This window comes from Oncorhynchus nerka, linkage group LG9a, assembly GCF_034236695.1.
Source record: "Oncorhynchus nerka isolate Pitt River linkage group LG9a, Oner_Uvic_2.0, whole genome shotgun sequence".
NCBI lineage: Eukaryota > Metazoa > Chordata > Actinopteri > Salmoniformes > Salmonidae > Oncorhynchus > Oncorhynchus nerka.
The window spans coordinates 53,626,216-53,907,942 of record NC_088404.1 but is presented as its reverse complement, the minus strand read 5'-3'; the positions used below and the strand labels follow the sequence as shown (position 1 = coordinate 53,907,942).

Genomic DNA, 281,727 nt, shown 5'->3' with positions numbered 1-281,727 from the left:
TCTCTGTCTCACCAGTCTCTTCACCAGGTCTACGTAGCCGGCAATGTTGTTGATGGGCTTCCACTTTCCTTTGAAGCAGGACGCTTAATAAGTGACAACAAACAACAAATATACTGTATATAGATAACTATCCCACCAGTCAACAATATGAAAGCAGATCTAATTAAATGGAACAATCTTCCCATTCTTCAATCCAAGATGGCGTAGCAGTGTGGACGTGTTTGTTGTTGTCCCGTGTAAATGTTATGTTTTTTTCATCATTTTGTATATATTTCAATCTCTTTTTCCATTTTTTAATTAAATATACCTTCCAGCAACCCACCTCACCCAATGTGATACGAATCTGCTATTTTTATACCTTACAGCTAGAATCTCTATCAGGAGCTAGCCATCAGAAGCTAACCAGCTAATTAGCTACTAGCTATTTAGTCATTGTTAGCCACTGCTAGCGGCCTTTACCTTTAGCTCAGACACCAGCCGCTTTTAGCCTGGATAATATCTGCCAGTCTGCACAGCGTGATATCAACCATGAGTATAACGGACTGCTTTTCTCCACTACTTCACTGGATTCTTGCCATAAGCTCTGGACCATTACACCGGATCATCTAGCTAGCTAGCTGCTACCGAGTGGCCCAGCCTGAAGCCAGCCTTGAACCAGGCCCATCTCCCAGCCTGCTCAGTGGACCCTATTATTACTCGGCTACACAGCTGATGCCCCCTGGACTCTACACTAACACGACTAGAAGCCACTACATCACCGGATTGCTACCGTAAGCTCTGGACCTTTGCACCGGATCATTGCAGCTAGCTAGCTGCTACCGAGTGGCTATAGTGGCTAACGCCCTTGTCCCAAAGCTAGCATCAGTTAGCCTCGAGCCAGGTGCATCTCCCGGCTAGCAAATTAAATTACTCCAGCTACAATTATTATTTTGCCAATTGGCCTGGACCAATTGGCAATTGGTGAAGACGCTTCTGCTCCCGCTCGCCTAGCGTAGTAACGACTACCTATCGGCTTCCCTGTGCTATTGCTGTTCACTGGACCCTATGATCACTTGGCTACATAGTTGATGCCTGCTGGACTGTTCATTAATCACGGTACTCCATTTTGTTTATTGTGTTTATCTGTCGGCCCCAGCCTCGGACTCAGGCACTGTGTGTAGTTAACTGACCCTCTCTGCCCATTCATCGCCATTTTACCTGTTGTTGTTGTCTTCGCTGATTAGCTGTTGTTGTCTTACGCGTTGTTGTCTTAGCTAGCTCTCCCAATCAACACCTGTGATTGCTTTATGCCTCTCTCTAATGTCAAAATGCCTTGTATACTGTTGTTTAGGGTAGTTATCATTGATTTATTTTACTGCGGAGCCCTTAGTCCCACTCAACATGTCTCAGATAGCTCTTTTGTCCCACCTCCCACACATGCGGTAACCTCACCTAGCATAACTAGTGCCTCCAGAGATACAACCTCTCTTATCGTCACTCAATGCCTAGGTTTATCTCCACTGTGCCCGCACCCTACCATACCCCTGTCTGTACATTATGCCCTGAATCTATCCTACCACGCCCAGAAATCTGCTCCTTTTATTCTCTGTTCCCAACGCACTAGACGACCAGTTCTGATAGACTTTAGCCGTACCCTCATCCTACTCCTCCTCTGTTCCTCGGGTGATGTAGAGGTTAACCCAGGCCCTGTGTCCCCAGGCTCTCTCATTTGTTGACTTCTGTAATCGTAAAAGCTTTGGTTTCATGCATGTTAACATCAGAAGCCTACTCCCTAAGTTTGTTTTACTCACTGCTTCAGCACACTCCACCAACCCTGATGTCCTTGCCATGTCTGAATCCTGGCTTAGGAAGGCCACCAAAAATTCTGAAATTTCCATCCCCAACTACAACATTTTCCGTCAAGATAGGACTGCCAAAGGGGGAAGAATTGCAATCTACTGCAGAGATAGCCTGCAAAGTTCTGTCATACTTTCCAGGTCTATGCCAAAACAGTTCGAGCTTCTAATTTGAAAAATGAATCTCTCCAGAAATAAGTCTCTCACTGTTGGCGCCTGTTATAGACCCCCCTCAGCTCCCAGCTCTGCTCTGGACACCATATGTGAATTGATTTCCCCCATCTATCTTCAGAGTTTGTTCTGTTAGGTGAACTAAACTGGGATATGCTTAACACCCCGTCCATCCTACAATCTAAGCTAGATGCCCTCAATCTCACCCAAATTATCAAGGAACCCACCAGGTACAACCCTAAACCGCAAACATGGGCACCCTCATAGATATTATCCTGACCAACTTGCCCTCCAAATACACCTCTGCTGATTTCAATTAGGATCTCAGCGATCACTGGCTCATTGCCTGCATACATTATGAGTTTGCTGTCAAACGACCACCCCTCATCACTGTCAAACACTCCCTAAAACACTTCAGCAAGCAGGCCTTTCTAATCGACCTGGCACGGGTATCCTGGAAGGATATTGACCTCATCCGGTCAGTAGAGGATGCCTGGTTGATCTTTAAAAGTAATTTTCTCACCATCTTAAATAAGCATGCCCCTTTCAAAAAAAGTTTAACTAAGAACAGATATAGCCCTTGGTTCACTCCAGACCTGACTACCCTCTACCATCACAAAAACATCCTGTGGCGTACTGCACTAGCATCGAATAGTCTCTGCGATATGCAACTTTTCAGGGAAGTCAGGAACACAGGCAGTTAGGAATGCAAAGGCTAGCTTTTTCAAATAGAAATTTGCATCCTGTAGCTTTAACTCCCAAAAGCTTTGGGACACTGTAAAGTCCATGGAGAACAAGAACACCTCCTCCCAGCTGCCCACTGCACTAGGGAACACTGTCACCACCGATAAATCCACGATAATCGAGAATGTCTATGACACTCATGTACATAAGCTGTCCTATCCATGAGTACAACCGACCCACCCTTATCAGCAGGATGAATAAGGACTGACGTATCAGATTGTAAATCAAGCAAAGCTTGTTTTTCATTCTTGGGTAAATTATGGAAAGATTTGGATCCCTGTTTATTCTTAAGGAGAAGTCCAACATCATTTTCCACATGTCTGCAATATGTCTCGATAGAGTGATTGCGATTGGCTTGAGGTATAAAATAACTCTTGCTTCTAAAAGGAGTCAGAGTATGTGCAGGAGAGCAACCCACTGGTTCAATAGAAGTGTCAGAATTAGGGGACCTAAAGGGTCTTTAATTTATTCCCTTAAACGGATGTTTCTAAAAAAACTCTCACTGGGGGTACCATAGTGTTCAATTCTCGGACTCTTTTCTCTGTTATATATCAACGATGTCGCTCTTGCTGCGTGTCATTCCTTGATCCACCTCTACGCAGACGACACCATTCTGTATACCTCTGGCCCTTCTTTGGACACTGTGTTAACAAACCTCCAATGCCATACAACACTCCGTCTGTGGCCTCCAACTGCTCTTAAATGCTAGTAAAGCACCCACCCACCCGACTAGCATCACTACTCTGGACGGTTCTGACTTAGAATATGTGGATAACTACAAATACCTAGATGTCTGGCTAGACTGTAAACTCTCCTTCCAGACTCCTATTAAGCATCTCCAATCCAAAATTAAATCTAGAATTGGCTTCCTATTTCGCAACAAAGCATCCTTCACTCACGTTGCCAAACATACCCTCGTAAAACTGACTATCCTACCGATCCTTGACTTCGGTGATGTCATTTACAAAATAGCCTCCAACACTCTACTCAGCAAACTGGATGCAGTCTATCACAGTGACATGTGTTTTGCCACCAACGCCCCATATACCAACCACCACTGCGACCTGTATGCTCTCGTCGGCTGGCCCTTGCTACATATTCGTTGCCAAACCCACTGACTCCAGGTCATCTATAAGTCTTTGCTAGGTGTAGCTCCGCCTTATCGCAGCTCACTGGTCACCATAGCAACACCCACCCGTAGCACACGCTCCAGCAGGTATCTCTCACTGGTCATCCCCATAGCCAACACCTCTTTTGACTGCCTTTCCTTCCAGTTCTCTGCTGCCAATGACTGGAACGAATTGCAAAAATCGCTGAAGTTGGAGACTTACATCTCCCTCACTAACTTTAAACATCAGCTATCTGAGCAGCTTACTGATCACTGCAGCTGTACACAGCCCATCTGTAAATAAGCCCTTCCAACTGCCCTCATCCAAGCCCTCATCCCCATATTGTTTTTATTTACTTTTTTTGCTCTTTTGCACACCAGTATTTCTACTTGCACATCATCATCTGCACATCTATCACTCCAGTGTTCATTTGCTAAATTGTAATTACTTCGCTACTATTGCCTATTTATTGCCTTACCTCCTTACTACATTTGCACACACTGTATATAGATTTTTCTATTGTGTTATTGACTGTACTTTTGTTTATCCCATGTGTAACTCTGTGTGGTTGTTTTTTGTCACACTGCTTTGCTTTATCTTGGCCAGGTCGCAGTTGTAAATGAGAACTTGTTCTCAACTGGCCTACCTGGTTAAATAAAGGAGAAATAAAAAAATAAAAAATCTTAGAGGTAAAATAAACCCTTCGGAATGGCATGGCTACTAAAGTTTATATATTTATTCTCAGTAATACTGATTACCCCACCAAAGATATTCCAAAAGAAAGTATACTAGTTCAGAGGAGACTTTATATGGGCAAATAAAAGTCATAGAATAAAAAGGAAAGTTTTACATCTTCCTAAGTCTGAGGGTGGTTTTAACATTCCAGACTTGGAATTGCATCAACTCACCACCCAGGTCTTTTACTTGTGAAATATAGTTAAATGCACTAAAGAGGAACAATGGGTACACATTGTATATGCTTATGCTCATCCCCAGAAGTTTTTTATGTGTTTATTTTCTAAAGAAAAGGTGACTTCGGTCGCCAGCTGGCCAGTGTTTCCTCCGACACATTGGGGCGGCTGGCTTCCAGGTTAAGCGAGCAGTGCGTCAAGAAGCAGGGTCGCGTTTCGGAGGACAGATGGCTCTCGACCGTAGCCTCTCACGAGTCCGTAGGGAAATTGCAGCGATGGGAAAATACTGTTGCTACCAATTGGATATCACGAAATTGGGGAGAAAAAGGGGGTAAAAGATATAAATCTTTTGGACATCAGCGGGAATCCTATTTCAGTCAGAAGAGGATATAGGTATGATAGGTAAGATATACAAAATCTTGCAGAGAGCCTATCCAACAGACAATCTCTTAGAAAAAATATATATAACCTACTGGAACCAAAACTTTAAAAGAACTGATATTGGCACAAGATGGAGGGAATGTTGGAACATAAATAACAAAATTACAGTTAACCAAAATGTACGCCTAATCCAGTATAAACTAATGCATAGAATGTATTATACAAGAGACAAAATTCACAAATTCTACAGCATAATGGCAGACTCATATCTTAAGTGTGAAAATTACTCAATAATCCATGCCTTCTGGGATGCTATAACATCCAAAAGTTATGGGCAGAGTTAGAAAGTTGTCTGTCAGAAGTATTACAATGTAAATGTACTTTTAATCCATCTGTCTGCATATTTCAAGATATGGCATATGAGGGTGCAGTCGAAAGTTTACATGCACTTACGTTGGAGTCATTAAAACTCATTTTTCAACCACTTCACACATTTCTTGTTAACAAGCTATAGTTTTGGCAAGTCGGTTAGGACATTTACTTTGTGCATGACTGTCACGGCTTTCTTCCTGGGAAGGAGAGGCGGACTAAAACACAGCGTGGTTGAAGTTCATTGTTCTTTAATCAGAAACACTTAACATGAACAAACTACAAAACAATAAACGTGAAAACCAAAACAGTCCTAACTGGTGCATAAAAAACAAAGACAGGAAACAATCACCCACAAAATACCCAAAGAATATGGCTGCCTAAATATAGCTCCCAATCAGAGACAACGATAAACACCTGCCTCTGATTGAGAACCAATCCAGGCAACCATAGACTTACTTAGACACCTAAAAGAACAACCCCATAAATCTACAAAAAACCCTAGACAAGACAAAACATAGAAATCACCCATGTCACACCCTGGCCTAACCAAAATAATAAAGAAAACAAAGATAACTAAGGCCAGGGCGTGACAATGACACAAGTAATTTTTCCAACAATTGTTCACAGACAGATTATTTCACATATAATTCATTGTATCACAATTCCAGTGGGTCAGAAGTTTACATACACTAAGTTGACTGTGCCTTTAAACAACTTGGAAAATTCCAGAAAATGATTTTATGGCTTTAGAAGCTTCTGATAGACTAATTGACATCATTTGAGTCAATTGGAGGTGTACCTGTGGATGTATTTCAAGGCCTACCTTCAAACTCAGTGCCTCTTTGCTTGACATCATGGGAAAATCAAAAGAAATCAGCCAATACCTCAGAGAAAATTGGAGACCTCCACAAGTCTGGTTCATCCTTGGGAGCAATTTCCAAATGCCTGAAGGTACCAGATTCATCTGTACAAACAATAGTACGCAAGTATAAACACCATGGAACCACGCAGCCGTCACACCGCTCAGGAAGGAGACGCGTTCTGTCTCCTAGAGATGAATGTACTTTGTTGCGAAAAGTGCAAATCAATCCCAGAACAGCAAATGAACTTGTGAAGATGCTGGAGGAAACAAGTACAAAATGATCTATATCCACAGTAAAACGAGTCCTTATATTAACATAACCTGAAAGGTCACTCAGCAAGGAAGAAGCCACTGCCCCAAAACCACCATAAAAAAGCCAGACTACGGTTTGCAACTGCACATGGGGACAAAGATTGTACTTTTTGGTCTGATGAAACAAAAATAGAACTGAATCAAACCTGAATCAGTTACACCAGCTCTGTCAGGAGGAATGGGCCAAAATTCACCCAACTTATTGTGGGAAGCTTGTGGAAGGCTACCCAAAATGTTTGACCCAAGTTAAACAATTTAAAGGCAATGCTACCGAAAACTAATTGAGTGTATGTAAACTTATGACCCACTGGGAATGTGATGAAAGAAATAAAAGCTGAAAGAAATCATTCTCTCTACTATTATTCTGACACATTCTTAAAATAAAGTGGTGATCCTAACTGACCTAAGACAGGGAATTTGTACTAGGATTAAATGTCAGGAATTGTGAAAAACTAAGTTTAAATGTATTTGGCTAAGGTGTTGTGATAAGGTGCGTCTCGGTGAGAGGTGCAGGAGAGCAGGGATTTCTGAGAAGCGTGTTTAATATAGATATATGTATACATAGTCCACCAATACAAAATTGGCCCAGATGAATATCCAAACTACGCTCTCGAAGGAACGGAAACTCGTGTCAATACACGGAGGCACAACCACGGGTTCCGACACTACATACACGTACGTAAATGCGAAAACAATAACCAGCATAGAATACCGAACGCAAATACCCACAAGCTTAATCCTGCACCAATTAAGGCAGGTACAGGTGCCCTATATACACACAGAAATAAAAGCAATTGAAACCAGGTGTGAAAAGGAACACAGACAAAACAACCAGAAAAGGAAAAAGGGATCGGTAGCGGCTAGTAAACCGGCGACGCCGAGCGCCGAACAGGTAAACTTCCGACTTCAACTGTACCTGATGGGTTGGACAATACTTTTCTTATCAATCATCTTGAAAAAACATATACTTAAAAACGGGAAATAAACCAATCTTCCATCGTTAACACAATAAAAAAGGTATAATGTTTATTATCTAGTTGTTGAAAGTGCATGGGCAATGGAGAGAAACAAAATGGTGCAGTTTGAAGCCATGTGGCGGAGAGTGATACGGGCGCTGGAGATGGGGGTGTGAGCAGGTGAGTCTGGGTATGTTTAATATTTTTTTTAAAGGTAGGATTTGTTCTTTAAAATCAAAGGGGTTTGTCACTGCCATCTACCGTCTGGAGTGTGTGCATGACATTGATTGAAATTCCCTTTGTGTTTCTGAAGTAAACTTTTTTTTTAAATTTTTTAAATTTATTTTTTACAATTGTGCAAATTATAATGTTATTATATTGTTGGTCCTATGAGGTGTGAAGGCTGTTGTTATGTCCCAGCACTAACACACCTGATTACATGAATCAACTAAATCAAACCTTTGACTATTTGAATCCTGTGTGTCAGTGCTAGACTGGAACATAAGCCTGTGGGTTTCCAGGACCAGGATTGGAAAACAAGACTGAACACCTTTTCTGTATACTGTACAATATTTACGTGAAGTGTGTCTTCATTTTACAGAATTCCGTAAATTGGGGCCATTATGTCCTGATTCAGATTATGTTACACCTTAACCAGCCCTATAAATCACATTGATGTGCGTGTGATTTGATTCGCTGAGCAGCATTGCGAAATGTGCAAAGTGCTGTTTGAAAGGTGATAGTGACAGGGGTCCTTTTGGAAGTGACGTGAATAGTGTTACTGTAACTACTCAACATCAAGAGACAGTAGGGCAACGAGGGAAGGTGGGATCAGAGTTTGTCTAGTCACCAATATTGACCTTGAGATCTGTGATGAGTTGGGATGTGTATGCGTCATCTTAATATTGGCCAAAGAAATCTACCAGAAGTAGCCTCATCATCAGACATTTGGCTGGTGAATGACACTACACCTAAGCATTTACCTGAGTGCAGTGGCGGACTTACCATTAGGTAGAAGGGGCAATTACCTCAAGCCTCACATCATCAAGGGGGCCTCGTGAGCTGGGCATAATAAAACATATATATACACTAGTAATCTTTTTTTTTAAGTCATAAATTCACCACTTGAGGCACCCCCATGGCCCGCTAAATTATTTCCATACATATACATACACTGAGTGTACAAAACATTAAGAACACCGTTGTAATATTGAGTTGTACCACGCCCTTTTGCCTTCAAAACAGCCTCAATTCGTCAAGGCATGGACTCTACAAGGTGTCGAAAGCGTTCCACAGGGATGCTGGCACATGCTAAAGCTGGCTGGATGTTGGCTGGATGACCATTCTTGATACACACGGAAAACTGTTGACTGTGAAAAACCCAGCAGCATTGCATTACTTGATACAAACCACCCCATTCAAAGGCACTTAAATCTTTTGTCATGCCCATTCACACAATCCATGTCTCAATTGTCTCAAGGCAAATCCTTTTATAACCTATAACCTCCACTTCATCTTCACTGATTAAAGTGGATTAAACAAGTGACATCAGTAAGGGATCATAGCTTTCACCTGGATTCACCTGATCAGTCCCCCACAGACTGGTTTATGATGGACTATTCCACCCTGACAAAGTTCCTGTGCATTGTTTCAAGTGATATGATTGCAAACGTGACTTTCATTGAAATTAAGCAACAGCAATGAGGCGTTTTCAGAGTGAGGCAAGATCAAATGAAAATAAATAATGAAGATTTAATTTGAACAGAAAAATTACCTCAGTTAAAACATTTCTTTAGTAAAAAAGGCATGTCATACTCTTTTTGGCCAGACAGCATCAGATACATGGGCTACAAAGAGTAAGACAGAGGGGTGCTGTTTTGCTTGCTCTGAGGCTTTTCCCGGTGAGATAGTTTCAGCCACTTGTGAATTTAAGGAAAATTGGCGGGTGCACAGTACTTTGTTCAGATGCTGGAATTATTTTGGATGAATGGGCAAAAGTAACAATTTTTTTAACGATTTGTTTGACAATCAGATAAAAACATGACCAGTTGTGTTCATGGTGCATTAAAAGGTAATACATTTTTACAGCTAAATTACATGTCTTTACTATAAAGCCCATTAAGACTGGCTTCTACCTGGGGCCTCCAAATTACTAAGTCTGTCCTTGACTGAGTGCATACTTGTTTGAACTATATATGTTATGTGGAAAAGATGGTTCCAAAGAACATGGGTGACATTTTACATTCTCCCGACCGATTGTGCTATTTTGTACGTTTTTTGTGTTTTGTGTAACTTATTTTTTTAACATATTGTGTACATAATGTTGCTGCTACCATCTCTTATGACCGAAAATAACTTTGATTACAGGGATTACTCACCGCGGACTGGAAGAAACTTTTCCCTTTAATGAGTCCCACGAGAAGGATATCTTGCTTTCACTGGAACAGGCCCAGATCCACACCTTTTGCGTGAAGAAAAGACGCAGGAAAAGGGGCCGCAGATCGGGCAACCTTCGGAGAATCCGTTTTTCTTGCTAACGTGCAATCATTGGAAAATAAAATTGATGACCTACGATTAAGATTATTCTACCAATGGGACATCAAAAACTGTAACATCTTATGTTTCTCCGAGACTTGGCTGAACGACGATACGGACAATATAGAGCTGGCGGGATTTTCCATGCACCGGCAGAACAGTGACGCTACCTCTGGTAAGACGAGGGGTGGGGGTGTGTGTCTATTTGTCAATGACAGCTGGTGCGCAATGTCTAATATTAAATAAGTCTTGAGGTATTGCTCGCCTGAGGTAGAGTACATTATGATAAGCTGTAGACCACACTATCTACCAAGAGAGTTCTCATCTATATTATTTCTAGCCGTCTATTTACCACCACAGAACGAATCTGGCACTAAGACTGCTCTCAACCAACTCTATAAGGCCATAAGCAAAGAAGAAAATGCTCACCCAGAAGCGGCACTCCTAATGGCCGGGGATTTTAATGCAGGCATACTTAAATCAGTTTTACCAAATTTTTACCAGCATGTTACATGTGCAACCATTGAAAGAAATCCTAGACCACCTTTACTCCACACACAAAGATGCATACAAAGCTCTTCCCCACCCTCCATTTGGCAAATCTGACCAAAATTCTATCCTCCTGATTCCTGCTTACAAGCAAAAACTAAAGCAAGAAGTACCAGTGACTCGCTCAATACAGAAGTGGTCAGATGACACGGATGCTACACTACATGACTGTTTTGCTAGCACAGACTGGACTATGTTCTGGGATTCATCCAATGGCATTGAGGAGTGCACCACCTCAGTCATCGGCTTCGTTAGTAAGAGCATCGATGACGTCGTCCTCACAGTGACTGTACGTAGATATCCCAACCAGAAGCCATGGATTACAGGCAACATCCGCATCGAGCTAAAGGCTAGAGCTGCCGCTTTCAAGGAGCAGGAGACTAATCCGGACACTTATAAGAAATCCTGCTATGCCCTCAGACGAACCATCAAACAAGCAAACTGTCAATAGAGGATTAAGATTGAATCCTACTACACCGGCTCTGATGCTCGTCGGATGTGGCAGGGCCTGAAAACTATTACGGACTACAAAGGGAAGCACAGACGCGAGCTGACCAGTGACACAAGCCTACCAGACAAGTTAAATGCCTTTTATGCTCGCTTCGAGGCAAGTAAAACTGAAGCATGCACAAGATCACCAGCTGTTCTGGATGACTGTGTGATAACGCTCTCGGTAGCTGATGTGAACAAAACCTTTAAACAGGTCAACATTCACAAAGCCGCTGGGCCAGACGGATTACCAGGATGTGTACTTAAAGCATGCGTGGACCAACTGTCAAGTGTCTTCACTGACATTTTCAACCTCTCCCTGACCGAGTCTGTAATACCTACATGTTTCAGTCCCTGTGCCCAAGGAAGCGAAGGTAACCTGCCTAAATGATTACCGCCCCGTGGCACTCACGTCGGTAGCCATGAAGTGCTTTGAAAGGCTGGTCATGGCTCACATTAACAGCATCCTCCCAGACACCCTAGACCCACTCCAATTCGCATACTTCCCCAACAGATCCACAGATGACACAATCTCAATCACACTCCACACTGCCCTTTCTCACCTGGACAAAAGGAACACCTATGTGAGAATGCTGTTCATTGACTACAGCTCAGTGTTCAACACCATAGTGCCCATGAAGCTCATCACTAAACTAAGAACTCTGGGACTAAACACCCTCTGCAATTGGATCCTCAACTTCCTGACGGGCCGCCCCCAGGTGGTAAGAGAAGCCAACAACATGTCTGCCACACTGATCCTTAACACTGGGGCCCCTCAGGGGTGTGTACTTAGTCCCTGTTCACCCACGACAGTGTGGCCAAACACGACTCCAACACCATCATTAAGTTTGCTGACGATCACCAACAACGATGAGACGGCCTATAGGGAGGAGGTCAGAGAACTGGCAGTGTGGTGCCAGGACAACAACCTCTCCCTCAATGTGAGCAAGACAAAGGAGCTGATCGTGGACTACAGGAAAAGGCGAGCTGAACAGGCCCCCATTAACATTGACGGGCTGTAGTGGAGCGGGTCGAGAGTTGTGAGTTGTGTCCACATCACCAAAAAACTATCATGGTCCAAACATATCAAGACAATCGTGAAGAGGGCACGACAAAACCTTTTTCCCCTTAGGAGACTGAAACGATTTGGCATGGGTCCCCAGATCCTCAAAAGGTTTGACAGCTGCACCGTCGAGGGCATTCTGACCGGTTGCATCACCGCCTGGTATTGCAACTGCTCGGCATCTGACCTTAAGGCGCTACAGAGGGTAGTGAGAACAGCCCAGTACATCACTGGGGCCGAGCTTCCTGCCATCCAGGACCTATACAATAGGTGGTGTCAGAGGAAAGCCCATAAAATTGTTAGAGACTCCAGTCACCCAAGTTATAGACTGTTTTCTCTGCTACCTCACGGCAAGCGGTACCGGAGCGTCAAGTCTAGGACCAAAAGGCTCCTCAACAGCTTCTACCCCCAAGCCATAAGACTGCTGAACAATTAATAAAATTGCCACTGGCAATTTACATTGACCCCTTATTGTACACTGCTGCTACTTACTGTTCACTTTCTATGCCTAGTCACTTCACCCCCACCTACATGTACAAATTACTTCAACTAACCTGTACCCTCGCACACTGACTCAGTACCGGTGCCCCCTGTATATAGCCTCGTTAATAGTGTTACTTTTTATTATTACTTTTTAGTCTACTTGGTAAATATTTTCTTAACTCTTCTTGAACTGCACTGTTGGTTAAGGGCTTGTAAAGTAAGCATTTCAGGGTAAAGTCTACACTTGTTGAATTCGGTGCATGTGACAAATAAAGTTTGATTTGATGTGATGTTGAAGAAACTGTGTCTCCAGATAAAGCATGGGAGTGGCGAGTCTGCACATAATTAGTAACATAAGTACATTTGACAAGTTTAGCTAATTGAAGCTAATTCCCCCTGCAAAAACCAAACATGGCCAACTAAGGCGTAAAATTACTAACAGACCCAGATGAATTTCCATGCACAAACAGTAGATATAAATTAGGATGATCCATTTGCACACTGACACTCAGGCATATGTATAGACAGCCCTGGCTTGCCAGACAGGTCGTGTGAGTTGTGTGGGCCTGGTTATTTGTCAAGGTGGGGAGATGGGGAGGCCAGTCTATACTGTGGCATAAGGAAATAGTGTTCCATAAAAAACAGTACTCACTCCTCTCCAATTTTACCCAGCCCCACCGCACCCCACCTCTTACCACCTCTCAGCCACCACTCTGATTCTACAGTGTACAGTTGGATATGATTATGTAATATGCCCAAAAGCGATGGCAGCAAAGGCAGCAAAAAACTCTTAGGCGCCCTTTATTCTCCCCAGAGCCCAATGGGTCGACCGGCCAGGTCTGGTGCCAGTGCTCCTGAGTCAGTGGCGGTCATCTTGGTTTTCCTGGGAAGAAACCAGGGCCTTGTTCACAGTTTATTGCTCTTGGTTTACAAGGAGAGAGAGCTAGGGGAAATATGGGGTGAAGAGGTTTGTGTAAAGAACGCAATGCCATATAATTTAGCCCCGGTGCTGAGTGAGCCGTTTAAAACATTTAGGACCATCAGAGGGGGGGGGGCATAAGCTTCGATACATCTTCTGAAGGAAAAACCTTTGATAAACTCTGTATGTGTCATTGTTTTTCCTGACAAAATTAGCCACATAGCCAATGGTAAAAAAAGAAAAGAAAACCTGTCCAGTTGGAGACTTATTGGGGTGAGTGTATGTACCTAGTGTGTGTGTTTAGTTTTCTTAATGGTCTATGGAAAGGGCAAGGAGTTAACCAAGTCTTTCTCCTACTCATACTTTCCTCAACCTCGTCAAGACGCCCAAAAAGGAGAGGAACGTTTCCAGGCTGTTAGTATGATTCACGAATCTCACTAGTCTAAAATTAGAACTCTAATGAATTACACCGTTGTCGAATTTTGGGCTGAATCTTTAGTATGTTGATTATTCTTAGCAAATTACTACAAGATTAGTCTGTCACAGATGTACAGTAATGTACCATGCTCAACCTGAATTAGTTACTGTAAGGAACAATTTGCCTCTGGGGGTGCTCTTGAGCCAAATGAGGTCCCCTAAATGGACAGAAATATTGTCCAGAAATGATCTAATTGAACAGAAAGGCTCCACATTTCAGCATGGAACTTATGATGAGTAGGTGGTATTCAACTTAAACTCTAATCTGTCATAGCCTTTTGGGAAGAAACGATTGAACGGTATGCTATGGTGCCCTTGCTATGTACTGTACGTTGTACGGTAATGCTTTGCTTTACACGCGAATGGGTTGTCAGGATGAGTGGCACATCATTACAATGTGATACGGTACAAAACGTGCGTTCGTGTACAGTAGCTCAACTAGCTATAACAGTTCCAACTTTGACTCTCGTCTCAGAGTATGAATAAAACATCCCTTTTGATCTCATATTTGTCACCGAACAAATGTTATTTTTGAAACAGTGCCTTTGACTGTCTACCTGTTACTCTACCTATATCATTCACCGGTCTATTCTCAGAATGCAATTTTCAACATATGATTTCCAGTACATCCAGTTGCCACAGACATCCCAATAAGTTGGCATAGCAAATGGGGCCATCAATTGGGTTATACATTGCATATACATGTACAGGCTATATATGTAATGCCTCCCATAATGCAGCCATTCATTTCTATGGAGGGACGTAAAAAAAGCAGACTTCTCCTGACAGACAGTGAGTGGCTGTGTCAGAGCCCTGTGCGGAGGAGAGGAGATGGGAGGCTGAGTGAAAGAAGCTCTTATGGCCGGGCGCTGTGGCATTAACGCCAGGGACTATTACAGGGCAGTATACAGCTAAACCCCATAGAGATGACTGAGTGGCGCAATCCCAAGTGACACCAGCATCTGTTGGTTGTGGAGATGAAGTGCATGAATGAATGCCAGGAATCCATCAATGAGAATGTATTTATACACCTTCTTAAAATGAAGTCTGGAGTTTGTGTGCTTGTATTTGTGTGTTACTGTTAATGTCCCTTGGAATTATTGTAATGTCTTTTTAAGAAGTTTCCCTATCTCTTTATTAATATATTTACCAAAAAACAGAACTACACTGAAAACATATATAAACACAACATGTCGATTGTTGGTCTCATGCTTCATTAGTTGGAATAAAAGATCCCAGAAATGTTCTATGTGCAAAAAAAGCTTATTTTTCTCAAATTTTGTCCACAAATTAGTTTACATCCCTGTTAGTGAACATTTCTCCTTGGCCAAGATAATCCATTCACCTGACAGGTGTGGCCAGGCTAAAATGTGCACTTTTGTCACACAACACAATGCCACAGATGTTTTGAGGGTGAGTGCAATTGGAGCTGTCCTCCAGAGCTGTTGCTAGTTAATTTAATGTTCATTTCTCTACCATAAACCGCCTTCAACATAATTTTAGAGAATTTGTCACTACGTCCAACTGGCCTCACAACCGCCAGCCCAGGACCTCCACATCTGGCTTCTTCACCTACGGGATCATCTGAGACCAGCCACCCAGACAGCTGATGAAACTGTGGGTTTGCACCAGTGGAGGCTGCTGAGGGTAGGATGGCTCATAATAATGTCTGGAATGGAGTAAATGGATTGGCATCAAACACATGGAAACCGTTCCCCTTATTGCGCTCTAGCGATTACCACGAGCCCGTCCTCCGAAATTAAGGAGCCACAACCCATTGTGAGTTGCACAGCCAAAGAAATTCTGCACAAACTGTCAGAAATCGTCTCAGGGAAGCTCATCTGCGCACTCGTCATCCTCACCAGGGTTTTGACCTTACTGCAGTTCGGCGTCATCAACGACTTCAGAGGGCAAATGCTCACCTTCGATGGCTACTGGAACACTGGAAAAGTGTGTTCTTCACGGATGAATCCCGGTTTCAACTGTACCGGTCAGATGGCAGACAGCGTGTATGGTGTTGTGTGGATGAGCGGTTTTCTGATGTCAACGTTGTGAACAGAGTGCCCCATGGTGGCTGTGGGGTTATGGCATGGGCAGACATAAGCTACCGACAACAGACACAATTGCATTTTATCGATGACAATTTGAATGCACAGAGATGCCACGACGAGATCCTGAGGCTCATTGTCATGCCATTCATCCGCCGCCATCACCTCATGTTTCAGCATGATAATGCACGGTCCCATGTCGCAAGGATCTGTACACAATTCCTGGAAGCTGAACATTTCCCTGTTCGTCCATGGCCTGCACACTCACCAGACATGTCACCCATTGAGCAAATTTGGGATGCTCTGGATCTACAGTAGGTGTACAACAACATGTTCCAGTTCCCGCCGATATCCAGCAACTTCGCACAGCCATTGAAGAGCGGTGGGACAAAATTCCACAGGCCACGATCAACAGGATTTTGTAATTGGAGCATTCTGGAGTAGTCAAACAGAGCAACTAACATCGTATGAAAGGACTGTAAATGTATGAACATAGCCCCGTGACACTATATTTGGCTCAGGGCGTCTTATTTGAGAATCCCTATTTCAGGTGTAAATGCAGCCTCAGAGGTTTTAAAATCATGCAGGTATTTGTGTTTGCCATAAATCTTTATGGAACAATGCTTGAAGGTGTGGATTTGTTTGAAATATCTGGATTTGAGGATAGATTCTGAATGATCTTTTGTGAAGCAAATTGATTATATTAGAAAAATAATTAAAATATAAGCTTGGGTTGCTATACAGATATAATAATTGTTTTACTGTATCCATTAGAAATACTGTACTCTAGAAACACAACATCTGCTTCCTCTATCCTAGGCTATGGTGACATCTATCAAAACACAAAACACAGACCTTACTTTACAAATTAGATTTTTTTTTTGCAAATTCACTCTTGGATGCCATTGTAAGACATCAATCAATCAATCAAATGTATTTCTAAAGCCATTTTTCCATCAGCCGATGTCACAAAGTGCTGTACAGAAACCCAGTCTAAAACCCCAAACAGCAAGCAATTCAGATGTAGAAGCACGGTGGCTAGGAAAAGCTCCCTAGAAAGGCAGGAACCTAGGAAGAAACCTAGAGAGGAACCAAGCTCTGAGGGGTGACCAATCCTCTTCTGGCTGTGCCGGGTGGAGATTATAACAGTACATGGCCAAGATGTTCAAATGTTCATAGACGACCAGCAGGGTCAAATAATAATAATCACAGTGGTTGTTGAGGGTGCAACATGTCAGCACCTCAGGAGTAAATGCCAGTTAGCTTTTCATAGCCGATCTTAGAGACAGCAGGTGCGGTAGAGAGAGAGATTTGAAAACAGCAGGTCCGTGACAAGGTAGCACGTCCGGTGAACAGGTCAGGGTTTCAGAGCCGCAGGCAGAACAGTTGAAACTGGAGCAGCAGCACGACCAGGTGGACTGGGGACAGCAAGGAGTCATCAGGTCAGGTAGTCTTGAGGCATGGTCCTAGGGCTCAGGTCCTCCGAGAAAAGAGAGAAAGAGAGAGGAGATAGAGTTAGCGTACTTGAATTCACACAGGACACCGGATAAGACAGGAGAAATACTCCAAATATAACAGACTGACCCTAGCCCCCCGACACAAACTATTGCAGCATAATTACTGGAGGCTGAGACAGGAGGGGTCAGGAGACACTGTGGCCCCGTCCGATGATACCCCCGGACAGGACCAACCAGGCAGGATATAACCCCACCCACTTTACCAAAGCACAGCCCCCACACCACTAGAGGGATATCTTCAAACCACCAACTTACTACCCTGAGACAAGGCCGAGTATAACCTACAAAGATCTCCCCCAAGGCACGAACCCAAGGGGTGCACCAACCCGGACAGGAAGATCACGTCATTGACTCAACCCACTCCTAGGGACAGGATGGAAGAGCACCAGTAAGCCAGTGACTCAACACCAGTAAAAGGGTTAGAGGCAGAGAATCCCAGTGGAGAGAGGGGAACCGTCCAGGCAGAGACATCAAGGGCTGTTCGTTGCTCCAGTGCCTTTCCGTTCACCTTCACACCCCTGGGCCAGACTACACACAATCATTGGACCTACTGAAGAGATGAGTCTTCAATAAAGACTTAAGGTCGAGACTGAGTCTGTGTCTCTCACATGGATAGGCAGACCATTCCAGAAAAATGGAGCTCTATAGGAGAAAGCCCTGCCTCCAGCTGTTTACTTAGAAATTCTTGGGACAATAAAGAGGCCTTGTGTCCTGTGACCGTAGCGTACGTGTAGGTATGTACGGCAGGACCAAATCGCAATGATAGGTAGGAGCAAGCCCATGTAATGCTTTGTAGGTTAGCAGTAAAACCTTGAAATCAGCCCTAGCCTTAACAGGAAGCCAGTGTAGAGAGGCTAGCACTGGAATAATTACGATCACATTTTTTGGTTCTAGTCAAGATTCTGGCAGCTGTGTTTAGCAGTAACTGAAAAGTATTTTGTGCTTATCCGGGTTACATCAATTCACTATGCATGAATCACAAAATTGTCTGTCACTCCCAAACAGAAGACAACTGCATTGATACCACTTTCTTTCTAAATGTACAGTATCAACTTATATTTCCCTATATTCGGTACCAGTCAAAAGTTTGGACACACCTCCTCATTCGAGTGTTTTTCTTAATGTTTACTATATTGTAGAATTATAGTGAAGATATCAAAACTATGAAATAACACATGGAATCATGTAGTAACAAAAAAACTGTTTTAAATTTGAGATTCTTCAAAGTAGCCACCCTTTGCCTTGATGATAGCTTTGCACACTCTTGGCCTTCTCTCAACCAGATTCACGAGGTAGTCACCTGGAATGCATTTCAATTAACAGGTGTGTCTTGTTAAAAGTTCATTTGTGGAATCAGTTGTGAGCCAATTCGTTGTGTTGTGACAAGGCTAGGGTGGCATACAGAAGATAGCACTATTTTGTCAAAGACAAAGTCCATATTATGGCAAGAACAGCTCAAATTAACAAAGGGAAAGCCAGTTCATCATTACTTTACAACATGAATATCAGTCAATATGGAAAACTTCAAGAACTTTGAAAGTTTCTTCAAGTGCAGTCGCAAAAACCATCAAGCGCTATGATGAAACTGGCTTTAATGAGGGCCGCCACAGGAAAGGAAGATCAGAGTTACCTCTGCTGCAGAGGATAAGTTCATTAGAGTTACAAAATTGCAGCCCAGATAAATGCTTCACAGAGTTCAAGTAACAGACACATCTCAACATCAACTGTTCAGAGGAGACTGCATGAATCAGCTATTCATGGTCAAATTGCTGCAAAGAAACCACTACTAAAAGACACCAATAAGAAGACGAGCAATGAACATTAGACCTGTGGAAATCTGTCCTTTGGTCTGATGAATCCAAATTTGAGATTTTTGGTTCCAACCCCATGTCTTTATGCGACGCAGATTAGGTGAATGGATGATCTCTGCATGTGTGGTTCCGACCGTGCAACATGGAGGAGGTGTGATGGTGCTTTGCTGGTGACACTGTCATTGATTTATTTAGAATTCAAGTCACACTTAACCAGCATGGCCACCACAGCATTCTGCAGCGATGCGCCATCCCATCTGGTTTGCATCATTTGTTTTTCAACAGGACAATGACCCAAAACACCAAGGCTGCGTAAGGGCTATTTGACCAAGAAGGAGAGTGATGGAGAGCTGTATCAGATGACCTGGCGTCCACAATCCCCCGACCTCAACCCAATTGAGATGTTTTTGGATGAGTTGGACCGCAGAGTGAAGGAAAAACAGCCAACAAGTGCTCAGCATATGTGAGATCTCCTTCAAGACTGTTGGAAAAGCATTCCTCGTGAAGCTGGTTGAGAGAATGCCAAGAGTGCTGTGGTGGAATATTATATTCAAGGGAGAGAGACTGTGTCATTTTCTTCAAATAATCATCTTTATTCAATATTGTTGAATTATTGCAATAATGAAAACGTCGACCCAACAGTGTTGACTGTTGGGCCGAGAGCCTAACTGATAGTGATAAAACAGAGACCTTATATAGGACAAAAAAATGCTAAGTCAGACTGGTTCCAACTCCCATAAGCCACCTTGGTTATCTACAAAAATATGTTGTTTACTTCCAACCCGGCTTAGTTTCCCAGATGCCAGGATGATGATTCTAAATTCTTCCAAACTATCTCTATCTTGGGTCACACACACACCACATCTTTCCTATAGAATGCCAGATTTAGGTAATTATAACCAAGTCATTGTCAACCTAAGCTATCTACAAAACCCATTTCCTTGACCCTACGCCCAGACTAACCACAGGAAGCTAGAGTGGAAACCATCTCTATACAGTAACAGATGCCAGCCCAAGCTTCAAAAAACTCCTCTCAGTTAACTCAGAAAGGGAGAGAGAGTCCTAAGAACCTTACTCTATTTCATGGAACGGCCATTTCGTGCATAAATATAACAATCTTGTAATCCTGCTACCACAGTGTGCAATGCTGTCATCAATGCAAAGGGTGACTACTTTGAAGATTCTCAAATATAAAATAGATTTTGATTTGTTGAATTTTTTGATTCCATGTGTTATTTCATAGTTTTGATGTCTTCACTACTATTCTACAATGTAGAAAATAGTCCAAATAAAGAAAACCCCTTGAATGAGTAGGTGTGTCCAACGTTTGACTGGCGATGTATTTATTAAGGAACACCAAACTTTACAAGACTCACACTACTTCCTTCGACAACAGCAGCAATTACAAATTCCAAGGATACATCCAATTAGGTTGGAGAAAGATCTTTCAGATACAAAGGCCCAACTGACTGGAATAATTGACCTATCGAAATCAGGGCATTAAAATCTCACGATGTTTAAGAACAAACTGTTTGTGTTACCTACATCACAATGTGAAGATATTCGTAAATACTGCATGTATGTAAACATTACAGGTACTTATTTGTATTAGTTGTACGAGTAGTTGTAGCAGTAGTTTGCATTAGTTGTAGGCCTATTAGTAGTTGTACAATAATTAGACAGTATTTGCCATATTATTCTACTTAATAAGTATTGTGTACTTGTTTTATTTGGACACTTTAAAACAAAATGGTGCATCATCCTGAAAAATGTCTAATAAAAAAATATACTAATGACAGTTGTCTTTCTACCTTGACCGTCGATGCAAGCTGCAATACTGCCATCTGTAGGATGATAACGAGAGTGCAAACTATTTCTACTGTAAACTTTGGATCCTCCTTTAACCTTTATTTAACTAGGCAAGTCAGCTAAGAACAAATTCTTATTTACAGTGACTGCTTACCCCGGCCAAACCCTAACCCGAACGATGCTGGGCCAAAAGTGTGCTGCCCTATGGGACTCCCAATCACTGCCGGTTGTGGTACAGCCTGGAATTGAACCAGAGTCTATAGTGACACCTTTGAACACTGAGATGCAGTGCCTTAGACTGCTGCGCCACTCAGGAGCCCTTAAGTGAAATAATGTGACAATGCAGATGATTATAGAAAAGCATATAAAAAGTCCATCTTAAAGTCCAAATTTAGCTGTACACATATGATTCTTAGGCAATAGCAGTATGTTTGTGTGCAGGGCTGAAATTCATTTTTTCATTTCCAAGCTGTTGGCTACATCCCTTTCCAGCACACTAAGCAAATTCTACATGGGGCTCATGTGAGAGACGAACCCTTGCCACAATCTGCGACAATTACATGGATTAGGCACTTTACACAGAGGGCAATTTGACCAGTCAGTCAAATACAGGCTAGTTGCTTTGATGTTGGACTGCGAAGGACGCTTCCATGAATAAGTGTTGGAACACGTCCAACTAAGTCTACGATTTTAATTGGCTGCATAAGATGTGCCAGGGTGTATTCACTGCCATCTGGTGAGGTTAGCAAAGGGCTAACGTGTGTCATGTTATCAGATGGGACCAGCTACAATTTAGCTTTCTGTCACATGCAAGTAAATCAACCTTTTTAATATGCTGATACGCATTTTGTGTGTGAGAGCCTGTTTAACTTTAAAAGCTTGCTTATGTTTGCAGGTCTGGTCCCAGTATATTTTGACATGGGAAACAGCAGACAGACAACACATTGTTATCAAAAGGCTATTTGAGTCATTTACCATGTCTAATAGTTGTTTTTGTGAGGCATTCCTTCACAGTTTCCTCATATACAATCCATTCATGGTCCCGTCCATAAAAGCAGTTCTAAACACTACTGAGGACTCCTTAGTGGCCCTAAAAATTGGAGTGACCCCTCCAAAGACAATCTGTGCACTCAGCACTTTTAACGACCTAGTACAACTATGCCACTGCACTATATTATTGGCATCAGCCTGTGTCCCAAACAAGAATACTTCATTGTCCAGAGAGTGTGTTTCAGTTCTCTTACTCCACAAAACATAGTCACTTGTAAGTGTATAAGGTCTGACATGAGCATAACATGTCTATGGTTTGAGTGGTATTATGATTATTAATAGAGAACAAAATGGAGGCCCACGATTATGGAGAATGTCCCCTTAATGAGGCATGCACACAGTAATGTTGAATTCTTTGACTGGAAACAGGCATTCAGTATGCCCATTCAGTATGTCCAAACTGAGGTATTTATTGGGTAATTCATTTAGAATAACATTGTGCCACATTCTTTCTGGCCATTTACAGTTACAGTTAACCCATATGACCCAGACAAAAACTACTTCAGTTTCCTGTTCTTGGCAATGAATCACAGCTCAGCAAGTTGTTACTTTGCACATACTCAGCCGTCTGAATGCAGTGTAGGGACTGACAGCCATAACTCGCTCTTTAATACTGGAAAGAATCCAACCTAATTGGTTTGTCAAATGACTGAGGGCAAAAGGTGGGGAATTCCATGCTCCAAGCAGGTTCATTGGGATGAGTCTTATTCCGAGGCAGAACGGAACCATTTCCGCTAGATGGGTCAGCTGCCTAGTTAAAAATGGTCTGTATTGTAAAAATTCATGATTTAAGGTTTCGGCATTAGGGTTAGCAGTAATGATAACGGTTAGGGTAAAAACACGATTGTATGGCTTTGTGGCCGTTCCAGCTAGTGACCATCCCACAGAGAAGGCCTTGCTGGCCCTGACGGCCCACCACTGGCATAATGAGTTTAGCTAAATACAGTAAATCATGTACTCAATTGCACACTACAAAGATAAATATGCATAAAGCTAAACATTATTGTAGTGCCTGAATCGCATCAATGAACATGGATGGCTAAATAGTAAGCAGTTCTGAGTTATGCTTCTCCCCCCCAAAAAATATATTTTAGCAATACTTCTAATCCTCTGAACAGGAGGTAGAAAAATATTATGGATTTAGTTTTATCAGCCTCATGCCAATTTCACCTTTATTGTGAACACAGCCTATCAAATAGCAACCATTCACTAGTACAGTAGAGTAGTGTGGTTCCGTGGTACTGCTTTGGTTTTCAAATCCTCCGACTGTTTGCATGACCTCACACTATTGGCAAGACGATTCAACACTACCTCTCTACTACAGCTCTCTCTCTCTCTCTCTCTCTCTCTCTCTCTCTCTCTCTCTCTCTCTCTCACTGCTAAACTTGGTACTCCGTTTGAATAAAGCTTCCTTCAACTCCCAGCACATCTGGGAGCAGCACACAGTCAGAACACATAAGGATTTGGCTCACAGGTTAGAGTCACGACGCATCAACGGTACGTTTACTACAGGGGTGCGTTATACAGTACCAATCCAGTCAGGGACAAGAATACTGCGCTAAAACATATCCTTTCCAAGAGGCACAATTTGACCTCTTGATTAACTTGACGTTTATCCTTTGCTTGGAGGACAGTGGCAAGGTAAAGTTTTGTTTTCAGTATCATCGGTACTGGGCAGCATCCAGTGCTGCTAGTAAGAGGGGATGAGCGTGCTGGACCGAATAAAATGTACCTTGACCTCAGTAACACCTAGAAAATATAGATAAAGGCATTTTGTTTTCATGTTTTAAAGCTTTTAGAGAGTAAAAAAAAAAACAACAACATGCAAATCGTTTTTTTTTAAGCTGATAAGCTGTGTAATAAAAACGTGTACATGGCTTATCAGAATTCAGAAGTTTTCCTGCAGCTCAATCTATTTCTTAACATGGAACTGCAGTGAAATTCTGTTTACATGCTATGTTGTTTTTTTTCCTTTTGCTTAACGTGCTTTGTTGTGCTGTCTTGATTGTCCCTGCTGTCACTCACATAGTCAGTGTCAGAGCCCATGGTGAAATGTGACTTCTTTGGATTAATTGTGTGCAAACGAAACAATATCTTCTGTATTTTTTCAGTGTATACATGGATAAAACTGAGGGGGCACATGTTGTGGGCATGGCATGACAATTTTTTATTTGATTTATTTGACCTTCGTTTAACTAGGCAAGTCAGTTAAGAACAAATTCTTATTTTCAATGACGGCCTAGGGACAGTGTGTTAACTGCCTTGTTCAGGGGCAGTGAGCATGAGCATGATGCCACTGGCCAGTGTGTTTCCTGGCTACTATACCAGTTGGGGATAGAAGAGGGGTGGGCTATTCCAGTCCTCGGGGGCCTGATTGGTGTCACACTCTTTCTCCATCCCTAGCAAACACAGCTGATTAATCAAATTGCATTCTAAACTGAAGATCATGATTAGGTGATTATTGGAGTCAGGTGTGTTACCTGGGGCTGGGGCAAAACTGTGACACCAATCAGGCCCACGAGGACTGGAATTGCCTACCCCTGGGTTAGAGGGTAACTGTACGGCTGAACTCCCTTTCCTAACCATTTCTGACAGAGGCAGAAGGCAGCCAAATTTGGATTTGTTCGAGTAATACTATACATTCAACGAAGTATTTGGATCTTTCTTTGAGAGGATGTGTCCCAAAGATGTCTGTCTGATTAGAATATTTTTGCTTTTATTGAAAATGTATAGGTTGAACTGAATTGCTAGTTGCAGTTTTCAGCATGTATTGCATGTATCAGCTAAGGCTGTTGGAAGTCTTAGAATGCACTGTGGCGTAGTTTGAGAATATTTAGAATGCACTGTGCCGTAGTTTGAACAGTTTTAGAATGCACAGTGCCGTAGTTTGAACAGATTTAGAATGCACTGTGCCATAGTAGCACTCACGTCTGTAGCCATGAAGTGCTTTGAAAGGCTGGTCATGGCTCACCTCAACACCATCATACCAGAAACCCTAGACCCACTCCAATTTGCATACCACCCCAACAGATCCACAGATGATGCAATCTCTATTGCACTCCACACTGCCCTTTCCCACCTGGACAAAAGGAACACCTATGTGAGAATGCTATTCATTGACTACAGCTTGAGCTTGACTACAGTTAAACACCATAGTGCCCTCAAAGCTCATCACTAAGCTAAGGACCCTGGGACTAAACACCTCCCTCTGCAATTGGATCTTGGACTTCCTGATGGGGAAACTCCCCCAGGTGGTAAGGGTAGGTAACAACATCCGCCACACTGATGCTCAACACGGGGGACCCTCAGGGGTGCGTGCTCAGCCCTTCCTGTACTCCCTGTTCACTCATGACTGCATGTCCAGGCACGACTCCAACACCATCATCAATTTGCCGATGACACAACAGTGGTAGGCCTGATCATCGACGAGACAGCCTATAGGGAGGAGGTCAGAGACCAGGCCGTGTGGTGCTAGGATAACAATCTCTCCCTCAACGTGATCAAGACAAAGGAGATGATTGTGGACTACAGGAAAAGTAGGACCGAGCACGCCACCATTCTCATCGACGGGTCTGTAGTGGAGTAGGTTAAGAACTTCAAGTTCCTTGGTGTCTACATCACCAACAAACTATCATGGTCCAAACATACCAAGACAGTCATAAAGAAGGCACAACAAAGCATTTACCCCCTCAGGAGACTGAAAAGATTTGGCACGGGTCCTCAGATCCTCAGAAAGTTCTACAGCTGCACCATCGAGAGCATGGTTGCATCACTGGTTGCATCACTGCCTGGTATGGCAACTGCCCGGCCTCCGACCGCAAGGCACTACAGAGGGTAGTGCGTACGGGCCAAACTTCCTGTCATCCAGGACCTCTATACCAGGCGGTGTCAGAGGAAGGCCATTTAAAAAAAGACTCCCGCCACCCTACTCATAAACTGTTCTCTCTGCTACTGCACGGCAAGCGGTACCGGCGCACCAAGTCTAGGTCCAAAAGGCTTCTTAACAGCTTCTACCCGCAAGCCATAAGACTCCTGAACAGCTAATCAAATGGCTATCTAGACTATTTGCATTGCCCCCCCCTCTTTTACGCTGCTGCTACTCTCTGTTTATTATCTATGCATAGTCACTTTAACTCTACCTACATGATCATATTACCTCAATTACCTCGACTAACCGGTGCTCCCACACATTGACTGTATTGCTGGTTAATGGCTTGTAAGTAAGCGTTTCACTGGAAGGTATTCGGCTCTGGTGACATATAACATTTGATGGATTTGATAACAGTTTAGGAATGCACTGTGCCGTAGTTTGAACAGTTTTAATCAATAAATACAGTAGTTTGGTTATGAGAATTTCTACAGAAAGGGAAAAGATCAGGACAACTATGGACAGTCTCTTTATCCCCGCCATAAATACACATTCGTAAAAGTAATGCTTTTTTAAAGACACGGCATGAATGATCAATTGTTCCTAACCATGAAGTCAGAAAATATATGCTACTATATAATGTTTAGTGTGGGCGTGTGTATGACACGCATGTGTGTGTTTGCTCATGCACGAGTGCATGTGTGTATTTGCAAATGCATGTATGTGCCCATCTGTGTGTATACGGTACATGCACACCTATGTACTGTACACATCCACTTACATACAGTATCTGCATTGGGTGTGTGTGTCCAACTCATGAGTTGAAATTCCAATTGAATTTGAGTTTGAGCGGGAGGAAGTAGAATTTAATTGAGTGCAATTTAAAGAAAATTCCACTCAGTCATAGAACATGAGGTTTCATTGATTCTGATAGGTCACACTTCCAGATACCAAAGAATATATCACTTTCTCTGGAAACAATGTTCATATACTCTTTTAACCTTAGTGCTTAGAATAGCCAAATATATTCATAGATCTATATATTCATTTGTTTGGCTTCTTTTTGAAGGCCTCAGGGTAAACTTCAGGGTTAAACTAAGGCATTCTGGGAAATGTTGTATTTTCCCCATTTTGAATTTGGAAAAAGTGATGAAATATAATAACTTAGAATATTCACATACATGTTTTGTTTTCCTTGATCATTCATTTTAAGAGTTTGTCCTGAAAATCAATTGTTTCAACAATGTTTTATATATAGGTCTATGATGGGCAAAGGGCATGTTCCCCAGCCCCCTGCTCCCTTACCCCTCTGAGGGCCTCTGTTGTCAATGTCCACTCTGTTATGGTGCCTGTGGTCTCCAGAGACCCAGGCGGGTTTAAGGGCCTCCTCAGGAATACAGCCCCCACAGACCTGTGTTTATCTTGGCTTCCAACACCCTCCCAGGGCCCTGCATTCATCCAAACTCACAGGGCTCCACCACGGCAGGAACAGACCAGGGCCTTATTGGTCTCCACCTCAATGGGGAACGGAACATACCACACTGGCTGAATGGACATACTGTAGAAGGGGTAGAAGACCTATACGGCTGCGGCTCCAGACTTGGCTGGCTTACAATGGGAGTGTAGATCGTGAAGGTTGGAGGATGGCAAGGTTTTAATTCATGCCTTGAAAGAGCATGTGGATTTATTGGCTACCTGTAGAGATATATAGTAGTATGCTACAGTAAACCCAGGGATACGGTTTTGGTTGGCCATGCTGTGTGTTTATATATGGCAACTGTGTTAGGGAGCAGCTAGTTCTTCAGGGAGGGATTGTCATCAAATCCATTCTTGAAAGACCTCCCTTTTGTGAACTTAGCGTTATGGTCAACGTTGCCTTAGCTACTAGTTGTGTGGTACTTGCATTCAAATCAACGTTTAGAACTACATCTAGGTCAGTTGGAATGCTGGGATCAAATCATTGGATTATTCGAACACTTCATAAAGTCCGTCTTTATCAGGCAGACAAAGCCCTTCTCCTTCTAGATTTTCAAAGAAGGTTCTAAATAGATTGAAGATTTTGAGAGTTCCAGAAAGAGTCACTGTACTAACTAAGAGCTGGATTCAAAGTAATATCACGGAAGATCCACGTTAGATCCACGTGTAACGGTGATTTCCGATTGAGCCGACGAATGCAGTCTCCGTAAACGTGGGAACATTGCCTTTAACTGTCCATCGAGCTATAACGCGTGTCTTCCACAAGGGTAAATTCATTTGAATTCCATTATTTTTTTTCACGGCACCCCTTTTGACTTGAATGAAACGTTTCATGCATATTTTTCCATTGTAGAAGTGCTCAGAGAGTGACTTTTTAGACCTGAATGCCAAAACATTCAAGAGATGAAGGTGCTCAAATTTGAACTGTTTTGCATACCGCACCATACGATGAAACATCGATGTCATCATCACTGGAAAAGACAAATGGATGAGATTGATCTAATTTATAAACTTACCAACAGGGTTGCCAAACTGTTTTACAATTTCCTGATTTTTTTTGTTGCTGTTTGAAAAGTCCTTTTTTTCTTCTTTAATGTCAATGATCTAAAACACGTGTCTTCACATATTTTGTAGCTTAGACCCTATTTTACATCATCTAAGGTTTTTGTGTTTTTCCCACCATCTGTTGAGACACAATATGCTCTTGAATACAGAGTGGGGTGTCATGTTTTGGCTGATAAATGGGAATAGAATTAAAACGTCAACTTTCGAATGGTACCACAAAGATGGTTGGGGATCCACACATCAGAGAATGTTAACATGAATGGTAATATCAGTTGTTTTAAATTATACTGTCAATCTTCCACCGGAAAGCTTTTGAAATCATAGAAACATAGATCATAGAATACACGCGGCAATTTGAGTTGACATTCGACGGTGGGTGGACCGGCCGCCATCTTTGTGGTAGTAATTAGAAGTTCAAATGTAAGTTCAATTTGAATTTTAATGGAGTACCAGCTAAATTGCAGTGGTCTGAAGGGATAGGTCCATTCTATTAGTTATATTTATATCATTGAAAGGACACCAACCCTGCATTCAAGAGAATGTTGCATCTCAACCGATGGCGGAAACAACACAACCTCAGCTGATGTAAAGTAGGGTCTAAGCTACAACATACAGTATGCAAATATGACAAACAAATTAGAGTTTACAGGTTTTTAGATCATTTACATTAAAGTTGTTTTTTTAAAGAAATTCTGAAATAGTTTGACAGCTCTGTATGCTTTTTAATGATATCAAACTCAACCGTTTATCTTTTCCAGTAATGAAGGCACGGATGTCTCATGGTATGGTGGGGTGTGCAAAATTTGGTCAACTTTGAGCACCTCTGTCTCCTAAATGTTTTGGCATTCAGTTCCAAGTCCCTTTCTGAATACTTCTTCAATGGGAAAACATGTACTGTATGGAATGTTTTGTTTAAATGAAAAGTGATGCTATCAAAAAGTGATTGAATTCAAATGGATTTACCTGCCATACTTATGCAATACAGATTGAATCCAGCCCTAAGAGGAGTTATGAAGAATATAGCTAATTTTATGATTTAGCTGGAGGTTCTACAGTTGTGAGGTGATCTGCAATTTCATGTGCATGTGCCATTTAGTGTTTCCTCCCAAATATAACTGAGCTGATCCACCCAGTTAGATCTCTGACAGCAAATTTTGGAGCTGTATTTCCTGAGTGTGTGGAACTTAGAGAATGTTGGAGCTGTATTTCCTGAGTGTGTGGAACTTAGAGAATGTTGGAGCTGTATTTCCTGAGTGTGTGGAACTTAGAGAATGTTGGAGCTGTATTTCCTGAGTGTGTGGAACTTACAGAATGTTGGAGCTCTATTTCCTGAGTGTGTGGAACTTACAGAATGTTGGAGCTGTATTTCCTGAGATTGTGAAACTTAGAGAATGCAGGCCTGCGTGAACTTTTCTAGGATGTGACCCCAGTGTGGATTTATGTTTGTGTGTACATGACTGTGTGTGAGGAGAGTCAATCCTACTTGTGATACACTTGGGTGGAATGACTTTTGAACTTTGAAACTGACTTCACTAGCCTCTGAATTCCTCTGGCCTCCCTCTGTAGTCTTCCATTTACCTCAGGGTAGTGTTCATTAGGGCAGGTAATATATTTTTTAAACATGGCAAAGAAATATTAAAATGATTGATGATTGGACAAGTCCTGGTAGTCCCTCCATATTTCAGTCCGTGTTCTTTCGTTTGGTGCCTAATGAACTCAACCCAGGACGGAGATGAAGAAGGACAGATATGATGTAATCTCCTTGTAGGGTAGAGTCCATCTGTGTCTGGATGTTGGAATGAGTCTAGTTTGTAATCTATCAAAGGGTTCCTGGGCTGCATGGGCCCCCTCAAAATGTAACCCGATGAAGGTACTGTAAGGCTGTGGTGGAAAGCAGAGAAGAAATAAACCTGGGTCACAGTGGCTCACTCTCTCCAAGAGCTATTCAAGACTAGGAAACCATTGGTAACACTTGGCAACTATTAGTAACACTTCGCAACCATTGGTAACACTTTAGGTTTATACCGTTCTCGAATGCAGGTATGGATCTGGGCCTTGAGAGTTCTGGTCTTGACGCCATCTCTGCCTACTGTGAGCTACAGCACACAGTTGTTCCATAACCTCTAAATGCCTATCTGATATCTACAGCCTTTGACTTGCCCTTTCTGTCACCCAAACTGATCAAGATGATTGTTTTGTGTCGTGTGCTGAAGGAGATGAGAAAGTATAGGTACAATCCTAAGCTAAATGGCATAACAGACTCAGGAGCTCAGGAGTTAATATGTTTATAGTTTCCACTCTCATCCCTCACATTTTGGGGAAGGTTGTCCTTGACCACACACACACACACACACACACACACACACACACACACACACACACACACACACTAGCCAGAGAGGAAGTGACTGGAGGCAGATAGACTACTATACACTGAAAGGGCCAGTATCTGAGAGCTGCTGGAAAACTGCCCTGACTGAGTATTTCATTTCTTCCTGTAAAAAAACACATATTGAATCATGTTTTTCCCTTTTCCTATAAGCTACTGTATAAAGACTTCCCATGCTGTATAAATTAGAAAATTCTACTTTTTGCGCTGAGAACATATCCTGTGCCAGGGACAGAGGGGTTTTATTCATTGATGAACATGTGAGTGGTATTTGAGAATGGGGGAAGTGATTTTTGACATGATGTTTCCACTGGTAATGCACAGTACAACCAGCCCGTGCTGATATATAATAGCAGTTAACCTGTGTGAATACGGTGCCACTAAGGAGAAAAGTAGCTGTGTTGTACTGAAGAATACATCTAATAAACTATCTGGTAAAACCTTTCACACCAGACAAGTTGCAATCATTTAAACAGATGTTGCCTGGCGAAAGTCAAACCAGCACAGGACACAAAATACATGTGGGAATGTATAATCTGTTGAAGTTTAAATGTAAAATAGAATCAGGTAAGAGGGAAATCACTGCAAGGTCACCGTAAAGTAAAGTTCGGTCCCAATCACAATCATCTAGTGGATATAAACGAGTTCAGCCATGTGCTTCTCCCAACTGGCTAAACAGAGAACAGCAACCGTTTGTGGTCTAATGAGGCTTTTTACACACCATTGGAACCCATAAAAAAAATGTGAGGCCTTTGTGTCGTTTACAGTCAGCCTGGTCAACCAAAACGAGAGCTCAGTCTGGTTGACCAGGCTAAATGACAGTACCTCACCAAATCTGACAAGACAGCCATTTTTTTCACTGACAGTTTTTTTCTTCCATTACAGGTAAACCATGATCTCCTTGCTCCTACTGTGTGTGTCTCTGCCCTTCGTCACCTCAACAATATCATTTGAAGACCCTAGCGGTATGTGTTATATTGCATCACTATTGTTCACCGGCCCTATTCAAATACTATGGAAAAAGCATTGTTCCTTCCTAATTTCCTTGAAGTAATCACTGATCCAACATGAATAGGTGTATGCAAGCTTTCCACTCCTCTGCTTTCATGCAATCAAATCCAATCAACATTAAGGAAGGACATAGGGAAGGATGCATTGCGTTCAAATAGGGAAGAACGCAGTTCTAGCTATTCAAACAGGGCCTCTGTTATGTACTGTATGTGTATCCCCCTGCTGAAACCAAATACAAAAGCAAAAGTGTTTTATAGTCTCTTAGGATAGGGTTTGGAATAATGCAGGCAGGTGACATGAATTTAATGCACTTTACTGTAGGGCAACATCTTCCCTACATGATCTACTAATATAACGTAAAAATAAATCTTATACTATCCTCCCAAGATCTCAACAGTACCTTGAGTGTCAGCATCCCCATGGACGTGCCACTGCGCCCTCTGATGGGCACCAAGGTGGTGGTGCCCTGCTACTTCCACGACAACCCAATCAACCACCCGGGCACACCCACTGTCGACCCCCTGTCCCACCGCATCAAGTGGACATACATCACCAAGGGCAAGGCCACCCTCATCCTGGTGGCATCGGAGGGCAAAGTTCACGTGGAGACGGAGTACCTAGACCGGGTCACCATGGCCAACTACCCGCTGGTGCCCACCGACATCACCATGGAGATTACGGAGCTGCGCTCCAAGGACTCAGGCACCTATCGCTGTGAGGTCATGCACGGCATCGAGGAAAACCATGACTCGGTGGACATCCAGGTTCAAGGTATGACTTGGAGTGTAACTACAGGCTCTCAATGCATTTTGTTGGTATGATCTCAAGCTATTAGGGGCAGGCGTCCCGCTAGCGGGACACCAGCCGACAACATCCGGTGAAATTTTAGGGCACGCAATTCAAATAAATAATCGTAATATTAAACATTCATGAACAAAGAAGTATCTTATATAAGCTTAAATTCTTGTTAATCTAACTGCGTTGTCTGATTTACAATAGCCTTTACGGCGAAAGCATACCATGCGATTGTCTGAGGATGGCGCCCCACATCAACATATTCTTCAACCAGCACAGGCTTCATAAAATCACAAATAGCAATTAAATAAGTCACTTACTTTTGAAGATCTTCCTCTGTTTGCAATCCCAAGGGTCCCAGCTACAACATGAATGGTCATTTTCTTAGATAAAATCCTTCTTTATATCCCAAAAAGTCTGTTAAGTTGGCTTCATTGATTTCAGTAATCCACTCGTTCAACATGCAGACAAAGGAGTCCAAAAAGCTACCACTAAACTTCTTCAAAACAAGTCAAACAATGTTTCTAATCAATCCTCAGGTACTCTACAATGTAAATAAACTATAATATTTCATACGGAAAGTAGTATGTTCAATAGGAAAGCAAAATTAGTAAGCGCACGCCCTCTCCCTCGCACGCCGAAAGAGTGATATTGTTCCGCTGCTCACCTCACCAAAACTCAAAATTCTTGCTTGTTTTTCAAACAACAAGCCTGAAACCTTGAGTAAAGACTGTTGACATCTAGTGGAAGCTATAGGATTTGCAATCTGGGAGACGGAATTACATAGGAACAATAGCTTTCCATTATAAGAGCCTGGGACCTAAAAGATTTCTGGTTGGTTTTTCTTCGGATTGTCGCCTGCCATATCAATTCTGTTATAGTCTCAGACATCATTTTAACAGTTTTAGAAACTCCAAAGTGTTTTCTATCTAATGCTACCAATTATATGCATATCCTGGCTTCTGGGCCTGAGTAACAGGCAGTTTACTTTGGGCACGTCAGTCAGGCAGAAATTCAGGAAACCAGACCCTATCCAGAACAAAATTTATTTGACATAAAATATCGTTAGATTGTCTTTTATTCTAGTTCAGATGTACTCTACATTGTGTTGGGGGTTCTCACACACATTAAGATTAACATGGACATCTCACTCCAAAATCAAAGTTTGACAAAGGAAAGTGCCAAATAAAATCAGTCAATTATTTGGTTATTATTCGAGATTGAGGAATATAGCTGAATCCAGTGGCATGGGACATGGTTTCATCTGATATGAACCTTTCTAGCGCAGCTGAACCCCTCGACAACATTCAGCTGAAAAGGCAGCGCGCGAAATTAAAAAATATATTTTAGAAATATGTAACTTTCACACATTAACAAGTCCAATACTGCAAATGAAAGATAAACATCTTGTTAATCTACCCATCGTGTCCGATTTAAAAAATGCTTTACAGCTAAAGCACAACATATGATTATGTTAGGTCACAGCCAAGTCGAAAAAACATAGACATTTTTCCAGACAAAGACAGGAGTCACAAAAAGCAGAAATATAGATACAATTAATCACTAACCTTTGATGATCTTCATCAGATGACACTCATAGGACATCATGTTACACAATACATGTATGTTTTGTTTGATATTGTGCATATTTATATCCAAAAATCTCAGTTTACATTGGCGCCTAACGTGCAGTAATGTTTTGATTCCAAAACATCCGATGATTTTGCAGAAATACTCATAATAAACATTGCTAAAAGATACAAGTGTTATTCACAGAATTAAAGATGGACTTCTCCTTAATGCAACCGCTGTGTCAGATTTTTAAAAACTTAACGGAAAAAGCAGAATCTGAGAACGGAGCTCAGAACCCATAACAGCCAGAGGAATATCCGCCATTTTGGAATCAACAAAGTTAGAAACAACACCATAAATATTCACTTACCTTTGATGATCTTCTTCAGAAGGCACTCCCAGGAATCCCAGTTCGACAATAAATGACTGATTTGTTCCATAAAGTTCCATAATTTATGTCCAAATAGCCACTTGTTGTTAGCGTGTTCAGCCCAGTAATCCATCTTCATGAGGCGCAGGCACTTCATCCAGACAAAAACTCAAAAAGTTCCATTACAGTCCTTTAGAAACATATCAAACGATGCATGGAATCAATCATTAGGATGTTTTTAACATAAAACATCACTAATGTTCCAACCGGAGTATTCCTTTGTCTTCAGAAAAGCACTGGAATGAGAGGTAACTGTCGGGAGTGTGCGTCATGAGACCAAGGCTCCCTGCCAGACCACTGACTCAAAGAGGTCTCATGAGTCCCTCCTTTATAGTAGAATCCTCAAACCAGTTTCTAAAGACGGTTAACATCTAGTGGAAGCCCTAGGAAGTGCAGCTTTATCCATATCTCACTGTGTATTCGGTAGGCCAAGCTTTGAAAAACTACAAACCTTAGATGTCCCAATTCCTGGTTGGATTTTTCTCAGGTTTTCGCCTGCCATATGAGTTCTGTTATACTCACAGACATTATTCAAACAGTTTTAGAAACTTCAGAGTGCATATATTAGCATCTGGGACAGAGTAGGAGGCAGTTCACTCTGGGCACGCTATTCATCCAAAAGTGAAAATGCTGCCCCCTATCCCAAAAAGGTTAAGAACTTTTGAGTTTTGAACATTATATTATATTTTTGGAGTGAAATTTCCCTTCAATAGCACCTCTTCCTCATATATACACTAGCCTACCCTCTGAAATTGTATAGTAATCAATAATAATACAGTGGGGGTCATTTGTTCTCTCCTCTCCAGGTGTTGTGTTCCACTACCGAGCCATCTCTACACGCTACACTCTGAACTTTGAGAGAGCCAAGGCTGCCTGTATCCAGAACAGTGCCACCATCGCCACCCCGGCCCAACTACAGGCTGCCTTTGACGATGGCTTCCACCAATGTGACGCCGGTTGGCTATCTGACCAAACAGTCAGGTAATTCTGACATACTAAACTGTGAACCGTTATCTGTCATGACTGTTTTAGGTAAGCCAGTGTGCACTATTGTCAGTCATACTTCTTTTAGGTTAGCCATCTTTGATGTTTTCATGTGGATATACTGTAGAAATGAACTAACCTGAAGGGTTTTGTGGGGATGTGAAATGTTGTTCTAGACGAGGGATACTCAAGTACTATTTGAGAAGGTCCGGTCACACAAATTTCCTAGGTGGCAAAAGTCCGGATGGATATTGTCATTTTTTGGCGTAGTAACAAACTCCCACCTCGCAACCCATGCGACCCCAAACTGTTCACACCCTTTTTGTTGGCGGAGACAACATTTGGCAGTTTTAAAGCTAATTTCCTGCAATTCTACACATTTTGCATGGAGCATTTTCTTCTGTTTTGAAGCTCATTTACTGCAATTGTACTATCCCCGTGTTGATCCGGTTGCGGTTAGTCCGGTTCCGGACCGCAGTCTGCCAGTTGAGTATGGGGGTTCTAAACCATGGTTTGAAATGAAGCAACATTATAACCGTTTGGGATTTTTAAAATATATATAATTTCAAACTAATTGATGTGTCATGTGTATACACATTTTTTTTCTTTGCCATGTCACGTGATCTACTCAAGGTACCCCATCCATGAGCCTCGTGAGGGTTGCTTTGGAGACAAGGATGAGTTCCCGGGCGTGCGAACCTACGGCGTGAGAGAGGTCAACGAGACCTATGACGTGTACTGCTTCGCACAGAAGATGTCAGGTACTCAACAACAAATGTTATAGTTTGTCATAGTTATCATGGTCATTATGCAAGCTGTTTTGTGTTGCACGTAGATAGGCATCTAAGTTAAATGATTTATAGCATATAAATAAATATTTTTGGGGTGTCTAGAACGTGTCTAGAACATTAATATCGTATATTCTGAGACCTGGCAACCATGTTCTGTGCACGTTTGGAGGGGCGTTAATGTAATATTCCATTAACCCTCGGAAAACTGGAAACTGAATGTTCTCGCAACGTCCCATAAAACTTGTCTAGAAGATGAATATTGTATGTTCTGAGAACATGGTAACCACACTCTGGGTATATTCTGTTTGACATTATATACCCAGACACCAAAACACGCTAAAAAGGTTCTCAGAAGGTTTTTGCTAGAATAGATATAATGTTTCCATGACTAACGGAAAACTGGACACACAAACATTAGGGGAACATTACAGGTAACATTGCAAAAATGTTCTCTCTCCCTGGAATCGTTAGCTGGGCATCAACTTGATGTTGATTGCTGATATACTTGCCATACAAAGCTACCCAACTAGCTAGCTAGCCTAATATATTATATTAGCTTGAGAAGTAAGAAGCTGAAATCATGACAGATAACTTCCTGTTTGTCAGTTTGCCTGCCTGCCTCTGTTTCTCACTCTTTACTTTCCCCTCTACATCATCCCCAGGCAGAGTGTTCTACTCCATGTCCGTGGAGAAGTTCACCTTTTATCAGGCAATGGACCAGTGTGCCAAACTAGGGGCCAAGCTGGCCACCACAGGGCAGCTGCACCTGGCCTGGAAGGCTGGCATGGACGTGTGCAACGCGGGCTGGCTGGCAGATAGAAGCGTCCGCTACCCTATCAACATTGCCAGGCCGCAGTGCGGTGGAGGACTACTTGGAGTGAGGACCGTGTACCTGTTCCCTAACCAGACAGGCTACCCCTACCCAGACTCCCGCTACGACGCTATCTGCTACCAAGGTAAGTGTAAAAAAAAGTGTAATTGTGAATTTCATTTGGGTGTCTTATAGCCAGAGTGATTTCCAGTCACACAGAGTGTGACTTTAACTTTTTGTGCTGCCAATGGTCTATTTCACAGAAGAAGACGGCGAAGTCAAGACGACCCTGTTCCCAGAGGTGGCCACCATCACAGCTGGCCCCATGGTTTACCTGGGGCGTACCACCGCTCTTGAGGCTGAGGCACAAGGGGAGGTTCTGACCCAAGCCCCCCTGGACACCACCAGCATGGAACTGCCCTTACCCATCCTCCCCAGTGTGAATGACACGTATGCCAAGGTCACCCCGGTCGTGGGAGAAGAGATCATCAGCAGGGTGACAGCTAAACCTAATGTGGCCTCCGAGTTCCCTCGTGACAATGACACTGCCATGTCTCCTACAGGTTAGCAGATTGTGCTTGTCAACGTCAGGGTGGAAATTGTTTAGATTTTGCCATTTACATTTTCAAGCGTAATAACACAAATTCTGTGTTTGGTTCTGTTTGTCTCTTCCCTCCCCTATCTCACTTCTTTCTCTCTACCTCCCTCTCTTCCTACTCCTCCCTCCCTCCTTCCATCCCTCAATATAGGTGTAGTGTTCCACTACCGTGCTGGCTCCAGTCGCTATGCCCTGTCCTTCGTGGAGGCCCAGTTGGCCTGTCAGAGTGTGGGTGCGGTCATCGCCAGCTCTCAGCAGCTCCAGGCAGCCTATGAGGCAGGGCTCCACCACTGTGATGCAGGCTGGCTCAGGGACCAGAGCGTCAGGTGAGATAGATAGGTTACATTTCAGTAGTCCAGTAGCCTTCTCAGTAGGTTTGCACAATTCTGGTTTTACAGAAATCCCTTCCCTGCATATTTCCTCATGATTGCAGAAATTCTCTGATTGAAATAACGGAAAAACTAAAATGTGACTTTCTAGTCTCTTTTCCTAAAGAGGACCCTAGTAGAACTGCTTCGTTAACCGTCAACCGTGACCTTAACCCTTACCTGCATAGTGACCGTTTGCTCTCTCCTGTGGTCAGGTACCCCATCCTGTCTCCCAGAGATAAGTGCTCAGGGAATCTGGAGCATCTCCCAGGGGTGAGGTCCTACGGCCTGAGACCCGCTACCGAGCGATACGATGTCTACTGCTATGTGGACCGCCTCAAGGGTCAGTGACATGGTGCATGGACCCTATTCTTCTTCTTCTCCTTCGTCTTCTTCTTCAGAGCTTAGCTTCAGATGTTGAGAGATTTCTTCTTCTTCTTCTACATTTAAAATACCCAAATGCGGTGACCCAAACTTGATGATTTTGCATGACATTCACAGGACAGCATAGGCTGCATTGATATTTTGGGGACAGCATGCGGCACAAAATGCGGGACTGTCCCACACGGGACTGTCCCGACATGTGGTCACCCTAGTAAAACCACCTGCTCTCTCTTCTCCCTCATCTCTCAGGGGAGCTGTTCTACACCAGCGACTATGACAGCTTCTCCTACGAGGAGGCCGTGGCCCACTGTCAGAAGCTCAACACCACGCTAGCCACCACAGGGCAGCTCTATGCCGCCTGGAGACAGGGCTTTGACAAGTGCCGTCCAGGCTGGCTGCAGGACCGGAGCATCCGCTACCCCATCCACAACCCCAGGCCCCACTGTGGAGGAGGCAAGGCTGGGGTACACACCATCTACGCCTTCCCCAACCAGACGGGACACCCTGACCAGCACTCCAGATACGACGCATACTGCTTCAGAGGTATGTATGAGTTTGGATATGTTCAGAGTCATCAATAGGGTGGCTGTTAAATCTCAAACTGTTTAAGCCCAAATACAGCCACTGTTAAAAGCATGAAAATGATATTGTGTTGGTTTTCTTTATTTTGTAGCTGAACCTACGATTATTCACACTGAAACCAGACTCAACGTTACTGTAGTTGTCGAGGAGGAAATGATCAACATGACAACCAGAACGGACCAATTTACTCCGGGTACATATCTCTATATTAAGTGGTCAACAAGTATTTCTGTATCACTGCTAGTATTTCCTGTACATTTATCCTGCCGACCATGCCAAACGTAACAGTAGAGTGAAAGAGAATTACATACTAGCATGTTTACCTCTGTTAAAATCTAAATGCACAAGCTGTTTTCTAGTCAAAGTGAATTAATACTACATGTTCTTTTACCTTTGTTCTCGCTCTGTGGTTTTTCAGTGAGCCCCATCGTACCACCTGTATCTGTGGATGTGTCCGGTTCAGGCTTAGCTGAGCATTCTACCAGTGGTAGTGGCAGTGGAACCCCTGGTAGCGGAGATACATCTGGTGGGGCCAGTGGCGAGGGCTCCGGGTCTGGCTTCCAAGTCACATTCGAGGGCAGTGGGCACATCTTGTCAGGACAGGGCTCTAGCTCTGGAGGTCTACAGGAGGCAGTAGAGGGGAGCACCACTGTCACTTACACCGGGTCTGGGAATAGTGGCTCCGGGGTGGGGGTGGGAGAGTTCAGCGGTGGGCTACCGTCTGGTGTCCTTCCCCACTCCGGTAGTGGCAGTGGGGTATCTGGGGACCTGAGCGGTAGCGGGGACTCTGTCATAATCATGTTGGATGGAGAGATGGTGGACATCTCCAAGCAGCAGCCCACCGGACAGGAGTTTGGACAAGGAGGTTTGGATGTCAGTGGCTCCAGTGGAGTGTCCGGATCGGGTGGCTTCTTCAGCGGGGATGTGACCAGCACTTCTGGCTCCGGACTTCCCGACATATCTTTCGAACATTCAGGTCTCATTGACCTGACCGAGAATCCCTCGGGAGAGCAGGAGGTCTCTGGCTACCAGCCTTTCGCCTCCAGTTTTCCAAGCGGTTTCCCCTCCGGTTATCCTTTGGATGTCAGTGGCTCCAGTGGAGTGTCCGGATCGGGTGGCTTCTTCAGCGGGGATGTGACCAGCACTTCTGGCTCCGGACTTCCCGACATATCTTTCGAGCATTCAGGTCTCATTGACCTGACCGAGAATCCCTCGGGAGAGCAGGAGGTCTCTGGCTACCAGCCTTTCGCCACCGGTTTTCCAAGCGGTTTCCCCTCCGGTTATCCTTCCGGTTTTCACAGCGGCTCTGGATTCCCATCCAGTGGTGACGGATCCCACTCAGGCCATGAGGTCATCTTTCTGACAGAAGACGGGATGATGGAGGTGACAACACGGCGGCGTCCGGAGCAGGGTCGGGGATACGTAGAGGTCAGTGGAGATGGCAGTAGCCAGCATGAGGGGAGCACCTCAGCCAGTGGGCTCTCCCTGGGGGAGTCAACGGTCGCAGAAGGCGTGGTGCTGCCCCCTGGGTCTACCATGACTTACCCAGAGCATATCACCTATCTGGGAAACACGGGAAGAGGGGATGACCTGGACCTGGTGGAGGAAGACCAGGAGCTGGAGGGCCATGAGCAGAAAGGGCAGGAGCAAGAAGGACTGGAAGGGCCCATGGAGACAATCAATGTCACGGCACCAGCTGCATTCTTCTCTAGCCCAACAACAGCAACCGCCGTCTCAATGGTGACCCCTGTTGTGGTGGAGGAGCCTGCTGTAGTTGACGGTAAAAAGCTTATTTGATCATTTGGTCGTAGAAGTGTTCAACAGGCCATTGGTTATAGTATCTACGATCAGCCATTGTTTTCTTTGGTTCATCCACCACATGCAGCAACAGCTAATGAACAATGCCCCCTAGTAAGCATATTGCCTAATCAAACCATTATATTCTGACCCTGCCTCTTTCTAGCTACTCGTGACCTTTGTGAGCCTAATCAGTGTGGCACAGGCACCTGTTCTGTGCAGGATGGCATTGCTTTGTGCCAATGCCCACATGGATTCACTGGAGAGGACTGCAACACATATGAGTGTTGACAAGATACAAGATGTATTCACGTGATTACAACATTCCCGGTGTCTCTGTTATCAATCTGTTGTTATTTTTGTGTTTACATGCAAATGAAAGTTTCCCTGTCCTGCAATGTATACCGTTACAGGCATAGGCGGTGCGTGAGTCTCAAACTATAACCTGATTATATTTTGAAAAATTGTGATATGGCTGTCTGGACCTTTCACTGACATTCGCAACTCAACGATCATCTACACTTTTAAAAACAAAGGCAATGTTATTTTATTTAACTAGGCAAGTCAGTTAAGAACAAATGCTTATATTCAATGACGGCCTAGGAACACTGGGTTACCTGTCTGTTCAGGGGCAGAACGACAGATTTGTACCTTGTCAGCTCGGGGGTTTGAACTTGCAACCTTCCGGTTACTAGACCAACGCTCTAACCACTAGGCTACCCTGTTATTGAGAGTGATGCCATAGGGGAACCATTTTAGGGTCTCTGAAGAACCATACATGGTGTGGTTCTTTGAAAAACCATACAAAAATACAAAACCAGAAATGTTTTGGTCCCTCCAGGAATGGAATTGAATAGCCCTGCTGTAGGGTTTTAAGCCTTATTTGCACATTTCCCAGGGTACCTTTCATTTAAGTTACCAGTACCACCCGTGACTGTGTTTGCTAGTGACGAGAGATATGATTGTTGCATTCATTTTGTTACAGTCTTCCCCAACTGAGAAACTAAGTGAATTTGTTGCCATTCAAATGTTATTATTCAAGACAATACATATTTCATAAGACCTTATTTTGAGGGCCAAGTTTTAACTAAATACAGTGGCCTGAAACTCATAGTTTACAGTCCACATGAGTCCTGCAAAAAATCATGTTATGCTGGCTTGCAAAGTGATGCATAATTCGTATTGGCATCCAGCCAGAGTGACGAAATCTGACATTTAGACTAAAAAAAAAATCACCTGCAACCTGCATTCAGAATGACTGCTAGGGTTTGGAAAACTAAGATTACCCTAAACATCTAAACTGGAACAACCATTTCAGTAACAACCAAGTGCAAGTAACAGATTGGAATAGTTTAGAAAAATGTATGTTATTTCTGTATATTTGAGTAGCATAACATTAACGAATCAGTCAAAGCAACATGCAAACATTTCAACGATTTTACTGAGTTACAGTTCATATAAGGCAATCGGTCAATTGCAATAAATTAATTAGGCCCTAATCTATGGATTTCAAATGACTTGGCAGGGGCACAGCCATGGGTAGTCCAACGGGTATAGGCCCACCCACTTGGGAGCCAGGCCCAGCCAATCAGACGTAGTTTTTCCACACAAAGGGACTTTATTACAAACAGAAATACTCCTCAGTTGCATCAGCTGTCCAGGTGACTGGTCTCAGGTGATCCCGCAGGTGAAGAAGCCGGATGTGGAGGTCCTGAGCCTGCGTGGTTACACGTGGTCTGCGGTTGTGAGGCAGGTTGGATATACTGACAAATTCTCTAAAACGAGAGAGAAATTAACATTCAACTATTTGGTAACAGCTCTGGTGGACATTCGTGCAGTCAGCATGCAAATTGCACACTCCCTCAAAACTTCAGACATCTGTGGCATTGTGTTGTGTGACAAAACACAATGGTAGCGCCACCTATGGTTACAGCTAGCCTTATGGTAGAGCCGCCTATAGTTACAGCTAGCCTTATGGTAGCGCCGCCTATGGTTACAGGGGAGGGGAGGGTTGCATAAATGAAATAAATAGCCAACATTCTACAGTAATGTGTTAATGTGTCTATCTATCGGTTTGTGTGCAGCACTGCAGGGCTGTGCCGAAGGCTGGGTGGAGTTCATGGGGAGCTGCTACATGCACTTTCTAGAGAGAGACACCTGGCCCGACGCCGAGCAGCGCTGCCAAGAGCTCAACTCCCACCTGGTCAGCATCACCTCCCAACAGGAGCAGGAGTTTGTCAACTGTGAGTATAGATATAGGATGTGTGCAAATGTGTGTGTGTGTGTGTGTTTGCAAGCTTGTGTTTGTAAGTACTCTTTATTGTCTTAGTTGTGAAGTGTGTGTGTGTATGTGTGTGCATGCACACGTGTGTGTAATACATTTTTTGCACAAACATAGATCATATCTGATACACACTGTACATGACAGCTCAATGTTCTATTTTCCATATAGCTAACGCTCAGGACTATCAGTGGATTGGACTTAATGACAAGGACGTGCAGAATAAGTTCCGCTGGACAGATGGGAGTCCATTGGTGAGTTTTTTCCCCTCTCGGCCAGTTCAGATATCCCCTACTCTGGTCCCCTACTTTATTTTACTGTACTTTGCTTTTTTAAAAATTAGATCCGACTTTACTTTTAGTTGCGTACCCAATATGAATAACACTATTATTATTGATATTAATATTAAATTACCATTTGACTTCTTCACTCCATTTTATCCTCCTTTCTAATCAAATGGTCCTGTGTTGACGTCTTCGCATGCAGGGATTTGAGAACTGGAGGCCCAACCAGCCGGATAACTACTTTAACTCTGGAGAGGACTGTGTAGTGATGATCTGGCATGAGAACGGCCAGTGGAACGATGTTCCCTGCAACTACCACCTGCCCTTCACCTGCAAGAGTGAACCTGGTAGGCAGCAGGGGTTAAGTGGTTGAGGGTCAGGGGGGACAGAACATTAATTGGGTCAGCTGTCAGTGACTGAGCCAACAAGACAGAAAAATAAACCCTGGCTTTTTTTTAAATAGGGATGTCCGGGGGTGACTATGCACAAATAAGGGTTAATCAGGTGTTAATTGTAGTGAAACTGTGAGTCTTAAAACAAATTGGTACCCCCAAAAAACATTATTGTTGTTGGTCCAGCTCGCTATTTGTAGGGCACAACGAAGAGTCAATGTGTCATTCAAACTCTGACTTTATCGACATCGCTGGAAACAAACAGACAGATCTCATGAGATCATTTCCTTCGCCAATTCCTCTGGTTTCCCCTTCCTTCCCAGTCGTGTGCCACTCCCCTCCTGAGGTGGACAACGCCAGGCCGATGGGCAGCAGAAGAGACCGCTACCCCGTCAACTCTATCATCCTCTACCAGTGTGATGCAGGCTTCACACGGCGCCACCCGCCTGTTGCACGCTGCCTTCCCGACGGGCGGTGGGAGGAGCCACAAGTGGAGTGTATAGGACGTGAGTCTAACCTTCCTTGTTTAATCCATCGTGTCTCGTCCACTCCCATCAACTCAGATTCAAAAGCTCATTAAAGTAAGTTAGGCGAGATATGAGTGTCTCGCAGCAAGTTCCACTGCTGATTTTCATTCTTTCCCTTCTAATCAAGGGCTGATTTAGAGGTGGGTGCAATTAATTATCAGGTAGAAGAGAAACCCAGCAGTTCTCCGGACCGCCAGGCTCAATTTTGAATACCCCTGCATCTTTGATGGTTATTCAGACATGTTTTAAGGATGTCATCAACATGCGCCTCTCTCTCCCTCAGCTGATGCCACCCCCAGCAACCGACTACATAAGAGGTCCATCAGGAGACGGTCTAAAGCAACCAACAGTCGGTCATGGCGGGAGCTTCTCTAAGCAGGACTGAAGGGACACACTAAAAGAGAACCAAATGGACCGCTCTTGTAAAGAAACATTGATATTCAATGCCATTTTGCCTGACCTAAAGAGATAAAGTTCCCACCAAGGGTGGAAATGGGGAAAAGTTACTTTGGGAACCCACCAATGAAATAATCATTGAATTCACCTGTAGCTAATTTTTACATGTCAAAATGATTGAATTCCCTCATTTCCACCCCTGATTCCCATCATGTGTATATATATACACACATATAAACACCAAAGCACATTAGACATGATTTTGATAGTCCGACTGACAATGCTGATCTCTGAGTGTCACTCTGTGCCTTTGTGGGGGATATTTGGGCAGTGGTTCTCAACCTGGGGTACCAGCAACCCTGGGGGTACCTGGCCTATCCACAGGGGGTACTTGGGAAGACTCGAATATGTATAATTGAGAGGATACTTTGTGCAGAGCATTATGGACCTGATTTCGCCGTAATAAACGATGCCTTTCTTGTGCACGTCTTTCCTATGCACTTCTCAGTAGTTGGTACTCAGACTTACCTTATGAAGGTGCGTAATGGGATTTGCAGACGTGGTTTCCTTACGCGCAAAGAAATATATTGGTTTGTTTCATCCGGAAAGTTGTCATATTCAAGTTCAATCCATGATAAATTGGAAGGTGGGAAAAAAAGTGTAAAATAGGGGTTGAACAATACTACTATAAATCTACCATAAGCCGTACTAATCATCGAACTGTATGACAACGGTCCAGTCGTTATGAACCGTTCGCGGAGCTCCAGGTTTAACCTGCTAAGTGTTGTCTGAGTTCCATAATGATTCAAATAGGCTACATGTCCGAAATGATTGCACAATGTTAGACTAATGCTAGCGACGCTCAGGCAGTGAAAGGTTCTAGCTTGTATGGCTCCCTGGGCGAACCCACCGTGACATGATATCAATGACGTGACGTGCAAATAAGCGATAGAAAACCGATCGCGCAAATGTCACCATTCTGAATTTTTTATGCAGGCGCCCCGGGCTACCCATGTCGCCTATACCTAAATCCGCCACTACCCTCGGGAACAGTTTACACGGACGTGAAAGAGAACTAACACTAAGGTGACAGTTGTAAACGTGGGTGTTGTATGTGGGTATTACTGACCGTGGCCCCCGAGAGCGGCTAATATTTAATTAACATGATACATATTTTTGTATGAAACAGAAAAGCCTGGGCATATAATTAAACAATTCTAAAGTGCATACATCAACATCTGCAGGTTCAGCCATACAGAAGCCTATAACTTGGGTGTCCAAGGGTTCTACCTGGAACCAAAAATGTTCTCGTATGGGGACAGCCGAAGAACCCTTTTAGGTTCTAGATAGCACCTTTTTGGGGGTGATTTTCAGAGATCATAAGGAAAAACCATCTAAAACAATTGCAGTGTATTTACAATTCCCTTCTCCAAATGGATTGCTCATTTACCTAGCTCTTACCAATAGCTCTTATCCATTTATAAATGACCATGCATGGAGAACGCTGTTATTTCTATCGAGAAAAAAATGAAGTACATGCTTGGAACCAGCACTCTACCTTATTCATGCTTTCCTCGCGCTTAAAGCTGAGGGAATTAAGTCAACATCAGAATAGGGCTTTTCTGTATCTCTACCCAGAAGGGGTCTCATGCTTAAATTCAAGGTCAGAATACGCATAGAGAGAAAAGTGCATCAAAAAAGGGAATCGGAGTCTAATGGGTACAGTTGACAACAACAAAAAGGTTGAGAACCACTGATACAGGGGAATATGGGGGAGGTTCATCTTGTGTCAGAATCGTTTGAAAGGTTCATTAGTTTATGGTGTTCAGCCATTGGAGTCTTTTGATTGGGTGGTAGAGAGAATATTTGGTCCCTCATGTATTATACTCTGACTAGGGTGTGACTCAAAGAGATGTTGGACGGGTCAATAAAAATGGATAGTATTATTTATTTGGGGTCCCATCTGAATGGAGTGGGAACGAAACATCCCTCCCCAAGGCACTAGAGTGACACTGAAAGTCAAGAACAAAGTTTTAAAAAGTGTTTAGGATTGCAGCTGGATACTCTGAAGTCAAGCACATTTTTTCCCCCTTTTAGTTTATGTTTGATAATTCGCTTTTTTTTCTAGTGTTGGACCTTAGGACCAAATAGGGAACAACTCCTATATGTGAAGAAAAGAGACAGAGCAATGTTTGTCTGTTTCGGAATGTCGAACAGAGTACCTCCAACTCTGGCATAGTATTGTGCTCTCATCCTGGACCTTTGGGCTATTTTCGGGCACCAAATAATTCAGAACACAGAGACGAGTAGAGGGCGCACTTGCCACAAAGCCTGTTTTAGCATGAAGAAGAGAAAATGGACAACTTCAGAAATGGGGATAGTCCTCAATGGCGATGCCCACGCTGTCACAGAAGTGATCAATGGCAAAGATAGGACGTGTGCTCTCTTTTTTTATCTCTACGCTTCAGAACCATCTGGTGAAAATGCCATCGATGCAACTGTAGCACTATGGGAGCAGGCTAGCGTCCAACAATCCATGTGACCCTACAATCCATACGCTCATACACATGTTTGTCTGTTTATTTCTCACTGTGAATTCTCTCAAACAACGCTTTTGATATCAGATATCAAGCATTCTGATTAATGAATAAACAGGGCCTTTGTTTTCCATTCATCTTATTCACGACCCCAAGTCTCCCTGTGTGCAGGAAGGGAATTATGAGGGGTTGAATTGGTACTGAAGCACTTAAAAATGAATTGACACCAGTAGCATAACAAGCTGTGATGGCACAATGATAGAGGAGGAGGAGTTAGAGGACATGTTAAGTTGACGAGGATCCTTTTGGGTCGAATCATGTTTAACGTTTGGGAAGCAGGGGTTCATACTCAAGCTTCCCTCCCACCCGACTCACGCACGTTCAACAAACTCACTCAACACAACACAATACTCTCACACGTCGGAAGTGATGTCAACATTTGATGAATGGTTGAATGGTTTATGGGTGTCTCAGTGCAGAGGGAGGTCACACACACAGACACAGACCCCCCCCCCCCACACACACACACACACAGACACAAACAAACACACAAGAGAGAACGTATGGGTGTGTGCCCATGCACGTGAGTATAAAGTGTGTGTGTGTGTTGAATGAGTGTTTCAGCACAAAGAACATAGATACATGTGATAATGTTTATTCAGTGTGTGACATTCTAATAAGGGATTTGGATGTGACTATCAAATAAAATCTGAAATCGTCTGTTTCTGTTCAGTAATGTGTCCAAGTTATCTTTGATTTAGGTATTGTGTATATATATATGTATCATATTATACATTGTATACTATGAATATCATATGGCAATATTGTAAAAACCTTAATCCAACACCTAGCAACCTGGTCAAGAGATTTTGCCATAACAGGTAAGGTATTGAATTGGTGGACCCAGTCGATGGACCCAGCTTCCAGTCCAGATCAGGGCTATCCTCCCAAATTCGTTGCAATATGTAGCTACTGTATTAAGAAATTATAAAAAGTGAAGTACTGTGAGGGTCTGTGCATGCAGTATACTAGAGCAGGTGTTCTCAATCTGGGGGCCAGTACCCCTTTTGTGACAGCAAATTCATCATTCATAGTCAGAAGACAACTCCAGTGAAATAAGAAATAGCATACAAGGAGTTTAACTATGACTTCGGCAGTGCATGGCCGGACGAACCAAGTCTCAGAACCTGGGAAGGAACATTTCAAAGGCCTGAGTCTTTTGCATCGGAGAGAAACCCGTATCTACAGATATTGTCAACGGGCAGAGAAAAACATTTGCAGCTTTAAAACTAAAACAGTGCATTTATGTAAAAACTAATTGGGGTAATGCAAGACATTTGAGTTGAAAAATGTATAATTGGTGGAGTACTGTGGATGCCAATATTCCTGTGATATCCATGTTGCCCAGAGTTAAGAACATAAGGTGTATATTAACAATATTACATGTTATTGTATAACACACTCTAAACTTTTTACACAGATCCCTAAGCCAAAATTAGTTTAACCTGTTGTTGTTAGTAAGATTCATGAAAAAATGAAAAAAACATTTTATTTAATATATATATATATATATATATATTTAAAAAATAAACTCAGCAAAAAAATTAACGGTCCTTTTTCGGGACCCTGTCTTTCAAAGATAATTTGTAAAAATCCAAATAACTTCACAGATCTTCATTGTTTAAACACTGTTTCCCATGCTTGTTCAATGAACCTTAAACAATTAATGAACATGCACCTGTGGAACGATCGTTAAGACACTAACAGCTTACAGATGGTAGGCAATTATGGTCACAGTTATGAAAACTCAGGACACTAAAGAGGCCTTTCTACTGACTGAAAAACACCAAAAGATAGATGCCCAGGGTCCCTGCTCATCTGCGTGAACGTGCCTTAGGCATACTGCAAGGATGTATGAGGACTGCAGATGTGGCCAGGGCAATAAATTACAATGTCCGTACTGTGAGACGCCTAAGAGGGCGCTACAGGGAGACAGGACAGACAGCGGTTTGTCCTTGCAGTGGCAGACCACGTGTAAAAACAACTGCACAGGATCGATACATCCGAACATCACGCCTGCGGGACAGGTACAGGATGGCAACAACAACTGCCCAAGTTACACCAGGAACGCACTATACCTCCATCAGTGCTCAGACTGTCTGCAATAGGCTGAGAGAGGCTGGACTGAGGGCTTTTAGGCCTGTTGTAAGGCAGGTCCTCACCAGACATCACAGGTAACAACTTCACCTATGGGCACAAACCCACCATCAATGGACCAGACAGGACTGGAAAAAGTGCTCTTCACTGACGAGTCGCAGTTTTGTCTCACCAGAGGTGATGGTCAGATTCGCGTTTATTGGTCTAAGGAATGAGCGTTACACTCCTCTTTAAACCTGCGTATTCCTCCAAACCTCAGTTGTCCTGAGTCTGCACAACTCTGCCAGGACCTAGGATCAAGAGAGACGCTCAAGTCTTTTAGTACTATATCTCTTGACACAATGATGAAAATAATCATGGCCTCTAAACCTTCAAGCTGCATACTGGACCCTATTCCAACTAAACTACTGAAAGAGCTGCTTCCTGTGCTTGGCCCTCCTATGTTGAACATAATAAACGGCTCTCTATCCACTGGATGTGTACCAAACTCACTAAAAGTGGCAGTAATAAAGCCTCTCTTGAAAAAGCCAAACCTTGACCCAGAAAATATAAAAAACTATCGGCCTATATCGAATCTTCCATTCCTCTCAAAAATTTTAGAGAAGGCTGTTGCGCAGCAACTCACTGCCTTCCTGAAGACAAACAATGTATACGAAATGCTTCAGTCTGGTTTTAGACCCCATCATAGCACTGAGACGGCACTTGTGAAGGTGGTAAATGACATTTTAATGGCATCGGACCGAGGCTCTGCATCTGTCCTCGTGCCCCTAGACCTTAGTGCTGCTTTTGATACCATCGATCACCACATTCTTTTGGAGAGATTGGAAACCCAAATTGGTCTACACGGACATGTTCTGGCCTGGTTTAGATCTTATCTGTCGGAAAGATATCAGTTTGTCTCTGTGAATGGTTTGTCCTCTGACAAATCAACTGTAAATTTCGGTGTTCCTCAAGGTTCTGTTTTAGGACCACTATTGTTTTCACTATATATTTTACCTCTTGGGGATGTTATTCGAAAACATAATGTAAATTTTCACTGCTATGCGGATGACACACAGCTGTACATTTCAATGAAACATGGTGAAGCCCCAAAATTGCCCTCGCTAGAAGCATGTGTTTCAGACATAAGGAAGTGGATGGCTGCAAACTTTCTACTATTAAACTCGGACAAAACAGAGATGCTTGTTCTAGGTCCCAAGAAACAAAGAGATCTTCTGTTGAATCTGACAATTAATCTTAATGGTTGTACAGTCGTCTCAAATAAAACTGTGAAGGACCTCGGCGTTACTCTGGACCCTGATCTCTCTTTTGAAGAACATATCAAGACCATTTCGAGGACAGCTTTTTTCCATCTACGTAACATTGCAAAAATCAGAAACTTTCTGTCCAAAAATGATGCAGAAAAATTAATCCATGCTTTTGTCACTTCTAGGTTAGACTACTGCAATGCTCTATTTTCCGGCTACCCGGATAAAGCACTAAATAAACTTCAGTTAGTGCTAAATACGGCTGCTAGAATCCTGACTAGAACCAAAAAATGTGTTCATATTACTCCAGTGCTAGCCTCTCTACACTGGCTTCCTTTCAAAGCAAGGGCTGATTTCAAGGTTTTACTGCTAACCTACAAAACATTACATGGGCTTGCTCCTACCTATCTCTCTGATTTGGTCCTGCCGTACATACCTACACGTACGCTACGGTCACAAGACGCAGGCCTCCTAATTGTCCCTAGAATTTCTAAGCAAACAGCTGGAGGCAGGGCTTTCTCCTATGGAGCTCCATGCCTACCCATGTCAGAGACGCAAACTCGGTCTCAACCTTTAAGTCTTTACTGAAGACTCATCTCTTCAGTGGGTCATATGATTGAGTGTAGTCTGGCCCAGGAGTGGGAAGGTGAACGGAAAGGCTCTGGAGCAACGAACCGCCCTTGCTGTCTCTGCCTGGCCGGTTCCCCTCTTTCCACTGGGATTCTCTGCCTCTACCCTGTTACGGGGGCTGAGTCACTGGCTTACTGGGGCTCTCTCATGCCGTCCCTGGGGGGGGGTGCGTCACCTGGGTGGGTTGATTCACTGTTGTGGTCAGCCTGTCTGGGTTGGCGCCCCCCCTGGGTTGTGCCGTGGCGGAGATCTTTGTGGGCTATACTCGGCCTTGTCTCAGGATGGTAAGTTGGTGGTTGAAGATATCCCTCTAGTGGTGTGGGGGCTGTGGTTTGGCAAAGTGGGTGGGGTTATATCCTTCCTGTTTGGCCCTGTCCGGGGTGTCCTCGGATGGGGCCACAGTGTCTCCTGACCCCTCCTGTCTCAGCCTCCAGTATTTATGCTGCAGTAGTTTATGTGTCGGGGGGCTAGGGTCAGTTTGTTATATCTGGAGTACTTCTCCTGTCCTATTCGGTGTCCTGTGTGAATCTAAGTGTGCGTTCTCTAATTCTCTCCTTCTCTCTTTCTTTCTCTCTCTCGGAGGACCTGAGCCCTAGGACCATGCCCCAGGACTACCTGACATGATGACTCCTTGCTGTCCCCAGTCCACCTGGCCATGCTGCTGCTCCAGTTTCAACTGGCCTGGGCCCTAGGACCATGTCCCAGGACTACCTGACATGATGACTCCTTGCTGTCCCCAGTCCACCTGGCCATGCTGCTGCTCCAGTTTCAACTGTTCTGCCTTACTATTATTCAACCATGCTGGTCATTTATGAACATTTGAACATCTTGGCCACGTTCTGTTATAATCTCCACCCGGCACAGCCAGAAGAGGACTGGCCACCCCACATATGCTCTCTCTAATTCTCTCTTTCTTTCTCTCTCTCGGAGGACCTGAGCCCTAGGACCGTGCCCCAGGACTACCTGACATGATGACTCCTTGCTGTCCCCAGTCCACCTGACTGTGCTGCTGCTCCAGTTTCAACTGTTCTGCCTTATTATTATTCGACCATGCTGGTCATTTATGAACATTTGAACATCTAGGTCATGTTCTGTTATAATCTCTACCCGGCACAGCCAGAAGAGGACTGGCCACCCCACATAGCCTGGTTCCTCTCTAGGTTTCTTCCTAGGTTTTGGCCTTTCTAGGGAGTTTTTCCTAGCCACCGTGCTTTTACACCTGCATTGTTTGCCGTTTGGGGTTTTAGGCTGGGTTTCTGTACAGCACTTTGAGATATCAGCTGATGTACGAAGGGCTATATGAATAAATTTGATTTGATTTGATTTTGATTTGATTTACACCAAGGCCTGTACTCTGGAGTGGGATCGATTTGAAGGTGGAGGATCCGTCATGGTCTGGGGCGGGGTGTCACAGCATCATCGGACTGAACTTGTTGTTATTGAAGGCAATCTCAACGTTGTGCGTTACAGGGAAGACATCCTCTTCCCTCATGTGGTACCCTTCCTGCAGGCTCATCCTGACATGACCCTCCAGCATGACAATGCCACCAGCCATACTGTTCGTTCTGTGTGTGATTTCCTGCAAGACAGAAATGTATATATATATATATATATAAATACAGTGGGGAGAACAAGTATTTGATTCACTGCCGATTTTGCAGGTTTTCCTACTTACAAAGCATGTAGAGGCCTGTAATGTTTTATCATAGGTACACTTCAACTGTGAATGTCAGTTGGCTTTTTATAGCCGATCATTAAGAGTATCTCTACCGCTCCTGCTGTCTCTAGAGAGTTGAAAACAGCAGGTCTGGGACAGGTAGCACGTCCGGTGAACAGGTCAGGGTTCCAAGGCCGCAGGCAGAACAGTTGAAACTGGAGCAGCAGCACGGCCCCGTGGACTGGGGACAGCAAGGAGTCATCATGCCAGGTAGTACTGAGGCATGGTCTTAGAGCTCAGGTCCTCCGAGAGAGAAAGAAAGAAAGAGAAAGAGAGAATTAGAGAGAGCATACTTAAATTCACAGATGTTGCTTCAATATATCCTCATAATTTGCCCCCCTCATGATGCCATCTATTTTGTGAAGTGCACCAGACCCTCCTGCAGCAAAGCACCCGCACAACATGATGCTGCTACCCCCGAGCTTCAAGGTTGGGATGGTGTTCATCGGCTTGCAAGCCTCCCCCTTTTTCCTCCAAACATAACAATGGTCATTATGGCCAAACAGTTATATTTTTGTTTCATCAGACCAAAGGACATTTCTCCAAAAAGTACGATCTTTGTCCCCATGTAAAGTTGCAAACTGTAGTCTGGATTTTTATGGAGGTTTTGAAGCAGTGGCTTCTTCCTTGCTGAGCGGCCTTTCAGGTTATGTCGATATAGGACTCGTTTGTACTGTGGATATAGATACTTTTGTACCTGTTACCTCCAGCATCTTCACAAGGTCTTTTGCTGTTGTTCTGGGATTGATTTGCACTTTTCGCACCAAAGTACGTTAATGTCTAGCAGACAGAACGCGTCTCCTTCCTGAGCGGTATGATGGCTGCGTGGTCCCATGGTGTTTATACTTGCGTACTATTGTTTGTACAGGTGAACGTGGTACCTTCAGGCATTTGGAAGTTGCTCCCAAGGATGAACCAGACTTGTGCAGGGCAAAAAAAATAAATCTGAGATCTTGGCTGATTTCTTTTGATTTTCCCATGATGTCAAGCAAAGAGGCACTGAGTTTGAAGGTAGGCCTTGAAATACATCCACAGGTACACTTCCAATTGACTCAAATTATGTCAATTAGCCTATCAGAAGCTTCTAAAACCATTACATAATTTTCTGGAATTTTCCAAGCTGTTTAAAGGCACTGTCAATTAGTGTATGTAAACTTCTGACCCACTGGAATTGTGATACAGTGAATTATAAGTGAAATAATCTGTCTGTAAACAATTGTTGGAAAAATAACTTGTGTCATGCACAAAGTCATGCACAAGTCCTAACCGACATGCCAAAACTATAGTTTGTTAACAAGAAATTTGTGGAGTGGTTGAAAAACGAGTTTTAATGACTCCAACCTAAGTGTATGTAAACTTACGACTTCAACTGTATATATCTGGTCACGGACCCCCTGCAGTCCCTCGGACCCCACTTTGAGAACCCCCGTACTAGAGCATTCAGCAAGTAAACCTGTCTATCAAAGAGATCAAAAAGCCTATCAAGCTTGTCTTGCCAAGTACTGTATCCATCAAGATATTCTCTGATTCCGAATAAGGGTGCCATTCATATAAATCCACACCTTTATATAAACCAGTGGCACATCCCTTACCGTCGCTGTGAGCACAGACTCCCTTTTTTACTATATTTTGACCCCCTCCTGGAATCGCAAAAGTGAAAAAAAGAAGCAAATAATTATCTCTCTTAGGTCTCTAAAGTGAATACCTTAATTGCCGGCAGGCTGACCCAAACAAGCCTGCCCTGTGTGTGTACATGAGGGCAAGCATGCGTATGTGTTTGCATTCACGTGTGTGTGGGGAGGGGGAGGTCTGGGTGTGTGTTTGCCCTCCGCCCGTGTTAAGGCAGCAGGACGTGCTTTTTTGGAGGCCCCGGGAATCATAAAATTACAGGGACCTCTGTTTGCTCCTCAAGAGAGGGAGGGAGTGTGCTGGTGTAGTACTACCTACTGCCTTTGACTCCCTCTCCAACTCGGGCCCCCTCCATCTAAAGTGCTATTCCCAGACTGAGTGGCGCGTGCTGAGGAGGTTCTGTAGAGTGTGGAGTGCAAGTACACACACACATACAAGCACACGCATGCAAACACACACATACCCACACACAGTGCCCCGTTTGTATGGGTGCTCCCTGGTGGTAATGTAATGAATTACACTGCAGGAGGATTTCTTTCGCAATCAGCAGGGTCATGTTCATTAGGCACAAAACGAAAGAACACCAACTGAAACAGGGAAAGACCACCTTTTCCATTTCCATTGAACAAGACCCAGGCACCATTGGCAGGCACACATGATATAAATGCTATTATATTTTAATTCCTGTAGTCAAATGACCAAATCACCCTCCAGTGGCCTCATGGGTGAAATGTTATTCATAATTTCATAATTAATAAACTGTCACACACTGATCGGTTTCACCTCTCTTTGTGATTGTCTCCACCCCCTTCCAGGTGTCGCCCATCGTCCCCATTATCCCCAGGGTACTTATACCTGTGTTCTCTGTTTGCCTGTTGCCAGTTCGTCTTGCTTGCCAAGTCAACCAGCGTTTTTTCTCAGCCCCTGCTTTTCCCAGTCGCTCTTTTTCTTGCCCTCCTGGTTTTGACCGTTGCATGTCCTGACTCTGAGGCCGCCTGCCTGACCAGTCTGCCTGCCCCTGACCCTGACCCTGCCGACCTGTATCTTTGCCCCACCTCTGGATTATTGACCTCTGCCTACCCTGACCCTGAGCCTGCCTGCACCGTTGCCCCACCTCTGGTTTACTGACCCCTGCCTGCCTTGACCTGTCTATTGCCTGCCCTTGTTGGATTATTAAACCATTGTTAATTCAACGTTGTCTGCATCTAGGTCTTACCTTCATACCCGATATAAGCATTTTTTTTTTGGAAACCTTGCAGAAAATCTGGTGTTTGTTATATTTCAGTCTTCTGTTATGTATATAAAGTGCAATATTGGGGTGTAAACTCAAACATGATTTTATTCCATTTAATATATATGCCATTTAGTCGACGCTTTTATCTCAAGAGCCTTACAGTCATGCGTGAATACATTTTGCGTATGGGTGGCCCCAGGTACTGAACCCACAATCCTGCCGACGCAAGTGATAACGTCAAAGGAGGGAGGACATCATTCATTCGTTAGAAAAGTTATTCATGTCACATAACTTGATTAAAGTCGCATAATATGGATGGAACAGGGGGTGGTCATAAGATACTGTCAAAACACCTTCTATCATGACATAGTCTATATACCATCCCCCATCGTCATCAAATGCATCATTCCATTTCAATCCTTATACAAAACAAGACATGGTAAAACATTTTAACATATAAGGATAATCCAGAAATGTGGCTAAAACTATGAATTACATACATTGAACTGAAAGTGCTGCAGGAACAATGAGATAGCTACATACAGTTCAACAAAACACCAAGGGAAAGAGCTTGGTTGGACAACAAAATCACTGGCAAAGCATTATGAGGGCGGCGGGCCTTGCAGTGGTTGAACACCTTCCCTGAGTCTGAAATGTAACGACCCTTTACTGTGACACAAACCTGGCAATACAACACTAAATAGTCAGTTTGTGTATCCGTTCTGGTTGGCGTCTCAGTGGGGAGTGGCGGTATGACTGATATTATGTACAGTATGAGGAGATGTCGACAGTTCACTAGAACTGTAAAGTGGACACTGTGAGGGCAGAACTGGCTAATGCTAACTAGCATCCAGGCAAGGGTTGTGTAACAGTGCACCGTTTGTGATGAATGGGGAAGTTCTATGTGCTTTCTGTTGTACTGTAGTTGTGCTCTTTACTATTATTGTCCTCTGGTTTTTGTTGAGTGGAAGTTGAGGGGAGGTTTACCGATTGCAGTAGACACTGTATTTCTGATGCAGAGGGGGGAATCCCAAATTCCGCACCCCCGGTTCTGAAGGGCCGCAGTTAGGGCGGGCCTTTGCAATGGGGTAACGGATGCTCCCATCAGCCAACCAGCCTGCGTCGCAGCGGTCCAATCCCATGAACCGCCAGGCGGCATAGAGCTGGCCCACCTTTGCGATGAGACCGCCGTCTGTGGTGCACGCCCCAACCGCTTCGGTGAAGTTGAGCTTACGGGGACCATTCAGAAAGTAAACTGTCCCTATGACGGAAAAGAGAGACAGGAGATTCTAGTAAGTTCTGAGCACGTCGAAGGAGAAGACAGATTAAAAGCAAGTTTGACAATTCCAATCATTCACATTTCTCCTGTTACACTTATTGTTTGCGGAAGTGTTTTGCATGCGTTTTGTTTCCCGAGGCGAGATGTTTTATGGAGAGCGACACGCACACTGACCCTTGGGGGCGGCTGAGAAACAGAAGGCGTCAAAGCGGTGGAGGTGTCGGTGGCGTTGTCCATAACTACGGAGACCGGAGGCTAAGTCCACGCCCCCACAGGCCTCCCGCGGCATGGTGATTGGGTACTGAGCCGTCCCGTCAGCTAACCAGCCGGCGTTGCACCAGTCCAGCCCCTCATCCCAGGCGGCGAAGAGCTGCTCAAAGGTGGCCAGGGTTGAGTCCTGCTCCTCACACGCACGCTGGGCCCCCAGGAAGTTGAAATGGTAGCGTCCCATCTTGGATTGGTAGGGAAATACCACTCCTATAACAGGGATAAAGTGAGACATTTGCTGGAGGGGTTAAAGTGCTATAGGATCCAGCAACTGTCCTTTTCAGTTAAAAATGCCATTCATGACACTCGTAAGGATAATAGGTTGAAGGTCATTTAATAAATAGACCATAGCTGGAACTAGGGATGTGAACGTTTAAACGTTTCAACAAAATTGGGATCGTTACAGTTTAGAGAAACTAACTAACCTTTTATTAAAAATTTTTAAACACAGTGCAGTTATCACAAAACTACCACTAAAAAGGTTCCGATCATCATCTTAAAGGGAAACATTTCAATTCAACGAATACCTAATGCAGCAATGCCGTAAGGTTAGTAAGAGATATGCATATTTCAAATGATTTCGCCACGGATATAAAGCGCTCCACACTCCCATCAATGTTAACAGTTGGGAAAATGGCAGAGAGTGAGACAGGGACGCGACAGCAGCGAAGTCCTGCGTGGCAATACTTTGATAAGTCCAATGAGAAGCTGGCGAAACGCAAACGTTGTGAGGTGGATTTGAGCTACAGTGGAAGTTCAGGTGCAATGCTGAACCATCTGAAAAGGGAGGCACCGTGAGACCCAAGTCATTGCTGCCCCCAACAACAGACCTTAGAAATGCTCTTCACACGAAAGAAGTGCAATGAAGGATGGAGTGAAAAAGTCACAGCGCTGATTACAGAAATGATTGCAGTTGATATGCAGCCATTGTCAATGGTAGAGGATGTCCACTTCAATGCCCCGATGGCATATAGATGCCATGTTGAAAAACATTGACGGTCCGGATGGAGAAATTGTACCATGATTGCTCTGCAAGTACACAGCTCAAGCTCTCAATGTCATACACCCTATACATGGCGTTAACAACAAATTGTTGGACGCCTATGAACACGCTGTCATACATCACTGCAATGAGCCATCACGTTGACGAGAAGTGGGATATGAAGTCCCATGTACTGACTACTGATACACAGCAGAGAGCCTAAAAACGTAATTAACTACCATCATTGCTGAGTGGGTGAGGGACAGCAGTAAGTGCCGTCTGGTAGCCATGACTGAGGTAGATTGAACTGCATTGCCCCCTAGTGGTCATATGCAGGACCATTATTGTGAATTCACATGTTTTAAAAGATATATACAGTACCAGTCAAAACCTACTCATTCAAGGGTTTTTCTTTATTTTACAATTTTCTACATTGTAGAATAATAGTGAAATAAAACTATGAAATAACACATGGAATCATGTAGTAACCAAAAAAGTGTTAAAAAAATAAAATTACATTTTATATTTCAGATTCTCGTACTGTATATAATAATTTAAATGTTTAAACTATTTAAAAAATGGCTGTTTAAATGTTAAGAACATTTTTACATTCGTCACATCCCTCGATTGAACGGAGTGAACCCTGTGTTCTGTTGTTTAGAGCTGAGGGAGCTGACAGACAGACAGAAACACACACCTCGCAGCTCCAGCTCCACCGTCACGCTCTCGTCTTCTAGCCCGTCGATGATCTCACAGCGGTAGCGGCCCGTGTCGTTCTGGTGCAGCTCGTTGATCACCAAAGACATGTCCCCTGGTGCCGCCCGATGCAGGCGCACTCGCCCCTGGAAGCTGCCGTAGCTACGGTGACGGTTGCCCATGGCGACTATCACGTCTGTTTCGTGGGCGGTCTTACCCGCGCCGTTGGAGGGTAGCCAAGACCATTTGACCCGGGTCCGGCGGGGGCCGTTGATCTCGGGCTCGTAGCGGTAGTGACAGGGCAGGGTGATGTTACTGCCCCTGGCTGCTGACACCGAGGGCTGGGGGGACTCCACGTGGAGACGCACCCTCTTAATGTAGACTGGAGAAGAAACAGACAAGGACAGGACACAGGATAGATAAGAGTTATGCAGTAGAGTAGATACTGGATAGGAGCCAGGAACTTTTCCTGACCATGTGATCAAACCAGAGCCTGTAGTAAGTAAGAACCTGGGTCTGCCGCCTTCAGTGTACAGTGCCTTGCAAAAGTATTCACCTCCCCTTGGCATTCACCTCCTGTAATTTAAATGGATTTTTATTTGGATTTCATGTAATGGACATACTCAAAATAGTTCAAAAAAAGTTCAAATTGGTGAAGTGAAGAAAAAAGTTTGAAAAATAAAAATAATAAAAATTAATAAAAGTGGTGTGTGCATATGTATCCACCCCCTTTGCTATGAAGCCCCTAAATAAGATCTGGTGCAACCAATTACCTTCAGAAGTCACATAATTAGTTAAATAAAGTCCACCTGTGTGCAATCTAAGTGTCACATGATCTGTCACATGATCTCAGTATATATATACACACACCTGTTCTGAAAAGCCCCAGAGTCTGCAACACCACCAAGCAAGCGGCACCACCAAGCAAGCGGCACCATGAAGACCAAGGAGCTCTCCAAACAGGTCAGGGACAAAGTTGTGGAGAAGTACAGATCAGGGTTGGGTTATAAAAACATATCCCAAACTTTGAACATCCCACTGAGCACCATTAAATCCATTCTTTTAAAAATTGAAAGAATATGGCACCACAACAAACCTGCCAAGAGAGGGCCGCCCACCAAGACTCACGGACCAGGCAAGGAGGGCCTTAATCAGTGAGGCAACAAAGAGACCAAAGATAACCTTGAAGGAGCTGCAAAGCTCCACAGCGGAGATTGGTGAATCTGTCCATAGGACCACTTTATGCTGTACACTCCACAGAGCTGGGCTTTACTGAAGAGTGGCAAGAAAAAAGGCATTGCTTAAGAAAAAAATATGCAAACACGTTTGGTGTTCGACAAAAGGCATGTGGGGGACTCCCCAAACATATGGAAGAAGGTACTCTGGATAGATGAGACTAAAATGTAGCTTTTTGGCCATCAAGGAAAACGCTATGTCTGGCGCAAACCCAACACCTCTCATCACCCCGAGAACATAATGCATTATGCTGTGGGGATGTTTTTCATCGGCAGGGACTGGGAAACTGGTCAGAATTGAATGAATGATGGATGGCTCTAAATACAGGGAAATTCTTGAGGGAAACCTGTTTCAGTCTTCCAGAGATTTGAGACTGGGATGGAGGTTCACCTTCCAGCAGGACAATGACCCTAAGCATACTGCTAAAGCAGCACTCGAGTGGTTTAAGGGGGAACATTTAAATGTCTTGAAATGGCCTAGTCAAAGCCCAGACCTCAATCCCAACTGAGAATATGTGGTATGACTTAAAATTTGCTGTACACCAGCAGAACCCATCCAACTTGAAGGAGCTGGAGCAGTTTTGCCTTGAAGAATGGGCAAAAATCACAGTGTCTCGATGTGCCAAGCTTATAAAGACATACCCCAAGAGACTTACTGCTGTAATTGCTGCAAAAGGTGGCTCTACAAAGTATTGACATTGGGGGGGTGAATAGTTATGCACGCTCAAGTTTTCCGTTTTTTTGTTGTCTTATTTCTTGTTTGTTTCACCCCACAAAATGTTTTTGCATCTTCAAAGTGGTAGACATGTTGTGTAAATCAAATCATACAAACCCCCCCAAAAAATCTATTTTAATTCCAGGTTGTAAGGCAATAAAATAGGAAAAATGCAAAGGGGTGGTGAATACTTTCGCAAGCTACTGTATTTGGGTCTTCCCAGGTGATCAGACCCTTTTGGGGACTCTTGGGAATGGTGCGTCTATAAAATCTAACCTGCACTCAGTTTTGCATGTGTACTGACAAAACATACTGTGTAGCACATATCGTATAAATGAATACCACTCTAGATGGTGTGTTGTCTGCTACAACTTAGGCATGGTCAGGCTTGTCACACGCAATGGAATGGTCTTTGATCCTATATATGAAGAGGCTCCACTTACGATCATTATACCCTTTTAACATTATCGTGCCAATCCAAACCAAACTGTGCTAAAACTGGTATTTTCTTTTCCAGCAGTTTCAGAAAACGTTGGTGGATATATCGTCAGGTCAGCCCAGTACAGCTTGGCTCAGATTAGTGTGAACAGGTTATTTGTGTATTTATGAAAATACTGTATTACATACTCTCTCCGTTGCCATCGCCGTCCATAACGTCATGGTAGAAGAAGCCGTTGTTGAATATGGGGAAGGCGTGGTTGGAGACCAGGACGTACATCCAGACGACCAATAGGGGGTGTAGGGGGCTCAACATCCTTACAGCGGAACACTGGGATCTGACTTGCTCTGCAAAGGATTCATGTCAGTACATGTTTTAATGGTGAAATGACTCAACCTGGACTAGATGGTCCAACATGGTACATTCCACTCAATTGTCCCCTATCTTATCAAATCCATAGCCGTGGGAAGTAGTTTGGGGGGGCTGCGGCATCAGTTCAGCTAAACATAGGGTGTGGCAAAGTGGGGTGTGTGGAGATACACCCACCAGATGAAGCTCATTTTACTGTACGTCTACACTATTTCAAAACGTTCAAATGCTATTTGGAGAACAGCAAAAACATACATGTCCCCCGGACTTTATCATCTCAATATTAGGTTTAAAGGTTTGTGGAATGGTGTGTGTATGATGTACTACTCAACCTCATCAGACATAGGTTACATTGACTAATTTAGCCTATTTGTGGGAACAGTGCAACATGAAATAGATGCATTAAACAAACTATCAAGGCCGACTCCAAATACCGACATCAATGTGAAATAGCGACATCAATGTGAAATAGCGACATCAATGTGAAATAGCGACATCAATGTGAAAGTAAGCGGATCATAAAACAGCTGACTGTGAATGCAAACGATGCCAGATAAATCCGACACATGCATTGAAATAAAAGCCATACACCAAAGGAATTATTTAAGCCTACAATCGACAAAATCAATTAGCCCGCTAGAATTAGGCTATTCTACAGAACACGTGTTCGGTTCAATCTTCCTTTCTTTCCTATCCACCCCCAATGACAATCCTATTTTCTCCATCAATATGAAAATAGCCTTTGCACATGTCTGTCTCACTCTGCACACCAGTGCTAGTCAGTGCTTATTATTGACCTCCAGGGGACCCACAACCAATGTTCCCTCCCCAAAAAATTGGGCACTGAGCAAATTTCAGGTCTGCTGAGCGTAAACTTGAACGTTGTGAAAATTCTGTGCAACTTCCAGCACGTGTTTACTGTGAACACTGAGGCTGTATCCGCTTTAAGTTACAGTTTTACTGTGAACACTGAGGCTGTATCCGCTTTAAGTTACAGTTTTACTGTGAACACTGAGGCTGTATCCGCTTTAAGTTACAGTTTTACTGTGAACACTGAGGCTGTATCCGCTTTAAGTTACAGTTTTACTGTGAACACTGAGGCTGTATCCGCTTTAAGTTACAGTTTTACTGTGAACACTGAGGCTGTATCCGCTTTAAGTTACAGCTTTAACAGTGGCCATGTAGGCTACTGTGGCTATTTGATCATAATGTAGGCCTACCGGAGTGGCCTACCGTAAAAAACAATGGAGAAAATGCATCCCATAACATTATAACATGGAAATAGCTGTTCTATCATCCAGCAAACAGTAGCAGCCAATGTGTGGTGTTAAATGTAGGCCTACATTCCATGAGACTTTTGGAGAAAAAAACATGCAGGGCTTGACATTATCTCAAAATACAACACTGCCCCTTTAAGACAAAAAAAAGCTCTTTATCTGACTCACTTTTCAAAGATGTCTACAAACGTATATGTTATGTCCTCTTGAAGCAATCACTTCTATTGCTGACTACAAATTATCTATAACTGGGCTACTAACTCACCAACTAGCAAAGGATATGAACAAAATGTGCACATGTGGCTACATGCAGCTCTCGCTTTGTTCTTAAAACAAGCGCATCTACTCACGACCGCTCATGCTGTAAACATGATCAACCGGTTGGTGACCACTGCGCTAGAAAGTTGAATGAAGTTCAATCTTGTGTTTCTCTCTGGGGGATGATATTTCTGCGCGGCAGTCTCGGGCTACTGTGGCGCAGCTTATTTTTTTATTTTTTTATTTATTTTTATTTCACCTTTATTTAACCAGGTAGGCTAGTTGAGAACAAGTTCTCATTTGCAACTGCGACCTGGCCAAGATAAAGCATAGCAGTGTGAACAGACAACACAGAGTTACACATGGAATAAACAATTAACAAGTCAATAACACAGTAGAAAAAAAATGGGCAGTCTATATACAATGTGTGCAAAAGGCATGAGGAGGTAGGCAAATAATACAATTTTGCAGATTAACACTGGGGTGATAAATGATCAGATGGTCATGTACAGGTAGAGATATTGGTGTGCAAAAGAGCAGAAAAGTAAATAAATAAATTAAAAAAACAGTATAAAAACAGTATGGGAATGAGGTAGGTGAAAATGGGTGGGCTATTTACCAATAGACTATGTACAGCTGCAGCGATCGGTTAGCTTAAAGGGAACATTGCCCACAACCCTATTATTATTATTATTATTATTTCTGGCGGCAAGTGGGGAGGCCCCCAACCAAAACCCAAAGGCATAAACCATGGCCAAATGTGGGGAGGCCCCCAACCAAAATCAAAGGCATAAACCATGGCCAAATGTGGGGAGGCCCCCCAACCAAAACCCAAAGGCATAAACCATGGCCAAATGTGGGGAGGCCCCCAACCAAAGGCATAAACCATGGCAAAGGCATAAACCATGGCCAAATGTGGGGAGGCCCCAACCAAAACCCAAAGGCATAAACCATGGCCAAATGTGGGAGGCCCCCAACCAAAACCCAAAGGCATAAACCATGGCCAAATGTGGGAGGCCCCCAACTAAAACCCAAAGGCAAAACCATGGCCAAATAAACCCCAAAGGCATAAACCATGGCCAAATGTGGGGAGGCCCCCAACCAAAACCCAAAGGCATAAACCATGGCCAAATGTGGGGAGGCCCCCAAAAACCAAAACCCAAAGGCATAAACCATGGCCAAATGTGGGAGGCCCCAACCAAAACCAAAAACCCAAAGGCATAAACCATGGCCAAATGTGGGGAGGCCCCCAAAGGCATAAACCAAAACCCAAAGGCATAAACCATGGCCAAATGTGGGGAGGCCCCCAACCAAAACCCAAAGGCATAAACCATGGCCAAATGTGGGGAGGCCCCCAACCAAAACCCAAAGGCATAAACCATGGCCAAATGTGGGGAGGCCCCCAACCAAAACCCAAAGGCATAAACCATGGCCAAATGTGGGGAGGCCCCCAACCAAAACCCAAAGGCCCATGGCCAAATGTGGGGAGGCCCCAACCAAAACCCAAAGGCATAAACCATGGCCAAATGTGGGAGGCCCCCAACCAAAACCCAAAGGCATAAACCATGGCCAAATGTGGGGAGGCCCCCAACCAAAACCCAAAGGCATAAACCACATGGCCAAATGTGGGAGGCCCCCAACCAAAACCCAAAGGCATAAACCATGGCCAAATGGCCAAAAACCCAAAGGCATAAACCATGGCCAAATGTGGGAGGCCCCCAACCAAAACCCAAAGGCATAAACCACATGGCCAAATGTGGGGAGGCCCCCAACCAAAACCCAAAGGCATAAACCATGGCCAAATGTGGGGAGGCCCCCAACCAAAACCCAAAGGCATAAACCACATGGCCAAATGTGGGGAGGCCCCCAACCAAAACCCAAAGGCATAAACCAAATGGCCAAATGCATAAACCATGGCCAAATGGGGGAGGCCCCCAACCAAAACCCAAAGGCATAAACCATGGCCAAATGTGGGGAGGCCCAAAACCAAAGGCATAAACCATGGCAAAACCCAAAGGCATAAACCACATGGCCAAATGTGGGAAACCAAAACCCAAAGGCATAAAACCATGGCCAAATGTGGGAGGCCCCAACCAAAACCCAAAGGCATAAACCATGGCCAAATGTGGGGGCCCCCAGGCCCCCAACCCCCAAAAAACCCAAAGGCATAAACCATGGCCAAATGTGGGAGGCCCCAACCAAAACCCAAAGGCATAAACCATGGCCAAATGTGGGGAGGCCCCCAACCAAAACCCAAAGGCATAAACCATGGCCAAATGTGGGGAGGCCCCAACCAAAACCCAAAGGCATAAACCATGGCCAAATGTGGGGAGGCCCCAACCAAAACCCAAAGGCATAAACCATGGCCAAATGTGGGAGGCCCCCAACCAAAACCCAAAGGCATAAACCATGGCCAAATGGCCAAATGGGGAGGCCCCCAACCAAAACCCAAAGGCATAAACCATGGCCAAATGTGGGAGGCCCCCAACCAAAACCCAAAGGCATAAAAACCACATGGCCAAATGGGGAGGCCCCAACCAAAACCCAAAGGCATAAACCATGGCCAAATGTGGGGAGGCCCCCAACCAAAACCCAAAGGCATAAACCATGGCCAAATGTGGGAGGCCCCCAACCAAAACCCAAAGGCATAAACCATGGCCAAATGGCCCCCAACCAAAACCCAAAGGCATAAACCATGGCCAAATGTGGGAGGCCCCCAACCAAAACCCAAAGGCATAAACCCATGGCCAAATGTGGGGAGGCCCCAACCAAAACCCAAAGGCAAAACCCAAAGGGGAGGCATAAAAAACCCAAAGGCATAAACCATGGCCAAATGTGGGGAGGCCCCAACCAAAACCCAAAGGCATAAAACCATGGCCAGGGGAGGCCCCCAACCAAAACCCAAAGGCATAAACCACATGGCCAAATGTGGGGAGGCCCCCAACCAAAACCCAAAGGCATAAACCACATGGCCAAATGTGGGGAGGCCCCCAACCAAAACCCAAAGGCATAAACCACATGGCCAAATGTGGGGAGGCCCCCAACCAAAACCCAAAGGCATAAACCATGGCCAAATGTGGGGAGGCCCCCAACCAAAACCCAAAGGCATAAACCATGGCCAAATGTGGGGAGGCCCCCAACCAAAACCCAAAGGCATAAACCACATGGCCAAATGTGGGGAGGCCCCCAACCAAAACCCAAAGGCATAAACCAAATGGCCAAATGTGGGGAGGCCCCCAACCAAAACCCAAAGGCATAAACCAAATGGCCAAATGTGGGGAGGCCCCAACCAAAACCCAAAGGCATAAACCATGGCCAAATGTGGGGAGGCCCCCAACATAAACCATGGCCAAATGTGGCCAAAAACCCAAAGGCATAAACCAAATGGCCAAATGTGGGGAAAACCCAAAGGCATAAACCATGGCCAAATGTGGGGAGGCCCCAACCAAAACCCAAAGGCATAAACCATGGCCAAATGTGGGGAGGCCCCCAACCAAAACCCAAAGGCATAAACCACATGGCCAAATGTGGGAGGCCCCAACCAAAACCCAAAGGCATAAACCATGGCAAAAACCAAAACCCAAAGGCCCAAATGGCATAAAAAACCCAAAGGCATAAACCACATGGCCAAATGTGGGAGGCCCCAACCAAAACCCAAAGGCATAAACCAAATGGCCAAATGTGGGAGGCCCCAACCAAAACCCAAAGGCATAAACCAAATGGCCAAATGTGGGAGGCCCCCAACCAAAACCCAAAGGCATAAACCAAATGGCCAAATGGGGAGGCCCCCAACCAAAACCCAAAGGCATAAACCAAATGGCCAAATGTGGGGAGGCCCCCAACCAAAACCCAAAGGCATAAACCAAATAGCCAAATGTGGGGAGGCCCCCAACCAAAACCCAAAGGCATAAACCATGGCCAAATGTGGGGAGGCCCCCAACCAAAACCCAAAGGCATAAACCACATGGCCAAATGTGGGAGGCCCCAAAACCCAAAGGCATAAACCAACCAAAACCCAAAGGCATAAACCAAATGGCCAAATGTGGGGAGGCCCCCAACCAAAACCCAAAGGCATAAACCATGGCCAAATGTGGGGAGGCCCCCAACCAAAACCCAAAGGCATAAACCATGGCCAAATGTGGGGAGGCCCCCAACCAAAACCCAAAGGCATAAACCATGGCCAAATGTGGGGAGGCCCCCAACCAAAACCCAAAGGCATAAACCACATGGCCAAATGTGGGGAGGCCCCCAACCAAAACCCAAAGGCATAAACCACATGGCCAAATGTGGGGAGGCCCCCAACCAAAACCCAAAGGCATAAACCACATGGCCAAATGTGGGGAGGCCCCCAACCAAAACCCAAAGGCATAAACCACATGGCCAAATGTGGGGAGGCCCCCAACCAAAACCCAAAGGCATAAACCAAATGGCCAAATGTGGGGAGGCCCCCAACCAAAACCCAAAGGCATAAACCAAATGGCCAAATGTGGGGAGGCCCCCAACCAAAACCCAAAGGCATAAACCAAATAGCCAAATGTGGGGAGGCCCCCAACCAAAACCCAAAGGCATAAACCACATGGCCAAATGTGGGGAGGCCCCCAACCAAAACCCAAAGGCATAAACCACATGGCCAAATGTGGGGAGGCCCCCAACCAAAACCCAAAGGCATAAACCAAATGGCCAAATGTGGGGAGGCCCCCAATCAAAACCCAAAGGCATAAACCATGGCCAAATGTGGGGAGGCCCCCAACCAAAACCCAAAGGCATAAACCATGGCCAAATGTGTAGAATAGCAGAACATTTGCTTAAAAAATTACTTTATTACATTTCAGTTTTTTTTTCACAGTTGTACTAAGGACAAATAACGTGCAATGAATACAAATAAACCGAAATACAGGCTATAATTGTTCAGTCAGTGTTTCGTCCAGCAGCTAATGCTGTGTTCACGTGCTATCAGAGTTATCGGTAATTTCCTATGTCGGACCGGGAAGTTTCACTTGAATGACTCTCCAAATCGCAATTACAAAGGGTCACTGAGAAAATGTTGTTGTCCGAGTTGCCGAGTTTCACCACTGACCTTAAACCCTTTCAACCAACAGATGACAACAAGTCGGTTTTTGACAAATACAATATGGGTAATGTAGCTAGTTTTACCATATTGTCAATGTTAAGCAAGCTAGCTAACTTTACTATAAGCAACGTTAGTTAGCTTATCAAACTAGTTCAAATCTTATTGGTTGAATATTGTTCCGAACAAAAAGCACATGAATGAAACAAAGTTGTATTTCCAACATCCAAAATAAGAAGTAGGAAGCTCCGAGAAGCACGTGAACGCAGCATGTCAAATTTGAGGGGAATTGTGGACTTTGAGGTACCAAATTTTACACACAGCTAGAACAAGTCCTTAGAAGTGTTTTTAGCAACAGTGCCATTGCAGAGTTTTAAAACCCATGCAGTCTTTTTATTTGTAATATATCCTTGAACGTCTAATCAATCATTGTGTGTGTTTATTTATTGAATATAACCCCAAAATATATTTTTAATAATTGATATCCCTGGGCCTCCTTGCTCAGTCCGACAGTGTGGGCGTGGGGATACAAATTAGATTTTATATTTACATATACAGCACTGATTGGCTGATTGAAGTCTAAAACCCACCACTTTACTCCTTAGGAAAAAAACAAAGTCACATGGTTTTCAACCTGTCAGTTGGAGCTGGAGTTGAACCCTGAAAGCAGCGAACTTCCACAGGTGTGTAGACTACTCTGTTTTGTCATCAAAATACATCATGCATCCTAATTTGTTATATTATTGTTTTACTGTTTTCAATAGGTCAACAGAAGATGCAGACAGGTCCCAGAACAGCCTGTTTGCAGGGTGGATCATTCTGGCCTATACCCTGTCTACTGTCTATTCATTGCAGTAAACCATGATTATCTACAGGGCATACTATAGGCCTCTGCAATTTTAGCTAGTTAACATTAGCATTGCTAGCTATTTGGACGAACTTGGCTAGCTAATAGCAACATAGTCATCTTTCTAAAATAAATTTGACATAATGATGGCATAGTTGTTTTCTTAAATGATAATGCCCTCGAAGCCAATATATCCCCAAAACACTGGTTTCGAGGGCATTATCTATTTTATACAACGGGTTACCAACAGATTCAAATAATGATTGAACATTTCAGTAAAAACTTTATTTTGATGAATTTACTCATACTATTTCATCCTTCCACGAGATATAGTCCAAACACAAATCTAGGGTTGCTACCCAAGGTGGCTGGTCGTTCATTCTGTAGATTAGGTTGCCAGAGACGCGACCCAGTTGTGAAGTCTTTTTCTCCGAAATATATGGACACAGCCCAGTCGTTTGTTCTAAATATTCCGTTGCCATGATGGCTGGCAAAGTTCTCATCTCGAGCTTGCTAGCTAGTCAACTTTGGATAACACAGTCACATCAAACACTGCAGCCAGAATAACAGCAAAGTAGCCGCATTTGCGTTTGTTTAAGCTGTTTTCCATTGACATTTTATTTTTGGTATACATACATAAGAATCAGCTAATGATGTGACATTTCACCTAGCTTGTTTCCAAGCCACAGTTTGCATTGAGTAGAGTAGAACTTTTAGTCGGGCATCAGTCTTCAAAATAACATTCAAAATGAAACATGTGACCCATGAATTGCATGTTATTTACTTTTAATAATATATAGACGAATAACTGTCTCTAGACCAGGGTTTCCCTAACTCGGTCCTCGGAACCAACAGGGGGCCCGTTTTGGTCTTTGCCCTAGCACTGGACAGCTGATTCAAGTAATCAACTAATCATCAAGCTTTGATCATTTGAATCAGCTGTGTAGTGTTAGGGAAAAAACCAAAACGTGCAACACTTGGGGCCCCTAGGGCCGAGTTTGGGAAAACACTGCTCAAGACACTTACTTCTTGAATGGTTCCTGCCACTGCCGGGTGAAAGATGGGTGGATGGAGGATCAAGCTGCTGGTAAATCCACATGTGTATCTATACATAGCCTGATTTGCAATGCAGTCCAATGCGAAGTGTGCTCATATGCCCATGGATTGAATTTCTCTGACCAAATCAGACAACGTTATTGTTGGTTGGAAAACAGTGCAAAGAAACATTTGCTGCCTTGCAGCCAGCTACTGCACAATTGATCTTGCTTTTTCTCATTGCTTTAAAGTGAGAAATGTTTGGTCTTTGGTATCTTAACTCTGCATGCTGTAAACAATGAGGGGGCAGCAGCAATGTAGGAGGATATTTAAGCAATAAGGCCCGAGGAGGTATGGTACATGGCCAATATACCATGGCTAAGGGCTGTTCTTATGCACTACGCAACGCAAAGTGCCTGGACACAGCTCTTAGCCGTGGTATATTGGCCATATACCACAAACCTCTGAGTTTCCGTATTGCTATTATCAACTGATCACTAACAGAAATAGACATAAATAAATACAAACCGTCATACCCATTATATACGGTCTCTTCCAGCCAATCAGCATTCAGGGCTTGAACAACCCGGTTTATAAATGCAAATAACAGATCTATTGTCATTTAAGGCATTTCTTTCAAACAGCTCTTATATAAAAAGGGTATTATCATCATTTTCACAATTTCAGTGTTATTTCAACTTTATCGTGTGGAAATCTCATCAAAATGTAAATCACATTTTAACTGCACTGCCCTTCTGCATTGTCGGTTAAGGACTTGTAAGTAAGTATTTCACGTTGTATCCAGCGCATGTGACAAATTAAATTTGATTTGATTTGAATATTACCCCAAACTGGTTGCACACCATCTCCATGGGGCCATATTGGACAGGATTCACATGGCCATATCTCCATAAATAATTGGTACATAAGGCCCAATAATGACTTAAAGGGTTTAGAGAACACAAGAAAATGGCATTCTAGGTGACTACCTCATGAAACTGGTTGAGAGAATGCCAAGAGTGTGAAAAGATGTCATCATGGCAAAGGGTGGCTACTTTGAAGAATCTAAAATATATTTTGATTTGTTTAACACTTTTTTTGTTACTACAAGATTCCATATGTGTTATTTCATAGTTCTGATGTCTTCACTATTATTCTACAATATATAAAATAGTAAAAATAAAGAAAAACCCTTGAATGAGTAGGTGTGTCCAAACTTTTGACGGGTACTGTATATTTCCCACAATTATTTTTGCCTGTTTTGCATGTTATTTTGGCATTAAGTCCTTTTCTTCTATCTCTTGTGTTATTGACTGTATGTTTGTTTAGTCCATGTGTAACTCTGTGTTGTTTGTGTCGCACTGCTTTGCTTTATCTTGGCCAGGTCGCAGTTGTAAATGAGAACTTGTTCTCAACTAGCCTACCTGGTTAAATAAATTTTAAAATTCTGTTTAAAAACAATGTAAAACATTTAATTCATTGAGTTAATAAATCCGCATACAAACATGGAGGGTCTCATGGTCTTGCTTTGCGCCGTGAGTGGCTCAGTGTTCTGTCACTCATGGGGACACTACGTCACTGCAAAATCGACATGTAGAGGTTGAAAAAATCAAGCCCCTAGGGTGCTGCCATAGAGTTACATTAGAAGTGCCCATCCAAGAAGGCTCAAGGTCATTGGCAACAGATAAAGTTATGTCAAATCACGTTATATCTACCGTAGCTTTGATTGGACTGATCATGTCAACATCATACTTTCAAAATCTTAGCTAGCAGTCATCATCATGAATCAAGTCGACAACCTACTGGCAAATCCTTTTCAATCCTTTTATCCTTATAGATAAAACGTATCAGTGCTCATCGGCCTTTGGGCATAAACATTACACAACAAGTTGGAAACCGCAAATTCAAGAATGAGTGGTTTGAAATGAATCGGTGGCTAACTGCAAGCATTGCACAGCAATCACTAGCCTGCTATTCAGTGGAGTGGGTGTGTGGTCCAAATCTGGTTTAAGGGTCTCTTTTCCAAGCTTAAAAGGATAAACATTCAACACCATAAAATGTTGAATACATTGGCCATGCTGTGAATTCAGCATGACTTCTGCCACATTCAAAACAACTGGAAACTCGGAACTAGGAAATCTCAGACTTCAGTGAGTTCAAGACAACTGGGAACTCGGAATAAACCGAGCTCTGACTGGGAAAATATGTTTTGAACGGTCATCAAACTCGGAATAACAAGTCGGGGAACTTAGGCCTCTTTCTAGCTCTGATCTGAAGATCACTGATCATGATTCAACCTTGTTTTTTTTCAAAGTCCCAGTTGTCATGAAAGCACCATAAATCCGGAGACTGCCAGACTTTGATGACAAAGTTTGATGACAAAATTTGCCCATGAAGGACCGCCGCCCCACCTTCCTGTCCAAGTGAGCATAGCACAACAAGGTGAGTCCAAAAATGTATTGTATGCTGCTACATAGATGATGTAAGGGAGATATGTATATTGTAGCTAAGAAAGTAATACTAAGTGTATGTTGTGTAGTAAGCTGATAGTAGCCCATGTGCTTCACCCTAATAATTTGGTCCCTTTCCCCCTCATAATTTAGCCTACTGTTCTGACTTGGTGGTGCACATGTAACCTATAGCCTGTTTTAGATAAATGTAATCATCAAATATTGGAAGACCTTTCATTGTCTGCATATATGCCCCCTTTATTTATCCCACAGTTCTGACTTGGTGTACAGGGAGAATGCTGTAAGAATGGCCCATGTTCTTAATTCTGCTCTGTACATTTCAAAAGTGCTGAACAAATAGTTATATTGACTACGTCCGTCCTAGCTCGCTCATTAATGTCTCATTCGAAATTACAGATGACCTCTTATCCGCTCGTTGTCCCCTTATGCCATAGTTTGTACATCTCAATTGTCAGTAGAAACCACATTTGTTTAAGCAAGTCAGCCATATCAGCTCAGATTTTTTAAATGTAGTAAATGCAGCTGAATGAACTGTTTCGCTGCCAGACAAGGCTCTGCTAATAGCCAGGTGTAGGTAGCAGTGGTAAAGATTCACTCCGTGGTTCTGAAAAGAAAGCATGTTTGTCACCATTATAGTGCAATCTGTGTATTGTTTAGTGTTGTGTAGTGGCTTTGCTGGCATGCATCTTATTTTATTTTTTAAAGTTTGGCCCACCAAGATTTACATGCTAAAATCGCCACTGGCTATGTGAGAGGTTATAGACTTACAGTAAGTGTTCAGATTTCAGGCTACTATTCAACTTAACCCATCTGAATAGTAGGCTTGCCATTTTTAAGTCAGTATTGTGACTGTAGAATCTGTATAACATCTCACAATCATCACACATAACATAGCCAGCACGGCTATTATCCTATTTTACCTCCCAAGCATTAGGCTACTGTCCTGGCCCTCCTTCTATTTATTTTCAACTCTCCATTTCACATCTTTTCCCTTATTGAATTAAACTCTGACAATGCCGTTTTTGCCTCAGTGGATTGGTGTTAACTTTTTCTGCCCAAGTTCCAGGGCCTACCGTGACATTCCGGGGTTTCTATTTTTGTAAAGACATGTAAAGACATAATGTTGCATGAACATAACCAATCATGATGTTTTCATCTTATTCTTGTCAAACAAATCACTTCCTGTGCATGTTCATCCACCCCCAAATAATTCAAGCATCCAAAAGTGCTCTGTGCACTCACGCCATTTGATGAATGGAAAGAGACACCAAAAAAGTGTAATGAAATTTGGCTTATTGCCTGAATTAATTGATTTTGTCTTGCTGACAAAAGGACCTTTTTTGTAGAAATATCACACCTTGACCTTAGCGATATTTGTTTTCTTTATTATTTTGGTTAAGTCAGGGTGTGACTAGGGTGGGTATGTTAGTTTTTGTATTGTCTGGGGGTTTTTGTATGTCTAGGGTTTTTTGTATATGTAGGGTTTTTTGTAAGTCTAGGTATATGTCGGTCTACGGTGGCCTGATATGGTTCCCAATCAGAGGCAGCTGTTTATCGTTGTCTCTAATTGGGGACCATATTTAGGTAGCCATTTTCCTGAGGTATTTGTGGGTTCTTGTCTATGTGTAGTTACCTGTCAGCACTTGTTTATATAGCGTCACGGTTCATTTTTGTTAGTTTGTTTAGTGTTCATTTGTCTAATAAAAGAGAATATACGCATACCATGCTGTGCCTTGGTCTCCTCCATACAATGAACGTGACAAGAAAGAAAAGTTGGGACACCTGAAAGGGGGCTGAGATACATGCAGGACTGTCCAGGGCTGACAGTCCTGGGATATACATGGGATATATATATGTTTAACCATGACACAGAGGTGTGGGTGTTCATTTAATATGGAATAAGCTTCTTTTTTTTCATTTCTGCATTGACTCCCCTGGGTCCCCATAATTCGCACTCTGATCCAAACAATTTTTCATGTGGATTCATTTTGGCACACAAATGTGAATATATTTTCATACTTATTTTCAGTATTTTACATTTATACACAAAGTTTTCTGATTGCAACCCAGCCAGCACATAACGTTCTGAGAACCATATGTTTTTTAGAGCTTGGTGAGAGCATGGTTTTCCTATGGTTATTTTGCATACAACCTTCCCACAACTTTCTGGGAATGGTGCAGGATAGTTGCTTGGCTTTGGAACGTTCTCAGAACCTTTTAAGGAACTTGACAAAAAAAGTTTTATTTCCTTGGTATCTCAAACTTTTGCTAAAAGTGTTGGTAATGGTCTAGGAACGTTCTCCAACTGGTTTGATATTGGGAATGTTCTGAAATAGTTAAGTTGAGAACATTAAGAAACAACATTCCTCTATGGGAATTTCAGTACTTCAGCATAACATTTTCTGCAGGTTTCCTCATGGTTCTATTTAAAGTCATCTTCTCAGAACATTAAGAAAACTTTCCATAAAACCACAAGAAAAGAGTAATGTTTAAAGAACATTCTGTGAATGTCTGCAATCCAGTCTCGGTGTCAACCAAGCTCTCTCGAGCCTCTATCTTGGTAAAAGTGTGTTCAAGTGTGTTGGCCGTGCCCAATTATTGGCCACACCTAATCTTAATGAGTGCTTGTTTCCTTTGAAATGGGGTCTGTTTGAATAGACTAAAATTAGCCGCTTTGTATGAGTAAAAAAACACATGGCATGCTAGCTCCACCATGGTGGCGCAGTGGAATAATTCAATGAATAGACAACAGAAGATCATGGGTTTGAATCTCATTGACACCTTGCCACAATCAAAAATAAACAAGTGTTTGCATTATTAAACCCGAAGAAAATGTATTTCCATGTGTCCTGTGTTTGGAGTTCAAAATATGTAATAAGCTAGTAGTGTTATTAAAAGTTAAGGAAGTTGTAAAAAATAATCTCTCAATAAAATCCCCCCAGGAAAACTTTCAAGGAACCTTTCTCAGAACCTCTCTGCAACCCCCCAAAAATGTATGTTCACAGAACAGACGATATTTTTCCTTGTGTTACTTTTTTTTAAAATCAGTTTTACCAGTATGGTTTCTTTGCCAGAACCAATGGGAAATCAAAAACGTACTTTCCCGTAGCTTAGTTGTCTTATTCTCTCTAACAAGTATTTCTTATCTAATTGTCCATCTAATTTGATTGGTTATCACTTTCAAGTTGTGGTGGCAAAGTAGGCTAATTTAAAGCTATACATTATTCAAGTATCTATTTGGCATCACTCAAAAGATGTAACTCGAATTAAGGTCGTAAAAATAAAACTTACTTACAGATTGTAAAGATGTACGTTGTTCTCCGGACAGAAAATGGACAACGTCGTGTCAATTAATGTTCCCCTGATGTTACTTTGTGAGACAGTTACGCTGTCTGTCGGGGCAATTCATCCCATTGCGATTTTCAGGGAGAACACGAGTTGCGACGCATTGAGAGGAAAGTGACCTCATCGATCGCAACAACAACAACAAAAACGGGCATTAAAAGCTGCATTACGTTTACTATTGCATTACATAGGGATATATCACAACAATGTACTTATTGATATTTTCAATATTCCCTTTACTAGCCCACCATTTACAGGTGCATTTTATGCCATTTTTAATCCAATAATTAATAAATCAATCAAATGTATTTTACGTGGCCTTTTTACATCAGTAGTTGTCAAAGTGTTTTACAGATATCCAGCCTAAAACCCCAAAGAGCAGACACGCATCCAATAGTTTATGGTTTTCCCGTATTCTTTTTAAACACCCGGGCAACCTCAATGAGGATATGTTTCTCATGACTGAGCCACATACTTTAATGTTCATATTGATATGAAATATGTAAATCCCTTGAAATTAACCAAGTTTGTTTTATCAGTTTGAAACAATATGCCTATGCCACAAATAATTTCCTAAATGAATTAACTCAACTTCCAGAGTAGAATTAATAGATTTTAGGCCTATGCAAATCCTGACGAATATGAATGAGCGATCTGTATTCACATGTTCAAGATTCTCAATGAGGCTTTGGTTTATGGGTATTCTCTCTGAAAATGAAGTAGTTAGCTAAATCCTGTATGTGAAGCATATTCTTTGACTCGACCTTGAATGGCACTGTCAATATTGTCACGTGGGCTCATATTTCTGTGGAAGGCTGAAATAATACCAGCAGTGGTGGAAAACAGAGACAATTCCAGTTCTCCTCAGAAACCTCTGAAATGTGTTTTCCACTGTAAATAGCTGAGCGAAGTTTAGAAGTTATCATAGCGCAGATGTGAGATGTTTTCCTACTTTCCTACACATGCTAAGCCCATAGGGAGCTAGAGGGTGTATACTACCTCTACACATGCACATACACACATAAAACCTATGCACAAGCACCCACACACCCCTCTGTCACCCCACCTCAAGTTCAAGAGCGAGACCCCTACACACGCTATGGTCCCCCCCCCCTCATGCTTCCTATGGGAGGAGCCCTGTTTTTTAGTGTCACTGGTGCCTGTTCTTCAACTGCCTCAGTAGTGATGTCACATAATGTATTTAGTCACACGTTATAGTCACATGCACACACATAATAGAAACACTAAACACAGCTACCGGGGGAAGGAGGGAAAAGCCAGACTACAATCAACTCCCCCTCTCTCCCCATGGACAGAGCCCCCAACCCATTCTCATCCTAGACTCCACCACAAACATGCAATCACACGCGCGCACACACACAGAGAGGCATGTAGCCACGTACAACCCATCCTACACCCTCACCACAACCACCCATCTTCCTCGCTCTGCTTAATACCCACAGCCCTCCGGCTCTGTGCTGCCCTGGGGGACACCCATTTAACTTTGCCAATCTCACTGACACAGCAATTACACTGGTGTATTTGAAGAGCCCCAGTCGCTGGTCTTCCCAAAGCCCAGATGAAAGCCTCTGCCTGGGGCTCCGAATACCAGGGTACTATGAACTGCAGGGCTGACTGGATCCAGGGGTATAATTTCTACTGTCAACAGGGAAGCCAGTTTGTGTTGGATGAGACACTTCCCTCCACACAAACACACAGAGTCAGACACGGACACAAACACATGAAAGGAGACCAAATGTGTGGTTTGTTTGACTAAATAACACATAAGTAGCTCTGCGGCCACGTTTGTTGACACTCAGAGGAGACACTCGCAGACCGCAGGGTTCGTCACAAAGGATGTGTGTGGGAGTGTTGAGTTGGGATGTATTTACAAAGTTAGATGATTATAGGACAGAGACGGGACATAACGGCGAGAAAGCCTATGCTCAAGCATAAAGACATGAAGATAAAATAATTAGCTGGATTTCTTACAGCTTGCCTAAGTATAGAGAATAGAATGAGTCATTTCTTAGCCTGTTGCTCCTACCCTCTACTTTTTTGAACATTTTGTTAAAAATCGCGCAACATTTCAGCGCCCTGCTACTCATGCCAGGAATATAGTACGTTCATATGGTTAGAATGTGTGGATAGGAAACACTCGGACATTTTTAAAACTGGTTAAATCACGACTGTGGCTATAACATAACGTGCGTTACATCGGAAAGCGCAGGAAAACCTGATCACAGAAAATGGAAATAAATATCCTTGCGCCACTTCCAGCAATTGTTCACAGTGAGCCGAATTAGATAAGACCGAGGATTCAACTCCCACAGCATCCCCATGTTGTCTAGAGTCTTGTGATTTGAATCATCTTTGATTCTTGGTTGAACCGAATCAGGGGAACCACTTACCTCCAGTCTCCGCCCAGATCATTTGGAAGAGCTCTCTCGTGAAATTTTTTCCAAGACGACAGCTAATGATTTTTACATCGCCTCCTGATGATTTTTATCGCTTATTAACGTTTACTAATACCTAAAGTAGCATTACAAACGTATTTCGAAGTGTTTTGTAAAAGTTTATCGTCTACTTTTTGAATTTTAAAAATGACGTTACGTTGTGAAATCGCTGTTTTTTTCGTTTATCACACAGTCTACATATAACGATATCTTGGCTTTATATGGCCCGATTTAATCGAAATAAAGACCCAGTAGTGTTTATGGGACATCTAGGAGTGCCAACAAAGAAGATGGTGAAAGGTAATGACTGTTTTCTATTTTATTGTGCGGTTTGTGTAACGCCGAAATGCTAATTATTTTGTTTACGTCCCCTGCTGTGCTTTTGTGTTGTAGTGTATTGGTGCATGCTATCAGATAATAGCTTCTCATGCTGTCGCCGAAAAGCATTTTAAAAATCTGACTTGTTGCCTGGATTCACAACGAGTGTAGCTTTAATTCGATACCCTGCATGTGTATTTTAATGAACGTTTGAGTTTTAACTAATACTATTAGCATTTAGCGTAGCGCATTTGCATTTCCAGAGCTCTAGTTGGGACGCAAGCGTCCCAAGTAGAAGCAAGAGGTTAGAGGATCGTCTTCAGCAATCACATGTTTCAGAGGCACCATTTTGATTCCTCAGAAATTCAGAGTCCTTTACACCCTTACTTCCTCAAAAAACGTATCGTGATATGACGGAAAAAGGAATCTTAAGCTGAGACCTACTTTCCTTGCATTTCTCAAATTTCCTAGGATGACTTGCATGCATGCACATGGTTATGGATGATTATTAAATGAAAGTACACGTATTGCAACTCTCTACATGAACTCAGCAAAAAAAAGAAATGGCCCTTTTTCGGGACCCTGTCCTTCAAAGATAACTCGTAAAAATCCAAATAACTTCACAGATCTTCATTGTAAAGGGCTTAAACACTGTTTCCCATGCCTGTTCAATGAACCATAAACAATTAATGAACATGCACCTGTGGAACGGTCGTTAAGACACTAACAGCTTACAGACGATAGGCAATTAAGGTCACAGTTATGAAAATGTAGGACACTAAAGGGGCCTTTCTACTGACTCTGAAAAACACCCAAAGAAAGATGCCCAGGGTCAATGCTCATCTGCGTGAATGTGCATTAGGCATGGTGCAAGGAGGCATGAGGACTGCAGATTTGGTCAGGGCAATACATTGCAATGTGTAAGACACCTAAGACAGTGCTACAGGGAGACAGGATGGACAGCTGATTGTCCTCGCAGTGGCAGACCACTTGTAACAACACCTGCACAGGATCGATACATCCGAACATCACACCTGCGGGACAGGTACAGGATGGCAACAACAACTGCCCGAGTTACACCAGGAACACACAATGCCTCCATCAGTGCTCAGACTGTCCACAATAGGCTGAGAGAGGCTGGACTGAGGGCTTGTAGGCCTGTTGTAAGGCAGGCCCTCACCAGACATCATCGGCAACAACATCACCTATGGGCACAAACTCACCGTCTCTGGACCAAACAGGACTGGCAAAAAGTGCTCTTCACTGACAAGTTGCGGTCTTGTCTCACAAGGGGTGATTGTCAGATTCGTGTTTATTGTCGAAGTAATGGGGCGTTACACCGAGGCCTGTACTCTGGAGCGGGATCGATTTGGAGGTGGAGGGTCCGTCATGGTCTGGGGCGGTGTGTCACAGCATCATCGGATTGAGCTTGTTGTCATTGCAGGCAATCTCAACGCTGTGCGTTAAAGGGAAGACATCCTACTCCCTCATGTGGTACCCTTCCTGCAGCCTCATCCTGACATGACCCTCCAGCATGACAGGAATGTCATTGTTCTGCCATGGCCAGCAAGGATCCCGGATCTCAATACCATTGAGCACGTCTGGGACCTGTTGGATCAGAGGGTTGGGGCTAGGGTCATCCCCCCAAGAAATGTCTGCAAATCTGGTGCAGTCCATGAGGGGGAGATGCACTGCAGTACTTAATGCAGCTGGTGGCCACACCAGATACTGACTGTTACATTTGATTTTGACCCCCTTTGTTCAGGGACACATTATTCCATTTCTGTTAGTCACACGTCTGTGAAACTTGTTCAGTTTATGTCTCAGTTGTTCAATGGTCATTCAAATATTTACACTTGTTAAATTTGCTGAAAATAAACGCAGTTGACAGTGATAGGACATTTTTTTTCCTGAGTTTATATCCTTGAGTGGATATAATCAGTTTAATTTCACATACAGTGGGGAGAACAAGTATTTGATACACTGCCGATTTTGCAGGTTTTCCTACTTACAAAGCATGTAGAGGTCTGTCATTTTTATCATAGGTACACTTCAACTGTGAGACAGAATCTAAAACAAAAATCCAGAAAATCACATTGTATGATTTTTAAGTAATTCATTTGCATTTTATTGCATGACATAAGTATTTGATCGAACCAAACCAGTAAGAATTCCAGCTCTCACAGACCTGTTAGTTTTTCTTCAAGGATCCCTCCTGTTCCCCACTCATTACCTGTATTAACTGCACCTGTTTGAACTCGTTTGAACCTGTAAAAAAGACACCTGTCCATACACTCAACAAACAGACTCCAACCTCTCCACAATGGCCAAGACCAGAGAGCTGTGTAAGGACATCAGGGTTAAATTTTAGACCTGCACAAGGCTGGGATGGGCTACAGGACAATAGGCGAGCAGCTTGGTGAGAAGGCAACAACTGTTGGCGCAATTATTAGAAAATGGAAGAAGTTCAAGATGACGGTCAATCACCCTCGGTCTGGGGCTCCATGCAAGATCTCACCTCGTGGGGCATCAATGATCATGAGGAAGGTGAGGGATCAGCCCAGAACTACACGGCAGGACCTGGTCAATGACCTGAAGAGAGCTGGGATCACAGTCTCAAAGAAAACCATTAGTAACACACTACGCCGTCATGGATTAAAATCCTGCAGCGCATGCAAGGTCCCCCTGCTCAAGCCAGCGCATGTCCAGGCCCGTCTGAAGTTTGCCAATGACCATCTGGATGATCCAGAGGAGGGATGGGAGAAGGTCATGTGGTCTGATGAGACAAAAATAGAGCTTTTTGGTCTAAACTCCACTCGCCGAGGAAGAAGAAGGATGAGTACAACCCCAAGAACACCATCCGAACCGTGAAGCATGGAGGTGGAAACATCATTCTTTGGGGATGCTTTTCTGCAAAGGGGACAGGACGACTGCACCGTATTGTGGGGAGGATGGATGGGGCCATGTATCGCGAGATCTTGGCCAACAACCTCCTTCCCTCAGTAATAGCATTGAAGATGGGTCTTGGCTGGGTCTTCCAGCATGACAACGACCAGAAACACACAGCCAGGGCAACTAAGGAGTGGCTCTGTAAGAAGCATCTCAAGGTCCTGGAGTGGCCTAGCCAGTCTCCAGACCTGAACCCAATAGAAAATCTTTGGAGGGGGCTGAAAGTCCGTATTGCCCAGCGACAGCCCCGAAACCTGACGGATCTGGAGAAGGTCTGTATGGAGTAGTGGGCCAAAATCCCTGCTGCAGTGTGTGCAAACCTGGTCAAGAACTACAGGAAACGTATGATCTCTGTAATTGCAAACAAAGGTTTCTGTACCAAATATTAAGTTCTGCTTTTCTGATGTATCAAATACTTAATGTCATGCAAATTAATTACTTAAAAATCATACGTGATTTTCTGGATTTTTGTTTTAGATTCCGTCTCTCACAGTTGAAGTGTACCTATGATAAAAATGACAGACCTCTACATGCTTTGTAAGTAGGAAAACCTGCAAAATCTACAGTGTATCAAATACTTGTTCTCCCCACTGTATATGATAATCACATGTGGTACATAAAGATCTACTCACAGCAATGTTTTTTTAAACCTCTACCTGATAAAAATGGAAATAAAAGAAAATAGGCAACGTTTTTGAGACAAAAATATTTCCTCAAGACGTGACACTTGGCATTCAGACCAAAGAGTTCAATCTTGGTTTCATCAGAAGAGAGAATCTTGTTTCTCATGGTCTGAGTCCTTTAGGGGGCTTTTGGCAAACTCCAAGCAGGCTATCATGTGCCTTTTACTGAGGAGTGGCTTCTGTCTGCCCACTCTACCATAAAGGCATGATTTGTATTTCTATTTATTATGGATCCCCATTAGCTGCTGCCAAAGCAGCCGCTACTCTTCCTGGGGTCCAGCAAAATTAAGGCAGTTTATACAATTTTAAAAACAGTACAATACATTCACAGATTTCACAACACACCGTGTGCCCTCAGGCTTCTACTCCACCACTACCACATATCTACAGTACTAAATCCTTGTGTATGTATAGTGTGTGTGTGTGTGTGTGTGTGTGTCTGTGCCAATGTTTGTGTTGCTTCACAGTCCCCACTGTTCCATAAGGTGTTTTTTAATCTGTTTTTTAAATCTGATTTTACAGCTTGCGTCAGTTACTTGATGTGGAATAGAGTTCCATGTAGTCAAGGGTCTATGTAGTACTGTGTGCCTCCCATAGTCTGTTCTGGACTTGGGGCCTGTGAAGAAACCTCTTGTGGCATGTCTTGTGGTGTATGCATGGGTGTCTGAGCTGTATGCTAGTAGTTTAGACAGACAGTTCGGTGCATTCAATATGTCAATACCGCTCATAAATAAAAGTAGTGACGAAGTCAATCTCTCCTCCACTCTCAGCCAGGAGAGATTGACGTGCATATTATTAATATTAGTTCTCTGTGTACATCCAATGGCCAGCCGTGCTGTCCTGTTCTGAGCCAATTGCAATTTTCCTAAGTCCTTTTTTGTGGCACCTGATCACAAGACTGAACAGTAGTCAAGGTGCGACAAAACTAGGGCCTGTAGGACCTGCCTTGTTGATAGTGTTGTTAAGAAGGCAGAGCATCGCTTTATTATAGACCAACTTTTCCCCATCCTAGCTACTAATGCATCCATATGTTTTGACCATGACAGTTTACAATCCAGGGTTACTCCAAGCAGTTTAGTCACCTCAACTTTCTCAATTTCCACATTATTTATTACAAGATTTATTTGAGGTTTAGGGTTTAGTGAGCGTTTTGTTCCAAATACAATGTTTTTCATTTTATAAATATTTAGGGCTAACTTATTCCTTGCCACCTACACTGAAACTAACTGCAGCTCTTTGTTGATTGTTGCAGTCATTTCAGTCGCTGTAGTAGCTAACGTGTATAGCGTTGAGTCATCCGCATACATAGACATTTTGGCTTTACTCAAAGTCAGTGGCATGTCGGGGCCTAAACAGCTACCCTGGAGAATTCCTGATTCTAACGGAATTATATTTGAGAGGCTTCCATTAAAGAACACCCTCTGTGTTCTTTTAGACAAGTAACTCTTTATCCACATTATAGCAGGGTGTGTAAAGCCATAACATATAAGTTGTTCCAGCAGCAGACTATGATCAATAATGTCAAAAGTTGCAACAAGACAGCCCCAACAATCATTATATCATCAATTTCTCTCAGCCAATCGTGTAAGTGCTGTGCTTGTTGAGTGTCCTTCCCTATAAGCATGCTGGAATTCTGTTGTCAATTTGTTTACTGTAAAATAGCATTGTATCTGGTCTAACACAATTTTTTTCCAGAAATTTACTAAGGGTTGGTAACAGGCTGATTGGTTGGCTATTTGAGCCAGTAAAGGGGGCTTTACTGTTCTTGGGTAGAGGAATGACTTTAGCTTCCCTCCAGGCCTGAGGACACACACTCTCTAGTAGGTTTACATTGAAGATGTGGCAAATAGGAGTGGCAATATTGTCTGCTATAATCCTCAGTAATTTTACATCCAGATTGTCAGACCCCGGTGGCTTGTCATTGTCGATAGACAACAATCATTTTTTAACCTCTTCCACACTGACTTTACGGAATTCAAAAGTACAATTTTTGTCTTTCATAATTTGGTCAGATATACTTGGATGTGTAGTGTCAGCGTTTGTTGCTGGCATGTCATCCCTAAGTTTGCTTATCTTGCCAATGAAAAAGTCATTAAAGTAGTTTGCAATATCAGTGGGCTTTGATGAATGAGCCATCTGATTCAATGAATGAAGGAGCTTTTTTTCCAAACATTTAATTTAAGGTGCCCCAAAGCTTTTTACTGTCATTCTTTATGTAATTTATCTTTGTTTCATAGTGTAGTTTATTTTTAGTTTAGTCACATGATTTCTTCTTTTGCAGTACATTTACCAATCAGTTGGGCTGCCAGACTTAATTGCCACACATTTTGCCTCAACCCTCTCAACCATACAATTTTACAATTCCTCATCAATCCAAGGGGATTTAACAGTTTTTACAGTCATTTTCTTAATGGCTTATTAGTAACTGGAATAAGTAGTGTCTCAAGTGCAGCGTCTGGTTGCTCCTCATTATACACCACAGCACAGCAAATATGATTTACATCATCAACATATGAATCACTACAAAACTTATTGTATGACTATTATACACTATTATACACTTTTTATGTGGCTTCTGAAGATAATTGATTGCACCAGATCTTATTTAGGGGCTTCATATGCACACACCACTTCCGTTTTTGTATATTTATATATTATAGTTAGTTATTTTCTTCATTTCACTTCACCAATTTAGACTATTTTGTGGGTCCATTACATGAAATCCAAATATAAATACATTTAAAGAAACAAAATAGGAAAAATTCCAGGGGGGTGAATACTTTTGCAAGGCACTGTATGAATATCCTCTGTTACAAGCAAGTTATTGACTTCATGGACCTTGTTTCTTAGGCTACATATGTTAATATGGGCTATTTTTAGCACTTTTCTGGGTTGTTTGTTTTTAATTCTTTACTTATCAGAGGTAGACCTACTTATGTTATTTACATTGGAGCTGATAGTGCAGGGTGAGCTGCATAAAGTGGTCTTCCTACTATTGCACACCGCCTCAGTGCTAACAATGTAACTGGTGAAGAGAAATTATAGATAAAATGTATTGGTGCTCATCAGCTATTGGACATAAACATTACACAACAAGCTTGAAATCGTAAATTCAACAATGAGTGGTTTGGAAGGAATCAGTGCCTAATTGCAATCATTGCAAAGCAATCACTAGCTTGCTATTCAGTGGAGTGGGTGTGTGGTCCAGGTCTGGGTTTAAGGGTCTCTTTTTCAAGCTTAAAAGGATAAACATTCAACATTGGCCGTGCTGTCAATCCAGCATGACTTCTGCCGCGCTCAAAACAACTGGAACTGGGAAATCTCAGACTTCAGTAAGTTCAAGACACCTGGGAACTCTGAAAACAACGAGCTCTGACTAGGAAAATACGTTTTGAATGGTCATACAAATCGGAATTGCAAGTTGGGAGCTCTGGCCTCTTTCCAGAGCTCCAACTTGAAGATCACTGCTGTCATCATGATTCGACCTTGTTCCCCCCCAGTTGTCTTGAAAGCACCATAATCCTAATCTAAATGACCTATTGCCTCTTATCCGCTTGTCGTCCCCTTATGCCATAGTTTGTAAATCTTAATTGTCAGTAGAAACTACATTTGTTTAAGCAATTGGCTCATTCATCCCCCTTCTCTCCCCTGTAACTATTCCCCTGGTCGTTGCTGTAAATTAGAAATTGTTCTCAGTCAACTTACCTGGTAAAATAACGGATAAATAAATAAAAAGTCATCCATATTTATTTTAAAGGCCGTAAATGAGGCTGAATGAACTGTTTCGCTGCCAGACAACGCTCCGCTGATTGTCAGGTATAGCAGTGGTAAGGTGTTGGGACTGCTGTTTGGACTCTGCTGTTGGGACAGCTTTATGTAGGCCCTAACAGTTTGTGGGCACTGTTTGTCACTGTTACAGTGCAATTAATGCATTGTTCAGTGCCGTGGCTTTGCTGGCATGCATCTAAAAAAAAAAAGTTTTGTTTGCCTCACCAATATTTACATGCTAAAATCGCCACTGATCACATTACACATTTAGTAATGACAGAATGCATTTTCAACTTCACGCAATGTAACCAAAGTGTGCATTGAAAAGCACACCAAAGACGGCATTAATAGTAAGTAATACTATAAAGACGGCACTTCTAAAGCACAAGCATTTCACTACACCCACAATAACATCTGCTAAATCTGCTCTGTGACTAGTCAAGGATCATATCACCTCCACCTTACCGGTCACCCTAGACCCACTTCAATATACTTACTGCCCCAATAGGTCCACAGATTGTGCAATCGGCATTACACAGCGCACTGCCCTATCCCATCTGGACAAGAAGAATACCTAGAGTTGAAGTCGTAAGTTTACATACACATAGGTTGGAGTCATTAACTCATTTTTCAACCACTCCACAAATTTCTTGTTAACAAACTATAGTTTTTGCAAGTCGGTTAGGAAATCTACGTTGAAATCTGAAGCTGTTTAGCTTTAGAAAACCCTGTGTAGATCTAGCTTGCTTCTGGGGTGCTCTGTAGGGCTGTCTCAATTTGTTTTTTAAAATCTGTCCTCTCCTCCCCTTCATCTGCAATGATTAGAGACTTGACAGGGGGAAAACCATACAACGGAAGCTTATAATTAGGCTGGCTTTAGGTCCCAAGAAACAAAGAGATCTTCTGTTGAATCTGACAATTAATCTTAATGGTTGTACAGTCGTCTCAAATAAAACTGTGAAGGACCTCGGCGTTACTCTGGACCCTGATCTCTCTTTTGAAGAACATATCAAGACCATTTCGAGGACAGCTTTTTTCCATCTACGTAACATTGCAAAAATCAGAAACTTTCTGTCCAAAAATGATGCAGAAAAATTTAATCCATGCTTTTGTCACTTCTAGGTTAGACTACTGCAATGCTCTATTTTCCGGCTACCCGGATAAAGCACCAACTAAACTTCAGTTAGTGCTAAATACGGCTGCTAGAATCCTGGCTAGAACCAAAAAATTTGATCATATTACTCCAGTGCTAGCCTCTCTACACTGGCTTCCTGTCAAAGCAAGGGCTGATTTCAAGGTTTTACTGCTAACCTACAAAGCATTACATGGGCTTGCTCCTACCTATCTCTCTGATTTGGTCCTGCCGTACATACCTACACGTACGCTACGGTCACAAGACGCAGGCCTCCTAATTGTCCCTAGAATTTCTAAGCAAACAGCTGGAGGCAGGGCTTTCTCCTAGGGAGCTCCATGCCTACCCATGTCAGAGACGCAAACTCGGTCTCAACCTTTAAGTCTTTACTGAAGACTCATCTCTTCAGTGGGTCATATGATTGAGTGTAGTCTGGCCCAGGAGTGGGAAGGTGAACGGAAAGGCTCTGGAGCAACGAACCGCCCTTGCTGTCTCTGCCTGGCCGGTTCCCCTCTTTCCACTGGGATTCTCTGCCTCTAACCCTATTACAGGGGCTGAGTCACTGGCTTACTGGGGCTCTCTCATGCCGTCCCTGGAGGGGGTGCGTCACCTGAGTGGGTTGATTCACTGTTGTGGTCATCCTGTCACCCCCCCCCCCCTCCCCCCCTTGGGTTGTGCCGTGGCGGAGATCTTTGTGGGCTATACTCTGCCTTGTCTCAGGATGGTAAGTTGGTGGTTGAAGATATCCCTCTAGTGGTGTGGGGGCTGTGCTTTGGCAAAGTGGGTGGGGTTATATCCTTCCTGTTTGGCCCTGTTCGGGGGTGTCCTCGGATGGGGCCACAGTGTCTCCTGACCCCTCCTGTCTCAGCCTCCAGTATTTATGCTGCAGTAGTTTATGTGTCGGGGGCTGGTGTCAGTTTGTTATATCTGGAGTACTTCTCCTGTCCTATTCGGTGTCCTGTGTGAATCTAAGTGTGCGTTCTCTAATTCTCTCCTTCTCTCTTTCTTTCTCTCTCCTGGAGGACCTGAGCCCTAGGACCATGCCCCAGGACTACCTGACATGATGACTCCTTGCTGTCCCCAGTCCACCTGGCCATGCTGCTGCTCCAGTTTCAACTTCCACCTGACTGTTCTGCCTTATTATTATTCGACCATGCTGGTCATTTATGAACATTTGAACATCTTGGCCATGTTCTGTTATAATCTCCACCCGGCACAGCCAGAAGAGGACTGGCCACCCCACATAGCCTGGTTCCTCTCTAGGTTTCTTCCTAGGTTTTGGCCTTTCTAGGGAGTTTTTCCTAGCCACCGTGCTTCTACACCTGCATTGCTTGCTGTTTGGGTTTTTAGGCTGGGTTTCTGTACAGCACTTTGAGATATCAGCTGATGTACGAAGGGCAATATAAATAAATTTGATTTGAAGTTTAGAAAGTATGGAGGCTCTCTTCTGTGTGGATTCACTCTGTAATTAGACTCACAGCTGTACCCGAAGAGAAAAGTGTAAGGGTGATTACGCATATGTATATTTTTTTCTTTAAGTGTTTTATTATCCTGGTATTTAGTCACATTAAATCGGGTACATGTTAATGAACAAATATTTACTCATTTCTATGGGGTTCATTAAAATAAGTACTATTATACAATACTGAAAAGGGGGAAACCTAGTCAGTTGTCCAACTGAATGTATTCAACTGAAATGTGTCTTCCGCATTTAACCCAACACCTCTGAATCAGAGCGGTGTGTGTGGGGGGGGGGGGGGGTTGCCTTAATCGACATACACGTCTTCGGCGCCCAGGGAACAGTGGGTTAACTGCCTTGCTCAGGGGCAGAATGACAGATTTTTACCTTATAAGCTCTGGGATTTGATCCAGCAACCTTCTGATTACTGGCCCAATGCTCTAACCACTGACATGTAGTCAGTCACCAAGCACAAGAAAGCATGTAGTTACCAAGCACAAGAAAGCACAAGAAAGTATCCATTGTAATCACATAATGTCCTCGTAAATACCAGGTAAATACAAACTTGAAACAGGACAGTCAAATAAAATTCTATAATTTGAGCACAGTGGAATAAGAGGTGGCTATGGAACTATTCCTGCTGCCATGAGACCAGCCTCATAGGGATAGCAGTAGAAATCTGTATCCATAAGAGTTAGTGTCCATCCATACAAGAGGATGGTACAGAGGAGGAAAGTGCAAAGGGATGGAGGTAGTGATTTAGATAATACCGTGGTATAGGAGGGATAGATTAGCCTTCAGGGTGTTAAAAATGCTAAACAGGCAAATGGACCCAAAGATTCCTGCCCTTTACATCCTTTCCCTTTGAAGTGAAACTGTCTGAAATTAATTCAAGCCAAATGGATACATGTTACTGTCGAGTAAAAGATACAATCTGGGATTTGTTCAGGCCATATGAATGACCAAAAATGCCTGCAGATATCACAGATTGCACCTTTAACCCAAATGCAGGTGAAATGGAAATGGTGAAATTGAAACCAGGTTCGCTACTGCACAATACAAGCTGTCTGATGTTAAATCCTTTATTGTTTATGTCTTGAGAGTTAAGGGAATTCTTTTAAGAAACACAGAAAACAAGAACTGATCAATATTAATAATATCGCATAAAAACACATCAATTGTATATTTTTTTTTTATGAATCATATAAAACCAGGACATTGTGGAAAATGAAAGAACAGGAATAACTAGAGTCTGATGAACGAATCAGAAAAATGTACAGCGAAAACAATATAATCAAAACATCTATGTTGGATCAAAAAAAAAAAAAGTATAGTCAATACAATGCATGCAGACATCAGATAATAACTATTTTGGAACAGTCTACAAAGATCATAAATATTATTACAGTCTTTGACACCACAATCCTTTCCATAGCCTTGCAAATGCATCGTTATTCACATGCATTTAAAAGAGGATATCTATCGCCGATGTTTTCCAGCTGTTCATATTAATATTCATTCAAATCAAAAACTATCTTCTTATTGCACACGCCCGTAATTCATAATTCATGGGGGGAGCTTGACAATGCTAGCTATGACCTAGGAGCAATATGCAGATTGCCATGTCACGTCTTACGTTCAGTGCAACCATAGAAATCGTTTTTAAATTAGATTTTTCTTTTCCATCTTATCAGTGTGGCCACAGGCTTCGAATTCTACGCATCAATTTGGTCCTCTTGTGATAAATGGATGGCATTTGATTGGTCTGCTGCAAAACATTTACATATTACAACTTCAAGGAACACATTTTTACAAAAAGTATTTACATTAGGTAGGATAACCAGCTCAGAAAAAAAAACTGGCAGAAATGTGTTTTTTTGGTTGCTATCATGTCAAAAATCTAAAACTGCCCCTTGATAACTTCTGGAAGCCATATAACTGCTCTCCTATGCAGTGACATGACAGATTCATAGTATTAAAACGCTTTGTTCTCAAACACTCAATCTTCAGGTAAGTGTCAAAATAAAGGAAACACCAACAAAGTGTCTTAATATGGCGTTGGGCCTCTACGAGCCACCAGAACAGCTTCAATGTGCCTTGGCATAGATTCTTCAAGTGTCTGGAACTCAAATAAAATGAATAATGGAGCGAATTAAAGGGATGTGATACCATTCCTCCACGAGAAATTCCGTCATTTGGTGTTTGGTTGATGGTGGAAAACGCTGTCTCAGGCGCCACTCCAGAATCTCCCATAAGTGTTAAATTGGGTTGAGATCTGGTGACTGAGACAGACACCCTTTAAATACCCTACGCTCCTTTGAGACCACTCTTTCAAAGTCCCTGAGATCTCTTCTTCTAGCCATGGTAGGCAACATAATTGGCATTATTAAGCAATGGGGCAGTTTTATATATGATCCTAAGCATGCTGGGATGTTCATTGCTTAATTAACTCAGGAACCACACCTGTGTGCAAGCACCTGCTTTCAATATCATTTGTATCCCTCATTTACTCAAGTGTTTCCTTTATTTCGGCAGTTACTTGTTTAAGTCTGTCAACATCAGTACTTTATTTCTTTTATGGAGAAAACTTTGAGTTTCCACATATTTACCTCAGCAAACAATTATACAGATTTGACCCTGAAAGTACCTTTTAAAAGGGAGGAAAACGAAATCATATTAAGTTGAGCTGTGTATCATAAGGGTTATAACAACATTAGTAGCACATATAATATGAAAATATGCCTGGTTCCAGATCTGCTGTGCCATCTAGCCAACGCCTATGATCGTGTTTGTCAAGACAGCACAAACATCTCTGGGATCAGGCTAGAATTGATCTGCCTTAATCTCAAAAAGACATCTGGCAGCATCATCAACTTGCTAACCCCCTATTTTCTATGTCACTTCATAATATTAGTCAATTAGTAATAAATGCATTACATTGACGTCACAACTCACAGTGCATTAATGAAAGGACAGACATCACAATCAGAACAGATTGAGTTATAGAACAACACCACATACTGTAGGAGTATTACTGCACTTTTACATACCCTTTAGCAAAGAATTATAAACTAAAATTGCATTGAACTATTTTGGGATTTGAATATCACTCAATGTCACAAGATTACAGAATAAGAGTCTCTCTCCAGCTTTTTATACATGCTTTCTATTTTTTTGTTAGGTCTGCTACTTGAAAAACTGCATTTAGTAAAAACATGGCTAATAAATCATAATGCATTCACAACTAGTCAACCAACACCATCAATTTGTCAACAAAGTGAAATTCATTTGGTATACCTTTTCTTTTTCCAAAAATACAAATCAATCTTATAAATCCTATAGTCACACGACGGGTCTTTCCCTGGTTAAGAAGCCCAACGAAATAAAACACAAACAAGAACTCCCGCAAAAACATCTCTTCCAGAGCACTACAGAATCAAGGAAATGGCTAGGCGATGAGACAACACGAGGGTGTTTGATAATACTACTACGCACTTCAGTGTCTCTGGATGGTCAGGTGAAAATTCCCAGTTGGAAAAACATCTCAGCCAAGTTAGCTACTACTGTATTGTACATCACTAGCGATGGGTCTCGGGTTCAGTCTTCTGTGCCCAGATTCATAAAGCGTCTCACAGTAGCAGTGCTGATCTAGGATCAGTTTTGCCTCTAAATAATAATTATTAATAAGAGGGGGAACCGGATCCTAGATCAGCACTCCTACTATAAAACTCTGAATAAGGCCCTGATCTAGGAAGGACAGGTTCAGAATCCATGTAGTTCCGGCTGACACAGCAGTAGTCTGTGCGCTCGACGTACAAGTTGACCTTCAGCACCTGACCTAGGATCAGATTACCCCTACCTAATCCTACCCGTAACCATTAGGTGGGCTAGATCAGTGGTAACCATTATCTGACCCTAGATCAGTGGTTAGGGTCAATTTTGTACCTTCTCCAGTCGGGTTGTGGTGGTGGCGTGGTGTTTTGCTGCCCTCTACGGGTGTGAGCAAGGCAGTGCAGGCGTGGCTCAGGAGGTTTTGGAAAGGAGGAGAAAGAGGAGGAAGGGCAGGGAAAGTGGAGGGGATTTGGCCGGGGACGGGGCTACTCATCGCAGCCCAACAACTCCATTCGCAAGGTGATGCGCTCGTGCCACGCCCACGGCAGGATGCGGACCAATCGGGCATAGAAGGGAGGCTCGAACACATTCTTTTTGTGGACGTTGTTGTCGCTGTTACCCGGGAAGATCTGGAAGTTGGGGAGCCAAATCACAAGCACAGAACTGATGGGTGCTAGTTAGGGCAAGAGACACTGAACATCTATCATACAATATAAAGGTCATCATTAAATCTATGACATCTTGACTTTGCGTTTCAACCGCTGACTCAATAACACCTATATTTAATATCAACAAAGTAATTCCATTCGGTCTATTATTCGTAGGCAGGCACACATTCATGCTTGGCTCCCTTTAAATGGATGTTCCACTCAAAATACATACGGCAGGGGAATCAACTCCACTTAAGGTTAGTGTAAAAACCATGTTAGGTTGTATTTTGGGTGGAACACCCCTTTAAGAACACCCTAAGAGAACACACTACTTTGGAGAGACAGATTTTTGCCACCTACCTTGTCTGTGCTGGTGACGTCGTCCTTGACTATGCTCCAGGACTGGCCGTCGTCGCTGTAGGCCACCTTGAAGGCAGAAACAAACTGGACTGCCCCAAAGTCCTTGGCCCCCTGGGTAATGATGCCTGTGATCCTCTTGGGGGACTCCAGGTCCACCTGTTACAGAAGAAGGAATTGTCAGAACAAGCATGGTTCAGTGCCGGACTCTGGTCTAGTGGCAACGCTGCCGACTCCAGACTACAAATCCTCCTGGCAACGGGGGTTTGAGCCCACTGTGTGTCTACCACTTTCTCATCTGTGCCCTTATTTGTCTGCATCCCCCACTACATCTCCCACCACACTGTTCTGCCATGAAAAATAAGAATAGTGTCATTGGAACATCTTAGGCTTACCCAGATAAATTTAGTTCAAAACAAAATAGTCAGTAATTTGTCGGTAAAGTAAACTTTCAGAGAGAATCTTCCAGAACTTTCACCAGCACCAACTCTAACCTAGAGTTGAAGTCGGAAGTTTACATACACCTTAGCCAAACGGTATCATTGCTTTTAAGCTGTTGAACTTGGTCAAACGTTTTGGGTAGCCTTCCACAATAAGTTGGGTGAATTTTGGCCCATTCCTCCTGACAGAGCTGGTGTAACTGAGTCAGGTTTGTAGGCCTCCTTGCTCGCACACACTTTTTCAGTTCTGCCCACAAATGTTCTATAGGATTGAGGTCAGGGCTTCATGATGGCCACTCCAATACCTTGACTTTGTTGTCCTTAAGCCATTTTGCCACAACTTTGGAAGTATGCTTGGGGTCATTGTCCATTTGGAAGACCCATTTGCGACCAAGCTTTAACTTCCTGACTGATGTCTTGAGATGTTGCTTCAATATATCCACATAATGTTCCACCCTCATGATGCCATCTATTTTGTGAAGTGCACCAGTCCCTCCTGCAGCAAAGCACCCCCACAACATGATGCTGCCATGGTTGGTATGGTGTTCTTCGGCTTGCAAGCCTCCCCCTTTTTCCTCCAAACATAACGATGGTCATTATAGCCAAAAAGTTATATTTTTGTTTCATCAGACCAGAGGACATTTCTCCAAAAAAGTACAAACTTTGTCCCCATGTCCCCAAACTGTAGTCTGGCTTTTTTTTAATGGTGGTTTTGGAGCAGTGGCTTCTTCCTTGCTGAGTGGTCTTCCAGGTTATGTCGATATAGGACTCGTTTTACTGTGTATATATACACTGCTCAAAAAAATAAAGGGAACAATTAAACAACATAATGCAACTCCAAGTCAATCACACTTAGGAACATCAAACTGTCCACTTAGGAAGCAACACTGATTTACAATAAATTTCACATGCTGTTGTGCAAATGGAATAGGTGGAAATTATAGGCAATTAGCAAGACACCCCCAATAAAGGAGTGGTTCTGCAGGTGGGGACCACAGACCACTTCTCAGTTCCTATGCTTCCTGGCTGATGTTTTGGTCACTTTTGAATGCTGGCGGTGCTTTCACTCTAGTGGTAGCATGAGACGGAGTCTACAACCCACACAAGTGGCTCAGGTAGTGCAGCTCATCCAGGATGACACGTCAATGCGAGCTGTGACAAGAAGGTTTGCTGTGTCTGTCAGCGTAGTGTCCAGAGTATGGAGGCGCTACCAAGAGACAGGCCAGTACATCAGGAGACGTGGAGGAGGCCGTAGGAGGGCTACAACCCAGCAGCAGGACCGCTACCTCCGCCTTTGTGCAAGGAGGAGCACTGCCAGAGCCCTGCAAAATGACCTCCAGCAGGCCACAAATATGCATGTGTCTGCTCAAAAAGTCAGAAACAGACTCCATGAGGGTGGTATGAGGGCCCGACGTCCACAGGTGGGGGTTGTACTTACAGCCCAACACCGTGCAGGACGTTTTTCATTTGCCAGAGAACACAAAGATTGGCAAATTCGCCACTGGCGACCTGTGCTCTTCACAGATGAAAGCAGGTTCACATTGAGCACATGTGACAGACGTGACAGTCTGGAGACGCCGTGGAGAACGTTCTGCTGCCTGCAACATCCTCCAGCATGACCGGTTTGGCGGTGGGTCAGTCATGGTGTGGGGTGGCATTTCTTTGGGGGGCCGCACAGCCCTCCATGTGCTCGCCAGAGGTAGCCTGACTGCCATTAGGTACCGAGATGAGATTCTCAGACCCCTTGTGAGACCATATGCTGGTGCAGTTGGCCCTGGGTTCCTCCTAATGCAAGACAATGCTAGACCTCATGTGGCTGGAGTGTGTCAGCAGTTCCTGCAAGAGGAAGGCATGGATGCTATGGACTGGCCCGCCCGTTCCCCAGACCTGAATCCAATTGAGCACATCTGGGACATCATGCCTCGCTCCATCCACCAACGCCACGTTGCACCACAGACTGTCCAGGAGTTGGCGGATGCTTTAGTCCAGGTCTGGGAGGAGATCCCTCAGGAGACCATCCGCCACCTCATCGGGAGCATGCCCAGGCGTTGTAGGGAGGTCATACAGGCACGTGGAGGCCACACACATCACTGAGCCTCATTTGGACATGTTTTAAGGACATTACATCGAAGTTGGATCAGCCTGTAGTGTGGTTTTCCACTTTAATTTTGAGTGTGAATCCAGACCTCCATGAGTTGATAAATTTGATTTCCATTGATAATTTGTGTGATTTTGTTGTCAGCACATTCAACTATGTAAAGAAAAAAGTATTTAATAAGAATATTTCATTCATTCAGATCTAGGATGTGTTATTTTAGTGTTCCCTTTATTTTTTTGAGCAGTGTATATATATACACTTTTGTACCGGTTACCTCCAGCATCTTCACAAGGTCCTTTGCTGTCTGGGATTGACTTACACTTTTCGCACCAAAGCACATGCATCTCTAGGAGACAGACCACGTCTCCTTCCTGAGCGGTATGACGGCTGTGTGGTCCCATGGTGTTTACACTTGCATACTATTGTTTGTACAGATGAACGTGGTACCTTCAGGCGTTTGGAAATTGCTCCCAAGGATGAACCACACTTGTGGAGGTCTCCAATTTTTGGGGGCTGATTTCCTTTGATTTTCCCATGATGTCAAGCAAAGAGGCACTGAGTTGGGAGGTAGGCCTTGAAATACATCCACAGGTGCACCTCCAATTGACTCAAATGTTGTCAATTAGCCTATCAGAAGCTTCTAAAACCATGACATAATTTTCTGGAATTTTCCAAGCTGTCTAAAGGCATAGTCAACTTTGTGTATGTAAACTTCTGACCCACTGGAATTGTGATACAGGGAATTATAAGTGAAATAATCTATCTGTAAACAATTGTTGGAAAAATGACTTGTGTCATGCACAAAGTAGATGTCCTAACAGACTTGCCAGAACTATCGTTCTTTAAAACAAGACATTTGTGGAGTGTTTGACGAGTTTTCATGACTCCAACCTAAGTGTATGTTAACTTCCGACATCAACTGTATCTCCCTCAGCTACAGACCACCAAGTGTCCAACACCCACACCACATCACTTCCTACAGTTCCCTCTGAAACTCCTGCAGTTACCTGCAACCACTCGGAGCGGTTGGTGGTGGCCGCTGTCCAGGCGTTGGTCTTGCCCTGCTTGTCCAGCCGGGCGTAGTGGGACTGCCAGGTGAACGCCTCGATTCCCCAGGTGCGGTGGACACTTGAGGCCGAGATCTGGCGGTCGGAGAGCAGGCGCGACTTCATGCCCATGGGCTCAGAGCAACCTGCCGTGTTTGAATACACTGAAGTGAGACGACGAGCACCGGGAGGGAAAGAGAGAGAGAAGTATGATAGACAAGGGACAGACAGAGAAGCAAGGCCCAAGCCAGCCAGTCAGTGAGCAGCACAGGGAAAGCACATGCATGATGACCAGAGTTGTGGGGAGGTGGAGTGAGTAGTGACAGCCTGTAGTCATGCGGTACAGATTAGGGTTTCTGTTAGGGTTTTGGACGTTAAAAAAATGTGAAAAGCCAATAACAGTTGATGGCCACAGTTAAAAAGAGCTACTATTTTTATTTCCCAACTGGTAATTGATGCACGCTACCCATTTGCCATTCAAATGCATAGGCAACAGAAGACAGGTTTATTAGCGCGTCACACACCACTTTGCTATGAGCTGGAGGCAGTATGCATTTTGAAAACATATTTAAATTGTTCAAAGCCTGAACGTTTTACTAATTATTATGAAGCATGTCTTACCTTGCTTCAAAGTAGCAAGCCAAAAAAACGACCATATCCATGGAGGGTATTACTTTATAGACTTCCTTCCATATGCCATTGAAACCAGTAGCCTCTTTATCTTATGTTCTATTGGTTTTAAATAAACGTTTTCATTGTCCAGTAGCCAAAGGCACAATCCTAATCATATTTGCATCTTTAGATCTCTCCGCTTTCAACATTTCTAATAGATATTTTCATGTCACATGAAACTGCTCATGTGTGATGCACTTTTGACAAATGGTGTTTTCCTGCTAATTGTATTATGGAACGAACATTCACGAGTAGCCTACTTTTTGACACATTTTTAATTTAACCTTTATTTAACTAGGCAAGTCAGTTAAGAACAAATTCTTATCTACAATGACGGCCTACGCGCATTGCTTATAAATGTGAATAAATAATATAGTTTATCAACATTTTAAGCTAAAAGTTCTGATCTGTTGCATCAGACTCATTCTTTAAAAATAAAATGTATGTAGCCAGTCCCACAACTGTCTGAACGTCTGTTTTGAATAGGATATTTCTTTCTTGACAAGCTGACCAATAAAATAGGTAACATTTTCTACAATGCGGGATAGATAGTAAATTGACATAGGCTTGTGATTTTGCTGTTCGTTACTCGTCTTTTTGACTGAGGAAAAGTAAAACGTGGACAGTTATTCTAACACGTCTTCATAGTGTGCATCGGAATTCGGCAATGGAGCACTTTGTTGCAGCCTCGAATTAGCATGTTCCGTTAAGATGAATTACCATAATCGAAATGGGATTTCTGTCATTCTGAACACTGTGGGTAGACGCTCTAATCAGGTTATACACCCAATACATATGGATCCGGTAAATTTCTCAAATGTCCGGTCAATGAAAACCCTGGTTCAGCTATACAGCCATAGGGAATAGAGATCAGACAACTTATCTTCCATGATGGCACAAAACACTCTGTGGAGATAACATTAAAATGTGTGTTCCAAGTATGTAAACAGAGTGCAATTGCATGCAGAATGAGAACGCAATTGCCTTGGGGTTTTTGGTGGCAAAATGTCAGCCGTTCAAATGATACATCTCAACTCAAACGGAGTTGGCCGAAGTACGTTCATCTACGGCTCTAACGATAACGGTGGAGAAAGAGCGAGAGCGATGGACGCCGCAGCATGCTTGTAGTTGGGCTGAGCATCGTTGAGTAGTACTGTGAACATGCGAGCCTACAGTAGCACTAGCATGCGTGTCAGGTGCCCAAGCGTGTCACTTGTGTGCCATGCAGTTTGTATTGCAGGATGCTTTGTGTAACATGCATGTATGTGCGGTGCAAAGACCATAACCAAGCATACACTGGCATAGCATGCTCTGACAGACAGTCACAGATGGACATTGCAGATCACTTTTAAAAACACACACACACACACACTTTGTACAGAAAGTTGTTACACCAGAGAAAACATAAAAGGCACTCCAAAATATCCATCTAGTCATACTGGCATGGGAACAAGGCTGTGATGATGAATGTGACTTGCATATTATTCTTTTGTTACAATCCCAACACATTTGAGTCATTTACATGATAGGTCTCATTGCCAATATTTACACTGCAAAAAATGTCCATATGGTTTTGAAAAGTAATTTTTCTAAACGTTAGCCCCACCCACCCCCCTTCAGTAACACTACTGAAACACTTTCAGTCAGACCTAAACCAAAAACCTTCTGATAAAACCAAAAACATTCTGTATGATGTAACCATCTGACACACACTGAAAAGCAAACCCCATGCAGTTTGTTGACGTTGTTATCAGTGTGTGTGTGTGTGTGTGTGTGTGTGCGTGCGTGCGTGCAAGTAGACATGTGTTTGTGTGTGTGTGTGTGTGTGTGTGTGTTTACCATTGAGCTCACAGCCCACCAGTTCCATGCGCAGGGTGCAGGCCTTGCGACAGACAACGGGGATGATGCGGAAGTACTGGCCAATGATGGGAGGGTCAAACAGGTTGGTCTTGGTGCTGTCGTTGTCCACGTTCCCCACAAACACCTGGAGAAATAGAAGAAATGAAGAAAAGAATGAAAAATGTTACGAAATAATGACTTGAGGGAGTGATGTCAAAATGCATTACTTGAATTTCACCTGAGCTTTACAAAACAGGCCCCATGTGAATCAAACAGTAAACAGTATACTTCACCACCACCACCAACCAATCAATGCCTTTCATTCATTTCCATGGAAATGGCACACTATTCCCAAAATAGAACAAAGAAAAGCACACTACACAGTGAAGTGATAATATGTCTGTGTGTACATCTGAGAGGGTGTATGTGGTTGTGTGTGCGCGCCTGTGCGTGTTCACTCACATTGTCCTTCTTCTGCCCATCCAGGCGGTACACGGTGTAGGTCCTCCCGTCCAGACTCGACGCCACTTTGAAGGCCTTGATGAACTCTGCTGACCCCATGCGGCTGGCGCCCTGCGTCACGATGCCCGTGAAACGCATCTTCCTCTGCATGTTAATCTGCACAAACGACAACGAATTGTTTCAAATTTATTGCCATATAATAGTGGACATTTGGTCCCGTAGTCATGGACCGTTCGCTGCACATGGAGGGGAATGACAAAAGAAATGTGGTTACAAGGTCCATAGCAACAACATCAATGAATCAAATGTATTTATAAAGCCCCTCTTACATCAGCTGAAACCCAGCCTAAAACCCCAAACAGCAAGCAATGCAGGTGTAGAAGCACGGCATTGCATCCATGCAATGAGCAGAGCCTCCGAGAATCAAACACATTTTAAATTGTGTCAGAATTAAAGCATCTCCTTGTTGCCCGTCTTTCATCTGCACTGATATGAAATAACCAGACAGGGGAATGTTATTGCCTTGTAGGTAGCCACAATATATTGCTTTCACCCATCCCCATGATGATGTTTTTAGATCAGTGCAGACGAGGGAGTGGAAGCCACTTTACTATGGAGATATCCTTTCTAGAGTAGATTAGGGTCGTGGTCATTAGGAACACCAGAATTGTTTTGCTATACTAAAAAAGAGCCTTTCTCATTAGACAAGTCCATGTAGCCTCTCCTGGTTTCAGTCAGTTTTCTTCCATTTGATGCCTAGAGAACACGAGCCAGACAGTGGTGTTGGAGCCAGCCTGTCGTACTGTACTGACCTCTATCCAGGGGTTCCTATCATGGGAGGCAGAGGTCCAGGCATTTACCAGGCCTTTATTGTGGAGACGGGCCAGCTCGGGCCCCCAGCGCTGCAGGCCCAGGATGCCGTAGTGCACCGACGAGGCCGAGATCTGAGACTCTGCAATGCCTCCGCCCTCCATGCCCAACAGAGAGATACAGCCTGAGGGACAGACAGACATATGTCACAAAAACACAAACAGGGCAGACAGAGACAGACAGACACAGAACCTAGCGGTTGAGGGAGTGAACCAATGAAGAAGAATCTAGCAGGTCAAATCTGTGGTGAAGTTAGTATGGTTTATTATTTCACATTAGTACACATACATGCCCCACAAATCTATTGACTTTTTTGACAACTGCCAAAAGTTTGACATGAAAACATTAAGATATAAGGAAAAGGAATATTCATGCTGAAAACCTCATAATAAACACCAATGTTATTCACTAAATGTATGGTTTATATTTAGGATAATATTTTACAGCTTTGTCATTGTAGTTTTTATTTTAAAATCATCTTAATTCATTATTTCATATATTTGAAAGGCCACACACTTAGGGCCAGAGATTATTACAGACACCTGTGATAACCTGACATACCCAAAAGGGTCACTAGATGTCTTATGATAGATTACATAAAATCCTTCAAAGTTACCAAATGATGTTAGTTTATTGGTAAACTTAGAAGTTTCCAGTAACATACCGTCCTATTGCATCCCTAGCTAGGACTGTCTGTGAGTGGTCTGAGGGGGAGGGGAAAACTGAAGACTAGCTGTTATTGGCAGAGGTTTGGATCTTTCGTATTGGTTTATTAACTAATTTACTGCCTGGTGATATCACCAGGAAGGTGAAAACTCCCTCCCATCAAAACAGGCTGAAATTTCAAACAGCTCTTACACTAAAAAAGGACATCATCACCATTTTCACAATTTCACAGTATTAGTTTAACCTCAATATAAATATACACACACAACATCACATTTTTGACTGCACTGGGCCTTTAATTTGGTTACATTATGATTTTATGTATCACATTCAGCCTAATGTCTTTTATTGCACTTAACAATATCATGGGGGACTAAGGCTAATAGAGAGCCAGTGTGTGTGTGTGTGCGCGTCTATGTGTGTGTGTGTGACTGGTGCTCACGCAGTTGGCAGTGCTTGCCCACGTAGGGGGACGGACAGCGGCAGTTGAAGTCTCCATTTAGGTCCCTGCAGGAGCCACCGTTCTTGCACGGCTGGCCGACACAGTCATTCACATCTGTTGAGAGAAATGATGGCCATTATCAGTCACTGGCCTACAATCAACAGAACAGAACAATGATTGATAAGATGATATGGACAGGGGTGATCGGATCCTAAAAATCAGCCCTCCTACTCTTGAGATGCTTTTTTTTGAGCACAGGCCCCAAACTGAATCGGGAAATATGTACATTCTTAAACTGGATGATTAACTGACGTTTCATACGGTTTTCAGATTAAGTCATTTTTTGACTTACCTCCTAAAGTCCCCCCCCCCCCTGCCTTCATCTACGTTTGGCTTTTGACTATGTGCAAATGAGCTCTGATAAAGCTATTAGTAAAACAGCAGCAACGCAATGGCTCAGATGAGCTGTTGTGTGGCCCAATTATCTGAAACTTTGAACTACCCCTAGATGGCGCACTTTTCAATGGTATACGCTGCACGTGCAGTGTGTTTTTTTAGAGAGAGGGTGCTTGGCAACTGGCAGCGCTTTCAGAGGACATCATGCATCAGAACAAACTTTTTAATCTTTCGCCCACAAGATTTGAAGGCATGACTAAACTTCCTTTGAACACTGCCCTAGATTGACTGTGTTTACTGTTTACCATATTTTTTGTAGAATATGACCCAAATCTCACTTGTTGTCAGTGAAAAGTGTGATTAGTGTGATTCTGTGCTCAGGGCCAGGCAGGCAGTCAGTCGCCCACTAGGGAGGCACCAATGATGTATATAAACCCGGCACCCTCTTCCTAAAGCCCACAGGGCATCCTGCTCTGAGATTATGTTACTTCTCAAGAGACACACTCACAAAGTCACAAACACACACACAATTACTCATAATACAGAATACTAGTACACACACACAGTCTCATAACTAGGGCCTAGGGTTTTTCCAAGCCAGGACGCATCAGGACACACTCAAAGCCCTGGTCGTAACACACACACACACACACACACACACACACACACACACACACACACTAAATCAGCAGGAATGAGTCAAAAGCCAAAGCACCTTGGACTTAAAGCTCAATCCGAGATTTGCACAACTACAGCTGCTGTTTCTAAAAAGCCGAAAGCTCCTTCAAGCCCTCTTACAGTCTCAAGGTATTTTCGTGTGGTGTAGGCCTATTCCTATACTGTTACGGAAGAGCATATGGCTTCGCAGTATTTAAGGGCAACACCATATTCTCTCTTGACAGACTTCACACCTTAGCAAGAGGACATGGGGACACACACAGAGAGACTCATGGGCTCCCGAGTGGCGCAGCGGTCTAAGGCACTGCTTGAGACGTCACTACAGACACCCTGGTTTGATTCCAGGCTGCATCACAACCGGCTGTGATTGGGAGTCCCGTAGGCCGCGCACAATTGGCTCAGCGTCATCCGGGTTTGGCCGGTGTAGGCAGTCATTGTAAATAAGAATTTAGTCTTAACTGACTTGCCTCAATAAATGTTTAAAAAAAATATATATATAAAAAAATAACACACATGCATACATAAAACCTACAGAAATTGACAGACACCCTATTTTCCTTTCTACGTGACACCCTAGGTGACAGACGCTCTCTATTTGCATCAGTGATGGCCCCTCTGCATCAAGAGGATTTGGCACATCGTAGACCAGTGGTATTCAAAGTCGGGGTTGCGACGAGGAACTGCAGTGGGGTTCAAATAAAAAAAGTATAGATTAATGTATTGGACAACATACAAAACATTAGGAATACCTGCTCTTTCCATTACAGACTGACCAGGCGAACGCTATGATCCCTTATTGATGTCACTTGTTAAAGCCACTTCAATCAGTTTCGATAAAGGGGAAGAGACAGGTTAAAGAAGGATTTTTAAGCCTGGAGACAATTGAGACATGAATTGTGTATGTGTGTCATTCAGAGGGTGAATGTGCAAGACAAAAGATTTAATGGGGTATGGTAGTAGGTGCCAGGCGCAACGGTTTGAGTGTGTCAAGAACTGCAATGCTGCTGGGTTTTTCACGCTCAACAGTTTTCCGTGTGTATCAAGAATGGCCCACCACCCAAAGGAGATCCAGCCAACTTGACATCTGTGGGAAGCATTGAAGTCAACATGGGTCAGTATCCCTGTGGAATGCTTTCAACACCTTGTAGAGTCCAATACCCGATGAATTGAGGCTGTTGTGGGTCAACTCAACATTACGAAAGATCATTTGAAAAATACAATTTTATGAAGTAAATGTATTCATTGGAATTGAAAGTTATTTGTTGATGTAAAAATCTAAACGTAACGATTTGAAGCTTGTGTCATTAGATTTGGGGTGAGGCCGTGAGAAATTCTTGGGAAAGAAATGGGGTGCCCAGAAAAAATATATATATATAATAATAATGGGTTCCCCAATGAAACAGTTTGAATACCACTACCGTAGACCATGCTGCAGCCTGGCTGGTTACCTCAAGAGCCATACAGACGCTGTAATCTGCCATACTTAGAGAGAGGGGGAGTGAGGTAGAAAAGGTGGCCTGAGGAGGAGGAAGGAGGGAGGGAGGACAATAGCCCTGGGACACTACCCACCCTGGGACATCTAGTGCTCCAGAGTGACGTGGTGTGTGAAGGAGGTTGGAGGCCAAGGGCCACCTGGAGCAACGGGTCACAGCAGGACACAGGGACCGAGTTGTTTTTGTCTCAGTCATAAATTGTTTTTGTTTTTTTACCTCTAGTTCAAAATGATACACAGCAAAAATCTATGGTAAGAACTTATTTTATCAATAAAACACCATACTGTAACTCTCTCATGTCCTGGTATGGATTTCAGCTAGCAGTGTGCCAATTGTATAGATAGATGTATGGTCCCAGTATAGACATATGAAAAGATTGAGGCTATTGAGTGGATGAGCTCACACAGGATCATCAATACTTCGTGTTTGTGCACGAAGCAAAAACCAATACAGATCTAATTGTCATTGTTTGTAACGTGACCCAGATAGATCAATGCAGAGCAAGGTCATCTGGCAGCGTTGCATGTGACAGAGTACACGACACAGCCTGAGCATCTGAGCTAGTAGGCAGCGCTAGCGGCATGAGGTGTACACAGAGGCGTCATGCCCATAAGGGGCACGTGACCCCTCAGATTTGTCCTGTTAAAAATAATAGTAATCATATTTTTTGGTTTCATTTTTTGCTGTTGTTTCTCTGTAATACTACCAGCCAACAAGCAATTTTATGAAGTTGGCTTTAACTAAACCAAACACACTAGGTTCCCAATCTCATAAATAGCCTATCAAGCTAGCAGTCAAGTTAGAGTAGCTAGCTTGTCTAACTATCTTAGCTGGCATGCCTGCTGGCAAGGTTGGTAGACTAAGAAAAGCAAGCAATTAATAAGACTCACATTCCTTTCAATCTTTTACCCAGGAGAGAAGATTTGGTTTCTTTAACAAAATAACCACCAGTCAGGAGGATAAAGACAGCTCAAGAGATATGCAGAAAAATAGACATTTCTATATAATTAAATATAATAATTGTGGCTATAGATTGCAGGAAAAAGCTGTTTCAGGTGTTTGAAAAATGACAATTCGCCAACTTTCCAACAGGGGCCTAGCCCCACTCCGGACCACTCCCCAGCCATCCTCACGTACTTTATGCCCCCTCAGGTGTTGGGGATGCATGACACCCCTGAGTGTACCGTACAGTTTTGTGCACTCCTGCAGGCACGTGAGTAACGGCTTCCTTATACAGTATGTTTGCATTGTGATCCATTGACGTGGATGTGTTCTATTGCCTCATGCCCACTGATGGTTAAACTGGCAGTGACTCCATCCCTCTTTAAAAGGGACAATCTTTTAATTTTTTTAAACTTTTAAATTCATGATATAGCCATTGATTTTTGAAGAAAGTACCTTATAAAATGCCTCATGAGCGGAGTTCAAATGTGAGAGTGGTCACATTTCTCCAGCCCCACCCCTTAGCTGTTTACCGAAACAAATGACAGGGTGGTAGTTTTGTTATAATTTCCAAACCCAGATTTCCACTTTAAGGAATCCAGGTCAGAAAAGTCCCTGGCATGGGACACTGCCACAAACACCGGAATGATTATAACTGTGAATCTTTGTAATGTTGTATCATGTAATATTTGTTCATGTGTAAATCAATCCCATAAGGGATGGGCTGCCAATTAGCGATTTGACACCCCCAAAATGTACGAAATAATTTCATTTATTCGGAAGGGTACAACTGGGGGTGCCCCCAACGGCAATATAGTGCCAGGTTTAGCCACAGAGCTGCTAAATTAAGTGTATGATAAAATTGATATTTGCTCAGTGAAAACCTTTTGGGGGCTAGCAGAAGTCCATAGAGATCCTCATAGGATATCCCTGGTTCCAGACTTTGCCAGACCTTGGTGTGGGACCATGCGTTATGTGTTGGTTCTTAATGAATATGCAGAGATTTGACAGTAGAGTTTTGTAGTCACAGATATCCTATAATTGAGGGTTATATGCTTCTTTTTACATGTCATTCTATGATTGTAGTATTGTAGGTAGTCTGGCTATATACTGTGCGACAGAACGCTACAAGATTATAGCAACAGAAACATAAATTAGGTTGATTAGTGCAACAGACCTGAGCCCATTACGGTCTGGTGTTCTATCACCAATTTAGTAAAAATGACCTCCCCTCCTCAAACGCTACCAGAAACTACTGTAAACAGAGCAGTGCGTGACCAGTTGAGTCACAAAAACAGTCACACAAAAGTGCACACACCCACAAAAGTGCACACACCCACATAAACAGAAATGGATACACACACACACACACACACACAAACTCCCCAGGGGGTGCAGAGCTCAATCTGGCCAATTTGGACTAGCCACATCCTGGGTGTGGTTGAAGCACCTCTTAAAACCAGAAATCTGCCTGCCACACACACGCTTACAAACACAGACACACACGTGCACTTACACACAACCCTAATTACAGACACACACACTAATCTGTTGACAAACACCTCAAAATAACCAACACAGAATAAAACAGAGGTCATCCCCAGTTTAACATTTAAGCTCTCAGAGGCCATTTCAGCAGTGCCATTTCAGTCTCACAGTTGCAGTCGTCGGAGCCTATTTAGGAGCTGACACTAAAGTGAGTAAACAGCATTGGACATGGCTTTCAGCATTAGACACTGCCTTCCCATTGAGGCTTTCAGGCCAATTTCACACAGCTGGTAGAAGTGCTGGTGTCAGACGTGAGTGGAGGCTGTGACATTGTCGGGGCAGACTTAACTCACTTTTTCTTCCCATTTTACCCCGGCAACAGGGAGTGGGAGTGCTGCGCTCGGGACCACTTTCTGTTGGCTGGATGAGCATGAGAGCCCGATTTGTGTGTGTGTTTGCCAAGTATGCATGTGTGTTCTCTAAGTGTGTGTGAGTTCGCCAATTGTATCTGTGTGTGTGTGTATGGTAGCTCGCCAAGTGTGTATGTGTGCCAGTGTGTTTTAGCGTGCAGGTGAGGACGCCAACCTAGCTTCAGCTACTAGGGTACGCCTCCGCGTTGGCTGCTTTCTAAGAGTCACCTTGACTGAGCCTACTGTACCCTGCTCCCACCACACACTTTGACCACAGTTTGCAGGAGCTGCCGAGGATGCGCTTCGCTCACACACACACACACACACACACACACACACACACACACACAAAGGACAGAGCAATTAAAATGTTCAAACAGGCATCAGGAATTCTAAACGAATATGTAAGTTGGGAGACAGAGAAAGAATAGGCCAAGTACATGAACAGCACTTAGGGACCTCATATACTTCTGCTGTCAAATGAATAATCTTTACAGTCCTCCCCACGACATTATTTAATTAGCGTAAAAGCTAGCTAGTGCTTAAGCTTTGATTTTCTGGGAAGTGGGTGATGTACTATGGAGTCAGGGCTTGGCCAAGCACTGTTTTGTCGTGCACAAAGATAAGCATGGCCGTGAACTTTTAAAGTAAAGTTAAATGATTTATATTATATATCCAAGGATATCCCTATATATATATATATATATATATATATATACAGTGGGGCAAAAAAGTATTTAGTCAGTCATCAATCGTGCAAGTTCTCCCACTTAAAAAGATGAGAGAGGCCTGTAATTTTCATCATAGGTACACTTCAACTATGACAGACAAAATGAGAAAAAAAATCCAGAAAATCACATTGTAAGATTTTTTATTAATTTATTTGCAAATTATGGTGGAAAATAAGTATTTGGTCAATGACAGAGGTCAAACGTTTTCTGTAAGTCTTCACAAGGTTTTCACACACCGTTGCTGGTATTTTGGCCCATTCCTCCATACAGATCTCCTCTAGAGCAGTGATGTTTTGGGGCTGTTGCTGGACAACACAGACTTTCAACTCCCTCCAAAGATTTTCTATGGGGTTGAGATCTGGAGACTGGCTAGGCCACTCCAGGACCTTGAAATGCTTCTTACGAAGCCACTCCTTCGTTGCCCGGGCAGTGTGTTTGGGATCATTGTCATGCTGAAAGACCTAGCCACGTTTCATCTTCAATGCCCTTGCTGATGGAAGGAGGTTTTCACTCAAAATCTCACGATACATGGCCCCATTCATTCTTTCCTTTACACGGATCAGTTGTCCTGTTCCCTTTTCAGAAAAACAGCCCCAAAGCATGATGTTTCCACCCCCATGCTTCACAGTAGGTATGGTGTTCTTTGGATGCAATTCAGCATTCTTTGTCCTCCAAACACAACGAGTTGAGTTTTTACCAAAAACTTATATTTTGGTTTCATTTGACCATATGACATCTTCTTCTGGATCATCCAAATGCTCTCTACCAAACTTCAAACGCGCATGGACATGTACTGGCTTAAGCAGAGGGACACGTCTGGCACTGCAGGATTTGAGTCCCTGGTGGCATTTACATTTACATTTAAGTAATTTAGCAGACGCTCTTATCCAGAGCGACTTACAAATTGGTGCATTCACCTTATGACATCCAGTGGAACAGTAGTGCATCTAAATCTTTTAAGGGGGTGAGAGGGATTACTTTATCCTATCCTAGGTATTCCTTAAAGAGGTGGGGTTTCAGGTGTCTCCGGAAGGTGGTGATTGACTCCGCTGTCCTGGCGTCGTGAGGGAGTTTGTTCCACCATTGGGGGGCCAGAGCAGCGAACAGTTTTGACTGGGCTGAGCGGGAACTGTACTTCCTCAGTGGTAGGGAGGCGAGCAGGCCAGAGGTGGATGAACGCAGTGCCCTTGTTTGGGTGTAGGGCCTGATCAGAGCCTGGAGGTACTGAGGTGCCGTTCCCCTCACAGCTCCGTAGGCAAGCACCATGGTCTTGTAGCGGATGCGAGCTTCAACTGGAAGCCAGTGGAGAGAGCGGAGGAGCGGGGTGACGTGAGAGAACTTGGGAAGGTTGAACACCAGACGGGCTGCGGCGTTCTGGATGAGTTGTAAGGGTTTAATGGCACAGGCAGGGAGCCCAGCCAACAGCGAGTTGCAGTAATCCAGACGGGAGATGACAAGTGCCTGGATTAGGACCTGCGCCGCTTCCTGTGTGAGGCAGGGTCGTACTCTGCGGATGTTGTAGAGCATGAACCTACAGGAACGGGCCACCGCCTTGATGTTAGTTGAGAACGACAGGGTGTTGTCCAGGATCACGCCAAGGTTCTTAGCGCTCAGGGAGGAGGACACAATGGAGTTGTCAACCGTGATGGCGAGATCATGGAACGGGCAGTCCTTCCCCGGGAGGAAGAGCAGCTCCGTCTTGCCGAGGTTCAGCTTGAGGTGGTGATCCGTCATCCACACTGATATGTCTGCCAGACATGCAGAGATGCGATTCGCCACCTGGTCATCAGTGTAGTGTTACTGATGGTAGGCTTTGTTACTTTGGTCCCAGCTCTCTGCAGGTCATTCACTAGGTACCCCCGTGTGGTTCTGGGATTTTTGCTCACCGTCCTTGTGATCATTTTGACCCCATGGGGGGAGATCTTGCGTGGAGCCCCGGATCGAGGGAGATTATCAGTGGTCTTGTATGTCTTCCTAATAATTGCTCCCACAGTTGATTTCTTCAAACCAAGCTGCTTCCCTATTATAGATTCAGTCTTCACAGCCTGGTGCAGGTCTACAATTTTGTTTCTGGTGTCCTTTGACAGCTCTTTGGTCTTGGCCATAGCAGAGTTTGGAGTGTGACTGTTTGAGGTTGTGGACAGGTGTCTTTTATACTGATAACAAGTTCAAACAGGTGCCATTAATACAGGTAACGAGTGGAGGACAGAGGAGCCTCTTAAAGAAGAAGTTACAGGTCTGTGAGAGCCAGAAATCTTGCATGTTTGTAGGTGACCAAATACCTATTTTCCACCATAATTTGCAAATAAATTCATAAAAAATCCTACAATGTGATTTTCTGGATTTTTCCCCCTCATTTTGTCTGTCATAGTTGAAGTGTACCTATGATGAAAATTACAGGCCTATCTCATCTTTTTAAGTGGGAGAACTTGCACAATTGGTGGCTGACTAAATACTTTTTTGCCCCACTGTATATATATATGGGCATGAACATTTAGAGTCGAAATAGCATGCTAAGAGGCTGAAATCATTCACCTCCCAATTGAACCACGTATTGCCCAATAAGTAGTACCACCACAGTTCATTCACTTTGATGTGGGAGGGGAAAATTGAGTCAGAGTTGTTGACCTGATCGGACTCTTTCTGGTTTCTGTGTGCACGCTGCTGCGGATAAAAGGGAGGAAAAAAGTGCTGACCATTCTCTCTCTGTTTGGTATGATTGTGTCTGTGTGTGTGTGTGTGTGTGTGTGTGTGTGTCCCAGCCCCCACAGGCAGCGTCAGCCAGCAGAAGGGTTGAACACATAGAGCAAAGCACCTGGGCCCAAACAAAAGGACACAGCACATTTCACTCATTTAAAAAGCCCTTATATGAAATGTTTAAAAAAAATGTTGCTCTACATTTGGGAAAGTACATGTACAGTATATATGGCTACTTCCTTTCAAACTAAAATGAGATTTTTTGCATCTTTTCGGTTGCTCCATTTGTCTTATTCTGTGAGATCGCAGCACACGGTCACCATCTGTCTCTTATGTGCAGCGCTTGAGGCGGCTCGGGGGCCAAGCACATTCTGCCAGTTGGGAGTTGAACCTTGCCATATCCGGAGAGACGCTCCTGTAAGGACAACAGCTGTGTGGGTTGAGAAACTCACTCACTGCCTCCTGGGCCTCTGTACCCATGTCAGAGTAACTGGTTTTATTGTATCACATGCTGCATTTACACAGGCAGCCCAATTCGGATATTTTGTCAAATTAGTGGCAAAAGAGCTGATCTGATCGGTCAAAGACCAATTGGTGGAAAAAGATCAGAATTAAAAACACAGCCTTGTTTCTCTATGTCTAGTCTATTACAACAACACCTCCGACCTCTGGACATCATTGTTTCCATCCCAGGGGCTCAGTTCTTGTGATTGCGCCACAATGAGGTGGTGAAAGTGGTGGTCAGTCGGAGTGTGTTGAGATATCCGTTTGAATCCACTTTTTTTTTTTTTAAATCAACTTTGATATGATTCAAATTGGATATCAATCCACTGTTCTGCCTAGATAACATTACAACATTTGCATCTTCATGCAAAGTAAATGGCGCCAAGCGTTTCACATTAGCATTTTCAAATTAATATTGGCAGCCATGTGCTTCCATACTAAAACAGCTTGTCTAATAGATTCTATGTGAATTTAAACTGGGCAGCTTGTAGTTGTGGAGTGGCTCTCATATATGAACATTTGGCAGCCATGTGCTTCCATACTAAAACAGCTTGTCTAATAGATTCTATGTGAATGTAAACTGGGCAACTTATGGAGTGGCTCTTACTGTTCTGGCAGTGGACTCCGTCAAAGCCATCTTGGCACGTGCAGATGTACTCGCTGAAGACGTCCCCTCGACGTGACTGGCCAGTCACCTCACAGATGGCATCGTTCTTGCAGGGGTTGGGGTTGCAGGGCCCTGGGTAGTAAATATAACTTATTATTAACCCTTATTGTACCAGGTAGGCTGACCGTGATCAAATTCTCTTTTTACAACAATGACCTAAGGCAGAGTAGCAAGGGAGGGGGAGAGGGAACGATCGGATTAGGATTGGAAATACAATGTAGTAGAGGCAGCCTCTCAGAATCTTCCTCTAACACTGTCTATGTAACATCTGTCGGTGTATCACACCTTTATGAAGCCACTGAAAACACCCAATGAAGACTTCCTATAAGCATTCATAACAGCTTGGGATTTTATTAGGATTCCCATTAACTGACGTCATAACGACAACAAGTCTTCCTGGGATCCGACACATAACGAAAAAAATGACATTAGAGACAGTTGAAATACCTGAAAGGTAGCATTTAATCATTATATTCAGGGATCAGTATTTGTCCAGTCATGTTTGATCTCATTAGATGTATTTAAAAAAAAAAAGTTTTCTTGATGGTGAATTGACTTTTTGCTTGGGAAATATGAGTTGGTATAACTGGCTTACATATAACTTTACAATTTAATACCTATCCTTGATACTCAAGTCAAAGACCTATAAATCGCTATATAATACAGATATGAATACTGTTCTTTTCTCCGTACCAGCCTCTGTGTCGTTGCAGGTGTCCCCGGTGTATCCGTCGGGGCAGATACAGATGAAGGGGGCTCCGGCCCCGGTCACACAGATCCCTCCGTTACCGCAGACGTTTACCTCACAGTAGTCACCTGGGGGGAGAGAGGAACCGTGAGCATTATTGAAGTCAAGAGACCTCTTTCTCAAGGGAGAAAAGGCAATTGTTTATTTAACAATGTATACAGATACAGTTCCCATAGGGAACAATGTTTCTAGCCTTGTAATTCATACAAAGTTAATAAATTAACCTTTATTAGGTCAAAAGAGCCTAACGTATTGGGAAAACAAATATAATATACACATATGCCTGTTACACTGTGTGACGATTTCACATTCATAAATGTTTTAGCATAGCAATATGGCCAGTTGGCTTTCCCGGAGGGGGGGGGGGAGCGAGAGAGCGAGAGAGAGAGAGAGAGAGGGGGGGGGGGGGGTCTAGTTTGGCATTTCCTGTCTGTGGTGACACAGAGTGATTGAGATAACACACTGACATCACACTATATACTCCCACACCATATACTCACACTTATCCAGAACGACTCACAGGAGCAACAAGGGTTAAGTGCCTTACTCAAGGGCACATCAGAATTTTCATCTAAAATCGGCTTGGGGATTTGAACCAGCAACCTTTCGGTTAGTGGTCCAACGCTCTTAATGGATAACCTACCTGCCACCCGTATTCGGCCAAGGGATGATACAGCACTGACTGTCATGAGTGGCTTGGCTGCACTGGCCTAGCCTGCTGACACGGCAATACTAGACACATAGACACTGGATGTTTCCAGTCACTAGTGTCTGGTTCCACTGTTGTCAGTTAGCCCACAGCATGTCAAGCTTTAGGGTAGGGAATCAGACCCTGCGTCCCAATAATCTTTACTTTCTCCTGAAAGTGTGTACTTGTACACTGCTCTCCCACAAGTGTAAAACCATTGGATTGGAGTAGAAATGGGCGACAGGGAGTTTCCACCATATTTCTCATTGAGGAAATACAGTGTCGCTAGGGTAAAAAGAAAGCAATGAGGGGAAATGTGTGTTTAAAAAAAATGCTAATTGTAGATTAGGCAACTGTGGAAAAAAATTGCAGTCTCCAATATAGACAGTGATAAATCAGAAGGAACTTTGACAGTAAGTGGGGAACACTAGATTGCTATGAAGTGTTGCTTAAGACACTGTAGACTTGGGACTTTCCCAAATGGACACTGACCATTTGGATAATGTTCAAGGAAGTTGAGGTAAAACATATAGACAGACCGTATATAGGCCATCCAATTAGCTAATTATGGGTTCAACAAAATGAAAATAAGCTCATGTTCACAATAATACAGTGAGTGCCCTAAACAGACTCATATTTAGTTCCCAGCCGCCCACCTCAAACATAGGTTGGAAAGTCGTAGGAGTAGTAGAGTGTTTGGAAAGCTACTGTAAACTCCTGGAGGCTGTCATTTTGCTGAGGTTATAGTTCTTCTCAGCGGTCCTAGAGAGCCTGGCCTCCCACAAGGCCATGGTGAAAATGGCACGTTCATGAGAGACTCCAAACTTCCTGTGTCTCAGTCTTCCCCTTCTATATTTCTCTGGCATCAAGAACACACCAGAACCTCTGTGCAAAGTTTATCCAGGGCGAACACGGCTCAAAGACGTGCCCGTGGAGCTCACGTCTTCATATCCTGTTTTGGGAACAGACTAAATGTGGTTTCAGTACAGTAGCTCCCCTTTAAGTGAAGAGGCATTGGCCCTGTTCAAATACTTTAAAGTCCACACATCCTTCCTAATTCTCTAGAGGTAATCACAGATCATAAGTGTTTGATTTCGATAAGATAAAAGAAAATCTGCCACCTAATTGCTTTTCCACAATCTAACAAATTCAGATGTGAGGAAAGGATGCATTTCAAAGTATTCAAAGAGGGCCATCGTCCAAGACCTTTTAAGTCTTCCTCAGTCGGATCTTCATTTTTAGGAGGGGAATTACAAATGCCATCCATCTTCTTCTTCACAATGTACTGTCTCTCTATTTGGCAAGAACCTGCTAGTAGAAATAGATACTGGACAGATGTGAATGCGTGATACATTTGCACCAACATCCTTTTTCGATATGTAGCCTAAAGCCAAGTCATCAACATGCATTTCCCAGGGATATCCGTGTTACAGTGGTGTCATGGCCTTGATGGTGTTTTGAGTCTCAGTCTCTGGAGAGTTGCAACATGGCAAAGCCTTGGCTGGCAGCACCCACACAACCTTATCTAAATGTTTCTGTCTGTTTATCTTCAGGAAGGAATAAAAACCTCCCTTTTCCTACCAAAGCTCCTTCAGAAAAACCTTGATAGCTAAGCAAAATGTAGGCCTAGAATGACTTTCTGAACAACGACCTAACTGGGTCGTGTTGGTACACGATAGCGAAACTATTTTGCGACGGAAAATGAAAAGATGTGCTGATAGTACCTTGCCGTTTCACAGAGTTTTCTTTTATTTGGTGCCTACTGAGAACGGTCCTGGTCTTACAAGCTGATCTGTGGATCATGTGCTACTTTTAGGTATTGTGAGGAAATTAAATTAGGGACACAATTATTGTCAAATGGTTAAGGCTTAGAAATGGTGGTCTAACCACAATGACTCCCTAGAAATTCCCTTTACCTCATGTAGTAACCAAAAAAGTAACCACATTATTCAAAGTAGCCATCCTTTGCCTTGATGACAGCTTTGCAAACTATTGGCATTCTCTCAACCAGCTTCATGAGGTAGTTACCTGGAATGCATTTCAGTTAACAGGTGTACCTTGTTAAAAGTTAATTTGTGGAATTTCTTTCCTTCTTAATGCGTTTGAGCCAATCGGTTGTGCTGTGACAAGGTGGTGGTGGTATAGCCCTAATTGGTAAAAGCCCAAGTCCATTTTATGGCTAGAACAGCTCAAATAAGCAAAAGAGTAAACAGTCTTTAAGGATCGGCCCCTTTTTTAAAATTTTCGCCTAAAATGACATACCCAAATCTAACTGCCTGTAGCTCAGGCTCTGAAGCAAGGATATGCATTTTCTTGGTACCACTAGAAAGGAAACACTTTGAAGTTTGTGGAAATGTTAAAGGAATGTAGAATAATAAAATAAATTAGATCTGGTAGAAGATACCAACAAACAAAAAAATAAACAAAAAAAGGATATTTTTTTTTGCACCATTATCTTTGAAATGCAAGAGAAAGGCCATAATGTATTATTCCAGCCAATGTGCAATTTAGATTTTGGCCACTAGATGGCAGCAGTGTATGTGCAACGTTTTAGTCTGATCCAATGAACCTTTGCATTTCTGTTCAAAATGTTGTATCAAGACTGCCCAATATGCCCAATTTGTTAATTAATAAATGTTCATGTTCAAAACTGTGCACTCTCAAACAATAGCATGGTATTCTTTCACTGTAATAGCTACTGTAAATTGGACAGTGCAGTTAGATTAACAAGAATTTAATCTCTCCTGGGAAATGTTCTAGTTACATACAACCTCATTCTAACAGCATTAGCCTGTTAGCTTAACCGTCCCGCAGGGGACCCACCAATTCTGAAGAAGGTCAGTCAATACGGAAAATTTCAAGAACTTTTAAAGTTTCTTCAAGGGCCGTTGCAAAAACCATCCAGCTCTATGATGAAACTGGCTCTCATGAGGACCACCAGAGGAAAGGAAGACCCTGACTTACCACTACTGCAGAGGATAAGTTCAATAGACTTACCAGCCTCAGAAATTGCAGCCCAAATAAATGCTTCAAAGAGTTCAAGTAACAGACACATCTCAACATCAACTGTTCAGAGGAGACTACGTGAAATCAGGCCTTCATGGTCGACATTGGCGGATGTGGTGGATTGAGATACAGTCCATGCAAAAAAACATCTCTGTAACTTAAACTGACGGGTTGTGATGGGGATTTTTTAAATTATATTTCTTAGATTGATGCACGGATGCGACAATAGACTTAATTATAAGCATGGGAACTTTTCAAGAAAAAAAATACATTTCGGCTGGCTAATTCCCATCAACATTATATTTTCTCCTCTAAGTAAACATCTCTTCACAAACACAACTGATTCTGTATTGTGAAACAGCCTAAGACCAATTTCAAATGCATTGCATTGTTCAGCTAAAGTCACCTGACCAACATAAAATGATAATAGGGAAGTGGTTTATTAGTTTCTATAAAACTTGGGGTCAACAAATTTCCGTGATAACCTGTGGCTTTTCATTATAGCTAAAGTATGACACTTTCATTTTCACGGTCACGGAATTGGAATTTCAGTATACTTCCTGAATTGACTTTAATTAAAATGGCATTGACCCCAACCCTTATCGTCAGTATTGAATGAAGATGGAGACAGAGCACAGGGTGGAGTTTAGAAGGGCATTGCTGAATCCTTGGCAGCAGTGGGATTATTAACATGTTTGATCAGCTGAACTGCTTGATCAGCTTCTCTCAACAGCTGAAGTGTTGAGTTCGGGAAGTAAGGAAGTCTCTGAGGAGACTAAAGCTAAAGGCCCTTTTATCATACTCATTGATTATATTTCATCTCTGTGAGCGTAAAAAATATATATATATTTAGTACATGTATTGGCCAATGAGGAAAAGTTAATAGCAGTTGAATAAACATGCCCTGATAAAAGTGTCTGCAGTGGGGGGGGTTTAAAGGGATACGGTGACATTTAAGTTGTTTTTCTACTTACCCAGAGTCAAACATACTCATGGATACCATAGTTATGTCATCTGAGTGAAGAAAAACACAGTATGCCTTTAAGATATTTTGTTCACATTTTTATAACAGTTTTGAAATTGTTGACCTCTCTCTGTTCACATAACACCAACGGCTGCCACCAAATGTGACACTATTATGAACCAACCAGAGAGTCATTCAGCTCAGTGTGGCTGCCAGGGTTGGAGCACAGGACATTGTGTTATAATGAACTTTGGTGAGTAATAGCCCAGACCTTTCCCATGTACCAAGTCCCCGCTGGTCCAAATACCAGACAAAGGCTGCGGCGTCCCAAATGGCACCCTATTCCCAACATAGCGCACTTATTTCAACTAGAGCACTATGGACCCTGGTCAAAAGTAGTGCACTATATAGAGAATAGGGTGCCACTTGGTACGAAGCCAAATAAAAATACCCTGAGCCACAGCCACATGACTCTAATCAGGAAGTACACAGGTTGAGACAAAGAGAGTGGATTTGAGTTCACTGAGGGATCAGCAGCTCGGGATATAAGGCAGGCATAAACACTCCCGACTCACGTTAACTCTATAATGAGGAGTGTGAGTTAGCAAGGCTAGGTATTTGGTATTTTATTAGGATCCAATTAGCTGTTGCAAAAGCAGCTGCTACTCCTTCCTAGGGTCCACACAAAATGACATAATACAGAACATTAATAGACAAGAACAGCTCAAGGACAGAACAACAAATTTAAAAATGCCACCCATAGCCTACATATCAATACTGTACATACAAAATATTGAGGTCAAATAGGGGAGAGGCGCTGTACCGGCGCTGTACCGGCTGTACCGGCGCTGTACCGGCGCTGTACCGTGAGGTGTTGCTTTATATGCTATTTTTAAACCAGGTTTGATGTTCATTTGAGCAATATGAGATGGAAGGGAGTTCCGTGCAATAATGGCTCTGAATAATACTATACGCTTTCTTGAATTTGGGGACTGTGAAAAGATCCATGGTGGCAAATCTGTGGCATTAAGTAACTATGCAAACAATTTGGGATTTTCAACACAAATGTTTTTTTATGAAAATAAGAAGTGATGCAGTCAGTCTCCAACTTTTTGCCAAGAAAGACTGGTATTGCATAGTATTTATATTATCCCTCTGATTACAATGAAGAGCAAGACATTCTGTTCTGGGCCAGCTGCAGCTTAACAAGGTCTTTTACTTTGCAGCACCGATCTTGATTATTATCCAGTCATGTGGTTAAGACAAAACTAGAGCCTGCAGGACTTCGGAGTGTGGTGTCAAAAAAGCAAGGCATCTCTTTATTATGGACAGACCTCTCTCCATGTTTTAACCATGACAGTTTACGATCTCAGATAACACCAAGTAATTTAGTCTCCTCAACTTGTTCAACAGCCACACCATTCATTACCAGATTCAGCTGAAATCTAGAATTTAGGGAATGATTTGTACCATATACAATGCTCTTAGATTTTGAGATGTTCCGAATGGACTGCAACTCCTTGTTAAAGGTTTCAGCATACAGTGCATTGAAAAAGTATTCAGACCCCTTGACTTTTTCCACATTTTGTTACTTTACAGCCTTATTCTAAAATGGATTACATGTTTTTTTCTTCATCAATCTACGCACAATACCTCATTATGACAAACCAAAAACAGGTTTTTAGAAATGTTTGCAAATGTATAAAAAAATTTAAAAAATCATATTTACATAAGTATTCAGACCCTTTACTCAGTACTCCCACTCTTCCGGCATTCGACATCACCGGTTTACTAACCACCGGTCCTGGCAACGATCATTACGGGCACCTGGCATCAATCATTACGCGCACCTACGCTCCATCATGAGGCACACCTGGACTCCATTACCTCACTCATTACCTCCCCTTTATTTGGCACTCCCTTGGGCTCATTCCCCAGGCAGTATTGACAATGTGTTTCCTGTCCGTATGCTTCTCTTGTATTGGTCATGTTCCATTTATTATTAAAAACTCACCACCTGCACTTGCTTCCCGACTCCCAGCGTCTCCGTTACAGAATGCTGCCTCAACAAATGGAAGCAGTAGGAAATCAGGAATTCTCCCAGACGGTCGATGAACAGGGATACCTACTTCGTCAACACCATGACCAGCTGGTGCAACTGGGGACGGCTATGGAAGATGTTCTTCGCAGTCTTCAATGTTTAAAACATACCCGAGAGGCATTGCCTTCAACTAGCGGAGAATACTCTGCCATCAGTCGACCCAGAACACCAGTCCATTCAGCAGTCCACTCAGGTCAGCGATGCCCGTCTGTCCCTCCCGGATAAATATGATGGAACCCCATCTAAATGCTGTGGCTTCCTACTCCAGTGCTCCCTCTCTTTTGCGCACCAGATGGGAGCCCCACCACTGAAAGGTCCAAGGTTGCCACGGTTATTTCTCTGCTGACAGGGCGGGCATTGGAGTGGGCTACGGCCGTCTGGGAGAGAGTAGAAGATGAGCTGGTTTAGTAAGAGGGGTTCATGGACTGTAGCAGCATCCAGTGGACTGAAGCAGGTTCTAACGGATGGAATGAGCCGGTGCTCCATACGCTATTCAGAAGAGGACTGCAAGAGGAAGTCCAGACGGAACTGGCATGTCGAAATGACAACCTCTCCTTGGATGCACTTATCGCGATGGCCATCTGGATAACCTACATTGGGAGTGTCGGTAGCCTCATTGCTTCTCTTCCTCCCTCAGTGACCACTCTGTATCAGAGCCTGAACCCATGTAGGTAGGGGTCACAAGACTCCCCGCGGCTGAACGACATAGACGGAAAAAGCTGGGGCTCCTTTCCTAAGGAGTGGTCCAGCAGTGTCCGGTATGTCCTACCTTGGGGCCACGAGAGCAGAGGAACGGTCACGTGATCTTCCACCTCCTCGGGCAGGTGTATCTCATCTGCATAATTTTCTGCCAGACCCTTTAGTGTCGCTAACACCAGCTGGCTGTCCCTCGTACTGTTTTTATAGCGCTAGTGGATTTCGGTGCTGCAGGGAACTTTATTGAGCAGACCCTTGAATCCTCCCTCAACATCACCTCATACCCGCTCTCCTCTCAGCCCTGGATAAATCGACCACTAGGATCCGGAACCATTACACACATCACACATCAGGTAAACATTCCTTTCTTCTTAATTCATGCTCCAGTTCGCAAGATCATCTTCTGCCTCCAATGCCATTACCCCACCATCTCATGGTCGAGGATGAAAATCATGGACTGGGCACCCGAATGCCAGATGACCTGCCTTCAATCTCAAGTCATATCCCCTGTGGTCTGGGGCGTACTGTGTCTTGCAAAAGTATTCACCCCCATTGGTGTTTTTCCTATTTTGTTGCATTACAACCTGTAATTTAAATGGATTTTTATTTGGATTTCATGTAATGAACATACACAAAATTGTCCAAATTGGTGAAGTGAAATTTTTAAAATAAAAGTGGTGTGTGCATATGTATTCACCCTTTGCTATGAAGCCCCTAAATAAGATCTGGTGCAACCAATTACCTTCAGAAGTCACACAATTAGTTAAATAAAGTCCACCTGTGTGCAATCTAAATGTCACATGATGTCAGTAATATATATATATACTGCTCAAAAAAATAAAGGGAACACTTAAACAACACAATGTAACTCCAAGTCAATCACACTTCTGTGAAATCAAACTGTCCACTTAGGAAGCAACACTGATTGCCATTAAATGTCACATGCTGTTGTGCAAATGGAATAGACAACAGGTGGAAATTATAGGCATTTAGCAAGACACCCCCAATAAAGTAGTGGTTCTGCAAGTGGTGACCAGACCACTTCTCAGTTCCTATGCTTCCTGGCTGATGTTTTGCTCACTTTTGAATGCTGGCGGTGCTTTCACTCTAGTTGTAGCATGAGACGGAGTCTACAACCCACACAAGTGGCTCAGGTGGTGCAGCTCATCCAGGATGGCACATCAATGCGAGCTGTGGCAAGAAGGTTTGCTGTGTCTGTCAGCGTAGTGTCCAGAGCATGGAGGCGCTACCAGGAGACAGGCCAGTACATCAGGAGACGTGGAGGAGGCCGTAGGAGGACAACAACCCAGCAGCAGGACCGCTACCTCCGCCTTTGTGCAAGGAGGAGCAGGAGGAGCACTGCCAGAGCCCTGCAAAATGACCTCCAGCAGGCCACAAATGTGCATGTGTCTGCTCAAACGGTCAGAAACAGACTCCATGAGGGTGGTATGAGGGCCCGACGTCCACAGGTGGGGGTTGTGCTAACAGCCCAACACCGTGCAGGACGTTTGGCATTTGCCAGAGAGCACCAAGATTGGCAAATTCACCACTGGCGCCCTGTGCTCTTCACAGATGAAAGCAGGTTCACACTGAGCACATGTGACAGACGTGACAGAGTCTGGAGACGCCGTGAGGAACGTTCTGCTGCCTGCAACATCCTCCAGCATGACCGGTTTGGTGGTGGGTCAGTCATGGTGTGGGGTGGCATTTATTTGGGCGGCCGCACAGCCCTCCATGTGCTCGCCAGAGGTAGCATGACTGCCATTAGGTACCGAGATGAGATCCTCAGACCCCTTGTGAGACCATATGCTGGTGCGGTTGGCCCTGGGTTCCTCCTAATGCAAGACAATGCTAGACCTCATGTGGCTGGAGTGTGTCAGCAGTTCCTGCAAGCGGAAGGCATTGATGCTATGGACTGGCCCACATGGGACATCATGTTTCGCTCCATCCACCAACGTCACGTTGCACCACAGACTGTCCAGGAGTTGGCGGATGCTTTAGTCCAGGTCAGGTAGGAGATCCCTCAGGAGACCATCCGCCACCTCCTGCCCAGGCGTTGTAGGGAGATCATACAGACACGTGGAGGCCACACACACTACTGAGCCTCATTTTGACTTGTTTTAAGGACATTACATCAAAGTTGGATCAGCCTGTAGTGTGGTTTTCCACTTTAATTTTGAGTGTCACTCCAAATCCAGACCTCCATGGGATGATACATTTGATTTCCATTGATACATTTTGTGTGATTTTGTTGTCAGCACATTCAACTATGTAAAGAAAAAAGTATTTTAATAAGAATATTTCATTCATTCAGATCTAGGATGTGTTATTTTAGTGTTCCCTTTATCTTTTTGAGCAGTGTATATATACACACACACACACACACACCTGTTCACAAAGGCCCCAGAGTCTACAACACCACTAAGCAAAGGGCACCACCAAGCAAGTGGCACCATGAAGACCAAGGAGCTCTCCAAACAAGTCAGGGACAAAGTTGTGGAGAAGTACAGATCAGGGTTGGGTTACAAAAAATATCAGAAACTTTGAACAGCCCACGGAGCACCATTAAATCCATTATTAAAAAATGTAAAGAATATGGCACCACAACAAACCTGCCAAGAAAGGGCCACCCACCAAAACTCACAGACCAGGCAAGGAGGGCATTAATCAGAGGCAACAAAGAGACCAAAGATAACCCTGAAGGAGCTAAAGCTCCACAGCGGAGATTGGAGTATCTGTCCATAGGACCACGTTAAGCCGTGCACTCCACAGAGCTGGGCTTTATTGAAATGTGGCCAGAAAAAAAGCCATCTGTGGTATGACTTAAATATTGCTGTACACCAGCAGAACACATCAAACGTGAAGGAGCTGGAGCAGTTTTCCCTTAAAGAATGGGCAAAAATCCCAGTGGCTATATGTGCCAAGCTTATAGAGACATACCCCAAGAGACTTGCAGCTGTAATTTCTGCTAAGGGTGGCTCTACAAAGCATTGACTTTAGGGGGATGAATAGCTATGCACGCTCAAGTTTTCAGTTTTGTCATATTTCTTGTTTGTTTCACAAGGCTTTTGACCTGGGCATACATGGCTGTCGTCGCTGAACATCCTGGGATCACCCGTACTATTCAATCTCTCCGAGAAGCTTTGGTGGCCCACCTAAGCACAGGACGTTATTTGTTACGTCAACTTCTGTTCTGTGTGTGCCCAAACTAACTCCCACCGGCACGGTCCAGCAGGGAAGATCCTTCCCGTGCATCAGCATCCCTGGTCTTGTCTGCCCATAGACTTTGTTACCGATCTCCCCTTCTCTGACGGTTTCACCATAATTCTGGTGGTTGTGGACAGATTTTCAAAATCATGCCGGTTTATTCCGCTCTCTGGTCTCCCTACAGCTCTCCAGGTCGCTGAGGCACTGTTCCAGCAGGTCGTCTGGCACTATGGCCTTCCGGAGGACATTGTCTCCGTCCGTGGGCCTCAATTCACGTCACAGGTATGGAGGGCTTGCATGGAGAAACTGGGGGTCACGGTCAGTCTCACTTCCGGGATACCGGTCTCAGTCCAATCGGCAGGTGGAGAGGATGAACCAGGTGCTAGGGTGGGTTCCTGAGGAGTCACTGCCAGAACCGGCATGGGGAGAGGACCCGATTCCTTCCCTGGGCGGAATATGCCCAGAATTCATTATGTCACTCCTCCACCGGGCTAACTCCCTTCCAGCGTGCCCTGGGTTATCAGCCGGCCCTGGCTCAGTGGATTCCGAGCCAGACCGAAGCCCCTGCGGTGGACGAATGGTTCCGGTGCACCGTCCGTCAGAAGGAGCAGGCAGACCGCCACCACAGTGAGACTCCCGTATTCCATCCTGGGAATCGTGTCTGGCTCTCTGCCAGGAATCTCCCACTTGGCCTGCCCTGCAAGAAGCTGAGCCCCTTGTTTGTGTGGCCATTCAAGGTTCTCCGGAGGGTCAACAAGGTGACGTATAGGTTACGGGTTCCTAGTGACTACCTTTTCGCACCTTTTCATGTCTCCCTTCTCAGGCCGGTGGTTTCTGGTCCCCTGGCTGATGCTGTCCCCCACAACACCCCTCCACCCCCCCTTGGACGTCGAGGGAGGTTCCGCCTATGCCGTGATAGCCCTACTGGACTCCCGGACATCGTGGGGGTTGGCTCCAGTACCTGGTGGACTGGGAGGGAAACGGTCCAGAGGAGCCATGTTGGGTTCCGGTGGAGGACATTCTGGATTCCAACATTATCCGTGATTTCCATCTTCAATGCCTGGACCGGCCCGCTCCTCGTCCTTGGGGCTGTCCCTATGGCCTGCGGCGTCCTGTGGCGTCGGGGGTACTCTCACATCTACTCCCACTCCTCCGGCGTTCGGAGTCGCCGGTTTACTAACCACCGGTCCTGGCAACCATCATCACACACACTTGCGCTTCATCATGAAGCACACCTGGACTTCATTACCTCACTCATTACCTCTTTTATCTGGCACTCCCTTAGTCAATACTGTCCGTACACTACTTGTATTGTTCCCTTTATTATTAAACTCACCATTTGCACTTGCTCCCGACTCCCAGCTTCTCCGCTACAAGCTTGTCCACCTCTACTTGGGGAGTTTATCCCATTCTTCTCCGCAGATCCTCTCAAGCTCTGTCAGGTTGGATGGGAAACGTCGCTGCACAGCTATTTTCAGATCTCTCCAGAGAAGTTTGATCGGGTTCAAGTCAGGGGTCTAGCTGGGCCACTCAAAGACATTCAGACTTGTCCTGAAGCCACTCCTGCTTTGTCTTGGCTGTGTGCTTAGGGTAATTGTCCTGTTGGAAGGTAAACTTTTGTACTATTCTGAGGTCCTGAGTGCTCTGAAGCAAGTTTTCATCAAGAATCGCTCTGTACTTAGCGCCGTTCATCTTTCCCTCGATTCTGACTAGTCTCCCAGTCCCTGCCGCTGAAAAGTGTCCCCACAGCATGATGCTGCCCCCTTCCATACTTCACCATAGGGGTGGTGCCAGTTTTCCTCCAGATGTGACACTTGGCATTCAGGCAAGTTTCATCAGACCAGAGAATCTTGTTTCTCATGGTCAGTGTCAGTGTCCTTTAGGTGACTTTTGGCTAACTCCAAGCTGGCTGTCATGTGGCTTTTACTGAGGAGTGGCTTCCGTCTGGCCACTCTACCATAAAGGCCTGATTGATGGAGTGCTACAGAGATGGTTGTCCTTCTGGAAGGTTCTCCTATCTTTACAGAGGAACTCTGGAGCTCTGTCAGAATGACCATCAGGTTCTTGATCACCTCCCTGATCAAGGTCCTTCTCCCCCGATTGCTCAGTTTGGCTGGGCGGCCAGCTCTAGAAAAGAGTCGGTGGTACCAAACTTCTTCCATTTAAAAATGATGGATGCCACTGTGTTCTTGGGGACCTTCAATGCTGCATACATTTTTTGGTACCATTCCCCAGAGCTGTGCCTTGACACAATCCTGGCTCGGAGCTCAATGGACAATTACTTCAACCTCATGGCTTGGTTTGTGCTCTGATATGCACTGTCAACTGTGGGACCTTATATAGACAGGTGTCTTTCCAAATCATGTCCAATCAATTGAATTTACCACAGGTGGACTCCAATCAAGTTGTAGAACCATCTTAAGGATGATTAATGGAAACAGGATGCACCTGAGCTAAATTTCAAGTCTCATAGCAAAGTGTCTGAATACTTTGTGTAATTAAGGTGTTTTTTTTATTTTGAATACATTTGCAAATTATTATTTTTTAACTGTTTTTGCTTTGTCATTATGGGGTATTGTGTGTAGATTGATGAGAAACATTTTAAACGTAATCTATTTTAGAATACGGCTTTAACATTACAATGTGGAGAATTTCAACAGGTCTAGATACTTTCCAAATGCCCTGTATATAATGCTGTATAGACCGTCTGTGGTCTGTGTTCAAGAGTCACTCCAGATTAATCTGCTACTGAGAGGATCAAGCTCACATGCTAACTACACCAGTCACGCGTGTGCATCTGCCATCGCAAGCATTTTGAGTTTCACCATCCACGCAAGACGAAATCATGACATGCAGGTTAAAATATCATATTTCACCGGTCATGCATAAAACCCTCTTTTTAGCTGGTTCTTTGAAGAATTTTGACCTGCATGAAATTGTGTGTGTATATACTCTGACGCTTAATCCACAGATAACTAACTAGGTTTACCTTTTAATCTTTAAATGAATCTCTTCTTGTTTTGTCTTTAAAACATCCACGTGGGTTTGTAGTTTCCTGGCATCCAATAAGGAGGGGACTTGCGCGTGGCACATTTCAAATAGAACTAAGTTATATTTTAGCACTTGGCTACTCAGACTCTCATTCACCTGCGCAAGCGGTGTAGGTGAAATGATTGAATATCATGTATATGTACATTTACTTTTCAATGCTCGTGCACACAACGTGGCCCGTGAGGTTTGCATGTCAGGCTGCTTGGGCCAACAGACACCAACAGGGGTGATCGCATTAGAAAGGCAGGTGGAAAACAAAAACAACAGACTGACTGGAGACATTTGGCGTCATTTCAAAAAGACCTGGGACTGTTTACTCGAGCCAGGTTCCCTACAAACTCCCAGGAGTGGTCCATTTGAGGACAATTAGAAGGCCAGGAGGGGAGGGCAGGAGAAGGTTGTTGTCATGCTGTTGCAATAGAATTACCAGGCTTAATTCGCTACAAAAAGAATGCGCCTAGACGTAAGTGGGCAGTCTTCTAATCGAATTGATGCGCAAGAACATCCACTGCAGACAAAGTTTATTCTTGCTGCGCGTGTACGTTCAATGACAAAATGTGCAGTTAGTAGATTAGTAAGCACATCATGCTATGCAACCAAGGGCAAAATCATGTCTCCTATAAAAAGGTAGTCGAGAACACTCAAGTTATCATCAAGCATGACATGAAGCTAAATCAGGGGTAGAAACAAAATGATAAACTGGCTGGTTCGAGCCCTGAATGCTGTTTGGCTGACAGCCGTGGTATATCAGACCGTATACCACAGGTATGACAAAATATTTATTTTTAATTATCTAATTATATTGGTAACCAGTTTATAATAGCAATAAGGCACCTCAGGGGTTTGTGGTATATGGCCAATATACCACGGCTAAGGGCTGTGTCCAGGCACTCCGTCGCGAATAAGAACAGTCTTTAGCCGTGGTATATTGACCATATGGAAAAAGGCTGTTTTGTTTGAAAATGAGATTACAAAACCAAAAGTGCACTGATTTAAGAGCACACTAGTCGTGTTGTATATCTTGTGTACACACACTACCGTTCAAAAGTTTTGGGTCACTTAGAAAAGCAAAAAAAAAAAATGGCCATTAAAAGACATTGTTAGTGTTGTAAATGACTATTGTAGCTGAAAACAGATGATTTTGTATGAAATATCTACATAGGCCCATTATCAGCAACCCATTATCAACCCATTGTTAGCTAATCCAAGTTTATCATTTTAAAAGGCTAATTGATCATTAGAAAACACTTTTACAATTATGTTAGCACAGCTCAAAACTGTTGTGCTGATTTAAAGAAGCAATCAAACTGGCTTTCTTTAGACTTGTTGAGTATCTGGAGCATCAGCATTTGTGGGTTCGATTTACAGACTCAAAATGGCCAGAAACAAAGACCTTTCTTCTGAAACTCGTCAGTTTATTCTTGCTCTGAGAAATGTAGGCTATTCCATGCGAGAAAATGCCAAGAAACTGAAGATCTATCCGCAATCACAAAAATAAACAACTTATATAAATACACATAAAAAGCCATTCTCAGACATAGGCTAACTCTCATAGCCTAGAGTACTGTAGCTTCTATGAACTTCATGTTATTGGCATAGCCTTGTCGACAAGTCTGAATGCCTACCATTTCTACTTGTTACACTTCAGATTGTGTATAAATCACTGTTCCGAAACTGTTCTAATCAAGTGAGTCGCTTTGCTGGCCACAAAAGGATGCTGCGAAGTTTGAATTGAGTTTGGCTGCATGTATCAGATCATAGGATGGCATTTAAAATATTTAACACAACAGATTGGAAAGTGGGACGAACGACACCGAGGCCCAAATTGGAATGTTCCATTTTTGCAAAGAAAGATTGATTAGCCGGTCGCTATTAAAAATGAATACGAGGCCCTCGGAAAGAGTTGACATTAAACAAATTCATCAGAACAAAAATGAGACGGGTCCCCAAAGGCAGGACCCTACTGGCACTGCAGATGGCGAAGGCTATGGCAGGCTGCAGCTTTTTGAATGGTTCATAGGACACACACGTGCACACACACGTCAAGCATTTGGCCCTGAATCCAACTATATTTAGCCCTGGTTCTCTCAGCTGCCCCATGTGGTCTTGTTGTGAGAAAAAGTAAGCCTCAGCATGACACAAATCATGGCTTTGCACTTCCCTTACCACAACACTGACCAGTGACTTGACCCAGCACAAAGCTTGACCCAGCTAACAATTCTAGGGAGAGAGAATGTTTTTGTAATGATACCCTCATGTTTGAGTGTCCAGTTTTCCGTTAGTTAGGGGGAAATTCTATGCATGTTAGCAAAAACCTCCTGAGAACCTATTTAGCATGTTGAAGCGTTAGTGTTAGGAGAACATTCCCTTAATGTCAAACAGAACTTGAAAAATGTATTTAGGGACATCACCAGAACAAGCTGGGAACTAGACAAAGACCTCCACAAGACTATGCCAGAACGTCCTGCTTTAAACAGTTCCCATGAAACGTGTCTAGAATATCTTATATTCTGAGAACATGGCAGTTTCTGTATATGTTTGGCATGATGTTGATGCAATATTCTTCTAACCCCCAGAAACTGGACTATTCTTGCAACGTTCCAATGAAACCATACAACCGACCAAAACCATACTGTGCTGGCTCTGGTATTTTATTTTCACATTATCCTTTCTAGCAACTATTGTGGATGTACAGTATAACCAGGCCAGCCATGTACAGTTCCTAACCCTAACCCTAACCCTAACCCTACAGCATTGAATCTTACTCTGAGCCTTCCCAATCAAACCTACCCCTAACAAAACCCCAGAAAACCTGCCTTAGTTCCCAGAACCTTCAGCTCTTCCCTAGCTTTGTAAACATTTTGTATGACACTGCTAGGGCTGCATGCAGACCAAAACAGTAGCTCATCCTTGCCTCCTTGTCTCTCTCACTGGTGCAGCAGTGATCTTAAGTCCAACTTTAATGTGTCCAGGCGACAATACACTCGTGTCTCCCGTGGACCAGTTCATATATTTATTTTAAATGTATTTATTTAACCTTTATTTAACATAAAACATCCTCCATTCAGGCTGCAGATTTGGCGGTTTCCTCCTTAACTGGATTGAATGGTTCGTTGGTGAAAAAAAAGGGGGAAAATAAGCATACTGTCTTAATAATAAATAAAAAAAGATCCACCACTATGCTAATGAGGGTTGTGCACCGCATTCAACCAATCAGGTAGCAGCAGTCTGTTTTTTCAGCCCTGATCTGTTAAAAATACAGAACAAGTATTTTTTTTATTTTTTTTTTACATTTATTTTGAAAAAATCCCTATTTACAGTGACGGCCTACAGGGGAAGTGGGTTAACTGCCTTGTTCAGGGGCACAACGACAGATTTTTACCTTGTCAGATCAGGGATTCGACCCAGCAACCTTTTGGTTACTGGCCCAACGCGCTAACCACTAGGCTACCTGCCGCCCCCTAATGGTAGCCATGTTAATGACATGTATTGGAACTCATTTTAGAGTAAAACGAGATTTAGAATATAATACATGTATTTTTCACCCAGATGCACTTAATGTAATGAATGTATTGTTTACAGGTTTACTAAATGACATGTTCATAAACTTGTGCAATGTGAAAAGTCTAATTAACAGTCAATATATAATATCAATTTTAAAAAACTCATTAACACCATAGTCTTGAAATGGGCCCAATATCAGTGCTTTGGCTTTGAGATATGTGTATTTACCGCTGCTAGCCTTATGCCCCTAGGAAGAAAATAAATGAGTTTAGACTACATTTTAGGGCAAGGACTTTCTCTTTTAAAATGCACTCACTGGGATTCTGGGCTGCATCATGTTAGCTCCCCACTCATGTTGCACTGAGCACACTTGAATAATACAACACGGCATGTAGAAATGTTGCAACTATTAAATACTGGTTTGCAAAACAACTTGTATTACGGGCTAGAACACTCTACAGTGCAAGACTGAAGATACCGATAGCTTCCAGCCTTGTAGGCTACCTTTCCTCGCTAGCTTACAGCTGAAGCTAACATCAATTCATCATCGATAAATTCATGCATACACCGACACACCCTGACCTGTTTCACCTGTCTTTGTGCTCGTCTCCACCCACCTCCAGGTCTCACCCATCTCCCCATTATCCACTGTGTATTTATACCGGTGTTCTCGGTTTGTCTGTTGCCAGTTCGTCTTGTCAGGTCTTACCAGCGTTCTTTCCCGCCTTCCTGTTTCTCTAGTTCTGTTTCCTAATTATTCCCGGTTCTGACCATTCTGCCTGCCCTGACCCTGAGCCTGCCTGCTGTCCTGTACCTGCCTGCCTCTGACCTGATCACAAACCTATGCCTGCCCTTGACCTGCCCGTTGCTTGCCCCGTGTTTCTAATAAATAATCGGAGAACTGTACTATCCGACTCCCATGTCTGCATCTGGGTCATATCCTGAGTTGTGATATACATGGCTTTCTCTGAAAGAATGTACAAAAGTTCCATTTTGTGACTTGGCTTTAATTTTGCTATGGTATCGTTTTGGTATTGTGATGGTATCGAGTATCATGACAATAAACCTGGAATCGAAGTCCAAATTCTGGTATCGGAGTCTCAGAATCATTCTGTTACCATGGAATTGCCCATATCCAATATGCTTTTTGTTGTTGTCGTTGACATTTTGTCAAAAGGAATGGAGCTAAGTTTTGTCCATCCCTAATGATATTGACACTTCTATCACCGCTGCAATTTGCTTGCCTTGATTGGTGGTTATTAGCTGGCCAAAATAACAGTATTCCATTCATTTACGCAGTTCAGATTTATTTCGATTTTAGGTAGTAATCAATCGATATCCTATCGTAAACTTGTTGGAAGTGAGAGGCAGCTTTAGTCATCTTCCATCCTTTGAGCCGCATTCTATTTCTTGCTATGCCCTGCCACTTGTCTTCACTCCCCTCAAAGATGTAAAATCATCAGATAGGTGTCGATGAAATGTCTACCAATACACCAATCCATTGCTTTTAAATCTTTGAGGGGGTGTGAACGAGTGCACAGGCGAGAAGGGGTGAGAATTGAGCTCCTGTCATCCTATAGTAGCCTAGCGCACGCAGTCTTCCTGCTGTCTCAGTCAACAATAATCATTAACAGCCGACTCAGATAAATGGCGATGTGGCTATTAGTTGTCATTACTAAGTAGTTGTCATTATTATGAGTAATGGTGCCAGTACGCTCTGAATTACCAGCAAATCAATTATTATTTTACAAGTGGTGCCAACGATTGTCAACAAAATGAGGAATCCAATCCAGTCACCTCATCATGAAGAGATCGTCTTCTACTAGGAGCAAGCAAGGTAAGCAAGCTAGTTAAGTACACAACATCATTAGCTTAACCGCTAGGCTACCTGCCTGCCCTTCGAGCAGAGCAGGAAGGCCCATTGCCCTAACACAGACACAGCGTGTACACATGTTGCTCCAGAGCCAGTGCTGTTCTTCCTTCAGACAAACATTCATAAACAATGTGCTCATTTGCACAGTATCTTCAGTTCACATTCACTTGTTAATTTCCAAACTCACCAAGTAGCTACTACCTACACTCATATAACTTTATAAGCTGGATTGCCTATCTCTGCAATTAGTTTGTTGTTTGCGGTCATTGGCCTATTTAGGTCGCAGCCTCTATGGAAATTTGCTAGTACTTGTGCTAATTTTGTTAGCATTCTGGTGATAGACACCAATGTTTTTTTTTAGCAGCCCCTTGTGTACTATAACGGTAATAGGGAGAGGTTGAAAATGTCAGACACTTGCCAGCTGTTCAGCGCATGCTCTGCTTACGTGTCCTGGTAATCCGTCTGTCCCTACGGCCTTGTGACTGTTAACCTGTTTAAAAAGGTTGGCTAAGGCGAGTGTGGTCACACAGTCATCCGGAACAGCTGGTGCCCTCATGCATGGTTCAGTGTTGCTTGTGTCGAAGCAAGCACAGAAGGCATTTAGCTAGTCTGGTAGGATCGCATCACTGGGCAGCTCGTGGCTGGCTTTCCCTTTGTAATCTGTGCCGGTTTGCAAGCCCTGCCACATCTGATGAGCGTCAGCGCTGGCATATTAGGATTTGATCTTAGTTCTGTATTGATGCTTTGCCTGTTTAATGGCTCGTCGGAGGTCGTAGTGGGATTTCTTGTAAACGGACGGATTAGTATCCCACTCCTTGAAAGCAGCAGCTCTAGATTTTAGCTCAGTACGGATGTTGCCTGTAATTCACGGCTTCTGGTTGGGATATGTACGTATGGTCACTGATGTGGTAAACTTCTTAATGCCATCGGATGAATCCCGGAACATATTCCAGTCTGTGCTAGCGAAAATAGTCTTGTAGCTTAACATCTGCTTCATCAGACCACTTCTGTATTGAGCGCGTGCGTCACTGGTACTTCCTGTTTTGAGTTTTTGCTTGTAGGCAGGAATCAGGATAGAGTTATGGTCAGATTTAGATTTCCCAAATGGAGGGCAAGGGAGAGCTTTGTATGCAATTCTGTGTGTGGAGTAAAGGTGATCTAGTGTGTGTGTGTGTGTGTGTGTGTGTGAAACATTTGGGTCTTCATGACAATTTACTTTCTTGTGTACCAAAATAAATAAGACTGATAAAGCACGTGAAACATGTTGTTTTCTTCCCTTCGGGGTAAGTTGGTGAAGAGTGGGTAGGCTCATGGATCTGGTGGCCAGTTTTGGAACCAAGGTGGTTTTCACCATGGAGCACTCAGCCAAAGTGTGTGTGTCATTGACAGTCTCTCCCTCAGACACACAAACACAGAGAGAAAGACAGGACATCTAATGATCACAATCAATTAGCTAAAATGATGGAGTTGTCAGTAAACTTTTATGAATGATGATCTAAGGTGTTTGCGTTAGAGATCACTTTGTGTTTGTCAGAGAGATAAACACGGTCAAATTCATTCATATCAACATGAATTAAATCCTTTCTGCCCACTGCCATTGGGGTCTTTTGCACACTAGAACTCTACTATTTTACTTGCCTCACTACATATTTATATTTATGTTTTGTATGATTGTCTTGTATTGCTGTGAGTATTTGTATTGTTTTTACTATTCCTGTATGACAAATTTCATCTTATCTCTCAGCAGATGAGATTGTTCCACCTGGCCATGGAGATGTCGGCAACGCGTTCCAGTACCTTTTCCTGCAAGCTGAAGTTCAATTATTGTCATTATTTTGGTCCTTATTTCTGCGATCTTTCCTGCCATCCAGGGTTGTCTATTAGTGTTTATTTTTAAGGATTTGTTGTTTACTGTTCATAATCACACTGAAATGTAAAATTATTCAATTTAAATATATTTGTATATTATTGTTCAGTGTAATAATTAGTTCTAGTAATGTTTATTTAATACAAACAACACCAGCAATTGCAGTGAGTGTTGGTGTTTCTCTCATGCCTCTCAATGCAGTTAGAATGAAACGGAATAGAATCTTTGAATGTGGTTCTCACTTCTTACTTTTTGACTGAAGCACACTTTAAAAGCTCATAACTTGGGTTCTGGTAAAGATAGCTCAGTGATTTATACATATCTGGATTGGGGACAGTGTGTAGTTTGAGGAAGAAACAAATGCCACCATGTAAATGGTTTCCCCCATACGTCCTTTCTATTCATCCACGCATGTCCTGGATGCAAAGTCCTTTCTATTCATCCACGCATGTCCTGGATGCAAAGTCCTTTCTATTCATCCACACATGTCCTGGATGCAAAATCCTTTCTATTCATCCACACATGTCCTGGATGCAAAGAAAGCAGAGTGCCAACGGCATAAAGATGGGACATGGGCAAACATAATGGGCACTACTGTGAGGAGCACTTTGAACACAATGCCCTTAGGTAGGTGTTCGTTATTTCATGCAGAGGTTTTTATACCTATTTATGCCTAATCCGAAGAAATGCTTATGTTATCTTTATACCTATAGAATGACAATTAGCCTAGTTGGTTGATATGGAAATGCTTTTTTAAGCACTGTTGCTACAGGGGGAGTGAATAAAAGTAGATTAGCCACGTCAATCACACTTAACCAAGCACTAGATAACAACAACTGTGTTCAAAACTGCCCATTGTATATTGTTAAGTTAAATACTAAACAACAAAAATGTAAATACACACAAACAAACACACACACATACATACATACATACATATATATATATATACATATACATATACATATATACACATATATATATATATATATATATATACACATATACATATACATATACATATACATATACATATATACACATATACATATATATACATATATACACATATACATATACATATATACACATATACATATACATATACATATATACATATATATACATATACACATATACATATAAATTCCATGCAGCAATGTATTCCCATGCCTCACTCAAGGACCTCTCCAAATGCCCAAAACAGGAATGGGGTGTTACTTTGGGAAACTGAATTGGTAGTGCCATTTATGCCAGCCTTGGAATGTCCAGTTTATACCCAAACACTGTAAAAAAAAATATATATATAAATTGCGTAGAGAAAAGGACACCGCTTTCCAATGTGTGTATATATATATATATATATATACTCGCATGACACCACTGCTCAATATCCACCTCGGACCGACACACGGTGTGCTCAGCGCATTATAAACTAGGTTAACTGTAAACAAAACAAAAACAACTTACCATTCACTGTGGAAATGGCACCAACCAGAAAACAAACTACAAAGAGTGGTATGGAGAACGCGAAACGAATTTGGGTCTTCATTGTGGCTTCTCTCACTCTCTCTTTGAACTCTTGGGACAAAAACACAGCTGCTCCGTGTGGTGTTGCTGCGTTGGTTGGTGAGATTGAAAGATAGGCGGTGTCAGAGTGAGAGCGCGAGTATCTCTGCTTCCATCCAATGAGGTTCTGTTTTATAATTGTAAGCCCTCCCTGTGGGTGTGATTTGAAAAACGGTTTAAAGTAAATATAGCACGGTGAAAAGGCGTAACTGTCAGAGTAGTGATGCGTTATTGACACATTATTATGTATCCTAATAAAAACTATTCAGTTAGGAAGTAAGGTATGACAATAAAAAAAACTGTTCAGTTAGGAAGTAAGGTATGACAATAAAAAAAACTGTTCAGTTAGGAAGTAAGGTATGATTTTTTTTAAACTGTTCAGTTAGGAAGTAAGGTATGATTTTAAAAAACTGTTCAGTTAGGAAGTAAGGTATGATAATAAAAAAAACTGTTCACTTAGGAAGTATGGTATGATATTAAAAAACTGTTTAGTTAGGAAGTATGGTATGATCAACTGCCATTTTTTTTTACCAGCCAGGGATTTGGTGGAATGATATTTCCCTTCACACATTATAATGGCATGGAATAGTATGGAATGGGAATAGCATGGAACGGAACAGACAGTGGTGGAAAAAGTACCCAAATGTCATACTTGAGTAAAAGTAGGCTCCTTAATAGAAATGACTCACGTAAAAGTGAAAGTCACCCAGTAAAATACTACTTGAGTAAAAGTTTAAAAACAAGTATTAAGTTTTAAATACACTCAAGTATCAAAAGTAAATGTAATTGGTAAAATATACTTAAGCATCAAAAGTAAAAGTATAAAAAATTCTAATTCATTATATTAAGCAAACCTGAGGGCACCATTGTCTTGCTTATTTCATTTGTGGCTAGCTAGGGGCACACTCCAAAAATCAGACATCATTTATAATGAAGCATTTGTGTTCATTTAGCCCACCAGATCAGAGGCAGCAGGGATAACCAGGGATGTTCTCTTGATAAGTGTGTGAATTGGACCCCTTTGCTGTCCTGCTAAGCATTTGAAACGTACTTTTGGGTGTCTCGGGAAAAGGTATGGAGTTAAAAGTACATTATTCTTTCGGAATGGAGTGAAGTAAAAGTAAAAGTTGTCAACAAAATCAATAGTAAAGTACAGATACCCCCAAAAAATACAAAGTAGTACTTCAAAATAGTTTACTTAGTTACTTTACACCACTGGGAACAGAACAGAAGAGATCAGATCAAATCATAACAGAAAATAAATAATATAGAAAGAAATATAATAGAATATAAATAGATACCTGATTGTCCATTTGGTTAGAACTGAATAAATCTTGAGTGCCAATCAATTAAGTATGGAAAGGTGAAAACATAGTCATTATAAAAAATAAACAATGTTTTTGTAATGCTCTTCGAATGTGTTTTGTATCTGATAAGCCAACTGTGGTTGCAAACCAACTTTTGATTAAAATGTGGCTTATAGGCCTCCCGAGTGGCGCAGTGGTCTAAGGCACTGCATCGCAGTGCTAGCTGTGCCACTAGAGATTCTAGGTTTGAGTCCAGGCTCTGTCGCAGCCGGCCCCGACCGGGAGGCCCATGGGGCGGCGCACAATTGGCTCAGCGTCGTCGGGGTTAGGGGAGGGTTTGGCCGGCACTAGCGACTCCTCTGGCGGGATGGGCACAGTGCACGCTGACACGGTAGCCAGGTGTACAGTGTTTCCTCTGACACATTGGTGTGGCTGGCTTCCGGGTTGGATGGGCATTGTGTAAAGAAGCAGTGCAGCTTGGTTGGGTTGTGTTTTGGAGGATGCATGGCTTTAAACCTTTGTCTGTACGGGAGTTGCAGCGACGAGACAAGACTGTAACTACTACCAATTGGATACCATGAAATTTGGGAGAAAAAAGGGGTGAAACAACAAAAGAAGTGGCTTATAACATTGCCTCTATATAGACACAGACCATGGCATCATTCCTACACCACTATATTGTTGAAAGACCATGTTGTTTTCCAAGATTTAGTCTGACAGCTGCAACGGATGTTTACTTTTGCAGAATCTGTGGATCATTTTTAAAATCTCTTGTGAGGGAGTGCTAGAGAAGTCAACTGCTGAGTATGCAGAAATGGTCATTTGGTGGTGGTGGGTCTAACTAACTACTCTACACACACACATATACACACACACACACTATAAGACTGAATGTGGGTGTTATTCGGGCTGAGATCCATCCGTGGTGTCAGAGGTGATTTGTGTGTTGATAGAGTAAGTGGGTGTAAGTAAACTGAACTCAATATGTTCTCTCTCTGTTCTTATTATTCTTTTGTGTGTGCACATTATTAACAGTAAATGTAACATTTTGAGATCCAATCTTTACTAGAAAACATGTTTGAGATACGTGACCCAGCCAGCACATAACGTTCTGAGACTTATATATTTCTTAAAGCTTGGGATAGTGTGATTGTCCTATGGTTATTTTGCATTCAACCTTCCCACAACATTCTGGGAATTGTGCTAGAACCATATTTTTCTCAGGTTGGAATTTTAGTACTTCAGTATAACGTTTCCTTCAGGTTTCCTCATGGTTTTATTTAAAGCAATGTTCTCAAATTGTTCCCAGAATGTTAAGAAACAACGTTCTTCTGTGGGAATTTCAGTACTTCCGCATACCATTTTCTGCAGGTTTCCTCATGGTTCTATTTCATATAATTTTCTCAGAACACAATTATTTTTTTAACCTTTATTTAACTAGGCAAGTCAGTTAAGAACAATTCTTAGTTTCATTGACGGCCTAGGAACAGTGGGTTAACTGCCTTGTTCAGGGGCAGAAAACCGATTTTTACTTTGTCAGCTCGGGGATTCAATCTTGCAACCTTTCGGTTGCCAGTCCAACGCTCTAACCACTAGGCTAGTAAATGGGTAATGATTAATGGGTAAGCAAATTAATTTCCTATCTGTGCTTGGAGTTCAAAACAGTTAACCCAAACTAAGACAGCAGTGTTATTACATTTTTTATTAAAAATCTTATTCTCAGAACGTTATTTAATTACCTTCAATTACCACTTATCATTTCCATTCTCAGAACATTAATAAAACCTCCAATTAAACTGTCAGGGAACCATAGTAAAAATGTTCTCAGAACCTCCATGCAACCTAAAAATGAACTTTCCAAGAACAGGCAAAACGTTCCCTTCTCAGAACGTTTAAAAAACATTCTGTTTTACTGGTCAGGAAACTTATGGCTTTATTCCCAGAACCAATGGGAAACCAAAAATGTACTTTCTCACAACTTCCAAGGAACTAAATGTGCTAGCTGGGAAGAGTCCATATCAGCTGTAGGACTCTCTGATATACTCATTCTAAAAAATAACCAATGGTAATAACCAATAATTCTATTAATAGAATTGCTAAGTACATTTTGATTGACTGACACATACATTACATTCCCTGACACCACATTGACTGACATCACCATTTACTGTAACCTAGTAACTGGTAGAGTTCTGATCTAAAAATAGATTTCTCAAAACATTACCATTGTGGAAGGGATTTGGTGCATTTTCCAGTACAGTGCTCTCCAGTAAAGCTCTTTGAAGACCCCTTATAATAACTTCAAACATGTATTCCTGATCTCTCCTATGATATGAACGCCCCATAGGCTCCCAAATAGCATAAGATTAGCATCAGTTCATGGAGAGGGTCAGCATGTTTACTGCATGGAGAATCTGTAATGACTCCTGTTTCTAACTGATACTGAGATACAACAGAGGTTTTCAGATGTAATTTTCAGATGAGAAACGCATTCATTTTTACATTTACGTTTGACATTTTACAGATGTAGGATCTTAATTTGATCCCTCTTTTGTTGCTAAGAATTTTCCTGTAAAGCAAAAAATATCCATGAATTATAATTCACATAATAATTCACATTTCCTATTGCTGCAGGATTATGTTCCTTCTCTAGGAACCCTGGGAGGGCCAAGAGAACAGAGGTGTCTGGTTATATATCTGTCATAGCTTTCTGGATATAGTGTTATAATGAAGTTCACTACTGACACAATCTATTCTACTCTATTCCATTCTGATCTGTTCTATTATATTATATCTAAGCTGTAAAAGATAGGCTATCCGTTGTGTATCAGTAACAATTAAACAGCCTATTATTCAGTGAGAGGAGTCCACAGTTTGAATGCATGAGAACCACACCAAGGTATTTCCTACCCTGTGACTAAGCCATGTGGCTTTGAAACCTTGTCAAAAGTCATTATTGTACGGACAGAACCATACAACCGTTGTATAGTCGGCTTGGATAAGTCAATCAGTCAACTTCAAACAAATAGTCAGGTATGGTGTGAGTCATCACATATGTTTCCTATGATGTTCACCTCTTGTCTAAAGGGGATTTTCCTCATGACTTACCTGTCCAATATCAGGCCTCTCTCCAAGGGGCTTAATCAGAAACGGACTGGCCATAGAGCGGTTCTGGCAAATGCCAGATTGACTGGTTCATCTTTAGCCCAGAGGGCTGGTCTAAAGATGGTGGTAGTTTTAGTGCAGAATTGCCATTATTTAGCTAATAATGGTGGCCTCAAGGGAAGAGAATTGTGGGAGCCTTGAGGCAAAATTAGGGCGGTGTGCTAGAAATTCCCAGGAGGATTTCTGTCTCCAGTCTGTCCCTGGGTTCAATTGGTTCATTTAAAAAAAATCTATGATAATCACTGATTCCTTGGTCCAGATTATTATTGGTGGGTTAAATTAATGATAACTGAATCTTTATTGTAATGTTTGAGTTAATAATCCTGAGTCAATATTGGAAATTTCGATTTTGGACACATTTTTCATTTGATTTCAATGTACTCAAAAACAGTATAGTTATTTCTCATATCAATAGGCTTTGTATTGTATTTCCTGTATTTCCTATCTGAGTGAAACCTTTAGTTTTTTCAGACCCCTGATGTGTGCAGATAATAAACAATCATTTGTTTTGCAATATTTCACACATTTTGTATTAATTCTACAAATATTTTTAAATTAAGATACAGCTTTTCTCAATATGAAGGCAATTTGTAACTTTATGTACTTTTATTTGGTGCAGCAAATTGCCCTCATTCTCATAAGCAATGGTTGATTTGTCACATTGAGTGAATAGTCTACTTTAGTAAATGCCAATGTCGCCTCCCAGTGGCCAAATTGTATTGATTAGAAACGATCGACTTCACTGATGACAACCTGATACTGAAATGAAAAGAATCCATGTATCAAACCCTGAGATTCAAATAACTGAGAAACAAACAGCCTAGTGATTCACTGTATTATTTGGCCTACTTATACAACGGGTGGGTCTAACCCTGGATGCTGATTGGTTAAAATCGCATTCCAGCCGGTGTTTATTCCACAAGTTACCACTGGCTAAATCTATGACGTTAAAATACATATTTACTCTGTCGCGTCTCAATGCGCAATCAACTGTCTCATCAGCCCAGCAGACAATTTATAAACTTGATCTACACTATATAAAGCATGTAGACATTATCGCCCATTTATTTTTGACTAACATTTGGTTTTCAACAGCGTTGATTTGTATAAACCTAGCTGCAGACAGCTTTTCTCAGCCAGTCGAAATCATGAATCAACTGGCATGATTTTTATGCAAATATACAAAAAGAAATGTCTATAGAAAACAGGTCAAACGAAACGAGATGCAGATAGTTTGCAGTCCTTCCAGCTTCCGTTTGAAGTGATTGTGTTAGCTGTGTTGTTGACTAGATGACGAGAGAGCACATTTTCAATGCCATGCGAAATCACGCCTCATTAGCGTTATGGATGAGTGCAAATAAATGTCACTAGAACCCAGTTTAAACAAATGCAAATGCAGCTACTTTGCTGTTATTCTGGCTGCACTGTTTGACGTGACTGTAAATTAGCCGTAATTGGCTAGCAACAGTAGCAAGCAAGGGATAAGAACGTTGCCAGCCAGTATGGAAATGGAACATTTAGAACGAACGACTGGGAACAGAACAAAAAGACTAAGGGGCTGGGTCACGTCTCTGGCAACCGAACCGAAAGAACGAACGACCAGCCGGCTTGGGTAACAACCTTAGATTTGTGTCGGGGCTATACAGTGCATTCAGAAAGTATCCCAACCCCTTGACTTTTTCCACATTGTGTTACATTACAGCATTACTCTAAAATTGATTACCTTACTTTTCCTCCGCATCAATCTACACACAGTACCCAATAATGACAAAGTTACAACAGGTTTTTAATTGTTTTTGCAAATGTATAAAAAAAAGAACTGAAATACCTTATTTACATACAGTACCAGTCAAAGGTTTGGACACATCTACTCATTCAAGTGTTTTTCTTTATTTTGACTATTTTCTACATTGTAGAATAATAGTGAAGACATCAAAACTATGAAATAACACATATGGAAACATGCAGTAACCAAAAAAGTGTTAAACATATATTAGATTCTTTAAAGTAGCCACCCTTTGCCTTGATGTTCTTGATGTGCCTTGATGTTCTTGATGTGCTTGATATTCTCTCAACCGGCTTCACCTGGAATACTTTTCCAACAGTCTTGAAGGAGTTCCCACATATGCTTAGCACTTGATGGCTGCTTTTCCTTCACTCTGTAGTCCAACTCATCCCAAACCCTCTCAATTGGGTTGAGGTGGGGTGATTGTGGAGGCCAGGTCATCGGATGCAACACTCCATCACTCTCCTTTTTGGTCAAATAGCCCTTACACAGCCTGGTTTTGGGTTGGGTCATTGTCCTGTTGAAAAACAAATGATAGTCCCACTAAGCGCAAACCAGATGGGATGGCGCATCGCTGCAGAGTGCAGTGGTACCCATGCTGGTTAAGTGTGTCTTGAATTCTAAATAAATCACAGACAGAGTCAGCAGCAAAGCACCATCACACTTCCTCCTCCATGCTTCACGTGGGAACCACACATGTGGAGATCATCCATTAACCTACTCTGCATCTCACAAAGACATGATGGTCAGAACCAAAAAACTCCAATTTGGACTCATCAGACCAAAGGACAGATTTCCACTGGTCTAATATCCATTGTTCGTGTTTCTGGCCAAAGCAAGTCCCTTCTTATTATTGGGGTTCTTTAGTAGTGGTTTCTTTGCAACAATTCAACCATGGTGGCATGATTTATGCCGTCTCCTCTGAACAGTCAATGTTGAGATGTGTCTGTTACTTGAATTCGGGGAAGCATTTATTTGGGCTGAAATTTCTGAGGCTGGTAAATCTAATGAACTTATCCTCTGCAGCAAAGGTAACTCAGGTTCTTCCTTTCCCGTGGCAGTCCTCGTGAGAGCCAGTTTCATCATAGCGCTTGATGGTTTTTGCAACTGCACTTTAAGAAACTTTCAAAGTTCTTGAAATGTTCCATAATGAATGACCTTCATGTCTTAAAGTAATGGTGTACGTTTATCTTTGCTTATTTGACATGTTCTTGCCATAATATGGACTTGATCTTTTACCAAATAGGGTTATCTTCTGTATACCACCCCTACCTTGTTGTGTTGTAAAAAATGCCACAAATGAACTTTAACAAGACACAAGTAAAAATAAAGAAAAACCCTTGAATGAGTAGGTGTGTCCAAATGTTTGACTGGTACAGTATTTATTTAGACCCTTTGCTATGAGACTCAAAATTTAGCTCATGTGCATCCTGTTTCCATTGATCATCCTTAAGATGTTTCTACAACTTGATTGGAGTCCACCTGTGGTAAATTCAATTGATTGGACATGATTTGGAAAGGCACACACCTGTCTGTATAAGGTCCCACAGTTGACAGTGCATGTCGGAGCAAAAACCAAGCCATGAGGTTGAAGGAATTGTCTGTAGAGCCTTGAGACAGGATTTTGTTAAGGTACAGATCTGGAGAACGGCACCAAAACATTTCTGCAGCATTGAAGGTTCCCAAGAACACAGTGGCCTCCATTATTATTAAATGGAAGAAGTTTGGAACCACCAACACTCTTCCTAGAGCTGGCTGCCCGGCCAAACTGAGCAATCGAGGGAGAAGGGCCTTGGTCAGGGAGGTGACCAAGAACCCGATGGTCACTCTGACAGAGCTCCAGAGTTCCTCTGCTGCGATGGGAGAACCGTCTAGGACAAACATCTCTGCAGCACTCCACCAATCAGGCCTTTATGGTCGAGTGATCAGACGGAAGCCACTCCTCAGGAAAAGGCACATGACAGCCAGCTTGGAGTTTGCCAAAAGGCACATAAAGGATTCTGACCCTGAGAAACAAGGTTCTCTGGTCTGACGAAACCAAGATTGAACTCTTTAGCCTGAATGCCAAGAGTCACGTCTGGAGGAAACATGGCACCATCCCTACGGTGAAGCATGGTGGTGGCAGCATCATGCAGTGGGGATGTTTTTCAGTGGCAGGGACTGCGAAACTAGTCAGGATTGAGGGAATGGTGAACAGCGCAAAGTAGAGAGAGATCATTGATGAAAACCTGCTTCATAGCTGCGGTGAAGGCTCACCTTCCAATAGGATAACGACTCTAAGCACACAGCAAAGACAATGCAGGAGTGGCTTTGGGACATTTCTCTGTATGTCCTTGAGTGGCCCAACTAGAGCCCGGACTTGAACCCGATCTAACATCTCTGGAGAGACCCGAACATAGCTGTACAGCGATGCTCCCCATCCAACCTGACAGAGCTTGGGAGGATCTGCAGAGAAGAATGGGAGGAACTCTCCAAATACAGGTGTGCCAAGCGTGTAGTGTCATACCCAAGAAGACTGTAATAGCTGCCAAAGGTGCTTCAAGAAAGTACTTAGTAAAGGGTCTGAATACTTATGTAAATATCTGTTTTTTTATATACATTTGCAAAAATGTTTTGCTTTGTCATTATGGGTTATTGTATGTAGATTGACGAGGAAAAATGTTTTTATCCATTTTAGAATAATGTAACAAAATGTGGAAAAAGTCAAGGGGTCTGAATACTTTCCGAATGCACTGTATCTCATGGAAGAATGAAATAGTATGAATACATTCATCAAAATAACCTTGTTTATGAAAATATGTCCGTCATTATTGGAATATGTTGGTAACCCCTTGTATAAAAGTGATAATGCCCTCGAAGCCGGTATTTGGAGGACATATTGACACAGTTCTACAAAATAACACCCATGCCAATATATCCTCCAAACACCCGCTTCTCTGGTGTTATCGCTTAAATAGTATTTTTATTTCACCTATATTTAAGTCCGTTTAGAACATTCTTACAATGACGGCCTACCCCGACCAAACCCTAATGACGCTAGGTCAATTGTGCACCGCCCTATTGGACTCCGAATAACGGCCAGCTGTGATACAGCCTGGAATTGAACCAGGGTCTGTAGTGACACCTCTAGCACTGTGATGCGGTGCCTTAGACTGCTGCGGCACTAAGGAGCTTGTGACAGTTATTGCGAAATTGTAAGTGCTGTACACAAGTAGCGCAAAATGAAAGATTAAAATGGTTATTAATATATACATTGTAAAATCATGATTTACAACACTACAAATATTTCTCAGGAAGTATTGACAACATGGAAAACATTGAAGGGGGCTACAGTAAAACATAATATGCATCTCAAATAATAATCCAACTGGGCGTAACAAAATACTTTTTATGTATCCTTATCAATTACTACCTTTTTATACGTAGATGGTGAATACCATAGGTATCATGCTATGCGCGAAACATTTTGTTCTATAAGTGCACAGCGCATTAGCCCGTGACGTGAAAACGGTGAGTGCCCTTCTCAAAACGAACAGGAATCTGCGCAGCTCGGTCATATTGTTAACAAGGCAGCATTGCGTATCGTTCAGAAGCATACAGCTCTTTCCCATAAAATATATGTTCAAACAAGTTTCATTGGTACGGCAGAAAACGCGCTGAGCTAGTAAAAAGCGGAATATTACTCCACGTTCTCACACCCCTTTGTTTTTGTTTTGAGCCGACTTCGCCGTGGCCCAAAACTGGGCACCGAAAATTACCCAACATGTGACGTAGCGGTAACTGAGCTCCAATGAAAAATAGGTATATGTAAATCACCTCTTCTGCAGTAGGAAGTCGGGCTGCAGTTGCTAGGTGCTCGCGTGTTTCAACTCTGTTTCGCTGTAGTAAACAGTCCGTGACTACACGGAGCAGCTGTGCACAGAGAGCAACACAGCTTGTAAACATACATGCATGTAAGGACACTGATTCGGACGAAAGCTTGAGTAGACCGCGAAAATATATTTGAGGTAAAAAATGGTACGTTGTGCATGGTTGCCAACCAACTGACTTGCTGGCTTTTTTTTACAGAAACAATTGCTACTGCGTGTGTGCTGAAATGGGGGTTGTCGGCTGACAGAGGGCAGTCTACTTTTTCTGCGTGTTTCACTGTATCAAAAGTGGGTAACATTTATGTATTATATTCTAGACCAGATTGTAAGCGTAGAATGAGTTGTCTCGCTCAAATTAAACTCTAACACAAACATTAACTGGCAGACTTCACTGCTAAATAATAACGTAATTTGTACAATGATGTATATAATGTAATTTGTATCTACATAAAGTCAAACAGATTAGACTTTTTCATTCAACAATATGCTGACAGTTAGCTATTTGGGTGACTTTTTGTTCCTCTTTTCCAGCAATGCCAGATTCTGAAATGCATGTCCAGGGGGTGACTGAGTATCATTAGTTATTGAACAAGGTGGGCAAAAATGTTTGACACTGTCTAACCGACTTCGTTTCTTTAGTGCACTCGTGGAGCCAGTCTTATTGTGGTCATATTTGATCTCATTATTCTTATCATGCTCTAATTTACATGATGTATCAATGCTATGACTGCATGTGACTCTTTATATACCCTCTGCACCTGTGTGCCATGTGTTGCTGTTGTGATCATATGTTAATTGTGCCTAGACATAGGTCCTCTCTGTCAACCATGAGTGCACTCGTGGAGCCAGGCGATGTCCACACCATTGCCCCCGAGATGCCAGCCATATTTGATGGCATGAAGCTGGCTGCCATAGCAACAGTGCTCTATTTCCTGGTGCGCTGTCTGAATCTGAAGAGTCCCACGGCTCCGCCTGACATCACCTATCGGGACACGCCCCTCAACCGCTATCTGCTCAAGTCCTGCACCATCCTGACCAAAGAGTGAGTACTGATACCTACCCAGCAGATAGGATGTCATTTGGGACACAGCCACGATCACCTATAGAGCCCTGGTCAAAAGTAATGAACTATATAGGAAATGGGGTGCCATTTGGGACACAGTCACTATCACCTATAGAGCCCTGGTCAAAAGTAATGAACTATATAGGAAATGGGATGCCATTTGGGCTGCAAACCGTGTCCACTGTTCCCATGCACCGGAGCACACATAGGCCTACTTGAGAGCAAGCACACACACTTGTGAGCGAAATAGCAGTCATGCCATGCAGTGCTTCCTGGAACATGTTATGTTGTTGTGACTATGGTATCAATATCAAATTCCAGAGCAGACTGGTACATGCCACACATACACAGACAGTCACAAGCTCATACTCATAAACCCACATGTACTGTAGCTACAGGACATACTATCCCACTTTCATAAACATCCTTAATCTTTCCTTTATCTTTCCTTTCCCCCTGAGTCGTGATCACTTTCAACCCAGTCGCGATCGTGCCCTTCTCACCGTACCTCCCTGTTAGACCAGTCCTCAACACTCCTTGCATCAGTCAACGGCTGCCCAGCCAATCGAGATGCCCTGTGTGTGGGTATAGGAGGTGTCCTATTAACACTGTATTATTTTACAGCCACATCGCAATTACATAACATCTACACTATGGACCACACTGCAGACTTAGCATGGCTAAATTATACACTGTCTTTACATGGATGAAGTTAACATTTTTTAAGATAAACTCTCTAACTCAAGGAGCTGTTTTTCATTGAGGCATATTTGCTGTAAAATTGTAAATGGCTTCCATGAGACATGAAGATGTTAATGTCTTGCTACCAGTGATATATAATTTATCCTACAGGCCAAAGCCTGGTCACAGAGTGGGGAAAGGAGGTTACTTAAAACGGTTGTGTTTCTTTGCATGAGAAGGAAAGACCATGCTAGAGGTACAGCTAGGATCCAGAGTTACTTGCAAATTAGATTATTTGTTGTTGTTGTTATACCTCTTTTTCTTCCTAATTTCGTGGTATCCAATTGTTTCATCGCTGCAACTTCCGTACAGACTCGGGAGAGGCGAAGGTCGAGAGCCGTGCTTCCCCCGAAACACAACCCAACCAAGCCGCACTGCTTCTTGACACAATGTCCACTTAACCCAGAAGCCAGCCACACCAATGTGTCGGAGGAAACGTCATACACCTGGTGACCGTGTCAGCGTGCACTGCGCCTGGCCCGCCACAGGAGTTGCTAGTGCGCGATGGGACAAGGACATCCCTGCCGGCCTAACCCGGACGACACTGGGACAATTGTGCGCCGCCCCAGCTGCGACAGAGCCTTGACTCGACCCCAGAATCTCTAGTGGCACAGCTAGCACTGTGATGCAGTGCCTTAGACCACTGCACTACTCGGGAGGCCCACAAATGAGATGTTTATACATGTTAACGTCATGCTAGATTTTGTGTGTGATTCCATGCACGTGTGTGTGTGTGTGGAATGTACCAGTTCACACTGGGATTTCATACCATGCTCACAACACAAAATGTTCCACAAGGCACTGACATTACTGCTCTTACATCACTTTGGCTCTCACACATCCACTCTTGCCCGTTTGTGTATTCACACAGGTACGAACCACCGCTGCTGTGGGGGAAGAGTGGACACCTCCAGACTGCCCTGTATGGGAAGATGGGGCGTGTCAGCTCCCCAAACCCCTGTGGGGTGCGCAAGTACCTCCTCATGCAGGATGGGGCCACTGCCACCTTTGACCTCTTCGAGTCGCTGGGGGACCACCGCACTGGAGGTGAGATATTCGCTCCAGAGTGAATATTCCCCTAGGTGCAGAACTAGGCTCAGCTTCCCCTTCACCAATCCTAACCTTAACCTTTAGTGAGGAAATGCAAAAATGACCCAAGATCAGTGTCTCGGCTGGGGCAGCTTCACCCTACTCCGAGATATTCAGTGTCATGTACTGTACCACGTCATGTACAGACCTGGGTTCAAGTACAAAAAATTTTCAGGACTCTTGTCTTTCAAAGATAATTCGTAAAAATCCAAATAACTTCACAGATCTTCATTGTAATGGGTTTAGACACGGTATCCCATGCTTGTTCAATGAACCATAAACAATTAATGAACATGCACCTGTGGAACGGTCTTTAAGACACTAACAGTTTACAGACGGTAGGCAATTAAGGTCACAGTTAGGACAACCTAGGACACTAAAGAGGCATTTCTACTGGCTCTGGAAAAACATCCAAAGAAAGATGCCCAGGGTCCCTGCTCATCTGGGGTGGCAGGGTAGCCTAGTGGTTAGAGCGTTGGACTAGTAACCGAAAGGTTTCATGTTCAAATCCCCGAGCTGACAAGGTACAAATCTGTCGTTCTGCCCCTGAACAGGCAGTTAACCCACCCACAGGCCGTCATTGAAAATAAGAATTTGTTCTTAACTGACTTGCCTAGTAAAATTTAAAAATCTGCATGAATGTGCCTTAGGCATGCTGCAAGGAGGCATGAGGACTGCAGATTTGTCCGTACTGTGAGACACCTAAGACAGCTACAGGGAGACATGACGGCAGACCACGTATAACAACCCTGCACAGGATCCGTACATCTGAACATCACACCTGTGGGACAGGTACAAGATGGCAACAACAACTGCCCGAGTTACACCAGGAACGCACAATCCCTCCATCAGTGCTCAGACTGTCCGCAATAGGCTGAGAGAGGCTGGACTGATGGCTTGTAGGCCTGTTGTAAGGCAGGTCCTCACCAGACATCACCAGCAACAACGTCGCCTATGGGCACAAACCCACCGTCGCTGGGCCAGGCAGGACTGGCAAAAAGTGCTCTTCACTGACGAGTCGCGGTTTTGTCTCACCAGGGGTGATGGTCGGATTCGCATTTATAGTCGAATGAGCGTTACACTGAGGCCTGTACTCTGGAGCGGGATCGATTTGGAGGTGGAGGGTCCGTCATGGTCTGGGGCGGTGTGTCACAGCATCATCGGACTGAGCTTGTTGTCATTGCAGGCAATCTGCGTTACAGGAAAGACATCCTCCTCCCTCATGTGATACCCTTCCTGCAGGCTCATCCTGACATGACCCTCCAGCATGACAATGCCACCAGCCATACTGCTCGTTCTGTGTATGATTTCCTGCAAGACAGGAATGTCAGTGTTCTGCCATGGCCAGCAACGAGCCTGGGGGTAACATCTCACAGCAAGAACTGGTGCAGTCAATGAAGAGGAGATGCACTGCGGTACTCTATGCAGCTGGTGGCCACACCGGATACTGTTACACCCTCCCTTTTTCAGGGACACATTATTCCATTTCTGTTAGTCACATGTCTGTGGAACTTGTTCAGTTTATGTCTCAGTTGTTGAAATTTGTTATGTTCATACAAATATTTACACATGTTAAGTTTGCTGAAAATAAATGCAGTTGACAGTGAGAGGACGTTTCTTTTTTTCTGAGTTTATTTGAAATCTTTCAAATACTTCTAGTGTTTGCTTGAATATTAATAACTTTATTTATAGAGCTCTTTTCAATAACAGGTTAACAAAGTGCTTCGCATCAAGTGCATAAGTGGGTTTTCAGGGGGGATTTAAAGAGGCACTGAATCTGCAAGCCTGATCTCCTCTGGCAATGTAAGTTGGGGCTAAACCAATCCTAGCCTTAAACGTGATCCTATCTAGACTTGTAGATGGGTGGGTTTTGCACTTTTGCAATTATTGTGTTGGTTCAATTATGCCAGATGAGCTCAATCAAGCCCAGCTGAAGTATTTTAAATGATTTCAAATAGTATTTGAACCCAGGTCTGGTCATGTACCACATGCCTTGTACTGTATCTGTGATATGGGCATGACTCGGCCTATTGGTTAGGCTTACAAAAACAGCTGTGCTCAATACTGTCCACATCCCTTTAAGTCCTCAGTGTAGTGGCACTTCAAAATGAGGTTTAATGCAACAGGTCTGCGACTAGTGTGCATTATTTAGACATTTTGAGGTAATTCATCGAATGGAATTGGCTTTGGTTGGCGTCTACTGTTTCCTTATCTTGAGTAATGTATGTCAAGGGAACACTTTTATTTTATTTATTAAAAATCCTCTCGTACTGTTTTGACCTTTTGGGCACATGCCCTAGGGTATCTAATTGGGTTTGAGACCATTAGCATGATGGTGCCCCTGAGGAAAGAGTAGCACACACCCTTTATCTGTGTCGTGACTCCCTGGTAGGCTTGGATGGTATACTGGGATATTTTGAAATCTAGACTATGACTTTTCAAATAGTATTAATCGCTTCAGCCATGCATTTGGTTTGTCAACTAAGTGGCTAGCCTGCAAGATCAAGCTTCTTGGTTACTGCAGAGGCCATCAATCCCCTCCCGGATCAAGATTCTTGGGGCCTCATTTATAAATTGTGTAAGTACACGATATACCCACCCAAATGTGTGTGCTCCAATTTTCACGCAAAAGTTGGCATTTCCAAAAATCTAACTTGATGAGAGAATGTGCTCACCTCCTCGCAAACTTAAAGCCATGTGTACACACATCTCTGCTAGTGGTTGAAATATTGTATTGTAAGCTGGCAAGTATTTTGTGCAAATGGAGATATGATGAAAAGCTTATTCATAAAAAAACAGGAAAACATATGAACTAGAATGCAGCCATTTGCATTACTTAAGAGCGAAAATCATTTTATAAAAAATATTTAAAAAATCTAAAATGTAGACATTTCCTATTTTGTTTTCATAAGTTGCATAATAAATTCCTGGCCGTGATGAATTCATATATTTCCGAAGTTGCCATACAAAAAATTACCATGCGCAGCTCTCATTTAATTGGATCTAGAAGTCTAGTGAATATGTATTTCAAGTTTTGCAATCCCATAGGCAGCACTATTTATAATATTCAGTCGAATTTAACAGGTGAAAAGTCTATTTTACATTGAAGTAGACTGTAGCATACATAAGCCTACCTTTATGTAAAATATAAACTGGTCACCTGTTAAATTCGACTGTATATTATAAATCCGGCCTAACCCGGACGACACTGGGCCAATTGTGCACCGCCCCATGGGTTGTAGGAAAAGTCAATGTAAAACATTGTTGTGCTGCCAGGTCCACAATAATTTGCCATTGTTTTCTCTTTCAGAACTGACAGTCCTTTGCCAGATGCAGCATAAATTAATGCCAAAGATTTAAAGCATTCTGCCAGCTCAGTAGATAGACTGGCAGCTTGTGTAAAATATTTGACAGTATGGGTAGGCTTCAGTATTGGTGTGCAATAGGAGTGCAACATCATTGCCTATTTAATCTCAGAGTCTATACCAAGGCAGGACATAGAAACCCAATCTATTGATAAACTAAATTTTGAATGCCAATAGTTCCAAATTCTACAGCAAGTAAAAGGGTGTCATTGTCACCATAAGTTTAATGAAGGGCGTTTGTCCAGGCAGAGTTTTAATGCTCGTTCACGCTTGCACAGTTTTACTACGGGTCTGATTTATAACTGGGGAAACATGCGTGCGCCAAGTTTATAAATCTTAATGTTTTACCTGCGCCGACTTTTCAGAAATTGCGCATGTGGGAATGTTGTGAAATTCTAAGCGGCGGTTAGAAGAGGCCCCTGCTGCCTAAACGTGTTGTGCGTTGAAAAATATATAATTTGGAAAGAAATTGTGCCCCTTTTGTGCACTGCGAGTAATACCCTATATGGTACAGAGCAGTTTGAAAGTCTGGATACCGCCTAACCCTACTCCTTGGTCTTGTTCATTAGGTACCACACAGAAGAAAATGACTGAAACAGGGAAGGACTACCGGAACTGGTCCAATGCAAATTTTAATTTCCTCTTGCAAAATGTTTTAAAGCGTGTTTCACTGTGTGCACTAATGACCCCTGTTGCACATAGAATAGCGTGCTTTTCGGCCTTCAATATGCCCTAACACCACCTACCCACGGACTCCTCTTTATCACCTGTGTGTTTACTGTGTTTTTACTCCACAGATGACATCACCATGGTGATCTGCCCAGGGATTGGTAACCACAGTGAGAAGCACTACATCCGTACCTTTGTGAATCACTCCCAGAGGCAGGGGTACAGGTGTGCTGTTCTCAACCATCTGGGGTCCCTGCCCAACATCGAGCTCACGTCTCCGCGCATGTTCACCTACGGTAAGACCGACAGGGCCAGGGCTCTGTTAAGTACGCATATTGTTGTCCTTTTTAATAATAAAACTGTCCATATGTAGCTTGTTTAGGGTCACAGGTCCAGAAATGGCTGAAGAATTGCAACAATTACCTGGAGCCAACTCTGCAGATAGTACTACTGGGTGATTTTGAAAAGTCAATAGTCAATCGATCAAAAATCTAATAATGATTTATCTTTCATTTACAATCTGTAGAAACAATGAAAATAGAAAGGTTCAGAACAGCACAGTTGAAAAAATATGTCAAATAGAAATCTGATAACGAATGTAAAATATGCTGTGTCCGTAAAATAAATACATATATATGTATGTGTATGTTCAGAACTTTTGTGAAACAGCACAGTTCCGAATATAATGCAAATAGAAATCAAACTGGATGGACATCAGAAATAGATGGGAGGGGTAGAGGAAGAACCAAGACTAAAAATAAACAAAATATAACTATTGTAAAATAGAATGTGTCCATAACCTTTCTAGTGCAGGCGTTCCGCTAGCGGAACCCCTCAACAACATTCCTCTGAAAAGGCAGTGCGCAAAATTCAGAAATATTTTTTTAGAAATGTGTAACTTTCACACATGAACAAGTCCAATACAGCAAATGAAAGATAAACATCTAGTTAATTATGCATTAGGGGGGCGCTATTAAAATTTTGGGATGAAAAACGTTCTCGTTTTAAACAAGATATTTTGTCACGAAAAGATGCTCGACTATGCATGTAATTGACAGCTTTGGAAAGAAAACACTCTGACGTTTCCAAAACTGCAAAGATATTGTCTGTGAGTGCCACAGAACTGATGTTACAGGCACAACCCAGATAAAAATCCAACCAGGAAGTGCTGCATTTTTTGAAACCGCCTCATGCCAATGACTCCTTATATGGCTGTGAATGAGCTACGAATGAGCTTACGGTTTCCACGTATTCCCCAAGGTGTCTACAGCATTGTGACGTCTTTGTAGGCATTTCCATTGAAGAATGGCTGTAAGGGACCATATATAGCATGGTGTCTCCCGCAGAAAATCTTGCGTAAAATACTGAGGTAGCCATTTTTCCAATCGCTTCTTATGAGAAACCAATTGCCTCAACGGATATATTATCGAATATATATGTTAAAAACACCTTGAGGATGGATCCTAAACAACGTTTGCCGTGTTTCTGTCGATATTATGGAGCAAATTTTGAAAAATGTTTGGCGTTATAGTTGCAGTATTTTCCGGTCGATTTCTCAGCCAAGCATGATGAAGAAACGGGAGCTTTTTCGCCTACAAAAATAATCTTTTTGGAAAAAAGGAACATTTGCTATCTAACTGGGAGTCTCCTGAGTGAAAGCATCTGAAGTTCTTCAAAGGTAAATTATTTAATTTGGTTGCTTTTCTTATTTTCGTGCAAATGTTGCCTGCTGCCAGCAGAGCCTAGCATAGCATTATGCCATGATAAACTTCCACAAATGCTTGTCTAGCGTTGGCTGTAACTCCTATTTTGAAAATCAGAGATGACAGTGTTGTTAACAAAAGGCTAAGCTTTTGTTTGAATATATTTATTTCATTTGCGATTTTTTTTTTTTTTTTGCGTATTTATGTCCGCTGCGTTATGCTAATGTGTTTGAGGCTATGATTACGCTTCCGGATACGGGTTTGCTCATTGCAAGAGGTTAATCTACCCATCGTGTCCGATTTCAAAAATGCTTTACAGCGAAAGCACAACATATGATTATGTTAGGTCATAGCCAAGTCAAAAAAACTGACATTTTCCCAGCCAAAGATAGGAGTCACAAAAAGCTGAAATATAGATAAAATTAATCACTAAACTTTGATGATCTTCATCAGATGACACTCATAGGACATCATGTTACACAATACATGTATGTTTTGTTCGATAATGTGCATATTTATATTCAAAAATCTGTTTACATATCCACGTTATGTGCAGTAATGTTTTGATTCCAAAACAACTGGTGATTTTGCAGAAATACTCATAATAAACATTGATAAAATATAAGTGTTATTCACAGAATTAAAGAGACTTCTCCTTAATGCAACCGCTGTGTCAGATTTTTTTAAAGAATTGCGGAAAAAGCATCATCTGAGAACGGCACTCAGAGCCCAAAACAGCCAGAGAAATATCTGCCATTTTGGAGTCAACAGAAGTTAGAAATAACACCATAAATATTCACTTAGCTTTGATGATCTTCATCAGAAGGCACTCCCAGGAATCCCAGTTCGACAATAAATGACTGATTTGTTCCATAAAGTCCATCATTTATGTCCAAATAGCCACTTGTTGTTAGTGTGTTCAGCCCACTAATTCATCTTCATGAGGCCTAAGCACTTCGTCCAGACAAAAACTCAAAGTTCCGTTACAGTCCTTTAGAAACATGTCAAACGATGTATGGAATCAATCGTTAGGATGTTTTTAACATAAAACATCAATAATGTTCCAACCGGAAAATTCCTATGTCTGAAGAAAAGCTCTGGAATGCCCTGAGACCAAGGCACTATGCCAGACCACTGACTCGGAGGTCTCATGGGTCCCTCCTTTATAGTAGAATCCTCATTCAAGTTTCTAAAGAGGGTTGACATCTAGTGGAAGCCGTAGGAAGTGCAACTTGACTCAATAGACACTGTGTATTCGGTAGGCCAAGCTTTTAAAAAACTACAAACCTCAGATGTCCCACTTTCTGGTTGGATTTTTCTCAGGTTTTCACCTGCCATATGAGTTCTGTTATACTCACAGACATCATTCAAACAGTTTTAGAAACTTCAGTGTGTTCTATCCAATACTAATAATAATATGCAAATATTAGCATCTGGGACACGATATTCATAAAAATACATTCATAAAAAATCCTACAATGTGATTTTCTGGATTTTTTTTCTCATTTCCTCTGTCATAGTTGAAGTGTACCTATGATGAAAATTACAGGCCTCATCTTTTTAAGTGGGAGAACTGACTAAATACGTTTTTGCCCCACTGTATGGAGTATTCCAAGTAAAAGCTTGATGTGGAAAAGTTGGTTAATTAATAAATGTATTGCATTTACCTGTAACTTGCACTGTCTTTCTAACTGCTACTAGGTGTGGCAGGTAGCCTGGAGGTTTGAGAGGCAGGTCAGCAATTGGAGGGTTGCCGGTTTGAATCCCTAGTACATCTGGAAAATCTGGTGGGGAGTGCGCCAGTAACCGGAGGGTTGCTGGCATCTGTATCCTAGATGCCATCTTCTGCCGTTGTGCCCTTGCGCAGGGCCCCTAACCCCTAAATCTATCCAGGGGCACTACACCGTGGCCAACCCTGGGTTTCAATCCCTTGGGATTTGTTTGTGCATCTCAGTGCATTTGGTTGAAAAGCAAAATACACATTTCTGTGATTCCTTTTCCAGGTTGCACATGGGAGTTTGCAGCCATGGTGGGTTCCATCAAGCGGGCCTTCCCCCAAACACTGCTCATCGTGGTGGGCTTCAGCCTAGGGGGGAACATTGTGTGTAAGTTCCTGGGGGAGAACAGGATCAACCAGGAGAGAGTGCTGTGCTGCGTCAGTGTCTGCCAGGGATACAGCGCACTCCGGTACGTGGAATCAAAATAAAGCGTCGTACAAACGGCACCCACTACACTGTCAAGTAGAACGTCGTTGATACTGTGATTCGGCTACATGCGGACATGTGTGTGTCTAGATCCACGCCCGTGAGGATTTGTGGAAGGGGCAGGCAGCCAGTCTGGCCTCTCTTTGTTCATACCCATAGGTAGGCCATGGCCACCACTTTACCCCGTGTAGCTTTTGTGTTTGTCCTCATCTCTTTTTAATCTCACGCAGAGCACCACACACACACACACAAATGCGTGTGTGACTCCACCTCAGTGCCTGCTATTGTCTCTCATAGACCTCAATTCGCCTTGTTCCCCGTTCACTTTTAGACACCGACACTGTTCACGTGCACTCTGCAAATAGTCTAAAGTAAGTACACTCGGGCTATTAAAAACCTGCCATCACATATGCCCGTTACCCGTTTATACAAACCACACCCACGCATTAAGTGCTACCAAAGTGCTTACACCGCTAATACATGTTTCACATAGGATTTACTGTATGTTGCCTGTTAACAACATTTAAAAAATAGGCCAATGTTTATATGACCTCTTTCAAACAGGCCCGGCATAAGCCTTTTATACCTCCCGTGCACATGCCAGCACCGAGTACATGGTAGTAGGGCTGTGTAGATGTGGTTGGGGCATCTATTTTAATGAATCCATTGAATATACGCAATCACAAATATGTCTATTATTAGTTAATTGACTAATAAAGTGTATTTTCAAAAGAATGGAATAGCAAGTATTTTGTAAATTATGCTACTGATCTATGAAGCCTAATTGGTTGTGCCATGCAAATCTAATCAATAGTTTATTTTGTTCATTAAACAGACAGGATGCACTTTGCTCTGCCCTGATCAGTCAACCAACATATACCCTACATGACCAAAAGTATGTGGACACATACACATCAAATAACAGCCTCAACTCTTCTGGGAAATCTTTCCACTAGATGTTGGAACATTGCTGCGGGGACTTGCTTCCATTCAGCCACAAAAATTAGTGAGGTCGGCCACTGATGTTGGGCGATTAGGCCTGGCTCGCAGTTGGCGTTCCAATTCATCCCACAGGTGTTCGATGGGGTTGAGGGCAGGGCTCTGTGCAGGCCAGTCAAGTTATTCCACACTGATCTCGACAACATTTCTATACGGACCTCGTTTTTTTGCACAGTATTGTCATGCTGAAACAGGAAAGGGCCTTCCCCAAACTGATGCTACAAAGTTGGAAGCACTGAATCGTCTAGAATGTCATTGTATGCTGTAGCGTTAAGATTTCACTGGAACTACGGGGCCAAGTCCGAACCATGAAAGACAGCCCCAGACCATTATTCCTCCTCCACCAAACTTTACAGTTTTATACTTTATACACCTGTCAGCAACGGGTGTGTCTGAAGTAGCCAAATCCACTATTTTGAAAGGGTGTCCACATGCTTTTGTGTGTGTATGTATAGGGGTAAGGTGACTAGGCATCAGGATATAAGATAAACAGAGTAGCAGCAGCTTGTGTGTGTAGTCAGTATAAATGTGTGTGTGTGTAGGGCCCTGTGAGTGTGCATAGAGGCAGTGCAAAAATAAAAAGTTCAACGAGGAAACTCGGGTTAACTCAGTCCATGTAGTTATTTATCAGTATTATTGCTTGGGGATAGAAGCTGTTCAAGAGCCTGTTAGTGCCAGACTTGATGCAGGCTGTAATACAACAAATGTGGAATAAGTCGAGGGGTATGAATAGTTTTTGAAGGCACTGTAGAAATACATGCACAATAAAAGAACCACTCATTGTGTGGTATTGACTTGGTGCCGTTATTGACTGTCTCTCTCTCGTGTGTGTGTGTGTGTGCGTGTTAATCTAGGGCCCAGAAGACGTTCCTACAGTGGGACCAGTGTCGGAGGCTCTATAACTTTCTCATGGCAGACAACATGAAGAAGATAATCCTCTCCCACCGGTACATACAACTGCTAAAACACACGTCTCAGTAGTTAGTACACATATCACTACTGTCACAGTCCCTATGCAATGTTCAGTCTTTGAAATAAGACCTAGACAGAAATCCTAAATAAATTGCCCTAATGGTTCATTTACGAGCTACATGCTTCAAGCCAGACTAATTTACATCATTTGTGATTACAAAATATCAAACTGTCTGGACGACAAAACAAACCCAGATAAGACGTCCATCATCATCATAATAATAATAGTTCTCAAGTGGCCGCTGGGCCAGCCACCCTTCCATCAGTATCAGACAGCTGGTGTTCTTGTTTGCTTGTAGCCTATAACAAGCATGCAGGCTTCCCTACTGTATAAAAATGACAATTTACAAGTGGAGTCTGCAATGAATTCACACTACCGGTCAAAGGATTTAGAACACCAACTCATTCAAGGGCTTTTCTTTATTATTTTTACTATTTTCTACATTGTAGAATAATAGTGAAGACAATAAAACTATGAAGTAATACATATGGAATCATGCAGTAACCAAAAAAGTGTTCAACAAATCAAAATATATGTTATATTTGAGATTCTTCAAATAGCCACTCTTTGCCTTGATGACAGCTTTGCACACTCTTGGCATTCTGTCAACCAGCTTCATGAAGTAGTCACCTGGAATGCATTTCAATTAACAGGTGTACCTTGTTAAAAGTTAATTGGTGGAATTTCTTTCCTCAATTACTTTGAGCCAATCAGTTGTGTTGTGAAAAGGTAGGGGTGGTAATAGACCAAGTCCATATTATGGCAAGAACGGCTCAAATAAACAAAGAGAAACAACAGTCCATCATTACTTTTAATGACATGAAGGTCATTCAATATGGAAAATTTTCAAGAACTTTGGAAGTGCAGTCACAAAAACCATCAAGCGATATGATGAAATTGGCTCTCATGAGGACCGCCACAGGAAAGGAAGACCTGAGTTACCTCTGCTGCAGTTCATTAGTTACCAGCCTCAGAAATTGCAGCCCCAAAACATGCGTCACAGAGTTCAAGTAACAGACACATCTCAACATCAACTGTTCAGAGGAGACTATGAATCAGGCCTTCATGGTCGAATTCCTGCAAAGGAACCACTAAAGGGACACCAATAAAATAAAAAAAGAGACGAGCAATTGACATTTAGAATGGTGGAAATTTGTCCTTTGGTCTGGAGTCCAAATTGGAGATGTTTGGTTTCAACCGCCGTGTCTTTGTGAGACGCGGTGTGGGTGAGCAGATGATCTCCACATAAGTATTTCCCACCGTAAAGCATGGAGGAAGTGGTGTGGCGGTGCTTTGCTGGTGACTTGCTCGTTTTATTTAGAATTCAAGGCACACTTAACCAGCATGGCTACCACAGCATTCTGCAGCCATCCCATCTGGTTTGCGCTTAGTGGGACTATCATTGGTTTTTCAACAGGACAATGACCCAACACACCTCCAGGCTGTGTTCAACAACTGAGATGGTTTGGGATGAGTCAGACAGCAGAGTGAAGGATAAGCGGCCAACAAGTGCTCAGCATATGTGGGAACTCCTTCAAGACTGGAAAAGCATTCAAAGTGAAGCTGGTTGAGAGAATGCCAAGAGTGTGCAAAGCTTTCATCAGGGCAAAGGGTGGCTACTCTTGAAGAATCTCAAATATAAAATATATTTAGATTTGTTTAACACTTTTTTGGGGGGGGTGGGGGGGGCTTACTACATGATTCCATATGTTATTTCAGAGTTTTGATATCTTCACTATCTTTCTACAATGTAAATAATTTACATTTACATTTACATTTAAGTCATTTAGCAGACGCTCTTATCCAGAGCGACTTACAATTTAGACTGTACAATTGCACATTTAGACTGTATAAAATGACATTTAAAATAATGATGAAACGAAAGATGCCTTATTAGGCTATACAGTCATTCAACAGTGCCTTTTGAATTGATTTGATCTGTTTCGTGTAGTGAATCTGTTATTCAATGTGTTTGTTTCGGCTAATAACAATATGGCCCCAGCATTTTTTTCCCCAACAAATAATGTTTTTATATATATTTTTTTAAATATATACAGTGCCTTGAAAGTATTCGGCCCCCTTGAACTTTGCGACCTTTTGCCACATTTCAGGCTTCAAACATAAAGATATAAAACTGTATTTTTTTGTGAAGAATCAACAACAAGTGGGACACAATCATGAAGTGGAACGACATTTATTGGATATTTCAAACTTTTTTAACAAATCAAAAACTGAAAAATTGGGCGTGCAAAATTATTCAGCCCCTTTACTTTCAGTGCAGCAAACTCTCTCCAGAAGTTCAGTGAGGATCTCTGAATGATCCAATGTTGACCTAAATGACTAATGATGATAAATACAATCCACCTGTGTGTAATCAAGTCTCCGTATAAATGCACCTGCACTGTGATCGTCTCAGAGGTCCGTTAAAAGCGCAGAGAGCATCATGAAGAACAAGGAACACACCAGGCAGGTCCGAGATACTGTTGTGAAGAAGTTTAAATCCGATTTGGATACAAAAAGATTTCCCAAGCTTTAAACATCCCAAGGAGCACTGTGCAAGCGATAATATTGAAATGGAAGGAGTATCAGACCACTGCAAATCTACCAAGACCTGGCCGTCCCTCTAAACTTTCAGCTCATACAAGGAGAAGACTGATCAGAGATGCAGCTAAGAGGCCCATGATCACTCTGGATGAACTGCAGAGATCTACAGCTGAGGTGGGAGACTCTGTCCATAGGACAACAATCAGTCGTATATTGCACAAATCTGGCCTTTATGGAAGAGTGGCAAGAAGAAAGCCATTTCTTAAAGATATCCATAAAAAGTGTTGTTTAAAGTTTGCCACAAGCCACCTGGGAGACACATCAAACATGTGGAAGAAGGTGCTCTGGTCAGATGAAACCAAAATTGAACTTTTTGGCAACAATGCAAAACGTTATGTTTGGCGTAAAAGCAACACAGCTCATCACCCTGAACACACCATCCCCACTGTCAAACATGGTGGTGGCAGCATCATGGTTTGGGCCTGCTTTTCTTCAGCAGGGACAGGGAAGATGGTTAAAATTGATGGGAAGATGGATGGAGCCAAATACAGGACCATTCTGGAAGAACCTGATGGGAGTCTGCGAAAGACCTGAGACTGGGACGGAGATTTGTCTTCCAACAAGACAATGATCCAAAACATAAAGCAAAATCTACAATGGAATGGTTCAAAAATAAACATATCCAGGTGTTAGAATGGCCAAGTCAAAGTCCAGACCTGAATCCAATCGAGAATCTGTGGAAAGAACTGAAAACTGCTGTTCACAAATGCTCTCCATCCAACCTCACTGAGCTCGAGCTGTTTTGCAAGGAGGAATGGGAAAAAAATTCAGTCTCTCGATGTGCAAAACTGATAGAGACATACCCCAAGCGACTTACAGCTGTAATCGCAGCAAAAGGTGGCGCTACAAAGTATTAACTTAAGGGGGCTGAATAATTTTGCACGCCCAATCTTTCAGTTTTTGATTTGTTAAAAAAGTTTGAAAAATCCAATAAATGTCGTTCCACTTCATGACTGTGTCCCACTTGTTGTTGATTCTTCACAAAAAAATACAGTTTTATATCTTTGTTTGAAGCCTGAAATGTGGCAAAAGGTCGCAAAGTTCAAGGGGGCCGAATACTTTCGCAAGGCACTGTACCTCAAGGGGTCTTTTTTAAATGTTATTAATTCATTAATTAAATAGCTAAATGATCCTTGGTATGACTTTTTATTTATTTATTTTTAACAATTCCATATAGCTTAGTAGAACCCTCCTTCCCCGTGCTTAGACTGTTTCTTTCGCGGACCGCAAATAAGAGATTCATACAGTGCTCATATTATAATGGCTGTCTTTTCACCTTTGCCCACTTCAGAAGTTAGATTTTCTCCAGGTGTCCCTCATTAGAAATAATGTACTGTCCCTAAATGACACGTTTATTCTGTCCCTCAACTCTTCATTTATAATGAGTGTCATTTTGTATTGAGCGGGATATAGCTAGATGCTGTATGTGTTGATTTGCTGCTGTTGTGGATGGATCAGAGGAACCGTTAGACTGTGCACAAGGTAAATTATCAATAGACCTATGTGCCAAAATTACCTGGAGAAATCTGACCTGCAATTTGTAAATAAAGCTGCTGTACTTATAATTCGTAAAAACTTCATTTGTATCACTTTGATGTGACCCAAATGGCAAATTTAATCTTTCATCTATACATTTCGAGATATATTAAACCACAAAAAAAAATGTTTATTTGGCACTTAGTCTGGCTTTATTGGCATTGTCTGTTAACACCCGTTACAAAAGAATCTGGCAGTTTTGAAGCTGCAGTAGAAGTGCAGTAACTGCAGTCGACTGGTATTTTGGACACCTTAATTGCAGAATAACTAAAGTTGAACTGCAGTATATACTGCACTGTAACTGCAGTCGCACTGCAAAATTACTGCAGTAAAAAAAACATTTGGACGCAGTATTTTCAGCATACTGCAATATTTTTTGATATTTCTGATACTGAATTGTTTTTTGCAGGAATTTATTTTACGTCATACATTGTGTACCACCTGTACGCTGTTTCTGATTGACAGGGGGAGTTTGTTTGGAATGAACTCGAGCAAGATGGAGGACGCAGACCTGAGCCGACTGTACACAGCTACCTCCCTCATGCAGATCGATGACAATATCATGAGGTGACGGCCGGCTTTCTGACTCTGGTGGCCATCTTGAAATAATCTTGTCTTTAGTAATTGTGGCCTTGTTGCTATAACCTGAAGCCTGTTTTTTTTGTTCATATGTTTCACAGAAAGTTCCATGGTCACGACACGCTGAAAGAGTACTACGAGAAGGAAAGCTGCGTACACTACATTCACAATGTGAGTGAACACGGACCAGACCGGAGTCTCCCAGAGCCTTCGTAGCTGAAGTAGTACATTATTGCTCTTGACGACCCAGACTCAAGTCTCCTATAGACACACAAAGTGCTTCATTGAACAAATTTTGCTCAAAGATTGAAGTCAGATATTGATGTTATAATTGTTCCACTAATGTGGTTGTCGGTCTGGGTTGTGGAGATTTTGTCTTTTGACTATTTTAGCTACTAAGGATTTGAGAAACCTAGCCCAGAGTGATTACAAAGTGGTTTTCAAACTTAATGATGATGATGAATGAGGATGATGATGACAATCGTATTTCAGATTAATGTGCCTCTACTGCTGGTCAACTCCTCAGATGACCCTCTGGTCCATCGGTCACTTCTGACCATCCCACGCACACTCGCAGGTATTCGCTCTATTCAGTAAGAGTTGTAACTAATTGAGTGCTCATCACATTTTGTTGATTCATTAATACCAATTATTTATTCATAGTGAGTGACAGCAGTTTTAGTAGCCAGGACAGGATATCTTCCAAAACAAATCGATGGGAGTAAATGGGCCACGCTCACCAAGTTCACAATTTATGGCCAAATCACCTCAAAGAAATGTGTACTGAGCATTCTTATTTGATTACATTTAGCTTCATGCAAAATCCTTTTAAACTGGTCATTGTGACGATGTGCAATGTCATTAGTAGTAGCGCAATTAATTATTCAATCAACACCAGGGTCACATCAACTTGGCCGCTTCTTCCTTTCTCTGCTGGACACACTCTTTAAGTTTTGACCGCTAAGTGTTGATAAATCCTTCTCGCTATCTTTCTGCAGCGTCTCCCTGCCCAGACAGTCTTTTTGAATTTTTCATGGCCATGCGATCCCCTGTGCTGTGGTATTATTTACAGCGTGTGTTTGTTTTCCACACGTGCGCCATGTGTCGCCCGCGTTTAAGCATTTCTCTGCCTCAGTGGCCGGGAGTCACTGGCCCGACCCCCATTTAGTGTGTAAATCAACAGCCACAAGGCTTGTAGGAGAAAGGTGCTGGCATCTACTTCCCCCTGAGACCAGAGCGTTCCAACCATGTGGCTGAAGGGCTACGGTCCTGTAGGTTTTCACTCTAACCCTAATCTAGCACACCTTATTCTAATAATTAAATAACCTGAATCAGGCTGTTTACAACTGGGGTTGAATTGAAAACCTACAGGAGGGCAGCACCTCAGGAACGGGGTTGGCGAGCCCTGTAACTCTACGCCTGGCCTGCATGTTCCATAGGGGACTGTGTTGTGGCGGTGTCCCATAAAGGGTATACAGGCTATCCTCACCACCAAAGGCTACTAGAGTGCAAACAAACCTATTGTATTGGACAACTGCATACACGCGGATATGGAAGTAGCCTCATGTACCATATGTAGTCGCACACAACCTGATTTCTTTAAGGGTGAGTCATGCTCTCTAATAAAGGTAGATGGGTTCAGTCAGTGTTACTCCAGTTTGTCGTCTCTCTGGCCTCAATGGCCAGCACTTAATCCCATTAGCGCTGTCTATCTGTATCTGGAGGTCAGTCAGGAAGCCAGCCAGCCACCCTCAGTCTGCCTGGGCCCTTTCAGCAGCCAGCGCTGGGCTGCACGGCCGGGACCAGCTGTCTCTGCTGTGTGCCTCTCTGCTCCCTCTCAGGCGCTGATGAGCTGCCTTTTTTAAAAACTGGCCCGTGTGTTTTCGGTGCGTGTGTGCTTCCTCCATATGGAGAGCTAATCGCAGGTCAGCTGCTACCACCTCACCACTAACCTTATGTACTTTACATGGAGACAGACGCTGACCTTGGATCATTTCATAATGAAGTCATAATGAATAAGATGATATGGACGGGCCATAGATCAGCACTCCTACTCTGAGATGCTTTGTGAATACAGGCCCATGCCTGGTCAGGGCAGGCCTGTGGCCGTGTTATTTACTGACGGTTGTTGTATTATTTACTCTGGTCACTAGTGTTTCTGTAACGGTGTCACCTGGGTCAGAGTGAAAGACGGGGTTGCGGCTCGACTAGAAAAGCAGTGTGCTGCCCGTTTTTATAATATTCTGTCCCGTACACGTTTTTTGATTTGTATCTGAGCGCCTCTCGCGTTCAGTTTGCAGTGACTAAAAGTTACGAGAGGGAAATAAAGACCGAGCGAGTCAGGGCTGAGAGTGTTGGGTGGCAGAAATGGAAAGGAAATTAGGCCTAGGAGTCACATATCTGTGAGGAAACTCGAGGCTCTGCCAGAAAGGGCTACCTGCGAGCTTACACAAAACTAAACCAATGAATCGTCAGTACATTGGCAATATCTAATTCATTACCTCATCGAGTTGCACTGTTACATCTACCATTCGAGATGTTTTGCATCGTGTTTACTGTGTTTCGAGTAAGAGTGCAATGACCTAATCTATACTGAACACAACATGCAACAATTTCATTTGTCTTTTTACTGAGTTAGTTCATTTAAGGAAATCAGTCAATTGAAATTCATTAGGCCCTAATCTATGGATTTGACATGACATGACAAGGCAGGGACGCAGCCACGGGTGGGCCTAGGTTCACCCACTGGGGAGCCAGGCCCAGCCAATCAGAATGAGTTTTTCCCCACAAAGGGGCTTTATTACAGACAGAAATACTTCTCTGCACCCCAATACCACTTCGGTGGCATCTTACCTAGTAATAGGCCAGTAGTATCAGCATCCACCATTGTTTACGCAACGACACCACCACATGCTAACTGTTAGCATCACCGTATCTTTCTCCACACCCGTCAGAAAAGAAGCCGAATGTGATCTTCGCCCTGACGCTCCACGGGGGTCACCTGGGCTTCTTCGAGGGGGCTGTGCTGTTTCCCCAGCCCCTCACCTGGATGGACAAGGTTATCGTGGGCTATGCCAACGCAATATGCCGGTGGGAAAGACACAGACCGCCCTGCCTGAGGACACGTCGTGGACTCTGTCCACAGGCCGACGGTAAAGCTTACCGCACACATGCTCATGTATTTTGTATGGACACACACTGCCAGGGATAAAACGGGGATGCCATGAGACGAAAGGAAAGGTTTCACACTCTACCTACATTTACAGGCGTACACACACACGTTACTGTTATTATTAATATACGCACATCCAGTATTCCTCTGTCCTAGTCCCCTAACATCCTGTCAATCAAGAGTCACTTATCTGTCACTCATACTTTTTTAAATATTTTTTTTAAAGGGACTCCTAGTTTATAAGGACACATACGCCCACCGGAGAAGGCCGAAACCTGTATTCTTCTCTTCAAAAGGGGGACGGGGATGATCTATGGGCACAGTAGCTCGCCTGACTTTGTTCTGACTATAGCTTTGCTTAGAGAAACACAGCATTCAGCTGCGAATGACATTCATTGAAAGCCTTTACCCATGGAATCCAGTCAGTCGAATGGATGGCACTTGCTCCTCTAAACGTGGATACACAGTGTATCCTGCACCTGCTGGTGAACAGCTACAAGACTCCACACTGGCTTATTTATTGCTCCGTTCTGTCCATGGAAAAGACTGGAGAGGAGATTTAGCTTCTGTGTGCAAAGTCCCAGCCAGCACTCCTTCTCACTTGGGTTGCTACTTGGTCCCGACTCTCCTAGCTGTTTGTTCCGAGTGTGTGTACTGTTGTCGTGATGTTGTCAAATGGGAGCTCTGGGAGGTTGAAACTCTGAAGGCTTTTGTTAAGCAGAGAAATAGAATTCCTAGAACAGACATTTTATTTCTATGTTAAGCTTCTTTAGCTCTTTTTAATAATTGAGGCCAGAGTCAAAATCTGGTCTGGCCTCTAGTTCTAGGCTAATAGGCAATACTTTCCTGGTCAGGTCATCGTCTGAGGAAAAACTCCAATCTGGCCCTAGTGATAATATATTTTGTCTTCACATTGTGCCTCAAACATAAAAAATAAAAATATTTCAAACCAAGAAAGGATGGCAATGGTTTAAAGTACTTCATTACTATTTTCAATACGCAGACATAGTGTTCAAGGACCAGACTCTGTAAATATCTGACACTCTGAGGAAGCACCCAATCCTACCCAGAACACATTAATGACAAGTTCCCTTGTCCTGTACTGTATTCTTGGTGGAACAGCCTCTGATATTCTCACTGGTTGGCTTGCACTACACAGCACTCCACTTCTGAGACTCAAATACATAGATTTTTATATATTGTAACTTGAGTTGTGAGTATAGGAATATTGATAGTAGTTGATTCTTACAAGCCGAGTGCACTGACTATAAAGTCCTTAATCACAGCCACTGTGAGGCAAGGGTCCACTGTGCTATTTCAGTCATTCAGTTGGTTTGCCTTAGTAGCCAATGTTCAATGGTACAATGTCAATGACACTTTATTCTGGCATGCACGTTTTGGAGATTTCACTGTAGGACCAATGGAATGGTCTAAAATGAGCAAACTCCACCCACCTGGGGCAACGGGCGACACAAAACAAGCGCACCCACCATTGAGCATTGGTTATTTGAGTAGATTGATTGAACCAAATAGGGAACTGATTGTCAAGGTTTGCCATGAACATTGTGTGTCTACCTGAATCATTGAACTCACCCAACGGCGAAGATGAGAATTGAAGCCACGTTTAGGTTTGTTGCTGTTGTGAAATAATATATAGGTATGCGCTACAGATGTAGACCCCAGTTGTCCTCAATTGAAATACCAAAACACCATGTGACTTGGTCTTCTTCCTTATCTGGGCAAAGCCCCATGCTTTAATTTTTTTTAATTTTTTATAAAGACAGAAGGTTTAGGTTACCTTGTGTAAGTTTAGTCTGACAGCGTCTTTGTTCTCATTTTCCCTTTTTCCATTTAATATTTTCGCTGTTCTTTTTAAGAGATATTTGTTGGAAACTGTTTAAAAAATAATAAAAAATGGTGTGGTTCCTGAGATGTAGAGCACAGACTAAGTTGGCTTAAATACTCTGGTCGAGATTCAGTCCAAGGCGCATTGTAGACAAACGTACTTCCCTTTTTGAAGGTAATTTGCACTTGACCTGACTTCTGAATGTGATCTCTACACGTGTCAGGGAATTTTGGGGTTATGTTGATCAGTGCAGTGCGTTTGTCGACAATGCGCCTTTGATTGAATCCCGGGCTCTGTCTTTTTATTTGCGCTTGTCTGTATTCTATTCCATGTGTAAAAATGGACCAAGTTACTGTGATATCATTGGGTAGATGAGAGAAGAGCTGCTGGACTAGGAGCCTTGCAGAGAGAACTAAGGTCATGTCATAACTTCCACTATGGAATTCATCCTTTGTTTGCCTTTTATTTTGTTTACAACCTCTATAGATGTACAATGCTGTTCAGTCATTATAATGTAGAATCACAACTTGGCGTGATGTATAAAGTAATCGTGTGTGTTTTGGTTCCGATAGATAAAGGTGTACAAAACGCAATATATTTATGGGGGGGGGGGGGGGCTTTGAACTTGTATCCTTGAAATACACTATTTTGTTGTGGATTTCTCTGCATTTGTGTATTCCTTTCTGTCCTATGTTTTGTGTTTTCCAAAGATTCTACAAGCCAAGGTGAACAGATTGTCATCTTTCTTTATATACAGTTTATTGTACACACAGTGGTGACGTGCTCATGCCTCTGCAGCAATTCAGAGGATTAAACCGCTCGTTCTTCTCCAAGCACAAACAAATGGAGACGGGGACTTGTTGGATTCCTGGCCTTCTATCACCGTGAGGTGGATAGAGCAAACTGGATCCTGCCAGGTTTAACTAGTACTAACTGTCTGGGTCAGAGATGGGGTTAACACAAAGCCCGTCCCCACAGCACAGCGAAAAGCTCGATGGCTAGGGCTGTTAAGTAACCCAACATAAGGCCTGAGCCAAGGATGTATAGTCTCTGTGCTGTTGGGAGTGCTTTTGTAAGGTGTATTACTACTTAATAACCGCTGGAAAACAAAATCAGTGCAATACCACACCCCTTTTTTCACACAGTTTTCTGAAGCCACACTTGTGTTTTTATTTCAATTTTTTCTACAAAGGTCTTTTTGGCGGTGTGTGTGTGTGTCTAGATGGAGATGTTGCGGATGGGGAAGGGGGGTGGGGGGGGTGTTCAGTCGAACAGCTTGGCTGCTATGGCTTTGCCATCATACTTGGAGTTCTTGCCGTCAAACTCGGAGGGCAGGATGTCCGCGTCAAACTCCTTGTAGTAGTTGTCCAGCTCGTCTCCGTGGACAAACACCTGATTTGGTAGACAGACAAACCTATTAACTAAAATATTCTCACCATATACACTCAGTGGCTAGCTTATTAGGTACTCCCATCTAGTACCGGGTCAGACCCCCCCCCCCTTGCCTCCAGAACAACTTGAATTCTTAGTGGCACGGAAACGTTGGTCAACACACACAATTGGTATCAAGGGACCGAACTTGTGCCAGGAAAACATTCCCCACACCATTACACCACCGCCACCAACCTGTACCATTTGACACCAGGCAGGATGGGTCCATGGACTCATGCTGCCTACGCCAAATCCGGACTCTGCCATCAGCATGACTCAACAGGAAGCAGGATTAGTCTGACCATGTTTTTCCCACTCTTTCATTGTCCAGTGTTTGATTGCATGCCCACTGGAGCTACTACTACTTGTTTTTAGCTGATAGGAGTGGAGCCCGGTGTGGTCTTCTGCTGCAATAGCCCATCTGTGACGAGGACCAACGAGTTGTGCGTTCCGTGACGCCGTTCTGCACCACTGTTGTACTGCGCTGTTATTTTACCTGTTTGTGGTCCACCTGTTAGCTTGCACAATTCTTGCCATTCTCCTTCGACCTTTCATCAACGATCTGTTTTCGCCCACGGGGCTGCCGCTGACTGGATGTGTTCTGTTTGTCGCACCATTCTCAGTCAACCCTAGACACTGTCTTGCGTTAAACGCCCACGAGGCCGCCCGTTTCTGAGATACTGGAACCGGCGCACCTGCCACTGATTATCGTATGCGCAAAGTCGCGTAGGTCACTCGTTTTGCCCAACATTCAATCGAACGGTAACTGAATGACTGCTTTATATAGCAAACCATGTCCACGTGACTCAGTCTGGAGGAGCTAACAATTTTTGTGAACTGGGTGGTGTACCTAATAAACTGGCCACTGAGTTTTTCATTATTGTATTTACTGTTACCAGTATATTACATGTTGATTTAAGAACCCATTCACCTTCCTTACTTGTTGATTTTTATCATGTTACTTCAGATATTTTCCCCATTTTTAAAATCCCAAGTTTTCCCCCACTTACTTTCCCACCAACCTCTCACTATAAAAAGGCTCAATCTTTTTAAAATTCATTCTTTCATGTTCTTTCACAGGGCCTGTTTCACTCACTCTCTCCAGTAGCTTGCCCTTCATGAGGGGCTTGACAACGTTGTAGGTGGTGGTGAAGTACCAGGGTTGGTGGATGAAGTGGACAGCCTTGAAACGGGCAGGAAAGGAGTCCTGATACACACACACACACACAAGAGGTTCAATTCGTTACAGATCTCACCACCATTATGACCATAAATAATCATCCTCGTTGTACGAGTAACGGAAAGGGAAACTATCATTGTTGCGCAACAACAAAGTTCAGCGCATTAGATTAGAGCCGACACGATAACCCGAAAATACATTTTTTTTTTAAATACATTATTTTGTATCATAAGGTAATGTGCTGTTTACTATTCCTTTGGAATGTGTGTGAAAGTGACCTGCAACATGTCCACCATCTTCTTGAGCTCCGTGGGTTTGATGCCAGAGGCCTGCTGCATGGTGAAGCCCTTGAAGTTCTCAATGATGCAGAAACCGTTGATCTGAGTCTCCTCGTTCTCAAGCAGGCTCTCCAGGATTACACAGTAGGCACGCAGGATCTGATGAGTGCACATATACACGCATAGTCACATGTGCGCAGACACACACACACACACGTTTGAAGCACACACCGTTGACACGTCTGTTAACATGACAAGAGGAATGGGAAAAAAGGGCCAGCACTCCCTTGATTATGATTTGCAATAGTAGGAGCTTTGTTTTTAATTCTCTTTCATAGCAACATGACTCAATAGACCATACGTTTACGGCCAGTGTGTGGACTATTAGGTAATATTGCTATGAAAGAGAATTAAAACTAAGCCTCTATTATTGCAAATCGTAATCAAGTGAGTGTTGGCTCTTTTGTTGTATTTTTACGTGATTTATTTTTGGTTCCAAGCAACCTTTTTACCTGTCTACACAGATTTGTAGTGTATTTATTTTTTCATATTTTGAGCACGTTCTCTTCCAATATTGAGTGTGACAGAAGCCCTTGATGACCACAGATCTCATGAGCCAATTCAAATGATTATCATTGGATGATTTCAATGATCGATAACTCTCATTTGACAACCATTACTGTATATCTATGAAAATGTTGGTCCTGTTTTTAGTGCCGTGCGGGGACCACCAATGTTTATATATTTTTTATTTAACTAAGCAAGTCAGTTAAGAACAAATTCTTATTTACAATGACGGCCTACCGGCGAACAGTGGGCTGAACGACATATTTTTACCTTGTCAGCTCGGGGATTCGATCTAGCAACCTTTCGGATACTGGCCCAACGCTCTAACCACTAGGCTCCCTGCCACCCCCAATGTATCTCAAATGTGTGCATTGTGAGGACCCAGGTTCCCGGTAGTCACCTCATCGAAGGTGATCTCTTCGTAATCCCAGTTCTCGATGTTGAAGAGCAGAACGATGCGGCCGTACTTGTCTCTGCTGGACAGGATGCCTGGGTAGCCGGCCTCGATGGTGCTGCGGACAGCCTCCGGGGTCAGGTTCTCGAACAACTCCGGGTAATCCCTCCTGAAGCGCACGTAACCTGAACGCAGACACAGGATCATCAAGATCAGATATAGTCTGGCCAAGTTAGGAGTTAAGCATAAAGGAACTTCGTTGTTTGGTTAGGTTCTGCCCACTGTTCGCCGGTTAGGTTTAACATTAACCAAACTACATTTCGTTCTAATGCCACTGTTCAGAATGATCATGTGCACAATAGCATGGCTTCCTTAGCCTGGTCCCAAATGTATTTGTGCTCTCTTGCCAACTCCAACAGTACTTGGCTATACAGCAACAGATTTGGGACCAGGCTATAGCTGCTTGTCATTTTAAGATATAGCATTTATAACCCATGACATCAGCTTCAAAGAAATAGACAGAAAATGTGCTCACTAAGCTTCACTGACATACAGTATGGTAGTTTGTGGGGACCCACCCTTCATTAGGTCGAAGGCTCTTGGCACGTCGTATTTCCTGGCGCGGATGAAGCGGACCAGCATGCCGTCGGGCTTCTCGCCAAAGGTTTCCAGCACCCCTTTGGCGAGGTCGTCCTCAGCCTCTGCCTTCTCCTTGATGATTCCCCTCAGCTCCTTGACTGCCAACGCCCGCTTTTCGTCGGTCTCGTTCAGCTCGTCCTTGGCCTGTAGGGATCCATCAAAGCATCAGTCAGTCAACCTCAGATGAGTTCTACAACCTCAGAACTGAAGAGCAGGTATATATATATTTTTTTTCAGATTGTGCTATATGTGGCATCGACACAGTATGACGTCATGCTTGTTCTTGAAATTAGCCTTTGCAAAGAAATAGCTCTTTTGGGGGAAATTTAAGATACAATTAAGTGTTCTTGTTTTTGAGACCAGAGGGAGTTTGTACAGGTAGTCTGGACTCCAGTTGAACTCGACACATGATTTGTGGTTGCACTTGAGTTTGTGGCAGGGCTTATGATGGGAAATGACTTGACAGTGTAAGGTTTGTGAGCGAGTGACCGCAGACCTTCTGCACGGTGTGGTCGGGCAGCTGGGCGCAGGGACCGAACACGGGACCGTGGTCCTTGACCGTGAGGCGCTCCAGCTTGGCCCTGAGAGCCTGCTCTTCTTCCGACACCATACGGAACGTTCCACTCTGGGGGGGGGAGAGGGGTGGATGATCTCACAAGCATGACTTGCCAACAAGCACCATTCGCTCGCAAGACTACCAAATAGCTACCTTACGAATGAGGTTTAAAACCAGGGCGTATGCCAATATACAATCCAAAAGGAGGCCTCTATCAATGGGCTTAAGTATTAGCATTGGTTAATCACCCTCGCATGAGCACAGTAACGCCTGGTTAACCTGGGCTGAGATCTGCTTAGGGGTTAATGCTAGCAATTGACAGCATCCAGCGCTAATGTGCCTGAGAAATGTGGAGCTGCCATTGTCCATGGCACAGGACGTTATATGACGTTTGAGTCAACGTTCCCTGATGGGTGGACTGTCTGGCGGCCAAATTGAGTGCCATTCTATTTCTGCTGTTTGAGTAACCCTACTGTGGGAAGTGACGGAAGAACACCGTGACACAATAAGCGGATCTATTGTGGATTACATCCTCCGAAGGAACATGATGATGCACTCTTGTTTTCTGCTCGTCACTGTATGAAAAACAACATTTCTCAGAACGTGACTCTCAGGATCAATGTCTCTACATTCGTCTTTCCACAGACTTGTTAAGTTTGACCATTGATCTGCGATACAAACACCACTGAATAATTACAGTGCGGCATCTAAGCCTGTTGCATACAAAGAGAGGAGCTTAGAGGTACTTACGACGACAGCCATTTCTTTAGTTGTTTAGAGCAGCTTTGTACCTACTGGAAAATAAGAGGGATTTAATTATTCACAATTGGAGAATAGATTGGATTCCAGGAAAACATCAAAATAAACAATTCACGTATTGTGCTCCAGGTTTAAACTCCCTCCATCTTAACCCCGCCAGCATTTGTAACACTTCAGATTTGTGAGCCTTATTTGTCCGTTATCTGAATTACACAGAATCAGACATGTTGTTATTTTATATAGCAGGACGATTCAAGTAAAAACACCAGACTCAATCACGATATCAGACACAATAGCACAGTTGTATGGACAGGGTCAGGCGTGGGTCAGCCACTCAATTCCGGAGAAACTGTGCAACTGATCCCATAGTGCATTCAGATCATCGGCGCGACCATCAAAGCTTTCCCTCAAATTTCTGTCGGTCAGCTAGAGAGCGGAAGCACTGGACTCCATTGATAGCTACAGGCAGTGGGTTCCCAAGTCCTCTGCTAGGCGCAAGAAGGAAGCTGAAACATTCCGCGCCTGTCCACATCTGAGATATGGTCTATAAACCACAAAGTATTCAAATCTCTCGTGTTTAGCAAATGTAACACCCCAGCGTTCAACAACCAAACCAGCATACAAGGCAATGCTCTGCCTTGTAAAACATGGGGAGTAAATATGTCATGAAATACCAATCATTTTTCACTCCTTCCTCCTGAGCAAAGAAACTTCCTAATTTGGGCTCCAATCCAGCAACACTCCACTGGGTCCATCAGAACTGCCAAACCCCCAGCAGGATTTGGAATGCACAACCCCCTGGGTGTGAGGGAGATGGGTCACAGTGGGTTCCCCATATTGGAGGCTTCCGGATCGAGGAGATTGAGCCTTACCTGGGGAGGGAGGAAGCTGGGCGCTGTCGAGAGTCTGTGTGGAGCAGGACGGCCAGGCCCTACCATTTGTAGCATCAGGATTGGTGTCGTCACACTGGATTACGCCCATCAGATTTCTCTGATAATCAGTGTAAAGTGGAAGGGGGAGAGAAGAAAGGAGGGAAGGACAGAAGAGGGCAATGATGCTGAGCCAATAGAAGAGAAGGTGGGGTTAGGGTGGGCTAGAGTCACGTGGGTGACGGTAGGGGTTGCTGTGAGGTGAGATGTAATGGAAGGGATACACTAATAGGTTAGAGTTGGTTTAAGGGGGTGGGGGGTGAAAAGGGGGGGGCATTTAGTAGGGAAGAGTTGATTGCATTCCAACGTTTCTTGGAGCAAGTGAAAAGTAGTGGTTCGTGCTCTCTCTGTGGCCTGGAACATGAACAGAGCTCTGGAGAGGGGGAGGTTCAGACCCGGTTTTGAAGGCACTCTAACCCTTCACGTGTATGACCATGCATATGAGTGGGAGCTCTGTCTTTGCTGTATAGGACCAGGTCGTCGTCCCCCCCCCCCCCCCCTGGCAATGAAGTGCAATGAGAGGACATGTCAATGGGGCTAGCCCAGATTGTCAAAACTTTTTTATATTTTTTATATATATATCATGACACCTTCTTCTCCACCACCCAATGACTACTGGACCCCACCCCCATGCATTAGAATGTGCAGTAAGGTCTATTCTTATCCGTAAACGCAGAGTCCAAATGAGCCACGAGTTCTATTATCCAGGGGTTCTCTCGGGCTCGCTTTCGAAATACATATGTTCTTGTGCACTATAGAGGATTGAAAGGCTGTGCCCGTGCTATATGACATAGTACAGTAGCGCTGTGGTGCGTGTGGCTACAAACTATGTTAACCCTATAGAATGGGGACAAGTTTAATGCAGCCTATATGGTCCCACTAGTTTAATGTAAGGTTCATACAGGTACATAGGTACATACAGGTACAAAAGTCTCCCATTTAATCAGAATAGAATGAGGGTTGGAAAAAGTGAAAGAGTGATTTGAACTAAGGAGTAAGGTGAATTGAGTGCATTCAGCTATGCAGGGAGAGAAATATGCAAGTACTAGGTGTTAGGTGTGGTCTTTAGTTCGTGGCACGGGGAAAACATTTGAGGAACAATGAAATGAGTAAGTGTGGGAAGTAGGTGAGGAATATAACCAGCGATGGTTAAATAATGAGTGACGTAGGAAGTAACCAAGAGTTACATGTTGAGGCCATAGGTGTTACAGTATAAAGCAGATGAAGGATATTTTGCAGTGAGCCCCTTTTCCCCCCAAAAAATGTCACTGATGCACGTTTTGCACTGATGCAATGGTGGAGCAGGAGTAATCTCTTAAACCAGGTCTGATCCGCTCAATGGGGGGGGTCCGTGTGACTAAAGCGTCCCGAATGGCAGCACAATGCCAGGCTCTGTGTTCCCATAGTCAGCCCTGAGCCCAAGGGCTAAGTTAAAGCTTGAGAGAGAGAGAGAGAGAGAGAGAGTGTGTGTGTGTGTTAGAGAGAGAGTGTGTGAGAGTGAGTGAACCAGCAGCAGCACAGATAGTGGGACCATATAGGCTGCGTTTTAAACAGGCAGCCCAATTCTGATATGAATATATATTTTTTACCAATCACAGATCTTTTCACAGCAGCTCTTTTTCAGAGCTGATCTGCCTTTCCGAACAAGACTCGTTTTTGTTTCTGCTAATGCAAGTGTTGATCTAAGTGGCTAAAGCTGCAGGATTTCTCTTTGACGTGTTCTGTGACGCCATAGGTGCAGTTCTCTCTCAATCATCAGCATGACCAAACAAAAAAAGGTGGAAGGAAGGAACTTGGATGAACTGTTAAGCTTTGCAAAAGGAAGCTCTGATGTAATGGCAACCATTTGAAAGGTACATTCCCTAAGGCCAGGATTCATTCAACGACTTGTTTCAGCACCGCACTACTGCCAATGTGCCTTTAAAAAAAAATAGCAATCTGAAATTGCCGAGTTCCCCAACGTAGGCGGGGATCGCATTTGTGGTAAACACTGTGGACGTCGGCTGAAGCGTAAATGTACTTTTCAAAGTTAAGTGCAATGCGCTTGTCAACAATGCACCTTTCATTGAATCCCGGCCTTGGTTTGCCAGGGAACCGTGTCACCCCAAGGCTTTTTTGAGGACGTAGCCAGAGGGTCTTCGCAAGTCTATCTTTTTTGCTTGTAAGTTTTCAACGTTACACAATTATGTTTGTTCTTCCAACCCTAATCGTTAAAGTGGCAATATGTAACGTCTTGGGTGACCTGACCACATAGAAATGTGAGTTACAGATCTGCAAGTCTAAGAAGCGGTAGACCTGGTCTGTGTGCCATATTTCTATGCTTTCTGTTAAGTTTCATTTGAGCATTTTTTTACTTTCGATTTTGTACACCAGCTTCTAACAGCTGAATATGTTTGGTTATGTTTGGTTAACCAATATGTTTGGTTATGGAAAGTATATTTCACAGTGGTTTAGATGGTACAATGATTCTCTACACTATACTAGCTTAGTTTGTCACTTAGTTTGCCTAATTTCAGTTTATTAGAATTTTAGAAACCAGTAAATGGCAGAGAAATTTCTGCATAGTGCAACCACAGATCGAACAATGAGACAGATATTTCACCGGATGTATAAATGTGAAGCCTCCGTTTGGCGTTTCCACTCACTACCGCATATGGTGGTGAGAGGAATCCCAGTTGCTGGCAGTGAGAGGAGATTGAGTTTGGCTGACATTCTGCAAATGTTCTCATCAATGTGAACCATTTGATCTCCAAAACTAGAATCTGTTATGGACAGAGTGGACTAAGTTTAATAGACTTACCATTGCCAAAGTTTTAAAAATATCTTTTTTTATTAGGAGTGCAAAGGCGAATTGAGTTATTGCACACGTCACAGGGTAGGCGTTCCCTAACGGAAATATGCAGAAGAAGGCTAGAATTGACCAACAGGATCTCGCTAGCTCGTGCTTGGCTCTTCCCACCTGTTCTGCCCACTATGACTAATTTGTTCACATTGGAAATGACAGGCTGTGGTCTCTTGGTTTAGTTATAAAATTATCTTTGCAACTTTTTTTTAAATCTGTAAAATATGGAAGTAGATCACTGTTTAGTTTTAACAGGCTCTTCCTAAATGCACAGACAAGCTGCTCTTTAGAATAGGCAGTTCATTTCCTTAAGTGTGTGTGTGTGTGTTACCACGTTTTTCTCCCCAATTTCGATCGTGTCTCATCGCTGCAACTCTCAACGGTCTCTGGAGAGGCAAAGGTCGAGTCATGCGTCCTCCAAAACATGACCAGCCAAACTGCACTTCTTAACACCAGCCCGCTTAACCCGAAAGTCAGCCGCACCAATGTGTCGGAGGAAACACTGTCTCAAGGAGTCGCTAGAGCGCAATGAGCCAAGTAAAACCCTGCCGGACAAACCCTAACCTGGATGATGTTGGGCCAATTGCATGCCACCCTATGGGACTCTCGGTCACAGCCGGTTGTGACACAGATTGGGATTGAACCCGGGTCTGTAGTGACGCAGTGCCTTAGACCGCTGCGCATCTTGGGAAACCCTATTTGTATGTTTTTACCACATTTAAGAACCACAGTAGACTGAAGTGGACTTGCATAGAACCTCTGTATAGCTTCGAAAGACTCAGTATTGACCATCCACTTCAAGTTAAGTAGTGGCATTGCATAACATGCATGGATATCTGTAGGCTACTTCAGAAATGTATGAGGGCATGTGTGGGGGCAAACTAAAGGAGGAAAATAAACACAATTCCTTTTTTTTTTTTTAAGACGATATTTGTGTGCAACATCATGAGCATAAAAAAGCTATATACATGCTCACACCTGTAACTGCCAGAGCAGGCTTCTCTGAGCCTCCTTTGATATAGTATACAGTCATGACCAAAACGTATTGGCACCGTTGATAAAGGTTAGCAACAAAAATAGTGTAAAATAAATACTCTGCTATATTGTATGCTCCAAAAATGGGAAAACTATATTGTTATACTAATGCAATTGCTCAGAAAAATATATTTTGTTTAAACAAGTAACAGGTTTTCAGTGGTATTTACTATTTAAAAAGTGTGGTTTGCGCTACTGTGGCCCCCATTTTAGATATGCCATCTTGTCAGCAGATTATTCACTGGTGTTATGTCACTTGTGTTACTGTTCCTGCTGGTAACACCCGTGACATTCCAGTAACACCAGTGACAATAACACTGCTAACGTTTTATATCAACGTAAGGTTTCACAATGTTTCAATAGTGTAATTTGTAACATAATATGGCTTTCCTTTTGATAGATCTGGCAAACAAAAAAAGTAAGTACTGGTGAAAAGATAAGACTCTACAGACAGTGCAGGGATGCTGACCCGGACCGCAGAGAAGCCGATCTTGAAAAAAATGACTTACTTATTTAAAGGATTTAGAGAGTGAATGATCTCACATAAAGAAGAAAAAGACAGTAGCGAAAGCAATGTCGGTTCAGACAGGAAAAAAACTGAGAAATGTTGAGAGCAGGAGAGACTGTATTGACCCCTTCTTCTGCAGAGCGAGACCCTTTGGGGCGGTGACACCGCAGGAGAGAGACTGAGAAACGTGCCAGTGTAAGACTCATGAGAACGTGCAGTTTATGGCGGATGAAATGCACATACTTGGTCTTTCACAGTCCAACAAACCTTGAGGAGATTGCAGATGGCACCGTTTTCTTTAGAACAATTCAAAGGCATGCACCTATGGCGAATGCCAAGAAGGTGAAGATGCCACTGCGCCACCGGCTAGGCAGCAATCCAACGAAGAGGTGTTGCTCCCCCAGTGGTGTCTGGAGAAGATGGAGCAACTGAAGAACGAGAGAAAAGTAGCTTAATCACCGTGAAAAAGAATACAGCCATAACCGAAGAAGAGCTGGTGATTCAGTTCCAGGATAGGTTCTTTAAATTTAGGAGACGTCTGTTCAACATCAGATGGCAGGTACCACAGCTACCGGACCTTGAGAGAGAACCTGACCAATGACTGCTTGATCCATATAGATTTTTTTGTGTGAAAACTTCACATGCAGGTATGCTTCAGAGGTCCAGTCAGTTCACTTCGAAGGTTCACACAAGAAGGTGACGGTCCACACTGGTGTCTTCTTTGTGGCAGAGGAGCACCCCCATCTCTTCCTGCACCATCTCACCCAGGAGAAGGCATGACCAAGCAGCCAAATGGGCTCACCTGGACCCGATCCTGGACATGATAAACACTTTCACTTCCTCTGTGATGGCCCTGTTTTCAGTGAGGGCAACTTCTATATGGTTGGCACTGAACCTTTCAAGAAGGGTTTCCAGGGGAGTACGTGGAACTTTTTTGAGGCCAGTCATGGAAAGGGTGCTCCGGATGGAGTGGGGGGTTCACTAAAGAGGTAAGCTGACCTCTTGATCCACCACGGGAAAGACATAATGGATACGATGTCTTTCTATGAGGAGGTAACAGACTCTGACACTCAAATACAGTTATATTATGTCAGTGATGAAGCAATGGAAAGTAAGGCACAGAAGACTTATGGGGTACCTCTAGCAACCATAAAAGGAACCCAATGCGAATGCGCCAGGTTCAGAGTATCACGCCTGGCATCGTAAAGCACAGAGCGTGTGGGATTTCAAATGTTATGGACTCCAAGAAATGCCTCTCCCACCAGTGCCGGCTAATGGCCATGGTCTCTCACCTCCATATCAAACAGATGTCATCGGCCCGGATAACTCAGCTCCACTTCGTCCAGATGTCATTGTCCAGTGTGGTCAGCCTCTGCTCACCACACTGGACAGTGGTGGTGTATTCCAACAGGTCCACAGATGACACCATCACACTGCACATTACCCTATCCCATCTGGACAAAAGGAATACCTATGTAAGAATGCTGTTCATTGACTACAGCATAGTATTGAACCCCATAGTACCCTCCAAGCTCATCATCAAGCTGGAGGCCGTGGGTCCCAACCCCGCCCTGTGCAATTGTGTCCTGGACTTTCTGACGGGCCGCCCCCAGGTGGTGAAGGTAGGAAACAACTTCGCTGACCTACAACACTGGGGCCCCACAAGGGTGCGTGCTCAGCCCCCTCCTGTACTCCCTCTTTACCCACGACTGCATGGCCATGTAAGCCTCCAACTCAATCATCAAGTTTGCAGACGACACAACAGCAGTGGGAATGATGACCAACAATGATGAGACAGCCTACAGGGAGGAGGGGAGGGCACTCGGAGTGTGGTGTCAGGAAAAAAACCTCTTACCCAACGTCAATAAAACAAAGGAGATGATTGTGGACTTCAGGAAACAGCAGAGGGAGCACCCCCCCTTCCCACATCGACGGGACAGTAGTGGAGAGGGTAGTAAGTTTTAAGTTCATCGGCGTACACATCACAGACAAACTGAAATGGTCCACCCACACAGACAGTGTGGTGAAGAAGGCGCCACAGCGCCTCTTCAACCTCAGGAGGCTGAAGAAATTTGTCTTGTCACCCAAAACCCTGACAAACTTTTACAGATGCACAATCAAGAGCATCCTGTCGGGCTGTATCACAGCCTGTAACGGCAACTGCACCGCACTCAACCACAAGGCTCTCCAGAGGGTGGTGCGGTTTGCACAACGCATTACCGGGGGCAAACTACCTGCCCTCCATGACACCTACAACACCAGGTGTCACAGGAAGGTAAAAAAGATCATCAAGGACAACAACCACTCGAGCCACTGCCTGTTCACACCGCTACCATCCAGAAGGCGAGGTTAGTACAGATGCATCAAAGCTGGGACCGAGAGACTGAAAAACAGCAATCACAAACTCTGGGTCTCAATGTAGACTGCTGCCTACATTGAGACCCAATCACTGGCCACTTTAATAAATGGATCACTAGTCACTTTAAACAATGCCACTTTAATAATGTTTACATATCTTACATTACTCATATCACATGTATATACTGTATTTTATGTCATCTATTGCACCTTGCCTATGCCGCTCGGCCATCCCTCATCCATATACTTATATATACATATTCTCATTCACCCCTTTAGATTTATGTATTAGGTAGTTGTTGGGGAATTGTTGGATTGCTTGTTAGATATTACTGCACTGTCGGAACTAGAAGCACAAGCATTTCGCTACCCTCGCATTAACATCTGATAACCACGTGTATGTGACCAATAAGATTTGATTTGATTTAGTGCATTGTGAACTATGATGAACAACCATACTGGAGGTCGAAGAACAAAACGTCATAAGTTAAGTGCATCCACAGGAACGGAGTCAACAAGTTCTTCTGGCCAAGCCCAAGAGATGATATCAACTGGTATGGGGATGACCAGGGTGTGTGTCTGTCTGATGCCAAAGTCGCTGCCAAAAGATCAGCTCAGATTGACCACGGTATCTGGAAGTACTTGGAGGAATGTGTGAAAGTGGCAGATGTGAACTGATTGCCAGAGAAGAAGCCATCAGTGGCTAGAAAGAAATGGAGAATGGCTCGGCGATGATAGCAGATGGATGTGACACAATAACATGTCAAAGACAAACAATTCTCAAGTAAAAGTTAGAATGGGAAATAATTAGTACAGGAAAATAGAGAGGAAATAGGCCTATTCCATGAACATGTTTTACTGCATACAAAATGTTTCTCAGTGCGCTTGGGAAAACGTAGTCTTCGTTTACATTCATTGTTGTGTTTTCAATTGTTCTATAGCTCTAATAGACATGTTATATGTTTGTATGACAATGTTGTGTTAGGAAAGACATTTTAGTCAATAGGCTTCATCTTTTGGTCTTAATCTTTGACTAATAACCTTCCTTTTAATGTTCATATGAAATCAACACATGGTATAAAATGATTTTTAATAAAAACTATGACTAAATTGATCAAAATTGGATGAAATAATCGTAAGTTATGTCATTGGTTTCACATTCCGTCACACATTGAAGAGCAGACCACATCAGTCATTGGCTTCATCAATAAGTGCATCGATGATGTCGTCGCCACAGTGACCGTACGTACATACCCCAACCAGAAGCCATGGATTACAGGCAATATCCGCACTGAGCTAAAGGCTAGAGTTGCCACTTTCAAGGAGCGGGACTCTAATCCGGAAGCTTCTAAGAAATCCCGCTATGCCCTCCGACGAACCACCAAACAGGCAAAGCGTCAATAAGATCGAATCGTACTACACCGGCTCTGATGCTCGTCGGATGTGGCAGGGCTTGCAAACCATTACAGACTACAAAGGGAAGAACAGCCGAGAGCTGTCCAGTGACAAGAGCCTACCAGACGAGCTAAACTACATCTATGCTCATTTCGAGGCAAATAACACTGAAACATGCTTGAGAGCACCAGCTGTTCCGGAAGACTGTGATCACGCTCTCTGCAGCCGATGTGAGTAAGACCTTTGAACAGGTCAACATTCACAAGGCCGCAGGGCAAGACGGATTACCAGGATGTGTACTGCGAGCATGCGCTGACCAACTGGCAAGTGTCTTCACTGACATTTTCAACCTCTCCCTGTCCGAGTCTGTAATACCAACATGTTTCAAGCAGACCACCATAGTGCCTGTGCCCAAGAACACTAAAATAACCTGTCTAAATGACTGCCAACCCGTAGTACTCACGTCTGTATCCATGAAGTGCTTTGAAAGGCTGGTCATAGCTCACATCAACACCAATTTGCGTACCGCCCCAACAGATCCACAGATGATGCAATCTCTATTGCACTCCACACTGCCCTTTCTCACCTGGACAAAAGGAACACCTATGTGAGAATGCTAATCATTGACTACAGCTCAGCGTTTAACACCATAGTGCCCTAAAGCTCATCTCTAAGGTAAGGACCCTAGGACTAAACACCTCCCTCTGCAACTGGATCCTGGACTTCCTGACGGGCTGCCCCCAGGGTAGGTAAAACACATCCGCCATCCTGATCCTCAACACAGGGGCCCCCCGTCGATGCGTGCTCAGTCCCCTCTTGTACTCCCTGTTCACTCATGACTGCACGGCCAGGCACAACACCAACGCCATCATTAAGTTTGCAGATGACACAACAGTGGTAGGCCTCTCCCTCAACATGATCAAGACAAAGGAGATGATTGTGGACTTCAGGAAAAAGAGGACTGAGCATGCCCCCATTCTCATCGACGGGGCTGCAGTGGTGCAGGTTGAGAGCTTCAAGTTCCTTGGTGTCCACATCACCAACAGACTAACATGGTCCAAGCACACCAAGACAGTCGTGAAGAGGGCATGCCAAAACCTATTCCCCCTCAGGAGACTGAAAAGATTTGGCATGGGTCCTCAGATCCTAAAAAGGTTCTAAAGCTGCACCATTGAGAGCATCCTGACTGGTTGCATCACTGCCTTGTATGGCAACTGCTCGGCCTCCGACCGCAAGGCACAACAGAGGGTAGTGCAAACGGGCCAGTACATTACTGGGGCCAAGCTTCCTGCCATCCAGGACCTCAATACCAAGTGGTGTCAGAGGAAGGCTCTAAAAATTGTCAAAGACTCCAGCCACCCTAGTGATAGACTGTTCTCTCTGCTACCGCACGACAAGCGGTACCGGAGCGCCAAGTCTAGGTCCATGAGGCTTCTAAACAGCTTCTACCCCCAAGCCATGAGACTCCTGAACACCTAATCAAATGGCTACCCAGACTATTTGCATTGCCCCCCCCCCCCCCCCCACAACGCTGCTACTCTCTGTTGTTATCATCTATACATAGTCACTTTAATAACTCTACCTACATGTACATAAACTCAGCAAAAAAACGTCCCTTTTTCATACTGACTGTTACTTTTGATTTTGACCCCCTTTTGTTCAGGGACACATTATTCCATTTCTGTTAGTCACATGTCTGTGGAACTTGTTCAGTTTATGTCTCAGTTGTTGAATCTTATGTTCATACAAATATTTACACGTTAAGTTTGCTGAAAATAAACGCAGTTGACAGTGAGAGGACGTTTCTTTTTTTGATTTGTTTATTACCTCAACTAACAGGTGCCCCTGCACATTGACTGTGTACCGTTAACCCCCTGTATATAGTCTCGCTGTTGTTATTTTACTGCTGCTCTTTAATTACTTGTTACTTTAATTTCTTATCCATATTTTTTTAACTGCATTGTTGGTTAGGGGCTCATGTGTAAGCATTTAACCGTAAGGCGAACACCTGTTGTATTCGGCGCATGTGACTAATACAATTAAATTTGTCACCCAAAATATAGTTAACACCAGTGACAAAAAGGTAGCACTTGCACTTTATGTAATTTATTCATCTTAAAATTAAGGTGGCACGTTGATTTATAATGGTTAAGGGTTAACTATTATCTGACTAAGTTTTGGGTTAAAAACAAATATTTGAATTGTTGGCTCTTCAGAATCCACCACTTCCGTAGAATCACTCATTTAACACATTTGGGATTAATTGGAACGCCGACTTGCGAGCCAGGCCTAATCGGCCAACATCAGTGCCCGGCCTCACTAATGCTCTGGCGGCTGAATGGAAGCAAGTCTCCGCAGCCATGTTCCGACATCTACTGGAATGCTTTCCCAGAAGAGTTGAGGCTGTTATAGCAGCAAATTAATGCCCATGATTTTGAAATGAGATGTTTGACGAGCCGATACACTACATGACCCAAAGTATCTTGCAGTATAAATTATGTATACAGTGGGGCAAAAAAGTATTTAGTCAGCCACCAATTGTGCAAGTTCTCCCACTTAAAAAGTTGAGAGAGGCCCGTAATTTTCATCATAGGTACACTTCAACTATGACAGACAAAATGAGAAGACAAAATCCAGAAAATCACATTGTAGGATTTTTATTGAATTTATTAGCAAATTATGGTGGAAAATAAGTATTTGGTCAATAACAAAAGTTTATCTCAATACTTTGTTATATACCCTTTATTGGCAATGACAGAGATCAAACGTTTTCTGTAAGTCTTCACAAGGTTTTCACACACTGTTGCTGGTATTTTGGCCCATTCCTCCATGCAGATCTCCTCTAGAGCAGTGATGTTTTGGGGCTGTTGCTGGGCAACACAGACTTTCAACTCCCTCCAAAGATTTTCTATGGGGTTGAGATCTGGACACTGGCTAGGCCACTCCAAGACCTTGAAATGCTTCTTACGAAGCCACTCCTTCGTTGCCCGGGCGGTGTGTTTGGGATCATTGTCATGCTGAAAGACCCAGCCACGTTTCATCTTCAATGCCCTTGCTGATGGAAGGAGGTTTTCACTCAAAATCTCACGATACATGGCCACATTCATTCATTCCTGGTCCCTTTGCAGGAAAAACAGCCCCAAAGCATGATGTTTCCACCCCCATGCTTCACAGTAGGTATGGTGTTCTTTGGATGCAACTCAGCATTCTTTGTCCTCCAAACACGACGAGTTGAGTTTTTACCAAAAAGTTATATTTTGGTTTCATTTGACCATATGACATTCTCCCAATCTTCTTCTGGATCATCCAAATGCTCTCTAGCAAACTTCAGACGGGCCTGGACATGTACTGGCTTAAGCAGGGGGACACGTCTTGCACTGCAGGATTTGAGTCCCTGGCGGCATAGTGTGTTACTGATGGTAGGCTTTGTTACTTTGGTCCCAGCTCTCTGCAGGTCATTCACTTGGTCCCCCCGTGTGGTTCTGGGATTTTTGCTCACCGTTCTTGTGATCATTTTGACCCCACGGGGTGAGATCTTGCGTGGAGCCCCAGATTGAGGGTGATTATCAGTCGTCTTGTATGTCTTGTATTTCCTAATAATTGCTCCCACAGTTGATTTCTTCAAACCAAGCTGCTTACCTATTGCAGATTCAGTCTTCCCATTCTGGTGCAGGTCTACAATTTTGTTTCTGGTGTCCTTTGACAGCTCTTTGGTCTTGGCCATAGTGGAGTTTGGAGTGTGACTGTTTGATGTTGTGGACAGGTGTCTTTTATACTGATAACAAGTTCAAACAGGTGCCATTAATACAGGTAACAAGTGGAGGACAGAGGAGACTCTTAAAGAAGACGTTACAGGTCTGTGAGAGCCAGAAATCTTGCTTGTTTGTAGGTGACCAAATACTTATTTTCCACCATAATTTGCAAATAAATTCATAAAAAATCGTACAATGTGATATTCTGGATTTTTTTTCTCTCCATTTTGTCTGTCATAGTTGAAGTGTACCTATGATGAAAATTACAGGCCTCTCATCGTTTTAAGTGGGAGAACTTGCACAATTGGTGGCTGACTAAATACTTTTTTGCCCCACTGTAGAGGTACCAGAGAAAAGCTGATTATATGGAAGACTAGAGGACTTGCTGTACATTTGACATCAAAGACGACTCTGAAACGAGATCGAAAGCTAAACTGAGTTTGTTCCAAGATTGCACTCCCACCTAGTGGAGAAAACGAACAAGTTGCTCATATTCAAGGCAACAAAAAAAAGATGGATTCAGATCATATTAACACAGCGTTTGATCTGAAACATTTAGAGAGAAAAAAGTGAAATTCCATGTTCGTGCAATGCTTTGGCACATCTATTTTGAAGTCCAGTTAAGACTGGAGGTCGACCGATTAATTAGGGCCAATTTCAAGTTTTCATAACAATCGGCATTTTTGGACACTGATTGTGGACCATTTTTTTTTTTTTTTTACACCTAGGCAAGTCAGCTAAGAACACATTCTTATTTTCAGTGATGGACTAGGAACAGTGGCCTTGTTCAGGGGCAGAACGACAGATTTTTACCTTATCAGGTCGGGGATTCGATCTCGCAACCTTCCGGTTATTAGTCCAACGCTCTAACCCCGTTTTACATTGCACTCCACAAGGAGACTGTGTGGCAGGCTGACTACCTGTTAAGCGAGTGCAGCAAGAAGCCAAGGTTAATTGATAGCTAGCATTAAACTTATCTTTAAAAAAAACAATCAATCTTAACGTAAGCACTAGTTAACAACACATGGTTTATGATATTACTAGTTTATCTAGCGTGTCCTGCGTTGCATATAATCGATGCGGTGCCTGTTAATTTCTCATCGAATCACAGCCTACTTCGCCAAACGGGTGATGATTTAACAAGCGCATTTGCGAAAAAAAGCACTGTCGTTGCACGAATGTACATAACCATCAATGCCTTTCTTTAAAATCAATACACAAGTATATATTTTTCAACCTGCATATTTAGTTAATATTGCCTGCTAACATTAATTTATTTTAACTAGGGAAATTGTGTCACTTCTCTTGCAAGCAGTTTGGGCCGCCTGGCTCGTTGCAAACTGTGTGAAGACCATTTATTCCTAACAAAGATCTAAATTAATTTGCCAGAATTATGACATAACATTGAAGGTTGTACAATGTAACAGCAAATGTAGACTTAGGGATGCCACCCGTTAGATAAAATACGGAACGGTTACGTATTTCACTGAAAGAATAAATGTTTTCGAAATGATAGTTTCCGAATTTGACCATATTAATGACCTAAGGCTCGTTTTTCTGTGTCATGTTATAATGAAGTCTATGATTTGATATTTGATAGAGCAGTCTGACTGAGCGGTGGTAGGCCGCAGCAGGCTCGTACACATTCATTCAAACAGCATTTTCGTGCGTTTGCCATCAGCTCTTCAAGCCTATCAACTCCCGAGATTAGGCTGGTGTAACCGATGTGAAATGGCTAGCTAATCGCGTTTCAATCGGTGACGTCACTCGCTCTGAGACCTTGAAGTAGTTGTTCCCCTAGCTCTGCGGTTTTTGTGGAGCGATGGGTAACGATGCTTCGAGGTTGGCTGTCGTCGATGTGTTCCTTGGGCGAGGAGAGGGACGGGAGCTATACTGTCACACTGGCAATACTAAAGTGCCTATAAGAACATTCAATAGTCAAAGGTATATTAAATACAAATGGTATAGAGAAATAGTCCTAATAACTACAACCTAAAACTTACCTGGGAATATTGAAGACTCGTTAAAAGGAACCACCAGCTTTCATATGTTCTCATGTTCTGAGCAAGGAACTTAAACGTTAGCTTTCTTACATGGCACATATTGCACTTTTACTTTCTTCTCCAACACTTTGTTTTTGCATTATTTAAACCAAATTGAGCATATTTCATTATTTGATGTATTAAAATAAGTGTTCATTGTTCATTCAGTATTGTTGTAATTGTCATTGCAAATAAATAAAATCGGCTGATTAATCGGTATCTGCTTTTTTTGGTCCTCCAATAATCAGTATTAAAAATGTAAAATAATCGGCCGACCTCTAGTTAAGACAGTAAACATTTTCGTAAATTATTTTTATTCCAATATATTGATATCCAATTAGGGCACAGGCACAGCAGGGTCTTCATAGAACAGCAGCATAAAACATCAAGTTGGCAGTACTTCCAGAGTTCGATGAACCCATGGATAATAAAATTGTGTGTGTCCAGTATGAAGGAAGTGAACATTGGTTTGCAAAACTACCTTTTAACTGGTGTTATAACAAGGGCTGCTAGCAGATACCCATAGACTTCCAGGCATTGTTGTAATTATCCAAGTAGTAAGTTAAGCATGTGTTTCGTATCCGATTACCACTTTATCTACATGTTAAGTCAAACATGCTCAACATACACAAAAGACATATGGATGCAATGCATTCAAATAAATCCCGTGTCATTGCATTTGTTCCAAGATTGCCATTCTTGACATTGAGCGACTGGATGTGTTGCCATGACCTTATCCCCTGTGGAAACTGTGGCTCCCACCATGAATGTGTGCAACATCAGCTAATCAGATTCATTTAATATCACCTCTTTTTCCACAAACTTCAGTTAATAGCCAGTCAGAAGAGCAGCTTGATATTGACTAAACCATACTGCCATGCTTGCCAAACTTGGATCATTTGACTTAAAACCCCTTGGCCTACATCTACCCCATCAACCCTACTATACAGGCTTCTCTCAATGGCCATCATCAGTCAAGTCCTCTGGCCAGTACTGGTCCTGCATGTAGTGGTTTAAGGTAGCGGGGTCTGGGAGAATGCCTGTGCCTCGGTCCGTCATTCTCTCTCGCATGTCCTGTTCCCACTCCCCCTCCACTAGTTTATACAGGTCCAAGGAAGCCAGAGCATCCTCCACTGAACTGTGGCCCCTCCTTCCAACCTGTCAGGGACAAGACAAAGACCACGTGACATCAGACTCAAAATGACAAACGTTAAACGCCAATGACCAACCCAACACAGTCAAGACTATTAAACTTCTCTAGGGTAGAGGGCAGCTTTTGGAATTTTGGATGAAAATCATGCCCAAATTAAACTGCCTTCTACTCGGGCCCAGAAGATAGGATATTCATATAATTAGTCGGTTTGGATAGAAAACACTAAAGTTTCCAAAACTGTTAAAATAATGTCAGAGTATAACAGAACTGATTTGGCAGGCGAAAACCTGAGAAAAATCCATTCCGGAAGTAGGAATTTTTGTGTGTGTAGTTTTCTATTCAATGCCATTACAATATCCATTGACTTAGGACTCAAATTGCAGTTCCTATGCCTTCCACTAGAAGTCAAGTCTTTAGAAATTGTTTCGGGCTTGTATTCTGAACAATGAGGGAGTAAGAGCAGTCTGAATGTGTGGACCCTGCCGTGTCACAGAGAGAGTGCCTTTCTTGTATACCTTTTAATATTGACGACGTTATTGTCCGGTTGAAATATTATAGATCATTTAGCATTTAGGCTAAAAACAACCTGAGGATGGAATATAAACATCGTTTGACATGTTTCTATGAACTTTACGGATACAATTTGGATTTGTCGTCTGCCTGTTGTGACTGCGTTTGAGCCTGTGGATTACTGAATAAAACACGAACAAAACTGAGGTTTTCAGATACAAAGAGACTTTATCGAACAAAGGGAACATTTATTGAATAAATTAATGTCTTCTGAGTGCAAACATGAAGATCAAAAGGTAAGAGATCAATTTGATCTCTATTTCTGACTTGTTTAACTCTTCTACTTGGCTAGTTACTGTTTGTAATGATTTGTCTGCTGGGCTATGTTCTCAAATAATTGTAAGGTATGCTTTTGCCATAAAGCATTTTTTAAATTTGACACCGTGGTTGGATTCACGAGAAGTTCATCTTTAAACCTATGTTTAATAGTTGTATCTTTTCTGAATTTGTATAATGAGTATTTCTGTATTTGAATTTGGCGCTCTGCAATCTCACTGGATGTTGGCCAGGTGGGACCCACATACCCTAGAGAGGTTAAGATATCCATCAATCTTTTCAGATCCCTAACCTCAGACGCTTGGTCACCAAACACACCGAGAGGAACGCTCACCTGTATTTTCCTGTTTAGGAGGCTGTTGGCCAGGATCTTGAGTGAGACGCAGCGCTTTGTGGGGAAGCCAGCCAGTCGCCTGAGCAGACGCATACCACTTGTGTCCCTGATCATGTGACCCGGGTGGTTAAAATCCAAGGCCCGGAAGTCGTTGTACAGAGCATGGCCGATCACCACTTTCCCATCCAGTATTCCAAGTATCTGGACCAGAAAAGCAGACATAGTATTGGTGGCCATTATCAACAGGAACACACATAGAACACAAATAGGAATAATCAAAGTATTAAACTAATGATAAACGGCTTCAAATTGCACATCTACTTTCCTTTGAGACCCTGGCTAGGTCCAGTTGGGATTTTTAGCATATAGACTACTGTAATCTTTGGTCCAGAAGTCACAAAGGAAATAATACTATTAAAAAGGTCAAATAGAACCAGACAATCTTGTGATGATTAGGGGTTAGTTCTCTTCTTACCTCTGTCCTAGCCTTGGGGAAGGGCAGAGCGTTCTGTAAATGGTGCCTCTGGATGCCACTCCAACGGGTCCTGTAGTCGGTCACAGCCTGGCACGGACGGATGTACTTATCGTAGAGGACATTGCCATGGTAATCTACCAAGCTGCAGCGTGCCAATTCACTAGTGCGCCCAGCCAGCCCTGTACCAACCATCTCGCAGTCCATTGCCACCACCGTGGTCGGGCACATGGTGAGGCAGGGAGAAGTGCGTCCACTAGCAGGAGGGCTGGCCTCAGACGAGAATCCACTGTCCACCTCCCATAGTTCACTCAGAGCGGCCCCAACCAGATTTTTGCCTTCTGAAGTCTGCTGGTTGGCTACACGGTTGTCCCCAGAAGCAGCTATCGGTAAACCCTCTACTGTGGGGGGCAATGGCAGTTCAAATTTAGCAACACGAGTCCATGAGTCTGTGGTTTTTAGAGTGCTATCAACTTCTAGACACGTGTGTCTCGCAGGTAATTTTATATTTTTTACTCTTTGGATAGTGTCCGGCGTTTTATTGTTTTCCTCTATCCTTTTTCTCTTATTGGAGATGTTATTCTTCTTTTGATGCTTCTTCCGTGCTCTGGCGTTCTCCACTGCACTGAGGAACATGGCTTTCCGGGACAAATATCTGTAGTTGTTGATAAGTCCCCAAGATTTGCGATTGGTTTTACTTCCAGTTGAAGTGCATGCTTCAGACATCGCTCTTTCCATGTAGTATCACATCTGCAACACACCTTTTTATTTATTTCATTGGCAAAAAACGAACGAAAAGACAAAATTAGACTACAAGTTTAAGTTATGGCACAATAGCTAGAACTAGCTACCTCAATTGAGAAAACTAACAAATTCATGACTAAAAAAAAGAGTGGAAATGATGCCAAAGATAGTGTCTAAATGTCACATCTGTCCGTGCTCCGGACCGCGTGTTACCAACGTGGCAAAATCAAATGAACAAATCAAAATGTCGAAAAAATAACATAATAAGGTAATTGCTTAGCTGTATGACATTGACTAACCAAAACATTATGCTAACGACTTAATACATAAATTACCCAAAGCATGGATAGCATACAGTACCTCTGCTGACACGTCCACCCGTCCCGAACACTCGACTGAACAAGCCCAGGCAAGGTTTACTGACTTGGCACTGATTGGCTCGTACGCAAGTAAGCCCCGCCTTTGACCTTCGTTTTCAACTTTGATTGGACCATATAGTTAAACCAATCCTACCAATCAGAGAAAAATACCAACTCGTGGCCTGATGCGAGTCATTTCACAGAATAACTTCCAGGTTAACAAAATGTGCTGAAAAAGCCCAAAAGATGCTGCCCTCTACTGGAGAGGAAAATCAGTTAATTCCAGCGTTCAAGTCTGATTCACACAGATTGGAACTCAGAGACATAGCAGCAGGAAGTAGGGGTACTGCAGCACCCCCCCAAAATAAAATAAATTAATAAAACATATTTTTAGGGCAAAAATATTGTTTCACAATAGTAGTGCACTGGGCCTTTACAAGTCCTGTATTTTTATTTTCCAGGCAAGTAATTTAAGAACAAATTCTTATTTACAATGACAGGCTAGTTTGCGCAAGTGGGTTAACTGCCTTGTTCAGGTACAGAACGACAGATTTTTACCTTGTCAGCTCGGGGAATAAATTTAGCAACCATTTGGTTACTGGCCCAACGCTCTAACCTCTAGGCTACCTGCCACCCCAAACTGTATTAGCAGTTCGATATAGCGGTCTGTAGGCAGACCTTTGCCACCTAGGAAATGTGACAATACCTTCTCATATAGTACTCAATTACCCCTGCTCCTAACCATTCAGGTGCTTAATCTATGAATCAGTGGTCACAGAAAAATTTCACACCTCTGCTCAAAGATCAATGACATTACACAGCAACATCTGCAAAGCAAACTGTTTTCACAAGAGGAAAATAAACCATTACACTCTACTTTGTTACAAAAGATAGGCCAGTTCCAAAGACACCAGTGTGCACTCTCATAATCAAGGCCGGTTTCCTGGAAACAGAATAAGCCTATTCCTGGACTAAAACACCCTTTCAATAGAGTATCTCCATGGAGCATGCTTTTAGGTCAAGGAGTAAGCTATAAAAACACTCCCATTAAAAGTGCAACATTCTATAGAATGGTCCTCTGTGGTTTTGAAGAATATGTTTTAGATCCTAATTACCATAGAATTCCTCAGGGAATTATATATTCTTTCTATTCTACTACTAGGGTCATACACAGCTTAATAATGTTCTATACACCCGACTGAAAACAGATACATTTCTCCATAAATTCAAATAAAAACATGCATTTTGTTTTGTGGGCCTTTTATTCCCAATCCTTCCAAAATGTACAAAAACGTGGTTAAAAATAAAATTACCATAACCACCCCGCTTTCAGAAAAAACTAAACAATAGATGACTGGAAATTGGTCTCAAACCAAAGTGCAGAGGGACAGACCAGGGGAAATAAATCTCAATTTCAAAACTGTCCCTCTTTCCATACATTTTAAAATCAGGCAGGCCCGGGCCACCACCACCATCACCTTCCAGTGTTCCCAGAGCAGCAGGACCCAAGGGAGGGTTCAGAGCATTCTGTAGTTCACTAAAAATTGGAATATAATTTAGTTCCATCAGTGTTTCCCGCCTCGGAATGTTGGCTCCAGTTGAGCTTCTATAGCTCGGTCTGCTTCTTCTTGGACTTCTCTTCTTGAGCCACCAGAGGGTTGGTGGCCTCCCTCTTCAGGTAGGAGATAAAATCACTGACCTCGCGAGCACCCTGAAAAAAAAAAAACCCCATCAAATCCAGGTAAGCTGCTGCATCAACGTGAGACAATGAGGTCTAAGTGAGAGTACCCTTTCAGTCTTACATGAGCCAGATACTTTAACCCAAGGCGTATATGTTATGTATACTCGGGACAAACCTCATATTTCTTTGGGCTCATTTTCTGTCCAGCTGGAGCAAAGAAGATGGTGGGGAATCTGAAACAGTGGTATGGGGTGGGGAAACATGAAGATCAAGGTGTAACACAGACGAGACTTGTTTGACATGTAGGTCCTGTGTGTGTCAAGCACTTTCCAAATAGTTCTGACTTGGAAGACTTGGCACTCACCCCCTGACTTCGTATTGAGATGGGACGTCATTGGCTGTGGCGTCCATCTTTGCGATGACAATGTTGGGATCACTGGACAGCTGTGAGGTAGGGGAGGGAAAGGGTTAGTCTCACGTGCCAATGTAGAATGGCCATGACATAGTCAAGATTTAAAAATCAGTAGCCCTTACCTTCTCTCCCAGCTCTTTCCACTTGGGCTCCAGGCTCTTGCAGTGGCCGCACCACGGGGCGTAGAACTCAATCAGCACGTCCTTTTCCTCGTTGTTCACAATGGCGTCAAAGTTCTCAGCCACCACAGTCTGGAGAACAGAGGGGGAAAAAAAAGTTAGCCTTGGTGAGAATGGTTTACACAGACAAACCTTGAGAAAACCTGTGCTTTAAAAAAAAAAATGGCATAAACTAGGGGAATCTCTCAAACAGCACAACATAAACCTAGGCCCCCCCCCAACACACTGCTCTCATTGGAAATCATTGAGTTGCTGTGTTTCTCCCCCAGGTTTGGGAGCACCCACCCTTAACCACTTGCAATTTCAGTCTCAAGTGCTGACTCACCTTGACGGGGCCGTCATTGTTCTCAGGGCTGGGCTCAGACTTGAGGTAACGCTTCAGCTTGCCGTCAAAGTAGTCCTGCAGGAAACGCTCCAGGGCCTTGCCGTCACGTCTGTGGAAGACCAAGACATTGGACTGAATCAGTAGGGAATAGCACGTGGGGAAATAAAACCCAGACAGAACTTTTCTACCGAGGTCATCAAGACCCATTAGTGCTTCTATATTGGGTGGAAAGTGTACATGATATCCTTTGCCACAGAGTTTAAATGTCACAAATTTGGCTCCAAAAGCCCCAAGTGCTTTTTAGCATTCTTCAAGGGACGCTTGAAATGTTAATGGAATTCAATGGCAGGTTGTACTCACTGTTACGTGAAGGTGATGAGTACGTGTGAATTCCCTAGGTAAATTACAGGTCGCACTTGTATGATCAATAAACTCATAACCACTAAATCATTAACCAGTCTGTCACCCTAGAGCTAGAACAATACAACGAAAAAAATACAGACACCCACATTGTCTTCCTCTTACCAAAGCATTTTGGCTTACATTGGTCATTTTGATCCACAACGTTCCTGTAGATTGTTCTAAAAACCATTATTTGGTCAACAGTAATAGCCTATGCATTATGTTGATTCCTGCTATGAAAGTATCTGTTAAGTTCATGTTTTAAGTATCCCTATATTTCTGTTATTACGGGGCTATCACTCTGTCAAGAGTGCGCCTGCACGGGAAGTTTGGTTGTTGAAGGACCTAGCCTTGAGTGTAATGGCTACCTTGTAGTGTGTTCATACGGTATAGTAAACTTTGTTAAACTGAAACCTTGTTGTGTCATTTCGAGTTAACAGTATCTACCGGTCCCTGTCGGCTGCTGACGCTCACTCCCTCGCCCCACTGTGCACAAAGACGAGGGAGCGATGCATTTTGAGAACCCCAAGCATACAGTGCCTTCAGAAGATATTCACAACCCTTGACTTTTTCCACGTTGGTGTGTTACAAAGTGAGATTAAAAATGGATTTAGTCGTTTGTCAACGATCAACACAAAATACTCATGGGGGGGAAAAAAATCAAATTGATGTTAAAAAAAAATATATATATGCAATCGATTACATAAATATTCAACCCCCTGAATCAATCATGTTAGAATCACCTTTGGCAGCGATTACAGCATTAAGTCTTTCTGGGTAAGTCTAAGAGCTTTCCACACCTGGATTGTGCAACATTTGCCCATTATTCTTTTCAGAAATCTTCAAGCCCTGTCAAATTGGTTGTTGATCATTACTAGACAACCATTTTTCAGGTTTTGCTATAGTTTTGACTTAAATCTGCTTGAAAATCTGACTCAGCCACTCAGGAACATTCATGGTCCTCTTGGTAAGCAACTCCAGTGTAGATTTGGCCATGTGTTTTATGTTATTATCCTACTGAAAGGTGAATTCATCTCCCAGTGTCTGGTGGAAAGCAGATCGAACCAGGTTTTCCTCTAGGATTTTGCCTGTGCTTAGCTCCATTTCGTTTATTTTTTTTATCCTGAAAAACTCCCCCTTAACGATTACAGGCACACAAACATGATGCAGCCACCACTATGCTGGGAAATATGGAGAGGTACTCAGTAATGTGCTGTAGCAGATGTTCCCCAAACATAACACTCTGCATTCAGGACAAAATTCAGGCTGCAACAAAACGTGGAAAAAGTCAAGGGGGTGCCACTTTACAGCCGGAGTAGGCTGTAGTGTGGTATGGTTTTGATGTGCCGCGGAGCACACCGCTCGCAGTGAATAGCCATGCATCAAGTAGCCTAGCCCTAGCGCTGGACAATGTTTTTGTAGGACATTAGCCTACATTTACTGATAGTCAGAAATTAAGCAGTAATACCATATTTTAGATTTAGCAATCTAGCTAAGTGTTTTGAGTTCCCACTTCCTCGGGTGGTCAATAATACGTCCCTTAGGCCAATGTGCAAAGACGTCAGCAAATTCTCTGAGGAGCCGAAAAATACATTGATTATTCTGGATCCTATTTTGACAGGTTGCACATAAAAATATCAATGATGCATTTCCTAGATCAAATAGTTAACTTTTTTGAATCATTAGGCCACCATCTCAGTTGTCTTGGCACTGGGAAGAAAATGTTTGTTTGTTCTTTATTTTTAAAAACTCTAGAGCCCTGCCGCTTGTAATGCAAAGCAACTGTCAGTTAAATGTTACGGTATTTGTTGTTATCGAGCAAAAGTTATATTTATCGTGATATAACTTGGTCCATATCTCCCAGCTCTAGCACTCCCCCCCCCAAAAAAATAAACGTTATTTATCGCATTTGTGTCTATATCGCCCAGTTCTACGTCACCCTAACCTAAGAGATACCATGTCCGAAGTGCCATTTTGAGTTGCATGGTGAGTGACACTTACGAGAACTCCTCAGCCATGACGTATTTGTCTCCCTTGGAAGTGCGGATGCCGACCACGGGTAGCTCTCCGGAGCTGGCGTCCAGGCCCATCTCAGAGATGTCGTGGCTGAAACTGTTCTTGCTGGCCACGGCAAAGTTCAGCGTTTTCCCCTGGTCCAGGAAGCTCTTTGCCACCTTCATTACCCTATAGACAGCAAGAGAGAGGGAGCTGGGTTCATACAACAATGCTTTGGAACATTTTGTCATGGATCCCAAAGAGTCCACTTGTATGCAAATCTGTTGCAAATCTCCATTGAACATGCTTTTCCCCAGTGTCCAGGAAACCAGAATTCAGAGTACACAAAATGAGGTACAAGTTTAGTCTTGGGAACTGACAGCTAGAGAAAATACACTAAGGCACACAAAGGAGGTTCCCTCCTGGGAGTAAGTGTTATTTATTAGGGACCCTACCGGTTCCTCCAGTAGTTGGAGCCTTTGGGGTTCTTCTCATAGTCCACATCATAGTAGGCCACCAGCAGGTCCTTGTCCTTCATTTGGTCCTTATTGTCATCAGTCATGTGGGGGCACATTCCAAAGCTGATGGAGAAGGTTTTTTTTTTATATCAGTGTAAGAGGTACAACTCGTTTCATTAATGTCAGCATCCAAAATGCAGTGTAAAAGATGTACAACTTGTTAAAAATATGTCACCATCTCATCCATCTCGACTGTAAAAAGAAGAAGGGCTGCTCTTCACAGAGAAATTGGACTTAACTGGCCCATACATCTCCCAAGAATTCATTAAATACGCCAACAACAAAAATCCATTCAAACTGCCTATGCTTTTTTACTGCTGGCAACACGAGGGAGAACATTTTGTGGTAAAACTCACATGTTGTCCTGGACAAACTTCTTGATCATGGCGTTGGTGAACTTGTCCTCACTGAACTTGATACTGCTCTCTTCAAATTTGTTGGTGAGGCGTGCTGGACGGAACAGAATGATTCCCCTGCAATAAAACAGACCACAAGCAGTCAGATCGAGAGACACAAGGACACTCAAACATAATCTATGAACTGATACACAAAACACCAGATTCAAAATGGTTGAGTTTTTCAATATAAAGTATACAAAATTCTTGCAACCAATGGAATTATATATATATATATATATATGATACAAGCATCCCAGCTCTGCATATTCTGCTGTGAAGAGACAATCATTAGATCATTTGTTTTGTCCATATGTAGCTTGTTTTTGGTCACAGGTTCAGGAATGGCTGAAGAATTGCAACAATTACCTGGAGCCAACTCTGCAAATAGCACCGCTGGGTGATTTGAAAAGTCATAGTCACACATGCTCCGAGCAAAAATTGTTCCATTTAATTTACAATCTGTAGAAACTATGCGCCTAGAAAGGTTCAGAACTTTAGTGAATCACAGCTGATTAATATATAGCAAATCATCTGGATGGTATTCAGAGATAGGAGGGGTTGAGGGTAACTGAAGGATGAGACTAAAAGCAAATAAAATAACTAATGTTGTCAGGGTCTGAGAATATGAAATATACTTATTCATTTCACTGAGGGAGAGAGGGTAATGTATAACGTTTACATGATATCAGCAATCCAATTGAAATATTGAGTGCAGGGAAGCGATCACGTGGCAGGAATTGATAAGGGGCGAGAGCCATGGATTAGTGATGGGGGGGGGAAATCAGGTCAGGTCACGTTAAGGGAGAAATAAAAAGTGAATGGCCCGTACCACTTAGTGTCCTGCCTAGCAGTAAAGACAATGTTTTTACAGATGTTTAAGTGGACACTCAGCTTAGGAGGAAGGGTTAAATATCAGTGCTTGTGTGAAAAGGTTTGTGTCTAATGCAGCTGTATCGATCCTCTGGGAAGAATAAACTTGAGCTTTCATAGCGTCCATTGAGTTTTTTACTCTGAGAATTAGAACCTAACAATGTAAAATATGGTGTTTGTAAAATGTATATAGTATACATGAGCTGGAAGTAGAAGCCTAAGTGTTGTTGTGCATTAGTTTACTCCAACTAGGGGAGGAGTTAGGGAAATATAATAATAACACACAAATATATGGGGAATTGGAAATGATACAGACAATTATATTGGTAGAAGCCACAATCTGCAATATTAAAGCTGGTCTACCCTCGGGGTAAGTGGCGAAAACACAATGTTAAGAGGAGCACTCACTCTCCCTCCACGCCATGCTTCTGGAGAAGCTCCCCAGAGTTGGTGTGTGCAAAGCGGAAGGACTCTCGGAGGGCACTGGCCGACTTAAGGAACTCTGCTTGGGCTGGGCTTCCACCGTCAGCAAAGAAACCTGGACAGGACAGACACAGGAAATATGCCATACAGTCAAATATGATTGACAACAAAGGAAAAAGTTGAAAAACTTTACTCTGTCATTTAGTTTTGTTTATTTATGAAGAGGTCAACTTCCAAAGGCTAAACCTACCCACAACACTTGCGTCACGGTCTCCGACATACTTCGTCAAATCTGCCTCGGTCTTGAGCTCTACGGAAGATGGGCCAGCCTGCTTCTTTAGATGGCTCACAATCCCATCTGACAGAGAGAGAGACCATTGAAATACCTGGTCAAAACATGCAATAGGTGAAGGGCATTTATTATGCTTTTGTATCTAAGCGTATCAGACTTAAGTCCAAATACCTGCAGTTCTGGGCCCATCGTAGGCACCGGCATCCTCTCCGTCTTTGAAGATCTTCAGTGTTGGGTAACCGCTAACTCCGTACTTCTGGCACACGTTGTTTTGGACCGTGCAGTCGACCTAAAGCACAATGACAGGTGGCCATTACTTAATGAATGTGACAAAGAGCACAAACTAGGTGACTAACTCAGTTTATAAACCTTGTAGACATGGCTGTCTTTACAGGAGTATGGAGATTTCACACAACCGGTTGTAATCCAAAGGTAACATTTTAATGTACAAACGGTGGGTGCATTAAGTGACTAAAGTACCTTGGCCAATGCGACAATGCCTTTCAGACGTGTTGCTGCCACCTCAAACTCCGGAGCTAGCCGTTTACAATGGCCACACCTAAGGGACACACATGTGAGGTAAACGGAGATCAGTAAAACAAAAGCTTGACCCTTATATTGCCATTAATAATCCATTCAGACCTTAGTTTGAAATCTAGAGGATGGATGGGCTTTAAAAGCAGGTGGAATTTGATACCACCGTGATGGATTAAATGGATGGGTGTAAATTAACCTTTTAATAAACGCAGCCGCAATGTTGAGGAAAAAGGAAATCCACATTATTGCTGGAAAATACAAATTTGTGAATGAAGTTATCAAATATTAACTGTCTTGAAAAGGATAGAGGGTTCTGATCACCCGATGAAGTCTTGTTCAAGTTTGACAGCATTGAACTACCTGCTAACTGTTCTGGGGACCAATCAGGAGTAGCCACCCAAACTTCACTGGCCAATCATAAGGTTACAAAAGTGGTATGCCAAGCCCCCACGTTAGGTGATTTTAAACCCATTTTAGCTCGCTTATAGCCTCCAAGTTAAGCTTGAGAGGTAAACAAGTTACATTTGAGGTAACTCATGCTCAACCTGAAACTCTACGAAATAAAATTCCATTTTCTATTATATGAAACATTGTGGCTTGCCAGGCCACATCCAAAGTAGCCAACTTAGTTACATACGAACTGTGTCCATTCTGAGACACCCAGCTAGCTAGTATAACATATGATATTTGATAACGAGCAACGCTATGTAGCCAGCAAAGTGCATGTAAGAAATAAGAAGCAGAATGGGTCACTATGGCCAATTTGACATTCACTTCCTAGCAAATGTTATGAGTAGGTAACGTTAACGTTAGAAAAGTGTTTGTTTCCTCAACCAGCTAACGTTAATACATATAGTTAGCTAGCAGCTAGCTAACAGTTAGTTGACAGCCAGAGTCAACTATTCAATTCTATAGAGCGTTAACTGTTCTTTTTGTGTGTGTATGTGTTCCTCTTGCGCGAGTTAGTGGACAGTAGAGCTAGCTAACAGTGTATATTCACTGGAGACAAAATTGTAACAATTTAGCCTCAACATGTAGTTAACTATGCGTTTCTGTAGACCTTACCATGGCGCAAAGAATTCCACTAGAATCATCCCGTGATCTCCAATTTTACTGTCGAAATCATCATCAGAGAATTCTATCACATCACTCGCCCGGGCAGCCCCGGCGAGAACAATGAAAAAAAACAATTTCAACATTGCAAAACGTGCCAAAAGAGGAGCACAATTCAAATGTAAACGCCGTTTTTTTTTGGAAACCCTCCTAATGTGATAATGTGCTAGGCCCAATGTTGGAGGCACTTGTGGAAAGAGAAAGAGAAAAGGCTATTAGTGGAGATGGTAAGGATGTGAATGACTGCGCTGCTAAACAAAGTGTGGCATCTCACCATTGGATTTTGAACAGCGTCATACTGTCTGAATCAGCCAATAAGAGCCAGGCACATATGATTTCCTTGTTCACTACCAATCCCCATTCATCCCCTTTATTTAATTTAAATCGCAAAAATGATACTGATAATATTGATCACAGAGTTCAATTAATCTAAATACAGTACAACGAACGTTATTTGTTGTGGGAAAAATATAAAATCACAGATATTAAAATAGTATGCATTATAATGTTCATTGCTTATTCATTACTATTGATACATTGTGTTTTTCTTTCCAAACAAAAATGTTCTGTGTCAGATGATACAATACTTTTTACATGTATTAATTACTACAGTATTTTGAACTAAGAGCCTGACAGAGTTGATTGATTTATGGAGTACAGACAACGTAATAACAGGTGAGAGATTACGTTGCAGAACGATTATACTGTTGTGACGTCACACATAGTAAAATACCATTTCGATTTATGACACATTTGTGTTCTGTTGAAGAGAACATTTCAGTCATGTCAAACTGCTTTGGTGAAATCATGTCAAACTTCTTTTGTTTTGCTTAGCTGAACGATATTCATATAGACAAATGGGGACACAGGTAAGTAATAATTTAACAATACTGTTTCATGTTGTGAATTTATGGCTATCCAAATTGTCATATGAATGGCATTCTTTAAAAACTTTCCTGTACATTCAGGGTCTAATCACTGACAACAATTGCCGTAATTTGCATGGTCATTTTCCAGGAGCCCCCCTCCATGGATCTTCCCTCCTATAACAGCCATGATGAGAGGGGCAAGTCAACCAATGAGAAGTTCCTTCCCAGAGCAGAGGTGGTCAGGTCCAAACTCATCCAGAGCTTCTACCTGCTGGACCAGTTACAGGAGGAGCAGAGAGGAAGCCCCAAATACTGCACCAATGATGTTTTAGGTAGCCCACAGTAATGACATAGCTTCCTATTTGGTCTGAATGAAACCGGCCTGAGTTGTTTTGAGAATAGAGGTGTTTGTCTGTGAAGAGATTTGTAGAAGTATGTTTACTTCAGATGATTACACACTTTGGTCCTGCTTGGCCTACACTTTACAATACAGGAATACTGTGATTCTATCGTGTGTATTTGTTTTTAAGAAGGCATTGCTAAATAACAAGGATGCTTATCTCGTGTCTGTCTGTCTGTCTGCCTGTCTGTCTGCCTGTCTGTGTGTGTGTGTTTGACAGACGAGGAGAACTACACCAGCCTGATGGGGAAGGACACACACCAGCTAGTGCGTTTCGAGATCTCCCCCCAGAGGGGCAGCACCATCACCATGGACCTCCGTCGCCAGGGACGACTGGAGAACCTCCATGCCAACTATCCGCCCTTGAACATGTTTGCCCACTGGATTCTAGAGAGTATCCTTACACCCAGTCCTGAATGGAAAACCAAAGCCTTGGGTTTTAGTTGTACCTGTAACTGCAATGACGTAAAGTAATTAACCATATAGATGCAAGCCATTTCAAAACAAACCCTAAACAAACTACCTATATATATTTTTTTTTTTGGGGGCTCAAGAGTTTTTCAATGTTTTTCATGATTATTCATAGGAACATTACAAGTGAACAAGTGTTGTCTCAGGAAATAGCTTTGTACATATTCCTTTCAAGTGTACTGTTTACTTGACAGAATTCTCCAGGTAAAATATTTATGAATATCATTGTCATCCTCATCATTCTGAACACCATTGTCTTGGAGATACAAGCAGGTAAAAAATATCAAAGTCTCTCATCCTATCAAGTCAATGTCAAATAAATCATTAACACTTGTAATGCATTTCATCCCCATATTTCCACAGCCGGGGTCTATGAGCATTGACTGGAATTTTCAATATGACATAAGATGTTTCACTACATAGATTGAATTCCTACTATATTTAGAAGTGCACGGTCCGATTCTGTTAGTGCTCCAGTCCCCCCTGTCATAGTTAGCAACAGAGGACATGGAAAGCATGTTATTTCCCGTATAAATGGTTATGTGTTCAATGTCAGTAACCTAATTTATGTTCCTCTAACTCCCCTGAATACCACTGTCATTCCAGTGATAACTCTGTCAGCAGATAGCCGTTAGCTCGACCAGTACTATTAGTTCCTATGTGAATTCCACAAATGGATACCCCCCTCGGTTTTCAAATCAATTAGAGGGCTTGGGCTGTTGCACATTAACGTCACGTCAAAGATGAACCTTCTTGATTTCTGGGTGCATGACACACACCCTGATATTCTGTTTCTCACAAAGACCTGGCTCAGTGGTTCGATTATGAATAAGGACATTGGAATTGGGGATTACAACATCTTCAGGTGTGATATCCTGAAAAAAAGAGTGAGGGGTGGCTATACATGTGAAATCAATGCATGTTCTCTAAGTGTCACTATCCACAAAAAGTGTGAGTGTTTGCTTATAGATGTGGCTTTATGCCAAAATACTAACTTGTTTGTAGCAGGGATTTAATGCCCTCCTGCTGCATTGGCGGATGCTGTTGGTACTATTTCCCAGTATTTATAACATTTTATGTCATCTGAATTAGTTATGTTAGAAGATTTGAACCTGGATTGGCTTAACATGGCCTCTGATCATTTGAAGAATATTTGTCTGGGCTATAACCTGACTCAACTAATCTCCCCAAACCTACAGTGATTCATGTAAGAAACCCAGCAAAGTCCTCGCTGATTAATCTAATTTTGACAAATAGCTCCCACAAGTACTCATCAAGTAAGGTTTTGCTAATGACATCAGTGATCATTGCACGTATTAGAGATACGAAACAAAACACTGTGATCTTCATATAATTATGAAGATGAATTTAAAAAAGATAACTCCCCGAGTATCTCTTCAAGATACTACTGTATGTTTTGCTCCGAGCTTTCCTCTGTCGGCCGCATGCCTGACCCTAAACTGGCTCTATAACTTTTTTCATCCATTTTTATACTGTGTCTCTGGCAGACAAAATGACTCGGTAGCTGATTGGCAGTGTTTCAGGCAATTGAGAAATAGATACACTTCCTTAATTGAGAAAGCTAAATCAAGCTACTTTCTAAGTTCTATCTCAGACTCTGCTGGTGAGCCGTAGAATTTTGGGAAAACATTTAATGCACTGAAACGTGGAAATTCCTCTCCTTCCCCAAATCGTGTCAGACTGGCATTACTGAGAAAAATGAGTAAAGCGATGCTTTTATCTCGGCAGGCTTTTTATTTGGAAGAAATGGTGGTTTAACTGACCCTGGTCAGTTAGTCGACCGCTCTTCCCTCTCCCAATCTCCAGTTGGCTCAATGAAAGATCAGTCAACTTCTACTGAATCTTTGTTTTAATTTCAAGAACTTTCTACTGAGATGTGCTTGACACCTTGCTTAAGATTAATGTTTTTTTTTATCCACTGGGGCTGATTTGCTCAATCTTTTCTTACTGCATCTTTCTGCTACTCTGATTGCGGAATCATTGAAATATTTCGTTGTCTTGGGTGCTATTCCTAGGGTTTGGAAGGCTGCCCATGCGCACCATCACAAAGGTGGTAACCCCTCCGACATTAATAACTATCACCCAATCTCTAAACTATTTTGCCTGGCAATAAAAAATTTACAAATGTAATCAACACTGAGCTTAGATCTTTCTTAGCTTCAAAATGTATTCTAAGGTTTGCAAATTATTCATCTTTGCTTTAGCCAACTCATTGACTGTTGTTGGCTGGACAACAAGCAGACCTGGCAACCTGACTATTCTTTCTGCCCAAGAGGTGTTTGACAACATGGACCCCAAGCTGGAGATTGTGAAACTGGTTCTGGAAATGTTGGACTGGAGCATCCTGGCCATCTTCTTCCTGGAGATCGTATTGAAGTGGTTGGACAACTTCTGGAACTTCTGGAAAAGCACCTGGAACATCTTTGATTTTGCTGTCACCATGCTGGTAAGAGTCAAACCAGCAAAGAATTGAATAATGTCTTGTCTCCATGTGAATGTACTGTAGATGTGATGTAGATAGATGCACATAAATAAATGCATACCTATACATAGAGGCCTATGCATTATGTAGATATACACATACAGTGCCTTCAGAAGGAATTCAAACCCCTTGACATTTTCCACATTTTGTTGTGTTACAGTCTGAATTAAAAATAGATTCAATTGAGATTTTGTGCCTACGCACAATACCCCATCATGTCAAAGTGGAATTATGTTTGTAGACATTTTTACAAATGCATAAAAAATGAAAAGTTGAAATGTCTTGGGTCAATAAGTATTAAAATCCCTTTGCCTTGCAAACTCCCTAGAAAGGCAGGAACCTAGGAAGGAACCTAGAGAGGAACCATGCTCTGAGGGGTGGCCAGTCCTCTTATGGCTGTGCCGGGTGGAGATAACAGTACATGACCAAGATGTTCAAACATTCATAGATGACCAGCGGGGTCACAGTGGTTGTAGAGGGTGCAACAGGTCAGCATCTCAGGAGTAAATGCCATTTGGCTTTTCATAGCTGATCATTCAGAGTTAGAGAGAGCAGGTGCACTAGAGAGAAAGTCGAAAACAGCAGGTCCGGAACAAGGTAGCAACCCAGACAGGAAGATCACGTCAGAGACTCAACCTACTCAAGTGACGCACTCCTCATAGGGATGTAATTGCACCAGTAAGCCAGTGACAGCAAGGGTGGTTCTTCTCTCCAGTGCCTTTCTGTTCACCTTCACACCCCTGGGCCAGCCTACACTCAATCATAGGACCTACTGAAGAGATTAGTTTTCAATAAAGACTTAAAGGTCGAGACAGAGTCTGCCTGGCCTGCACCCTATCCTGCCGCCTGGCCTGCACCCTATCCTGCCGCCTGGCCTGCACCCTATCCTGCCGCCTGGCCTGCACCCTATCCTGCCGCCTGGCCTGCACCCTATCTCATTGTGGAGCTAGAGGAGTTAGAAACCATACTAAGTTGCATGGACTCACTGTGTGTAATAGTGTTTAACATGATGTTGGAATGAACCCCTCATCCCCATACCCCACACATATAACGATCTGTAAGGTCCCTCAGTCGAGATGTGAATTCTAAACACAGATTCAACCACAAACCTCAGGAAGGTTTTCCAATGGGGCGGCAGCATAGCCTAGTGGTTAGAGCGTTGGACTAGTAACCGGAAGGATGCGAGTTCAAACCCCCGAGCTGACAAGGTACAAATCTGTCGTTCTGCCCCTGAACAGGCAGTTAACCCACTGTTCCCAGGCCGTCATTGAAAATAAGGATGTGTTCTTAACTGACTTGCCTGGTTAAATAAAGGTAAAATTAAAATTAAAATGATGAATCAAAGATCAGGGAGGTTTTCCATTGACGAATCAAAGATCAGGAAGGTTTTAAATGCTTCGCAAAGAAGGGGACCTATTGGTTAAAATAAAGAAAGCAGACGTTGCATATCGTTTTGAGCATGTTGAAGTTATGGTTTATCAATATACCCAGTAAGTACAAAGATACAGGCGTCCTTCCTAACTCAGTTGCCAGAGATGAAGGAAACCGCTCTGGGATTTTACAATGAGACCAATGGTGACTTTAAAACAGTAAAAGAGTTTAATGACTGTGATAGTAGAAAACTGAGGATGGATCAACAACATTGTAGTTAATCCACAATACTAACCTATTTGACAGAGTGAAAAGAAGGAAGCCTGTACAGAATACAAATATTCAGAAACATCCTGTTTGCAACAAGGCACTAAAGTAATACTGCAAAAATTGTGGCAAAGAAATTAACTTTTTGTCCTGAATACAAAGCATTATGTTTGGGGCAAATCCAATATAACACATTACTGTGGACCACTCTCCATATTTTCAAGCATAGTGGTGGCTGAATCATGTTATGGGTATGCTTGTAATCGTTAAGGACTGGGGAGTTTTTCAGAATAAAAAATAAAGCCGAATGGAGCTAAGCACAGGCAAAATCCTAGAGGAACACCTGGTTCAGTCTGCTTTCCACCAGACACGGGGAGATTAATTAATCTTTCAACAAGACAATAACCTAAAACACAAGGCCAAATCTACACTGGAGTTGCAGTGAAAGTTCCTGCGTGGCCAAGTTACAGTTTTGACTTAAAATTGTCTTGAAAATCTATGGCAAGACTTGAAAATGGCTGTCTAGCAATGATCAACAACCAACTTGACCTAGTTTATATAATTTTATATTGTACAATCCAGGCATGCAAAGCTCTTAGAGACTTACCCAGAAAGACTAATTGCTGCTAAAGGCGATTCTATGTATTGACTCAGGTGTGGATACTTACGTAAATTATATATTTCTGTATTTCATTCTAGATAAATGTGCAACAATTTCTAAAAACGTGTTTTCACTTTGTCATGATGGGGTATTTTGTGTAGATAGGTGAGAGAAAAAATTAGATATTTAATCAATTTTGAATTCAGGCATTCAGGAATTCAACAAATGGAATCCGTGAATGGATGTGAATTCTTTCTGAAGGCACTGTACATACAAGTCCAAATCTCAGTTACAGTACTCAGGTTACCTCTCTCCTCCCCCAGTCTGTTATACCAGAGATCGTGAAGGTCTTCAAAGGGGTGGACACTGACGACCTGGAGATTGTGGCACTCCTAAAGAAGTTCCGTATCCTCCGCTCCCTGAAAATTATCTCCAAATTCAGGCAGATCCGCCTTATCGTGTTGGCCATCTCCAAAGCTTTCAAGGTAGGGAACCAACCATAGAAATACAGTATAATTGTTTATTCTATGTCTATGGATCCAACAGTTTTACACTCCCACTGCATTGGTGTCAGCATTTATTGTCCAGTTAGAGACTGAGTGATACAGACTTTGGGAGTAGGACAAACATGAATGACACATTTTGCAAAGGTGCGTGTGCACGAAAAGGACTCAACCTTGCGCGCCAGTTTTCTCGCAAAGGTTGGCATTGATCAATTGGAACGTGACAGGAAAGTGTGAGTATCTCCACGTACAGCTCAGCTCATGCATACTCTCAACTTCTAGTGGTTGATCAATTGTATTGCAAGCAAAAATTGTTATTTTGTGGGAAATGTGAGGCACAGGAAATATAAAAAATAGTAGACTAATAAAAACATTAAAAGGTAGGCCTAATGATAAAACATGCATTTGCTGTAAGTACATCGCATAGCAGCAATTAGCCTAATATGTTTCTTTTACTTGTATTATATAGGCCCTAAATCATAATCGTATTGCAGGACATCTCTCCTTTCTGACATGACTGGTTTATTTCCTCTACACAACAAATGACGCTAACATTTATCCATCTCTCAATCAATAGCCTGAGTATGCTCGAAAGTAATTAGTAGCCTACTTAAAATAGTTGTGTGATAAGAGAGCGACATCATGGCCTGTAATCTCAGAGTTTATCCCAAGGCTGGATATTATACCAAGGCTGGATATTATACCAAGGCTGTATAATTTATTTTGAAATGGTTCAAAATGGCAATCAATCCTCCAGAATGCGCGGCCAGTATTTGGCACTCGCTATAGATGGCATGCATTTTTGGTTTGAAAAAGTCACTGCAAAGGATTTAAACACTCTGCTCATGGCCCAGTTCCAGCATGTCCAAATTGTACAGCAAATGAGAGTGTTTTTGTCAACACAAAAGGTGAATGGATGACGTTTTTCAGGCGGGTATGTGTCTGATTTATCAATGAAAACATGCGTATATGTTGTGTGTGACAGTTTGATGAATCCCAATAATTTGTTGTGCACTTAAATCATAGAATCTCCACGTACGCCAGATTTTAGTGAGACATTTACACTGGTTTGTAAATGAGGCCCCAGGCAGGTAACATGGTCAACTTCTAGACATACTATTATCACATATGACTGCCAAGCACTTCTGGATATCAGATTGACATTTACTAACCTCGATTTCAACTTCAAATACGACTTCAACTCAGACTCAGCTGTTCCACTGCTCATACTGGACCATATTTCTTTGTTCCATGGGCTACCAAAACGCTGCGGGTGTAAACGCAGGAGACGAGGTGGAGTCCTGGGGAAATTGAGGCAAAGAGAGAACTGAAAGGCGTTCCGGTCTGTTCTATTGGCAAATTTCTAGGCACTCGAGAATAAAATGGATGAGCTTCGTTCCAGAGTCTCCTATTATAGAGACTTGAAGAAGCTGCAATATTATATGTCTTACTGAAATATCACATTTACATAAGTATTCAGACCCTTTATTCAGTACTTTGTTGAAGCACCTTTTGGCAGTGATTACAATCTTCTTGGGTATGACGCTACAAGTGTGGCACTGTATTTGGGGAGTTTCTCCCATTCTTCTCTGCAGATCCTCTCAAGCTCTGTCAGATTGGATGGGGAGCGTCACTGCTCAGCTATTTTCAGGGATGTTCAATCTGGTTCAAGTCCGGGCTCTGGCTGGGACACTCAATGACTTTCAGAGAATTGTCCCTAAAGCCACTCCTGCATTGTCTTGGCTGTGTCCTTAGGGTCGTTGTCCTGTTGGAAGGTGAACCTTCGCCGAGGTCCTGAGTGCTCTGGAGCAGGTTTTCATCAAGGATATCTCTGTACTTTGCTCCATTCAACTTTCCCTCGATCCTGACTAGTCTCCCAGTCCCTGCCACTAAAAAACATCCCCCACCGTAGGGATGGTACCAGGTTTCCTCCAGACGTGACGCTAGGCATTCAGGCCAAAGAGTTCAATCTTGTTTCTCATGGTCTGAGAGTTCTTCAAGTACCTTTTGGAAAACTCCAAGCGGGATATCATGTCCCTTTTACTGAGGAGTGGTTTCTGTCTGGCCACTCTACCATAAATGCCTCATTGGTGGAATGCTGCAGAGATGGTTGTCCCTCTGAAAGTTTCTCCCATCTCCACAGAGGAACTCTAGAGCTCTGTTAGAGTGACCATCGGGTTCTTGGTCACCTCCCTGACCAAGGCCCTTCTCCCCCGATTGCTCAGTTTGACCAGCCGGCCAACTCTAAGAAGAGTCTTGGAGGTTCCAAACTTCTTTCATTGAAGAATGATGGAGGCCACTGTGCCCTTGGGGATCTTCAATGCTACAGAAATGTTTTGGTACCCTTCCGCAGAGATGTGTCTCGACACAATCCCATGTCATGGAGCTCTACGTACAATTCCTTCGACCTCATGGCTTGGTTTTTGCTCTGACATGCACTGTCAACTGTGGGACCTTGTATAGACAGGTGTGTGCCTTTCCAAATTAATTGATGACAGGTGGACTCCAATCAAGTTGTAGTAACATCTCAAGGATGATCAATGGAAACAGGATGCACCTGAGCTCAATTGAGTCTCGTAGCAAAGGATCTGAATACTTATTTAAATAAGGTATCTGTTTTTTATTTGTAATACATTTGCAAAAAAAATCTAAAAACCCATTTTTGCTTTGTCATTATGAGGTATTGTGTGTAGATTGATGAGCAATAAAATTAATTTAATCAATTTTAGAATAAGAATGTAACATAACAAAATGTGGAAAAAGTCAAGGGGTTTGAATACTTTCCGAATGCACTGCACATACCATATACACACTCTATAACTAGTGCACTGAGAGTCGGGAAGCAAGTTCATGGAGTGAGTGTTTCAATAAATAAACGCAACTAAATACAAAACAAGAAACACAAACAAGGCACCGACATGACACTGGAACAGAAACAATAATGCCCGGGGAAGGAAGCAAACGGAGTGACATATGTAGGGAAGGTAATCAGGGAAGTGATGTGGAGTCCAGGTGCACGTAATGATGGTGACAGGTGTGAGCCATAACGAGCAGCCTGGTGACCTAAAGGCTGGAGAGGGAGCACACACTACACTGTCTCTCCCACACATTCACATACACACGGATACCGACACAACACAAACATACACGCATACTCACACACTCTTTATTTTACTCATATTATTATCTATCCGGATGCCTAGTCGCTTTACCCTGCCTTTATGTACATACACTATATATACAAAATGTGGACACCCCTTGAAATGAGTGAATTTGGCTATTTCATTCACACTCGTTGCTAACAAGAGTATAAAATCGAGCACACAACCATGCAATTTCCATAGACAATCATTGGCAGTAGAATGGCCTCACTGAAAAGCTCAGTGACTTTAAACGTGGCACCATCATAGGATGCCACCTTTCCAACAAGTCAGTTCGTCAAATTTCTTCCCTGCCAGAGATGTCCCGGTCAACTGTAAGTGCTGTTATTGTGAAGTGGAAACGTCTAGGAGCAACAACGGCTCAGCAGCAAAGTGGTAGGCCACACAAGCTCACAGAACAGAACCCCCGAGTGCTGAAGCACGTAACGCGTAAAACTTGTCTGTCCTCGGTTGCAACACTCACTACCAAGATCCAAACTGCCTCTGGAAGCAATGTCAGCACAAGAACTGTTTGTCGGGAGCTTCATGAAATGGGTTTCCATGGCCGAGTAGCTCAATGCCAAGTGTCGGCTGGAGTGGCATAAAGCTTGCCGCCATTGGACTCTGGAGCAGTGGAAATGCGTTCTGTGGAGTGATTAATCACGCTTCACCATCTGGCAGTTAGACAGACGAATCTGTGTTTGGCAGATGCCAGGAGATCGCTACCTGCCCTAATGCAATAGTGCCAACTATACAGTTTGGTGGTGGTGGAGTAATAGTCTGGGGCTGTTTTTCATGGTTCGGGCCATGCCCCTTAGTTCCACTGAAGGGAATCTTAACACTACAGTATACAATGACGTTATAGACAATTCTGTACTCCTAACTTTGTGTCAACAGTTTGGGGAAAGCCCTTTCCTGTTTCAGCGTGGCAATGCCCTGTATACGAAGCAAGGTCCATACAGAAATGGTTTGTCGAGATCGGTGGGGAAGAACTTGACTGGCCTGCACAGAGCCCTGACCTCAACCCCATCGAACACCTTTGGGATGAATTAGAACACCGACTGTGAGCCAGGCCTAATCGCCCAACATCAGTGCCCGACCTCACTAATGCTCTTGTGGCTGAATGGAAGCAAGTCCCTGTAGCAATGTTCCAACATCTAGTGGAAAGCCTTCCCAGAATAGTGGAGGCTGTTATAGCAGCAAAGGGGGGACCAACTACATATTAATGCCCATGATTTTGGAGTGAGATGTTTGACGAGCAGGTGTCCACATACTTTTGGTCATGCAGTGTATTTACCTCAAATACACATTAATCTGGTACTGGTACTCCCTGTATATAGCGCCATTCTTGTGTATTTTATTCCTCGTGTTAGTTACTATTTTATTTTGTATTATTATTTTTAAAGGTTTGTAAGCAAGCATTTCACTGTAAAGTCTATACCAGTTGTATTCGGCGAATGTAATACATATGATTTGATTAGTAATACCTGTATACATGTGTGGTCCTTTTGTGACCTCATGGAACATAGAAATGGTCCCACTGCTATGAAGAGCCTCTATTCTATTCTATTCTATTCTATTCTACTGAAGGATGACAAAATATCTCTGTGTGTTTACAGGCTATGACCTTCATATTCTTACTGCTGCTGGTGTTTGCTTATATCTTCGCTGTGGTTGGAGTCATCCTGTTCGAGAGTTACACTCGCTCCAACATCGAGGGCCTGGTCTACAATATGAACTTTAAGTGTGTGACATTTGCTCTTACTATGAAAGCTAGGTTTCTTTGGAAGTATTTAACAGTAGTATTTCTCTCATTCTCAGTTATGATAAGATAATATTAATGTGAACAGTGGTCATTGAGAAACATCACATTTTCCTAAATCTCACACATTTTAAGAGGGCTTCAAGAGTAGAATGCAAACACTTGATATTACACTACAGATAAGGTTAGAGTCCAACCAGTCAGAATCCATTTCCGTTCAGGAACTAAACCTACAGCCATGTTACATCTTTGAAGATTTTTGACACGTTTTCATGAATCTTCATCACCCCCCAGAGATATCTACAACTCCTTCATCACCCTCTTCATCCTCTTCACCATGGATCACTGGTATGCTCTGCTCGCCGACACCCGCAAAGTTCCAGAACTGGACAAAGCCATATGTGGCCTATACATCATCCTCTGGCTCCTCATAGGCTCCTTCGTATTCCGCAATATCTTTGTGGGTATTATGGGTAGGTACTTCCCCGTAATTCTTTGATAAAACGCATCCATTTAGCTATTTCATTTTCTTTTTTCATATTCTCAGACTTGACTGTTTGTGGGTCTTTTATCTTTTATCTAGATATTTCACATTAAAATGGAAATTAAAAAAGTTCTCTAACTTTGAAGGCCAGCTGGATATAAAATGGTTTTATATCATACTGTTCCAATGTCCATACTACTTGCATAAATACTACTGGGCATGCAGTCTAAGTGGTATGCTAATGTGATAATGCTCAGATTTTTTACCTAATTGTCTGTTTCCTTTTTGTCCGTCCAGTGAATAACTTCCAGGCCATTCGGAGTGACCTCTCTAAAGAGGTACAGCAGATTGAGATCCAGGCCAAAGCTGATCTCTTTAAAGCTGAGATCATAAACAGGTGAGTGTGGAGATGTTCTATTGGATTCTTCAGACCGGTGTGATTGGCTAATAAGATGTAGTGTTACAGTAAAGAAATGAAACAGTATTATCTTTTTCAAGATAGAATGTCTTTGATGTTCACCATTACTTTCTGGGCTAATATGTGAGAAACTAACCAATATATTACCTTTGTTTAGATCAAATATGTTGTCATTGAAATGTCTTTTGACAAATACCGTGAAAAATGTGTTTTTCTTTTCTTTTTGTAGGAGGATAAGTCATTCGAAATTTGCCGGGTAAGGCAGTTTCTTATAACCGTTAATGTACGTTCTCGTCCCTGTCATATCGTAAAATGTATAAAACAATTTGATGTCAACACAATTTAATTAGTTTCATTTAAATTCACAATTGAAAAAAGTTCAGGTTAGGTCTAATATATTCAAATATACATTTAGGCTGAGCAAAGTGGCAGAGGATGGTGAAGAGTCATTTTCCACTGAGGATCTACTACAGTTTACAAGATCTAATATTCCAGAAAAAGGTGGGTGGCTGTTGAAAGATGCGGACCAAGGTGCAGCGTACATATTACTTTATTAAAGAATGACGCCAACAAAAACAAAAAAATAAACCATACAAAACAAACTGTGCTGCTAAAGGCACTAGTGCCCGCAAACAAAGACAACTTGCCACAAACACAGGTGGGAAAAGGGGTACCTAAGTATTGTTCCCAATCAGAGACAACGATAGACAGCTGTCCCTGATTGAGAACCATACCTGGCCAAAACATAGAAATAGAAAACACAAAACAGAGTGCCCACCCCAACTCACGCCCTGACCAAACCAAAATAGAGACATAAAAAGGATCTCTAAGGTCAGGGCGTGACAGTGGGTTATTTTCAAACCTAACCACCATTGGGACACCGTAATAAACTCATCATACTTTGAATAGGGACCATTTCTTTGCGATCCTGCAATGAGACAAAAGAGCAATTTATTTTGTCACAGAACAAAGAACATTCTAAGAACCCTACGTTTCTTAGAGCTGAGAGGTTAGAGGTTGTCCTATGGTTATTTTGCATACAACCTCCCCACAGCGTTTTGTGAATGGTGCAGGATAGTTGCTTGGCTTTGGAACATCCTCAGCACATTTAAGGAACTTGACAAAAAAACTTTATTTCATTACTTTAACAGAACGATTCCTAAAAGTTAACACATGGTTACATTTAATTACATTTTGATAATATTTGAAGAACGTTCTCTAAATGGTTTGACATTGGGAATGTTCTCAAATTGTTCAGACAATGTTAAGAAACAACGGTCTTCTGTGGGAATTTCAGTACAGAACATTCTGCACAAGTTCCCATGTGGTTCTATTTAATGCAATATTTTGACTAGATTCTGGGAACATTCTCAAAAACGGTGTAACTTAAGCAATTTTCTCAGAACCTTCCGAGAATGTATGGTTCTCTTTTATGTCCGTTCTTGGTAATATTCTGGGAATGTTGTAAACAAAAATGGAATTCTAAATGTTACGAAAAACATTACCATCAATAAGCTCTAAATTCTGTTCTCAGAACATGAAGAAAACTTTCCAGACAAAATACAGAAACTTAAGTAACTTTCAGAGAACACTCTAAGAATGTTATTTACATATACATTACATTCTCAGCATCAACAAAACTCTCTAATCCTCCAGCTTGTTAAGTGTGTGCAAGATCACACCTACTGTGATTGTTGGCAAACTTTCAATAATAACTTAACAAAACTTTCATAACATTTAGAGAATGTTCTCAGAATGTTATTTAATTACCTTCAAATAAACTATAATTTCCATTCTCAGAGAGTTAATAAAACCTCCCAGAAACTCGAGTGAAATGTTCTCAGAATCTCCCTGCAACCAAAAAAATAAATGTTCCCATAACAGTTTGGAATATTTGGTTTTGTTCTAAGAATATATATTTTTTAACTTTCAGTTTTACCCGTCAGAAAACTTAGGGCTCTGTTCCTGGAAACCAATCTGAAACCAAAAACACACATTCCCACAACTTCCAAGGAACCAAATTTGTGTCAAAATGTTGGTGATACCCAATAAATCATAGGGAGTACATTTGGAGTGTTTGATGATATTTGGTACAGTACATCAATTCTGTTAAGAATTACAGTGAACATACCAACATGCCCTGGACACTGAGATCTCATTACTATGATGCACTCTAAAAGAGTAGTCTGGGCCATCATAAAGGCACCAAACTTAAAACAAACTGAAACAGAGAGGGTATCCCTGGACTCGTTTTCTGCTGCAAACTGTTTCATGCCCTAATGAACTCGTATTACCCCTCTCTGTTAGACTGGGAGTCTTACGTGGAGGAGAATATGAAGGTGATGCAGGAGCAGGAGGAGGACGAGAAAGTCACCTGGCCCCGGGATTCCCTTTTCAGGTACTTTGAGCTGCTGGAGGTTCTCCAGCACAACCTGGACGAGAGGAAGAGGCTGCAGAACTTAGCAGGTAAGGAATCACACGGAGGAGGAGCAGGAGGAGGAGTAGTAGTAGTAGTAGTAGTAGTAGTAGTCGTCGTCGTCCCCTCCAGGACTGTATTTAGATGGCGAAGAGACTAAAAGGTTTTGCAAGGGGGTGGGGCCCCCCCAACCAAATCTCTCATAGGGCCCCCAAAAGGATAGAGGTGGCACTGAGTGCTGATGAAGGAGATTGTGGTGGATTAATTTCTGATTTACCAAATGAGGAGAGAGAGACAAACTTCACACACCAGTCAGAGTTATACTTAAACTACATCTTTAATAATAATTAAGCTTTGCAATAGCATTTGACTTTCAACAATTCACTATTTCTAATGAACCATTGAGAGTGGCTACAGAAAATTACAAATATCTTTTATAGCCCAGATACACCCCTCTCAACCTTCATGACGAACCACAGATCTTAGGAACTCTTCACAAAGTGACTTTATAATTGACAAAGGAGTATCCCTTAGCCAGATAACATTCACTATAAGTTATCGCTCAGTTTGGTCCATACGACAAGGTTCTAATCTCATTCCTGGTACTTCATAGTACAAAAACACCAACTCATCCAATGGCATATATCAATTGTCAACTCTAGATACTCCCATCTCTAGTAAACCCCCTCTTGACCCCACTCCTGGACAAGCTCACTGAGGGGAGTGAGCCTCTAGGTCATACACTATCCCAGGATAGATCAGAGAGGACATACAATGTTTCCAGACGCTGCCATACATCTCCCCCCAATGGGAAAAGGAGGGAGTGACTGGTGCACAGACATTGTGGAGACAAGTAATTGGTTCCCCATTAATCACGCCATCCCTTCACATGGTTTAAGAATAGGTAAAGACACATTCACATATGAAGACAATGTTCCATTCTGTCCTCTTCCCTTTCTGATATTCTGCATAGCACCAGGGACATGCCTGACCTCTCCCCTCTCTGGGCCCCAAGTGACTGAGACCCAGCTGAGGGAAAAGTGCAACTGCCAACACTATTGTCCAAAGGGATACATTCTAATGACAAGTATCTCACATGAGCATATTATGCAAATAAAACATCTTAATTATCTATGTTACCCAACTAATTCTGATTCATCCGCCACAAGATGAGAAAGGGATAGGAAACCACTTGAGACTATGCACTTGGCAATAGTCTTGGTAGCCGAGACTAGTAGAAATGAGTCTGAACTATTGGAACAACAACAACACTTCTGAATAGGTTTCATGTGTTTTTGCCAGATGCCTTAATCATGTAATAAGTATGCCTCATTTTAGAACCTCATTGTAAAGTACATAATAGACACAGTAGACCTACAGGATGTTTGAGTCAAAAATGTTTTCTCTCTCTCTGTCTCTCTCGCTCTGTCCCTCTCCCTACTCTCTCTGTCTTCTCTGACACAGTTCAGGCGTTGCTAAACCTGCACGACTCATAGGACCCCACATCGACATCTATTCAGAAGAGCCACCATATTTTGAAGAAAATAAAACATGTTTTTTTTTTCTTCCCAGTATTGTCAGTGTCCATATTCAATTAGTCATCTAGTTCACCCTTGAGAACTAAAGCTGATGTGGAGGGCAGAGAGAGCCAACGATAGCCTGGTTAAACCATACTGAATGCTGCGCACACTGTTGTTTTACTTCACCTCAGTTTGGATGCCAGGCTAAGGCAATGAGGTCAAATATATTTATTCCTAGTAGTAGTCAACTTGAATGGTCTCACAGTTCCACCCAATATGTAATAGGGGGCACTCTTACACAGTGTCACTGTGCCCCCTGGGAGGTCATGGACCGTGTCCACCACAGTTCTCCTTAAGATTATTCCCTGCCATCTTAGATTGATATGTGACATCCTAGACAGATCAAGGTTGCATTGGTACTGTCCTATGCAATAGCTGGTGAACAATAACATTGGGGTTTTATTTAAATAAAAGAAGGCTACATGAAGTTCTCAGCGCAGAGGCTATTCTCAAAGTAGTCAAGAAATGGCTGCCAGACCTTAGAAAACTTTTGAGAGGAGCCACGGGTGGAATATTTTACCTTCTCAAGTTTGAGATGGGCCATAACATCACTAACCCAGTTTAAGATGGGCCATAACGTCCCGTTTCCACTTAAAAAAGGAATAAGTGGGCGGGCCAGACGGGACAATAAGGCTATGGCCTCTGCTTGGGTAATGCAGAAACTAATTCCTTCGGGAGCGCCTCAATAATAGGGACAAAAGGGAGTTGGGGCAATTTTCTTATTGCATATATATGAGAAAGTCTCAAAGATAGAGGACCAGAATGGACCTGGTGTCGGGCATGACCAGTACATGTGATACAGAGTGGCGGTTGGCTGATGGCATCTAGAGTAGGTTGAGTCTATTTCTGTTTACAATCTGGCAGGTCTACTCCTGCAAAAGTGTAGGCAATGAAATACTTGAAAACTTTAGTAAATCATGTCTAATGCAGATAGAGGATGAGTGTATCCTGTCAATTGCAGAATGCCAGGTGATATCGGAGATCTCGATTCCAAACTCTTCCTCCCATGAACGATTTACGTTCCCTACATAGGTGAAAGTATTGGGGGCTACCGTGAAAGGAAATTAATCAAAAGATACACAGATTATACGAAACAAGAACACCTGACTTCAGCCTTATTCAGATGGGATTTTTTTTTTACTGGGGGAGCTCGGTTAATGTAAATGTGTAAGAGCACAAATCACCACATCCGTCATTTTAGTCCTGTCCGATTCAGTAGGTTAAATGATTTACTTGTCAGGAAGGTCATTATATCATCCCTAAAAGCCTACTGTTTTTCGGCAAACGCTTTCGACAAGTTGTAGTAGTGTCAATGCCCCGACAAATTGTGGCTGATCATTCGGTAACCTACGGCGCTTATTCAATATTCTTTACTCACCAAATTATTCCCCCATTCTAGAAGCCCTAAAGCCCGTCTGAAAGGCGGGGTATTTCTTGTCGGATAGCCAGAGCCTTGGTAAGTATATCTTACCGAGGTAAAGGCAGTTTCAGGTTGGATATTCGACGGATATTCGCCTGTAGTTTTCCTCACGTCCACCAACAACAGTTAGGGACCGTCAACATAGTGACAAATAAAAAATTAAAAAATAATATTTCAATAGCTCTTTAACCATTACTCCTAACACTTTCAAAACTGGTTGTGGCTAACCCGATAGCATAGACACATTGCACACCATTTAGCTTGTCCATATACATCTATACAATCTATACCATTTTTAAAAATGTAGAATTTCAATAGCTCCTTGGTCATGTGATCTAGTGACTTCAAACAGGGTTCAGAATGTCCACTCAGTGGCCCTACATATTGCACACAGACATGGACAACAGTTTGTCCATTTTTATCTCACATGGTTTTACATGAATTTTTGAAATTTGCAATAGGTCCTTGGTCATGTCAATTACACACCTAAGAATCATGCAGTGGATATACACCTATATTGCATAACCTCTAGTCATGCATCTTCTATATTGTTGAATATTAATATTAGTTTGACAATTAGGGGGTTCAGTCCAGTGTTTACCCGTTTTAAAAATATTTATCTACAATAATTGGTAGTTCTTAGTACTTATTTTCCCTGTTATTTATTTTTCCACAGTATTTAACAGTGGTACACAATAGGAGAGAGACAGATAATATCTCAGTTCGTTGGCATGCAATACAGTCCATCTAAAACAAAACAAAGCGTAACACGTTATAAATAATATCAAATATCAATTCAGTACGACGAATGACGAATTAGCCCTCCATTGTGTTATATCATAAATTGTCTTACATGCTGTCACTGTTGTCAAAAGATTATAAACATGTTAAATAAAGTTACTAACCCAGTCAGTCTTTGAGGCACATCCAGGTTCTTTATCAGTGACAAACATGAAGCAGTTGTTAGCTTTGTTGAACTCTGAAATCATAGGCATGAACTGAACATATGGCTGTCCCACACAACTACATAAAAATAAAGTATTTACATTTACTTTGAATTAAATGTCATTACATACCAGACATTTTTAGCATATCCTCAGCCATTGCTTTTCGCAGTTGCTCCATGTGTTTTTGAAGGTTCAATATCAGTTTGGGAGAGGATGTTGGGGAAGTTCTGTGCAACTTCCTTTGCCATCTACTCCAAAAAATAAAATAGCGTTTTTGACCAAATTGTCACATAACAGCTAACCTGTATGGAAGTCTGTGTGTAGCTGGTGTATAGGAGTCAGGCGCAGGACAGCAGATATGAGTAAATAAACATATTTTACTCAACATAAAATCATTTCAATACAAAAACAGAGCCCACAATAACATACCTTCCTAAAATCACTCACAAACAAACATGGGGGATCCGAGTGTTAAATAATGAACAGGTAATTGGGGGATTGAAACCAGGTGTGTAAGACAAAGACAAAACAAATGGAAAATGAAAAGTGGATCGGCGATGGCAAGAAGGCCAGTGACGTCGACCGCCGAACGTCACCTGAACAAGGAGAGGGACCGACTTCGGTGAAGTCGTGACATAACCATTCATTATTGAAAATATAATTATCAAACCTGCATTACCAAGACCCCACAGCTGAAGGTGTCCTGCTGCACGGTGTGAGTTATTTCCCCTCCTTTCCACTTTATGTCCACGCAGTCGTCTTTTCCATGGCAGGATCTTCTCATTTTGAAGTATTCTCTTTTTTATGTAAAAATAATGGAATTATGATTAGTTATAGTCTGTCATAGTTGAAGTGTACCTATGATGAAAATTACAGGCCTCTCTCATCTTTTTAAGTGGGAGAACTTCCACAATTGTTGGCTGACTAAATACTTTTTTGCCCCACTGTATGCAGTTGAGAAATATAACACAATACACAATACAAAAGTCTATATACAGTGTGTGCAAATGAAGTAAGATTAGGGAGGTAAGGCAATAAATAGGCCGTAGTGGTGAAATAATTACAATTTCGCAAATAAACACTGGAGTGACATGTGCAGAAGATGAATGTGCAAGTAGAGATACTGGGGTGCAAAGGAGAAAAAAATAATAATAACAATATGGGGATGAGGTAGTTGGATGGGCTATTTACAGATGGGCTATTGATAAGGGAATTTATATGTTTAAAGAAATGACTAAAGAATTCCACCCTGAAACATATAAGACTATATTCCAATAATACATGTGTGGGACAAGTTAAGAGGGAGAAATATGTGGAGAAAACAGAGGCTGGTAGACTACACATGATAACTCTGAAAAAGCTGACAACAGGAGGGCCCTTCCAAGGCCTCTCTAATCTAGGGAGGAGAGGAGAGTACGGCGAGAAACTGCAAAGGCTGGTAGAAAAGTGATACAACTGTGTGTGTGTGTGTGTGTGTGTGTGTGTGTGTGTGTGTGTGTGTGTGTGTGTGTGTGTGTGTGTGTGCATAGAGGGGGTTATAAAGAAGAAGAATTTTCGTTGACTTTAGAGCTCTCATGAATAAACAACAATGAACCTTTTGCAGAATCTGAGTCTTTGCCTAATTATTATTAACCCTAGCTTTACAACATTTACATACATTTAAGTCATTTAGCAGACGCTCTTATCCAGAGCGACTTACAAATTGGTGCATTCACCTTATGACCTCCAGTGGAACAGTAGTGCATCTAAATCTTTTCAGGGGGAGGGGGGGTGAGAGGGATTACTTTATCCTATCCTAGGTATTCCTTAAAGAGGTGGGGGGAACCTAGGGGAATTGGTCAAAGCTACAGTGATTGTTATCATCATTGGGATTGAACATTCTCGTGACAGCTATGTACAGGTGCAATGATCTGTAAGCTGCTCTGATAGCTTAAATATAGTGAGGGAGATATGAGTCTCCAGCTTCAGTGTTGTTTGCAATTCGTTCCAGTCATTGGCAGCAGAGAACTGGAAGGAAAGGCGGCCAAAGGAGGAATTGGCTTTGGGGGTGACCAGTGAAATATACCTGCTGGAGCGCATGCTACGGGTGGGTGCTGCTATGGTGACCAGTGAGCTGAGATAAGGCGGGGCTTTACCTAGCAAGGACTTATAGATGACCTGGAGCCAGTGGGTTTGGCGACGAATATGAAGCGAGGGCCAGCCAATGAGAGCATACAGGTCGCTGTGGTGGGTAGTATGGTGACGAAACGGATGGCACTGTGATAGACTGCATTCAATTTGCTGAGTATTTTCCCAGTTAGAAATAGTAGGCCATGCATCAAATAACTACTTTCATCAGAAAAACAAACCCTCAAATGCAATATTGCATTTTGTAAGTTATCTGCAGGTGGCTTGTTGGGAACACACTCAAATATCAAGTCATTATCTGGTTATGTAAACTGCGTTCTAATTCTCAACGTAGAAGGATTTGTCTTCAAATCAAATCAAATTGTATTTGTCACATACACATGGTTAGCGGATGTTAATGCGAGTGTAGCGAAATGCTTGTGCTTCTAGTTCCGACAATGCAGTAATAACCAACAAGTAATCTAACTAACAATTCCAAAACTACTGTCTTATACACAGTGTAAGGGGATAAAGAATATGTACATAAGGATATATGAATGAGTGATGGTACAGAGCAGCATAGGCAAGATACAGTAGATGGTATCGAGTACAGTATATACATATGAGATGAGTATGTAAACAAAGTGGCATAGTTAAAGTGGCTAGTGATACATGTATTACATAAGGATGCAGTCGATGATATAGAGTACAGTATATACGTATGCATATGAGATGAATAATGTAGGGTAAGTAACATTGAGTTGAGTCAGTGTCAGTGTCAGTGTGTTGGCAGCAGCCACTCAATGTTCGTGGTGGCTGTTTAACAGTCTGATGGCCTTGAGATAGAAGCTGTTTTTCAGTCTCTCGGTCCCAGCTTTGATGCACCTGTACTGACCTCTCCTTCTGGATGATAGCGGGGTGAACAGGCAGTGGCTCGGGTGGTTGATGTCCTTGATGATCTTTATGGCCTTCCTGTAACATCGGGTGGTGTAGGTGTCCTGGAGGGCAGGTAGTTTGCCCCCGGTGATGCGTTGTGCAGACCTCACTACCCTCTGGAGAGCCTTACGGTTGAGGGCGGAGCAGTTGCCGTACCAGGCGGTGATACAGCCCCCCAGGATGCTCTCGATTGTGCATCTGTAGAAGTTTGTGAGTGCTTTTGGTGACAAGCCGAATTTCTTCAGCCTACTGAGGTTGAAGAGGCGCTGCTGCGCCTTCTTCACGATGCTGTCTGTGTGAGTGGACCAATTCAGTTTGTCTGTGATGTGTATGCCGAGGAACTTAAAACTTGCTACCCTCTCCACTACTGTTCCATCGATGTGGATAGGGGTGTTCCTCTGCTGTTTCCTGAAGTCCACAATCATCTCCTTAGTTTTGTTGACGTTGAGTGTGAGGTTATTTTCCTGACACCACACTCCGAGGGCCCTCACCTCCTCCCTGTAGGCCGTCTCGTCGTTGTTGGTAATCAAGCCTACCACTGTTGTGTCGTCCGCAAACTTGATGATTGAGTTGGAGGCGTGCGTGGCCACGCAGTCGTGGGTGAACAGGGAGTACAGGAGAGGGCTCAGAACGCACCCTTGTGGGGCCCCAGTGTTGAGGATCTGCGGGGAGGAGATGTTGTTGCCTACCCTCACCACCTGGGGGCGGCCCGTCAGGAAGTCCTTAATGTACAGTATATGAAAGTGATGCTATGAAAAGGATTGACTGACAAATCACTGCCTATTACTGTGATTAAAAATAACTTATGAAACATTGTTTTTCATGAGGCCCACCTGTGCACCTTCCTTTAAGCACCTCTGTTCGAACACCTCTCCTGTCCTTGATCCATTCCACATACAGCCAATTGCAGATCTTTTCAGTGTCCATGTGAAAGATAGTTATTGCGAGGATGGAACATTTGTTGACTTAAACATATTTTTTAACACCCATGTAAAATGAAGGCCTGCAAAGCTTACAGATTTAAGTCTAATAGCATGATATGTAAGTAGACAAACATCAGAGTGTGCGATATATGAAGGTATAGTAAGTGGAACATTGTTTGAGGTCAGTAGGTCACATAACCAAGGAGCTATTGAAATTCTACATTTTGAAAAATTAATGTAAAACCAATGTGAGATGAAAATTGACAAACTAAAGGGTGTGCAATATAGAAGGGTAGTCAGTGGACATTCTGAACCTTGTTTGAAGTTACCAGGTCACATGACCAAGGAGGTATTGAAATTCTAAATATTGAACATTTTATGTAAAACCATGTGATATGAAAATGGACAAACTAAAGGGTGTGCAATGTGTAGGCCCACTGAGTGGACATTCTGAACCTTGTTTGAAGTCACTTGGTCACATGACCAAGGAGCTATTGAAATTTTACATTTAGAAAAACTCCTGTAAAAACATGTGAGATGAAAATGGACAAACTAAAGGGTGTGCAATATAGAAGGGTGGAAGTGGACATTCTGGACCTTGTTTGAAGTCACCAGGAGCTATTAAACTTTGAATGTACAAAAAAAGTTTGCACTTTGATTACGCTCCCTAACTAATTCAACTTGGAATACAAGCTGCTGCTCACATTTCCACATGTTTATTAGCTTTGGAAAGCGAAGTAATGTCCAAATCATGAAAATAAGACCTCTGCAATGGTGTGCGCAATTTTTCCAACATCAAGACACTTATTTGGAGTCTGTGACTCTAGTGGTTAGAAAGCTATTGAGGTTTGAAAGCGCGAATATCCGTCGAATATCCAACCTGAAACCGTCTTTACCTCGGTGTATATCTGATAGTCACAGCAAAGCAGGCTAACAGGGCAGTAGAACTCACATTTCAGCGGGTCTTTTTCAGACTGATATTATGACCTGTGACATGGTTGGGGGGAGTGACCCCTGCTTAAGTTTTTTTCTGCGTAGATGTCGCATAATATGGTGTCAGTTTAGAAGGTCCGCGTCAAAATGTTTGAATTGATCATTATGTACTTTTGGTCGGAGGTGGTCACACCTGCTGAGGTTGTGATTTCAGGTATTAGGCCAGACACTGTTGATTGCCTCAGTTGTTGGCAAAGAAGTTTACTGGCCAGTTCCTTATACTCATCGTGGTTTTGTCTGGATTTTAAGTGAAGGTCCTCTGTAATGTGATTCTCTCTTTATAGAGGCCTGCCGATGGCGTGGTTGAGTGCCTCTGATCAATGTCGTTTGTAAGGTTAGCAAGTTCTGTAAGATGCCCTGACCTCTTATTCATGCCGGCGTTATATGATATGATCTGGCCACGTAGGTGTGCTTTCAGCGCTTCCCATAGGGTGTACATTATTGTCTCTGAAAGCCGATTTAACAAGTGACATCAATAAGGGATCATAGCTTTCACCTGGACTCACCTGGTCAGTGTGTGTCATGGAAAGAGCAGGTGTTCTTAATGTTTTGTACACTCAGGCCCTGGTTACATCTTACAACTGGTTACATGTTTTTTTTTTTTTTTGTGATCTAATCAAGATGATGCAGATACAACAAGTCCCTGTCTACCTCAAGTAAGTGGTCAGAAAGATAATCAAAATTAGTCATTTTCATTTTCTACACCGGTCTAAAAATGTGGGCACAATTTTAACACCAGGTATAAAACAGGACTTCTGTGTGCTATGATGAGTCTGTGCTTTCTGGCTTGTCATTGTTCCCGTGTGTCCTGCAGCTCCACTGAAGGCTTGAGGATTAGTTGGCTGTGCACAGACAAAGCCCCCCTTGGAGTTCCTAGTTCCCGTTCCTCCATAAGGCAGTTGCCATGGCAACGTACCATTTCTCCCTGTGAGACTTGGGAGGAGGACCAAGAGCTGCAGACTGCAATGCAAAGCTGACGGAGGCGCTTCAAGTAGCTCGGCTGTATTGTACAGGGTTCAGTAGGCGCCAAACGGAAAAAGAGCGGGAGGAACTGCTTATTTCTGTTCTCCGTTGCAAAATGTTTTGCTATGGTGTCAACAACCCAGATTTCAGTAACACAACATGCCGCTCCAATGCTTTTCAAACAATCACTGGTTGGATAGAGAGAGAGGGATTCTTAAAACCTTGTAACACAAACACTTCAGGGTTTATTTGCAGCTCTGAATAACACAGATGCTGTCGCAATGTCAATGTTCAGCCTTAGGAACAAGACAAATTGTTCCCCTAGTTTTCTAGCACATATTATGTTACAATGTCCAATAGCCTGGCTGGCAGATCTGAAGTCAGTCATCAGAGACAGTGCTCTTGTTAGAACATCTAGTATCAAAACATGTTATCACTTCTTTACCCGTCTTTAATGAACAAGTCTTAACGATTGTAGTAGTTGTGCAACATTGTGAATCCTACTCAGATTTATGACCTTAAACTGCACGACAGATTGGTGTATTGGCTACACATTATCAGAGTTGGTTCACACTAATCAGTGATTTACAGTAATTCAATCAAGTGCATAGAAAACCAATCAACGCTAACTCCCTTTGGCCATAAGTCTTGGTACAGTACAGCGGTTGGTTATAGCACTGCGCAGTGTTAAGAGGATCAGTATTGTCACATGACCCCAAACCCTACCAAGCTGTTCACAATCAAGCACTGAGAGCTTGGTTACTATGGTGCCCATCCACTGTAATAAGTCACTCAAAGCATTGCTTTCATGATGGGATGAAATCACGCACACGCAGACACACACACACGTGCGCACTTTGAACAGTTACAGGTTTCAATGTGGTCGAGTTCGACACAATTCTATAAGCCTATGGGTCAACAACACACGGGCACGTGACAGGTTTATAATATTAATGACAAATCAGAGAGGAAATGTATTAAAGACATGGTTCCTTTAATAAGATCTGTCCGCGTATGACATTCAATGGTGGGCTGTAATGATATTGCTGCTTGATACATACAATACATCATCGAGCACGGAGCACAGTAGTTTAGCATGAGTTATTATTAGTACGACTTAGTTTAACCCGTGTCTTATTAGAACCTCAGCATACAAACCCCTAAGAAGTCTTTTCAGTCCAACATGGTTGTTGTGCTGCATTCAAGTCCATTCAAGTCGTCATCTATCACTACATGGTTACACTCTGGGTGTAGACAGCCACAAATGGATGGATTACACTACCGTAGCAGTGTCAGTATAGAATGTTGCCGTGTTCCTCCACATCCCGATACAGAGGGAAGACGAGGAAGTAGTAGTATCGGACACACAGAGTATAGGACATGCTGTAGTCTAGGTGTAACAGGCCTAGGTGTCAGGTTGGAGGCTGTTAAGTAGAAGGAGTCCCATTGCATATAGTTGCATTGAGATTAGAGCTATGCACTAGACATTCTAAATGTGCATTCCTACCGGAGTGTAACGCTCTTGGAGCATTTGGTGCCATTTTAAATTCGACATCTCAAACAGAGTTGGGACTAAATATGGACATTACCTATGGCTCTGAATGGGGATGAGACAGACAGGTCGGTAAGAAGAGGTATATCTGGGTCGGAGGGGGTTGGGCGGTCTACTTCTTGAATGGCGGAGGAATCTTGATGTCCTGACCCTTCTCCAGCTTCTTCTCACAGTCGATCAGGTAGTTGACGCCGTCCACCACCGTCTGCACTAGCTGGACCTGATCACAGAGAGAGAGAGAGTCAGTGGGCGTGTTGGAGAGAGAGAGAGAGAGAGACGACTGCATCGCAGACCGCGCCAGATCTCACAAGATCCAGTTAACACATCAACTAAGCACATCGAATGACATAGGCCGAGCAATGTGATGCCCGACGGCGCAGTCGATGACGTGGCACAGGACCAATGGTTGCTGCAACAACTGCAATGAGGTCAGCCTGGAGTGTTCGAGGTCGACCGCCTTGCAGCCAGACTGTGCAGAATCCCTGATCGACGGTTCATCTTGCATCCCGAATAACTGCCCGTTATGTCGTCCAGGTCAGTGATTCGGATTCTGAGCCCTGCTTAAACCGATAACCTCAATCACGTGGACAGAGACTGTGGACGGTCGAGAGTTGTCTCGCTCTCTCTCTGTTCCTCACCCTCTTACGCTTTTGTTCTCTCTTTCCCGCATTCTTTCACTCACAGACCTTGCCCTTGCATTCCTCACCGATTGGTTCTGGAGAGCTGCAGTGTGTGCGCCCCCCCCCGTACCTGGTTAAAATAATCAACCGCATCGTGATTGGTGTGTGTGTGCGTCTAAATGCAGTGTTCGCGGAGGATCTACAGGTAAGTGCCAAAATGTAAAGGAAACACCGACATAAAGCGTCTTAATAGGGTGTCCGGGCCACCACGAGCCGCCAGAACAGCTTCAATGCGCCTTGACATAGATTGTACAAGTGTCTGGTACTCCGCACACATTGTGGCTCTCCAGGACCCACGCCAGCAAAACACAGTACAGAGTAGTCCCATTGTCTTCTTTTATCTATGTCACCATCTCGCATGCAGACACAGGCATGACAGCATGACTGGGTACACAAGGGGTTACACAACACACAAACAGAGGCAAGACGGTCTCGCTCTCCTCGAGACACTGTTCAAGCCTTCCAGTACAAGCCATGGCCGCATCTCAGTAGTCTAAAACGGCTTCCTCGCTTGTGTCCTCTCATTTACTATACAGAGCTGTAAAGCAAATGCATTTGTTACTCTTCACCGTATTGTTTTGGCCCACCTTCTCAGATTCTGAATAACAGCGTATTGACTTGCCTTCTTAATCCCTTGGCTCCTAAGGAGCTGAGGCTATCGATGAATGTCCGCCATCTCAGTCGGTTCCTGGCAAGTTTTTCCAGGTCGTGCCTTAGCTGTAATATCCTCATTTGGGATAATAACTGTTATTGCATTGCCTTGTATTGTTGGCGCAAGTAAAGGAGAGGAGTGGAGAGTACGCCATTTTAGACTATTTGAGATGCACACCGTGGCCGTGTGTGTGTGTGTGTGTGTGGGTGGGGTGAATTTTCCCCTAGCACAGATCTAGGATCAGCTTCCCCTTCCCAATCCAAACTGACTCAAGATCAGTGTCTAAGAGAAACTTCACCCTACACTCTGTATTCCTTATTACCTCTGACTGGCCCAGTCTGTCCAGGTTGGAGATGTCAAAGGTGCTGCCCACGGCTGCAGTGTCCACTCCTCCGGTACCTCTCTTCTGCAGACGCAGGTTGTCCAGGATCTTTGCGAAGCGGGGGTCCTGCAGTGGGGTCAAAGACACACACTTTTACAGACGCGCCATTGAGAGCATCCTGTCGGACTGTATCGCCGCCTGGTATGGAAACTACACTGCCCTCAACCGCAGGGCTCTCCAGAGGGTGGTGCGGTCTGCCCAACTCATCACCAGGGGGCACACCGTCTTCCCTCCAGGACACCTACAGCACCCGATGTCACAGGAAGGCCAAAAAGATCATCAAGGACACCAACCAGCCGAGCCACGGCCTGTTCACCCCGCTATCATCCAGAAGGCGAGGTCAGTAAAGGTGCATCAAAACTGGGACCGAGACACTGAAAAACAGCTTCTATCTCAAGGCCATCAGACTGTTAAATAGCCATCACTAGCCGGCCTCCACCCAGTACCCTGCACTGAACTTAAGTCACTAGCCGGCTACCACCCGGTTATTCAACGCTGCACCTTAAGAGGCTGCGGCCCTATGTACATAGACATGGAATCACTGGTCACTTAAATAATGTAACACTAGTCACTTTAATAATGTTTACATCCTGTGTTCTACTGTATTTTAGTCAATGCCACTCTGACATTGCTCATCCTAATATTATTTTTCTCTTAATTCCATTTTTTTTTTTTTTACTTGACTTAGATTTGGTGTATTGCTGTGAATTGTTAGATACTACTGCATTGTTGGAGCTAGGAACACAATCATTTCACCACACCCGCAATGCCATCTGCTAAATATGTGTATGCGACCAAAACAATTTTGACGGGGCACAAAAACGTAGGAAATGAAGAGATACTATCTGAAATTGTCCAACAGGAAACCCTCGTTTCCGATGTAAAAACGTTTTGCTAGGGTGTGCCCTCACAAGCACGGCCCTGGTGAGCGAGGGGAAAGGGATTTTCAGAAGACAAATGGGCCTTGAATGACTGGCAAGCGGGGATCTTGTTGGTCGCTGGTGTGAGGGTATAAAGTTTGTGTGTTTGTGAGTGTGTGAATCTGTATAGGGGCAAAGATGTATTATCTTAGTCAGACGTCTTACAAAGAAAATTCATCTTGTTTCAAGAAAATTGTATCTTATCCCACGTGTCAAGCTTTTTTAAGTCAAAATAGGCAACATTATCTGCCAGTGTAGTCAGATAATGTATATTGGTAAGAAAAAAAGTAATTTAAAATTTATTAGCACTCAAAACAAGATAAATACAAATCTAGGTAAGACCGTTTTTGCCGTGTATATTTGTTGAGGCACTGAGTAGATATTGCTGTGTGTGTGTGTGTGTGTGTGTGTTACCTTGCTGAGCTTGGGCAGATTGACGTGTACTCCAGCGCGGAGCCCAGTGCCCAGGTTGGAGGGGCAGGTGAGGATGTAGCCCAGTCTCTCATTCCACATGAACTCCCAGCCTTTCTCCTGGATAAGCCTCTCCACCTAACCAAACATGACATGAGATCTTGAGATTAGATGAATACTAGATTGTCATTTGTCTTGCAAACATAGACTGTCGATCAGCAGCCATATAGTGATTGGGTGTGGGTGTGTGTACCTTTGTCTTGTCCAGACATCTATGATCTTCAGAAAACCCAGGTTCTTGTACGCTACCATGTTTTATTGTGGGTCCTTCACATGAAATGTCAACTTTGGGACGTTATATATATATATATGGTATGTACTTCAGGAAACTATTCAGGCCCCTTGACTTTTTCCACATGTTGTTACATTACAGCCTTAATCTAAAATGGATTAAAACAAATTATAATCCACAGCAATCTATACACAATACCCCATAATGACAAAGTGAGGTTTTTAGACATTTTTGCAGACGTATACATTTTTTAAAGTATTATATATATATAAAGTAAAGGGTCTGAATACTTATGTAAATGTTATATTTCTGCTTTTATTTTAAATCAATTATCAAAAAATAAAAAATAAACCTGTTTTTGCTTTGTCATTTTGGGATATTCTGTGTAGATTGATGAGGGAAAAAAACAAATTTGATCAATTTTAGAATAAGGCTGTAACCTAACAAATTTAGAAAAAGTCAAGGGGTCTGAATACTTTCCGAAGGCACTGTAGACAGGTGTGTGCCTTTCCAAACCATGTTCAATCAATTGAATTTACCACAGGTGGACTCCAAGTTGTAGAAACATCTCAAGGATGATCAATGGAAACAGGATGCACTTGAGCTGAATGTAGAGTCTCATAGCAAAGGATCTGAATACTTATGCAAATGAGGTATTTCTGTTTTTTATTTGTCATAAATTTGCAAACATTTTTTAAAACCTGATTTTGCTTTGTCATTATTGGGTGTTATGTGCAGATTGATGAGGAACATGTTTTATTTAATTCATTTTAGAATTAGGCTGGGGGGGTCTGAATACTTTCCGAATGCACTGTACTAATACCTGTGTGTAGTGTCGTCATTGCTACTGTTTGGCCATTACTACTGTTCAATAACAGTCCTCGCTTTAACAATTTGGTGTCTCCTGCGTCTAATGAGGAACTTGGAACAATTAGATAAATAACTAAAGTGTGAGTGTGTGTGTGTGCACCTCTTTCAGGCCTGTGCAGAAGCGGTCAAACACTCTCTTCATGTTGCCTCCCTTCTCCATAGAGATGACCCTGGTGTGGTCCTCCTCATTGATCCAGATGAGGAAGGTCTTCGTGTTGTTGTGCCTGAGTGGAGATGGTTTAAAAATCACAAAACACTCTCTTAAATCAATACTTCCAATTTATTTTTGGGAAATCAACGGATCCCACCGCTGCCACCAGCGTACGTAGACTCGTTTTGGGGGAGCTGAGCTCAACCATTGATATCGATGCTTTTCCTTAATGTTGGGTAAACAAAAAAAAGAAACACGGTGCTCGGAGCCCTCGTCATAATGGATTGAGTGAGACAAGATCAATATACGACTCAGAGATCATTTTCCTATTCTCCATTGCACCAGCTCGAGTTGATGTCCCGGGTTCCGTTTAACATACATGTAGCTGCTTCATAACTTCATGCACAAAACACAGAGGTGATGGTCGCCGTCTACAGTATTGCCATATACGCAGTAATCTCACAGTAATGCATCGTTATGCATACAGTAATGCAATACAGTTAAAACATCTCATTGTAATTGCACTGTAATGAATTGCACTCAGTAAAAACTGACTTCCTAAAAACAATCAGAGAAAGTAATGGATCGGTCTGGAGCCAGGAGAGCGGAGGGCAGGATGAAAGGAGGAGGGCCGTCAAACGGAGAGTGAGAGAGGGTGAATTATGAAGGAGAGGAGAAGAGTTTGGTATGATGTAGGCACAGGGGGGGGGGGTAAGAGGAAAGCTGGTTATCGATGCTGGAGCAGCACCAGGCTATTTCTGGGCACCAGGCTATTTCTGGACACCGGCTGAAACTCAATGCGGAGAGGGCATTGTCTGCAGGGCCATAGCCAGGTTCTGAGTTTTAGCGAGGTTTTGGATGGGGGTGAGAGGGGGTTGACTTTCTTATAAACATAAAGAAAGTCAAAGCTCATTTACTGCGTTTCTATACAATTTACAAACTCTAAAATGTATTTTGGAGAACAGCAAAAACAAGCAAAAATGACCCCAGCCATTATCACATTGGTTGCTGTACTTCATTCACCTCAGTCAATCTACAAACACATAGCCAATTTAGTTTTCCCACATTTTGTTATGTTGTAGCCTGAATTTAAAATGAATTAAATTGAGATTTTTTGGTCACTGGCCTATAAACAATACCCCATAATGTAAAAGTGGAGTTGTTTTTAGACATTTGTACAAATTCATTCAAAAATAAAGATGAAATATCTTGAGTCAATAAGTACTCAACCCCTTTGGTTATGGTGAAGCCTAAATAAGTTCAGGAGTACAAATGTGCTTAACAAGTCACATAATAGGTTGCATGGACTCACTGTGTGCAATAATAGTGTTTAACATGATTTTTGAATGACTATCTCATCTCTTTACGCCACACATACAATTATCTGCACGGTCCCTCAGTCGGGCAGGTAGCCTAATGGTTAGCGCGTTGGGCCAGTAACCGAAAGTTTGCTGGTTTGAGCTGACCTGGTAAAAAAAAAAAAAATGTTGTTCTGCACCTGAACAAAGCAGTTAACCCACAGTTCCCCAGGAGGCCGTCATTGTAAATAAGAATTTGTTCTTAACTGACTTGCCTAGTTAAATAAAGGTTAAATAAAAAAATACATTTTTTTTAAAAGCTGTGAATTTCAAACAGATTCAACCATAAAGACCTGGGAGGTTTTCCAATGCCTCGCAAAGAAGTGCAGACATTGCATATACCTTATAGCATGGTGAAGTTATTAACACTTCGGATGGTATGTCAATACACCCAGTCACTACAAAGATATAGGCGTCCTTTCTAATTAAGTTGCCGGAGAGGCCAATGGTGTCTAAAACAGTTACAGAGTTTATTGGCTGTGATAGGAGAAAACTGAGAATGGGTCAATGACATTGTAGTTACTCCACAATACTAACCTAATTGACAGAGTGAAAAGAAGGAAGCCGGAACAGAATAAAAAAATATTACAAAACATGCATCCTGTTTGCAACAAGGCACTAAAGTAATACTGCTAAAGAAAAATGTGGCAAAGAAATTAACGTTGTGTTCTGAATACAAAGTGTAATGTTTGGGGCAAATACAATACAACACATTACTGAGTACTACTCTCCATATTTTCAAGCACAGTGGTGGCTGCATCATGTAATGGGTATGCTTGTAATCGTTAAGGACTGGGGAGTTTCAGGATAACAAATGATGGACCAGACACTGGGAGATGAATTGATCTTTTAGCAGGACAATAACATAAAACATAAGGCCAAATCTACACTGGAGTTGCTTACCAAAAAGATGTGACTTAAATCTACTCGAAAATCTATGGCAAGACTGGAAAAAACGACCCAGAAAAACTCACAGCTGTAGTCGCTGACAAAGGTGCTTCTACAAAGTATTGACTTAGGGGTGTGAATACTTATGTAAATGAGATATTTCTGTCTTTCATTTTCAATCAAGTTTTCACTGTCATTATGTGGGATTGTGTGTAGATGGGTGAGATGATTTTTTATTTAATTAATCCATTTTGAATTCCGGCTATAACACAACAAAATGTGGAATAAGTCAAGAGATGTGAATACTTTCTGAAGGCACTGTATACAATTAGCCGCTGTGAATTAACTCACTATAATTGACAGAGCGATCTATTGGCAGAAAAAGTATTTTATTAACAAAAGGTAAACAAATACATTTGCTTTACAGATTCTATTTTTTTGTTGTTGCAGTTTTACAGCTAATTTCCTGCAATTCTACACATTTTGCCATGCCGTATACCACGTTAATATGATACCTGAGCAAGAGTGACTAGCTAAAGCAATGGGGGCCCCTGAGGTCAGGTCCCCTGGGCATGTGCCCGGTCAGTAATTCGGCCATGATAACTAAAAATGTAGATAGCTGGCAAGACTAACTGGACTCATTTACCAATTTAAAACATTTGAATTGACTGGTGCAATGGGCTAGTTGAGTGCCTTTCTATAGCTAGCTTTCCATCCAATTGGCAACAGATTTGAATGTGAATATTCTCAAATCCGCATTAAAAACAAGAAGCGTGTTTTCCCCTCCAAAGATGTTTCCGTCAAATTGGCTTGTTGCAGATAAAACGCTGTGTGTGGTGAGGTAGTGTACGTAAAATAACCTTTTGCATTTTCAACTCTACTGATGGTTTTGCTCACAATTTTTTTTGTGCCTTATATGGTAAGTGTGCCCACTCTGGTATTGGCAAGTGTGCACACCGCTACCGGCACACTGTTGGCTAGAGTGCACCTGTAGCCTACCGGATGAGATTATTATTATTATGGACAAAAGAGCGAGTTTACTTTTGTTTGTCAAACAGCAGTCAAGCTTCGATTATCATGTCACCAGAATAAGACCCTCTATATTTATTGGAAAGGAGCATCAAGATCACCACCTTGCACTTTCACCACCCTGTGAAGTTCATCATCATTTATTGAATCTTATTGCCTAATAAACCGCATTCTTTCCCAACAAATCAGTGGGAGGACCACACAACATGTCACCGTGTGACTCCAACTTCGATAGGATGGTTATTATAGAAATATTTGCGCATGAAAGCGTTTCCACTGACATTTCTCGCATAATTCATTTTACTGATACAAAACAAATCCCACCTTGTGGAGTGTATTTTGTTTTGTAGTCATTTAGAAAGTTTACCGAAAAATTTCCTGCAGGCCTGTCATGAAATTGTACTTTACGCGCATAAAAAGGTTGGATGGAAACCTGGTTAGTGAGTGACATATAACAAGAGAAAAATAGTCCAAATGAAATCAGGAAATCTGTAATCAATTGAGCTGTTTTTGCCCAGGAGATCTCAGTCATGTAATTTTACATCTAACTAAGATGTTAGATGTTTGGTGCAGTGTTTCTAAAGTGAACAGAACAAAATGTACATGAAAACTAGTCTTTTCTCATTGAATGACAACAAACACGTAATTAAAGAATCCCTACTGTTAACCAATCACAGCCGAAAGGGTGTAGACTTCATCTACTGAACTGGGACCACCCTCAAGAAAAAAGAGGTGCTCGAACAGCAAAGAATTTAATTTAAAAAATGCACCAAAACCAACACAAATTTCACAACATTTTGTCAGAATATATGCGCGAACAGTATCAACTGGGAAGCATACAGTAAGCTATAGTAGTACGGTGGCCCTAGACAAACTTAGAGTTATGTGCCTTGCTCAAGGACACGTCGACAGATTGGTATTCGAACCAGCGACCTTTCGGTTACCCGACCAACACTAACTGCTAGACTACATGCCACTGATGCACGTTTAAGGCTCAATCTAGAGGAGCTACAAGCTAGTGGGCATTATTTTGCTAGAAGAGTCATGGTGATGTGTAGCATGAACTGTATGCAAATAACTGTGAAACAATCAAAATCACCTCTCACTGTGATGACTGTTAATGACCACTAAGGGTCCGTATCTATAACTAACAGGTGCTTACCAGATACCGCGTGCGTCTGGCCAATCACGAGCCATCCCCGAACAGGTCAGCAGAGGAGACACGGGTTTGTCAAACAGGAAGTGGTCCTGTGTCAACATGGTAGAGACAGGAAATGCGGTCTTAATGAAAGTGGAGCAATATCAATGTCCCCCCCCAAAAACAAATCCTTGCTATTATTTCCCTTTTCTCACTCTCCTTTATGTCCTTACAACACGTAAAATGGATTGGCCTCTTGACTCACGTCGATGAGCTGCTGCTGCTCCTGGTCTGTCATGTGGGTGAGGCTGTAGTAGGTCCCCGCCAGGTCCCCCTTCAGGCCAGCTAGGGCGTCAACCACCACCCTCTCCACCTCGCGGCGTTCCGCCCGGGTACATGCCGGGGGCAGGCTTAGCCCCCTGATGCTACGGCCCGTCCTGACCCGCGACGACAGCACGTAGCGCTCGTCAAAGTTGCCAGACGTGAGCTGCAAGCGGGGAGAATTTTTTTTTTTAAAAGAATGAATGGCGTCTCGTAAACAGTATCACAACACCAGCATTGATGGAGGACATTTGTGAATGATCTATGATCCCCAAAGAGCAAAAGGGTTTAAGCCAAGTTAAGACATGATAGTTTCTATATTTTGTTCTCTTAACAAATTATTTGTATGCCATATAATTCATTGTAGCTTATAATATATTCACGTAACATAACATTCCAGCATGTGCAATGGGATGTACTACATAATTATATAATATTAGCTGGTATAACTGATTAGTGTAGTGCATTGACTGTATATGAATGGACAAAGACAACATCACACCATTCATTGCTATGTGACGACTCTATGGCGCATTTGAAGCTCAGGAAGTCTGTTTTTATCTTAGTAAGAAGTCTCATGGCTGGGATTCTCAAGACATAGCATTTGCAGCTTGAGCTACTCCAGGAAGTGCTGTTGCAAGCTGCGACCAGGGGAGTACGACTGCCCCGTCTCATGGAGCACCTCAAGTTGAATGCCGACCGGGGTACTGCAGGCTGCAACTAAGCTCTCCTTGTAACTTATTCTGTGTGCGATTTTAAAATCATTGGTTCAAGGACATACATCCGGTGTAATAGAAGCAATTATTGATACCATGATTGTCTTCGAATTTGTTCTTTATTTGCATGAAGATTGACCGCGAAGATTGCCATTTTCCCATTCACTACAATAGGGGACCCTGCTTCATTAAATCAACACCTCGGTGGGCCTTGAACTTCATGGCTTCAATGAAAGGGGGCAGTCGTTCTCCCCTGGTGTAGTGTCCAGCGAGTGAATCTGTCCACCTTCTAAACGTTAGATAACTTCACTGTCACATCTAGGGTAGCGTCCCAAATGGCATCCGACTCCCTATGTAGTGCACTACTTTTGACCAGGGCCTGCACCCTATTCCCTACGGGGTCTGGTCAAAAGTAGAGCACGATCAAAGGAGTAGGGCGCCATTTGGGACGCAAACCCTATACTGTGGTTTTCAGTGAAGTTGCATCTCTATACCTTGCTGGAGTCCAAGTCGGTGGGATGGGTCATAATCTGAGGGTCGTAGCCATTGTGCCGCTCCTTGATGACTGGGTCAAGGAGGTCTGCAAACACCTGAAACCCCCACATCCACATCAGAGGTCTGACCACATAACATCATCATATAGCCTACAACAGTTGTCACACCTATAAGCTGAAAGGATGGGAGTTCTTTAAATGATCATTGTCACTTTATAAACTACTAGACAGGCTTACAGTATAGTATTGTAATGCAGTTGAGTTAAGCAATAAGGCCCGAGGGGGTGTGGTATATGGGAAATGTCCACTCACTGGCCGGGGCACTAATGCACAGTCATAGCCACATGATGAGACAGAATATCATCTGCATACGAGTGAGGAAATAATAATGATATCACTTTCTATTTTGAGAACCTTTCAAGCAATGAGATCCCAAAATGACACGGTCTCCTTTATCCTAAAACCAGCACCCCCGCTGGTGCTGTGGTAGTGGGCCTCAGTCTAAAACAGGACTTGAGGGTTGGATGTGCCTTGTAATAGAATGTGGTCCATGAACTATTGCACTGATCATTTTAGATGCCAAAAGTGTTATATAGGCCACAGGGTAGTCATTCATTCTCAATGTCTCTGAGATAAATGTAGACCATTGACTAAATTGGCTATTTATGGCAAAAGCAATTGCTTTTCTTTGTCGTTAAATATGCTCCACAACTTGACCTTCAACAATACATTTAGGGGGTCTCTGAAAATGTTACTAGCTGTCAAATCCTTTCTTCCTCCCCGTGCTCATTTCCCCAAATCCTCACCTTCCTCTCAAAGCTCATTGGAGGATGAGGTCCAAAGGGAGGGACTTCAGATCCTCTCCTCCTACTCTTTGAGAGAACAAACACAGCCTACGGATTCACTACACTGACCTTGAACTACTGCCTCCAAACTAATGCCCCTTGCTCTGACCTCATATGACTCCTCATCCCCTGCCACCATGCCCACGGTCTTGATGAAGGGGTGCCCGGGGTTGTCCACGCCAGTCTGGATGGCCTGGTCCAGGGAGTACCCGTTGGGCGTGGTCTTGTCCACCAGCTTGGCATAGATGGCTGGGGTCAGGTGGCTGGCCATGCAGTTGTTGTGCTTGCGTAGGTCCGGGTACTCGGCACTGTCAGGACACAGTCAGTCACTCACCCCCAAAAATTGCTATATCATTGTAACTGAGAAACAACCACAAGGACAGTTTAAAATTCGAAATGAAATTGGAAATGTGCACATGACTAATTAGGGTTCATTATTATGATGCTCCTGAGAATTATAACCTAAGACTCACTGCAAGTCAACACCTACACAGATTTCCATCTATGGCTCTGATTGTTAAGAGATAGCTATAATTATAGGTTGGTTACCTGTGCTTTTCTTTGGCATAGCCTACCACTAGGCTTTTGGCATGTACTGCATGCATGCGCTATTTATACACCTGGCACAGAGCGATGTCTTCGCCAACGACATAAGTGTATAGTAGCCAAACTTGATACAATCTCGTCACACCAGAAGTTGAGCATTCTTTTTACAATCTGGTCACACCAGAAGATGAGCATTCTTTGGAAATGGAATATCCAATCATTCTTAATACACATTATGCAATCAGATTTTCCAGCTGAGCATTTTGTCTACAGCACCTCCACTCGGTGTTGGGTTTGCGCTAGATTGTGCCTATCATTAGGCCTATAAAGTCACAAAAGCAGAGTTTTCCCTGACCCCATGCAGGTCATATAAGGTCGAATCTAGACAATTCCACCATGGTTCAGGAAAAAAACCTGTCTCATCAACAACTCAATTAGAACATATCAATGTGGCCTAGTATTTGTTGGCAAAACATTCCCTCGTGGAACCATGTAGCATTCAGAGAATGATTGAGAAAATATGCATATTTAATTATTTATATCTATATTAATTATTCATCATTAGGCATAAAGAACATGTGGTGCAATATAAATTAAATATATCTCGAGAATAAACTGGTTTAGGTCGGGTTATAATTTTTACAAATAGGTTAGTTTATGATCGAAAGACTCGATATACCACATTCGTCTCCCAGTCGCTGGCATTGCTTTGATAGTAAAATTATTTCATTGAGGTCAGCATATTATTCACGTATTAAGCTACTCTATCTAAATACTTAATGACAATGTGGCAATACGCTCTCGCACTTTTCATGGCTAAACTGAAAATGTCCATCTATAGCAGTAAAGGGCGTCGTGGCTTACCTGGCGGGGTACACTCTCCGTGCTGGCGCTCCGGCGGTGACATGTTCACGATTGAGCAGAAAGCCCGCTGTCAAAGACCCGGCTCCAATTAATGACAGAATCCTCACATTTCGTTTGGAGGACAACATTCTGGCGAAGTTGTTTGCCATTCTTTTATATCCACAGTTCAAGAGGTAGGGATGGATGAAAGGGAGCCTTGTTGATGCTAAGCGTCTAAAAGGAAAGGATGAAATCAGAGAGAGTGGATGAGTGAGACTGGAATAGAGGAGACTGCGTGAATGCTAAGGGGTTCAAGAGAGTACAGCAATAGACGAAGCCGTCTACACTACACGAACGCAGCTGTAGGCTACACTGTAGTCTGTCTGTATTTCCCCCTCCCATAGGTCTACACACTGGACACATAATTACTTATTTTAGTTGTGGCTAGACGGTGAAAGCAGGGTGCAAAGTGCATCTGTGGATTTTTGGATATACTCACGGACAAACGTCCCACAACTACAAGTAACCATGCAATGCGTCATGGATGGGTGTAGTAGGCTTTGGCAAGCGCTATAGTTGAATCATTCATGTGAAATTCGAGCAAATCGATAACTCTTGACAATTCCTTAATTGGATTATCAATCAATGTATTGTGGTTTGGGTTTGCGTAATTACCGACCAGTCACCATGTATTGCAGGAACCAAGAGTTTAGAAAGGGGCTGACTTTTACCAGGGATTAAGGACAAGTATAGTGACTAAATACCTTGCTTTTGACACAACTTTTAAAGATGCCTAGAAAAGCACACAGTCCTGTTCAGCTACAGCCTAATTCAACTGAATATATAGGCTATGAAAGGGAATATTGGTACAGTACTCTATTGCCTTAAGAGATCATGTTATGGTATTTAAACGGGCTTTATTGAGTGGATCTGCATGGGTAGGTACTTTATGCCATCACGTGGGGAAAAAACAAGAGCATTACTGTAGAAAACCAAAGGCATTATTCTGAGGGAGACTTGTAGGAAAGGCTATTTAGTAGGGGATAATTCAGTGATCAAGACATGAAATGAGGAAATAGCAAGCTTACATGGGTTATCTGATCAAAGTTCACAGGAGGAAATTATGCAAGAGGTGTTTTATATACAGGCCTATGGCAATTCCATTGCAGGATAGATGATTGCATAACATATGCTTTTGCAATATAAGTTAGTTAGTATTAAAAGACGAAATGCATATGCTACATGACCAAAAGTATGTGGGCACCTGCTCGTCGAACATTTCATTCCAAAATCATGGGCATTAATATGTACTTGGTCCCCCCTTTGCTGCTATAACAGCCTCCACTCTTCCGGGAAGGCTTTCCACTAGATGTTGGAACATTGCTGTGGGGACTTGCTTCCATTCAGCCACAAGAGCATTAGTGAAGTCAATGTCATTGTATGCTGTAGCGTTAAAATGTCCTTTCACTGGCACTAAGGGGACTAGCCCGAACCATGAAAAACAGCCCCAGACCATTATTCCACCTCCACCAAACTTTACCGTTGGCACTATGCATTGGGGCAGCAAGCGTTCTCCTGGCATCCACCAAACCCAGATTCGTCCGTCGGACTGCCAGATGGTGGAGCGTGATTCCTCACTCCAGAGAACGCGTTTCGACTGCTCCAGAGTACAATGGCTTTACACCACTCCAGTCGACTCTTGGCATTGCACATGGTGATCTTAGACATGTTCAGCCATGGAAACCCATTTCATGATGCTTCCGACGAACAGTAACAGTTCTTGTGCTGGCGTTGCTTCCAGAGGCAGTTTGGAACTCGGTAGTGAGCGTTGCAACTGAGGACAGACAATTGTTACGCCCTACACGCTACAGCATTCGTCGGTCTTGTTCTGTGAGATTGTGTGGCTTACCACTTTGAGGCTGAGCTGTTGTTGCTCCTAGACATTTTCACTTCACAATAACAGCGCTAGCAGGGCATAAATTTGACAAACTGACTTGTTGGAAAGGTGGCATCCTATCATGTTGCCACGTGGAGTCACTGATCTCTTCAGAAAGGCAATTCTAATGCCAGTGTTTGTCTATGGAGATTGCATGGCTACGTGCTCAGTTTTTTTTACACCTGTTAGCGACAATGTGTGGCTGAAATAGCCAAATCTACTAAATATTTGGTGTAACTGCAATAAATAATAATCGTTTAACACAATACAGTGCAGAAACAATTGCAATTGAGTTAACATTCATGGCAAACCAATTCTAAAAATGTGTACATTTATACTTTGGAAGTCAATTCTTGTGGCACACTACAGATGTAAAATATATGCAGGATAGTCTCACCTTGTTGCAGTACCCAGGTACTGGATGGCACTGTCTGTTGATGCCTTTGGCTGCCTGGCAGACCTGTGAGAGGCGTGGTGTCTCCTTATCTCCCTTAGAGTGGATTGTGCCTACCAGAGAACCTGATAAGACACATCATGACTAAGAATTTACATGCTCCCCTCCCCCCAATACCATAATATCTAACCATATATATATATATATATATATATATATATATATATATATATATATATGGCATATTTAACTCCCAATGACCTTATAGGTATCTTATCATGAATGATTATCCTATTATGCAGATTATTTGGGTTTCAGGTAAGGGTAGATATTATGGTATATATATATATATATATATATATATATATATATATATATATATATATATATATATATATATATATATACACTGACTGTGCAAAACATAAAGAACACCTGCTCTTTCCATGACAGACTGACCAGGTGAATACAGGTGAAAGCTACGATCCTTCATTGATGTGACTTGTTAAATCTATTTCAATCAGTGTAGATAAAAGGGAGAAGAACGGTTAAATAAGGATTTTTAAGCCTTGAGACAATTGAGGCATGGATTGTATATGTGTGCCATTCTGAGAGTGAATGGGAAAGACAAAGTATTAAATTGCCTTTGAACGGGGTAGGGTTTGTGTCAAGAACTGCAACGCTGCTGGGTTTTCCACACTCAACAGTTTCCAGTGTGTATCAAGAATGGTCCATCACACAAAGGACATCCAGACAACTTGACACTGTGGGAAGCATTGGAGTCAACATGGTCCAGCATCACTATGAAACACGACACCTTGTAGAGTCCATTAAAAATGAATTAACAAAAAAAAATGTGGTCGCTCTCTTTCTCGGCCATCTATACACACAATACCCCATAATGACAAAGTGAAAACATGTTTTTAGAAATGGTTGCAAATTATTTAAAAGGAAATACAGAAATATCTAATTGACATAAGTATTGACATCCCTGAGTCAATACTTTTCTAGAAGCACCTTTGGCAGCGATCACAGTTGTACGTTTTTCTGGGTAAGTTTCTAAGATCTTTCCATACCTGGATTGTGCAACATTTCCCTATTACTATTTTCAAACTTTTTCAAGCTCTATCCAATTGGTTGTTGATCATTGCTAGATAACCATTTTCGGGTCTTGCCATAGATTTTGAGGTAGATTTAAGTCAAAACTGCAACTCGTCTACTCATGAACATTCACTGTCTTGTAAGCAATTCCAGTCTAGACTTGGCATTCTTCTGAAAGGTGAATTCATCTCATCTCCCGGTGTCTGGTCGAAAGCCGGCTGAACCAGGTTTTCCTCTAGGATTTTGCCCGTGCTTAGCTCCATTTATTTTATTTTTTTATCCTGAAAACCTCCCCAGTCCTTAACGATTACAAGCATATCCATAACATGATGCAGCCACCACTATGCTTGAAAATATGGAGAGTAGTACTCAGTAATGTGTTGCATTGGATTTGCCCCAAACATCACACTTTGCATTCAGGACAAAAAGTTAATTGCTTTGCCACATTTTCTGCAGTATTACATTAGTGCCTTGTTGCAAACAGGATGCATGTTTTGGAATATTCTGTACATGCTTCCAACTACAATGTTGTTTGTGCATCCTCAGTTTCTCCTATCACAGCCATTAAACTCTGTAACTGTTTTAAAGTCACCACTGGCCTCATGGTGAAATCCCTGAGTGGTTTCCTTCCTCTCCGGCAACATAGTTTGGAATCAGCACGTGTATCTTAATAGTTACTGAGTGTATTGATATACCATCCTAAGTGTAATTAATAACTTCACCATGCTCAAAAGGGATATTCAATGTCTGCTTTTTTAGTTGTACTAATCTACCAATAGGTGACCTTCTTTGTGAGGCATTAGAAAACCTCTCTGGTCTTTGTGGTTGAATCTGTGTTTGAAATTCACTGCTCGACTGAGGGACCTTACAGATAATTGTATGTGTGGGTTACAGTCCATGTGTCCATGTGACTTGTTAAGCAAATGTTTACTCCTGAACTTATTTAAGCTTGCCATAACAAAGGGGCTGAATAACTGCAACTCGGCCTGACACACTAGACCCACTTCAATTTGCTTACTGCCCCAATAGATCCACAGACGATGCAATCGCCATCGCACTGCACACTGCCCTATCCCATTTGGACAAGAGGAATACCTATGTAAGAATGCTGTTCATTGACTATATCTCAGCATTCAACACCATTGTACCCTCCAAGCTCATCATTAAGCGCTGGGCCCTGGGTTTGAACCCCGCCCTGTGCAACTGGGTCCTGGACTTCCTGACGGGCCGCCCCCAGGTGGTGAAGATAGGAAACAACACCTCCACTTCATTGATCCTCAACACTGGGGACACAAGGGTGCGTGCTCAGCATCCTCTTGTACTCCCTGTTCACCCATGACTGTGGCTACGCACACCTCCAACTCAATCATCAAGTTTGCAGATGACACAACAGTAGTAGGCCTGATTACCAACAATGATGAGACAGCCTACAGCGAGGAGTTGAGAGCCCTGGGAGTGTGGTGCCAGCAAAATAACCTCTCGCCCAACGTCAACACAACAAAGGAGCCGATTGTGGACTTCAGGAAACAGCAGAGGGAGCACCCCTCTTTCCACATTGACGGGACCGCGGCAGAGAAGGTGGAAAGCTTCAAGTTCCTCAGCATACACATCACTGACAAACTGAAATGGCCCACCCACACAGACAGTGTTGTGAAGAAGGCGCAAAAGCGCCTCTTCAACCTCAGAAGGCTGAAGAAATTTGGCTTGGCACCTAAAACCCTCAAACTTTTATAGACACGCCTGGTATGGAAACTGTACCGCCAACGCATCACCGGTGGCAAACTACCTGCCCTCCAGGACACCTACAGCACCCGATGTCACAAGAAGGCCAAAAAGATCATCAAGGACCACAACCACCCGAGCCACTGCCGGTTCACCCCGCTATCATGCAGAAGGCGAGGTCCGTACAGGTTCATCAAAGCTGGGACCGAGAGACTGAAAAACACCTATCTCAAAGCCATTAGACTGTTAAATAAACATCACTAGCACATTAGAGGCTGCTGCCCTATATACATAGACTTGAAACCACTGGCCACTTTAATAAAGTGACACCAGTCACTTTAATAATGTTTACATATTTTTCATTACTCATCTTATATGTTTATACTGTATTCTATTCTATTCTACTGTATCTTAGTCTATGCCACTATGACTTTGCTCGTCCAAATATTTATATATTCTTAATTCCATTCCTTTACTTTAGATTGTGTGTATTGTTAGATACTACTGTCCTATTTGTCACGCCCTGACCTTAGAGAGCCTTTTATTTATCTGTTTTTGGTTAGGTCAGGGTGTGATTAGGGTGGGCATTCTATGTTTTCTATTTCTTTGTTGTTTTTGCCATGTGTGGTTCCCAATCAGAGGCAGCTGTCTATCGTTGTCTCTGATTGGGGATCATATATAAGTTGTGATTTTCCATTTGGTTACCTGACAGAACTGTGTGCTTTTGTTATTTTGTTGTGGTGTTCAGTTAATATTAAAAATCATGAACGCCTACCATGCTGCACCTTGGTCTCCTTCAACCCACGAGCGCCGTTACACTGTTAGAGCTAGAAACACAAGCATTTTGCTATAAAAATCTGCTAAACGTGTGTTTGTGACACGTACAATTTGATTTGAATAGTTCTTGACTCAAGACATTTCAGATTTAATTTCTATAAATAATTTTGGAAAATGGCCAAAAAACATTATTTCATTGATTTGTGTATTGTGTGTAGGCCAGTGACAAACACATCTCAGTTTAATCCATTTTAAATTCAGGCTGTCACAACACAATACAGTGCAAAAAGTAAATGGGTGTGTACCTTCTGTAGGCACTGTACCACTGATTGTCTGTCGTTTAGGATAATGTGCTTTACAGCTCTGACCTTTGAACAGGATAGGGTTTCCGATTTAGACTATCAGGTGCCTTTTATCACATATACTTGCTGATAAGCAAAGGACAATGGAGTTGGCCAGGAAAAATCTGGACACTTTTAAAGCAGTTAGGTTTACTGCCTGTTCACTGTGTCCAGTCATGAACCAAAACTGTGATAAAATAATATAATACCTAGCAGCTTGTTTAAAAAATTGTGACAGGTACAGAAATTTTAACTAGAAATGAACAAAATAAGAGGTTTATGACATAACAGAACTGGTTTGCATGATCAAGCCTTGCTTGAGAACTAAATTATAATTTTAGCTCCCAAACCAGGGTTCACGACTCCATGTGGGGTCAACTGATAAGAAGACGGGGTTCGTGGGAGAATTTCCAAAATCCTGAAGAAATGTTTTTATGATTGTGCTTGATTCAAAGCTTATCAAAGTCAGGGGGTGTGGTCAACAGTTTACACCTCTTATACAGTACCAGTCAAAAGTTTGGACACACCTACCCAATCCAGGGTTTTCTTTATTTTTACTATTTTCTACATTGTAGTGGAGACATCAAAACTATGAAATAACACATATGGAATCATGTAGTAACCAAAAAAGTGTTAAACAAATCTAAATATATTTTATATTTGAGATTCTTGAAAGTAGCCACCCTTTACCTTGATGACAGCTTTGCACACTCTTGGCATTCTCTCAACCAGCTTCATGAGGAATGATTTTCCAACCAAAGGCTTTGATTGAGTTCTAATTTGAAAATATGAAGTATCCTTATTCATGTCACTAAGGGAGAGAGAAGAACATTTAGAACATTTACATTCCGTCAAAATATTTTATTGTTAGACATCAGGGATCCTGTGGGGAGGAGTGAGGAATTTAGGGCAGAGGTCAGGTCAGATGAAGTGAGGAAGAACAGATATCACAAAGGTTCTGTCTAGCAACATAGATGTATTGGCTTTTCAGATGTGTTGGAGACTCAGCATAGGAGAAAGGATTAAATATCAGTACTTGTGTTAATATGTTCTTTGTCTTATGCAGCTGTATGTGGGTGAATAAACTTGGTTTGAGCTTTACTAAGCATCTGTCCGACTTAACAGCTTCTATCTATGTAATTGTCTGCATCATTTCCAATCCCTCATATATTATTGTTCAAAAACTATATATACACTGAACAAAAATATAAAACTCAACATGCAACAATTTCAATGATTTTTACTGAGTTACAGTTCACAAAAGGAAATCATTCAATTGAAATAAATTAATTAGGCCCTAATTTATGGATTTCACATGGGCAGTGGCACAGCCATTGGGGGGCATAGGCCTACTCACTGGAGCCAGGCCCATCCACTGGTGAGCCAGGCCTAGCCAATCAGAATTAGTTTTTCCCCACAAAAGGGTTTAATTACAGACAGAAATACTCCCTCTTCCTCCTCCCCAGATGATCCCACAGGTGAAGAAGCCATATGTCGAGGCCCTGGGCTGGCGTGGTTACAAGTGGTCTGCAGTTGTGAGGCTTGTTGGACGTACTGCAGAATTCTCTAAAACAATGTTGGAGGTATAGAGGAGGTAAAATGATGCTAAGGGTATGGAAATTAACATGAAATTCTCAGCTCTGGTGGACATACCTGCAGCCAGCATGCCAATTGCCTGTCCCCTCAAAACTTAAGGCATCTGTGGCATTATGTTGTGTGACAAAACTGCGCCCAGCACAAAGTGCATCTGTGTAATGATCATTCTGTCTACTTAGCTTCTTGAAGTGCCTAATGTTAGCAATTAGCGTTAACTAGCTAATCCTATCCTTGCCATGGTGGACTAGCTAGCATGTCATCACCCATGGGTTCTGGGAAAAAGTCTAACTATATGAACGATGAGCTAACGTAACTAGCTAGCTAAACGTAAACTAAATATCCGTGCCCTGGTGGGATAACATTAGCTAGCATGTCACCACGTGGAAAAGCGTGACTACACGAATGGTGAGCTAATGTTAACTAACTGGCTAGCTAGCTCACAAAGGACTTGTTGGCTCAATGTTTTCCCATAGAAAACACAAATGGTTTTGTTCCACGAGTGCATCTGTTGTACATGATTAACCAAATGACCTGTGAAGTCAGTTATACATGCCAGCAGGGATAGAAATTAAGCTAGCCCGAGGCTAGTACTTTTCAAACTGGGATAGTAGACAATGTGCCCAACTAGCCTGACATAGCAGTGAAATCTTGCCTTTGCAAACATGGCATGCCACAGATTTAGGAAATTAATGTTACCTGGGCAAGTAGAAATTGTGGTCTGCTGGCCGTGCCCAAATCCTTATGTTACATTCCCTACATGTCAGTCCCTTTCAGACGATCCCACTATCACTGTTGGTCCTCCTCAGTGACCTCACGGCTGAGGGTTTTAATTTTCCTCTCGAGAATTATAATCAGAATTACAGTCATATAGCTCATCGCAATACTTCAACTCTTCGAGCAAATAGTACCCTAGACTGTCCTGATCATCTAGTTGAGCCTTCCAGATAGTTCCTCCATCCCAGCAGAAATGTCCCATCCACATAGTAGGATTTTATATGTTGCAGATATACCAGTTTATTTGACCATTACTATAGTCAAGTCTGTGAGTTATGACATTTCAATATACAGTGGGGCAAAAAAGTATTTAGTCAGCCACCAATTGTGCAAGTTCTCCCACTTAAAAAGATGAGAGGCCTGTCATTTTCATCATAGGTACACTTCAACTATGACAGACAAAATGAGAAACAAAATACAGAATATCACATTGTACGATTTTTTATGAATTTATTTGCTAATTATGGTGGAAAATAAGTATTTGGTCAATAACAAAAGTTTATCTCAATACTTTGTTATATACCCTTTGTTGGCAATGACAGAGGTCAAACGTTTTCTGTAAGTCTTCACAAGGTTTTCACACACTGTTGCTGGTATTTTGGCCCATTCCTCCATGCAGATCTCCTCTAGAGCAGTGATGGGGCTGTTGCTGGGCAACATGGACTTTCAACTCCCTCCAAAGATTTTCTATGGCGTTGAGATGGCTAGGCCACTCCAGGACCTTGAAATGCTTCTTACGAAGCCACTCCTTCATTGCCCGGGCGGTGTGTTTGGGATCATTGTCATGCTGAAAGACCCAGCCACGTTTCATCTTCAATGCCCTTGCTGATGGAAGGAGGTTTTCACTCAAAATCTCACGATACATGGCCCCATTCATTCTTTCCTTTACACGGATCAGTCGTCCTGGTCCCTTTGTAGAAAAACAGCCCCAAAGCATGATGTTTCCACCCCCATGCTTCACAGTAGGTATGGTGTTCTTTGGATGCAACTCAACATTCTTTGTCCTCCAAACACGACAAGTTGAGTTTTTACCAAAAAGTTCTATTTTGGTTTCATCTGACCATATGACATTCTCCCAATCTTCTTCTGGATCATCCAAATGCTCTCTAGCAAACTTCAGACGGGCCTGGACATGTACTGGCTTAAGCAGGGGGACACGTCTGGCACTGCAGGATTTGAGTCCCTGGCGGCGTAGTGTGTTACTGATGGTAGGCTTTGTTACTTTGGTCCCAGCTCTCTGCAGGTCATTCACTAGGTCCCCCCCGTGTGGTTCTGGGATTTTTGCTCACCGTTCTTGTGATCATTTTGACGGGGTGAGGTCTTGCGTGGAGCCCCAGATCGAGGGAAATTATCAGTAGTCTTGTATGTCTTCCATTTCCTCATATTTGCTCCCACAGTTGATTTCTTCAAACCAATCTGCTTACCTATTGCAGATTCAGTCTTCCCAGCCTGGTGCAGGTCTACAATTTTGTTTGACAGCTCTTTGGTCTTGGCCATAGTGGAGTTTGGAGTGTGACTGTTTGAGGTTGTAGACAGGTGTCTTTTATACTGATAACAAGTTCAAACATACCTACTGTGAAGCATGGGGGTGGAAACATCATGCTTTTGGGCTGTTTTTTTGCAAAGGGACCAGGACGACTGATCCGTGTAAAGGAACGAATGAATGGGGCCATGTATCGTGAGATTTTGAGTGAAAACCTCCTTCCATCAGCAAGGGCATTGAAGTGTACCTATGATGAAAATTACAGGCCTCTCTCATCTTTTTAAGTGGGAGAACTTGCACAATTGGTGGCTGACTAAATACTTTTTGCCCCACTGTAGATGTTACCGTTTTAGTAATCAACTTAGCTAGCTAGTAAAAGTAACATTTTTTGTGTTGTCTTTCAGATGGGAGGACAGAAAACCCAGTGACAGCACTCGGGTCTGCAGCTGCCATTTTCCAGTGGGAAAATTTACCAGGAAAAGGTAGCTCATCCACCATGGCAGAGAGGAAGATCCAGACTGTTGATTGGGAAACGAGAACAAACAATGAGGCATGAGGATTGGTTGTTGAGGGACCACTTGTCACACATTGTCCAAGGTGGGTTTGTGTTATGACAAACGGTACATTTTCTGTCCAGATAAAGATGTTGATACGGCACTGACCAAATGTCTCTTTTTGTTTTCCAGTCCAACATGAGTGCATCCCTCAGACCATCCGGTGAATGGGAATCCCGTGTCAGTCTGATCCAGTTGTGGAGACTACAGCACAAGCCTGTGGATGAACAGGTCAGCAACTCAAAATATGATGCAATATTGTGTAAAACAAGGATTTGTAGATGCATAGGCATTTTGAAGTTACAGACATGAGGCGTGACATGCCGAACATCAGGCTCACCCCACGAGAAGCAGTACACGATCAATGTCACCTTCAGCAAGGAGCTGTGATGGATGTGATGTCTCTCCCATCCTTAAGCCGGGTGGACACTACACGATTTTGGCCCCGATTTAGCTGTCCCAGACAAGTTTGAGGTTGGAGAAAAAAATCCTCATGTCGTTGCCTACAAAGGGGCGAGCGGCCATCGCCGACATTCATTTAATGCGAGAGGGTCAGAGACGCAATCTGAGGGCTAACGATCTCCTCTTTGTGCTATTCCAGACGGCCCAAACATGTCGGCACAAAATCTGCAATGCTCTGTAGTGTGAGATGTGCAACGACAAGTTTTGAGAACGGTGATCAGTAGAGAATAACATCGACGAATGCACGGATACGATGACTGAGTTCATCAGGAAGTGTATAGGAAACGTTATACCCACTGTGACTATTTAAACCTACCCAAACCAGAAACCGTGGAGAGATGGCAGCACTCGTGCAAAACGGAAAGCGCAAACTGCCGCACTTAACCATGGCAAGGTGACTGGGAATATGGCAGAACACAAATAGTGTAGTTATTCCCTCCGTAAGGCAATCAAACAGGCAAGATGTCAGTACAGAGCTAAAGTGGAGTCGCAATTCAACCGCTCAAACACGAGACGTATGTGGCAGGGTCTACAGTCAATCACGGACTACAAAGAGAAAACCAGCCACGTCACGGACACCGACGTCTTGCTTCCAGACAAGCAGTGATGTGCAGACTCAGGACAACTGAGCGTTGGAGAAATGTGCAGATGTAAAGAGGAGTCCGTCATTTGCTTTCTAACGATCGTGATCTTTTCCATCACACAAGTTCATCACACAAACCCTTTTTTGCCTTGCCATACAAAAGGGATTGAATACTTTCAGCTTTCATTTTGTATTCATTTGAAAACACGTGTGTCGACTTAATCTATTTGAAATGAAGGCTGTAGAACAACACAGCGTGGAAAAAGTTGAGGGGTGTGAATACTTTCCGAAGGCCCTGTATCATTTTTTACCTTGTGGGAAATGGGCCTACATGGATAGGGCTAAATTGAAATGATTCTTACAGAAGAAATATGAAAAGAATATGCTAGATACATTCAGTAACATTATATGAATTTCCCCTGGACAATGCGGGGTAGGTGCAACATAAGAAAAACATATATACCACGGTTTGTGTGAGAGGAGTAACTGTTGTCTCCAAGTGGCCACACAACTCTCCAACGCGGGCATTGAACCCAAGTCATTTCGATGCCCTTTGATGACTCAAAGAAGAGTCTTCAACTATAAGGTGCTTTTCTTCGCTCTCCTAGCTGTGCTGTTGAGGATCTAAAGCGAGCACACTCGTAGTTGTTTTGGTTGGAACACAACCCTGCATCCCCGCACTCACAATTACTGCAGTGTTAAGCTTTCGCAATGCATTTCAGGGAAAGTGATCGTAAATTTGGTGAGAATAGAAAGAAGTCACGGGTGTATTCCGGTGCTAGTTTTCTTCACAGTAGACAGTCTCATTTGGTTCAGCACAACGCAGGGTGTAACGACTTGTCATCTTGTAACTGCACATCAAACATAGTGATCAGAAATATTGACACTGTTTTATGACGTGAGTTTTATTCTATGGAAATGTGCACATTTGGACTCAAGTGTTTGGCTAGCATGACATCAAAGCTGTATTTATTACAGTCCTCAATGTCTCAGCTTTCAGAATACAGTCTTCTTCATTTATGGCATTTCACTCACTCAGACAACAGAACATTTGCAAAATTTGACCAATTAGCGGTAGTTATGGGGGCAACTTCTTATCGCGCGACGTGCTCAAGGTCAGAACAGCTGTCAGTCAAAACCCATACAGGGCTGTGAAGCGCAGAGCCAGAGCTCTGACGTCATGTATAGTATGTTACTGTACAGACACTGTGTTCCAAATGAGGCATTTATCAGTGTCCAAATCTGCCATTTTTAACCGAATACAGGTATGAGTGTAAAGGGCTACATCCTGGTTTTTTAAAAAATCACATGTCCAACTCGCCTGCCCATCTTTTGCCTCTGCAGCAGGCGATTGGACACCTGCTTGTGAAGTGGCGTCTCCATCACCTTTTTGGTCCGGAGGGCATGTCGATCTGAAAAGGGCAGATTTCCTCTGGGTCAACAGTGCTAACAAAACCTTTTCCCTTGTTACTGATGCTATGAGCTCTTGGAATGCCGAAGTATCAGGGAATACATACTGGCGAATAATTAAGTATCAGAGTGTCTCTTTACCGCCACCTTCTGTCGTCTGGGGGCGTTTGCGCTTTAGTCCCTCCACGGCTGAGACAGGCTCCTGGGCATCTTGGTCTTGTTGGAGGGGCAAATGGTCTCCTGGTTGAACAAGTTCCTCCGGAATTTTATGACCTCTATGGACCAAATAAAGTTGTATTGAATGGAATTGGACAATCACAGTATGATGATCTAATAGAGGAGTTGGAGGATGGCATTGAAATTACTTACCTTGTACAGCCTGCTTTTGGGGGGGGGGGTTCAGAAGCTGGTTTCTCCACAGCAACACAGAACCTTGGCCTGTTCATAGGACACACAGAGAGCAATATATGGGTGATTACTAAGATCATACTGTACATCTAGCCAGACAGGACTGTGAATGTAGCCATATTGTTTCTGATGTAGTACTATTGAAGCCATATTTTATTTTATCTGATTTTACAGCTGTTATAGAATACAAAATAAAATCCTGCTTTAGCTCACATCCTTGGCATCTCTATCTGGCGGAGACTCTGGGATGCTTCAGTCATGCTCTGATGGCGAGTCGACTTCCCACTCCTAACACACAACAGAGGTTTGTTAAAGAGGGCTATATCAAATAACATTTTATTTGTCACATACACATGTTTAGCAGATGTTATTGCAGGTGTAGTGAAATGCTTGTGTTTCTAGCTCCAACAGTGCATTAATATCTAAAAGTGTACTAACAACAACAAACACACATTTGTGCACTTCTCCAAGGACACACTTGGAACGGCCATTCTGTAAAATCCACACAGCTGCACCACACCAGATAACACCTAGGTGAATGAGCAGAATGCCCCTTTTGGTACCAGGCAACTCACCTTCTCTTTCTGGCGGAGCGGTCGTGTTGCTCCTGAAGTTGCTCCCCGCAGGCGGAGGCCATAATGAGGGAGAGGGGAGGCGAGGAGGGAGAGATGCTATCCATGGTCATTGACTCGTCGCTGAAGAAGTCCGAGGGTAGCACGGCTGACAGGGCGGCGGGCGGCTGCATGCCCAGGCTGTGGTAAACATCCACTAGGACCCTAGGGGTGGCTGTCAGGAACCTGTCAGCACACAACCATCTATTATAACCTTAGAGAACTGCACTATTCTCCTCATCTCCTTAATCTGCATTCAACCCCAAATGTTAAGTCAGATGTCAATAGAGGGAACTTGATCCGGGGAGGACCTCGTCTTGCAGGAGCCTGGCGAGGAGCACCGGGTCTTTGGTTAGAGAGATTATCCTCGGCATATCAGCCATCTGGGGAGAGGGAAATCAAAGCCTATCAATGACTGTTTTGTTTGGGTTGTGGAGGTAGCTATGATTAGCCGTTAGCGAGTTTCCTACCTCCTCCACCATCTGCTCCACATCCAGTAGTGTCGGCCTGCTGCTCCAAGGGGAGGAGTTGGCACATCTCGAACCTGAGCACCGCCTGCAGCTGGCACCTAATAGACACATCAGTGTTAGTCATGGGCCGGAGCCACACCGGAGTAAAACCGTTTGAAACAGAAAATAAAAATTAGCGTTTCTTATTGGACCATTCCAGGTAATCTCTCCCTGTTTCAGTCCGTTTCGTGCTTAATAAACACAACCCTGTATTGATCGGGTATTCAACTCTAAAAGGCGCTGAATGTTTAATCCGACATCTGCATTGGCCGTGCAGCATTTGCAGTTATACGGCCTCTGCAGAAGTCAGGGCATTCATGCTTCTTACGCTACGTGGAGCAGCGAAGAGCTGTTGGGAAGGAAGTGAGTTTATACAGTACCTTACTTACGAGCCCCTAACCTAACCACTTTTTTATTGATCGAGTCACTGGTGCTTCCCGCTTTAATTTTCGCTTGTAAGCAGGAATCAGGAGGATATAATTCTGGTCGGATTTGCCAAATGAAATACACTTTTGACTACGCTAATCTTTATTAAATAGTATAGAACTCAATTATCAATCATTTTTGCAACAATTGCTGAATCTGAACCATGAGACTATGGGTGAGCCCTTTGGGTGCAGAACACTTAAAGTGATATCCCTGTTGTGTGTTGTTGTGGTGACAGTAGACAGACAGTAATCAGTTCGGTTGAATTATTACAAAAAAATAGTTTTCCGTTTCGATTTCTTTATGCATTAAATGCACTATGTGGGTTGATTGCTGTAATGACACAATAAAACAATGAATAAAAGTCCCGTGATAGTAGTGACTGCCCATTACGGTTGATATTTCTTATTTTACCTGTTAAGTTGACTGAGAACACATTCCATTTACAGCAGGGGTGTCAAAGTCAAATGGACGGAGGGCCAAATAAAAAAATCAGCTACAAGACGAGGGCCGGACTGTTCGAATGTTCATAGAAAATTTTTTAAATGACGCATATAGTCTAGTGAACCTAATTGAACCTACTGAAAACCTAACAAATATATTACAATATGATCAGATAAATAAAGCAATATTTTCTTATGGCTCTGTCAGTAATCTTTAATTTTCAACAGACACAAAAGACAAATTTCCTTTATATAAATATCCCCATAACATGAACATTAAATGAAAGAAACCGGTATTCAAGGCACCATCAGTAGACTATATTTTCTATTTTAGCAAAAGTGGGCTAAATTTACTTCAAAGAAAAAACAATAATAGCAATTTTCTATCATCCACTCAACTGAAATATTTTAAAATATAATTGGATTGAAATACAAAAAATAAAGTGCAAAAATCTATTAATCAAAAACAACACTTTGTTTAAGGAGAAGTAACATGCAGTGAAAACAAATATTAAATTTTAACTTTTAAACTTGAACTGAGTAAAACTCTAAATATGTGATTGCACAGTAATGTTCACTTGTTTGAGGTTGAGGGTGATACTTGGTGGTGTCCCATCTTTTCCACAAGTTCATCAATGTTCGGGGTAAGGCTCTGAGCTGAAGAAATCCTCAGAATTGAGTGGAGGTGTTCAGCAGTAAGTCGACTTCTGTGTGATGTTTTGTTCAGGTTCATCAAAGAAAACAGTTGTTCACACAGGTATGTGCTGCCAAACATAGACAACGTTTGAGCAGCCTGGATGCGCAGCTGGGGCATTGTGCCGGGAGGAAACGGGCGAACTCCGCAGCACCCACTGCCGCATATTTTGCCCTCAGTGCATCATTGCATTGAGGTCAATCAACTCCATTTGGAGGTTTGGTGGTGAGCTTTCCACGTCAACAGCAAATGGGTTACCGAGCAGTTCCAACCTGCTTTTTTGTGCTTCAAAGTCAGCAAATCGGCGTCGAAAGTCAGCGGCAAGCATACCTATTTTATCAGCCAACTGTGTGCTCGGGAACGCACTGGTAGAGAGCTTCTCTTTCATGGTCTGGCAGCTGGGAAAGTGGCTCAAATTTTCTTTCCGCATCTCGTCTCCCACAGAGTCAGTTTGGTTTTAAATGCCTTCACTGTACTGTACATATCAGAGATGACACGATCCTGACCCTGCAGCTGCAAGTTTATTGCATTCAGATGACTCGTAATGTCACACAGAAAAGCCATTTCACACAGAAACATTTCGTCTCGGAGTTGTGTTGTGTCTTTCCCTTTGCTGTCCAAGAACAGACAAATCTCCTCACGAAGCTCGAAACATCTTTGAAGCACCTTTCCCTGGCTTAGCCATCGCACCTCTGTGTGATAAGGCAAATCACCATGCTCCGTTTCTAACTCCGTCAGAAATGCCTTGAACTGGCGGTGATTCAAACCTTTGGCTCTGATAAAGTTAACTGTGCGCGTGATGATGCTCATTACATGCTCCATTTTCAAGGCTTTACCGCATCATGATAAGCTGTCAGCTCACCTGTCGCGTTTTCCTCTTGCATCTTTTCCCGTATCTTCGCCACCAGTCCGCTCCTGTGTCCACACATCGCAGGTGCTCCGTCGGTTGTCAAACCCACAAGTTTTTCCCAAGGCAGCTCCATCTCATTTACACATCTTGACACCTCTTCATACAAATCATGCCCCGTAGTTGTGCCATGCATAGGACGTAAAGTAAAAACTCCTCTGTCACGCTTAGGTTGGAGTCCACTCCGGGATGAAAATTGACAACTGGGCAATGTCAGAAATGTCGGTGCTCTCATCCACAGCCAAGGAATATGCAATAAAATCTTTTCCCTTTTTCACAAGCTGCTCTTTTAGATTGATGGACAACTGGTCTACTCTCTCGGCAATGGTGTTTCTGCTCAGACTCACATTTAAAAAGAGTTGCCTTTTTCTGGGCAAACTTCGTCACAAACTTTAATCATGCAGTTTTTGATGAAATCCCCTCCGTAAATGGCCGGGCTGATTTAGCGATCTCTTCTGCCAAATAAAACTGGCCTTGACAGCAGCCTGGCCTTGTGATTTGGCTTTTTGAACAGAGCCTGTCGAGATTTGAGGCCTCGTTTTAATTCCTCTGCCTTTTGTAGCCTTTGTTCCATGTCCATATTCTTGTTTTTGTCCGCGTGTTTCGTTTCATAATGTCGTCTCAGATTATACTCTTTCAGTACCGCCACACTTTCTCCACACAGAAGACACACAGGTTTTCCAGCTACCTTCGTGAACATATACTCCGACTCCCACCTTGTTTGAAACCCCCGGTTCTCAGTATCCACCTTCCGTTTTGCCATTTTTGATGGGTATCTGAAAGTTAATTTTACTGTGATGCTGACGACTGCTGTGCCAATAAATATTGAAATGAAGCAGCCTACTGCTCGGTGCGTCACCTTTGCATTGTGGGAAATGTAGTATTGGTGCGTGTAAAAGATCTGCGGGCTGCCGGCTTGCTGCGGGCCGGTTCTAATAATAAATCAAGATCATCCCAGGGGCCGTAAAAAACCTTCTTGCGGGCCGGATGTGGCCCGCGGGCCTTGACTCTGACATATGTGATTTACAGCAACGACCTGGGGAATAGTTACAGGGGAGAGGAGGGGGGATGAATGAGCCAATTGGAAGCTGGGGATGATTAGGTACTCTTACGATGAGGGCCATGGGATCTTCAGTGACCAGAGTCACTGAAAGACAGTCACTTAACCATAATTTATTCACATTACATTACTTCAATCAAATATTTCAGTTGTGTATATTACATGTTTCATTTGATGACTTTATTATTTCATTCCAAGTCATCATCTCATCCCTATAGAGCTGCTGGCTATGCTGTCTGACAAAATCACTATTTTAGTAGGTCTTCAAAGTAAGTAAGACATTTTATGACTGCTGAATACCAACTATCAATCCCTTAGATCATGTTGAGTCAGACAGATACACTTACGTTGGGTGTTGGGTCCAGCCGTGGCCCTGTCTCCCTAGCCTGGCTCTTCTGGGCCACGTTCAGACGGGCAACGTTAAGCATCTGTAGCGAGCGGTTCATCGTCTTCATCTTCTGCCTCACCGGAGAGTGCTGGGCGCCACCTGCAGGCGGATGGGGAGATGTGGACAGACACTCCGCAGGGGAAGATCAACATAGTAACGAGCTTCTCGCCATTGTAGGTTTTGAGCTGTTACACTGATCGCGTATCACAGAAGAATCGAAAGCCAACTGTTTAGATGAGACGCTCGCTGATTAGTACAAAATAGAGGCATAATTTTATACTTTAGAGCCATGAGCCTTTCATATTGATAAATTCCCAACAGAGCTCACTGCGGGCATAGACCTATGATATGTGGGAAATGCAGCCCCAGTTCTTTACGTTTCTTCTGCATCTTGTTGCTGTGGACCTGGGATGTAAATTCCCTGAGAGAGCTCTGCCAGGCTGCTGACCAGATCCTGCTGGAGGCCCGTCAGCTCATCTCCCTGACCTCCTCGCTTTCAACCTCTGGCACCGCATGGAGCAGCCTAGAAGACGGAGACAGAGAAACAGAGAGAAAGAGAGACAGAGGGAGAGATACACACAGGACACTGACCTACCGTAGAGAGTAAAAGTTTAGAGGGGCAATCTGTGATTGCTACCTCCATTTCTGGGCTTTAAATTCATGATTTGGGCTTTCAATTCAGTGCATTCAGAAAGTATTCAGACCCTTTCCCCTTTTCCACATTTTGTAACGTTATAGCCTTATTCTAAAATTCATTAAATTACATTTTTTCAAATTACACACAATACCCCTATAATGACAAAGTGGAAACAGATTTTTTGAAACCTTTGCAAATGTATTACAAATAAAAAACAGAAACACATAAGTATTCAGACCCTTTGCTATGAAGCTCGAAATTGAGCTCAGGTGCACCCTGTTCCCATTGATCATCCTTGAGATGTTACTACAACTTGATTGGAGTCCACCTGTGGTAAATGTGGATTTGGAAAGGCACACACCTGTCTATATTGAAGGTCTCACAGTTGACAGTGCATATCAGAGCAAAAGCCATGAGGTAGAAGGGATTGTCCGTAGAGCTCCGAGACAGGATTGTGTCGAGGCACAGATCTGGGGAAGGGTACCAAAACATTTCTGCACCATTGAAGCTCCCCAAGAGCACAGTGGCCTACCTCATTCTTAAATGGAAGAATTTTGGAACCAACAAGACTCTTCCTAGAGTGGGCAGCCCGGACAAACTGAGCAATCAGGGGAGGGAGTTGAACCAGAACCCGATTGTCGTGACTTTACTTTCATTAATCTGATGACTTCCACTAACTACAGTAGGGCAAAAAAGTATTTAGTCAGCCACCAATTGTGCAAGTTCTCCCACTTAAAAAGATGAGAGAGGCCTGTAATGTTCATCATAGGTACACTTCAACTATGACAGACAAAATACAAATAAAAAATCAAGAAAATCACATTTGACAGAGGTCAAACGTTTTCTGTATGTCTTCACAAGGTTTTCACACACTGTTGCTGGTATTTTGGCCCATTCCTCCATGCAGATCTCCTCTAGAGCAGTGATGTTTTGGGGCTGTTGCTGGGCAACACAGACTTTCAACTCCCTCCAAAGATTTTCTATGGGGTTGAGATCTGGAGACTGGCTAGGCCACTCCAGGACCTTGAAATGCTTCTTACGAAGCCACTCCTTCATTGCCTGGGCTTTGTGTTTGGGATCATTGTCATGCTGAAAGACCCAGCCACGTTTCATCTTCAATGCCCTTGCTGATGGAAGGAGGTTTTCACTCAAAATCTCACGATACATGGCCCCATTCATTCTTTCCTTTACACGGATCAGTCGTCCTGGTCCCTTTGCAGAAAAACAGCCCAAAAGCATGATGTTTCCACCCCCATGCTTCACAGTAGGTATGGTGTTCTTTGGATGCAACTCAGCATTATTTGTCCTCCAAACACGACGAGTCGAGTTTTTACCAAAAAGTTATATTTTGGTTTCATCTGACCATATGACATTCTCCCAATCTTCTTCTGGATCATCCAAATGCTCTCTAGCAAACTTCAGACAGGCCTGGAAATGTACTGGCTTAAGCAGGGGAACACGTCTGGCACTGCAGGATTTGAGTCCCTGACGGCGGAGTGTGTTACTGATGGTAAGCTTTGTTACTTTGGTCCCAGGTCTCTGCAGGTCACTCACTAGGTCCCCCCGCGTGGTTCTGGGATTTTTGCTCACCGTTCTTGTGATCATTTTGACCCCACAGGGTGAGATCTTGCGTGGAGCCCCAGATCGAGGGAGATTATCAGTGTTCTTGTATTACTTCCGTTTCCTAATAATTGCTCCCACAGTTGATTTCTTCAAACCAAGCTGCTTACCTATTGCAGATTCAGTCTTCCCAGCCTGGTGCAGGTCTACAATTTTGTTTCTGGTGTCCTTTGACAGCTCTTTGGTCTTGGCCATAGTGGAGTTTGGAGTGTGACTGTTTGATGTTGTGGACAGGTGTCTTTTATACTGATAACAAGTTCAAACAGGTGCCATTAATACAGGTAATGAGTGGAGGACAGAGGAGCCTCTTAAAGAAGAAGTTACAGGTCTGTGAGAGCCAGAAATCTTGCTTGTTTTTAGGTGACCAAATACTTATTTTCCACCATAATTTGCAAATAAATTCATTAAAAATCCTACAATGTGATTTTCTAGTGTACCTCTGAGGAAAATTACAGGCCTCTCTCATATTTTTCAGTGGTAGTACTTGCACAATTGGTGGCTGACTAAATACTTTTTTGCCCCACTTTATGTGTAATTGTTACCCGATTAAATTAATCATGTAACAATGAACTCATTAGGAATTTTGAGCACCACAGAGGAGTTTGTTTAAAGAGCTCGCATCTCCTGAAACGTATTAATCATTACCTCTTATCATCATTCTGAACAGTTGTAACCTCATGTCTCTGCAAAAAACCCAGCCTTACTCGTGATTCAGTGCTACACAATTTGGTTTAATTATTTATTTACTAGCTAACTAAATAACACAGAATTAACATACTCCCTTTACATGAGCAAAGGTCAGTGGACTGACAAAATATGGCGGCTTGTACACAACAACATGGAGAGAGAGAGAAAAAGACACTTATCGCCGCTACATTTCAGAACTATTCTCACAGTAATATAATTTGCACATGATCCGCCACCCATTTTGAATACAAAATCATGAATGTATTGACGTATGAATGCCTTTGTTCGCCGTTTATATCTGTTGGAACCAGGCCTTCTTAGGAAGGATGTGAGTTGGCCTTTCAGCGCCACGCTTGTCAGGCTCTGAGTGTGAAAAAAAGGGTCCGGACCCATCTCTTCTACTGTTGTTCACTCTAGAAGCTAGCCAGCCAGCCGTCGACAGTTCCCATTGGGGTGATGAGAGTAGCATACAGTGATTGTCTGGAAGGTGAGCTTCTCGCCTACACCTCGTGTTGATACTCAGAGTTCAGGATTCAGACCACTTTACACGGACAGCTGCAACCTGGCAATGTTCTGGTCTCATCTGGGAAGTGAAGTATTTTCTTCACCTCATGTTTACCATAGGTGGACTCCAAATCTAACCATTTCAAACATGTAGTTCCAGCTTCACATTTCCTGGTCTAATGTTAATTTCGTTACCAAGCCTTTTAATGCACTCTGGCCAATGGGTTCCGTCAGTCTGACACTCTCTCTGACCTCACTCGGGGTGTAGCTACTTACTTATGCACAGTTTATAAGAGACAGATTCTCTTATACCTCCTAAAATCACATTCCTATCTCAACAAAATTATTTTCATCGTTTTTTTCATACTGTATGCACAACGTATTGGATGGAAACTTGACAGATAAAAGGGATATACTTTATAAGTTACAGTATTTCATCCATACAATTTTTAATTACAATTTTTTTATGAAAATAAAAACCAATATGACATTAGTTTTCTATAGCTCCCCACTGACCATTCCCCACCTTCTTATGTTGGAATTATTGTCAAGAATTATTCAAGCACAGATTCAACTACAAAGATCAGGAAGCTTTTCGAAAGCCTCATAAAGAATTGCAGTGATTGGTAGATGGGTAACAATAACAAATCACACATTGAATATATATTTAAGCACGGCCCAGTTAATAGTTATGCTGTGGATGATATATTAAACCACCCAGACAAATCAAAGATGCAGTCGTCCTTCTAAACTGAGCTACAGGACCAGAAGGAAATGTTTAGGGATGTCGCCATGAGGCCATTGAAAAGTCAGACAATTAAGACCTGGATGAATAGGTGATACTAATGACGCAGTAGCAAGGTGTCATGACTCTCTCTCCTTGGTGAGAATCAAAGGTGCCAGATCAACTGGCAATGGCTGACAGATAGTCATACCTCCCTTTCTCCCACAGGAGAGGGGGGGGGAGTTGGGCCGGTTTTATTCGTTTTCTTGATCTTCTGATCTTGTGTGAAGATAATGTTCGAAACTGATCTTTACAGGAAACCTTCTGATCGTAACAGTTTGCTGAGGGCTGATAGTTGTCACCCACTTCCCTTGAAAAATAGTTTGCCCTACAGCCAATTCTGTCGAATCAAAAGAATTTGCAAAAAAACAATCAGATTTCGACAGAAATATGGCTGAGACGCAAAGAAAGTTCAAGGAGAGGATGTACAAAAATGATCAGATTCATATTGCCATTGACAAAATTCAAAACAAAACGAGCCATGACCTTTTTCAAGGTCAGTCTCGCAAAAAGACGCATTCTTGTGTTCTAACTACCCGCTATTCAAAGCGCTCTGAACAAATTAAGGGAATTGTTCACAAACATTGGCACATTCTAAAATCCGATGATAGTCTCGGTAATGTGTCTTCGGACCTTCCCTTGGTCGTATTCTCGCGGGGCAGAAATCTCAGAGACCAATTGGTACACTCTGATTTACCACCCCAAGATGTTCCTGAACAACGTCTATTTGCGCCACTACTGGATGTAAACTACAGGTGTAATGGCTGTGCTCAATGCAATGGCACTTATAAATGTAGATCCTTCAAACACCCACAAACAGGGAAACAGATCCCAATCAAAAGTGTTATTACGTGCTCCACGAAGGCAGTTATTTATCTTATAACTTGTCCTTGTGGTAAAAACTATGTGGGTAAAACAAAACGCGAATTAAAAGTGCGGCCCCCATTCTCACCAAGCGGAGATTCCACCACCTGCGTCACTCCCTGGGGCTGAAGACCTGGGACCCGTTCCCCACGTCTTTGTCGATGACAAGGCCTTCCCTTTGAGACCCAACCTCATGAGGCCTTACACTGGATGCCAGCTGCCATTGCCAAAGCCTGTAAGGATCTTTAACAAACAATTTTCCAGGGCAAGGCTACTTGTTGAATGTGCCTTTGGGTGTGCCGGTGGAGAGTGTATCGGAGAGTGCTTGGTCTTAGCCCCTCAAATGTCGATGCCTGCGTGAAGGCCACATGTGTTCTCCACAACTACCCTCGGAGGTCATTCCAAGAGCCGCTCCGGATGGAGATGGGTACGCCAAATGGTCACATACCTGATGTCACCAGGGCAGGTGCCAACCACACACCCCCAGACAGGCACTCCAGGTGAGGGAGAAGCTGACCACCTACTTCTCATCGCCAGCAGGTGAAGTCCCATGGCAGTATGCCGTGGAGTGAAACGGCTCTTTTAAGAGCCCCCTAACACAAAGGTTATTTTAAGAACCATCCACCGTTGTCCATAAAAAAGCTTTTTTTCCCAGATTATTTTATGTATCATTGTCTCTCTTCATTTGGAAGTTATATTTAACTGAGATTTGGGAGTAAAAACCACACCTTAATCCCTTCCCTCTCCCATTAACGTCAGTATTATACACACCTGGCATGGTGCACCAGGTGAGCGGGAGCACTAATTAAGGTTATACGACATACAGTTAGTATGATAACAAAGGGAAAGGGTAACCTAGGGTCCATACAAATAGTACAGTTTACCACCATGTTCACTGGCCTGACAAAATACAGGTGTGAAAAAAACTAATTTTTTACTTTCATCTGGTCTTAGATCTGCAAAGGTGTTGGGAAAAAATAAGCAGATTAAGTCTAAATGAGATATTAATAAACAAATGAAATAACTGACTATGAAAACATTACAATTTAATAAGTATTCAAGTACAGGAAAGAACATGACAGGTACAGTTGAAGTCGGAAGTTTACATACACTTAGGTTGAAGTCATTAAAACTCGTTTTTCAACCACTCCACAAATGTCTTGTTAACAAACTATAGTTTTGGCAAGTCGGTTAGGACATCTACTTTGTGCATGACACAAGTCATTTTTCCAACAATTGTTTACAGACAGATTATTTCACAGTATCACAATTCCAGTGGGTCAGAAGTTTACATACACTAAGTTGACTGTGCCTTTAAACAGCTTGGAAAATTCCAGAAAATTATGTCACGGCTTTAGAAGCTTCTGATAGACTAATTGACATCATTTGAGTCAATTGGAGGTGTACCTGTGGATGTATTTCAAGGCCTACCTTCAAACTCAGTGCCTCTTTGCTTGACATCATGGGAAAATCAAAAGAAATCAGCCAAGACCTCAGGACAAAATTGTAGACCTCCACAAGTCTGGTTCATCCTTGAGAGCAATTTTTAAACGCCTGAAGGTACCACATTCATCTGTACAAACTATAGTACGCAAGTATAAACACCATGGGACCATGCAGCCGTCATACCGCCCCAGGAAGGAAACACGTTCTGTCTCCTAGAGATGAACGTACTTTGGTGCGAATCCCAGAACAACAGCAAAGGACCTTGTGAAGATGCTGGAGGAAACAGGTACAAAAGTATCTATATCCACAGTAAAACGAGTCCTATATCAACGTAACCTGAAAGGCCGCTCAGAAAGGAAGAAGCCACTGCTCCAAAACCGCAATAAAAAAATACAGACTACGGTTTGCAACTGCACATGGAGAAATGTCCTCTGGTCTGATGAAACAAAAATACAACTGTTTGGCCATAATGACCATCGTTATGTTTGGAGGAAAAAGGGGGAGGCTTGCAAGCCAAAGAACACCATCCTAACCGTGAAGCACGTGGGTGGCAGCATCATATTGTGGGGGTGCTTTGCTGCAGGAGCGACTGGTGCACTTCACAAAATAGATGGCATCATGAGGGTGGAAAATTATGTGGATATATTGAAGCAACATCTCAAGACATCAGTCAGGAAGTTAAAGCTTGGTATCAAATGGGTCTTCCAAATGGACAATGACCCCAAGCATACTTCCAAAGTTGTGTCAAAATGGCTTAAGGACATCAAAGTCAAGGTATTGGAGTGGCCATGACAAAGCCCTGATCTCAATCCAATAGAAAATATGTGGGCAGAACTGAAAAAGTGTGTGAGAGCAAGGAGGCCTACGAACCTGACTCAGTTACACCAGCTCTGTCAGGAGGAATGGGCCAAAATTCACCCAACTTATTGTGGGAAGCTTGTGGAAGGCTACCCGAAACATTTGACCCAAGTTAAACCATTTAAAGGCAATGCTACCAGTGTATGTAAACTTCTGACCCAGTGGGAATGTGATGAAAGAAATAAAAGCTGAAATAAATCATTCTCTCCACTATTATTCTGACATTTCACTTTCTTAACTGAGTGTGTGTATGTGCGTGTAAAAAAACAAATGTATGTGTAGCCTGTAATCTGTAAGAGAACAACAAGAGCATGTATTTTTGGCACAATTGCAGACCGATACAGGCACTACTCATAAAGCCTAGACGTAGTAGGGGAACTTCAGACATGGCCATAAAGGGAGAGAGGTCAGGGCACTGGAGATCTGAGGTACAGAGAGGAGTGGAGGATAGGTGTGTCTCTGTCTCTGAAAAAAAGCAAATAATGTGTAGCCATAACACAGCTAAATAAACAAATGGCCGCTGGACGTCATGGACCATGACGTTGGAACATAACTTCACAAAAAGTTTCAACACCCTTGTTTTCAAGTAGTTTTAAATGAAATAAATATATTGACCTTTAGTCATGTAAGAGACCAACAAGAGCATCTGTGAATTCTCCTGTGTATGAGTTTCAATTCTGTCAATTCAGAAATCTATGTAACACTAATAATGAATGCTATTCTAAGACTTTATAAACATATTACTTTATGAATTGACTGAATGCAAACGAAACTGATGTGTGTGTGTGTGTGTGTGTGTGTGTGTGTGTGTGTGTGTGTGTGTGTGTGTGTGTGTGTGTGTGTGTGTGTGTGTGTGTGTGTGTGTGTGTGTGTGTGTGTGTGTGTGTGTGTGTGTGTGTGTGTGTGTGTGTGAAAAGAAAAATACAATGAGGGAGGTCAAAACAACAACCAGACAACCAACTCCTCACCTCTTCCTGTCCTTCCTGTGAGCTGGTCGGCTAAATTGACTCCATCTCTGGAAGCGAAGAGAAAAACAACACATACAAGCATTAAATAATAGAACACCATAAAAGGTGAGATTTATGTTAACTAAATGCTGCTTGTATAGTGTAGTTAGTGGCATAAGTATTGGAACAGTGTGGTAAAGGTGGTAATTCTCGCTGTTTACTCATGGAATTTGTATTTCAGATCAAAAGATGAATATGACAGGCGAATATTTAGACAGCAAACTGTTGTTTTAGGATATTTTCTAACCCAGAAACAACAGCTATACATTTGCCTCATATTAATACTTTGATCTGAAATACCAATTAGCCTACATGAGTATACTATAAAAATGACCTACTTTACCTCACTGTCTCAACACTTATGAAAAAGTATTGTGCCATTGAACTCGGCTTTGAAAAGCAGCTGATACATTTGAACCTTGACTGCTGCTTTTCTTTGCTGAGGCAGCCTCTTCAGTGTTGGCACCAGGCTCATGGCAAAGAGGGTCTCTTCATCCTCCTTCCTGTGAGCATCAGGTTGGGCTGTATCCCCCTCGACGACTCGGAGGAGCCTCTGCTGAAATCAGTTGAGTGGATCTGGGGGCTGGTACCTCCGATGACGCCTGGTGTGACGTTGTTCCTCTTTGTTTCTCTCTCTGTTTCTCTCCTCGTTTGTCTCCATGGCCACATCCTGTTCAACGAGGTCCTCAGTGGTCACTTCCGTGAGGTTCATAATAATATCAGGTGGTCCGAGATCCAGAGGTGCTTCCTCCATTTCATCATCTTCCATGGCTGCACCGCTGGTGGTCATACTTGTGGATGATGTAGACGTTGTAGAGGGTCTCGCTGCAACGGTGGTGGTCATACTTGTGGATGATGTAGAGGGTCTCGCTGCAACGGTGTTGTGGATGATGGGTCTCGCTGCAACGCTGGTGGTCATACTTGTGGATGATGTAGACGTTGTAGAGGGTCTCGCTGCAACGCTGGTGGTCATACTTGTGGATGATGTAGACGTTGTAGAGGGTCTCGCTGCACCGCTGGTGGTCATACTTGTGGATGATGTAGACGTTGTAGAGGGTCTCGCTGCAACGGTGGTGGTCATACTTGTGGATGATGTAGACGTTGTAGAGGGTCTCGCTGCACCGCTGGTGGTCATACTTGTGGATGATGTAGACGTTGTAGAGGGTCTCGCTGCAACGGTGGTGGTCATACTTGTGGATGATGTAGACGTTGTAGAGGGTCTCGCTGCAACGGTGGTGGTCATACTTGTGGATGATGTAGACGTTGTAGAGGGTCTCGCTGCACTGGTGATGGTAGCACTAGTAGATGACAGAGGGTCTCCCTGCACCGGTGGAGGCGATGTGTGTGCATATCTTATGTTATCATTTAGCTCGTTAGTAAATAAATAATCATATCAATTTGTGTGGTACGGAATGATCAGCGAGACCCAGATTTGTGCAGATTTATGAGGTCTGCATTACATTATTTTCTTCAGGAAGGCAGTGAAGTAGTCAAATATAAATAGTAAAGTACAGATACCCCCAAAAACTACTTAAAGTACTTTACACCACTTAAGTACTTTACACCACTGAACCCCAGCTGAAACTGTGCCAGGCGACCCTCTTCTGTTAGGACAAAAATGCATGATTCAGAACCGAGTATAGAACGAGACCCAAAACCTGAATGCGCCATACCCCCTTGTCACCGTCCTCATCGCCCATGGTGAAACTGCGCATGCCCGTCCACTTTTTTGTCATGCTTGTTTTCATATTCACCACTCTTGACAACCATGTGTCTGAACGTGGGGAAGGAAAGATGAGTTCTGAAACCCAGCCCACACCGGATTCAGGGAGTTCCGAGCTGGGATTAGCCCCCTTGTTAGCCTCTGAAGCTAAGTAACTCACCACTCATCGGCGACATCTTTAAACAGGAGTAAGCGATGTTTCACCACCACTGGAGAGACAGGAGTTAAATACCTTCCCCTAAACCTGGAAGAACTCTGCTGCGGGGTACAAAAACTCCATCAAAGGCGCATTCACCACCAATGGTTCACTCTCCCCCGCAGAATCCAAAACCAGGGCTTCAGGCTGCCCCGGACTGAAGTCAGCCAATTCACACTCTGAAAACCCTCCAGAGCCAATCAAGGACAGTATATCATCCCCGGAATCCGGACTCTAAACACTACAAAAGAAACCCGGAATGAGCCTCGGCTGAGATGACACCCCTATCAACTCCGACCACCAATCTTCCTCATGAAGACAGCCCGACTCCCAACGGAAGTTGAACCCAGCCGGAGACAGTGGTCACACGAACTGGTCCGAGCAAAGGCCTCCTGAGCATGTTTCCACCCCTGGCAACATGACAGCACTCATGAATATCTTTCATTTTGTCAAGTTGGTGACCATCGTTGGTCATCCTTCCAAAGTGTGTTGCATTATGGTTATAAAAATAGTCAGACTTGCGACTGTATGACGACTACATGAACTCTACAAAAACCATGTGATCAAAGATCATGAAGTTTTGACTGCAGTCTACTGAAAATATCTGCAGTTTCTATTCACCAACTTCATCCTGCAGCCATCATCTGCATTGTGGGCGGCTCTATTGTCAACCAATCATTAGGGTGTTTTTGTTTGACTCATGCTAACGTGACTAAAGACGTGACTGAAACAGGATCTAACTTTGCTGCGATTCATATATAGCCTACAGTGGTTATGTAAAATTGAATGTGATATTTGAGGATCTCTCTCACCAATTGATAGTACAATGTACACATACAGTATACACTATATCACCAAAAGTATGTGGACACCCCTTCAAATTAGCAGATTGGGCTATTTCAGCCACACCCATTGCTGATAGGTGTATAAAATCGAGTGCTCAGCCACGCAATCTCAATAGATAAACATTGTCAGTAGAATGGTCCGTACTGAAGAGCTCAGTGACTTTCAACGTGGCACAGTCATAGGATGCCACCTTTCCAGCAAGTCAATTTTCTGTCCAGCTAGAGCTGCCGCCGGTCAACTGTAAGTGCTGTTATTGTGAAGTGAAAAACTTTGAGGAGCAACAATGGCTCACAGAACGGGACCGGCAAGTACTGAAGCATGTAGCTCTGTAAAATCGTCTGTCCTCGGTTGCAACACTCACTACCGAGTTCCAAACTGCCTCTGGAAGCAATGTCACCACAAGAACTGTTGGGAGCTTCATGAAATGGGTTTCCATGGCTGAGCAGCTGCACACAAGCCTAAGACCACCATGTGCCATGCCAAGTATTGGCTGGAGTGGTGTAAAGCTCGCCGCCATTGGACTCTGGAGCAGTGGAAACACATTCTCTGGAGTGATGAATTATGCTTCACCATCTGGCAGTCTGACGGACAAATCTGGGTTTGACGGATGCCAGGAGAATGCTACCTGCCTGAATGCATAGGGACAACTGTAAAGTTTGGTGGAGGTGGAATAATGGTCTGGGGCTGATTTGAATGGTTCAGAGCCCTTATTTCCAGTGGGAAAATCTTAACACTACGGCATACAATGACATTCTAGATGATTCTGTGCTTCCAACTGTATGGCAACAGTTTTGGGAAGTTTTCAGAATAACAAAATGAGGTCCATGCAGAAATGTTTTGTCGAGATCGGTGTGGAGAACTTGACTGGCCAGCACAGAGCCCTGACCTCAACCCCATCGAACACGTTTGGAATGAATTGGAACGCCGACAACATTAGTGCCCGACCTCACTAATGTTCTTGTGGCTGAATGGAAGCAAGTCCCCGCAGCAATGACCAACTCCATCTTAATGCCCATGATTTTGGAATGAGATATTTGACGAGCAAGTGTCCACATACTTTTGGTCATGTAGTGTATTTACTGTGTGAGTGCATGATATGGGGGTTGGAGACAACGTTTATTTCGACATTACAAAGAAAATATTTTAAAAACAATGGCAACACTAAGCCATGCTGTTGGAAAACCACATCCGTGTCCGACTTTCGGCTGTCGCAGATGCACTTCCCCCAACTTCACTCCTGGGACTTTCGTCTACAGTTGGTTGCTTTCACCTTACCACTCAAACGAGCCAATTAACTTTCAATGGAAGGAAAGCGAGATAAGCGGACTGTGTCGACAACTGAGCAACGCGAGCATGGGCGAGGGAGCTGAATAGGATCGAGACTAAAGTTGGGGAAAGCTGAGCTTTATGCAAATCCTCCGCGATATCGCGAAGTGAGTGACCAATCGATGCTCCCATGGCTATTGGATTAGCTGACAATGGGTGTTGATACATAGCACAATCTAACTTGCACCCTGCATGTTGCCACCTCCTGTGTGGATAGTGAACTGGAGAAGAAAATGATATCCTTTGTAGGAAAGGGGAAAAACATAATCACAAAATAATACATAAAATACCTTTGCATCAAAACCCATCCCACTCCTTCAGTCACAGTCCAATCCAAATCACATCCCTACACAGCGGCCTCTGACTTCTTGTTACAGCCATATGGGCGGCAGGGTGCCTAGTGGTTAGAGTAATCTTGCAAGTTCTCCCCGAGCTGACAAGGTACAAATCTGTCGTTCTGCCCCTGAACAGGCAGTTAACCCACTGTTCCTAGGCCATTGAAAATAAGAATTTGTTCTTAACTGGCCTTGCAAAATTTATTTACACTGCCTCCACACAGGAGACCTGCTGGACAGCCCTGATACTTGCTACTGCAACATCCTTCCCCCTTACAGGGCATTTGGGGAAGTCAGGTTTTCTGTTTTTAACAACACATGTACTTAACAAATTTAAATGTAATATTCAAATGCCGTTTTTATGCTTTTATGCCGTTTTTGTGTATAACATGATGTACACAAATATATATGAGCTGTTTTTAATGCAAACGTGACAACTTTTCCAAAAGAAAATTTTCTCAAGTACCTATGCATATCCCAATGTTGGAATAATTGCCACTTTGTTATATTTAAATAATGTTATTAAAGTTATATTAAAATATTTAATGTGCATAAATATTGAAGGAACATTTTTGTTTACAATGTACAACTTAAAATGATGAACAGGAATGACATTTACTTTCCAAGAATAACTATGGAAGCCACGCCCCCAATAAGCCACCCGACCTGAAAATAACCTATGGATTACAATAAAAAAGACCCAGCTGCTAAATCAACCCAGCATGAGTGAATAACAACCAAACTGATGGTTAAATTAACCCATGTTTGGGTAATCAGGTTATTTTCAGGAGGGGTAGCCTATTGGGGCATGGCTTTCAGATAGTTTTTTTTGTTTGTTGCAGTGTGGTTACGTTGGGGTTAAAGTTAGGGTTAGGTTTAAAATCAGATGTTATTAATTTGTGACAGCGCTAGCTAGTGACCACTGCAGAGCTGCCTCCAGAATAAGATTAATCCCAAAAAATGGCTAACCTGCTGTAAATTTGCAGTCTCAAAATGGTACTCCTGAACTCAAGATTTCTTACATCATAACCTCATCTAAAGCTCGGGTCATATGAATGATTATCAATTCACCTCCAGGGGTCAAAAACACCATCTCTCATTCAAATGTTGGCATCATGGAAACAATTACAAGATTGATACTGTAACATAATGTCAAGTTATTAAATAAATCCTGTGACCTCTAGTCTCTGTTTCTCCATCTTCTATCCTCCCTATTTTATTCACAGTTAGCTTGAAGGGTTTGTGGCCAAATACAGATCAAGACAGCACTATGTGCCAGTGCTGACTGCTTAGAATAAGTGAGACAGAAATAGACAATGTGCCCTGGCACCAGACAAACACCAGACAGCAAAGCTCTTTTCCCAGCCTCAGTGCTCTTCCAAACAGTAAAAGAAGGGCCTATAATGGGACTGAAAATGTGGGTTGTGTCCCTCTGTTAGACATGTTACATAGTAGTGTCAGTCAACAAAATTTGACCAGGTAGGCTATAAGGGTTTACAAGACTACTGAAGCTTAAGGCACATCCACAACCAAATAAGTTAATATCACCCTAGACACAAGCTCTTTCAGGGCTGGTTTCCCGGACAAAGAATAAAAGGGCTCTATTCAATCCATATGGAGGAAGTTCAGCGTTACAGCATTGACATTTAAAGGCAAATGTCTTAAATTGTTTCTGGACGCTAGTGGAGACTGCATTCACGGTAAACGCTGCACATGTCGGCTCATTTGGGAATTACACTTCAGCGATACATATGGTTTAGAGCCCTTAGCCTTAGTCCGGGACTAAACAGCATTTTCAATGGGGAATCTACATGTTAAGTGATTTTTAGTCCAGGACAGTTTTATCTGGGTCTGGTAAACCAGGCCTCAATATTTAGGATTAATTCCCTCTTCAACAAGGTAAGCAGTGATGTGAGTGTTTGTAAGCAGGATTCAAAGAGTTGGCTTTACACAGTGCAGTGTTGTTTGAAGGTTTCATTCCAAGCAGTTGAAAATGCCAAGACTTCATATTTGTTCGTTCCAAACCCACGAAAAGTAGCTGATTGGTTTTGAATGTGTGTCATCACTGTCATGGTCTCCCATCGCTGTCAGCTGTCTATGAGCAGATGACTGGCAGAGACTGCAGAAGGAAAATAGCTGGTCAGTAGAGGCTGTTTTTCCTGTTCTGGCATGCTAAGTGAAGTGTTGAGAGACATTGTATCTCTCTCTCTCTCTCTCTCGGAAAATTCTCTCTCTCTCTCGGAAAATTCTCTCTCTCTCTCTCTCTCTCTCGAAAATTCTCTCTCTCTCTCTCTCTCTGAAAATTCTCTCTCTCTCTCTCTGAAAATTCTCTCTCTCTCTCTGAAAATTCTCTCTCTCTCTCGGAAAATTCTCTCTCTCTCTCTCTCTCTCTGAAAATTCTCTCTCTCTCTCTGAAAATTCTCTCTCTCTCCCGGAAAATTCTCTCTCTCTCTGAAAATTCTCTCTTTCTCTCTCTCTGAAAATTCTCTCTCTCTCTCTGAAAATTCTCTGCTTCACTGCATTTGATCTCCAACTTCATTCAATCCCTCTGGTTGTCCCACCATCCAATCACTGGTCAAATCAGAAACAGACACACTCCATATGGACTTTTGATCATAATTTACATGGGGCTCCCGAGTGGCGCAGGGGTCTAAGGCACTGCATCCCAGTCCCTGGTTCGAATCCAGACTGAAAAACATCTGGCCGTGATTGGGAGTCCCACAGGACGGTGCACAATTGGCCCAGCGTCGTCTGGGGAAGGCCGTCATTGTAAGTGAGAATTTTTAACTGACTTGCCTAGTCCCTGTACACACAGAGTCCCTGTACACACATTTGGCACTGTCTATTGTGTCACCAAAATATCAGTTTCATCACAACCAAATGTGTTATACATCAGTTGCACAACCTGAGTGTGTACTGGTTCTAAACGTTCCCACAAAGAGAGATGGTCTCTACACAAACAAGGAGCTTTTGGCATTCAAGGATCAATGATTATTGTTGACCTGAGACAGAACAGTTCAGTAGGTCATGTATGGTAATTGAGCAATATATATTTTTTCTACCCAAATTTGAAATGCAAATGTCTTCTTTTCAAGCCTTTGAATGCAAACTAAGGTTCCAAGGCCAGTTTAGGTTTGTCTATCATATAGGCAGGTTGGGTGTTTATTAACAAAACCGACACGTGTACAACTATGGTGCAAAACAGACAGGGTTGGCTTAGATTGTTGACAACATGTAAACTATATATCGTCTCCAATGTAAATTGAAAACATAAATATATTTGCACTTGTTGTCTTTCAAGTACATTGTTACAGTTGTTGGTTAGCTAGCTAGGGAATTTTAGCCATATTCACATAGACGTGACATCAGTAAAAATACCTCAAAACAAGACATGGTTAAGGCACTGCATCGCTGTGCTAGCTGTGCCACCAGAGACTCTGTGTTCGAGCCCAGGCTCTGTCGCAACCGGCCGCGACCAGGAGGTCCATGGGGCGACGCACAATTGGCCTAGCATCGTCCGTGTTAGGGAGGGTTTGGCCGGGAGGGATATCCTTGTCTCATCGCGCACTAGCGACTCCTGTTGCGGGCCGGGCGCAGTGCACCCTGACCAGGTCGCTAGGCGTATGGTGTTTCCTCCGACACATTGGTGCGGCTGGCTTGGATGCGCGCTGTGTTAATAAGAAGCCGTGCTGTTTGTTTGGGTTGTGTTTCGGAGGACACCTGGCTCTCGACCTTCACCTATCCCGAGCCCGTTGTAGTGATGAGACAAGATAGTAACGACGAACAATTGGATACCACAAAATTGGGGGGGAAAGGGGGGGGGGAGAAAAAAAAGACCTGGTATCAAGAACAAGATAAAATTAGCTGAAACGAGCAACCGTGAGCTTCCTGTCATTGTTGCTAACTATCTGGCCATCCAGAATCACAACCGACGCCGGACAAGAGAAGCAGGTACGGGGAGTCAGACATTTATTCGGGAACAGACATGGAAACAAGACAGGAACAGCGTGAGAACACAGGTAACACGAACATGAGACAATTAATCCCGAAGCAGGGAACACAGCTTGGGAACAGACAGATATAGGGAAGGTAATGACACAAGTAATTGAGTCCACGTCGAGTCCAATGATTGCTGATGCGCGTGACATGGAGGAGGCAGGTGTGCGTACTGATGGTGGCTTGAGTGCGTAATGCTGGGATCCTGGCGCTGCGCCTGGGGAGGGTGGGGAGAGCGGGAGCAGGCGTGGCACACACAGCTTTTTGCCCCATTGAAGTGCGCACATCGTTTCTGTGACGTTGTCAGCAAACCCATCTCTATAGTAAACAATTAAGTACCCACTAAACTAGAGACTGCATTTATTAGCCTACTTTAAATATCAATAGATGGAATTATTAATAAGGGGGTTATCAGCAGAAGTGCACATATGGACACCCATGCACACTCTCACCCGAACAATGACAAGAACCCACTTTACATGATAGTGTACAAGCAGTGGGTGGATTTTCAAAGAGGTGCTTTGAAACTACAGTGAAAGAAAATAGTTCCAAAGCAAATATTGAGGTAAAAAAGTATCCATTAATGTGATTAGGTATTCTACATGAGTGGCTCAACAAAAGGTCTGGTTGGCGTCAGTGCTAGTTGTAGGCTTACGTGCCAAATGGTACCCAATTTCCTACATCACGCACTACTTTGTTTTGACCAGAGCCCTATGGGCCCTGGTAAAAAAGCAGTGCACTAAATAGGGAATAGGTTGCCATTTGGGTAGCAGACATCCAGGTAATTGGGCCAGCTGGGGAACGAGACTAGTTAAGACATGTTTCCAGCCCACTCACAGGCCCTTTTTCTGTGTGTGTGCGTGTCTTCCTTCCTGTCTGACAGTAAAAAATGTACACTGCCCAAAAGAAGTTTGGCCGAAGTCGTGACATACAAGTCAAGTCCCAAGTCAAGACAGGCAAGTCCGAGTCAAGTCTCAAGTCAAGACCGTCAAGTATCAAGTCAAGTCACCCCCCAATAATCGAGGATGGCTATGGGGCGCAATCGGGCGATGTAGGCTTGCACACAATCGCCCAACCTTAAAACACACACACACACTCTCTCTGTGTGGTTACAGTATTCTGAATTCACCCGCCGACGATCCTCTGCATTGCCACGCACACTTTTTTTAATAGCATAATTTTTAATATCTGGGCTTGGGGGAAGGGTATCAAGTCAGGTCGAGTCATAAGGCTCAAGTCCAAGTTAAGTCACGAGTCACTGGTGTTAAAGTCAAAGTCGAGTTGCAAGTCATCATATTTGTGACTCGAGTCCACACCTCTGTCAGGTACAATCATTATACGTACACCTCGGGAACTGATAGACAAGTAAGATACAACCATTCAAATCCTGTTACCTCTGATGTCAAGCTCAACAAAGATAGTGGTTGACATGACAGAAATGTTCTGTCTCGCTAGTGTTGCACTTATAGAGGATTTCTGCCTATTTCCCAAATCCTGGGTAGAATTTCATCTCGTTAAGGACGGAATGACTGTCATCAAACAAACAAACTGTAGGCACGAATTGGAGCCCAAATCACGTGCCGACACCGGCCTCTGGGACGACCCGGGGGGCGAGGTGCAGGGCGATCCGGATGGAGGCGATGGAACTCCCTTAGTATAGTGGGATCCAATATATCCCCCACCGGGACCCAGCACCTCTCCTCCGGCCCGTACCCCTCCCAGTCCACGAGGTACTGCAGGCCCCTCACTCTGGAGTCCAGAATGGACCATATCGTGTACGCCGGGGACCCCTCGATGTCCAGAGGGGGCGGAGGGACCTCCGGCACCTCACTTTCCTGCATGGGACCAGCTACCACCGGCCTGAGGAGAGACACATGAAATGAGGGGTTAATACGATAATACGAAGGGAGTAACAATCGATAACACACCTCGTTTATTCTCCTCAGGACTTTAAATGGCCCTACACACTGCGGACCCAGCTTCCGGCAGGGCAGGCGGAGGGGCAGGTTTCGGGTCGAGAGACAGACCCTGTCCCCCGGTGCAAAAACGGGGGTCTCACTGCGATGACGGTCAGCGCTCTTCTTCTGCCGTCCACTCGCCTGACGCAATGACTCCTGGACGGCTCTCCAGGTCTCCTTAGAGCGCTGCACCCACTCCTCCACCGCAGGAGCCCCGGTCTGGCTCTGATGCCATGGTGCCAGATCCGGCTGGTACCCCAACACGCACTCAAACGGTGACATGTTGGTAGAGGAGTGGCTTAGTGAGTTCTGGGCCATTTCTGCCCAGGGGATGTATCTTGCCCACTCCCCTGGCCGGTCCTGGCAATACAACCGCAGAAACCTACCCACCTCCTGGTTCACTCTCTCCACCGGGTGATAACCCGAGGTCAGGCTGACCGAGACCCCCAGCCACTCCATAAACGCCTTCCATACTCTGGACGTAAACTGGGAACCCCGATCAGAAACGATATCCTCGGGCACCCCATAGTGCCCGAGGACTTAGAGAACCGATCCACAACGACCAGGACCGTCGTGTTCCCCCGAGACAGGGGAAGATCCGTAAGAAAGTCCACCGATAGATGGGACCACGGCCATTGTGGAATGGGGAGGGGTTGTAATTTCCCTCGTGGCAAATGTCTAGGAGCCTTACTCTGAGCGCATACCAAACAGGAAGAGACATAGAATCGCACGTCTCTCACCAAGGTAGGCCACCAGTACTTCCCTCTAAGACTTCGCACAAGACTCTAAGACTTCGCACGAACAGCGAGTGGCACGTACCTACGACCCTCCGGGCACTGTGGAGGCGCAGGTTCCTCCCTTAGTGCCCATTCGATGTCCGTGTCCACCTCCCAAACTACCGGTGCTACCAGCTTGGCAGCCAGAATGATGGAAGTAGGATCGATGGACCGGTCATCAGTGTCTTATAAGCGCGACAGCGCGACGGCCTTAGTATTGAGGGAACCTGGTCGATACGAGATCGTAAAACGAAATCGGGTGAAATACATGGCACACCTTGCCTGACGAGGATTCAGTCTCCTAGCTGATCGGATATACTCTGGTTACGATGGTCAGTCCAGATGAGAAAAGGGTGCTTAGCCCCCTCAAGCCAGTGTCTCCACACCTTCAGAGCCTTAATCATGGCCAACAACTCCCTATCCCCCACATCATAATTCCGTTCCGCTGGCCCGAGCTTCCTAGAAGAAAAAAAACACAGGGGCGGAGCTTCCGTGGCGTACCCGAGCGTACCCAGACTCGGATGCGTCCACCTCAACTATAAATGCCAAAGAAGGGTCCGGATGCGCCAACACTGGCGCTTCGGTGAACAGCGCCTTCAAACGGCGGAACGCTCGGTCTGCCTCTGCTGACCACTGCAAACGCACCGGCCCCCCCTTCAGCAGTGAGGTAATAGGGGCCGCCACCTGGCCAAAGCCCTGGATAAACCTCCGGTAGTAATTGGCAAACCCTAAGAACCGCTGCACCTCCTTTACCGTGGTGGGAGTCGGCCAATTACACACGGCCTTGACGCGGTCACCCTCCATTACCACCCCAGAGGTGGAAATGCGATAACCCAGGAAGGAAACGGCTCGTTTGGATAATTCACATTTCTCTGCCTTCACATACAGGTCATGCTCCAGCAGTCGCCCAAGAACCTTGCGCACCAGAGACACATGCTCTGCGCGTGTAGCGTAGTAGATCAAGATGTCCTTAATATACACCACTACACCCTGTCCGTGCAGGTCTCTGAGAATCTCATCAACGAAGGATTGAAAGATGGCTGGAGCATTCTTTAACCCGTACGGCATGACGAGGTACTCATAATGGCCAGATGTGGTACTAAATGTGGTTTTCCACTCATCTCCCTCCGCACCAGATTATACGCGCTCCTGAGATCCAGTTTCGTGAAAAATCGCGCTCCGTGAAATGATTCCACCGCCGTAGCGATTCCAAGATGGCGTAGCAGTCGGACATGTGTTTTGTCTTGTCCCGTCCTGTCTGGTGTAAATATAGTGCTGAATATACTCTCCTTCAACCCGCATCACCCAATGTGGTACGGATCTGCTTTTTCTATACTTTAGAACCGGAACCCTCATCAGAAGCTAGCCAGCTAACTAGCTACTAGCTAGTAGCTAGCCACTGCTAGCGGTCTTCAAAGCTAACTAGACACCAGCGACATCAACCCAGAGCATATCAGACTGCTTTTTCTCTACCACATCTCCGGATTCCTACCGCAAGCTCTGAACCTTTACACCGGATCATCGCAACTAGCTAGCTGCAATCCGAGTGGCTACTCCTGGCTAACGTCTCTGTCCCAGAGCAAGCACCAGTTAGCCTTGAGCTAGCCTCGAGCTAAGCCCATCTCCCGACTAGCCGAAGAGGTCCAACAATACCTATTTTGCCAATTGGCCTGGACCCTGCCGACACGGAGCCCCGCCGATCCATCACGACTGGTCCGCCGACATAATCGTCCGAGGTGGTTTTAACAGGCTTTTCCATTGCGACATCGCTAAAGATCCATCTGCTGCTGGCCAAGGCCCGCGAGCTTTCTGAATCGCTGTGTCTCCAGCTCACCTAGCGTACTAGAGCACCTGTAGCATACTCCTGGGCTACAATTACCCGTGTCCACGACCGGTCTGTCAATGTCACCGCATGAAGAGGAATAAACAGACTCACCCCATCGCGACGTCCCCCAAAGGTTAACTCTCTAGCCCTCGCTATCTCCCTGCTTGCTAATTCGGCCTGCTAACGGCTAGCTTGTCAAGCTCCGGTCCGCTAACTGCTACCTTGTCTAGCCCGGGCCTACGAACTGTTAGCTTGTTAGCACAGGCCTGCTAACCGTCTGAACCACCGTGTCCCAATCACTCTCTGAACCCATTTACTTTCTATCTCTTTTTGATTTTTAATTTGTTTATACCTTCCGGAAACCTGCCTCACCC

General features: G+C 43.0%; 9 protein-coding genes across 13 annotated transcripts; 3 read left to right on the top strand and 6 right to left on the bottom strand.

Moving 5' to 3' along the window:
- The first annotated feature begins 30,854 nt into the window (after nucleotides 1-30,854).
- acanb (aggrecan b) lies at nucleotides 30,855-48,473 on the top strand. The gene is made up of 16 exons (XM_065022161.1): nucleotides 30,855-30,903; nucleotides 32,600-32,983; nucleotides 35,816-35,990; nucleotides 36,627-36,754; nucleotides 37,447-37,740; nucleotides 37,859-38,158; nucleotides 38,345-38,519; nucleotides 38,777-38,904; nucleotides 39,195-39,488; nucleotides 39,619-39,720; nucleotides 39,946-41,307; nucleotides 43,409-43,567; nucleotides 43,777-43,859; nucleotides 44,092-44,236; nucleotides 44,605-44,787; nucleotides 45,092-48,473. The coding sequence occupies exons 1-16, from the start codon at nucleotides 30,855-30,857 to the stop codon at nucleotides 45,181-45,183; spliced, it is 4,053 nt and encodes a 1,350-aa protein (XP_064878233.1). The 3' UTR covers nucleotides 45,184-48,473.
- Nucleotides 48,474-56,449: 7,976 nt separating this feature from the next.
- On the bottom strand, nucleotides 56,450-76,696 carry LOC115134539 (hyaluronan and proteoglycan link protein 3-like). Its single transcript, XM_029668635.2, has 5 exons — nucleotides 76,589-76,696; nucleotides 62,157-62,315; nucleotides 59,581-59,961; nucleotides 57,809-58,111; nucleotides 56,450-57,616 (listed from the first exon to the last, which is right to left on the bottom strand). The coding sequence occupies exons 2-5, from the start codon at nucleotides 62,281-62,283 to the stop codon at nucleotides 57,339-57,341; spliced, it is 1,089 nt and encodes a 362-aa protein (XP_029524495.2). The 5' UTR covers nucleotides 62,284-62,315; nucleotides 76,589-76,696; the 3' UTR covers nucleotides 56,450-57,338.
- Nucleotides 76,697-90,471: 13,775 nt separating this feature from the next.
- mfge8b (milk fat globule EGF and factor V/VIII domain containing b) lies at nucleotides 90,472-135,920 on the bottom strand. Of its 2 annotated transcripts, none has more exons than XM_029668624.2 (10): nucleotides 135,739-135,920; nucleotides 113,257-113,379; nucleotides 112,504-112,635; nucleotides 102,558-102,671; nucleotides 101,392-101,573; nucleotides 100,580-100,735; nucleotides 100,118-100,262; nucleotides 97,568-97,770; nucleotides 94,026-94,181; nucleotides 90,472-93,644 (listed from the first exon to the last, which is right to left on the bottom strand). In XM_029668624.2, exons 1-10 carry the CDS (start codon nucleotides 135,818-135,820, stop codon nucleotides 93,501-93,503), a joined length of 1,437 nt encoding a protein of 478 aa, XP_029524484.1. In that variant the 5' UTR covers nucleotides 135,821-135,920; the 3' UTR covers nucleotides 90,472-93,500. The 2 variants fall into 2 exon arrangements, with proteins under 2 accessions (XP_029524484.1, XP_029524485.1); XM_029668625.2 differs by having other exon boundaries at nucleotides 97,568-97,752.
- Nucleotides 135,921-145,620: 9,700 nt separating this feature from the next.
- Nucleotides 145,621-168,591, top strand: abhd2b (abhydrolase domain containing 2, acylglycerol lipase b). 2 transcript variants are annotated; one of them, XM_029668628.2, is made up of 13 exons: nucleotides 145,621-146,048; nucleotides 146,164-146,252; nucleotides 146,496-146,557; nucleotides 146,776-147,006; nucleotides 148,640-148,815; nucleotides 153,020-153,187; nucleotides 156,598-156,781; nucleotides 158,652-158,744; nucleotides 163,376-163,477; nucleotides 163,591-163,660; nucleotides 163,982-164,066; nucleotides 166,444-166,641; nucleotides 166,888-168,591. In XM_029668628.2, the coding sequence occupies exons 4-13, from the start codon at nucleotides 146,792-146,794 to the stop codon at nucleotides 166,902-166,904; spliced, it is 1,308 nt and encodes a 435-aa protein (XP_029524488.1). In that variant the 5' UTR covers nucleotides 145,621-146,048; nucleotides 146,164-146,252; nucleotides 146,496-146,557; nucleotides 146,776-146,791; the 3' UTR covers nucleotides 166,905-168,591. The 2 variants fall into 2 exon arrangements, with proteins under 2 accessions (XP_029524488.1, XP_029524487.1); XM_029668627.2 differs by having other exon boundaries at nucleotides 146,770-147,006.
- Nucleotides 168,592-169,228: 637 nt separating this feature from the next.
- On the bottom strand, nucleotides 169,229-175,247 carry rlbp1b (retinaldehyde binding protein 1b). Its single transcript, XM_029668637.2, has 8 exons — nucleotides 175,184-175,247; nucleotides 174,303-174,346; nucleotides 173,493-173,621; nucleotides 172,936-173,140; nucleotides 172,364-172,542; nucleotides 171,397-171,555; nucleotides 171,035-171,145; nucleotides 169,229-169,899 (listed from the first exon to the last, which is right to left on the bottom strand). Exons 2-8 carry the CDS (start codon nucleotides 174,312-174,314, stop codon nucleotides 169,771-169,773), a joined length of 924 nt encoding a protein of 307 aa, XP_029524497.1. The 5' UTR covers nucleotides 174,315-174,346; nucleotides 175,184-175,247; the 3' UTR covers nucleotides 169,229-169,770.
- A 14,222-nt stretch (nucleotides 175,248-189,469) lies between these two features.
- isg20 (interferon stimulated exonuclease gene) lies at nucleotides 189,470-194,217 on the bottom strand. 2 transcript variants are annotated; one of them, XM_029668634.2, is made up of 4 exons: nucleotides 193,082-194,217; nucleotides 191,981-192,738; nucleotides 191,506-191,706; nucleotides 189,470-190,330 (listed from the first exon to the last, which is right to left on the bottom strand). In XM_029668634.2, exons 2-4 carry the CDS (start codon nucleotides 192,713-192,715, stop codon nucleotides 190,130-190,132), a joined length of 1,137 nt encoding a protein of 378 aa, XP_029524494.1. In that variant the 5' UTR covers nucleotides 192,716-192,738; nucleotides 193,082-194,217; the 3' UTR covers nucleotides 189,470-190,129. The 2 variants fall into 2 exon arrangements, with proteins under 2 accessions (XP_029524494.1, XP_029524493.1); XM_029668633.2 differs by having other exon boundaries at nucleotides 191,981-192,727.
- A 106-nt stretch (nucleotides 194,218-194,323) lies between these two features.
- On the bottom strand, nucleotides 194,324-202,471 carry LOC115134531 (protein disulfide-isomerase A3-like). The gene is made up of 13 exons (XM_029668623.2): nucleotides 202,178-202,471; nucleotides 201,056-201,134; nucleotides 200,747-200,864; nucleotides 200,534-200,641; nucleotides 200,269-200,398; nucleotides 198,949-199,065; nucleotides 198,530-198,655; nucleotides 198,081-198,263; nucleotides 195,678-195,786; nucleotides 195,296-195,424; nucleotides 195,126-195,205; nucleotides 194,937-194,994; nucleotides 194,324-194,791 (listed from the first exon to the last, which is right to left on the bottom strand). Exons 1-13 carry the CDS (start codon nucleotides 202,309-202,311, stop codon nucleotides 194,687-194,689), a joined length of 1,476 nt encoding a protein of 491 aa, XP_029524483.2. The 5' UTR covers nucleotides 202,312-202,471; the 3' UTR covers nucleotides 194,324-194,686.
- Nucleotides 202,472-203,217: 746 nt separating this feature from the next.
- On the top strand, nucleotides 203,218-219,030 carry LOC115134537 (cation channel sperm-associated protein 2). Its single transcript, XM_029668631.2, has 12 exons — nucleotides 203,218-203,426; nucleotides 203,715-203,888; nucleotides 204,170-204,238; nucleotides 206,260-206,432; nucleotides 209,031-209,192; nucleotides 213,970-214,094; nucleotides 214,407-214,585; nucleotides 214,894-214,993; nucleotides 215,244-215,270; nucleotides 215,430-215,515; nucleotides 217,322-217,480; nucleotides 218,895-219,030. Exons 1-12 carry the CDS (start codon nucleotides 203,228-203,230, stop codon nucleotides 218,924-218,926), a joined length of 1,485 nt encoding a protein of 494 aa, XP_029524491.2. The 5' UTR covers nucleotides 203,218-203,227; the 3' UTR covers nucleotides 218,927-219,030.
- Nucleotides 219,031-228,271: 9,241 nt separating this feature from the next.
- Nucleotides 228,272-243,827, bottom strand: LOC115134536 (creatine kinase U-type, mitochondrial-like). 2 transcript variants are annotated; one of them, XM_029668629.2, is made up of 10 exons: nucleotides 243,720-243,827; nucleotides 241,408-241,620; nucleotides 240,107-240,305; nucleotides 239,153-239,248; nucleotides 237,887-238,108; nucleotides 237,646-237,731; nucleotides 233,158-233,281; nucleotides 231,899-232,033; nucleotides 230,505-230,630; nucleotides 228,272-229,070 (listed from the first exon to the last, which is right to left on the bottom strand). In XM_029668629.2, the coding sequence occupies exons 2-10, from the start codon at nucleotides 241,554-241,556 to the stop codon at nucleotides 228,963-228,965; spliced, it is 1,245 nt and encodes a 414-aa protein (XP_029524489.2). In that variant the 5' UTR covers nucleotides 241,557-241,620; nucleotides 243,720-243,827; the 3' UTR covers nucleotides 228,272-228,962. The 2 variants fall into 2 exon arrangements, with proteins under 2 accessions (XP_029524489.2, XP_064878763.1); XM_065022691.1 differs by lacking the exon at nucleotides 243,720-243,827 and adding an exon at nucleotides 242,927-242,943.
- Nucleotides 243,828-281,727: the final 37,900 nt, after the last annotated feature.

Excerpts from the sequence above, each read along its gene's own strand:
- LOC115134537 (XM_029668631.2), top strand. The coding sequence starts at position 203,228 with ATGGTCATTTTCCAGGAGCCCCCCTCCATGGATCTTCCCTCCTATAAC. Across the intron at positions 204,239-206,259 it reads TGTCTTGGAGATACAAGCAG|AGGTGTTTGACAACATGGAC; the intron begins GTAAAAAATATC and ends TTTCTGCCCAAG. Across the intron at positions 214,095-214,406 it reads GTCTACAATATGAACTTTAA|AGATATCTACAACTCCTTCA; the intron begins GTGTGTGACATT and ends ATCACCCCCCAG.
- LOC115134539 (XM_029668635.2), bottom strand. The coding sequence starts at position 62,283 with ATGTTGAGCCCCCTACACCCCCTATTGGTCGTCTGGATGTACGTCCTG. Across the intron at positions 59,962-62,156 it reads CGGCGATGGCAACGGAGAGA|TCTACATTAAGAGGGTGCGT; the intron begins GTATGTAATACA and ends TTTCTTCTCCAG. Across the intron at positions 57,617-57,808 it reads TTTCTCAGCCGCCCCCAAGG|GGACAGTTTACTTTCTGAAT; the intron begins GTCAGTGTGCGT and ends TTTCCGTCATAG.
- mfge8b (XM_029668624.2), bottom strand. The coding sequence starts at position 135,820 with ATGAAGACCCAAATTCGTTTCGCGTTCTCCATACCACTCTTTGTAGTT. Across the intron at positions 101,574-102,557 it reads GGGCAAGCACTGCCAACTGC|GCTGTATCTCTCTGTTGGGC; the intron begins GTGAGCACCAGT and ends TCTGTCCCTCAG. Across the intron at positions 94,182-97,567 it reads ACCGCTCCGAGTGGTTGCAG|GTGGACCTGGAGTCCCCCAA; the intron begins GTAACTGCAGGA and ends CTTCTGTAACAG.
- LOC115134536 (XM_029668629.2), bottom strand. The coding sequence starts at position 241,556 with ATGGCAAACAACTTCGCCAGAATGTTGTCCTCCAAACGAAATGTGAGG. Across the intron at positions 239,249-240,106 it reads GGGATGAGGAGTCATATGAG|GTGTTTGCAGACCTCCTTGA; the intron begins GTCAGAGCAAGG and ends TGGGGGTTTCAG. Across the intron at positions 232,034-233,157 it reads TCTGCACAGGCCTGAAAGAG|GTGGAGAGGCTTATCCAGGA; the intron begins GTGCACACACAC and ends ATGTTTGGTTAG.
- isg20 (XM_029668634.2), bottom strand. The coding sequence starts at position 192,715 with ATGGAAAGAGCGATGTCTGAAGCATGCACTTCAACTGGAAGTAAAACC. Across the intron at positions 191,707-191,980 it reads TCCCCAAGGCTAGGACAGAG|ATACTTGGAATACTGGATGG; the intron begins GTAAGAAGAGAA and ends TTTCTGGTCCAG. Across the intron at positions 190,331-191,505 it reads TCCTAAACAGGAAAATACAG|GTTGGAAGGAGGGGCCACAG; the intron begins GTGAGCGTTCCT and ends TGTCCCTGACAG.
- abhd2b (XM_029668628.2), top strand. The coding sequence starts at position 146,792 with ATGAGTGCACTCGTGGAGCCAGGCGATGTCCACACCATTGCCCCCGAG. Across the intron at positions 148,816-153,019 it reads GGGGGACCACCGCACTGGAG|ATGACATCACCATGGTGATC; the intron begins GTGAGATATTCG and ends TTTACTCCACAG. Across the intron at positions 156,782-158,651 it reads CAGGGATACAGCGCACTCCG|GGCCCAGAAGACGTTCCTAC; the intron begins GTACGTGGAATC and ends GTGTTAATCTAG.
- acanb (XM_065022161.1), top strand. The coding sequence starts at position 30,855 with ATGGATCTGGGCCTTGAGAGTTCTGGTCTTGACGCCATCTCTGCCTAC. Across the intron at positions 30,904-32,599 it reads TGACGCCATCTCTGCCTACT|ATCTCAACAGTACCTTGAGT; the intron begins GTGAGCTACAGC and ends TATCCTCCCAAG. Across the intron at positions 35,991-36,626 it reads CTATCTGACCAAACAGTCAG|GTACCCCATCCATGAGCCTC; the intron begins GTAATTCTGACA and ends GATCTACTCAAG.
- LOC115134531 (XM_029668623.2), bottom strand. The coding sequence starts at position 202,311 with ATGTTGAAATTGTTTTTTTTCATTGTTCTCGCCGGGGCTGCCCGGGCG. Across the intron at positions 201,135-202,177 it reads GTGGAATTCTTTGCGCCATG|GTGTGGCCATTGTAAACGGC; the intron begins GTAAGGTCTACA and ends TGTGTCCCTTAG. Across the intron at positions 195,425-195,677 it reads ACAATGACGGCCCCGTCAAG|ACTGTGGTGGCTGAGAACTT; the intron begins GTGAGTCAGCAC and ends TCTGTTCTCCAG.
- rlbp1b (XM_029668637.2), bottom strand. Across the intron at positions 171,556-172,363 it reads AAGAGATCACCTTCGATGAG|ATCCTGCGTGCCTACTGTGT; the intron begins GTGACTACCGGG and ends TGCACTCATCAG. Across the intron at positions 169,900-171,034 it reads AGGGCAAGCTACTGGAGAGA|GTGTTTGTCCACGGAGACGA; the intron begins GTGAGTGAAACA and ends CTACCAAATCAG.